Genomic DNA, 259511 nt, shown 5'->3' with positions numbered 1-259511 from the left:
TAGAGTTGTAGCTCAGAGGCCGGCAAGTGAGGCAGGGAACGTTGGAGTCCTCCTTCACTGCAGCAAGCAAGCCTCATGTTTGCTTCCAGCTGCCTGGCTGCCAGCCGCCATCTTGGCTGACAGTTAATTTGCATATACTCACTGATTAGCCAATGAAAAGGGTAGCGGTCGTACGCTAATTACCATGTTTCTCTTTTATTAGTGTAGAGAAGATATTTAAATGCCATTTAACAAAGAAAAATCAACCAAAAAAATGAGTTCGAGTGTCACCTCTGACACGGGTGTCATAGGTTCGCCATCACTGATTTAGGGTGACATTTAATCGCAGGTGCTGACCTTGCATTTGTACAATCTGAGTGTGAGGGCTTCCTTCAGGTTTGCTCTCCAGGTGACTCACCTAGGCCTGGGGGGAAGCCAGCTGCCATGCCACTAGGACACAATGGCCTCCTTGTTCATAGGTTGACTCTCAACCCCTGCGCCATGCTGGGCGGGCAGCTGGGTTCTTTCATATCAAAGCAGCACAACACCAAAAAGGAAGTTGAGAGAGCCCCCTGCTCTTTACTACCCAAGCCACACTCCAGCCTTCCTGACACTGGGTAACTGTGTGCCTTGCACCAAGTGGACGATAAAGAAGCAGTCAGACTAAAAACAAAAACAAACAAGAAAAACCCCAGGTCATCAGAGGCCCTCACCAGAGAAGCTGAACCAGAACTGCCTAGGCAAACTGCTCCTGGTAAGAGAAAGTTTATTTAGAAAGTTACCAAGGTAATAGAAATTGTAACTACAAATTAACATTCCAATTAAGCGATAAAAAGATTATGTGCTCTGTTTGTTTTAAGGCTGCAGCCAACCTCTGATATCTTAAGAATGTGTAATTAAAACCCTGTGTTATTCTTTCTTATCTAGCTTCTTTTTTACAGCTTAAAAGAAAGCTGCTTTGGGGAGAAGGGAATGCCTGGCACATCTGTGAAGATCCACAGGTGTCCGTGGTCAAACTACAAATTCAGCAAAAGGGGAAGAGGAAACCTTGAGAAGCAACACTCCCTCAGTCTCTCCTCCCCCGACCCCCCTTCTCTCTTCTTCCAGAAAAGATCGATTGCCCACATCCCTCCCCCTGGTCTCTGTTCTGTTTTCACTCTCCTCCTTGATAAAAACCCTGGCCTGCTCTTCGAAGGGGAGGAGGGTTTTTGAGGATTGGGAAGAGTGCCCCATCTCTTTGGGACGCCAGCACTCCAATAAACCTCTTTCCTTTTGCCAGTACTGTTGGGGAGCACAAAAGACTTGGTTGGAAAGTTTGTAAGGAGGACATTCTCATAAAAGGGAAGTGTGTGGAAGGCCACCTGCCCTGTTTATCGGAATTCTGACTTAGGGGAGTGTCTGAAGGCGGCGCCCCTCATTATTCCTTGACCTTTCCAAACAAGTCTGAGCATGTGCAGACCCCAGGGTGTTTACTAGAATCCTTATGCTTAATCCCTGAACGCCCTTGCCTAGAGGACAATGTAAACATGTGTCCTCCCAAGATTACTCACCCCACTGATTGTCTCTAAAGATAAAAATTACAATAAAAGCCCAATGAGGCAGGCAATCGAGGCTGCTTGGACCCTAGAGCCTGGTAAGCCCCTTAGCCCTCTCCCCCACAGTGAAACTGTGTCGGAGTAATCTGTTCATCATCCGATGTTCGGGGGCTGCTGGTCAGCCCCGCACAGCACCTGTCTCCGGAGTTTGGCTGCACTGCAGCAGGCAGCAGAATCCGGCTTCGGTTACACAGTGAGCCAGCTGGGCTTCGTAGGCTCAGGAAACAAGTTACAGAAGCAAAAGGAGGGCCCTTGGAGCTTAGGAGAAAGGAAGGCAAAGGTAATGTGTCTGGCGGAACAAGAGGTGCAAGGGAAAGGCACCGCTGTGCTGCCCAGAGGGAGAGCATGCAGACACCGGAAGGACTTTGAGGACTGTGCTAACCGAAGCCTGAAGGGCCTCCAGGAGATAAAAGAAGCTTAAGGGAGGCTGACCGTGAAAGTTTGAAGGAAAATGAAAATACCATTAGAAATAGGAAGAAAGGGGATTCTTAACATTTAATGGCCAAAGTCCCTAGGTCTTCAGATAAAGAATAACTGTACTTGTGTTGTCTGTGGCGAGAAACCTGCCAGATTTGAAACTGGCCAGCGGGGTGAGACCAGACCTGGGTTCAGCAACCTGGGTACTTGAGTTCTGGCTAGGAAAGAATTCAGACCCAAGACTCAAACTATAAGAAAATGTTTCTTTAGAAAGTCACAGAGGAAGAAGAAGTAACTTGTAGAAGAAATGGGCTGAGGAAACAAGTTATAGAGGCAAAGGAAGGCCCTTGGAGCTTAGAAGTGAGGCAGGTAAAGGTGACACACCTGGGGGGAAGTGCGAGGGGGACGGAAAGGCAGGGCGTGCTCCCCGGAGGGAGAGCACCCTGGTCCTCCATCCTAAGGGTGTTAAGGGAGGAGGTTTTAGGGGAGGTCCCAGGGGGAGATCTCAATGGAATATCCAGCAGCTTTCCAGGGGTGTCCTTTCGGGGTCCGGGCCTCCACTGATTGGTCGGTGCCAGGGCAGGGGGTCATTATTCAGTGCAGCTGGTCCCGTTTTTGCTGCTTTTCTGGGCCTGGAGCTGAAACACAACTGAGGCCTGGATGTTCTTTCTAAGGGGGAAAGGTCAGGGGGTCTAAACCACATGACCAGAGATATGGCAGGGAGGAAAGGTCACCCTAGGGGTGCGGTCCCACCCTACAGCTGTCCAAATGCTGGGAAACAACCCTAGCGAGGTGAAGCAGAGCACCGAGTCCCTGCTCGGCTGCCTCAGCCCCCTGGTTAGGGGGGAACAGGCCAGACGGGAGGAATACAGACTGAAGCAAGCACACGTTTATTTGGCCGCCTGCTATGTGGGAGTACAGGCCCTTCAGCTACCCCACTTGCAGGCACTGTATCCCCAAACCACAATTAGCTGTCAATTTACAGGGCAATGACTTTGGCAGTGGCCCTTCTGGAACCCTGTCACATGACTCAGACATCTGTCCTCTCCGCCCTTTTCCCCCTGGGACCAGGGAGAACCCACTCACCATCCCTCATTCCTGAGACTCTTACTTCCTTCTCAGCTTCCTGGCTCCTGAGGCAACGGGCTGCTCTAGCCCTGCCCCTTGGCCACTCCACCAAAGTCACACCCAACTGCAAAGATGAAATCTCCTCTGAGGGGCATGGAGACTCCCTCTCCTCTCAGGCGGGAGGAACTCCACCAGTAATCTGACTGCGTGCAGGCCAGGCATGCCTCCAGAATTTCTGCGGAATAGAATGGCCCACCTCAATGGTCCTGGAGTCCTTGAAAGCTAAGTAGGGAAGCTTCTTGAGGTGACTTTGGGGAGGAAAGCAGCAGATTGGCCTTGTGGGACAGGCAGGCTGGATGGGAGGGCCCGGAGGCCCATGCATTCATCTCGGATGGAGTTGGGACTTTGGATAGAGAAGAATGAGCAGAAGGACATGCAGGGGAAAACTCAGAGGGACACAAAAATCATGCCTGCCATTTATGAAGCACCTGTGTGCCAGGTTTTGTGCGGGATGCTTACATATGCAATAGATTCTTTCTGAGGTATCTACCTATTTCACGGAATTAGCAACTCTTATCCACAGGGTGGGCCCACTGCATGTATTCATTTAACAACTAGGTAAGCACCTGGCATGTAGAAGGCCCTGTCCTAGGTGAGAAGTATGAAATAGGGAAACAGAGACAGATGTGGTCCATGCATTTGTGGAGGGGAGGTGGACACTAAGTACATAAATAACAACATATACTTGCCATGCAAATTATCATAAATTTCCATAATTATAATTATACAAAATAAAACTGTATTGAGTGGGGTACCATGCGGAGAAGGATAGAACCTAGTTTATTCAGGATGGCCAGGGAAGGCCTTGGAGGGGAGACTTTTATACTAAGACTGAAGGGTGGGGAGGGACCAGGCATTAGACATGGGATTGTTGGTGGTGGGGAACCAGGGGGCAGGTGGAAAGGAAATTTCCAGGCAGTGGGAACATCAAGGCCAATGTTCCCAAGGTTGGGATGGCTGGAATGTTTGCATACGAGGGAATCTGTTTAAGATGGAACTTGAAAGAGAGGCCTGGGCCAGATACTGCAGGGCCTTGTGAGCCAGAGTAAGGAGGCTGGGTTTAATTTTACACATCGTCATTTAATGTATTAATAAACATATATATGGATTATTTAATCACAAAATTTAAAAATATTATATAACCCTATTTCAATATCTTTTTAAATATAGTTCCTTTGTCATCCCATGTATATTATTTTATGCATTTAAAAACACAATTCTGCAAAGGGGCATATGTCACAAAAAAGATAAGATATAGGTCCCTTCTCTGCACCAAATCTGGTCCAGCCTTCCGGAGAATCCCAGCATCTCAGAGATGGGAGATTCCTTTTTTTAAAAAAAAATATAATTTTATTGATTTCAGAGAGGAAGGGAAAAGGAGAGAGAGAGGTAGAAACATCAATTATGAGAGAGAATCATTGGTCAGCAGCCTCCTGCATGCCCCACAGTGGGGATTGAGCCCGCAACCCAGGCACATGCCCTGACCGGGAATTGAACTGGGACCTCCTGGTTCATAGGTCAGCACTCAACCACTGAGCCACACCGGCCAGGCTAAGAAGAGACTCTTAAAAAACACTGATGCTGAGTGTCAAGGCATTTAAAACTCTCTGGGTTCCTCAGGAGCTTCTTGGTGGGGGTGGGGAGCAATTGGGTGGGGCTCTGCATACCCTCTTCCAGTTCCCACTCTCTTTATCCTCATTCATCCAATAGCACTGCTCTACTTTGATTTATTTTACACATGGGATATAGACAGATGTCCTTTAAAGAAAGAATTCTGTGGCATTCACTTACACCTTAAAATTCACTAACAACCCGTTGAACAGATGGGGAAACTGAGGCCCTGAGAGAGAAAGGGAGCTATCTATTAAGCCCAAGCAAGGCACAGCAGGCTGTTTGCTGATACCAGCATGTGCTGTTTCCAGGACAGCACAAAGCTTTTCTCCACCCAGCCCAGCTGCCAACGTGGGGTCATATGGTGGCTGGAGACTCTTAGCAAAAGCAAAGACAGCCTGAGAACGTGGGGTGGATGGGGGCCTAGGAAGCTTCATCAGGGGCTCAGAGGCAAAGGAACTATTTTCTGGGAACAATTTAGCATTCCAGAAAACATGGGAACCACCAGAATCGGCTTGATGCATTTGTAGGAACTTCCAAACAGGTATGGGAATAGGCATCATCCAGGATCGACTCATGGAAATATTACGTTCTGTGCTCTGTAAACAAAAGGATACAGCAATGCTGGTTTCACTTGTCAATTCAGAGATAGTAGACATGCATACATGTATTTTTAAGTACGGAGTGCCCCCTGCTGCTGGTAGGTAAAAATGCAGAATGAGGCTCACAATTTCATTCTTCAAATTTGTTCAGCAAGGAAGTGGAATCACAGAACCCAGAGCTGCAGGAACACAGGAATCTTTTAATGAGAATCACAAAATCCCTAGAGGATGCCTGCAGCGGCTGGGCTGGTGACATAAAGGTGGGGTCTCAGGCACTTGAGGGGCAGGACCGTGAAGACGTGGGAGGGCATTCAGCCTCCTAGGGTGTTTAAAGTTTCAAAAAAATTATGTTACTTACAAAAAAAAAAATCCCACAATAGATTCTCATGATACAGAGTTCAAAGGGGATATACAAAAAAGGATTCATTAAAGAATGAATCTCCCTCTCACTTCTGCTGCCCAGCCAAGTTCTCCTGCAAAGAAAGCGTCCCTTGAGAAATAGGCTCTACCATAAAAGATATTTGTATGAAAATGATAGCAGACTATAAACACCACCTTTTCTTTGTTTTTAACAACATATATTGTTAAGATTGTGGGGCTCTTTTCAGATCCCTACATAAGAGCTTCTGTTGTCTTTTTTAAGCAGTTCATAGTATTCTGTTGGATGAATACCCCAAGATTTTAAAATCAGTGAACATTTAACTTGTTACCAATATATGCTATTATAAGCATCCCATGATTAATAGCTTTGCATACATCATTTTGCATATGTGTGAGTACCTCTATAGGATAATTACTTAAAAGTGGAATTGCCTTCTTAGAGGATACGTATGTGTATTTTTTTAAGAATTGTTTTGAGGCATAATATCTTTGCAATAAAGTTAACAAATAGAGTTTAATGAACTTTTACATATCTACCCATACCTATAATCAATACCAAAGTCCAGACATAGCATATTATCAGCATCCTGGCAGCCTTCATCTTTACCATTCCTAGTCAATATCTACCCTCCCCATCAAAGTAGTTGCCTCTATTATAACTTCTATAAACATAGATTAGCTCTGCCAGGTCTTCGCCTTTGTATAAATAGCTTTACACAGAACATAGTCTTTGAGGACTAGCTTAAAATATGTATATTGATTTGCACACCCCACACTGGGGACCGAACCATGATTTCCCAGTTCATAGGCTGACACGCCATCACTGTGCCACGCAGGCTGGGCAAGGACTGGCTTCTTTTAACTCAACACCATATCTTTAACTCAACTATATCTGATTTATTCATGCTGTTGCATGTAGTTATGGTTTCTTGTTTTTCACTGTACATGTCTTTGGGCAGACACTTGCATCCATGTCTCTTGAGTGGCACTGCTAACTCATAGGATAGCCCTACACCAGGTCATAGAGCTGGGCTATACTATTTAGCCTTCATAGATAGAATCCAAGTTTTCCACTTAGTCCTTTCACTTACACTCCTGCTAGAAATGCACAAGCATTCTAGCTGGCTCCACATCCTCATCAGTACCTGATATTTTTCATCTTTTTACATTTTAGCCATTAAAGTGGATATGCTAAAATTTTTCATTGTGATTTTAATTTGCATTTCTCTAATGATTAACGTTATTGAACACTCTTTCATGTGCTATTGGATATTTTGTCTTGTGAAGTGCTTAATTCTTTTAAAAAAATATTTTTATTGATTTCAGAGAGGAAGGAAGAGGGAGAGAAAGAGATAGAAACATCAATGATGAAAATCATTGATCAGTGGTTGCCTCCTGCAGGCCCCACACTGGGGATCTAGTCTGCAACCCTGACTGGGAATGGAACCGTGACCTCCTGCTTCATAGGTCTACGCTCAACCACTGAGTCACGCTGAAGTGCTTAATTCTTAATCCATTTTTGCTAGGTTGCTTGTCCTTTTTAAAAATGGATTTTTAGGAAAGCTTTGTATATCCTGGATACAAATCCTCTTCAGGTATATGCATTGTAAGTAGCTTCTCCCAATTTTGGCTTGCCTCATCACTCTTATTTTTGATAAAAAAGTTTTTAATTTTGGCAAAGTCCAAATTATCAATCTTTTCTTTGTATGTGGCAATTTTTGTCTGTATCTTGTTCAAGGTTTTTTGGTCTGTTCAAGGTCATGAAGATGTTCTCCTATGTTTTCTTTTTTTTCTATTTTTATTTATTGATTTTAGAGAGAGAAAGGGAGATAGATAGGGGAACATTGATTTGTTGTTTCACTTATTTATGCAAACATTGGTTGCTTCTTGTATGTGCTATGACTAGGAATCAAACCCACAACCTTGGCACATCAGGACAATGCTCTAACCAATTGAGCTGCCTAGCCAGGGCTCTCCTATGTTTCCTGATAGAGCCTTTATTATATTACATTTCACACTTTGATCTATAACCTATTTGAAGTTTTATGTATGGTATAAAGTAAGGGTGTCTTAGTCCATTGGACTGTTATAACAAAAATAGCATGGACTGGGTAGCTTATTAACAACAGAAATTTATTTATCACAGTTCTAGAGGCTGGGAAGTTCAAGATTAGGACAGAGGCAGATTCAGTATCTGATGAGAGTCTGCTGCTGGCCCTCGTAGATGGTCATAGATGGCCATCTTCTCAGTATAACCTCACATGGCAGAATGGGTGAGGGAGTTTTCAGGGATCTCTTTAATAAGGGTGATAATCCCTTTATGAGGGTTCCATCCTCATGACCTAATCACCCCCAAAGGCCCCAACTCCAGAAACCATCACTTGGTGATTGGGATTTCAACATGAATTTTGGGGGATACAAGCATCCAGTCTATAGCAAGAGATTAAGATTTATTTTTTTCCCATGTGGATATCAAACTCAGCCAGGGGTTTATACATTTTCTTTCGTTTTATTATTTTTATGCTGGCCGGGCCAGTCCCCCCCCCTTTTTTTTCCTGATAAAATTGAGGGTCAGAGAGATTAACTCACTTGAAACTAGTTGACAGCCAAATAAGAACCCAGATCCTCTGATTTCTGCCTCTTTACCATACCATCTCAATTCACTGGACATTCTTATTCATTCATTACTTCAACGTCTTTCATTCTCACCCCTTCAGTGGTTAAGAACATTGTTTCTGGAGTCACACTAACCTAGGTTGGAATCCCAGATGTACAATTTACTCCTTGTATGACCCTGGGCAAGTAACTAAAGCTCTCTGAAGCTCACTGCCTTCATCTGTAAAATGGGGGTACATATTAATCAGATTTCATTAGGTAAGGCTATATAAAAAATAATCTCAAATCTCAGTAGCATCCAAAAGCAAAGTTTTGCCACTGGTGTGGCTCAGTGGTTGAGCATCAACCTATGAACCAGGAGGTCCCATTTCAAAGCCTGGTCAGGGGCACATGCCTGAGTTTCAGGCTCTATCCCCAATGTGGGGCGTGCAGGAGGCAACCGATCAATGATTCTCTCCCATCATTGATGTCTCTATCTCTCCCTCCTTCTCCCTTCCTCTCTGATATCAATAAAAAATATTTTTTTAAAAAAAGAAAGAAAAGCAATGGTTTATTTTTCACTCATGTGACATGTTAGACATGGGCTGCTTCACATCTCTTTTTCCTTCCAGGACCCAGAGGGAGGGAGGGAGCAACCCCATCCGGGACAGGGGATTCTCATGAGTAGAGAAAGATCAAGAGAGCTGGTGAAAACACATAATGACTCTTAACACTTCTGCTCAGATGTGTTGAAAGGCACTTCTGTTCACATTCCATTGGCCAAAGGAAGTCACGTGACCCGTGTTGACAGCAGTGAGGCTGGAAAGGACACTTACAGGACACATTGCCGTTATCTGGCAACAGGTGGTGATATATAATCCTTAACAGAAAGAGCTACTTAGTAGTTGGGGACAATACCACCTACTATGGGACAATAATAGCACCTTCCTGGCAACTTGTGAGAATTAAATGAGGTGAAGCACATCCAAATGCTTAACACAATATTCTGCACTGAATAAGGACACAGTCACTGTTAGATGCTATTGTTATTATTACCTCCCCATGCTGTTGAAACCTTTTCTGTCCACTGGACTGGGCTAACCCTGACTTGTGAGGAAGAAAACTGTGATTACTCCTGGTACGTAATCTTCAGACAATAAATCTAAGGGCACAGGTTTTGGAGTAATATGGGCTCCTTATTAGAGCAGATGATCTTAGACAAGTTATTCTCTCTGATCTTTAGTTTCCTCGACATGAAAATGGGGATCCTTGGGACTCTGTTGTAGACTTGCCATTAGGGCTAAATTAGCCCAATCCTGTGCACTCAGTACGTGCTGAGTATCTAGTGAATCACTGAATGTGGATTTTAGACTACTTTCAAACATTCAATGAACTGTCACAACAGAACTACAATACTGCTGTATGGAAAGCCCTTTACCGTCTTTTGGGTCCCAGCTCAAATGCCACTTCCTCAGAGTCCTGCTCTGATCACACAATTAAAAGTACCTCCCCACCTCCAGTGACTTCTCTGTTTTCTTGTCGTCACAACTCTCGTAATGCTCTGAAACTGTCTTGTTCATTCATTGATTTACTTAATATCTGTCTCTGTCGCTAGAAAGGAAGCTCCGTGAAATCGCGGATCTTGTTCTATGCATTCTCACCTCCTGCCCTGGGCCTCGGCATCCTCACCCATCACCTGCGGGACGAAGGAGGAAAAGACTAAGGTGAATGCTGCCTGGTCCACCTGAGCCTCACGCCCCGCCCAACTCAGACCTCAAATTCCCTCCCGGCTGGGCGTGGCCCTTGTCACCCACGTGAGCTGCAGTGGGACTCCGCCCCGCTGGTGGGGTGGGCATGGCCTCCAATGTTGTGTCCGCCGCGTGCAGGCTGTCGTCAGGGGGAGTAGAGTCACGTCACACGCACGCAGGCCTTGCCCCGCCCTGTCTTCTTGCCGCAGGCGGAAGAGGGCGTGGCCAGGCGCGAGGTCCCCGCAGCTGCCGGCGCGGCCGCCTGAATCGCCTCCAGGTGGCTGTTCTCAGCTCTCGGCCGCTCAGGCAGCTCGGAAGCCACTCTGTTTGGGGTCCTCGCTGCCCTTCCACGTCTCCCGGAAGAGTAGCCGGGCCGTGGCCGGGCCGTGGCAGGTGCTGACCAGGGGTGCTCAGCCTGGGCTCTCTCCGGGCGGCTGCTGCGGGGGCAGCCCAGGAGTCTTCAGGTGCAGCGGCTCCGGAGTCCTCAGGTGAGGCGGGGGCCCAGTGGGTAGGACGGGTCCGCTTCGGGCGATAATGGCCTGAGACGCGGGGGCGGCGTCCCCTTAGCGGAGACTTTAGTCTCCGCCGGGTGACGGGCTGAGGAAAGGGGCCTCCCCTCTCCTCCCTTCCCCACCCCCAGGACGGTTGGACCTCTCTTCCTTTCCGGAGGCTCGGCGAGGTGGTGGGAGCGCAGTGGGGATCTGCACTCGCCTCCCTGGGACCCACTGACTGTCCCGCCCTAGGGCCGGCCCGCTGACCCCAGCCTCCCTTCCTCCGTGTGGACACCTGCCCTTGCAGCCGGCCCCCCGCCGCCGGCCCCATCCACGCCCTCTCGGCCTCCCCTCACCCCCGCGTGGCCGTTTCCCGGGGCAGTGGCCGCGGAATTCTTGGAGGGGTTTGCACCTCTTAAGTCCGTTCGGGACGTTTGTCCGTCGGGCCGGTGCCCAGGGCCCTTCTCAGTATTCGTCTAATTGGGTCATTTTGCAGCCACGGGCCTTTGCTTTAAAGCCCTGTTGGCTTTAAAACGAGGGGTGACACGTAAGGAACTAATACGTGTTTTGCTTTATTAGGAGAGAGACTGCGCCTCCGACACCACCAGTGTTTACATAAGGGACCCTTTACATCCGTAGGGAGTTGTAGTCACACAGCATTTCAGCTCCATTTTCACTTGATTTCAACCTAAACTCTGTGAAGTACCCAGGGAGTTGTCCCATTTCTTTCCTAAGGAACAGATTTAGAGGGTTTCTTGAGGTTTTTCAGATACTGAGCGGCTAGATGGGAAAGGCAGGGGTTAAAAGGTGGGCCTGGCTGATTTAGACTTGAGTATCTAGCTGCCATTTAAACTCTGGGATCTTTCTAAACCTTTTCCGCACTTGCGGAAAAAAAGATACATGTATTGCTACAGATCGCATAATGTGGTTGTGAAAATCATGTGATGACATAAAAATTCCATCAGCAATATTTACGGGTGCTTACTGTGTGCTAAATGCGGGGAATTAATTGGTGAGCAAAATAGACAGGGCCTTTACCCACCTACTCCCTTTCCCTGAGAGGGAGAGAAAGAAAAAGAAACATAATTATAAAACAAAAAAAGTGCCTATGAGGGAAAAGAGTACGCATGAACACAGAATGGTAAGACCTGATTTAGATGGAAATTAAAAGGTTTGGGGAGCAGATGACAATTCAAGGGGAGATTAAGAACCAGAGTTAAAGTGAAAGAGTGTTCCAGGCAAAAGGAACAATGTGCACATTCAAGAAATGTTTGACTTAAAAAAAAATAATACACACACACACACATAAATATTTCAGAGAGGAATGGAGAAGGAAAGAGAGATATTTGAATCCACATCCTGCGTGGTTCAGGGTTCGGGATCTGGAGAAGGGCCGCGTGCAAATGACAGAGACGAGACAAGAAATAATAATTTGGAAATATTGGGAGCCAGGAGGAAAGCCCAGTGCAAGGGAAAGGACTTCCACTCGTGCCCAGGCCTTGCCAACCTTTTATTCAGTTTTGGATGCACAGTAATTGTGGTAACAGACAGACTATCTTAAAGGTCAGTAAATATTAGAAAGATTTACTCTGAGACTATTTGGTCAGAAAATTGCTTGAGCCTCCATTGTCTGGACTAAACAATTGGTGCATAGCTCTGGCCCTTGCCAGGGCTCAAGGTTCACCAGCATTCCGGGCTCCTTGTTTACACTTCTCTAATAGTGAAGACAATGGATGGCTTCCCACAGAGATAGAAATATCAATGATGAGAATCATTGATTAGCTGCCTCCTGCACGCCCCATACTGGGGATTGAGCCTGCAACCCTAGCATGTGCCCTTGACCATAATCGAACCCGGGACCCTTCAGTCCACAGGCTGACACACTATCCACTGAGCCAAACTGGCTAGGGCTGTTTGTTAACTTTTTAATATAGTATTCTTCCTTCTATATCACAAAAATTAATTACTTGTCATTACTCTGATTCATTGTGTCAGGCTGTAAGTACTCAAACATATCAAATGAATGTCTATGCAGTCTTATTTTTTTAATTCTTAATTTAGCTTAATGTGCACATAGTAGGTACGGAGTATTTAATTTATTTGAAGGTGTGCTTTAGACAGATTATGTGCACACCTTAAGTTATCCATTGTAGTGTTGCATTTTAAGAAAATATATTTTGTATTAATCAGAAGTTTCTTCAAGTTTTAGCACCGTAAAACAAACTTCAGGGAATTTTTATTTGGTTGCACTGAAATTTTGCTGTATTAGATGCTATTTGGATGCTTTTGCTACATTACCATTTATCCTTTGTTGAAACAGGAGTAATAACAATAGTGGTAGTTGTAATTATGGTACTAGGAACTTCTAAAATGAGTGCCTATTGTGTACCAGGCATTCTGCAGAGTGTTTTTATGTATCATTTCATCTTAAAAGTATCCTATAATATAAGTACATTTATTTTACTCACTTTCTAGATAAAGTTTCTCAGTTTCAGTAAAGTAGTTTGCTCAACATTACATAGCTAGTAAGAAGCAGGGCTAGGCATTCAACCCAGACTGACTCCAGGCTCTGCTGTTACGCCACACTGATCACTTCGTGTCCTTTTTACAGGTTCACCGATAGGATTATTCCGCTGCCATCATGTCTTGGCTTGCTGACCTTGCTGGAAAGGCAGAAGATCTTTTAAACCGAGTCGATCAAGGGGCTGCAACCGCTCTCAGTAGAAAAGAGAACACCAGCAGCATAGTATACAGCAAAAATACTGACTATCCTGAACCTCACCAGCAAAATGCAGACTTGACTTTCCAGACTGGATCTAAAGCTAATTATATCTCCTCAGCAGCTGGTAACATCAGAAATCAAAGAGCCACCATCCTAGCTGGCACCACAAATGCGAAAGCAGGACCCAGGACCTCAGTGGAGGCCTCCCATTCTGTTGAAAACTCATCTGTTCCTAGGCCTTCGTCCCAGTTTGTTCGGAGAAAAAAGTCAGAACCTGATGATGAGCTGCTGTTTGATTTTCTTAATAGTTCGCAGAAGGAACCTACTGGGAGGGTGGAAATAAAAAAAGAAAGGGGCAAGCCCCCTGTCCTCCAGAGTTCTCAGACAACAAGCGCCAGTGCTGGGAACACCAGCGTAACTGCCATCAAAACCATTGAAGAAAATCCTGGGAGCCAAAGCCATGGTAGCTAATCAGTCCTCTATTTCTTGTAGAGTTAAGCAGACTGGATGTGTCATCACAGCCTAATACATTCTGGTAGTGTTTCTCGTCCTCGTGTCCCCACTGGTGGAAGGGCAGGCCCTCTGAAATGTGTGGTACACACAAGAGAGACAGCATGGAATACTGTCAGTCAATATGCAGTTATAGTAGGGACCTTTGAATTTTGTCTGTAGGGTAATTACCCCAGCATCTGAGAAATTACATCCAAAATGATCCTCTAACATATTTTAAGGTACGAAAAAAATAATTCTGAAATATGAAAGAAAACATAATTTTGGATTTGGGACTTTCTCAGTTCATTTCTTTTTGTCATTGGAATTACAAAAATGACAGGAGGCTGTACTTCATATATATATATATATTTTTTTTTTTCCACATCTATTCTTGACGATCAGTTTTGTGGGTTGTTGTTGTTTTCCTGTATTCCCCCTAGAAGTAAAACTGAGAGACTGAACTGTGATCCAAGTTCATTTAAATTGCTGTGAAATTATCTCTACCTGGACATCTGCTCATCTGCAGAAATGAGGTTAACATGTTAATGTGGCTAATTCGAGTACCTACTAACCATTTTTAAATGGCAATAAACATGATAGGTTCCTGCAGGGATTCCTTATAAAGTTGGTGATTAATGGGAATCTGTTATGTTCTTAAACATTATAGCTTCTCCCACAGTCTTGGCTGCCAGTGAATAAAATATGCCTTGTATCTGTAAGATAAAAAAAAGTGGTAGAGGTGACCATTTAGGGCAGTAGCAGTTGATTAATTACGCACACTTCTAAATTTCTTCTCAGCTATCTTTTCAGTGGTTATACAAACATTGAGAACCTAATGGGTGGCAGGATATAGAAGTGAATGAAGTGGTTCAGGATCTAGTCACTATGGTCGCGACCCCTGAAAATACATCCTGCATATCAGATATTTACATTACAATTCATAACAGTAGCAAAATTACAGTTATGAAGTAGCAACGAAAATAATTTTATGGTTGGGGGTCACCACAGCATGAGGAACTGTATTAAAGGGTCACAACATTAGGAAGGTTGAGAACCACTGATAGTGGGTGAGATAGACGTATTAACATAATTTACCTATAGTGTCATAAATGCAGTAATTGAGGTATTGTCAGAGGGTTGTGAAAACATAAAGGAGAAAGCAACTAATTGCCTAAGTGTTCAGGTCAGGGTTCAGAGGGTCTGTAATTGGAGCTTGGTCTTAAAGAATGGACTGGAGGCAGCATCCCCTGCAGAGATCCTTTAAGTTTGTTAGTGTTGTTCTGGGAACACTGAGTGTGAGATAGATTCCTATAAATCATTTTTTGTTAAAAAGTGGTCCCTGGACTTCTTGTATTAGAATCACTTGTGTGCTTAATAAAAAATGAATTATTGGGTATCTCTCCAGACCTCCTGATTCGGATTTTCTGGGAAAGGAGTCAGGCATCTAAATTTTTTTGTTTTTTAGGTGGTTGCTAGGCCAGTAAAAATTGAAAGTACCATAGTAATGTGATACTAATAGAGGTCTTTTAAGCTTAAATTTGACTTGAATTATTTTTCTACTTTTAAGGAAAACAGCCTACATTTTAATTGTAAAGGAGGGATCAACCTGATTGACAGGGAAGTTAGTGAGAACCAGTTAATACATGGGAGTTACAAAAATAGTTTTGTTTCTCTAAGGCAGGGTCTCTCAATTTTGTGACTATTGACATTTAGGCTGAATAATTCTTTGTTATAGGGACTGTCCTGTCCTTTGTAGGATGTTCAGCAGCATCCCTGGCCTCTTAACCCATTAGATGACAGTAGCACCCTAAGTTGTGACAACCAAATATGTCTTCATACATTACCAAATGTCCTTTGGGGGGCAAAACCACCCCAGGTTGAAAAGCCCACACTCAGCTCCTTAGAAGTGGAATTGCTGGGTTGTAGGATGTGACAATGTTCAACTACACCAATAGCAAACACCAAGTTGTTTTCTTAAGAGGTTGTACCAATTTATAATTCACCAGCTGTGACTAAGAGTTCCTTTTGCTCTGTGTTCTCACCAAAATTTGATTATTTTCAATGTGACTTTTTATATTTTTCTAATCAGGTGTGAAAATGTCATTATTTTTTACTTCTCTCATTGCTATATGAGGCTAGGCATCTTTTCAAATATTTGACTATATGGGTTTCATCTTTTGGGAAGTAGCTGTTCAAGTTTTTTGATCATCTTCCCCCCAGTGGATTATTGATTTAGCTTCCTTTGTAAAGTCATTATTTTAGTCCATTTTAATCATTAAGTGTAGTTCATTTTTTAGCATGTAATTTTTTTGAGTAAGGAAAAAATATATTTGCATCATATTTAGTAGCAAATTAAAAACAGGATGAATCTGAATTCCTGATTCATCTGAGGGTTTCTTTAGGTAAGGCATTTAGATTCCAGTTTGCTATATAACTGACTGCTCTGACCTATTATTAACTCTCCTTGCCTTGAAACCCACAGCTGTTCTTTTGTGCCTTTCTAATATTTTCAGTATTGAGACTTCTTCTTTTTTTCTCCAAAAACAATTTGGAGACAAAAGTGAGACCAAGTCTAATCACCTAAATTATCCCTGATTTTGTACTTTCCAGAACTGTATTTTTTTTAAATAATATATATTTTAATTGATTTCAGAGAGGAAGGGAAAGGAAGAAAAGGATAGAAACATCAGTGATGAGAGAGAATCATTGATTGGTTGACTTCTGCATGCCCCCTACTGGGGATCCAGCCTGAATACCAGGCACGTGCTCTGATTGGGAATGGAACCATGACCTCCTGGTTCCTGGTTTGACATTCAGCCACTGAGCCACACCAACTGGGGTAGAACTATATTCTTATATCTATTCTTCATCACCATTCAGTGTATCCAGGATCCTTATAAGTCTATAGGCTCCATCTATGAGAATGAAATTTCATCAGAGGAAAGTCTATTGAGAATTTAAGTTTATTTTTTATGGTATTTTAGCTATAGCAGTCCACATGAGCCAGCCAAAAGGCATTCTACCAAAGTAGACTACTAATATCTATGTAGTGAGCATTTCAATGTAACAAAAATGTACTTTTTTTTCACAGAAGCTTCTAGTAATTCAGATTCTGGCCATGAAATCCAAGAGGATTCTTCAAAGGAAAATGTATCATCAAATGCTTCCTGCGCTGATCACAACCCGTTATCTACTGATGATGGCAAATCACATGAACTGTCTAATCTTCGACTGGAGAATCAACTGCTGAGGAATGAAGTTCAGTCCTTAAATCAAGAAATGGCCTCATTACATCAAAGAGCCAGGGAAACTCAAGAAGGTAGAGCCTTATTCAGATTGCCTAAGATTAGAAATTTAACATTTCAAAAATAAACTAAAACATTGATTACAGCTAAGCTATCAGAAATATGTTAGATGAGCTCAGCTGGTTAGAACATCATCCTGATACGCCAAGGTTGTGGGTTCAATTTCTGGTCATGACACATACAATAAATATGTTAGATGAGACTTGTACATAGTGTTTTCATAGAAATACAGGGTCCAGATTTGAAAATGGGACCAATCATCCTCTCACCAACCCAAAAAAGAAAACATGGGTTTGTTTGGTCATTCTTTTTTTTTTTAAATAAATTTTTATTGATTTCAGAGAGGAAGGGGTGTGGGGGAGAGAGAGAGAGAAAAACATCAGTGATGAGAGATAATCATTGATGGGCTGCCTCCTGCACATCCCCTACTGGGGATTGAGCCTGCAATGTGGGCATGTGCCCTGAATGGGAATCGAGCTGTGACTTGGTTCATAGGTTGATGCTCAATCACTGAGCCACACCAGCTGGGCAAAGCTTGTGGCCTTTTTTTGTGTGTATGTTAATCCTCACCCGAGGATATTTTTCCATTGATTTTTAGAGAGAGTGGAAGGGAGAGGGAGAGACAGAAACACTGATGTGAGAGAGACACATTGATTGCTTGCCTCCTGCACGCACCCCAACCAGGGCCGGGAACCTGCAACCAAGGTACATGCCCTTGACCGGAATCAAACCAGGAACCCTTCAGTCCGCAGGCCGATTCTCTATGTGTTCTCTAGTCATGGAGCCAAACTGACTAGGGCTCCGTTGCTTTTTAGAGAGTGTGGAAGGGAGAGGGAGAGACAGAAACATTGATGTAAGAGAGACTCATCGATTGGTTGCCTCCCACACATACCCCGACCAGGGCCAGGGATCGAGTCTTCAACCAAGGTATGTTCCCTTGACTGGAATCGAACCCAGGACCTTTTAGTCCATGGGCTGATGCTCTATCCACTGAGCCAAACCAACTAGAGCTGGTCATTCTTTTAGGAGCTATGAAATTTAAGCACTCAGGAGAACAGAACATTAGCAATCATCTGATTCATTTGGCTGATCTGTTTTGGACCTTCTAGGGAATTGTTCATGAACCAAAGGCAGGATTAAACAAGGTAGTGGACACTAGCCGGTGAGGTCACTGTATTGCCCTGCTTTAGGGGACATAAAATGAATATGGAATTTCCTTTGAATAGTACCCTCTGGAATTGTGCAGTGCGGTGGCCCTAGGCTACAAAACCCTCAGATTTCTCAGAAATGGGTAATTAAAAAGTAATCCCATGACAGAGGTAATGATGGGGAAATATGTTAGTGTTATTGTAAGTGTGGCTGAGGAGAAAACAAAAGGAAAGGAATCTCTGCCTTGGTTCCTGGGGGTGATGAGAAGAAATGTGGGGAGGGTAGAAGAGCTTTGCCAAGACATGGATGAAGGCCCGGAAGAGTGCATTAGGAAGATAGTTTAAGTCTTATTAGACTGACTAGACAGAGCTTCACTTTACCCAGACTAATGTAGACACAGAGAGAGAGAGAGCTTTTCCTGAGATCCTGTAGAGTTTGCTTCAATATTAAAAACAAAGTTCGTTTTGCTGGCAAACTCAATCATAGGTGGCATATGAGGGTATGGAAATCTGCACTGCATTCCTCTTTCTGAATCAGTTTCCTAGGTTAAAAGAATATCATCCTTTTGTCACAGTAATGGAAAGAAACACATTCTTTTCTGTGCTGCTTTTGTTTTGTTTGTTTGGTCTTGCTGGGGTGTACATTATCTACCCTTCATTTGGGTCTGCATTCTTTGTTGTCTCTAGCAGAACTCTACAAATTCACTGACCTAAAACTTCCTGCTATCTCTGGTTTTTGGCCTCCAAATGCTTTATGTTCTATCTCCCAAAAAAACATTTGTAGAAGAGCAGCTGGCATCATGCCCCATTCCAACCTGTTACCGGTAATACAGATGTGAATATTGGCCTTGAAAAATGAGAGCAAAAATGTTGAAGATATTTGTAAGCTCCTAATTTTGGCAAGATGTAAAGTTCTAAAGGGACTCAAAGGAGAATTTGTGTGTGCTCTGAAAAAGATATGTTTGGTCGAATACAGAAACTTCTTTTTTTTTTTAGAATTAAACAAAGCAAGAGCAAAAGTTGAAAAGTGGAACGTTGACCATTCAAAGAGTGATCGAATAACTCGAGAACTTCGAGCCCAGGTAGATGACCTGACCGAAGCGGTGGCTGCAAAGGATTCCCAGCTGGCTGTGCTGAAAGTGAGACTCCAGGAAGCTGACCAGCTACTGAAGACTCGCACAGAAGCTTTAGAAGCCTTACAGAGTGAAAAGTCACGGTAGCTAATGCTGTTAACAATGAAAACGAGCTAGAATGATTCTCCCTTCCCAATAAAAGTAATGATAAGCACTTAGTGCATTCTACCTAATGAAAATTTAACTTTTGGAAATTTACAAGAGGGAAAATTCAGTTTTTATTAATGTTGGAAATGTGTGTGATTTAAAGTGGATTTATTATTTGAATCTTGAGATGCATTGTTAGCAAATTCTGAATTTAAAAATATTTGAAGAGCATAGTGTAAAATATAAGTGGTATGTACTTATATTTGGATTCCTAAAAATATAGATGACATTCCATTAGAGCAGTGTTTCTCAACCTTCTGGCCCTTTAAATACAGTTCCTCGTGTTGTGACCCAACCATAAAATTATTTTCGTTGCTACTTCATAACTGTAATGTTGCTACTGTTATGAATCGTAATGTAAATATTTGATATGCAGGATGGTCTTAGGCCACCCCTGTGAAAGGGTCGTTCGACCGCCAGAGGGGTCGTGACCCACAGGTTGAGAACCGCTGCATTAGAAGGAAAAGATTTCTTTAAGCATGTTTCAATCAAACCACCCTTTTTGTGCTAACAAGCCAACACACTAAAAATTATTCTACCTTGTCACTTGTACCCCGTGGAAATGAGTTATTTCAAGTGATGTATTTTCGTTTAGAATAACACAGGATCACAGCGAAGGCAGTAGCCTGCAGAATCAAGCTCTGCAAACCCTTCAGGAGAGACTGCATGAAGCGGATGCCACTCTGAAGAGAGAGCAGGAGAACTATAAGCAAATGCAGGTTAGAAAAGAACAACAGAGTTCTTTTGTTATTTGACCTTATGCTGTTTCCCAGCACATTTGCTCTTTAATAAAATTCTGCAGTGTATTTCAGAAAATTCTGTTTCTGTAACAGAAACCAAGTATTTGAAAATTTAGTTTGAACCTTGTATTTGAAAATTTAGCTTGAACCTTGCTAAATTTATTTAATTTTATATATTGACATACAATTAAAACAGATTTGTTTATCAAATTATAAGAAAAAGTTTATTTAGAAAATTACAGAGGTAGCTGGGCTATGTGGGCTTAAGAAACAAGTTACAGAGGCAGAAAGAAGGGCCCTTGGAGCTTAGGAGAGAGAAAGGCAAAGGTACTGCGCCTGCCCTTACACCTCTGTGGGGAAGAAGAGGGGGACGGGAAGGGCACTGGCTTGCTCCCGAGAGGGAGAGTGCCTAAAATAGCTACTGTTCACTAGAGGTAGACATCTTTTCATTTAATGTGGTTTGCAACCAACATTACCATTATTTGATTAGAAGCCGACTCGGAGCATCTGGTTTATTCTTTGTGTTTAAGCCTTTAGTGATTCCAGTTTAATCTGATTCATTTATTTTAAGACAAAATTGTACATAATGTTTAGAGTTTTACTCTTAAATTAATTTTTGCATCTAGTTCAGTGATTATCAATCCTGTACATATTAGAATCACCTGAGTAGCTCTTACTACTTTCTGATGCCCAGTGTCCACTCCCCGAGAGTGGTCCCATTGTATGAGGTAGGGCATAGGTGTTGGTATTTTGGTCTTACGGATTCACAGATATAGCTAATGGGCAGCCAGGGTCCATTGGTCCCAGTGGTTGGCAAACTGTGGCTCGAGAGCCACATGGTATTGTGGGGAGAGAGATAGAAACATCAATGATGAGAGAGAATCATTGATCGGCTGCCTCCTGCATGCCCCCTCCTGGGGATTGAGCCCACAACCCAGGCATGTGCCCTTGACCAGAACTGAACCCAGGACCCTTCAGTCTGCAGGCTGATGCTAGTTTATCTACTGAGCCAAACCAGCTGGGGCTTCCATTTGTTTTCTAATAGACTTTCTAGTTTTCTGTAAACCCCATTCTTCATTGATTAGCTAATATCAGATCAGATCTGGTATCCAAATGACCAGATTCACCTGGGAAATTCTCAAAAAACAGATTTCCAAGCCCAGTCTTAGAAATTCCAATTCAGTAAACCTGGGGAGACCTTGGATGGCTGTATTTCTAACAAACTCCCTAATTATTTTGATACATTGCTGTGTTTGGGAACACAGTTTCTAACAAATGAAGAGTGTTTTTGTGTGTGTGTTTTTTTTAAAAACATATTTTTATTGATTTCAGAGAGGAAGGGAAAGGGAGAAAGAGACAGAAACATCAATGATGAGAGAGAATCATTGATTGGCTGCCTTCTGTACACCCCACACTGGGGATCGAGCCCGCAACCCAGGCATGTGCCCTGACTGGGAATCAAACCGTGATCTCTGGGTTCACAGGTCAACACTCTAATGAGCCATCCTGGCTGGGCTGAAGAGTGTTGTTGTTTTTTTACCTACCTGTTATGTTATCAGGCTGAGCTACTAATTCCCATAAGATATCTGAATGGATGGTTGTAAAATATATCTCAAAGCAGAATGTTGTAAGGATGATATAAAAATTTTTCAGAGTGAGTTTGCTGCACGCCTGAATAAAATGGAAGTGGAACGTCAGAATTTGGCAGAAGCAGTTACTCTGGCAGAAAGAAAGTATTCAGATGAGAAGAAGAAAGTTGATGAGCTACAGCAGCAAGTCAAGATGAATAAGTCCAACTTGGAGTCCTGTAAGCAGGAATTAATTGACTACAAGCAAAAAGCTGCACGGATACTTCAAGTAAGCATGAAATGTACACGTTTGAATGTTAAGTTTTATGCCCATTAACTGGGAGACACTTTGAGACTATACGTCTGAGATGATTTGTTTGTGATTAGCTAGGTTGGCTAAACATGAACAATATTTCTAAGTACTCTCCTTAGAAATATTATAAAAAGGAAGAAATGTCTCTTATTCGTACCACTTTTTTATTTAAATTCATGCTGCCACTACCTAGTTCAGGTCTTCAACCTGACACCTTAATAATCACTGTGAGAATATTAATGTTTGTTGTTAAACAGCCACTTTATTCTTCCTTGTTAATCCTCTGTTGAATTTTTTAGAACAACTGGTCTAGGCCTCTTCTAACTCTCAGAATTGCCTCATCTACATTTGTTCCCCTTCCTTAGATCTAAGGTGACTTTACCTTCTTTACTAAAAAAGACTGTAGTCAACTAGTATAGTTTTCAATTTCTCTTTCCTTTTCCTCTCATGTCAGAGGGAAAACATGTCCTTTCATTTTATTTTTTCTAGGATAATTTTTCCGCCTGAGCATTCACTTCATCTCCTCCCACCATATTTAAGCCCTTTCTCCACAAGTCTGTCCTGTCGCTCTGCCTTTCTGCTGCTGCCTTTCTGGCTCAGTTTATTCAAGAACACATGCTTTCTTAGTGGAAGAAGAATGAAAAAATAATCCTTTTGGCTTTTGGGCCACTTTGATCCATTTCCCTGTTCTCCTTTCTTTCAATGACAGACTTAGAATTATTGTATACTAGAGGCCTGGTGCACAAAATTTGTGCACTCGGGGGCAGGGGGGTGGTCCCTCAGCCCAGCCTGCACCCACTCGCAGTCTGGGAGCCCTCAGGGAATGTCCGACTGCTGGCTTAGGCCTGCTCCCCATGGGAAATGGGCCTAAGCCGGCAATCAGATATCCTTAGCACTGCTGCAGAGGCAGGAGAGGCTCCTGCCGCTGTACTCGGCAGCCATGAGCCTGAATTCTGACTAAGTGGCGCTCCCCCTGTGTGAGTGCATTGACTACAAGGAGGTAGCTCCTGCATTGAGCGTCTGCCCCCTGGTGGTCAGTGCATGTCATAGTGACCGGTCATTGTTCTATTTGCTCGATTTGCATATTAGCCTTTTATTATATAGGATATGCTGTTTTTCATGTTAGAATTATTAACTTCAACTTCCCCATGTAGTTTCTGTCCTCACTAGTTTTCTGAAATTGTCTTCTCAAAAGTTTTTACTGACCTAAATGTATATTTTCTGCCCTTTTCTTAATTTCCACCCGCTTTGGTTTTGGTAGAGCATTTGATAATGTTAACCCTCCTACCTTCTTGATACTCTTGCCTTCTAATGTGACCTGCACTGCCTTACCTCTCTTTTCTCTCTCTTACTGATGTTTCTGTCTCTGTTGGGCCTTCTTCCCAGCCTCCAAAGAGGAAGCGTTCTCTCAAATTCTTAAGCCCCCTTTTGTTATTCTTTCTTACTTTGCATTATCATATACTCACTCTGCTTCTGCCTCAATGTGACTTCAGCATGTGTCCAACCTAACTTTTCTACCCCAGTTTCCAAAAATCTGCCATGCGACATTCCAACCTTCAAACCTGCTTCTCCTTCATTCTCCTATTTCGATAAGTATTGCCATCTTCCTAGGCAATAGAGCTTGCAAGTGCAGTCTCATTTTGACTCCATCTTTTCCTTTATCCCCCACCTCTTATTGGTTACAAGCACCTTTTTGATTCCATGTTCATGAAATATCATGTCAGTCTCCTTCAAACTCTTCTTTCTAATTATTTTTGTTATATCATTCTAATTTATTAATTCATTTAAAACGTACTTATTGAACCCCTAACTATTCCCTAGGCTGAGATACAAAGCACCTACCACAGATGTGTCCTCTTTCTTAAAAGATTGTTCAGTTTAGTGGAAAGACACTGCAGTAATTGATATGATGGAGTTATTGATGCAATAAGCCCTTAAAATCTGCCCGGGAGTGAGGAGGAACTTGAAGGATGAGTAGCAAGACTTGTGGTAGGGAAGAGATTTCAGATAGAGCAGCCTGTGACACAGCAAGGGGCCCTGGGGAACATGAGATATTTAATGAACCACAGCTAGTTCCCTATTGCTGGTGCATAAGGTATTAGAGATTAAGAGATAGGAGATAAAGCCTGGCTGGTGTTGTGCAGTGGTTGAGCATTGACCCATGAACCACGAGGTCATGGTTCGATTCCTGGTCAGGTCACATGCCCAGGTTGTGGACTTAGTCCCCAGTAGAGGGCATGCAGGAGGCAGCCAATCCATGTTTCTCTCACATTGATACTTCTCTCTGTCTTTTCCTCTCTCACTCTCTAAAAATCAATGGAAAAATATCCTTGGTGAGTATTAAAAAAATAATAATAATAAAATGGCAGTATTTAAAAAAAAATTGATGTGAAATTGAGGTGAAAATTTCAAGAAGGCAATCAGAAATACAGGCCTGAAGCTCAGCAGAGGCTCTGGGCATTAACCCTGTGGGGAAATATATATCTCCTATATAATAAAAGGGTAATATGCAAATTGACCAAATGGCAGAATGACCTGTCACTGTGACGTGCACTGACCAACAGTGGGCAGAGGCTCAATGCAGGAGCTGCCCACTGGTGGTCAGTGTGCTCCCACAGGGGGAGCGCCGCTCAGCCACAAGCTGGGCAGATGGCTGGCCTGGCAAGCACAGTGTCAGTGGCGGTAGGGGGAGCCTCTCCCGCCTCCATGGCAACACTAAGGATGTCTGACTGATGGCTTAGGCCATTTGACTCGAGGGCCACAATGGGTTCTTAAACTGGACCGGAGGGCCGGAACAAAAGCATGGATGGAGTGTTTGTGTGAACTAATATAAATTCAAAGTAAACATCATTACATAAAAGGGTACGGTCTTTTTTTTTTTTAGTTTTATTCATTTCAAACAGGCCGGATCCGGCCCGCGGCTGGCTTAGGCCCATTCCCCATGGGGAGTGGGCCTAAGCCGTCAGTTGGACATCCCCCAAGGGCTCCTGGACTACTAAAGGGCACAGGCCGGGCTGAGGGACCCCTCTCCCCCGAGTGCACGAATGTCGTACATCAGGCCTCTAGTGTGTGTGTGTGTGTGTGTGTGTGTGTGTGTGTATGTGTGTGTGTGTATTTATTTATTATAGATAATTTGAAAACTACAGAAAATTTTGAAGAAGTCACCCATAATTATACCACATAAAAAGCAACAGTTTTTGATGGAGAGTGGCTTTCATATACTTATATTTAAGGTGAAAGAGCTGATGGTCTTACTATTGGCCTACAATTATAGCAGTGTTTGAACTGGTCTTCCCATATCAAATCTCTTTTTCCACTGCATCCTTTATACCAGGAGTCCGCACACTTTTTCTGTAAGGGAGAAAAATAGTACATATTGCAGACTTGTGGGCTATGTGTGGCATCTATCATATATTCTTTGTTTTTATCATTTATCTATTTAAAATGTTTTTAATGATTTCAGAGAGGAAGGGAGAGGGGGAGAGAAATAGAAACATCAATGATGAGAGAGCCTCATTGGTCGGCTGCCTCCTGCATGCCCCACTGTGGGGATCGAGCCCACAACCCAGGCATGTGCCCTGGTTCATAGGTTGACGCTCAACACTGAGCTATGCCAGCTGGGCTGTTTGTAACTTTTATAATACTTTGAAAATGTAAAAACCATTCTTAGCTTACAGGCTATACATATAGAAATGGGCCACTCTGACCAGAGTTTGTGAACACCTGCTTTATGCCACCACCAAATTAAGCCTCCTAAAATGCATCTCTCATCGTAACATTTCCCTGTCTACTTTCTGGTCATTTGGTTTAGCCTACCAAATAAAATTCAAACATTTAGTCTGGTATCTGAAACCCCCACAAATGGGTCCTAACATACTTTCTGTGTGCATCTCAATGAAATGTTCTTAAAGGCCTTCATGCTTTTGCAGTTTTATGCTTTGCGCTCTGTTTTCTCTCCACCTGTTAAAATCCTAGCCGATTTTCAGGACCAATAATAACAGCTATCTTTCAAGTCAAGTCTTCTCTTCCCCAGAAGTGGTTTCCCCTCCTTGGAACTCTAGAGTGATCTTACCATATCCCTCCTCTGCTTGCATTTATTGCCCTCTACTGGATACTTGTAACCTCCCCTTTAGTTTATAAGGCAGAGGGTACTATCCGAAGTGAGAGACACTATCTTTATTACACAGGACACTTAGCACAATGCCAAGCCCATCATAGGTGCTCCATAAGTATCTGTTGAGTGGATTGTGATAGGAAAAATAAGGGTGAGGAAGAATGAGAAAAATCTTAATGAATTTCAGTAACATGGTTCTGGGGACTAAAGTCCAAGGACATTGTATAGCAAGGCTCTGTTGTATTTTTATTCCAGTGGATTTCCTCCATTAATTTCTTCGATGAAGGCTATCACTGGAATATTTCCGTAGTGGTTTAGTTGGTGTATGATAGGCGATATTCAATATACAAGCTAATCTCTGCTTTGTTTTAAAATATTTCTTTTTTTAATGTAATAGTCGAAAGAAAAATTAATTAGCAGCTTAAAGGAAGGATCTGGTTTTGAAGGCCTGGACAGCAATACTGCTAATAGCATGGAGCTAGAAGATCTTCGGCATGAAAAGGAGATGCAAAGGGAAGAAATACAGAAACTGATGGGTCAGATACATCAGTTGAGATCTGAGTTACAGGTAAGATTCCTTACAGTTCACTTCAGAGACAGCCATTTACCCCCAGCTGTTAATAGAGGTGCTGGATTCTGTATTTTAGGGGAAGGGTATTGGTGAAATAACATGTGGAACTTCTGGAATAATAGTCACCATATAGAAGTGAACCTAAAGCAATAGGTTTTTTGTGCATTGATTGACTTCAAGTTATGGCAATAATAAATGTAGGTAACGAGATTCGTTAATCCAACAAACGCTTACCAAGTGTCTGCCATGTGCCAGGCATCTTCTAGGCTTGGAGTTGTAACAAGGAACCAGACAGAATCTTCATACTTCTGCATCTTACATTCTAACAGTTAAATACAAATTAGATTTTGGCTTATCTGTATAACTGGGATGTTTTCTGATATTAAAATGGGACCAGGGGTTGTCTTTTAATTATAGTTTCATGCATAATCTTATAGTTTATTTATAATTACTATATTTAAGAGTAAACTGAGCCATTAATTTAAACATAGGGTCTTTGACATAAATATAGGAGGAGTCTCTGAGGATGAGAGAAGATAAAGTACAAGGTAGCAAGCCTCCTTTAAAAAAAATTCACAAAAGCTATTCATCCATGCATTAACTCAGAATTATTGATTTGTAAGACATACATAAACCACAAAGGAAAGTGGGGAAGTTGTGAGAATAGTCTAGCTCGTCTAGAGCATAGGCCTGAATGTCAGATCTGGAGATAGATCTCATCCTGGGCCCTTAATCGACGTGTTACCTTGCACAAGGCAGTTTATCTCACTGAGCCTGAGTTTTCTCATTTGTAAAATGCAGATAAAGGTTATTTTGAGAATAAGGATATGTGTAAAAGGCTCTCGGTAAGTAGTAACTGCTATTATTTCTGGATTTTTTTTTCTTATTGGCCAACTAGAAGAGCCGGTAAAGACTTCTGTCCTTGTAGTCTTTAAAGTAGGATTTTTTTTTTCCCTGTAAATAATTTTCAATTCCAAACAATTTTAGTCCCATGAACTTAGAAATTAAGTAGATGTTAATTTTATTCATACCTTGCCTTCTTCATACATGTCTTTTGGGTAGAATTGTGGAAAATACGATTTGTTTATTTAATATCACATCCTTCCCCAGCACGTGTGGCTCTCAGTGGTTGAGCATCAACTCATGAAGCAGGAGGTCACCGTTCAATTCCTCATAAGGGCACATTCCTGGGTCTCAGGCTTGCTCCCCAGTAGGGGAGCAAAGATTCTCTCTCATCATTGATGTTTCTGTCTCCCTCCCTTCCTCTCTGAATTAATAAAAATGAATATCCTGCCCTGACTGGTTTGGCTCAGTGGATAGAGCGTCGGCCTGCAGACTGAAGGGTCCCGGGTTCGATTCCGGTCAAAGGCATGTACCTTGGCTGCGGGCACATCCCCAGTAGGGGGTGTGCAGAAGGCAGCTGATCGATGTTTCTCTCTCCTTGATGTTTCTAACTCTCTATCCCTCTCTCTTCCTCTCTGTAAAAAATCAATAAAATATATTTAAAAAAAAAAAAAAAAGAATATCTTTACCCCAACCTCATTGATGACATTAACCCATTTTCCTACCCTTTTTCAAGAAGTTTATCAAGTCTGTAATAAAGATTATAGTATTAGGTCTAGCAAAATGGGAGAATGGTTAATAATTACAATAGCTATCATTTACTGAGCACTTCCATGATAGGCACTGCACTAAGCCACTAAGCTTGATATAGATATAGATATAGACATAGATATAGATATAGATATAGATAGATATAGATATAGGTATAGATATAGATATATCTCCTTTCATTTATTCCTTATCATAACCCTGTAAGGGAAATAATATAGTTTCATTTGACAGTTTGAAGAAATATAGGTATGAAGAAGGAAAGTAACTTTCCATGACTTGTAAAGTAGTAGAGTCAGGATGTGATCCCTAGTCTGATTCCAGAACATGTGTTCTTTTTTTTATTATTATATTTTTTATTGATTTCAAATGCTCAACCACTGAGCCACGCCGGCCAGGCAGTTCAGTTCTTTTTGAAACTGCTAGCTTTTGAATACAGATATAAATCTCCCAGTGGGGCACTGTCTTCTCGTACTTCTTTTATTTTTTTAATTCTTTATTGTTTAAAGTATTATATATAGTATTACATAGGTCTCCTTTTCCCCCCATTGACCTCTCCCTGGCTACCGCCACCCCCCATCTTCTCGTACTTCTTAAACCAAATGGTTTATGTGCCATGGCAGCTATGCTATCCTGTTCATTGCTCTCACCATTTGCCATTTATATTAATAAAAGCCTAGGTGGTCCTTGCGCCCTCGTGCGCAACGTCATCACAAGATGGCCACCACAAGATGGCAACATGCACAGCGGAGGTGGGGCATGGCGGCCACTCCGCGGCCACTCCGCGCAGTGAGGCCTGGAGGTCCCGTGGCTCCGCGCAGCGCGGAGGAGGCCGGTCCTGGCGGAGGAGGCAGGTCGCAGCAGGGGAGGGCAGTTGGGGGCCATCAGGCTAGCAGGGGAGGGCAGTTAGGAGCCATCAGGCTGGCAGGGGAGGGCAGTTGGAGGTGATTGGGCTGGCAAGGAAGGGAAGTTGTGGGCGATCAGGCTGGCATGGGAGGGCAGTTGTGGGCTATCGGGACGGCAGGGGAGCAGTTAGACGTCAATCAGGCTGGTAGGGGAGCGGTTGGGCGATCAGGCTGGCAGGCAGGTGGTTAGGAGCCAGTGGTCCCGGATTGTGAGAGGGATGTTGGCAGTCGGACATCCCCCAAGGAGTCCCAGATTGGAGAGGGTGCAGGCTGGGCATTGGGACACCCCCCCCTCCCCCGGACCAATTCCGTGTACCGGGCCTCTAGTATTATATACTGAAGCGTCAGTTTATATGCTCCTTTTAGGCTGAGACCATGTCTTTCATCTTTGTCCCTCCCGTGCCTGCTGACTCCAGTTCATGGTGCGTGACGATTGCTCAGTACATATTGAACTGAACAGTTAGTTATTGATTACTTTCACATGTAAGATTCATCTTTTTAGGATATGGAGGCTCAACAGGTCAGTGAAGCAGAATCAACAAGAGAACAGTTGCAAGATCTGCAAGACCAAATAGCTGGGCATAAAGCATCTAAACAAGAACTTGAGGCAGAATTGGACCGACAGAAGCAGGTAAGGATTTTAGATTGATTATTGGAGAAGACTGTCTCCCAGCTGTCACACGAGGACACATCCCAGTGAAGCAGCTTCCTGACATTCTTAGGGGATGTGCTTAGAGAACTAGTGGTAGACAGGCCTGGCTGCCACCACTGTCCCACGCTCTTTAATTGTTTGTTTTAACAGCTGAAAAATAGAGGCTCAAAATGGTTATGGGACTTGCTTAATTTTACACAACTAATTACAGAATAGAATAGAATCCAGGATTCCTGTCCTAGAGTTCTTTTTCTACTACTCTGTATTTTTTTAATATTTGTTTGTCAGAGTGTATACATAAAGAAAACTTAAAAACATCAGTTGATTTTTATATTTCATCAGACCCATCCAAATCTGTTCATAGAGATATAACATTAATACCATATTAGATTACTTTTTCTGATTGAGAAAAAGTGCTTATACAGATTATACTTACAAATCATGGTTAAGATTCTATTTCATTGTTCAGTTAGCAGTTGTCTGCTCCCCAAGTATATTTTACTTTAATATACTTCTATAGTAGTTTTCATATTAACACAGTTAAACATGTTTATAGCCACATTTTCAGAATAAGATTCTCTATCTAATATTAATAACATCTATAATTTACTAAGCAGTGACATTGTTATAGGCACTTAATTTACATTTTCTTATTTCATTTCTCACAATAAAATCACTATCCTGTTTATTTTATAGAAGATAAAACTATTCCAGCTTTGCATATTTATGTCCTTTAAAGATTTTTTTTTTAAATCATCATGTGAGGACATGCTTAGAGAGAAGAAGAGAGGAACAGAGAGAGACAGAGAGAGAGAGAAGCATCAATGTGAAAGAGAAACATTGATTGGTTGTCCTCTGTACGTGCCCCAATTGGGGATCAAAACCGCAGCCCAGGTTTGTACCCTGACTGGGAATTGAACTGGCAACCTTTCGGAGCACAGGACGGCACTCAATCAACTGAGCCATTCTGGCCTGGCAGGATTTTTTTTCATTAGGATTTATTCTTTCTGAAACTGGTTCAATTCTCAGAGAAATACTTGTTTTTATTATGAAAATAGCACTTAAATCTGTTTTTTGCATATTAAGAGAAAAACTCACTGAGTAGCAGCCTGTAGAGTACATCATGGGCTATATTAATTTAATTACAAGATTAGCTGTCCTTTCAGAAATTGCACTTTAATCTATTTAATGATCTAATATATATTTAAAGGCAAAAATTTTATATTCTTGGTGGTTAGTGAGATAACTTTCATTTTATTATGGCACATGGTTTCAACCACATTCTTTTCCAGTGCCCTTCTATAAAATGAGGGAGGTGAGTAGAAGAAAGTGGAGCTGAATGTAGCTATGGCTGTTTACTTAGTAATCAGATGTTCTAGATGTGAAGTACTTAACATCTAGATTAAATGTCCTGTAGTGCTCTTTATCAGTTTAGATAATTTCAACCTTAAATTTCGTGCTAGCCTGGAGCTTCAGAAATAAGGCGTACCTGTAAATTATTCTTCTATCCTAATTACCTTCCTCATTTTCTCTCTTTTTTAAAAAAATACATTTTTATTGATTTCAGAGAGGAAGAGAGAGGAAGAGAGAGATGGAAACGTCAATGATGAGAAAGAATCACTGATTGGCTCCCTTCTGCTCTCACCCCCTACAGGGGATCGAGCCCACAACCCGGGCATGTGCCCTTGACAGGAATCGAACTCAGGACCCTTTAGTCTACAGTCTGACGCTCTATCCACTGAGCCAAACCAGCTAGGGCCATTTTCTCTTTTTTTTTTTTTTCACTATCTCAGTTTTTACAGTCTGTGAAATGAGCAAATTGAACTAAATGTCTAAAGTATCTCTGGCAGCTTAGTCCATCTCACATGTCTGTCTTCATACAGCTCCTTTTACTGAAGGAGCTATATGAAGCTCCCAGCACAGTGAAGCATAATGCTTTTTTAAATTGTCATACAATATACCATTAGTTTTAGGTGTACATTATAGTGATTCGATATTTATATACATTGCAAAATGACCCCCCACCCAGGGTGTTACCATCTGTCACCATGCAAAGTTACTAACAATATAATTGGCTATATTCCCTATGCTACATAATGCTTTTGAAGGTACTTAGCCAACTAATTACTCTTTCTTTCCTGGATGTGCTTTGTTCTTAAATTCGACTTGACTCTGAATGATCGTATTTACTGTACAGACTAGCAGTGGTTTAATGCAGTTGATAGTGAACCCAGAGGTATTTCTTTGTTTCTTTCTCTCTTTTATTAATAAAAAAGGTACAAGATATTGCCTGATACAAATAAGCACATGAATAAGCTGCTCAACATCATTAGTCATTAGGGAAATGCAAAGTGAAACCTCAATGAGATAGCACCACATACCCAGCTAGATTAGCTACACTTACAGAGACTGACACCACCAAGTGTGGGAAGGATGCGAAGAACTGGCACGCTCTCATATTGCTGTGGGAATGCAAACTGGTACAGGTATTTGGAAAACAATTTTCAGGTTTTCTTCCTTTAAGTTAGACATACACTTATCATATGATGATCCAGTAGCAGTTCCAGAAAAATTTAAAACATATGACCACGTAAAGACTTGTGCTTAAACATTAATCTACAAATTGATACATGATGCTGAAGTATAACTTTTCATCAGACCCATCCAAATCTGTTCATTTATTCATTCAGTATATACTCAGCCCATATTGATGTCTACTATCTGTCAGGCACTGTTTTAGGTTCTGGGGATGGAATAGGGAAGGAACGCTGTTTTTTGTGGGGTTTTTTGTTTTTTTTAATATATTTTTATTGATTTTTTACAGAGAGGAAGGGAGAGGGATAGAGAGTTAGAAACATCAATGAGAGAGAAACATCAATCAGCTGCCTCCTGCTCACCCCCTGCTGGGGATGTGCCCGCAACCAAGGTACATGCCCTTGACCGGAATCGAACCTGGGACCCTTCAGTCCGCAGGCCGATGCTCTATCCACTGAGCCAAACCAGTTAGGGCAGGAACGCTGTTTTAACTTTCATTTTGTGCCTCATTTATGTAGGAATTCCATTACATAGAAGAAGATCTTTATCGAACAAAGAACACATTGCAAAGCAGAATTAAAGATCGAGAAGAAGAAATTCAGAAACTTAGGAATCAGGTATGTGTCATTTACAACTTGGGCAAAGATACCATTCATTGTAAAGCCACATTTTTTCCAAAGAATACAGTAAGATCTTCTTTTTCCATACTTTCATCTGAGTTTTCTTGTTGCAGTGGTACAATGTTATTTTCAACCTGATACAGACTTTTCATCTATGAGTCTGCACTTGCTGTATTCTGTGGCTTGCTTCTTATAAAAGTACTAGAGGCCCGATGCACGAAATTTTTGCCCACGCAGCTGTGGCAGCTGCTCTCAGACCTCACAGCCCCTTCTTCGTCCGGAAGGACGTCCAGAAGGTCATTCGGCTGTCTGGTCTAATTAGCATATTACACTTTCATTATAGATCTTGTAGCCAGAGTCACTCAGGGAGATGTGAATTATCCCAATACCTTCTAACTTCAGTGAGGATTATGCTGATTGCCAGTTTCATAAATGTGTTTTCTCTTTCCTAAGAAAAATCCAGGGATAAATCTTTCTATTAGCAATTGATAGGTCTTTCATGAAGTCAGCAAGACCTCGTTGTAACTCTGAAAATGTGAAACATACATAAAACAGCCTGTGCCTAGCACCCAAGTTTACCAGTCTTGATCATTAACTGCCAAAATCATGCTTTCCGCTTACTCTGTAGTTGTAGATTGCCCTTTCCTCCCTTCTCTTCAGGCGACTGACTCAATAAGTAATGGACTCCTTTAAACAGTGTTACCAAAGTGATTGATAAATGCTGAGGCAGTTCATGGGAGTCTAAAAGAAAGCTGAGGTCAGCTCGGGCTAGGGTGGTTGGAAAAGGCTTCAAGGAAGAGGCTTTGAAGGCAGGTAGAGCCTAGATAAGAGAAGGGGACTGAATTTTCCAAGCGGTAAATGTGGACAGCTGAGTGGAGGAGGGAAATGGTGACAGAACAAATAGAAGATGCAGTGAAGGAAGTTACTAACAACCGTCACCAGACCCTACTAGGAAATTCTCATTTAATATCCCTAAATACCACATGCAACAGGCACTGCTGTCCTCACTTAACACATGAGGAGACAGATAGCAAGCACATTTGTCCTCACTGGAGGAAACAGATTCAGAGAGCTATAGCAGTTTGTCCAAGTCAGATAGCTAGGAAATCGCAGAGCAGGGATGAAAACCACTGGAAGCGAGTGGTCTTTGTACAACCGTTATTATTCAGGTCAAAATGTTTCAACTATGTCCCATGGATCAGTGCTTTCAGATATTTTTGACCATGATGTTACCGTTCTTCCAACGTACAAAACTAATACAGAAATTTCACAAAACAGTACTCTCACATACTATGTGCTGTACTCTCTGATACGTCCCATTCTGTTCTACTTTTTAACGTGTCGATTGTGAACCAACAAGTTGATTTTGTGACCCACTAATACAGTTTGAAAATTGCTTCTGTAGACAATGAAAGAATCATTACAGAGTTTTGAGAAATCAGTGAATACCACAGTTCACCTGTGGGGATGTGGCAGTGTGGTTTCTGTGTTGTGTGACCGGTTTTATGTAATACTTTTATGAATTGTTGCCTTTCAGCTTACCAATAAAACCCTAAGCAATAGCAGCCAGTCCGAGTTGGAGAGTCGACTCCACCAGCTGACAGAGACTCTCATCCAGAAGCAGACCATGCTGGAGAGCCTCAGCACTGAGAAGAACTCGCTGGTCTTCCAGCTGGAGCGCCTCGAGCAGCAGATGAAATTGGCCACTGGAGCTGGGAGCACTGGGTCTTCCATCAATATGTCTGGAGTTGACAATGGCGAAGGTAATAAAAAGAACGGCCGGTTCAATTCCAGTCAAGGGCACGTACCTTGATTGCAGGCTCCTCCCCGGCCTGGGCCCTGGTTGGGGTGCGTTGGGGAGGCAACCAGTCGATGTGTTTCTCCCACGTTGATGTTTCTCTCTGTCTTTCCCTCTCTCTTCCGCTCTCCCTAAAAATCAATGAAAAATATCTTCAGGTGAGGATTCAAAAACAAAAACAAAACGTTTTGTTACCTTGATTTCTAATGTTGCTAATTCAAACGCGATTTTGCTAAGTTAAAAAAAAGACCATTTTTATTAAGAAAGAGGTTTTATCCAACGAAGCACCCACTTTTCTCCTGATGTGAAGATGGGGCCATGTGCTGTTTGATATGATCATTAGTAAATTGGACTGTGAACTGATTAATATCTCTCACTAGTATGGGACTTGGAGAAAAGAAGCCTGTTTTATTGATTTTTAACTTTTTTCATATAAATAAGTTTCATAATATAGCTTATACATTGCTTTATAGGAATCTATTGTGTAAATACTGTAATTTGTTTGATCAGTTCCTTATGGTTGGGAATTTAGATTGTTGCCATTTTTGTTACTAATATAGCAGTTCTGAGGAAAATATTTTCTGTACATCTCTTATTTTCTTGGGATAAATGACTAGAAATGGAATGCTGGGTCAATAGTACACATTTGAAGGCTTTTGGTTTTTAGTGGCAAAATCAGCAAATAATTATTAAGTGCCTAGTTTGTACCCAGGTACTATCCTAGACATTGGGCAACAAAAGAGACCCAAATCTCTGCCCTGCGGATCTTCCATTCTGGTGGTGTGGAGAGGAATGCAGGTGGAGGACACAGGCAGTAAAGAACAATGTGAGATGGTGGTATGTGCTGCCGAGGAAGGGAGACACCGGGTGCTGAGTGTGGAGAAGGGATTGTACTTTAGGGTGGTCAAGGAAGACCTCATTGAAAAGGTAGCAGGTAAGATAGTAGACGATGAGGAGATCCACGGGAAGAGTGTTCCAGGGAGGGAGAAGAGCAGTGCAAAGGCCCTGAGGCAGGAATGTTGCTGGCATGTTGCAGGAACAGCAGGGAGGCCAGGGCAGCAGGATTGAGGGGAACGGAGTGTAAGGTGAATTCAGAGAACTTGGAGGAGGCTGTTTAAGCGTGTAGGACGACTTCTCTGAAGGAAGGGAAAGCCACTGGAGGGTCTTGAGAAGGGTGGCTGATGTAACCTGTATTTTAACAAGATACCTCTGGCTGCTAAGTCCATAATAGACTACAAAGAACTAAGAGCGGAGGCAGGGGACCAGGAGGAGCTGTTGTATTAATCCATGTGAGAAATGATGGTGGTTCAGACCAGAGTGGGGATTGTGAGGATTTATGTTAAAGGTGAGCTGACAGCATTTGCTGGCAGATTGTGACGTTTGATAGGAAGAAAGGAGTCAAGGTGGAGGCCTGAGCAGGTGGAAGGATGGAGTTCTCATGTCTGAGATGGGAGAACTGCAGGACGAGTGGGTTGGCAGCAGGGCGAGCAGTCAGTACATGGTCTTGGCATGCTCAGTTTGGGATGACTATTAGACATCCAGATGGAAATGGAGCAGGTGATTGGACAAGTCGAGTTGGGAGTGGTCTGGGCTGGAGATGAGATGTGGGAGTCATCGGCTTTGTAGAAAGGCCATTCTTACTAGCACAGGAGCTGTGTCCATTAATATTGACTATGACAACACTTGGTATTTATAAACTTTAATTTTTGCTAATTTCATAGAGAAATAATTTTTCTAGTTTTTACATTTTGATTTTTTGGATATGGAAGTTCAAACATTTCATATAATCAAATTTACCTGTTTTTTTTATGATTTTATCTCTGGATGTAATACTTAGAAAGTTGGCCTTGAGAATTTCTTCCACATGTAACTTAATGTATATTCACTGTAATCTTGTTAGAAAATTCATTTTGCTGTCTGTACCTCCATTCATTATTTTCTTCTTTAAACAGGGGCACGTCTGCGAAACGTTCCTGTTCTTTTTAATGACACAGAAACTAGTCTGGCAGGAATGTATGGAAGAGTCCGCAAAGCTGCTAGTTCAATTGACCAATTTAGGTAAGTCCTGCCAGTAACGATGAGTGATGGACCATCAAATATTTTTATAACCTTTTCTAGTGGTTTTCATCATTGTGAGTCCCATCAGACAGAGCTGATATTTAAGTGGCATTTACCTTATTCCTTTCATGGGATTTCAGTGTCATGAAATTGCTTTAAGAGGTCTGCCAGTACCTTTACTTATTGAAGATGATTAATCCTGACCATTTCTTTCTGTAATAAGCTCTATTTAAAAACTCATTAAATTTTATTGAGAAAGTCTCTATTACATGTAAATGCATCCATTTGAATGCTTTATCTCATTTGTCATGTGATTAGAATAAAAGATGCTACTAATGAACAGTACTCATTGTAATATGTTTTTAATGTTACATAAATAATACATAATTTATGTTATGTATATATTTATAAATAAACTTTTTATACTAGCAGACATCCACCTTACATAGAAAATGTTTTAGAGTTTATCGGGAGTGAAGAGAGGACCCTAGAGAGCTCCGAGCAGCTGCACTGCCACCGCTCCGGCCTAGTTACCATCACACCCTAGGAGGCGCCGCAGCTGCTGCAGACAGCCCCAGTCACCATCACCCCAACCATCAGCAGGGAGGCCTGCCACCCCCACCCTCAGCACTGCCAACACCAAGTCTGGCACCACAGCCAGTGGCACAGGGAGTGCCAGCCAGGTAGCCTCATATCCTGGGCACCGGCCAGCAGGGACAAAATCATTGCAACGAAGATTTTGGGAGCAGTAAAATGGTTCGGTGTAAGAGACGGATATGGTTTAATCAACAGAAATGACACCAAAGAAGATGTGCTTGTACACCAGACTGCCATAAAGAAGGAGAACCCCAGGAAGTACCCTCACAGTGTAGGAGAAGGAAAGGCTATGGGGTTTGATGGAGTTAAAGGAGAAAAGGGTGTGGAGGCAGCAAATGTTACAGGCCCTTGTGGAGTTCCAGTGCAAGGCAGTAAATATGCAGCAGACCATAAGCATTGTAGATGCTCTCCACGTCAGAGGGTCCTCCACACAATTGCCAGCAGGATTATCAGACCCAAGGTCAACAGCTACTTCGACATCAGTACTGTTGCAATGTATGCAGATGCCTAGACAACCCTAAACACAAGATGGCACTGAGACTAAAGCAGCTGATCCGCCAGCTGAGAGTTCATCTCCCAAAGCTGAGCAAAGCAGGGCTGAGTAAACGCCAGCTTACCATCTCTACTATCCGGTTTAGTCATCCAACGAGAAGAAATGAAGATCAAATTCCAGCAATATTAAATGACCATGCCTGGCCAGTGTTCCTAAGTGGTTAGAACGTCAGCCTGTGCACCCAAGGGTCTTGGGTTTGATTCCCAGTCAAGGGTACATGTGGGTTTGCTCCCTGTCCCTGGAGGGCACATGCGGGAGGCAACCAGTCGATGTGTGTCTCTCTCACATTGATATTCTCTCTCTCTCTCTCTCTCTCTCTCTCTCTCTCTCTCTCTCTCTCTATACACACACACACACACACACACACACACACACACCTCCCACTCTCTCTGAAAAAGCAATGGAAAAAATAGCCTCATGTGAGATTAACAACAACAAGGAAGATTGGAGCTGAAGATCTTAAGTTCTTGCTTTTTGCCCATTGACCAGCTATGCAGCATGGGGATTTTAATATTTTTACCTAAAGATGTCTCTTTTTTGGTAATGACAAACATGTTAAAAAAAAAAAAGCCTAGTTTTTCTTAATACACCTTTAGAGGTTTTTAAATTATTTTATATCTGGCAAGTTGAGATTTTTTAAAAACCTCATTTTTAATTTGTAATAAAAGTGTACAACTTGATTTTTAAAAAAAAATTCAACAAATGGCAAGCACCTGTTAATAAAGGTCTTAGATAATTGCCAGAAAAGGGTTTTAGGTCTCGCTCTGCCGCAGTGCCACAGCTGTCCTTGGCAGCATCACCCCCACTGGCGATGCTGGTGTTATGCTGAGCACTCACCTCCCTTGACCACATGGGCGGGCTTGGAGATGGACCAAGGATGGCCGGAAGCTTGATGCTGTAGGACTGGGTATTGCAGCTTTTGCATACACAGGTCACTGTGTACTTCAGGCCTGGAAACCTGTAGAACAAGTAATCACAGAAGATTTCACACCTCGCCTTTCATCCTACTATCCTATAAAGGAGGATTTGAACAGAAAACGAGTCGGCGAGAAGCTATTCTTATTTTGGATGTGAACCCATCTGCTGGCAAGGCCGAGATTAGAACAGCTCACAGAGAATCATTATTTTGAATCACCCAGATAAAGGTGGATCTCTGTACTTAGCAACCAAAATAAATGAAGCAAAAGACTTGCTAGAAGAAACCACCAAACATTCATTGATGCTCAGGGACTCCTGCAAATTTAATCTAAACCACCCCCGTTACCATTTTCATACATGTGCTAACCATAAATAACAATTTACTTCGCTGTTAAGTGGTATAATAATAAAAGATTAATAATTTGTCTTTTATTATCTTTTAAAGGGAAAAATGTCTTAACAGTTTATATATAGCATTGATAAAGTTCATGTCTAAATATCCTACTAAACTCTTTTGTCTTATAATTAAACACGGTTTCAATGAGTTATTGCATAAAAGAGCAATCTTTTTTACCTTTATGTATCAGAATATAGCTGTGGTGTTACATATAAGGAGGAGGATTTACTAAGATTCCCAAAGTCATGGACCAAGGATGCCGTAGTCATCTCCAAATTAATATGCACGTCTGTTTCAACTTTCAATTATTCAGCCTACATAATTTTTAGAGAGCCAGTATGGAAGGCATTGTGCTAGTGGCAGTCAGAGAAACAGAAAGGTAGAGAAGGTGTATTTGCTTGTCCCCGTGTCCATCTTGACAGGGGGAATGGAAAAAGGTGTGAGTGGTAAGGTCTGGACATCATATTGCTCCTCACACTTCATTTGTTTAAGTGTTTACTTGGTTTTCTGTAGTTTTGTGTCTTTGGGAAGCATAGTATCCATACAAAAGCTTTTTGATTAGTAATTTGCAGATTGATTCCAACTAGACTTTCTCCTATTCTTGTTTTCACAATTGCCTTGTGTTTTATAACTTACTTCGTTCCTAAAAGAAAAAATGATTTAGAGAAGGACCGAGTTGTTTAAAAGCTAAACCCAAGTAATGATAAAAGTATTTGTTTACACTATGGCATTTCTATATGATTATTTCAAATAATTATTTAATCTACTATAAATAAATCTTTATGGTGGCCACAGAACTAGTATAAATGAGTGAAGTGTCAAAATGCATTATTAGATATTACCACAGGTAGATCTGTTGTTAGTCTAACTCTCTTCTTTTATCTTCTCTCCTCCCCACTACCGTTTGCACAGTATCCGTCTGGGAATTTTTCTCCGAAGATACCCCATAGCACGAGTTTTTGTAATTATATATATGGTAAGTGAACTTGTTTTAAAAAACAATGCTGCACTTGATTTTTAACTAGGTTTTTTTCAGTTGTTGGTCTTTTTATTTAAAATATGTTTTTATTGCCCTAACTGGTTTGGCTCAGTGGATAGAGCGTCGGCCTGCTGACTGAAGGGTCCCAGGTTTGATTCCGGTCAAGGGCATGTACCTTGGTTGTGGGCACATCCCCAGTAGGGGTTGTGCAGGAGGCAGCTGATCAATGTTTCTACCTCTCTATTCCTCTCCCTTCCTCTCTGTAAAAAATCAATAAAATATATTTAAAAAATAAAATATGTTTTTATTGACTTCAGAGAGAGAGGAAGGGAGAGGGAGAGAGAGTGACAGAAACATCAATGATGGGAAAATCATGACTGGCTGCCTCCTGCATGCCCCCTACTGGGGATCGAGCCTGCAACCCAGGCATGTGCCCTCACCAGGAATTGAACATGACCTCCTGGTTCATGGGTTGAGGCTCAACCACTGAGTTATACCAGCCGGGCAGCTGCTGGTCTTTTTGACTGAAAGTTTAGCAGTCAGTTTTGAAAGAGAATTCATTTTTAGTAATGCAAGTGAAAATAACAATTTGTTATGTCTAAAATATAAATTGCTCAAAGACTTTTCCTACAATAAAATTAACTTTGGTGCAGTTTAACAGTTAACTCCATTGCTAAGCCCCTCTTATGATAAAAAATACAATACAAAACAATTTTATTTTTATCTTGATGTAAAGTTGCTTTCATGTGTTTTGCTTTGTTTTCTAAAATGGTCTCAAGGTTGATTTATTTTCTTTCAGATTTCTTAGCTCTAATAATGGTTACCAGAGTCAGGCATGCCATTTCACATGTCCTGTGAGCCTAAAAAACTCACTCGCTGTTCTGAATGGGGATGCTAAAAGTAGTTGAGTTGAATTAAAACAGGCATTTTCTTCTTCAAAAGGAATAAAAGCACCCTTAGAAAGAAATTTCTCTCTGATCCACTAGAGGGAAGAGTTACTCCTTTAAAAAAAAAAAAGTTTTTAAGAAGTGGGGGTGGAGAGAATGAGAGGAAAAAGATTGGCCTCAGAAAGGATTCAGAATGTGTCCACATCTGGGTTGATTTCCGGTTGGAGATTTTGAAGAACATGTGCTCTGTCAGCATGAGACGTGATGCTTCATGCCAGTGATGCCTGAGCGATGGAGCCTCACGCCGTTGTCCCCCGACCACGAGGGAGCTAGTGGGACTGTCAGTGGAGGTCCTGTGCTGGACCCCAAATCACTTCTGAAACCTGGCACAGCATTGCTGTCGAGCACGTCTTCCCACCCCTCTTCACCAAAGCATGGCCAAGCCCTCTTTCAGAACACCAGCTCTAACTGCTCTTAAAGAGCCTCCCCAGCCACTTCATGGCTCTCCAGCCATTAATCACCTGGTTGTTTGGGGTCCATGTGCTTATCATGAATGAGTTGAGGACTTTTCTCCTCTTGACTGAGAAATATGCAGGAATTGTAACTACCACCCTCCATCGGTTGTACATCTATTTCTTCATTAGTTACCCGATAAACACGCACTGAGCCACTGGAATGTTACAGACACAGTGCTGGACAGGAACACACAGACAACCAAGATGTGGTTCCTGCCCTCCATGCACCTCTCACTGGGCCTGTGGTGAAGATGGGATCATTGACTAATCCACAAATTACCTTTTCTTTCTTTAGGCTTTGCTTCACCTCTGGGTCATGATTGTTTTGTTGACTTACACACCGGAAATGCACCATGACCAACCCCATGGCAAATGAACTGAACCCAGTTGTTACAATGATTGGTTGTCTTTTTCCAGACTTTGGATCTGTAACAGGTCAATGGCTTCAAATTCCTGAGGAAGGTGCCCAAGATTATTTTATCACTACAAGCTTTTAACTTTTTAAGTTATTATATTCTGCTACCTAAATCTTCCTCTAATTTCCCTCAAATGGTAAGAGTTTCTAAAACAGTCGGTAATTTAACAAGCTCAGCTCCGCTTTTTCTGAGATTGGTGGTTCCATGTATATATGTACGCACAGATGCTGGGTGGTTCACCTCTGTACAGACCAGCCTGTATTTTACTGATACTCATTATGGGTTGTAATCAGGGAAACTAATTGTATTTAGTGACATAAATAAAAGGTTTTCTTTTTGATAATTCTGTCTGCTTTTGTATTTTCCTCTACTTAACTTTGCAAATACACTTTTTTCCCCTTTTGATATACCTCACCCAAAGAGTGAGGATATTTTTTCCATTATTTTTTTAGAGTGGAAGGGAGGGGCAGAGAGAGAGGAGAATGAAACATCAATGTGAGGGAGATGCATCGATTGGTTGCCTCCTGCATGCATCCCAACCTCAGGGAGGGGGACCAGGCAGGGATATAACCTGCAACCCAGGTACGTGCCCTTGACTGGGAATCGAACCTGAGACCCTCCAGCACACAGGCCAACACTCCAGCCACTGAACCACGCCGGCCAGGGCAAACTTTGCAAATTTACTTTGACATGTTACAGGCCTGATTGATATAAATCTTTTTATAAACATAAAATTTACTGTGCATTTACCTTTTTTAAAAATAATAGTTTTTTATCCCCATTAAGCCAGACCCTTCCAGATGGCCAGACGATCGAGCAGATGGCAGCAGCTGGCATCACTCGTGGTTGGTTCTCAGTGGGCTGCCCTTCCCCAGTGTGTGCACTGTTTCCCCTCCCCGACCCCTGCACCAAATTCCTTCCATTCTCAATCATTCATCGCCTCCTCCGCCCTTTTTCCTTTTCTCAGCCTACACCTCCAGCCTCTACCTCAGGACATCCATAGGCCCTGCTTGTGCGTTTAGAAATCGAATCTGTTTCAGCAATCTTTGCATTTTTAAAACACTCCAGTGCAGAGATATTACAAAGTTATTCTTTGAAGAGAGACTTTTTTTGCTTTAGGTCCAATATAATGTCTGTTCTGACTTTTCTTTTTTCCTACACATCTCAATTCTTTTTCTGCCCCCTGGGCTCTTGTGGTCTCTCTTCAGATCCTACATAATGAAGAGGTAATGTGCAAATTGACCCTCACGCCCTCACAAGATGGCTGCCTACAACCAGGCCGGCAGGGGGGTTAGTGAGGGACGACCAAACAACTGAACAGCAGGCTGCGTGGAGCGACCTCGATGACAGAGGGAGCAGTTGGGAGTGACTAGGCCAGCAGGGGGGGGCAGTTGGGGGCGACCAGGCTGGCAGAGGGAGGCAGTTGGGGGTGACCAGGCCGGCAGCGGGGGGCAGTTAGGGGCGACTGGCGCGGGGGGGGGCAGTTAGGGGCGACCAGGCCAGCAGGGGGAGCAGTTGGGGGAGACCAGGCAGGCAGGCAGGTGAGTGATTAGGAGCCAGCGGTCCAGGATTATGAGAGGGATATCCAACTGCCCAGGACCAGGCCTAAACCAGCAGTCGGACATCCCCTGAGGGGTCCCGGATTGGAGAGGGTGCAGGCTGGGCTGAGGGAACCCCCCTCCCCCGGACGAATTTCTTGCACCAGGTCTCTAGTGTAATTAATATGCATGGTGGGGCAAAAGTAGTTTACAGTTCCTGTGGAAAAAATACAGTCATCCATAAATAATACTCTGCATTTCACATACAAGTGTAACCTCCTCTTGCCCCACCCCCTGTGTGGCTCAGGCTGTGCGAGGGAGAGTCTTCCAGTCAGGAGTGTCTGAGGCCTCCTGCCGGTGCCCAGCCGGAAACCTGGCCAGAGTTTCTGTCCTTAATGAGAGCTCTGCTGTGACGTCAGTTGACCTGTGACTTTAATTGTAAATTGTTCAAACGTTTTGGTACACTGCTACATGTACCAGAAAAATCTTAAAGGTCATCCTAGGTGTGTTTGGGCTTTTTTCCAACTTAGCATGAATGAAAAAGGCAGAAAGTACCACGTCATCCAGAAGTGGGCATGAAGTGTTGCGGGTGGGGGTGTCGACTCACAAACCTATAGGACTTGTATCGGTTCTGTTCTCAGGGATGCTAGCCTGTCAGAGTCTGAGCTGCAGAGTCAGATCTGGTCCCACACAGAGTAAAGAGTTTAGTCTTCTTAGTATCTTAATTTTTTTAAAAAAATTTTCTTTTTAAAAAAACATTTTTTTATTGATTTCAGAGAGGAAGGGAGAGAGAGAAACATCATGATGAGAGAGAATCATTCATCGGCTGCTTCCTACACACTCCACCCCAGGGATGATGCCTGCAACCGGGAATGGAAGCGTGACCTCCAGGTTCATGGGTCAGTGCTCAACCAATGAGCCAGGCACGGTTTGTTAATATCTTTTAAAGGTTGCCCCCCTCCCTCTAATTTGGAAACGTTTCTGGAAAATGATTAAAACCAGGTTACATACTTAAAATGGAAAACAGCACATGCTCCATCATCGTGTATTCCAGACTTCCCGTCTCCGCATGTCCTGGCTTTTGTTGGTATGGCTCTAAATCTTTTGTTCAGCTTTTACACATTCTTGGCTTTGGAAATAGTTTGACAAAGTGCTTCCGAGATTATTACTTAAATCTCTCATTGAGTTTCAGTTTCAGTATTCTTGACCACTAACAGACTTTTCGGGGGGTTTTAAGGGTTCTCCTTTACCCTCAGAGAACACGAAACCTTCTTTGGCCTAATTAAAAGGATTGCATGAGGGCCGAATTTTTTTCCTTCTTAATACAATGCAGTCATTTAAGGACATCGTATGTATGTGCTCATACACACACATATGTTCTCAGAGCTCTTGTACTGCTCGGTATGTATGTGTCGGTGTAAAAATAAGTTTATTATCCTAAGAAGATTTCCCTTTCTCTAGACTTTGTGCTTTCCAAAAACTACCACTTCTATTGCTACAGAACAAACACTTCCAAGGGGGAGCAGGGGCTTTGTTAAAATGTGTGGAACCAGGCTCACCCTGTCTGTGTGGTTGATGGGGAGTAGGGTGCTGGGCAGGGCAGTCTGGCTTAGGAAGGCTTACATCCATCTCACCCTGTCTGGGAGCCACCGGACTACTCAAATGTGCCTGCTTGGCTGCAGCTCCCATTGCGGGAGGCCAGCTGTCTTGGAAAAGGCCGGTAGGGGCATCCTGGTCTGGATGGGATGGAAGGAAAGAACTGGAAAAGCCAAAGAAGATGGTCAGGGGCTAAAGGCCTAAGGCACTTGAGGCTGTAAGTGACAGAGAAGAAAGTCTTAGTGCAGTGGTTCTCAACCTTCTGGCCCTCTAAATACAGCTCCTCATGTTGTGACCCAACCATAAAATTATTTTCGTTGCTACTTCATAACTGTAATGTTGCTACTGTTATGAATCATAATGCAAATATCAGATATGCAGGATGGTCTTAGGCGACCCCTATGAAAGGGTCATTCGACCGCCAAAGGGGTCACGACCCACAGGTTGAGAACCACTGTCTTAGTGGTTATTCTGAACACGGTAATTCCTATTAACCCCCTAGTAAACATGGAGTAAGTGATTCTGCACTTCCACAGACACGGACTCAAGCACCTCACAGTAAGCGAAACTTGCCTTTTGTAAGAACGCGGAGTGTGAAGTGTGTTACATACAGAAGCCTCATTTATAGACGATGTCTCCAAAAAAAGTGCCCGGCCGGTGTGGCTGAGTGGCTGAGTGTCAACCTTTGAATCAGGTCACAGTACGATTCCTGGTCAGGGCGCATGTCAGGGTTTCAGGCTCAATCCCCCGTAGGGGGCATGCAGAAGGCAGCGGATCAATGATTCTCTCTCATCATTGGTGTTTCTATCTCTCCCTCTCCCTTCTTCTCTCTGAAATCAATTTTTTTTAAAAGTGGTGAAATAACTTTAAGTCATAACAAGACGACCAAATCGTTCAGATTACGAGGACCTGTGTGCTAGCTCCTTCCAGGACCTGGGAATAGAGTGGTGACAACAGAGGCCCCTGCCCTTGTGAACTTACATTCAGGCGGGGAAGGCAGACCATAGGCACGTCACTTAGTGTCAAGTGCCATGAATACAAACTAAACAAGGTCAAGGTATAAAGAGAGGTGATGGGGAGGAAGGCAGAGGCGACAATTGTGCAAGACCTGGATAAAGGGCCGTGTGACACATGGAGTGGGCTTTCTAGGCAGGAGTTTCAAGAAGCGCAAAGCACCTGAACCGGGGCATGCGTGGGCGTTACAGGAGCAGAGCAGCAAGGAGGCCAGCGTGGCTGGAGCAGAGTGAGGGCCAAGGGGAGAGGCATGTGGGGCTGATCTGGTAGGGACCTGCCGGCCAAGGTCAGGAGTTTGAATCTGAAATCCCCTTTTGTTTCTCTTCAGTAACACTTTCTGCCCCGGAACCACCCACCACCTTGTTTAGGGAAAACCTTTAAAAGCCTATGTTTCAGGATAAATCTAGAGACTGTGGTTGTTCCACATGCAAATGCTAAATAGCATAGAAGACATTTTGTTGCGGTGAGGACAGGCTGAACCTGAGACGGTAATTTTCCTCTGGGATTACGAAGAACACCAAATCGATGAACGTGTGCATCCCTCCAGAACTTCTTGGTCTCCACCTCCAGAGCTCTCCTCTGCTCAGGACACTTCCCTTCTTGGCTCCTGTTCCCTTTTGGTGTCAGCTAAGATGCCACGTTCTCTATAAAGTTGGAACACCCCTTCTCCCCCCGCCTCCCAAGAAAAAGAATATATCAGTATTAGATTAGGTGTCTATGGGAGGCAGAAAAATGACCCTTCCAAAGATGTTCCTGAAACCCATGAATAATTGCAGATATGGTTAAATTAAGGATCATAACAAAAGATTATCCTGAATTACCTTGCTGTGCCCAAAATAAGGGTCTTTAAAAATGGAAGAAGAAAGCAGCAGAGTCAGAGAAAGAGATGTGATGACAGAGTCAGAAATCAGGATGATTTAACTGCTGGGTTTGGAGATAGATGATGGGGCCGCTGGCCAAGGGATGCATGGGGCCTCTAGAGGCCAGAAAAGACCAAATACAGTGTCCCTCCCTGGTTATGAGCTCCCATAGCTCACAGTGGTTCCCTAGTCATAACACACTGAACTGAATTGCCTCTTCCCTTTCCATCACTCCAGCCAGACTCTAAGCTTGATGTGTCTATCTCGTCACCATTGTATCTTCAGAGCCTAAATGAGTGCAAGGCACTTATTATGTAAGTACTCAATGTAAATTCCCGGAATAAACAATTTCAAAACTAGGACTAACAAGGAACAGTGACGTGTGACAACAAAGAAATATAAACTTAAAAAACTGGCTGCTGTTTTCTGGCTTACTTAACTAGTTGTGGTGCTGGGCAAGTCACTAAACATCTCTGGCCTCAGTTTCCTCATCTTTTTTTTTTTAAAGAAAATTGTCTTATTTATTTTTAAATATATTTTATTGATTTTTTACAGAGAGGAAAGAAGAGGGATAGAGAGTTAGAAACATTTATCAGCTGCCTCCTGCACACCCCCCACTGGGGATGTGCCTGCAACCAAGGTACACGCCCTTGACCGGAATCGAACCTGGGACCTTTCAGTCCGGAGGCCGATGCTGTATCCACTGAGCCAAACAGGTCAGGGCAGTTTCCTCATCTTTAAGAGTGGAGAAGCTGAAAAGAGCCACAAAGACTTTCCCTGTAGATAAAAAGAGCATTTTCTAAGTTGAACATGTATTCAAATGTCAGTTTTTTATTGGGTGGTATGTTTATTTTAAAGTTGGATGGACTGAGAAAGTGGAAAACAGCCCTGCTGACAACTAACCATGCTCCCAGCAGAACATAAACAATACATTGTCAAGGCCACTCTTGGGAGCACAAAAATTACTAACACCCCCCTCTCCCGACAAGCATGGCTTCTTTCTGGGCAGTGGCTGCTGTTTCACCAATAACAACACAAGCCCCCTGTGACTCTCCTCCTGGATGAGTCAGTGTGGCACTCAGGCACCACACTGCCCCTGCTTCCCGACAGCATCCACCCCAGACTGGCCCCTGATTCTTTTTTAAATACATTTTTATTGATTTCAGAGAAGAAGGGAGAGGGAGAGAGAGAGAGAGAGAAACATCGATGATGAGAGAGAATCATTGATTGGCCGCCTCCTGCACACCCCCTACTGGGGATCGAGCCCGCACCCTGGGCATGTGTGCTTGACCGGAACCAAATCCGGGATCATTCAGCCAGCAGGCCTACACTCTATCCACTGAGCCAAACCGGCTAGGGCTGGCCCCTGATTCTTTAATGCCACTCACGATCATCCAACACAACACAAACCCGGTAAGAAGCCCCTCTAGTCTCCCCTACTGAGGTGCCCCTGAGGACACATTCTCCCTTGCTGCAGCAAGCTTGAGAAGCCTCATTTTGGGGGGGGCGGGGGGAGGTGGTAGAAGGTCTGGGTCTGAGTTCTGTTTGTTTTGTCTGCAGATGTGGTCTGGTCAATTGGCTTTGATAGAAGTTCGTATTCCTATGATTTTACAGACAAGCAAACAAGTTTAGCGACCCATTAAGGTCCTCCAATTAGCTATAAAAATGAGATCAAACATATCTTTTGTTTGTTTTCAGATAGCCATGGGCTTGAACTGTCTGGTTGCTGAACATGTCTGCTTACCCGATCTGTCTGGTACAGAGTCTTCTATTTCCCATCTTGGCTAGAACCTTCCAATAGCTTTTAGTCACTGGAGAAAACCTGCCATCTTTTTTTTCAAAAAACACTTAGTCCTGGGGCAAAGCCAGGTACGTTGTGATGAGAGTTCATTGTTCTCTATCAGTGTGAGGGGAAGCAGGTGTGTGCTCCCTGCTGCCATCTGATTTATTTCACTGCTCTCTAGGAGCCGACACTCCATCAGCCACCCAAGCAGGAAATTGCCTTTCTGCAGAAAGTAAACAAGACGGTTTGCTTTATTTTTAGCCATAAAAATGAGACCTACAAGAACATTTTAAATCATTTGGGTATGTTTTTTAATTATGAAAGTAATATTCCTTAATAGAGCCTCATGCATTGATAGACCAATAGTCCAAACTAATAAGTCTTCACATATGGCCTGTTTCCTTCCAGTCTTTTTTCCTCATTGTGTATGTGTATGTATGTAGGAAGGTCCAGAAATGGGGAGAAAAGCAGCTTATAGTTGAAGTCACACTGTGTATACAATTTTTTTATTTTAATTGTATTTTAAAATTACATAATACATGCTCATTGTAAAAATTCCAAGCATCCCTGTACACAGAGCAAAAGGTTCTAGTGCCCTTTTAGCACCACCCCATCCACGTCCTTCCCAGCGATAACTACTGTTAAGTTAGGAAGAGGTCAGCTTTAGTGCTCACCTGTAATACTCAGTAAATAAGTGTTCAGCAGTGGGTAGGGGTAGGGGTGGCAATTGTTGAATGGGTTCTTTCCATCGTTTGTGGCAGCCAGACCCTAAGCTGACCGACAATGATTGCCCACCTCCTGGTGTCCCTGCCTCTGTGTAATTCCCTCCTCAGGAGTGCAGTTGGGACCAACAGAATGTGGCAGATGTGATGCTATGTCGCTGTCTCGATTTGGTTACATCAGTGGTTGGCAAACTGCGGCTCGCGAGCCACATGCGGCTCTTTGGCCCCTTGAGTGTGGCTCGTCCTAAGCCTTAGGAGTACCCTAATTAAGTTAATAACAATGTACCTACCTATATAGTTTAAGTTTAAAAAATTTGGCTCTCAAAAGAAATTTCAATCGTTGTACTGTTGATATTTGGCTCTGTTGACTAATGAGTTTGCCGACCACTGGGTTACATTATAAGGCAAAGGTGCTAGGACGCCAGCCTGGTGACTTCATTACACAGTGCAAGAGTCCATCCTAGCAGGCTGGGTTCTCCTCGTCGGCTTGATGAGGGGAGTGGCCATGTTGAGGAAGCCTAGGTGTCAGGGGACTGTGGGTAGCATGTAGCACCTTGTGGCAGCCTCCAGCTGATGGGCAGCAAGAAGTTGGGGCCCTCAGTGACACAACTGCAGGGAAATGAATTCTGCTGAGTGAGCTTTGCAGCAGATGTTCCTCCAGTCGAGCTTCCAGAGTAGACCACAGCCCTGGCTGACGTCTTGATTGCAGCCATGTGAGACCCAGAACAGAGGACCCAGCTAAACCGTGCCCAGACTCCTTGACATTTATCGTGCCGGAGGACCCACAGTATGGATTTGTCTGATTCCTAACGATTAGATTCAGGTTTAATATTTTGGGGAAGGACACTGTATCGGTGATGTCGGGTTGACACATCCATTCAGGAGGCACACAACGCCAGTGATGCTAAGTTTGACCACTTGGTTAAAATGGTTTCTGCCAGATCTTTGCTTATTTGTGAACTGATCAACAAATAATCATCAATAGGGAATGCTGGGAAGCAAGGTAGAGGTCACCCACGTGAGAGCTGCAATGCTACCATTTTGTGGCTGAACAATTATTACTACACTAGAGGCCCAGTGCACAGGGGGTCCCTCAGCCTGGCTTGTGCCCCCTTGCAATCTGGGACCACTCGCCCCTAACTGCTCGCCTGCCTGCCTGCCTGCCCGCCCCTAACCGCTTGCCTGCCTGCCTGCTCACCCCTAACCACTCACCTGCCTGCCTGCTCACTCCTAACAACTCACCTGCCTGCTCAGTGCATGTCATAGCGACAGGTCATTCCAGTCATTCTGCCTTAACGGTCGCATATATATATATATATATATTTGTTCAGTAATGATAGATAGGCCTGCTGCTTTGAACCAAGTATCTATACACAGGAAGTCTTTGATCACATGCAAGCTAATGGCAGCTTAACACTGCCACTTTCAAAGTCATGAATAAGTGTCAGTAATTCAGGACGTCTGCAACAACTGTAATGTGATAAAGAAATATCTGTGACTTCCATTGGTAGCAAATTCACAGGTAAACTGGTTTGTTGTCTAGACACATCATTTAAAGAAAAATGCTAAATTTTAGTTAGAGAATAAATAAAATAATCATGTATTTTCCCCAATTTAAGTTAATGGGCCCCTGAATTTCATCTCAAGGGTACAATAGTGGATCCTAGGTTTACAACCTCTGCATAGATGGAAGAAGCTTGGGTCCCTGGGCCACTGCTCATGTCAGGCCCCCTGAGGGTCACCCCCTTGCTTTGAGTGAACAAGAAATAAACTCTTATTCTACTAGGCCAGTGATGGCGAACCTATGACACGCGTGTCAGAGGTGACACATGAACTCATTTTTTTGGTTGATTTTTCTTTGTTAAATGGCATTTAAATATATAAAATAAATATCAAAAATATAAGTCTTTGTTTTACTATGGTTGCAAATATGAAAAAATTTCTATATGTGACACGGCACCAGAGTTAAGTTAGGATTTTTCAAAATGCTGACACGTCGAGCTCAAAAGATTCGCCATCACCGTACTAGGCCACTGAGATTTGAAAGTTGCTTGTTGTAGCAGCTAGCAATACTTACTCTAACTAACGTAGAAATCAAGTCTTAGATTCAAGAAGTTTAAGGAACCTCAAAAGGATGAGCCAGGACTAGAACAGGCAATCTGACCCAGGTCCACTGTGGGGCTGTGTGTACATCACCATTTCCCTAAGCTTCAGATACTTCAGCTTTTTTCTTAATAAACAAATGTGAGACTAAAATGAAATATTGCTTAGAAATGCTTTTGGGGGGAAAACCCACAAGTTCAAGGTCAGAGCATCATTAAGACCATTCCTCCAGCAACAAGTAGTGGAAATGTATGGGCCTGCAACTCAGACCGACCTGGTTCTGCCAATTGCCTGGCCAGTCACTGGTCCTCTCTGAGCCTCTGTTTCCTCATCTGTGAAGTAGAGACCGAGCTCTGCCGTGATTGCAAGGATTCGATGAGATGATGTGTGCAGCCATGTCTGGTTCAACTGGATAAATGCAGGCTCCCTTCCCCAGTGTCTCCTGTTCACTGGGAAAACCCCGGGCGCTCGGAAGGAAGATTTGGAGCAGTTTTGCCAGGCCACCCGTTGAGAAGAGGGCATCTTTGCAAATTCCGTTTCCTCAGTCATCCTCTGTCGAGTGCTATTTCCTGCCAAGGCTTAATTAAATTTGGAGCAGCGAGCCCAGATAATTAATGGTGAGGCTCGTTAGGCGGGACTTTGGTTAACGTCTATGACTGCGGAAGATTCTAGTCTCGGGCAATTAGTATTTATTGTGTAATTAGGATGCTCAGTTGGCAGGAAGAGGGTGAACAGCTTGCCTGTCTGAGTGGCAGATGGAGGGCTGGGCCTCAGCTGGGCATCGCAGGCCGGATGTGGGCAGCAGTCCTGGGAGGGGGTGTGGCCTAGCTGCCTTCTGTGCATGGAGGCAACACGACAGCTCGAACCCTGAGCCACTCTGCCTTCAGTGGGCAGCTTTCAGGCCAGAGTCAGCATCAGAAGCCTGAATGGGGCATGTTTGAACTTTGAGTTACAATAAAATGGAAAAAGGAATTAGTTAAGTTTTTGAATAGGTAATACTTTCACATGGCTCTAACATCAAAATGTATGAAGAGACAGACTGGAAGTCTTTCTTGCACCCTGACCCCCATATGCCCAGTTCCCACCCCCCCCCCCACCCCCCACAGGCAAAATAGGTAACTACGGGCCCTGGGTTTCTCTGGATCCTTTTCAGAAGCCCTGTTATCCTATATAATAAAAGGGTAATATGCAAATTGACCCTAACAGCAGAATGATTGGTCGTTATGATGCTCACTAACAACCTGGGGGCAGACGCTCAACACAGGAGCTGCCCCCTGGTGGTCAGTGTGCTTTCATAGGGGGAGTGCTGCTCAGCCAGAAGCCAGCTCATGGCTGGCCAGCACAGCAGCAGTGGCGGGAGCCTCTTCCACCTCTGCAGCAGCTCTAAGGATGTCCGACTAACGGCTTAGGTGGGGAGCGGGCCTAAGCTGTTAGTTGGACATCCCCCAAGGGCTGCCAGAAGGATGTCTGACTGCCAACTTAGGCCTTATCCCCCAGGGGAGCAGGCCTAAGCCATTAGTCAGACATCCCCCAAGGTGTCCCGGACTGTGAGGGGGCGCAGGCTGGGCTGAGGGATGCCCCCACTCCCTGAGTGCATGAATTTTCATGCACCGGGCCTCTAGTACATCTATAAACAAATGCAGCCCTGACCGGTTTGGCTCAGTGGATAGAGTGTCGGCCTGCGGACTGAAGGGTCGCAGGTTCGATTCCAGTCAAGGGCATGTACCTTGATTGCGGGCACATCCCCAGTAGGGAGTGTGCAGGAAGCAGCTGAATCAATGTTTCTCTCTCATCGATGTTTCTAACTCTCTATTCCTCTCCTTCTCCCTTCCTCTCTGTAAATAAATAAATAAATAAATAATCAATAAACAAATCCAAATATGTACCCTCTCTCCCATTTTCTTTTAAAAACACAAATGTTGCCCAGCTGGTGTGGTTCAGTGGTTGAGCATTGGCCTATGAACTAGGAGGTCACAGTTTTTTTCCCCAGTCAGGGCACATGCCCGGGTTGTGGGCTCAATCCCCAGTGTGGGGAGTGCAGGAGGCAGCCGATCAATGATTCTCTCTCATCATGCCCGAGTCACTTCTGGTCCCATTCTGCTGCTGAGAAATGGTGCCACGGCTGGTGCTGGGAAGTGTGTCCAGCTGGAAGTGTGCCAGAAGGAAGGAGGCAGGGGTCCGGAGGGAGGGACAGTGGCTACGCGGAGCACAGGGGTGTTCAGGGCAGTGGACGCTGCGCACACTAGGACTCTGGCTGCGTGTCATTGCACACTTAGCACACATGGTGTTTACCCCCTCAGCGAGCCTTCGCTCGTGTTACGGGTCCAGGGCTTCGGTTTGGATGGTGGTGACGGTGGCACACAGTGTGAATGTGCCTTATGCCACTGAGCTGCACACTCAAAAATGGTTAGAACGGTAAATTTGTCTGAGTTCTGTGTGTTTTACCACACCGCAAAGTGCCTGGGGAGGGCGCAATACGGGAACTCTGCCCTTTCTGCTCAGATTTTCTGTCAACTCACAATGGCTCTAAAAGAATAAGGTCCATTCATCTAAAACACCCTCGCTTTGCTTTTTATTACAAATGAAGCCTGGGTTTTGTCAACCGCCGTCTTGCAATGAGCAAACCGCAGGCTGTGCGTCTTCCCGATGGGCCTGGACAGGCTCTTAGCTGGAGAGAGGGGTCGGCTGTGGATCACTCCGTGGGTCAGCGAGGTGACGCGGCCCAGCCAGCACTTGAGGACGGCAGTTTATCACCCTGCCGGGACACTCTGCTCTCTCCAGGGAGCTCACGGGACAGGGGACACGTGTGAGGGTCACCTTCCCGGGCAGGGCAGTTCTTGGGCAGTGTCAGAGCGGGTCAGGAGGGGCTCCTGAATATGGGCACAGGGGTGGAGGGACCATAAAAATCAGCCCTCTGGGGCTCGGATTCCAGCGTCTGGGCCTCAGTCTTCCCGTCTTCAAGTGGGACAACCACCTGCTCCCACCCCTGCCAGGTCTCCAGGGGCTTGGGAGGGGCACTGACTGCCCACTCTGTGCTGGTGCCACACGGATCCTGACCCTGTGCCACAGGGGAGGAAGCCGAGACGACGGAGATCCAGGACGGGCTTCAGGTCACAGCCCCCTCCGTGCTGTGGGCTGGGGGAATACTGAAGGGTTTCGAGGACTGGCTGGAGTCATTTCCAGGGGGTTTAAGGTAACCTAGGACCTTTGTTCAGACAGATCCTGTATCGAACGCCCCCCGAGATGAAGGCTGCTTTTTTCCTGCCTTGTATTCACTGTTTTAAATAATTTACAATTGTTTTAAATAACTCTCCATCGCTTTAAGTACTAGCATTTATTGTTTTTAAATAATTTACTGGAAAACTGGTCAACATTCTATGTAGAGCATTTACACCATACAGGTAGGCAGAGAGACGAAAAATAAGATCACTTGTATTCACACCTCCTAGGAATATTGCTATGCACAAGTACATCCTCCGGGTCCTCTGTACTGTGGCTCTTCATTCACCCCTGAAACAAACGCTTCCTACCACTTACTGGGGGCCAGGCACTGTCCTGGGCACCAGGACTCCAACCGGAAAAAAGAACTGATTTCCGACCTCGAGGAGCTGGAAACGGAGACACAGGTTCACACGCCCACACTCACAGTTTGGCTGGTTTTGACTGGTGCTCAGCACATGATCGTCCTGAACAGGATGTCTCAGAGCCTCTTCTTTCTCAGGGTTTTATGAAAACAATCATTTCAATGGGTGCACTGTGTTCCATTCTGCAAACGCACCATCATTCATTTAACCGAGCCATCATTGAACATTCAGTGCTTCCGAGACAGTCTTTGTAGCGCAATCTTCGTGCTCATCGCTGGTCCCTTCCTTAGGCTAACGAACTACCTAGAAGTGGAACTGCTGGGTCAGAAGTGTAGTTTATGCTAATTCTCCTTCAGCACCTGTACGCTGGTTTCCTCTCGCTTTGGCCCGACAAGGGCTCTCATGTCCCTGCTCCCTGCCAGCACCGATCAGCACTGATTACTTTTTCTTTAAAGTTATCTTTTTTTAAAATATGTTTGTATTGATTTTAGAGAGGGGGAGGGAGAGGGATAGAGAGATAGAAACATCGATGTGAAAGAGAAACATTGATTGGCTGCCTCTTGCACGTTCCCTACTGGGGGTCAAGTCCGCAACCCCGGGCATGTTCCCTAACCAGGAATCCAACCGGCAACTTCTTGGTTCATGGGTCAACGCTTACCCACTGAGCAACACTGGCCCGGCCTTACTTTTCATATAATTTCAAATTTACAGAAAGATTGCAGGAATAGTACCAAGAACTATTGGTACTATATAGTTTTTTCTGAACAATTTGAGGGTACGTTGCAGGCATGCGACCCCTCACCCTAAAATATTTCAGGCTGTGTTTCCCCGCAACCTCTTGTGTAACCACTGAGCAGGTACAAAAGTCAGTAATGTAGCCTTGGTTCAATACCACCGCTCTCTAATCCAAAATCTATCTTCAGAATCTACCGTGTACTCCAGTAATGTCCCCCGAAGTCGCCCCCTCCCCCTGATCCAAACGCAGACTGCACGTGGCTAAATTGCCAAGTGCCTCTGGTCCCCTTGAACTGGGCAGACCACATGTTTTCTAAAACGCTGGGCAATTTGACGGGCCCCAAATGGCACCAGGGTATTTCCATGTCTGGTGTCTGGCGAAGCTGCAGGGTGAATTGCTCGTTGGTGTGCCTCCTGTTGTGCGCTGCCTGTCGAGGTCCCCGTTTCTTGTGCCCGTCAGGGGGTCCCTCTTTACCCCATGAATTTATACCCGCATTTTAGGAATCCGATGTGACCTTCCGCAAGCGGCCCCCGACCTGGGAACAGAATGACCTGGACCCTCCAGGCACCGTGTCCCCGATCAGCCTCTTGGCCGGAGTTCTGAAATAGCACAGTTGCCTGTTCTGCGCGAGGACACCCCATCCATCCTCCCCAGCGTTTGGGAGGATGGATGTGATTCCTGTTTGGGTTTGACGTTTCCTGTGGGATCTGACCCTCCGCCAACGCAGCTCTGTTCCCCAGAGGCCGCCTGCTGAGTGTCAGCGGCCCCAAGGTTGCTCTTGATCAATGGGTCCCGGCATCAGAGGCCAGTCTGTGTCCCGGAAGAGGGGCTGTGCACAGGGAACGCTCCCCAGGGCACTGCAGGGGCAGACCACGCTGCACTGGGCTTCAGTGGCCCAGCTGGCCCAGCCCGGACCCAGCTGAGCACGGTCCCTCCTCTGCAAGGCCCGCTGTGCCAGTCCCGCAACCTCCAAGACACCAGCAGGGAAGCTGCTGTCACACGGCCGTGGCACCACATGAAGGCCTATAATTATGATTTTATATGTAGACTAGTGGCCTGGTGCACAAAATTCGTGCACAGGGGGGTGTCCCTCAGCCCGGCCTGCTCCCTCTCCAATCTGAGACCCCTCAGGGGATGTCTGGCTGCCGGTTTAGGCCCGATCCAGTCAGACATCCCTCTCACAATCCAGGACTGCTGGCTCCTAACTGCTCACCTGCCTGCCTGCCTGATCGCCCCTAACCACTCTGCCTGCTGGCCTGCTCACTTCCAACTGCCCCCCACCCTGCCAGCCTTCTCGCCCCCAATTGTCCCCCCCTGCTGGCCTGATCGCCCCCAACTGCCCTCCCCTCCTGGCCTGATTGCCCCTAACCACCTCTGCTTCGGCCCCGCCACCATGGCTTTGTCCAGAAGGACATCCAGAAGGTCTCCCGGTCTAATTAACATATTACCCTTTTATTAGTATAGATTTTATTGAGCCAGTTGTCACTCTTTTGTGCAGCCATATAAAGGAAACAATTAAAAACAGAAACTTCTTCAACATTCACGGTCTGACTCTTCTGAATCACATATTGTTTTCCTTCTTTCATGGGCTACTTTTTTAAATGAGGGAAAATGTAACTACATAAAAGTTAGAAGAAACAGGATAATGGATCTCCAGGTAACTGTCCTCATATCCAGCCTCATGCACACCCCTTGCCACTCCACACCCCCGGTTAGTGTAGAAGGAACTTCAGACAGCGTATCGTTTCCTCTAGAAACACTTCAGTGTGTATGCAGAAGATAAGGTTTCTTTATTTTTTTAAGCATGGCCCTAATATCGTATCACACCTAAGAGTAACAATTTCTCAATACTATGAAAATATCGAGTCAACGTCAAACATCCTTATTTGTCGACGGTTTGGTCAAATCAGGATCCAGGTGAGGCTGCGCTTTGCATGGGGTGATGCGCCTCTGAAGTCTATGTCCCCCTCCCTCATTGTTTCCCTTGCAATTTATTTATGGAAGAAATTGTCCTGAAGATATTTTGCATTTTGGATTTTTCTTTCTTTCTTTTCACAAATATATTTTTATTGATTTCAGAGAGGAAGGGAGAGGGAGAGAGAGATAGAAACATCAATGATGAGAGAGAATCATTGACTGGCTGCCTCCTGCATGGCTCCCACCTGGAATGGAGCCCACAACACAGCATGTGCCCTGGTGGGGACTCGAACCATGACCTCCTGGTTCTTAGGTTGATGCTCAACAACTGAGCTGCACCTGCTGGGCATTTCGGATTTTTCTGATGGCATTTTTATAGGGTCAGTTAGTGCTCCTTGGTCCCCATGTTTCCTGCAAATTGGTAGTTAGAGTTGTATGGACAATGGGAAGAGACCCAGTATCCAAGATGCCTCTCTCCATGAGGGTTTCCTTAAAGGGGGCTTGGAAAGAGCTAGGGAAGACTGCACTGATCGGAACTATAGAGATGGGAGTCGACAGCCCAGCCCTGTTCCTCACCCGCTGGGTCAGTGTTTGGGGTGGGACACGTACATCCTTCTCTGGGTCTTGTCTCAGTCGGGGTGCTGGTCATGGGAGTCCAAGGCTCCTCCATGGTGCTGGCTTTTTGGAATCAGTTAGGTAATCCGGCCTCCAGGGGGCATCTCTGGTGGGCAGTGCTGAGCTTGGCCAGCCTCTCCAATCCAGGAACTGAAGGCAGCTGGCTCAGCTGGTGCAGGAGACCCAGCTCCTGTGCAGCCACGGTGAGACCCTTGAGCAGGGCGCCCGGCTCTGGTTCCTGCTGGTGTTTAGATGCACCTGCCTCTTGGTCACAAATACTGGGACCTTTCTTCCCAAGGCCCCCAAGGAATGCTGGCTCTTTCCTCCCCTTTTTATTGACTTTACTGGGGTGACCTGGTTAACAAAGTTATGCAGGTTTCAGGTGCACGGTTCCACAACACACCACCTGCACACAGTACTGTGTGTTCACCACCCCATGTTCCTTTCTTAACCCCCGAGCCAGCACCAGCAGGAGTCACAGCTCCCAGAACGTTAAAGAGGTCTCTTCTTTTTTCTTTTCTTTTCTTTTTAATTTTATTTTATTGCTTAAAGTATTATAAAGAGTAGTACATATGTCTCCTTTTTCCCCCCATTGACCTTCCCCTGGCCTCCCCTACCCCCCAGTATCTTGCGTCCATTGGTTACGCTTATATGCATGCATACAAGTCCTTCGGTTGATCTCTTTTTCTTTCCTTTTCTTCCTTTCTGCTCACTCTCTGTTTTCCCTTCTTTAACAGTCAATCCAGGCACTTTTCAGTGCACTAGGGGGAGCTACTACGTAACAAAACCTGCAGGGACCTTTCGCAACTGAAGAGCAGCCGGACTGCCGGCCTGAGGGGATGGGTGGGTTACGCAGAGCAGGCAGAGCAGCATAGAGCAGAGCCCACAGGTGAGGGGGCGGGGCGTCTGGGGTCAAGTCCCACTCTGCCCCCACCAGCTGCGGGAGAGCCGTTCCCTCTCTGGCCCCCAAGTGGTCAGACACACGGTCCCAAATCCCGACCCTGCCCCTACTTACCTGCTGTGTAAGCCTGGGGGAGTTGCCCGCCCTCTCTGAGCACAGGAAGGCAGCTAGGCCTCCATCACAGGGCTAAGCACAGCGCCCCATGAGGCCTCCACAGCGTCGTTTATGGAGACAAGGGTGGCCCGGGAAGCTCTCCCCGTCAGTCTGAGAGTCTGGAGGATGCTTGTCCATTAATGTTGCAGCCCGTCAGGGTGCGTGGCTTGGGGATGTAGTTTTATTGTGTGTTGATGTTGTATTTTTCCAATAAAGTGCCGCCCCCCATCCCCCATTCCCCATCCCCCATCCCCCATCCGCCACCCCCATCCCCCATCCCCCATCCCCCATCCCCCATCCCGGGAGACTGACCTAACTGGGCCCTGCAGGTGCTCTCACGTCCTGCTAGAGGCCCTGCTCCGCTCAGCGTCTCTGTGGTGACCTCCCAGGATGACCTTGGCCCTGGTCCACACTGGAGGCCTGGCCTGGTCCTTTCGGCCATGGAGGGAGGATGTGAGCAGACAACATGGCCCAGTGTGGCCCCCAAGCCCAGGCCAACCCCAGTGTCTGAGGGAAACGGGCAGTTTCCAGGCCGGCTGCGAGCACTGGATGCCGGGTCTCTTGAGCTTCTCCGGGGGAGGGGAGGGCCGGTGAGCAGGCGACAGGACCCAGTCTGTGTGGCCGCGGCCTGTGCTTCCCTCGAGGTCACGGAAATGGGTTCCGGATGTTTTCATTGGTGTCGGTGGCCTTTGTCCTGACACCAGAGAGCTGTTTCCCTCAGTCCCCGCCGGGGCCGGACCCCTCAGCCCACCCACAGGCCGGGTTTGAGGCACTTGTAGGGGCGTCTTATCTCTTGCTTCTGGAGTCTTCCCAGGATCACCGGGATTTAGCCCAGGAGATCCTGTAGGTGGGGACTTCTGACCTCCAGACCCACGAGAGAATAGATGTGTGTGGATTTAAGCCACGAAGTCTGTGGCAGTTTGTGGCAGCGGCCACAGGGGGCGATGCAGCCGTGACGATGGCAGGCAAGCCCAGGGGGCTGAGAAACAGCAGTTTCTTCCCTAAAGACCAGGGTCACCCTGGATCCCCGACCTCCAGGTCTCTCTTGCCTGAGAGAAAAGTGTCCATCTTGTGTAAGACATTACCTTTCAGGTCTCTAATTCCTAAGCTTAACGCTTGCTACAGGGGTAGCCACAACCTCGTGTGGACCCTGATTTTAATGGGAATTCTTTAGAGTCAAATGTGATGTGAGCACCTCAGTTGAGATACTTCTTTATCGTATTAAGACAATCTCCTTGAGTTTTTAATTGTTAGAGTTTCGAAAAGGAAGAATTTTTTGAATTTTATTGAGTGCTTTTGGAGTGTCCACTGAGGTCATTGTATGCTTTTTCTGATCTGGGTTTATATTATACTTGATACACTTTGTAGATACCCACTCCTGGGGTAAATCCTACTTGGTTAGGTCATATCATTGTTGTAATATTCAATGGAACCCTAACTTCTGAGAAATGACGACTTTTATTCCAGACGCCCACATGCTCAACTGAAACCCAGAGCTCTGTTAAGAGGAAGGGAAATGAGTAGTATAGTCATCTGTTTGTTTTTAAATATATTTTATTGATTTTTTACAGAGAGGAAGGGAGAGGGACAGAGAGTTAGAAACATCGATGAGAGAGAAACATCGATCAGCTGCCTCCTGCACACCCCCTACTGGGGATGTGCCCGCAACCAAGGTACATGCTCTTGACCGGAATCGAACCTGGGGCCCTTGAGTCCGCAGGCCGACGCTCTATCCACTGAGCCAAACCGGTTAGGGCAATATAGTCGTCTGTTTTCATGATGAGTCTCTAGTTCCTGCTCTAATTCAGATATCACCCGGGCCTGTATTGACTCTGTAAAACGAATTGGGCGGCTCTCTATCCTCTTCTATGCCCCCCAAAGTGTATCTATTCCTTGGGATTATCTGTCCCGTGACAGTTTGAAATTCATCCATAAAAACAACTGGGATGGAAGCCCTTTTGTGTTTTGACAACTTCGCTAGCTCCCTCCTTGGCCATTGATGCACTCGGTTTTTTCTGCTTCTGGAGTGGGAAGAATTGGGCTTGGAGTTCTAAGCGTGGGTATAGACTTTACCACTTACTGGCTGTGCCTGTTCTTTCGTTCATTCATTCATTCATTCGTTCATTCATTCATTCCTTCATTCCATAACTGCCCGTTAGCGCTAGTGCCAACATTGTGCCGAGAGCCGGAGAAAGGACATCAAGGCCCTCATTCTCCAGGAGAGACCACCGACCGGCAAAGACACAAGAAAATGAGACTCAAGTTATTTGTAAACACGGAGCAAGGGGCTGAGATGATGAAGAAGGAGGAAAGGCTCTCTCTGGAGGGGCGGGAGGATGGTCTCTGGGGCAGTCATTGTGCCCCGATGGCCTCAGATCCCTCAACTGGCTCTGCTTCTTCGGGGGCACACTGCTTTCTTCCGAGAACTGCCCGTGGGCCATTGGAGCAGGAGGGGCCTGGGGTACAGGTCATCCCCCAGGGGATTGGGGCTCAAGGCCACTGACTGGTGCAGGAGCTCAAAGCCCACACCCCTTACCTAGAGTCAAGGAAAACTCCAAGCTGCTAGTATAGTTGACTCCCTGAGGCTCCCCGTGGGGTCAGACTGGATGGAGATCGCACACTTCCTGCTTCCCCAGCTCCCTTCAGTCTCCCTTTCCTCCTCCAGTGCACCCTTAACCACTCACTCACCGCGCCTCAGCTCTCAGGCTCTGCTTAGCATGAACCAACTTAACATCACCTCTGTGAGGACATGATCCTGAAGCCAAAACCTAAAATGCAAGAAGCAGCTGGTCAGGGGAAGAGCAGAGAGGATCAGGATGAGGGGGTGGGTTTAGGGGGAGCGGAAAGTGTGTGTGCAAAGGCCCTGAGGCAGGAAGAGGTTTGAAAGTGCATGTGCTGTTTGGGAAATGTTGTGGGAGGGAAGGCAGGGCAGAGGTGAAGGGTGAAGGGCTTTGAATCTGTACCGTCATCCTTAGATTTTTTAAAAAATATCTATTTTATTGATTTTTTTGCAGAGAGGAAGAGAGAGGGATAGAGAGGTAGAAACATCGAGGAGAGAGAAACAACGATCAGCTGCAACCAAGATACATGCCCTTGACCAGAATCGAACCTGGGACCCTTCAGTCCGCAGGTCGATGCTCTATCCACTGAGCCAAACTGGTCAGGGCCATCCTTAGATTTTTTAAAAATATATTTTTATTGATTTCAGAGAGAGAGAGGGAGAGATAGAAACATCAAAGATAAGAGAGAATCATTGATCGGCTGCCTCCAGCACGCCCCCTACTGGGGACTTGAGCCCGGAACCCTAGGGCATATGCCCTGATCAGGATTCGAACCTTGACCTCCTGGTTCATGGGTGGGCGCTCAACCACTGAGCCACAGGGCCAGGCCATCCTTATATTTTTATTTTGCAAGTAGTGGGGGCTGAGGAAGGACCCTGAACAGAAGAGGCGGGACGAGGCCTGTGTGCTACCCCGTGGACCTGGGGCTGAGTTCTAGAGCAAATCTGACGGGAAGACAGGCCCAGTGCCTCCCTGGTCACTGTCGCTCCTCTGCCCTTGGAGGCTCCTGGGAGGGGCCCAGAGCTGATGGGTGGCAGAGCCACTGGGGTTGTCAGCAGGGGAGAGACTTGGCCAGACTTGCTTTTGAGAAAGAGCCTCCAGGCAGTTTCCCAGCAGAAAAGTAAAGGACATCAAGATTGGGGACCCGGAGGCCATAGGGGCGGAGTGGGCGAGGCAGGGACTCTGGCACCAAGTTATGTGGGCCTGAACCTGGTGGCCGGGGGTGGGGGGCGGGTGCGGGGTGAAGGGAGCAAATTACAGAGAGAGATTAGGAGATAAAATGGAGAAGACTCAGGAGGCTGGTTAGTATAATGGACAAAATGTTCATTACAGAAGTCATATGTGAAGATACGGTTATGTAGAAATGATTCAAACGAATCAGAGCAAAGGCTTGGGCATCAGACCTTCTGGACTGAAACTCAGGTGAGCAAGTTCATTGCTCTGAGTGGCAGTGCAGCCCCTGTGCCAAGCAGGTGAGCCTGTGCCCAGGGGATGGTTGGGAGGAATAGATGAGAAACGAAACTCATCAGGTTCCCGCTCTCTCGTGCCTGCGAGAGGACAGGCTTGGCCACCCAGACCCTCCCGGAGCTGAGCTGCCAGTCAGCTCTGATACTCTGTCACTCCCGTCATCCTGCAGAAGGGGCTGAGGGCGGAAGCCCTGCGCGGGAGGAGGCGTGCTTTCCAGGTTAGCAGAACGCCATTGCAGTGAGAGGCATTAAGTGGTTTCTGATGGCTGCAGCGTGATTAACTTCACCACTTAACCAAATTGCTTTCTATTGCCTTGATCGAATGCAATTGCAAGGAGATAAAGGGGCTTAATGTGAAAAGCTTGGCCGGCCTGCACGTCTTACAAATTAACTGTTCCCTCCCCTCTGCAGCCTCCTGCCTGCTGGCACGCAGCCTGCTTGCCTGGCTCCTGGGCAGAGGTGTCATGGATGACCAGGAGAATGACCAGGAGGATGGCCAGCACGGTGTCCTCACTGCGTGAATCCTGGCCCTGGCGTTTCCCCCCTTAGCATCTTCTGCCCACAGCTGAGAACGATCAGGCTAGTCTCTGAGGAAAGGGACAGCATGGTGGGGTCAGAATACTTACTGAAACTTGGGCTCTGGGGACGGCTCCCCCACTTACTAGAACCTCTGGAAAGTCGCTTAATCATGGAGTTCCAGGACCTACACACTTACCGGCACTGAGAGCCTGGCTGGGTGCTTGGCCACATTACCCCCTTCCACGCCCCCTCCTCCAGGCTGACAGCGGCGCCAGGAGGCAGGTAGATGTCTTGTTGATCTTCATGTTCCCAGCTCCAAGCCCAGAGCCTGGCACATGGCAGACCCTTGGGATATGATCTATGTAAAATGATGGCGGGGTGGGAAGATGAATAGTTGGAAAAGTGATTGGATGTATAGATGGACAAATCACTGGGTGAAGGATAAATAGATGAGTGGAAGGATGGATGGACTGACAGATGGAAAGAAGGGTCAGTGAATAGAGAATGAAAGGATGAATGGATGATGGATAAAAGGATGCATGATGGGAAGGATAGTGGGTGGAAAGAAGAATGGAAGGATGTACAGCTGGATGGAAGAAAGGATACATGGATGGAAGAATGGATGATGTTCGGATGGCTGGGTGATAGGTGGTGATGGGTGGATGGGTGTGTGGGTGGATGGGAGAAAGGATGGGTGGATGGATGGGTGGATGGGTGGGAGAAAGGATGGATGGGTGGGTGATGGGTTAGTGGATGGGTGGGTTGGTGGATGGGTGGAAGAAAGGATGGATGGGTGGATGATGGATGGATGGGTGGGTGGATGGGTGGGTGATGGATGGATGGGTGGGTGGATGGGTGGATGGGTGGGTGGGTGGGAGAAAGGATGGGTGGGAGGATGAATGGATTGAAAGATAGATGGATGTTCCTTACAGGGAGGTACCAGTCTGAGAGGTCAGCCCACACTTTTTTGTTCAAAGCCATCCTACATGTGTGAGATGTGACTCTGGAGTCTTAAACTTAAGTAGCTCTTACCTCCACCTGTAGAACAATGAGTTAGACTAGATGATCTCTAAAGTCCTCATTTCCATTCCTGTCCTGTGAGATGTTGATTCTTAAGAGTGGAGGGAAAAAGAGAATAGTTAACATTTATAGTTTGAAAGAACATTTTCTCACAAACATAATTTTCTATGAGCCTCAAACAACCTGTGAGCGTTGCATAGCAGCTATATTATCTTCCCCATTTTACAGATGGGGACACTGAGGCTCAGAATAGTAGCACATGGTATTAAGAATGCATACTCTTGCCCAGCTGGCATGGCTCAGTGATTGAGTGTTGACCTATGAACCAAGAAGTCACAGTTTGATTTGTGGTCAGGGCACATGCCTGGGTTGTGGGCTCTACCCCCCAGTGTGAGGCATGCAGGAGGCAGTTGATCAAAAATTCTCTCTCATAATTGATGTTTCTATCTCTCTCTCCCTCTCCCTTCCTCTCTGAAATCAACAAAAATATTTTTTTTAAAAGAGAAAGTAGTGTGTTGCATGTTGTGAAAGTTCAATAATTAGAGATTTGTAGTGTGAGGGTCCTTGGCCACCTTGTCCCGCAGTTTCCGGGGAGCAGTGGAAACCTGACTAGAGAGGCTACAGAGACCACGAGAGGAGATGGAGACCTGCATGGTGGACACCTGGTCTGTGGAGCTTTGCTAGAAAAGAAAGGAGCAGGAGTAGAATTAAGGGAGTTTTTGTGTGTTATTTTTTAAGATGGGAGAAATTACATGTTCATATATTGAAAGGAACAATGTATTCCAGTATCTATTCATCCACCCACTCACTCACCTACCCAATCATCCATCCACCCACCCACCCATCCACTCATTCATTCATCCGTTGACCCACCTACCCATCCACTCATTCATTCACCATTGACCCACCCATCCATCCACTCATTCATTTATCTATCCATTTACGCACTCATCTACATTCATCCATCTATCCATCCATCCACCCTTCCATTCAACCATTATCCATCCATCTATCCATCCACCCTCCCACCTACACCCGGCCGCCGGCCATGAGTTTGACATGCTTAGTGTAGAGTGTGAAGCTAAGAGAGAACTTAAGGGGACACAGCCTGGAGAGAGGGTGAGGGAGAGGAGTGGTCAAAGGGGGTGGGCTCCCCTGCTGCCCCTGGCCTTTGTCAGCTGGTCTCAGGGTGTTGTCTGTGCCCCGTTTCTCCCGCCCGCACAGTGAACTGGCTCAATCTCCCCACTTGCTGGAACCTAGAAGGCATCTGGCCCGGCCTCCACGACAGTGGGGATCCCCCTCCGCAGCTTCCAGACCAGAGTAGGGACTCACTACCTGGGGGGCTCTCACCACCCCGGGGAAGTGTCGGCGCCTCCCCCTCCTGCTCCCCGGCTTGGCCCCAGCCTGGCCCTCTGGCCCTGTCTTCTCAACCCTCATTGGCCCCTCGAGGGCCCCTTGGCCCCTAGAGTTAGAATTCTCCATTTGCAAAGAGAAACGACATGACTGGTTTTGCAGATTGAAAAAGGCACACAGGCTGGTTTTATTTTTTAAATCAGATGCTCCTGAAAGATGGAAATAAAATTAAAATTACTTGCAATCTATTCCCCAGAGAAAATCATTGTGAACATTTTGCTGTGTGTTTTTCCCGAATGTTTTCATCGATGGGCACATGTGTGCGCCCACACGCTCTCTTTTGTTCAATAAAAAGGCAAGACGCTGCACAGTGTTCTGTGACATCTCGTTATTTCCACGCGCATTGTGAGGCTGTTTCCCTGTGGGCACACCTACAGCTCCAGCTGCGGCTTTTATTATTCTGTGGCGGGAAAGAGCCTTGATTTAATCACACCTTTCTGGCAAGACACTTAGGTTCAACGCCTCTAAAAACTTCTCCTATGATAAGCAATGCTCCATGTACATCCTTGTTCATAAATCTTTGAGCAACAAAATTGGACTATTTAAACATGGGGGTGAACCTGGACTCTCTGGCTCATGTCATCGAGGAAATTGATTTTTATGTTCAAAGGCAAGGGCGATTAAATGAACAATGGTTGCCAGGCAACCTGTGAATGGGGATTCAGCGTGGAGGCCAGCGCAAACAGCAGCCTCTACCCCCACCCTAGGAACCCGGAGCCTCTCAGGCTGCCAATCTAGGTAACAGCACCCTCTTACCCCCTCCCTAAAGCTCCCAGCCCCAGCTATGCCCCCTCCTGTCCCTCCCACAGAGAGCCCAGGCTTCCCGCAGCCTCAGTCACTCCGTCCCTCCCTGCTGTGTAGAAAGCCCGCCTCCTGCTCTTCCTCTCATGGACATCAGCTTACCAACCATCGGTACAAGGACGTCGCCTTCAGTGCCAGGTGTGTGCTGGGGCTTCACCCACATTCTCATCAACACTAGCAGTAGACACTACTATCCCCATTTCACAGATGCAGAAACTGAGGATCAGAACATCCAGTTGTCTTGGCCGAGGAAAAATAGCCAATGTTGGAACCAAGATTTGAACCTGTCTGGTCCACAGGCCCTGCTCCCTCCTACACCACCATTTTCCTTCTTTTTTAAATATGTATTTTGATTGATTTCAGAGAGGAAGGGAGAGGGATAGAGAGATAGAAACTTCAATGATGAGAGAGAATCATTGATCGGCTGCCTCCTGCACACCCCACACTGGAGATGGAGCCCACAACCCGGGCATGTGCCCTGACCAGGAATCAAACCATGACCTCCTGGTTCCTAGGTCAACGCTCAACCATTGAGCCATGTCGGCTGGGCTACACCACTTTAAATGAGATTTTAAAACAGCCCTGGTTACCCTGGCCAGTGTTGCTCAGTGGTACAGCATTGGTCTCGGGTTCTATACCTGGGATGCAGGTTCGTTCCCCAGCCCTGGTGTTACAGAATTTACCAGGCGACCGGAAAATACACAGGAAAAACCCATTTATCTTCAGATGTTTCTCGTGGACAGGACTCCAGGGAGGCTGTTTCTCTCAAATCCTGAGCCTTAACATGGAGGAGGCTTTCCCTTTTTGTATTCTCTAGGTCTCTTTGTCTCCCAAACATGGAATGGGGCGTCCGGACCTTTCTCGGGCTTTGCAAAAAGCCCCATGTGCTGGGATGGGGGCAGCGGGAACACATCTCAAGGCCTGGCCTGGCGCCAGCACTGATAACTCCGTCTGGGGATGGCTTATGGCCTCTCTAAAATGGGAGTAGTATTTAGGTGAACAAGTCTTGCGAGACCAGATAATTAAAGGTGTAAGCTAACAAGAATGTGCATCTGTTACTGGCACAGATTCCGATTGCTAGCCCCCCAAACACGTCTCGTTTTCCCCATCACTGGTTGGGGCTTGTGCAGGAGGCAACCGATGGATGTGTCTCTGGCTCCTGCACATTTCATGTTTAGAAAGAGTAGCTTTGACCCCTGTCCCATCACGGGGTCCCATCCAACCCCGTCCCTGTGGTCCAACCTGGTATCGCACATGACGTCAGAGAAGAAAACCGAAGGACCCACATCAGATATAGTAGTACCCGCTCCCCCCACCCTCCCAGCCATCACTGGTCTCCTGCACTCAGGGGGAGAAGCAGATGAGCCCACTGCCCTGGTGTCCAGCTTGGGCCTGAGGCTGCCCTCCCCAGGGTCCGGGGAGCCCCAGGGCTGGGAGTAGGGGTTGGAGCAGCCACCCACAGGGATGGTAATGGTGCCACTTCCCTTCTGATAAGACTGGCTCATGTAGAGTGGGGTGGGGCAAGCCTTTCTCCCCAGGCGGCAGGGATGCTAGGAAGGTGCCCTAGTCACAGCTAACGGGTGGCCCAGTTCTGCACCCCTCAAGATGGCCCCCAATTGCCCTGACCGGTTTGGCTCAGTGGATAAAGCGTCGGCCTGCGGACTGAAAGGTCCCAGGTTCGATTCCGGTCAAGGGCATGTACCTTGGTTTCAGGCACATCCCCAGTGGGGAGTGTGCAGGAGACAGCTGATCGATGTTTCTCTCTCATCAATGTTTCTAACTCTCTATCCCTCTCCCTTCCTCTTTGTAAAAAATCAATAAAATATATTTTTTTAAAAAAAGAAAAGATGGCCCCCAATAATCCTCCCCTCCTCGTACTCGCTCCCCTGTTGGTCCTCCCTACTGAGCAGGGCCGACCTCTGAGCAGCAGGATATTGCAGAACTGACATGACTGGCTTCGGCAGCCTGGTCACAGCTGGACCATTCTCTCTGGGGGAAGCCAGCTGCCCTGTCGTGAGGACGCACAAGCAGCCCCATGGAGAGGCCCGTGGAGTGAGGACCGGAGGCCTTCTGCCAACAGCCAGTGCCAATGTTCCGTTTGCAGGAGTGAGCACCTTGAAGGCGGAGCCCCAGTCTCCATGGAGCCTTCGCATGAGGCTGCTGCCCGGGTCGACGTCTTGACTGCACCCTCGAGGGAGATGCTGGGACAGAGGCACAGCTCAGCCACTCGGGGGTTCCCAGCCTCAGAAACTGCAAGATAATCAGTGGTTACTGATCTTTGATGCACTGCACTTGGACATAATTCCTTACACAGCAACAGAGAACTCATACACCCAGGGAGATGGTGTAGCCGGGGACTGAAAGTGTGCAAGTGTCTGGGTGACTCTGGGAAAATCTTTAAAACAAACAATGTTTTCACATCAGGACTCAGAAATGACACCCAAGAGACATTAGCCTTAGGGAATGTATTAGTGAGAATTGTTCCTCTTACTAAAGACCCACTTAACTCATGAGCTTAAGGGGGGGAGAACGTGAATGACTTATAATTAGATCACATGACTCGGAAGGGCGGGGTGTCATGAGCATGGTGGGGTCAAGTTTCCACAATTCCAGGCTCCCCAAAGTTCAAGGGCGTGAGCCAGGGGACAGGAGGGAGGCTGAGTCAGCAGGCCCACTGTCTCCAGCATCCTCTGAACTCCGAATAGGAAGGAGTATCAGTGTCAGAGACACACGTCCAGGCCGGGAGAGCAGAGTCCCCACATACCTGTGGGCTCGTCCTCCGCCTGTCCCTTCCATCCCAGGGTCCCAAGCTGCTGTCCTCCACCCTCCACTCGCCTCACTCCGCCCCTGCCCCTTTAGCATCAAGACCTCGAGTGCTCATCCGGCTCCTCTGGCATCTCCACCCGGCCCAGGGCCACTGGCCCTTACCCTTGCCATGGCCAACACTGACCCCATGGGGCTGCTGTTCTAGAGAAACACACAGAAAACATTGTATAGTGGCCATTACTGTAAGAAATCACGCTAACCCTCTCTGTGAGCGTCTCATGGAGCTTCACAGCGAGCTCCCACGGCCCTGACTTTTCTCCTGCAGCCCAAAGCCCTCACCCTTCCCTCTCCTACGCCTCACGTGGCACATTCTTCATTATGGCCTGTCACCTGCTTGGCACCATGCTGGCCGGCTCTCAACTGTTGGGTAATATTCTTTCACAGAAAAGGTAACGCGCTCGGGGAGAGGGCGATGGAGCTGGGGCTAGAGACCAGGTCTCCAGACCCCCGGTCCCACCCTCTGCACCGTCCACAGCCCAAGGTGAGGCTCTGGGTTTGGCTGATCCATCAGGAGCCACGTGGGTATGTGGTGCTCACACACCCTGGCCACACAGGCCATGTCCACAGAGAGTGTCCTCTTGGGACTGTTCACATCAGAGACCTGAGCATCGTGGGATGGCTGGGAGTCAGGGCTAGGGGCCTGGAACCCGGCACTGGGACAGGGTGGGAGGGAACAGATGAGTCCAGGGGCCCTGCCAGTAAAACGCCCTCATCCTGAAGTTACCGATCAGCCAGCCCCACGTGGATCAAACTGCTGGATCCATGGGTCAGCCAGCCTCACGCGCATCAAACTGCTACCAATGGATCGTCTCTAATGCGAAAGCCCCAAATGCAAAACAGAGGCCGGAGGAGCTGTTCTCTTTTAAGGAGGAGGCAGGAGCCAGCCTCCATCCACCAGTCCCCACCCAGGACGCCTCTGCAGAGCAGGGGGCTCTGTAGAGCAGTTTCAGAACACGGATCTTGTCCAAACTCTTCTTGGCAGGAATGAGTAAGCTGAGGCCAGCGGGTGGGTTAGGGACGGAGGCTTTAAGGAGCTCACTGGAGGCTGGTCCATCGGAGTAGGGCGCACTGTCCTGCTGCCAGATCCAGGGAGATGAGCAGAGGCCTCGGTCAGAGATGAGAGTTACCTGGATGGAGAGGAAAGGCCCAGGTTCTAGGCGCAGCTCTGCTGTTGGCTCCTTTGGGGCTTGGTTTGTGTATCAGTCAGGATGCGCTAGGTTATGCTGCAGCAACAAGTAAGATCCCAAAATTTCAGTGGCTCAAAGGAACGAAAACAAAACAACAAAAGGTTATTTCACACACACACACACACACACACACTGCCAGTCTGGGGAACTCCAGAGCCACTGTCCCCTGTGAGATGATTCAATAGTCCAGCTGCTTCCATCTTCTGGCACTTCCTTCTCCACACACAGCTTCAGGGTTGGCCAGGGCGGGAAGGGAACAGGGAGTATCTGGCTCCAAACTGCTTCGTCCAGAAGTGAAGCACATCGCTTCCACTCACATTTCTCTGGCGAAGAAAGTCAGATAGACGGTCACGCTAACTCCAGCAGCGGGAGCTGGTGCCATCAGAGGATGACAGAGTTTGTCTAGAAGTTGTCGGCGAGCCCTAAAAATGCCACCCGCTGTTTCCAAATCTGCAAAGCAAGCAAAATAGCCCCTCCCATTGTTCACGCTCATTCACTCGAAGATCTGACTCACCAGTTTCCGTTGTGCGAGGTGCTGGTGAAACAGTGACGTAGGATTAGAACTCGGGTCTTCTGACGCTGAAGCCAAGGCTTTGCGCTCCTCTTGTTCACCTTCTCTGCCAGCCCCACTCACATTTTGGTCTTACTTTTGGCTTCTCCCTAAAGCAGAGCCTGGGTGCAGGGAGCTTACTTGGGAGGTGAGCCCAGGAGGCCACAGTGGGGGAGCCAGGGAGTGGGACAGGCAAGGAGGGGACGCCAGCCATGTGTGCGGAGCAAGCTGGTCACTGGCGTAGGCCACTGGGCCCCCTCTCCCCAGGGACCCTCTGAGGAACCGTCCTGAGCAGTGGGAGGCTGGAGTGTGTACCCCTGACCGCTGCCCCCCATGATGGAGGGAAGTGAGCGCCCCTTTCCTCACTGGGGACAGTGCTGCCGCCGATGTCCAAGGAGGGCTGGGGGCACGAGGGGCAGAGCCCCAGCAGCATCCACTACAGATGCTGGAGGAAGAGCCACGCCTGTCACGAAGCCACATGGAAACCAGCGCAAACAGCGGAGCAGGGTGGGGGCGGACACCGGGGCCGGGAGGGCGCTTCATGCTGGCTGGGGCACACTGTCCAGAAGTCGGGAAAGTGCGATTCCCGGGGCACATGCCTGGGTGGCAGGCTCAATCCCCAGTAGGGGGCATGCAGGAAGCAACCGATCGATGTTTCTCTCTCATTGATGTTTCTCTCTCCCTCCCCCTCCCTCTAAAATCAATAAAAACATATATTTTTTTTCTTTTTCTTTTTTTTTTTATATATTTTTTTAAAATATTTTAATAATTTTTATTTCTTAAAGTATTACAAAGAGTATTACATATGACTCCTTTTTTCCCTCCCTTGACATTCCCCCGGCCCCTACCCCCCGCCCCCCCCCCCCACCCCGTGTCTTGTGTCCATTGGTTAATCTTATATGCATGCATATAAGTCCTTCAGTTGGTCTCTTAATCCCCCCCCCCCCAACCCTCCCCAGGCTTCCCACTGTAGTTTAACATTCTGTTCAATGTTGCTCTGCTTCTGTATCTACCCCTGTTCATCAGTCCATACTGGTCCCCTTTATTTGTCCCAACCTCACTGGAGTAGTCTCAACCTAACCAGGGCCGTCTGAGCCTCACCGGGGCCGTCCCTACCTCACGGGGGCCATTTCAACCTCACCGGGGTTGTCCCTACCTCACGGGGGCCGTTTGAACCTCACCGGGGTTGTCCCTACCACACCGGGGCCGTTTCAACCTCACCGGGGTTGTCCCTACCACACTGGGGCCGTTTCGACCTGACCAGGGTCATCTCTACCTCACGGGGGCCGTTTCAACCTCACCGGGGTCGTCCCTACCTCACGGGGGCCGAATAAAAACATATTTTAAAAAGAAAGAAAGGAAGGCGCCCCTGTCCCCACGGCTTTAGTGGAACTATGACGCATGGATGCAGTCCACTCGTGTCTCAGAAAGGAGGACCCCCCTCTGTCCACTGACTTCCACTACCGCTGCGTGAGAATGGGGCTTTCCCAGCACCTGTCCTGCTCACATCCCGCGAGATTCTCATCTGCTCAGCACCTGCCTTCCATGCAATCACAGGGAGGGAAGGGGTGTGTGGGGATCGGAGAAGAGGCCAGAGGGGAAAAGGAGTCATACACCCACCCGGTGCTTCTCAAAGACCTCCTGTCCTAGAGCCATTGGGTGGGTCCCCACACCTCAATTCTGAGTTTAGTCCACTGAGGATAGAGTCTTTTTAAAAAAATATGTTTTTATTGATTTCAGAGTAGAAGGGAGAGGGAGAGAGAGAGATAGAAACATCAATGATGAGAGAGAATCATCAATTGGCTGCCTCTTGCATGTCCCACACTGAGGATTGAGCCTACAACCTGGGCATGTGCCCTGACCAGGAATCAAACCGTGACCTCCTGGTTCATAGGTCGATGCTCAACCATTGAGCTACACTGGCTGGGCCACCGAGGGCACAGTCTTGGAGCCAGACTGCAGGCCCCGAGCCTATGGGTGGTGTGTTTATTTTCATGGGGCTTTGCATTAAAAGCACAAGCATGTGCAAGATTGATGCTGAAATCAGGGACCAGGAAGAAGAGGCGGCTTGCTGGGGGGAGGGTCTTAACTCTAGATATGATTATATTTACACTAGTGGCCCGGTGCATGAAATTCATGCATGGGTAGGGTCCCTAGGCCTGGCCAGCGATCAGGGCTGATTGGGGGGCCTTCTAGCTGCTGCCAGGGCCTCCCTTCCCTGGATGCCGGCCAGGGCCTTCCTTCATTCTGTGCCGCCCCTGGTGGTCAGCGCACCTCATAGCAAGTGATTGAGCTCCTGGTCTCCCGGTCAAACTCCCGAGGGGACACTTTGCATATTAGCCTTTTATATATATAGATCACCCAGAAATCTGATGATGATTACCTGCCCAATACCACTCAGTGGGCAAAATCCTTATTGCTTCTGTCTCTGTCTCCTCATCCTGTCAGGGCACAATAGCAGTTCCTTCTGCAAAGGGCTGTGGTGGGAGAATGAATGAATGCGTGTGAATTCTTAGAACAGTGCTTGGCACAAAGTAAGTTCTCAATACATGTTATTTTGGGGGGTTGTTTTTTTATGGTGGCAGTTGTTACGAATATTATTACCTTGCTCATTCAAGTATAGAATGCCTATAGCCTTATAGGTATTCAGTTAATGTTGAATGAGCGATTGAAATAAATGCAGGGGAATAAAAGGCTGGGAGCAGATTATATCAAAGATTGAAACAGACACTTGGTTTGCACTTGATTTGGTCTAATTCGTTATTGTGATCTGGTATCCATGGGAACTGCTGAGCAGCGAACTCAGAACAGACAGTTTTCCTCTGTACTGAGTACACCAAGGTACATGTGGGCCTCTGCAGTGCGCAGCCACAGCGGGGGCAGGTTTCTAACCGACCTGCTCCAGGTGGTGAACTCTCCCAGGGCAGGACCCATGACTACGGACCCTCAGAAACCGGCGTCTACACGGTTGCTGGGACAGGCACATGCTCATGCCTTTTAGGTGAAGGGATGAGTGAATGAATGAATGAATGAATGTTGTCTGATTGGCTCAGGAAATGGCAGGACTGAACCTTCCATAAAGAACTGCAGACACTTCCTCTGGGAGGGGCTGGGGAAGGCGGGATTAGCCATCACTAGATCAGATTAGATGTCAGAATGATTGACACCATTCATTGAAACAGGATTAGACCCAGCTCAAGTTCAAGTCCAAAGTGCTGAAGAGCTGGGGCTTTGGGGGCCACGAGACCGGGGAGGAAGTACTGGCTCAGCCACACCCCAGTTTTGTAAATGCAGGCAAAGGATGTCGTTCTCTGGGCTCAGCGGCAGCATCTGTAGGCTGGGCCGATGGCACTTGCGTCTCAGGGGGGATGTGCAGGTGAAGTGGTCCAATGTGTGAAGCCCTTTGCTCCCTGGGAAGGAAGCCATCGCCTTCATTTTAAAGTCTGTGAAGTAGGGGTGACAGCGGCCCCCTCCTTCCCTAAGGGATTCGGGGACACTAACGGCGTAAGGGATGGGAGAGGCTTTGCACACTGTGAGCACAGTTCACACTGCGGGGCCACGAGGACGGCTCGCGTAGCAGAAAGAGCCTGAGCCTGGAGCCCCGTAGGAGCAAGTCTCCCAGGGGGGAGGGGGTGGCGGGGAAGGGGGCACAGCACTCAGAAAAGGAAAGACCCCAGAAACCCAGTGGGGAGCTTCACAGGGCCATGGACTTGGGGGCCAGGCCGCCTGGGCTCAGGCCTGCCTCTTTCTCTTCCTACTTTCCACGATTTCAGGAAAGCAACTATCGGGCGGGGCCTCAGAGCCCTGCTGGTGAAGTGGTGTGGTGTCTCAGGGCTGTTGTGGGGTTCGGGGGCCCCAGCCTGTGGGTGGCTCAGTTCACATTCGGTAAATGTGGCCGCTCCCACTTCTCCCCCCACCCACCGCCTCTCAGGGGACTGCGAGTCCTTCCGAAGCTTGTCCAGTCTCCGGTTTGCACAGTGTGATGAGAACAAGCCAGGCCAGCAAGGGGACAGTCCGATACCTGAGGCAGGGACTGCTGTTGCCCGCCTTTCCCAGGGCGGGGGACTGAGCCCAGCCGCACCGGCTGCCCATCCAGGTCTGTCCATGCACAAAGCTGGTGCCCGGGCCCCGTCCAGGGTCCCTCTCCAGCTCTGACTCCAAACTTGGTGAGGGTCCCGGGGCTGAGGGAGAGCCCAGGGACAGGAACCAAGTGGGTGCTTCCCCAGCCCGCACCCCATCCCACCCCACCCCTCCCGACTGCCACCCATCCCCCACCCCTCCCGCCCCCTCATGTGACCCCTCGCCCTGGGCACTCTCCTGGGCTAGGGGGCCCTTCAGCCTCCGCAGAAGCCAGGAGAGGGGCACGGATCACAGTGTGGCCGAGTCCTCTGCCATAGATAACAGCGTCATTAGGAAATTGCATTTGTCCTTATCTCCCTCTCACCCTTTATTACTTCCCTGGGGAGACGCTGTAACCATGGCCTCTCTCTCTGCAAATTAAGCCAGTCTCCTGGCGACAGGCACAGGCCAAGGGGCTGCTGTCAGGGGGCGGGTGATGAGGGGAGAGATTACATCTTCAGGTGCAGGGACACCCTGTCCCTCAGCGCAGGGCGCGCTGACAGGCCCTGGCTGACTCCCCGGAGCACAGCCAGTGCCGCAGGAAATGTGCTGGGTCCAGAGGAGGAGGCGGGGATAGTGCCACGCACGCTGCCCTGGGCTTGCTGTGGGGCCTCAGGCCCCGCACTTAACCTCTCTGAGTCTCAGATTCTCACGGGTCCGATGGGGACAATAACCTTCCCCATGATAAGCCAGCTTGGCCTGGCAGACATCTGCAGCTACGTGTATCTCCATGTACTCTGGATCCTGTGAGAACTTTTTTTTTTTTTAAAGGTATGTACTGGTGGGCTTTTTAAAGTTAAAATATAGTAGTCACATAATATTATATTAGTTTCAGGTGTTCAACAAAGGGATTCCACATCACGGCGGCTCTTTTTGAAAAAGGCGCTTTATTGGCACACATTTGCACATATTGATGATGTTCCATTTGGTAAGTTCTAACATATGCGTACCCCTGGGAAGACATCGCCACAGTCAAGCGAGGGGACGCACCCACCCACTGCCTCCCCCGATTCCCTCCTGGCCCTGTGGCCTCTCCTTCCCCGCCCCACCTCCACAGCCCAGGCAACCAGCGATCTGCCTTCTGTCACTGCAGATTCGTGTGCATGTCCCCGAGCTCTATACGCACAGAATGGCACGGTCTGTACCCTCCCTGTCTGGCTTCTATTTCGGGCCATCCACACTGAGGTGCATATCAATCGTTCACATCTTCTCATTGCCACCTCCGGCTCATGAGACGGAGAAGCTACAACCTTTTCACTCATTTATCTGGTGATAGATATTTGGGTTGTTTGCGGTTTGGGGCTCTGACAAATAAAGCTGCTTTGAATATTCACGGACAAGAGCTGAACAAGAGCTGACTGTTTTCCTTTGTCTTGGGGACTCCTGGGAGCCCAATGGCTGGGGCGTACGGTGGGTCTATGTTCCATCTTTGAAGACATGACAAACCGTTTGCCAAAGTAAATGTACCACTTTCCATTCCCTCCAGCAGTGTAAGAGCTCAAGTTCCTCCACTTCTCCACAATGCTCGGTGCAAGCAGTCTTTTTAATTAAATTAAATTAAATTATTTATTTTTATTGATTTCAGAGAGGAAGGGGAAGAGAAAGAGAGATAGAAACATCAATGATGAGAGAGAATCATTGATCGGCTGCCTCCTGCACGCCCCCTACTGGGGATTGAGCCTGCAAGCCGGGCATGTGTCCTTGACGGGACTCAAACCCGGGACCCTCCAGTCCGCAGGCTGACGCTCTATCTCTAGCCAAACCAGCGAGGGCCAGTCTTTTTAATGGTCGACATTCTGCTAGTCGTGGGTGGGATCTCCCTACACAGTGCAGGCCCGGTTGCCTTTCTCAGTTAGAAGGCGAGGCAGGGCCAGAGCCCCTGTGGTTCTCCGCGGGCACCTTGCACTGTCCTCTGCTGCTACCGGAGCGGCTGTGGGGACACAAGGTGGCCTCCCAAGGACCTACGGGACTTGCGATTCGGGCTCAGGGCATTCGAGGCTCAGCTCTCACTGAGCTCTCGGCCTCAGAATCCTGGCCCCGTGTGCCCTCCGGGCACCCTTATAACTGGCACTCGTGCCTCAGGAATCAGATCGCTCACGGGGATGCCAGGATGAGGTGGCTGAGTGGCCAGGGAAGGTCCGGGCCTGATCTAGAACTTCATCTAACCACCAGCCCGAAGCACCTGTCCTGGAGCCGGAAGCCAAGAGGACTGGGAGCCAGGGCGGAGAGGCGTGGCTTCTTCAGAGAAGAAGCTCAGGCCCGGACTTTCCCTGGCCACTCATGGGGCACAACAGCAGCTGAGCGCCTCTCAGACTCCAGGCTGGAAGGTCTTGGGCAGGTGGACGAGGCTGAGGACAGCAGGTTGAGAGCTGGACTGACCTAGGTCTCTGTCAGGGGAGGGTCTGGGATCCAGCCCACGGTGGCCCAGGATTCTCTCTGCCCGCTCCTGTAGGGTCTGCAGCAGCGGTTCTCAACCTGTGGGTCGCGACCCTTTTGGGGGTCGAACGACCCTTTCACAGGGGTCGCCTAAGACCATCGGAAAACACATATATAATTACATATTTTTTTGTGATTAATCACTATGCTGTAATTATGTTCAATTTGTAACAATGAAAATACATCCTGCATAGCAGATATTTACATGACGATTCATCACAGTAGCAAAATTACAGTTATGAAGTAGCAACGAAAATAATTTTATGGTTGGGGGTCACCACAACATGAGGAACTGTATTAAAGGGCCTCGGCATTAGGAAGGTTGAGAACCCCTGGTCTGGGGGCAGGAGAAACCAGGAACCCAGACTGCTGAGTGAGCTGGGGAGCGGGGAGAGGGTGGGAGGACAGCCTGTTCTTTGGGGGAGAGGCTGCTCAGCTAATTGGCTAAGATCGGGAGAGAAGAGGCCCCAGCATTGCCTTGCAGGCCCCAGACATAGGGGCTCCCTGGCCTCCTTGTAGGCCGAGCTCCCCAAACTCCCCCTGCCTGCACCCCTGCCCCCAGCTGGGCCGGCTGGCGAGGGGCAGTACCTGAGGCTGAGGGATCAGCTCTCCACCTGCCCCTCTGTGCAGAGCAGACCCAGCCCAGCCTCAGCTCTCCAGGGCCCTCCTTCAACACCCCTTCCCCCAGGGCTCAGCTCTGCAGGGCACTAGATACAGCTGTGGGAGCTGGATCACCTTGAACATCAGACACTCGATCCCAAAGGAAACCACATCCTAAAGTTACTGTGAGCAGGTCGGTGCTGACCTGACCAGCACTCATTCTGGGCCAGGCCTGTGTCCAAACACCCGACTCACCGCAGCTTCATGAGCCGTCACAGAGCCCGGGAGCCAGGTACTATCATAAACATCCCCATTCTACAGATGGGAAAGCTGAGGCTCTCCCAGAAGTTGAGGGGCCCAGCTCTGCTGATGCTGAAGTTGAAGAAGGTAGCTCATTAGTCAGTCAGTGAACTACAAATGGAACCACATGAACCAAATGCCCCACCAGAGGACAGAGAGAGAGAGAGAGAGAGAGGGGAGGGAGCTGTGACAGCCACCTGAGACACCCCATATGGTGAGCACCCAGGAACTTTCCCTTTTGTTATCAGCACCCCTGAGCCACCCCAGACACAGCAAGCGCTACAGATGTCAGTGACTGAGTTTTCTCAGTTAAATTCATAGAAATCACACAAGGAATTATTTCGGCCACTTTGTGGAATAGGAAACAGAGGCTCAGAAAGGTTAAGTGACTTTTGCAGGTGACGCCGCAGTACTCGGCAGAGCCGGGACCCACACCTTGGTCTCCTGAGGCCACAGCGCAGCTCTTTCCATCATCACAAGCTGCTCCCGCCAGCTGGAGGGGCTCTGGGGGCCAGGAGGGCCCTGACGTCACCTGAAGACTCTTCTCTGGGGGCCCTACAAGCAGCTTTTGGGGGCCCATCGGGTTGAGAGCTTAGGGCCTGGAAAGGGGGCTGTCTCTCCTGGGAGTGAGGCCGCTGTGCGGCCCTGTGGGAATATGGCTGAGGGACGCAGGAAGGAGGGGAGGCACGGGAAGGCTCCTTGCATTTCAGTTTGGTCCAGGCTGGCCCTTCTTTCCAACCTGCTCTGCCTCACATCTCCAGTGAGCCAGCCTCGTGTCCAGGGCCTGGTGCCCAAGGCACCCTCCCCCATTTCTCCCACCGGCCTCCCGGGCTGGGGCCCACTGAGCCCTCGTCCACCCACAAAGGCCTGTAAACAGCTTTATTAGATTAAACCAAACATCTGCCAAAGAAGAAAAGCAAAACCTTAATTGGAGGCCCCCGGAGATGTTTGCAGAGACAGGTGGGAGCGGGCCTAATGCAATCACCGCGCACTGGCCTCCGCGCAGACCTCGCAGATAAACAACAGCATTGCCCAGCAACCGGCCTTTGCCACCTGGAGGCCGATAAGCGGCTGGAGGAGCTGAGTGTTTGGAAAACAGGGTTTTGTAAGCGGGCCGAGGGCGTGTTGACTCTGCTGTCCAGGGCCCTGGCTCCCCCATCAGATAAGCAGCTGCCGCTTTCCCTGCGGGACAGGAAGAAAGCGGCTCCCGGGCCCCCCTGCAGGGCCCCACATGGAGATGTCACTCCTGGGATCTGGTGCTCACCCAAGGGGCGTTCCTGGCCCCTGGACAGGCGGGGGCACGGCTTCTCCTAGTTCAGAAGCCTCTCTGCAGGCCCCGGGACGGGTGGGCGTTGGGGCAGCTGGGAGCTAGCTGGGCCTGCGGGCACCTCCATAAAATGCCTTTGAGGGTCCCACCATCCCCATCCTCTGCTGCCCCTCTTCTCACAATGACTCCCGTTTCTCAGATTCAAAGCCCAGATCCTCCCCAGTCCAGGAGGCCCTGCACAATCCGGCCTAGTCCTGCCTCGCCCACCACCACCCGCGCCCCCGCTTCCAGCCGCCCGGGCTTTGGTGCTGCCTCAAACCTGCCAGGTTTACTCCAGCCCCAGGGCCTTTGCTCTGGCTCTTCTTCTGCCTGGATGGTCTTCTCCCAGATCCCCACAGGGCTCCCTCCCTCGAGTCCTTCGCGTCCGCACTTAAGCTATGGTCTCAGCGAGGCCTCTCCTGCCCACCTGCTTGATGGGGCCACACCCTCCCGCCCGACTCTCCCCAAGCCCCTTACCCTGCTCTGCTCTTCTTCTTTAATTAATTTTTTAGAGAGAGAAGAAGTAAGAGGGAGAGAGGGAAACACGGATGCGAGAGCAAAACATCCATCAGCTGCCTCCTGCACACCCGCTACCGGGGATCAAGCCCGCAACCCGGGCATGTGCCCTGACCAGGAAACGAACCAGCGCCCTTTCGGTGCAGGATGGCACCCAACCAACTGAGCCACAGCGGCCAGGGCTGCTCCTTCTGTTTCCACAGCATCGCCAGCTCCTGAGCACAAACTCACTGTTGTTTATCGCCCGTCTCCCAGCCTAGAGTCCAAGCCCCAAGAAGCTCTTTCCCAAGCATCCAGACAGAGCTTGGAGCACAGCAGGTGCTCAGTAAGTGTTTGTTGAATGGGGGAATGTCTCCCTTCCCGGCCCCAACAGCTCTGGGAGAGCAGGTGGAAAGAGGCTGGGTAAGAGAGGCCATCGTGCGACTGCCTGCAGAGGACGCCCCGCAAGGTCACTGGCACCCAGGAAAGGCCCCGGGCGGCCGTCCCCCGCCACCCAAAATTAAAATTAAAAAAAAAAAGAACAATCAAGCCCAGAGTCGGGAGTGGAGGGAAAGCTATCAAGGCCTGAGACGGGGTGAGTGAGGCGTGAAGGGCACTGAGCTCCGTGTGGCTGCAGGACTGAGGACCATCAGGGGCTCAGGGCACGGTCAGACCCTCACCCCAGACAGAGCCCCTGGGGGTCAGCATCTGGGCTCGGGTTCCTTGAGTCAACGATGCGAGTGGACAGGGTTCATAAGGAATTTCTGGGTAGAGAAGCAGGGAAGGAGCAGGGGTGGAGGGCGGGGGGAGGAAGAGTGAGGAGGGAAGGGAGCCAACAGGCGTGCTTTCGCCACGGTGTGCTCTCTCCAGGATGAAACCTGCAGGTTTGGGTGGGTTGGAGCCAGCGCTGCCTGGGGATTGGAAATAAATAGTGCCTGGCACTGTCCCTTTCCTTCCACGTAGTGACAAGGGGCCTACGCACACTCCCACCGTCAGCACCCACTCACCGGCCACCCTCCACACCAGTGTTGCTACTTGTTGTCAGAACTGCTCGCTACCCTGACTGGCCATTTCCCTGTTTCAATCGGGGTTCAGTTCAGAAAACAGGATATTAAGTGGCTTTCAGAATCACGGGAAGAACTGAAGAAGCCGACTCTAAAGGGTGTTTCCAGAAACCACTCGCAAAACCACGTCAGAACTGCGCTGCCACGGGAGCTGCGGGAAGCTGGCGCCACGGCGGTCCCCAGAGCCACCCACCCTGTGCCATCCACACCCCACATGGCAACAGGGTGGCTCTGCATTCTCTCTCTCTCTCTCTCTCTGTCTCTCTTTCTCTCTCTCTCTCTCTCTCCACACACAACTCCAAATCCAGTTCCTGCTCCTCTGATTGGTAGAACCTAAATCACAACCGGGTCCTTAGCTGCAAGGACGTCTGGGAAATGTAGTTTTCAGCTTTCCTATTTCTGCCCACAAGAGAGTTGGGATGAAGGTGGAGCCGACTAACCCACATGCCCTCCGCACACTCAATGCAAAGAGCTCCTGACTTTGCTTTCTCCCATCTCCTCCTCTCAGTGAGCTATGCTCCAGCTCCACCACCCACCCAGCTCAATGCTTCATGTGACATACAAAACCAAGGCAGTATATATAATATATATATATCTCGATAACCATATGTCGTGTGCATGGATCAAAGTTTGGCAGCAGATCTTGGGGAACCAGTGGGCAGTGCGAAGGTTGGGGCCTGCTGGTCCCTTGGCATGCTAGCATGACTGCAAGATGGGCAGCTAAGCCATCTGCAGAGCAGACCATACTCCTCTCTGATTCCCTCCTACTGCAGAAGGAATTCTGAGTTAGCCACGCCTTGGCTTTCTTTCCCAGGCCTTTGCGTTTCAGTAGGAGTGATTCCCCGTAAGGAAATTTGGCGGGGGGGGGGGGGGGGGGGGGGGCGGGGCGTGGGGGGAGCAAGGACCTGACCATGTGCTCCAAACGAGAGGTCCTTGCGGCAACCAGAGGCAGCTCCAGAAAGTCAAGGTAAGAGGAGTGTGGGGGCAGCAACCTGAAAAGCAATGGGGCTGGATAATGTCCCAAGTTCTTACATATACCAAGCAAGGATGTGGCTTATTGGAGATGGCAGGTGTAGGCTTAGAGTAATAAAAATAGCTTTTCTCCACACTTCATCCACCTGAGTAAGGCTGGAAAACACATGAACTGTCTTTCTCAGAATGAGAAGCCCCCCAAACCCTGTAGGTAGTAGTTTTTGGTGGGGGGTGCTGATGGAGACCTCTGGGCCTGGGAAGGGGAGTGTGGAGGGACACAAGACAGATGACTGGCCCCCGGACCCCACCATTTCCCAGCTGTGTGACCCTGGGAGAGTTACTCCATCTCTCTGAGGTGTGGCTTCTGTGTATGACAAACAGAAATGTTAATAACTTAGCCATAGGCTTGTCGTAAACATGAAATGAAGTATCACGTCTAGAGCGCTGTAGCAGAGGTCAGAGCCCCACCGAGGTCCCGGGCCACCTGAGAGGTCACCTGTAGACAGGGCCCACACACACCCACAGCTTCCAGTGTTCTCTGGCCCTGGGAGTTAGCTTGGCCCTTTCCCAGAGCAGAGCAGAGCAGAGTGCTGGTAAATCAAGCCTCCAGGAGAGACCCCCAGTGAAGGGAAGTACTCAGCTTGCTCACCCCATTGGCACAATTCTGAGGTGCTGCCCTCAGAGGTGACTCAATCACCAACACAACCTCCAATGGCTTTTCTTTTCCTTGTCCTACTTCCTTATTGTGCTTCCTGGAATCACTTCCAAATGAACTCGTTGCACCCCCAAATCCTTGTCTTGGCACCTGCTTTTGGGGAACGCAAACAAAGACAAGAATCGGACCCAGTGCCTGGCTCCTTACAATGTGCCCATCAACAGCTCCATAGACGGTTCCCCATCAGAACCATACAACAGAGATTATCTGAGAGGCAACTTCGTCAATTCTCCCAAGGGAGGTGCATAGTGAGTGCCATCTAGATGCATGCAGGAGACATTAGTTCATTACCTATGCTGAGTGCCTTAGGGCATCTGGGCTTCATCCTCTTGCAGAACGCCACCTGTGAACAGTGCAATGATGGCATTTCTCTCATAGGGCCGATGCAAACTCTCAGAACCGTGCCAGGGTCACAGTAAGTTTTCCACGAGGCTAGTTACTGTCATCATCCCATGGGTTGTGGAGGAGAGAGTGGTCATTGTCCTCCAGTATCCCCCTCCTTTAGTAATCAGAACCACCCCAGTGGCTGCCCTGCCTCCCTTACAACTGCGTGTGTCCCGTGCCTGAGTGCTAACCCACGGGGGAATCGATACATGCAAGTTCTGCATCAGGTCCTTACAAAGAAGCTGCTTGGCCTCCATCCACCCCTTATCCCTACGTGATGATGGTAAATGGTGGCGACTAGAGTAGCTGCCTTGGTATCAAAGATGGCAGTCTCCTGTGGAGCCACCCCATGAGCGAGTCTCACTGTTCACTTCGTGGCTGATGTGTGGCAGAGAAATAAGACCCATCTTATCCCTCTGTGTTTTAGGGGTTTTTGTTCCAGAAGCTTATCCTTACCTAACTGGTCCAGCCCAAAGATGGGGTCAAGGGCTGTGACTTTCTTCCTTCTTTTGTTTTCTTTTTCCATTGTGCCCACCATGTGCCCAGCACTATGCCAGGAACCAAAGTCCCAAAATGGAAAGGATGCAGAACTAAGGGAAAAAAGTGTAATGAGATAAAGGCAAATATTTACTCTTTATTTACTTACTAATTTGAGAGAGAAAGCGACATTAATTTGTTGTTCCACTTATTTAAAAATTCATCAGTTGCTTCTTGTACGTGCCCTGATGGGGGATCAAACTGGCAACATTGGTATAGCAGAACGATGCTCTAACCCAGTGGTCGGCAAACTCATTAGTCAACAGAGCCAAATATCAACAGTACAACGACTGAAATTTCTTTTGAGAGCCAAATTTTTTAAACTTAAACTATATAGGTAGGTACATAGTTATGAATTTAATTAGGGTGCTCCTAAGGCTTAGGAAGAGCCACACTCAAGGGGCCAAAGAGCCGCATGTGGCTCGCGAGCCGCAGTTTGCCGACCACTGCTAACCAACTGAGCTACCTGGTCAGGGCCTAAAGGCAAATGTTTTCAATCTTCTGTGATAAATGCTCAAAGAAGTGTTGTGGGGGCAAGAAAAGGAAGCAGTTACCTCAGGACTGAAAAAGTATGGAAGTGTGGCCAGGCCACAGGGGAGGGAGTGGGATGGTAATGGGGAGCCTTCCAAGGAGAGGGAACGGCATGTGAGGACTCATGAGACAGCGGGACCCATGGGGCATTTGGGCAAGACAAGCTCCACGTCCAACTTTCCCATTCACTTGCCATGGTGCTCACTTCAACTTCCTGGGTCTCTGCAGTTTGAAAATTTGCAAAGAAGAATCAAATCCCTGTCTGATATAGGCCCAGGGGTGCTGTAAGGCATCAGCGATGGACCATTCTGAAGAGCTATGACACACAGTGCAAATGCTAGTGAGTGGCAATGTCACTTACAAAGCCTGGTTTGGGACATTTTTGCTGGCTGATTGTGCTCCGTCTCCTGAGAAACAGGGTCAGGCTCCTGGAGAACAGGCGTTCCTGGAGGCTGGCAGCGGCTCTGGAAGTTCCCACGAGGAAGGCCCACTCCCTTGGAAAGTGGTTCAGCTTTCTTCAAGGCAGTTGGGCAGTGACCATCCAGCGCCTTAAACATGTGGCCGAGCACCAGGGCTTGAGGGCAGAGAGAAACAAACCAGGGAACCAACGTTACACAAAACACTCGGGTTTTGAGAACACTCGGAAGTGGCGAGAGCTGTTCTCAAACACAGGATGGGTTACAGCGGCAAGAAGGTGGTCCTAAGGGGTCGATCAGGGCTACTGAGCAGAAGTTACAAGGTCTCTCACCACCCCCCCAGGAGAGCTGGGTTGAACTACCACTCAGTATATTCAACATTATCCATTAAATGCGCTTCTCTGTGCCAGGTGCCATGCTGAGCACTGTATAAGCCAGGGGTCCTCAAACTTTTTAAACAGGGGGCCAGTTCACTGTCCCTCAGACCGTTGGAGGGCCGGACTATAGTTTAAAAAAAAACTATGAACAAATTCCTATGCACACTGCACATATCTTATTTTGAAGTAAAAAAAAAAAAAACGGGAACAAATACAATATTTGTATTTGCATGTGGCCCGCGGGCCGTAGTTTGAGGACCCCTGGTATAAGCAATGCAGACAAAATGTTATTCAAACAAATGTATAGATATCTGGTACAATGACAAGTCATGAAGGCACACTATTGGGTTGCCAGAGAGAGAGGCCCTACTCAGACAGGGGTCCTGAAGCCTGGTGGAGGAAGGATGGCGTGCTGTGCGAGGACTGGCAGGGACCTCGGCTCACAGTGGAGGAGCACGAGGCCGAGACCAGGAGTCTCTTGCCCAAGACTCACAGCAAGTCGGTGGAGCCTCGAGTGGTGGAGAATCAGCCAAGTCCCCCTGCCAATCCCTGGAAGCCAGATGCCTGCCTCGTAGCCAGACTTACGAGCTGTGAGCAGCGTGGGCCACAGCGGTGAGGATGGGGGTGGAACGAACTGCGGCCGGACCCCCAGAGGGTGGAGCAAGGGGCAGGGCGGTCCGATGACGTCATTTCCGGGGTGGGGGTATATAAGCGGTAGCGGGCGAGCACGCCTCTGCTGTTGCTACTGCAGTGTCGGAACTCTGTGCAGGGAGGCTGGTGGGTGGACCGACAGACGGACGCACACAGACTCTGCGACCCCCATCCCCGCTCTAGCGCCTGCGGTAGCCCGTCCCGCACCGCCCGTCCAACCACCCCGCGCCCAGGTGCCCACCGTGCTCGGCGTCCCGGGTTCGCCATGCGCTCCGCGGCGGTCCTGGCGCTTCTGCTCTGCGCCGGGCAAGGTGAGCGGAGTGTGGGGGAGAGAGTCCTGGGCGCCCCTCTCGCTCCGGCCCTGCCTGCCCTGCGTCCAGGCTCCGCGCAGCGCCCGCGCCCCTCGGTCCCTCCCCTACGCGCGTTGAGTTTCAGCACCGCGGACAGCGCCCCGCCTCCCTCCGGACCCAGCTAAGTGGCCTGGGCCCAGAGCCCGCAGACCCGGCTCTTCGCTCTTCGGGCTGGACTCCCACTCCGCGAGGCAGGCACCCGGGTGCCCCCGCCCCGTACCTGGGCTGGGCGTCCGGGCTGCATCCGGCTCGGCGCCCGGCCTGGCCAAGGTCACCGGGGGGAGATGGGAGGGCTGCCGCGGGCTCTGCCTCTCTCCCTCTTCCATCCTCCCGCTCTCCGTCTTCCTGCCCTTGACTTCTTCCTCTCAGCGTCATCTCACACTCCTCCTCCTCCATCTCTTTTCCCTGGCCACCTCTCCCTGCATTCTCTTCCCGCCCCAAGCCCTTCAGCCCTGAGCCTTGTTTTCACACTTGCCTTCAGCTCCCACACCCCGTTCAGAGCAGCTTTCCCAAAGGGAAGGGCTAAGGCTCTCAGGGCAGCCTCTGGGAGACACCCTCATGGGGCAGCTGCCAGGGAAGGGAAACAAAATCAGCCCCAGCGTCTCATTTGGGTGGGGGCAGTTGTAAGGGGGAGCAAAGGGGTGACTGGGCCCCTGAGGAACCTGGGCAAGAAGGACTGGCTCTCCCCTCAGAACAGAGTGACCCCAGCTCTCTCTCTTTCTTCCCAGTCACTGCCCTCCCTGTGAACAGCCCGATGAATAAAAGGGACACCGAGGTAAGAAGGGGTGTGGGGACGCCCCAGGAGGGGGTAGGAGGCTCCAGGGAGCACCTTACAGCCAGTTCTTGGGCAGCTGCAGAAGTGAGTTGGCAGAAAGCCAAGAGCCAGCACTGCGGCTGCTGAGCCTGGGGACAGCCTGCAAAAGAAGATATCAAAGACTGCCCCATGGCCCTGCCGCCCCCAGCTTCCTCGGAGCTGAGTCTGCAGCCCAATGGGGCCCGCCGTGTCTTGCCTGTTGGGCTGGGGTGCCAGACTCACCCTCAAACATCCCGAATCTGGCAGACCCACCGAGGGCTGCTGGGGGTGGCTTCTCTGTTCTGTGGTTGTGGTTGTCTACAGACATGGGGGAGCCAGGTCTTCACCTCCCCCTTTCTTTTCCCCTCCCCCCAGGGCTCTGCCAGCAACACACCCCACCCCACAGGCACTCAAGCCATGGCTCTCCCAAAGGGCCACAATGAAAACATTCTTGGTTATGGCTTCTGCACCCCGGGTCCCAGCCAGTTAGGGCTGATGGTGGATGTCACTCAGGAAAGAGACTTAGGAGACGTTGATGGAGGCTCTGTAGCCAGCAAGAGACACTTGGTGTTGGGTGTACACTTGGAATTCATTCATGTCTGAGCTGGGGCTGTTGTCCAGGCTCTCGTGCTCACGGATACCTCCACCTGAGAGTCGGTACATGTCTGCTTCCCACCTTTCCAGGAGCTGTTGTCTTCCATTCCAGGGAGGTGATGGTTAGAACACAAAGCATCCATTTGCTCAATCGTGTTTCCTGTTCTTCAGTGGCAGAAGGGCCTGCAGTAAACCTCTACCACTCATTGTAGCTGTGAGGTTTTGGGGAAATCCCTTAACGTCCTTTCCCATCTGTAATAATATTTCCCTTGTGGGGAGTTGTGAGGAGTAGGAATCAGAGGTGAGGTACCTGGCACACAGTAGGTCCTCAGTAAATGGGCGCTGTTATTTCTAGAGCTCCGCTTCTTAATCTCCCCACGGTTTCTGGGATCCAGACCCAGTTTCTCTCTCTCAGAGTCTGTTCTCACGATCTCTTGGTTATCTGCTATTCCCAGTGCAAGGTCTGGGGTTGCAGGGACATGCAAGGCACCGGCTGAAGGGCCCTCCTTGCCAGGTCCCTCCTGGGAGACATTCAGGTCACTGTATTGTACTCAGGAGCCTGGGGTCAGGGGCACCAGAACAGCTGATAAAGACCTGAATGTTCCATCCCCAGGATGCTGACAGCTGTACAGCCTGTTTGCCAGCTTGCCGCCCTGGATCCTTGGATAGGTTGCCTTGGTATCCCGTAGACACAGCCTTCCACTCCCTCTCTCCCGACCAGCATTGCCTGACTGACACCTCCTGGCACCCCCGCCCCCCCCCCCCCCAGCCAGCTGAAGCAGGTTGGGAGTTGTATATCTCTCCCTGAGTGTGTGTGTGGCACTTCACGCTTTTTAAAAAATATATATATATTTTATTGATTTTTTACAGAGAGGAAGAGAGAGGGATAGAGAGTTAGAAACATCGATGAGAGAGAAACATCGATCAGCTGCCTCCTGCACACCTCCTACTGGGGATGTGCCCACAACCAAGGTACATGCCCTTGACCGAAATCGAACCTGGGACCCTTGAGTCCGCAGGCCGACGCTCTATCCACTGAGCCAAACCGGTTAGGGCGGCACTTCACGCTTTATAGAGTGTTTTCCCGTCGGTGCCTTGTCACCCTGGGAGGGGAGTTGGGAGGTTCTTCTCTCTCCCACTTCACAAGTGAGGAAACTGAGGCTCAGAGAAGTCGTTCCCAAGGTAACAGCGAGGATACCACACTAGAGTTGGTACCATCCTCCACTATGCATTTATCAGGTGCCCAGTTATCCACAGCACCTTTCAGAGAGAGAGAGGGCTGCCGTTGGCCTGGGATGGGCACCAGAGACAGCCAATGTGTGCCCACCTCCAGCCAGCAGACTCATCCCTGGGTGAATGTGGAGCCAGACCATGAGGCTGTCACTCCCTGCGTGTGACAGCACTGCGGATGTTGGGGGGCAGTCGTCCAAGTCCTGTTTCCAGCCAGGGTAGAGCCAGGGAAGGTCTCTGTTCTCCTCTGGGTGGTCCAGAAAGGCTCCCTGGACATGGCTGGTTGTTTGGGCATCTGCAAGACTGAGATACTGTTGCAGAACAGATGTCTGATGCCCGGGAGCAGCTTCCCCATCATTAGAGAAACCTCTGGAGATGAGAAGGCCCCAGGTACCCACCCCCCTTAGAGGGGCACCTGCTGGCCCGGGGATTGGAGTGCCTGGCGCCCAAGTACCATGTAAGGGTTTTCTCTTATCATGACTATTGTTGTCTGAGAAGGCAGAGCTGTGCCCCTGAGCCAGGCCGCCATGGACTCTCAAAGACAAGAGTTTGCTTGTCTTCATTAGAAATGTCCTCATTAGAAATCTTCCCTGGAGCCTTAGGGGCTGAGTCCCATGCCCCAACCCACCCCAGCTGCCCCACTGTCTTTCCAGGTGATGAAGTGCATCGTGGAGGTCATCTCTGACACGCTCTCCAAGCCCAGCCCCATGCCTGTGAGCCAGGAGTGCTTTGAGACACTCCGAGGAGGTATGGGCCAGGCTGGGGGGAGGGGCTGCTGCCTGCTGGGCTGGAAGGCTAGGACAGGGGTGTGTGGCTCTTGATGGAATTCAGTGATTTAACTCAACTGTCCCTGACAGTGCCAGCCTCGCCCAGGCCCGTGCTGCAGCCTGAGTGGTACAGGGAGATGAAGGCGGTCTGGGCCCTGTACTCCTGGAGCGTACAGACGGGCAGAGGGACAAATAGGAACACAGTTAGGACTCTGAGCAGAATGAAACCAGGGCTGGAACAGCAACCACCAGAACGCGAGCTCCCTGCGGACAAGGATTTTGTGTGCTGTATCCCCTGTGCCAAGAACAGCTGCTGGCACCTGGGAGACATAGATATGTGATGAAAAAAGGAGCATTGCGGGTGGGCATGAGGGGAAAGCTTTGCTAAGCAGGCAGTCAAGTTTTGAGCAGCTGTTGGATGGAGCCAACATTAGCATTGGGGTTGGCAGTGAAGAGAAAAGTTGGAAAGCAATAGGTAGAAAAATGAAGAAAGGGCACTCGGGGGGATCGGCCAGCGCGAGCCCAGGCGTGGAGGCGGGTACCCCCCTCGGCACTGCCCTCCCCTGGCCAGGGTCTGGGTGCTTTCTGCTGGTAGAAGACTGATCGGCACCTGGGAGAGGGGGTCATTTCAAAAGTGTTATCGAAGGCCCAATCTTGCCGCTGCCACCCAGGCGTTGAGTTTCCAGAGTGAAGTCCCTGTGCTCAGCTGAAACTGTCGATGGCAATCTCTCCCTCGGCTGCCCTCTGGCCGCAGCCCATAACACCCTCCTTCCTTGCAGATGAGCGGATCCTCTCAATCCTGCGACACCAGAACTTGCTGAAAGAGCTCCAAGACCTTGCTCTCCAAGGTACGTCCAGCCACCGCGCATGCATCTGGGTCAATTCCAGCGACTGGGAGTCAGGAAGTCAGGGCGGAAGGTCCTGTTTCTCTCTGGTCCGCAGCTGTTTCTGATTGGAACGGTGGGGTCCTCCATGCCACCTGGTCAAGTCGGCCGCAATATAGTGGGAGAGATCAAGGCCCAGAGAGGTTGAGAGTCTTGCCCATGGTCACACAGTGAGATAGGGACATGCCAAGACCAGAGACCTCTCTCCTAATACCGCCCAGTCTCTGCAGTTCAGCCGTACTTTCGAGATTGGGTGGCAAAGAGGATCTCTTTCCTCTGGGCACACTTCCTTGCCCACAACCACTGGGCCAGGCTCCTATGGCCATTCCAGAAGCTCCCATCCTGGGGGAAACATCAGTGCCAGCTGCAGAGTAGGTCTGGGCAAGGGGCCACGGTCAGGAACCGGGCACAGGAGGGGACAGTCCCAGGCCGTGGCCGCAGCCTCAGGCTGATGCAGGGAGCGGGGGTCTGTGGCTCATGGCAGCAGCTGCCAGCCCCGGGCTGGGACTTGGGCATGTGTTTGGCTTTCTCCTAAGTGTCTGGACTCAGGGGTCCAGGGTGAGCAGGGTCTGCCTGAACCAAGAGCCCCCATGAGGGTAACCGTCACCGTTGTCACCTGCTGCAGGGTTCCCTAGCTCCCAGCCAGGTCCTGAGGGGCCCGCTCTTTGCCTCCGCCCCTGGGACCCTCTGCTCCATCTGAGTCTTGGCTGCTCTGTGAGGCAGCAGGCAGGCTTGATCTCATTTCCTGGGTGAGAAACTGAGTCTGGAGGTGGTATAGCCACCAGCTGGGCCCCAGCTGGGAGGGGACAGGGGCAGCCAATCCTCTCCGCCTCTCGCTGGGCCGGCCTGGAACGTGCTGTGCCCAGTGCACAGATGAGCAAATGGAGGCCTTCCCTTTCACAGACAGATGTGCCCGCTCAGACCAAATGGGACTTTTTTCTCCCACCAGGAGCCAAGGAGAGGGCACGCCAGCAGAAGAAACACGGCAGCTTTGAGGATGAACTCTCAGAGGTCCTTGGGCAGCAGAACGACCAGGCCGCGCTGAAGGGTCAGTGCTGGCCAGTCCGGCCAGAGAGCGGGGGAGGGAGGGAGGGGATAGTGACAGCAGCCATGGCAGATGGAGGGTCCCGGAGGCAGGAGCCCTCCTTGACGCCCTGGACGGTGGCCAAGTGCAGGAGGATCCCAGAGGAGTAGATTCGAAACACTGAATGAACCTGGATCTGCTCACTACTCCTCACTTGAGGATATGTTCACCATTGATTTCTCTCTTTTTTTGGAAGAGGAAGGGAGAGAGAGAGAGACCAGGAATTGAACCCCAAAACCTGGGAATATGCTCTGACCGAGAAGCAAACCCACCACCTTTCAGTGTATGGGACAACGGTCCAACCAAATGAATCATCTTTCTTGAAAACAGAGCGCTTTTAGGGGTCAGAGAGATCCCAGTGTAGGTCAAGGGGATTCTCTGACTCATCCTCCTACCTGCAAACACCCACACACTGCCCCACCAGGCCCTGCCCTTTGCATGCGGAAGGCGGTGAATAAGGCCGGTTTCCAGGAGCCGGGTTCTCAGGGGCCTTCCCTCGGAAAGCCTGCTGGTGGGGGCAGGCGCCCTCTCACGGCCAGGGCCATCTCCCCAGCGGCTGCTGGCTTGGGGCATCGCATGGACTCCCACATGCGAAAGAGTGACCGATGGCTCTGGATGCCAGCCATGGGCTGTGGGAGGGGCAGTAGTGTGTGTGTGTGTGTGTGTGTGTGTGTGTGTGTGTGTGTGTGTGTCTGGAAGCTTCAATAAGGGAAGCAGCCCCGCGTCAGCGCAAAGAGCACCCGGTACTGTACTCGGCCCCGGGAGGCTGGGACTGACAGGGGGCTCAGCTCTGCCGCCACGGACCTCAGGAGCACGGCCAGGCCTCCTCACCTCTCTGAGGATCAGTGTGAGTTTCTGTAAGCAGCGTGGGAGCACTTACGCCAGGAGTCCTGGCGCCAGATGGTGGGATGGACGAGGTCCTGCTTGTGCAACGGTAGCCATTCCAGTGATGGGCGGGGCTTCTGCTAGTGAAAGGCTGTCTTCAGAGCAACCACAAGAAAACCCCTCTTGATGAAAACGACAGCTACTGGAGGATGAGCACTTTCACAGGATGCTCAACACAGTCCCCGCGTGGAGGGGACAATGCAGTCACGGTAATGGTGCCTCTTACACAGAGAGGTTAAGGGCCTTGCCCACGATCACACAGCAGTTCAGCTGATGTCCGAATTTTCCATTCAGGCTCTACCTTCTGGGGTCATTTCCGAGGTCTTTATTTTTTTAAATCACCTCCTTCTTTTAAGAGGTAGAATTACAAAGAAACAATTCATTTGTGCTCAGGTGAAAGCCAGACGCCGAGAGGGTAACCCTGATTCCGTCATGGGCGTCTCGGGCTGGACTCGTTGGAATCGAAGGGATACAATGACTAAGATCTGAAACTGGGCTCTGGGGAGACCCTGGGTGCAGCCTGTCCTTGGGGCCCGACTTTGCTCTATTCTTTTTGCAGAAGGGACAGAGGAGACATCCTCCAAGGATGCAGAGAAGAGGGGGCTTTCTAATGAGGTGGAGGAGGATGGTGAAGACACGGACAGACCCGGGCCCCAGGCCTCCACAGAACTTGGGCAGGGGTCCAAGGACGAGGAGGACAACCAGGCCCCCGGGGAGGAGGAGGTCGCCAACACCCACCCCCCAGCCAGCCTCCCCAGCCAGAAACACCCAGATCCTCAGGCCGAGGGGGCCAGCGAGGGCCCCTCCCAGGATCTGGTGGACAGAGAGAAGGGCCAGGGTGCGGAGCCAGGGCAGCAGGCACGGAGAGAAGAGGAGGATGACGATGATGAGGAGGAGGCCGGAGAGAAGGTTATCTCTGAAGAGGAAGGCCCCACCGAAGCATTTGACCCCCACCCAAGCCTTGGCTACAAGGAGGTCCGGAGGGCCGAGAGTACGTATGATGTCTGAGGCCTCGACAAATGTGTAGGAGAGGGGGACGGGGGTCTGTGTATGTGGGGGAAGCCTCATCCATAATCTCATTCCACCTCATGATGTCCATTTTCCAGATGGGACACTAAGGCTCAGAGAGGGTTAGTCATTTGCCCAAGGTCACACAGCGAATTTGTAGTAAAATCTGAAATTCCAACCCAGGTTTGTCCGACTCCAAACCATGCACCTCCACTATTCCACACAGATCCCTCCCCAACCCAGGAGGCTGGAGGGGCTTTGCAGGGGGGTGGGTAGGCTTTGCAGGGGTGGGTAGGCCTTGCAGGGGGGTGGGTAGGCCTTGCAGGGGAGTGGGTAGGCCTTGCAGGGGGGTGGATAGGCCTTGCAGGGGGGGGTAGGCCTTACAGTGGGGGTGGGTAGGCTTTCAGGGGAGTGGGTAGGCCTTGCAGGGGGGTGGGTAGGCCTTGCAGGGGGAGTGGGTAGGCTTGGCGGGGGGTGGGGGGTAGGCTTTGGGAACAGAGAGACAGCATGACCGATGGGAACAGGCATCTCTGGGACAGTTGTCAGCGTCAACCAGGGTTTAAGAAAGACCTTGGCTCCCCCGTGGGCCTTGTCCAGGTCTTTCCTCCTGCCCGGCGAGGTGCCCCCCAGTCCCGGGCTCCCAGGGTGATGGGGCTGACGGAGAGGCAGGCTCCAGGCAACCCCCTCCTCTCCTTGGGGCTTTGAGAGGGACTGGCAAAGCTGGTGGGAAGATGGCTTTTCCCTCCAGGGAGAATCCTGAGAGGTTGAGCCAGCACCTGGGGTGGGGTCTGTGGTCAGCGGTGGCCAGAGAGGCCCGGGAGTGATGACGATTTCCCCCTCCTCTCCTGCTCTTGTCCGCCACCTGCTCCAGGTTGGTCCAAGGATGGAGCCGGAGAGACTGGGGCTGCGGAAGCCCAGTCCCCCGAGGGGCAGGGGGACCGGGAGCGGTCCCGGCCGGAGGAGGAGATGACAGGGGCCCCTCGGGGCCTCTTCCCGCCGGGGAAGAGCAGGGCGCCGGAGCCGGAGGACGAGCGGCTCTCCAAGGAGTGGGAGGACGCCAAGCGATGGAGCAAAATGGACCAGCTGGCCCAGGAGCTGACGGCGGAGAAGCGACTGGAGGGGGAGGACGAGGACGACCCCGACCGCTCCATGAAGCTCTCCTTCCGCGCCCGGGGCTATGGCTTCGGGGGCCCCGGGCCGCTGCGTCGCGGCTGGAGGCCGTCCTCCCAGGAGGACCCCGAGGGGGGCCTGCCCCCTCAGGTGCGCAGCTACCCAGAGGAGAAGAAGGAGGAGGAGGGCAGCGCCAACCGCAGGCCGGAGGTTGGTACGGGGTGGGCCTCGGGGGGCGGGCCCAGCTGAGGGGGCAGCTGCACCAAGACGTGGAGGCGCTCAGACAGGAGCCCGGAGACACCGCAGGGCCTGGGTTCGAGGCAGGCGGAACGGGGCGGGAGGAAGGGCGTGCCAGGCAGGAAGGCGAGGGAGCCCGCTCATAGGGGCACCCAGCGAAGCTGGCAGACAGGAGGCGACAGGTGCTTGGGGCAGCGGGCGGAGAGGGGGAAGGTGCTGAGCGCCATGCCCTGAGCAGCCGGGGCCTCTGCGGGGGTGGGGGCAGGGCCATGGGAGCTGGAGCTTTGGGTGGAGAGAGCTGGGAAACTAAAGGACCCGCAGGCACTGGCCTGAGGAGGGCCATTCGCTGCCCAGGGGACCCAAGCCCAGGGCACCCTTGGGCCTAGAGCTGGGAGGGCATGAGGACGGGACACTGAGGGGTAGGGGGTGTCCTGGGAAGCCCTGTGGGGATCCAGCCGGGTCCTCTCCCGGACCCCAGGCAGCCCACGCACACTCTCTGCTCCCAGGTCCAGGCAGAGGGGGCGGGGCAGGGCCAATTGGACCTCCTGCTGGGGGTGAGGGGGAAGCAGGTGGGTGCTGCCTCCTCCTGGCTGTGACCTTGGGCAGGTCCCTCTCCTCTGAACCTCATGGGTACCCCTGGGGGGCAAGGGCTTCTTCCTGCTCACCTCATTGTCACGATCAGAATCCATGTGAGCTTTGAAACCCTGGCCGCGCCCAGGGCTACTTGAGAAGCTCAATGGGGTGCAGGGCTGCAGCCCCACAGGAGGGGGTGTGGGAGCTGAGGTCCCTGGCAGGGCTGGCGACAGCCTTGGAGCTGGAGGAGGCCCCGGGCCCCAGGAAGACCACCCCTCCCAAGTCAGGGCCAGAGGGTGGCCTTCCCTGACTCCTGCTCTGAGTTCGAGGGCACAGTCTCATGGGCATCAGGCCCGGCTTTGGGGCCCTGGAAGCTTCCCGAGGTTGGGGCACCCAGCCGGGCTACACAGAGTGTGCCCTTGAACCACCCTGTCGAGCCCCCTGATTGGGACCAAGGATTGAGGCCGAGCCTAGGCAGGTGGATCGGGCAGTTCCCACAGCCTCAGTCTAGCCCATGTCCTGGGCCCCTGGCCGCTCAGGTAGGAGGCCTGGAGCAGACAGGAACCAGGCCTTGCACAATACTCCTCAGAGCAGCCTGGTGCAGTGGCATCACAGTCCCCATGGTACACAGAGGCCTCCGAGGCTCCGAGGCAAAGCCATATGTCCAAGGCCACCTGGCTCGCCACCCCACCTGTCTGCTCGCCAGTCCCTGCATAACCCTCGGCGTTCTCCCCCAGGACCAGGAGCTGGAGAGCCTGTCGGCCATCGAGGCGGAGCTGGAGAAGGTGGCCCAGCAGCTGCAGGCGCTGCGGCGGGGGTGAGGCGCCGGCTGGCCCCTCCAGCCAGGGCCCCGAGGCCCCTGTGGTCCTGGCTCTGCTGTCCCCTCTGCAGGTCCTGGCCGGCCGACCTGTGTGCTGCTTCCGGTAGGGAGGCAGCCCAGCCCGCCCGTGACCAGGCCAGCCTCCCCCCACCCCCCTTTCTCCTGCTCCGACCCCCAGGCACCCCTCTGCAGGGCAGACCCCCACGACTTCAAACGATGATCCTTTCTCTGAACACAGGAAGCTTTCTAGAAGTTTTCCTTCCACATCAGAGCCATTGGGCACAACTGCAATAACCTCTGACCCCCCGGGGAACGTTGAGCATCCCTGACTGTAACATACCCTGCTCACAACTTACAAAGGAAAATAAATCTGCTCTGGGCTCTCCTGGCTCTTTGAACCTCCCCCTCGTGACTCCGAGTGGGCGGGATGGGCGGGATTCTGGCAAAGGGACGGGGAGGCCCGTTCCCCTGGGGCGACTCCTTTCTGGGCAGCTTCTTAGCCGTGGGGCCTCGGGCAGAGGACTGCCTCCTGAGCATCAGTTGTCCCGTCTTCTGTATAACGGAGTGCTGGCATCACTCAAAGCGTGTGGGGATTAAATCACACATGCAAAGGGGCCGGGTTCCTTCCTCTCCCCCACTTCCCAGCCACACCTGAGCTGGGCCCCCAAAAGGCAGGGTCAGTGGGGAAACGCCTCCGCTGTCCGTGGTGCTGGGTGGAGCGCCTGCCACACGGCCACAGGCGCCCTCGGCCTGAGCGCCATCCCTGACCCGCACGGGCACAGGCATCTGGGCGTCTGAAGTTCTTGCACATTTAACGGCTCACGAGGGCTCAGTCTCAGCTTTGAGAATGAGGAGACTGAGGCTCACAGGGTGAGAGACTCTTCCAGGTCACGGGCAAGGGTGACGCCCACAACATTTCACCGTGGGGTGCAGGGTCACACATAAGGATGGATTGGGCGGGTGCGCGGGACCGGTGCGGACCCCTGAGTGTCAGGGCTGTGCGGTGCTCGGCAGACGTCTGAAGTGGCTGCTGTGGGCCTGGCAGCCCTGAGCTCGCAGGTGGACGGACAAGCCCTGACCTCAAGGAGCCACTGCCCAGCGACGGGGGTTTGATGGCTGACTGGAGTTGGCACCCCCAGCCCAGCGAGGGTGCTCCGGCGAGCGTTCCTGGCGCTCTCAGAGCCTCAGTTTCCTCGTCCACCAAGTGGGGTTAACAGGTCCCGGTGGGGATTCGAGAGGCCCAGGCAGACTGGGTCAGAAACCAGGGTGACGCCAACACACGTCACTGGAGGGGCCGGGCAAGTCTGGGCCTCTCGTGCAGCGGGCAAGGGTTTCCGCTAGTCAAGTGTCGAACATCCACTCCCGAGACTTGGTAGCAAATGAGGGAACACCTCGTCCCGGAAGTGACCCATCCCAAAGAGTGGCCGCCTGCGCTGTCATAACCCCAATCCCATGGGCAAACCTGCAACAGAGCCGTGGACAAGGTGCTGTTGGCTTGCACAATATGCTTTTGTATATGACACACATGTCCATATGAGCGTCATGTGCACGGATGTCACATGAGTCAGTGAAAGCCAGCTTGGGGTTCTGGGAAACGCTGCTTGGGAGCAGGGTTGGAGCACGTGGCATTTGTCAAAAAGCACAGGTGTCAGCACCAAAACCAGAACTGCCAGCCTGGTGAGACCCTGCTGCACAAAGCCTTTCGAGAGAGAAGCTGCAGAGGGTCTGCCCCCACCCCCATGACCCTGGGAGAAGGGGTCTGGGCCCCCCTTAGTCCTGGGATAAGGGGTCCGCCCTCTCCCTCCCCCCATGGCCCTGGGAGAAGGGGTCTGGGCCCCCTTAGTCCTGGGAGAAGGGGTTCCGTCCCCCTCTAGCCCGGGGAGAAGGGGTCCGGCTGCCAGGTCGGGGACAGCAGGAAGAGAGAGGAGACCAGTCTGGAAAAGGCCCCTCGTGGTCAGGACGAGGGCCCGGGTGGTACCGTCCTCCAGTGCCCTCTGAACAGCCTGTTGAGGGTGTCCCTGCCTCTGAAGGTCACATCACCTCTGGCTCGGGGTGGGCAGGTGTATGGGACCAGGGCGTGGCCAGGCTGCCGGAAGAGGGAGGCCAGAACTTTTGTCAAGAACCGATGCACTTGTCTGCCTCTGGGTGAGCCATGGTGGGGAGCCTGCTCCCAGCTCTAGGTCTCTGCGGCCCAGGGCCCTTGGGTCGTGACCGAGAAGGGAGCGGGGCTGCCAGGACCTCACCAGGTGAAGGACCTGTTTCTAGGGGGCGGAGAGCAGATGCCAACCCCAGCCAGCCACTCAGTGGCGCTCACGGCCAGCGGCCAGGGTGAGGGCCCGTCTTCCAGGCGAGGACGGAGAACAGCCGCTTTTCCCAGCTGGCGGAAAGCCACAGCCTCCTGCCGGGTCCCTCAGCCCCCCAAGCCCAGCCTCTGGTGCGGACAGCTCTCCCCAGGTTCCCTCCATGAATGCAGGGACGCCAGCTGGGCCTGCCTTCTGCAGGTGACGCCGCTGGCTCCGGGCTCAGCCCCACCCACAGGTGCTGCCAGCCCGGACACCTGCCTGTTGCCGAGGGCGAGGACCCCTCTCGGGGACTCCTGCCTCAGATGGGGCACAAGAACTGGCCCAGGGCACAGGCCTCCCACGTGACCCTCTGACCTACCCAAGGCCTCAGCCAAAAGGTGGCCCTGCCAGTTGCCACCCGATGCTGCAGGGCCACAGCCCCATGTGGTAGAGGCCAGTGACAAGAAGGCCCGAGGGGAAACCTGCCCTATGGATGGTGTCAGTGTGCACCCCGCTGCCATGGGGCGCTCATCACTCCCAGCCCCTCCCCTCCACTGCGCTCCCTGCCATGGCTCCTGAAATCCCTCCAGAGACGGCTGCTGCTGGCCCACAGTGGTGATCAGCCCAGGGAGAGGACTGCACATGTGTGGGTGCAGCTGGGCCCCTTCCCAACCCTGGCAGCTCCCTGCCTTTAGGAAGCCAAACCGCCCCCTCGGTTCTCACTCCTGGAAAAAGCAGTGACCGCGCTCGCCACCCGCAGGAGGCGAGTGGAAAACGCCAAGTCACCAGAAAGCAGTTACTTGACACCTGGGGCCTGGACGCTAACGTGCGTGACTGAGGTGACGTCAATCATACAGGAACGGGAGCCGGTCAGGGTCCTGGCCTGGCATCAGGGGTCACACCGCAGGCCCCACCTGCTCTGGAGGCAAAGTGGGTTAGACTTTTATTCAAAAAGGTAAAGCCATTTTATTAAGACTCGGGGAATGACAAACTTCCGGCAACATTGTGTACACACATGCACAGTGCAGTTTGATTTCAGTAGTTTATTCTGGAGACAAAGCAGTGCAAGAGGCGGCCACGCATCCCGCTTCCCAGGGCTCAGGCAGCCAGGAGTGACGCGGACATTGTAATTGGGGTTCCACACTCAGTCGTGTAAACGCGGTTAGTCAGCAGGCCCGTGTCCAGGACAGCAGGCAGCTCTGAAGGCAGCCACCCCACCCCAGGCCGAGGTGGGCAGCCCCTGCTCCCTGCTGAGCCGGTGCCTAGTTCAGCAGCCTCCGGCCATCCTCCCGGCCTCGCGGGACAGCCAGGCCTTTTCCTCCTCAAACCCAACTGGTACCTAAGACCAAGGTCATGCTCGGCAGGTCCTGGCATCTCTCCCAGAGCTCACTGTCCTGGGACAGACACAACCCTCCTCTGAGGAGGGGCTGCCAGCCGTGGACCTTGGGATGCAACAACCAGCTGGCGGCCTGTGCTGCCACCAGGGCTGGGTGGCTAGTTGGGAGGGAATGGTTTTCTCACCTCTGGGCTGCTGCTCCCTCTCCCTCCCTGGTCCCTGCTGGCTGGCTCAGTGGTTGGGGCTGCAGTGAGTACAGGAGGGGGACGGGGTCTGCGGGGTAAGGGTGGGGCGGGCGGCTCCTCCAGCCTGGGAAGGGGACCCCACATCGCCTCGACGCCAAGGGGGAGTCCGTCCAGGTCCACCTCTCGGGAAAGCAGGTGCATCGCAGGGCCTGGGGCGTCAAGCCCGCCCTTCAGAGTTCTGGTCTCCACGGAGGCCGGCGACTCTCAGAATGACTTGCCCAAAGTCATGGCACAAATCCTTGGCACGGGCGGGGTCAGCCTGGAGGACCCAACCAGGCAGCCTGCTCCAGGATCCCGACGAGCAGCGCTTGGTCAAGGAAGAAGCCCCTGGTGGGCTGCGTGGGGCAGTGGTGAGGAGCGGAGGGGCTCCAGGGAACTGGACGTGAGGGAGGCAGCGAATCCAGGGCCTGGCCTCCCCAGGGAAGCTTCCTTCCCCTTCCCTCTGGGAGAAGGAAGCGGCCACAGCCCAGACCCAGCACAGAGCCCCCCACAAGCGGCAGCTGCGGCCTCTTGCCCCCGTGGCTCATGCTTCTGGGAAGGGCAGCTGCATACTTTGTGGGGCTTTGGGCCCCACTCCTCTCAAAGCTGAGAGGAGGCCGGCCTGGGGGTGGGGCTTGGAGAGGAGTGAAGGGGAACCGTCCACTTGCTCCGTTCAGCGCCTGCAGCCTAAGCCTGGTCCGCAGCAGCCATCGAGACCAAGACACGGAAGTGTACACACACTCGCACACGCACAGCAATCGCACACGTGCACACACCCCTCCACTCAGACCTAGTGTTGAAGCACACGCGTGTGTGAACTGGGTGAAGATCTGCACAGCAGGAGTTAGGCAGGGGCCCTCTTCCGGGAGCTGGACCGCCGGGCTCTTTCCACCCCCCAGCCCCTCACTTAGATAATGACAGAAAATAAGGTTAAAAATTGGGGGAAAAAATCAGACCGTTGGGAATTCTAAGGAGGATGTCACCACTGGGGGCTGCTGGTCCAGTGGCTGTGCTCCGTGGCCCACGCCGCCCTCTGGGTCCGGGCTCCGTGGCTACTGGGAGGAGGCCTTGGTGGCCAGGGAGGCCACGCAGTGCTGCTGGAAGCTGGGCGACACGGCGGTGGTGCAGCCCAGTCTCTGGTGCGGCAGCTTGGTGGTGCTGCCCGCACCCACGCCGCCCGCGTCATCCTCCGCGGTCCAGGGCGGGTCCTGGCCCATCATGCTGCTGCAGCAGCCGGGGCTGGCGCTGCACGTCCGCTCGCCCGCCAGGCTGTCCGCCTGCTCCGCCAGGAGCCTGCTGTGCCTCAGCGGGGCCGTGTCCCCTGCAGCTGCGGCTGCACTCTGGCCCTGCAGGATTGCGGCGATGTGGTTCAGGAGGTCTGTGAAGAACTCGCTCACGCCCTCGTAGCCTGGGGTGGGAGAGACAGACAGCACAAGCTCAGCCAGCTGGAGCTGGAGCTGGAGGCGGCTGCGGCCCGCGGGGAGGGAAGGCACAGAGGATAAGGCTGATGGATGCTACACAGCCGGGCTCCACAGGGCTGGTCCCTGAATGTGCTGCCCCCGCGTGAGAAGCCAATGAGAAAACACTCCCCGCCCTGTCCCTCTCGGGCACAGCTTCACAGGCTCCTTCATCAGGTGGCCTGGCCGGAGGCCCCTGCCTGGAGGACCAGAGGCCCACTGCTCCTCCCGTTCTGAATCACTAACTCCCCTTCCCACCGAGGCCGGCCTCAGCTTCCTCCTGTGCGAGCTGAGAACTCGGGGAGATTCCTGTGGGCACGACCGAGGGGGCTGGAAAGTGGGCAATGCCTGATCCATAGCAGCTGCTCCCAAAATTGAGTCCTCACCCCCAAAATGCCTGCGGGGTACTGTCTGTGCCCCTGCTCTGAGCATCACAGCCAGGGGGCAGACGGAGCACCCCCGCGAGGCCACACACTAGCAGCGGCTTCCCTAACCAAGTGCAGCCCAGGGTCCTGAACAGAAACTGCTGGGCCTGCAGTTCCCACCGCAGAAGCGAATGCACATGTCAGCACAGGCGTCCTTGGGAGCCGAGCAGAATGAGAATCTAGGGCGAGGATTTTGCTGACTCCCCAAAACTACTTCAAGAGACATGTCACCTGGGGTGGGTGCCCCCACCTTCCTAAGCCAATTTGGCAGGACAAGAACCAGGCAAAGGGCTGCAAGAACGAGGGTGAGGACATGAAGCGTGTCCCTGAAGGCCAGTGTGCCCGCTTCAGAGGGGCCTGGCACTGCCCACACCACCCCGCGCACTATGCGCCCACCACCATGGTGCGCACGAAGGTTCAGGAAGGGCAGGGTGCATGGACTTTAGAGAAAGGCCTGCCTGGTGCTGCAGGGCAGGGCTGCCTCATTTGCTCACTCGTGTCTGTGCCCACAGGGAAAGTGAAATGGGTGAAGTAGCTGGCACACACGTCCCCTCGCCCGATCTTCACAGCTCTCCGCCCCGTGTCGCAGATGAGTTAGAGTCACGTGATTGGCCCCAGAGGCACAAAGAGCCGCCCAGGTGGACACGGGACTATACACGAGTGGAGGTGGTGATGGCGGCCCCGCTGGGTGCATCCTGGCTCACAGAGCACAGCCTCCAAGTGACAGAGCCAGGGTCTGGAGCAGGCCCGTTGGCCCCACCTTGAGTCCCATGTGGTGCTGGCACCCCACTCAGGACGGGCTTCTTTCAGACCTGGGCTGGGGGAGACGGGCAGGCGGCCCAGGCCCCTTGGGAGCCACCAGCAGGCGTGCCCAGGTTTCTAGGGGAGAGACACAGTGTGGGAGGGGCTGGAGTCACGTCAGGAGACACCAGGGGACAAGCCGTTCCCTCAGCAACCGCTCTGCTGTCCCCTGGTGAGGCCTGGAGGCCCCGGGCGGGTGTGTACTTCCTGGTGAGCAACGGAGGCCTGAGGGTGGCCAGGAGGCCGTGCAGGCCGCTCTGGGCCCACAGCTCTGCAACTGAGAGGTGAACCAGCCGGGGGCACCAGCTCAGGCCAGGCTCCTCCGTCTCTGCGAGGTGGGAACGCCCTGGTGCAGAGTGAGCACCGAGACTGCCCCGCTGGGCGCTGCCCCGTCAGACGGCAGGCAGAGCCGGGATGGAGGCAGCCGGAGCGAGAGGCAGGGCGCCTGTGGTCAGGAGCGAGGCCCATCCCGGCTCTACCAGTGGGTAGCGGTGACTTTGGACAAGCCATCCAGCCCCCAGCCTCCACGTCGCCATCGGTAAACTGGCAAAGCTCCCAGGGCTGCCTGGTGTGGCAGGCACTGATGCCACCCACTGTTACTACTTCCTGGAGCCCAGCACGCAGCCCTCTCCCCCACGGCCTGATGCGCTGTGTGCCCTCCCTGTGCGTGAGGGCTTCCTTGCACCCTGGAAATGCCCCCCAAACAGTGGTGGTATCTCCCACTGAGCCCCTCGCTGAGGCGAGACCACGAGGGCCCAGCATGTGCTCCCCTGCTCGGGGCTCCAGCAGACAGCAGGGAACACGGGCCAGCCACAGGGAGCACCGCGGCTCTGGGAAGGGTAAGGAGCACAGCCCTGCACCAACCTAGGCATGATCTGGGACAACTCCTCCTCTCTGGGTGGCTCAGTGCCCACGGAAACCTGTGGGGATAATCCCTCCAGCGTCCCTTCAGCTCTTCACATCTCCACGGGACCCAGGGATCAGCTAAGGTTTGGCCAATAGCGGCTAACGCTGAAGGCGCAGGGTCAGGAGAGGAGGTGAGAGAACATGCGTTTGCCCACCATGCACCCTGGCTGGATGTCCGGACCCGACCTTCGCTCTCCCCACAGCCTGCAACCCCATCGGCAGGAGGGCTGAGGCCCAGTGGGGGCTGCATTTACTCCAGGCTCCACCGAGAGGATGGAGCTGCCCCGTCACCTGCCCGAGGACACAGCCCCTGCCGCTCACCTGGGAAGGCATTGATGTCGATGACAGCGTGCTGCCCTGTCTGGTTGTTGATGATGATGTCGATCCCGAAGAGAGACACGCCCAGTGCCTGCCGCAGGGCCCGGGAGAGCTGCCGGATGACCTCGTCACTAGGCCGCTCGAACACGCCCTCGATCTTGTCCAGCTGCCAACACACCACACACACACACACACACACACACACACACACACACACAGGAGTCAGGCTGTAAGTGGGGAGGCGCAAAGCCACACCCCACAGAGACCTTCAGACAAGGGGGTAGGACAGACCAGCACCAGGATTGGGTATTTCCAAAGTCCTTTAAAAAATGTTTTTACTGATTTTAGAGAGAAGAAGGGAGAAGGACAGAAAGATAGAAACACTGACAAGAGAGAAACATTGATTAGCTGCTTTCTGCACACCCTCCACCCACCGGGGATCGAGCCCATAACCCGGGCATGTGCCCTGACTGAGAATCAGACGTGGCCTCCCTGTGCCGCCGCGGCTCATCTGCGAAACAGGACCAATGAGGCTCCCACCCCGACTACTGGGGGAACCATGAGGAGCTACGTGGCAGGGACAGCACATGCCTGCAGGAGGGGGACAGTGCCGTGTCACCTCTGTGTGTCACCTCCTGGGAGGTGCCCCACTTGCTGGAGTCCCAGGACTGTGGGCTCAGGGGCCAAAGGGGCACTGACCCATCAGAAATAAAAGTGAAGCTGGGCCACAAAGTTAAACACGGAATTGCCTATGGCCCAGAGATTCCACTCCTAGGTGTGTACCCAGAAGACAGAAAGTGGGAATCTGCGTGCCGATGCTCACAGCGGCAGATCCACAAGCCAAAATGCCCCTTAGCGGATAGCAAACAGACTGTGTCAGCCACACACGGAGTGTCCTCAGCCACGTGCTGCAGCGCGGACGGCCTGGGAAACGAGGCCGAGTGAGAAAGCCAGGCCCAGCAGGCCACATGCTGCAGGACTCCCTGAACCTGAAGGGCCCAGGAGAGCTAGATCCGCAGAGACAAACAGCAGACGAGTGGTTGCCAGGCCTGGGGGGAGGAGGGAGGGACTGCCAATGGGCACGGGGCTTCCTTTGCAGGTGAAGGTACTCCAAGCCACTGACTTGTTCACTTTAAAAAAGTGAGGCTGGGTCCGGACGGCTGGGGACAGCCCTGGGCACCAAGGACAAAGGGCCCCGTCCCAGCACAGGAAGCTGCATGATGAGCGGGAACTTCTGACCCTCACGTGGGCAGCGCCTGTGCTCCCAGGTGAGCGCCCCCGCCCCCGCCTCTGCACGAAAGGCAGGGCCCCTCATGCCCAGACCTCTGTCTTGGCATCTTATGGGGGAAACACTTGCCAAGGGGCTGTGACGGGCACTCACCACTGAGCCCCCGCCCGCCGCCTCCTGGCACTCGGCCCCGCGGCAGCTCGCCCCTGGTCCTGCCCGCTGCGTGCTGAGCCTCAGGGCCCTCTGGGTCGTTTCTCACCCGGTCAGTGGGTGCAGAGACACCCTCGCTGTGGGACAGTGGTGAGGGTCCAAGAAACTAATGTCCAAGGCTCACAGCGCAGGCCTGGCAGCGACAGCCCTGGCTGCTGCAGCAGCACGAAGTCTCCTGACACGCTGTTTGTACAAGCTTTTCTCAGCTCAGTAAGGAATCTCAGAAACCGCCCGGAGCCCTTCAGTATCTGAGCCCAAAGAGCCGCCCAGACGAGATAAAGGCATAAACAGAAAGGAGACGATGATGCTTTGGACAATGAGGCAGTGACAGGAGGGAGGGAGCCGTGTGCATGTGGACCGCCACCACAGCTGCTCTGCTGGCACTTCCTGCCCACCTGGCACTGCCCTAGGGAGCAGGAGGGAGAAACCGAGGCTCAGAGAGGCCCAGTGACTCTCCTGAGGCCACACAGCTGGGATGTTGTGGAGCTTGGTCTGACCCCAGGCAGCCTAGTCAGTGTCCACACTCTTGACCGATACCCTATCCTGGCGTTTGGGGTCTGCACGCTGGGTGTGGGAGGGGGGGGCATCAGCTGTGGATCGACAGGCTTCAAGGCCAGGAAGGGCTCCCTGCAGGGGACGGTGAAGGGGATGGGGCCCCGGGTGGGCAGGAGGAGGGTGGGGCGTATCTGGGGTGCAGCTGTCGGTCCCGGCCAGCCTGCAGGTGTGAGGAGAGGCTTGCATCCTAAATGGAAAGAGGACAGCTGACTGCATTTCCCTTCAGTTCCAGGAGTTCCCGAACAGCAGCCATAAGCTGGGGGGAGGGGGGGGAGGAGACAACGCAGACCCTACAGGGCCAGAGGCGGCCCCAGAAGTGCCCTGGGCGGCCCCTCCCCTTCACAGACAGAGACAGGGGAGGGGGAGACGGGATTACCTAAGGTCACTTGGGGTGGGTCACTCTGCGTAGGGCCCTGGCATCAGCTACAGCCCTGGCGGCCAATAGGCCCACGCACGGTGTAGGGACAGTGTCCGCGGAAGCCTGTGCAATGCCGGCTTCCCTCTGCCAGCCCGAGCAATGCCTGACAGCTTCGCGGGAACTGGGCTTGCCTAACGTGTCTGAAGCTTAGGAGACCAGACACACCCTCTCCCCCACTTTTAAATCCTTTCTTGTGCAGTTTATTTCCATCTCCTAATGCACACAGCCAGGCCCCAGGAGGCACTGGGTGAAACCTGGTTGTTCCTGGAGCTTCCCTGACTGAGAAACGCCCCTCACCATTCTGAAGGGCGCTGGGTTCCCTCCAGGCCCTGTCCACACCTGTGGGCGGCCCACCCCAGCCACATAGCTGGCTCCTCAGGGAACCGGAAACCAAAGACAGACAGGTGGCCGGGCCGGGGAGGAGGTGGCAGGGCAAGCACAGGCCCTGACGTGGAACAGAAGGGAGTGGGGTCCGAGGCAGGGTCTCTCAGGAGCTCGTTGGTGAGGCCAGAGGACAGGGAAGGGGACATGGGCAAATCCTCCCAGAACAGGAGGACGGCCGAGTCGGGGAGCAGGAGACCCAGTAGGGGCTCCCAACAGAGGGTCCCCAGTGAGATAACAAGTCCTCGATTCCTGGGGACCAGCTCTGGAACTAGATGGGCCTGGGGTCAAGTCCCAGCTCTGCCCTGGGAGCTCAGAGAAGCCACCAGCCTTCGAGCACAGCCCCCCTCGGGAAAGCGGAGCTGCCCTGCCCACCCTGCTCCGGGGCTGCCCCGGGCCTGGCTGCAATGCCCCAGGGCATCCAGGAGGGAGCCTGACACACAGCAACACTGACCAGCAGCCTGAGCTCACCACCCACCGAGCAGCAGCCCAGCAGCACAGAAGTGACAGCGGGCGGTTAACACCCTGGGACACACACAGACAAGGAAAGAAAGGAGATGGCGTGGCCTCTCACCCCGCCTTTAAATCAGTAAAAAGCAGGGCATCAAGCTCCTCCTGACTGGGGAGCTCCCCGTGCAGGGGGAAGAGCTGGAAAACCTCCCGGGCGTGACCTGGTCGTCAGCACGAAGGCCCGGGGCAAGCAGGCCAGAGGCCTCTGGAGCCCCTCGCCTGGGCGGCCAGGAAGGCCCCTCAGACCCTGCCCAGGGAGAGCTCGACCCTGGGCCCCGCAGCCAGGAGCACACCCGCCCCAGGCTCACACCAGCCACCAGGGCGGCAGGGACATACCTCCGTCAGGACCGATGACGACTCCGGCTTGGACACGTTGTGGCTGTTGAAGAAGATGGACTTGCGGTCTGAAAAAGTAAACACACGGAGAAGCCGGTTAGCAGCTCAAAGAGGGAATGGCGACGCCACCGCCCAACACCAGGGGGCAGCACCGCCCCAGCCACAAGTGACGGTGGCCGCATGGGCCTTCAGGCTCAGTGTCCAGCAGCTGCCACCTGAGGCCCCAGTGAGCCGGGCACCCCCACCCCAAGGAGACACTACGCCACGGATGGACACATGCCCGCTCAGGGCTCCTGTTTCAAATTTCCTTCCCATAGAAAAATGACTGAGTGAGCCCACCAGGGTAAGGGCTGTTTCTCTCCAACACCTGAAGGCCCCATCCCCACACCGTGTCCTGTGGACCCGGCATCAGAAAGCCGGGTGTGTGGCTACGTGGACAGGAAATGCCGCACACCCGACTATCACAGGCCGGGATGAAGCGGTCGGGAATGCCACTTCGCCCAGCCTCCCCGGCCCTCCCGGTGTCTGCCCTTGGCCTCCTTTCCCAGGATCACCGGAGCAGTGAGGCTGCACTTGGCATGTGAATGCTGAAAATAAAGGGTTCTGCTGTTCCCCCACTCTTTAGGGGAAAAGTAGGAAATCAGAATGTGGGCGTCTATAGGTAACATCCAAGAAGGCACACAGAACCACCTGCCTGGCTCTGGAAGCTGGCATGGCCCCTGAATGCCCTCCACCTCCTTCCACCCCGTTCCCCTGACCCACGCCCACCTTCACTGCACCCCATGTCACTCAATCCCATGGGGCACCCAGACAGGTAGGCCGATCCCAAGAATAATGGGAGCGACAAGGCCGGTTTGTGTTCACCCGTGGGAGAGGAAACAAAGGTCGTCGGCCAGGCAGAAACATGTTCTCAAGCACTTGGGAGAGTGGGCACCGAATGTAAGCATCGCAAACACGAGCCTGGGGCCAGGTCCTGGAAAAGGCTGCCTATCACCCCCATGAACCCCCAGGCATGACACAGGCCCCAAACCTCCATGCGGCCCCTGAAGGCAGGACAGGAAGGCTGAGCACCATCGTGTGCCAGGGCCCAGGCTGAGGGGCACCTGCTCTGGCTGCCAACAGCCCCACCAGGACTACGGCGATGCCATGATCATGCACGAGGAAGGATGTGGGCGGAGGCCAAGCAGGCAGGAGCTGAGATGTACCTGGCGTGCTTCCTGCCAGCGAGGCACACAGGCCCCCTGCCGCCCAGGAGTGCCCGACAGTCCTCCCGTCGCTCCAATCAGAGCCGGTCCAGACCGGGGGCATGAGAGATGGTCCTGGGGAGGAGCCTGGGGAAAATAAACACCCGGCAGGACTCGTGCCAAGCAGCTCACCGACCTCGACTCCTAACCACCGGCAGCAAGAGTGAGCCATGGGGACAGAGTGCCCCCGGGCCAGAGGCTGGAGCAGGGCTCTCCAGCCTTCTGCAGGCACCGGCAGCGAGAGTGAGCCGTGGGGACCGAGTGCCCCCGGGCCAGAGGCCAGAGCAGGCTCTCCAGCCTTCTGCAGGCACCGGCAGCGAGAGTGAGCCGTGGGGGTAGAAGCCCCCGGGCCAGAGGCCGGAGCAGGGCTGGAGCTGCTGGGACGGGCACTCCGGCCTTTGGCGGGCATTGCCCACCTTCTCGCCTGCACCCAGCCGGGCCCAGCCCCACTGAGCTCATTTCCTTAAAGAAAAGATACCCAGTTCCTCTAAAATGGCCCTGGCCCTCTGATGGCAGGAACACCCTGGATGTGGGAGCCCATCCACTCTCTGCTCCCCGACTGTTCCTGGTGAAGGGCCATCACCACCTCCCGGCAGGGGAGGGAGGGCAATGAGAGAAATATGGGTGCTTCTGCCCCCGATTTACAGATGAGAACAGCAGATTCAAAATAAGGACAGTAAATGACAAGATTAGCCCCAAATATCCTGTAACCAGTGGTGCAGCCATGAGCTACGCCACACCTCCTTCAGCGCCTTGTGCTGAATCTTCATGTCTCCCTCGGGTGGGGGGGGGTGGTGTCACAGAGCTGTGGATGGTGACCCAGGTCTTGTTCAGGTTTCCATACACTGGTCACCTCTGCAGGGGGGCCCGCCCTGACCAAGTGGCTCCCTTCACCCAGTGGTGTCCCGGGACCCACTTATCTGGTGCCTTAATGAACCCTTTTATTATTTCTTTCCTCGTGTGCAGGAAAACACAAGTCCAGGAGGGCAAGACGTGTGGCTGACTGCTGGATCCCTCAGAGGCTCTAGGTGAGAGACCAGCAAACCACATCTGTAAATAAAGTTTTATTGGAACACAGCGTGCCCATTCATTTACATAGTGCCTGCAGTGCGTCCACGCTACAGTGGCAGCATTAGATAACCATGATAGAGCTGGAAATATTTATTATCTGGCCTTTTGCAGAAAAACGCCCGCTGACCCTCTCAATGGGAAAGTGTATCATTCCTGTCTGGATCCCCAAGCGAACAAGGCCCCGGATGGAAAGCATAGTCAAGGCGCTGTGTCCGCAGAGGAAGTGCCCTTTCTGACCCTGGCAGGGGTGGAGGCAGGGAGCGGTCTCCCCAGACTGTGACCCACAGGCAGAGAACAGAAGCGCTCCTGGTGGCTGGTACAGGCCAACGCCACCTGCGCAAGAACCTGACTTCAGTTTCAGTCGACGCGACTTGCCAGGCGCCACTGGCTGTGGGACACCCCTGACTTCAGAGACATTAAAACGTAAAACCGGAAGTGCACCTGAGAAGCCGAAGAGCACGCAGCCGTGGGGGCAGGACAGCGTCCCCTCCGCCCGTGTCCCGGAGAAGCCTGCTCAGGTTGCCCCCAGCTCCCCACGCCACAGGGGAGGCCGGGGGCACCACACTGGGCAATGGGAACCAGAAGGGGGTGGGGCTGGAAAGAGCCCAAGGCCCCCTGTCAATCAGTCCAGCTTCAAGGGCCGCTGCCAGGTGGAGAACACGCATGCGAAAAGAACAAAGCCCACGCCAGCTCCCTGGGCGGTGCCGGAGACAGCGACAGGGACTCAGCCCTGGGGGTAGGTGGTGGGCAGACCCAGTAGCATTTCTCCACCGGCTCAGTGTTATTTGCTCATTCACTCGGCCCCAGTCCGCATTTTATGGCAAACTGGCAACCTGGAACCGGCCACAGGAAGACACAGACGTGGAGCCCACGCCCTCCTGACATGGACCAGCGCATCCCAACCAGGAGAGAAAAGGGGCACTTCTGCGTGGAAAGGAAGGAAACTGTGATGCGCTTCTTTAAGAAACGGGGCGATTGTGTTAAAGAAAAAAGAAAGGAGACAACCTAAGGTAGGGCTACTCTTAATCTAATACATTTCCAAAGATTTGAAGCACGTATTTTTTTGAAATGTGGATTTTAAAAAAAACAACCATCAGCCAGGGACTTAAAAAAAACGTCAGCCCCTTTTGGCCAACAATTGATAAGAATGCTTCTTGCACCCGGTCGGTGTGGCTCAGTGGTTGAGCATCGACCTATGAACCAGGAGGTCAGGGTTCAATTCCCAGTCAGGGCACATGCCCAGGTTGTGGGCTCGATTCCTAGTGTGGGGCGATGCAGGAGACCGCTAATCAATGATTCTCTCTCATCATTGGTTTCTCTCTCTTCCTCTCTGAAATCAATAAAAACATGTTATATATATTATAAAAAGGATGCCCCTTGCAGATGTACAGTCACACACCAAAGGACCCCTGCCGACATCTATCCTCCACTCCCAGGTCATCCCATCCCAGAGGGTGGGGGCTGGGACCAGGGTGAGGAAGGGGATGTCCTGAACCTCACACGGGCCTCAAGTCCTGGAGCCCAGGCCTGGCTGGGAGGCCGCCTGCACTCAGGAGGACAATCCAGTGTCTGCTCTGGTGCGTTAAGGGGAAGACGGCTGAGAGGAAGACAAGAACGGCTGAACTTCACTCAGGAGAGTGGCCTGCGCCCCGGGAGGACTGACAGGCAGCCCCAGCAGGTCTCAGGAGCCCATCTGTCTGGGCAGCTGGTAGTGCAGCTGGACATCCCAGCCAGTGGTGGGTTTCCCGCGCGGAGCCGAGTGCACAGAGAGCTGAGCAAACCACGCCAGCCACCGATGTCCTCCCAGAAAGCCACTCTCCACAGATGCTGCCACCGTTCCAACAGGTTCCAGAACGTGCCTGGGGGATGCCTTCAGAGCCACTAGGACATTCCTGGGAGCAGCCCCAACACAAGCAAATCCTTATCCTAGTGCCAGTCTGCGAAACGGCCTGGCCAGCAGGCGGCAGGGGAGCAGCGGAGGCAAAGCTGGGCTTGGGGAGCCACCAGCCTCCCTGGGGGCTCCTCAGCTGCCCCCAAGGACGGCAGCGGCCTGCAGACGCCATTGCTGTGACCCCCAAGGGACACATGGGACCGTCACCCACTGGTCCACCAGTCACTGACTCAGTCCTCACCCGCGGGGCACAGCGAGGTGTCGTGCCCACCGCCTGCCCCAGGCCCCAGCTGGGAGCCCTGTGGCCCTGCGCGCTGACCTCTCACAGGGCACACGTCCGCCTCGGCGGCTGCAGGAACAGCCAGCAGCTTGGTGTTTCCCCATTTGGAAAAGGAGACGGGATACAGTCAGTGGTCGGGCCCTCAAAACAGGAGGGGCCCCTCCCTCCTCCCCTCCCCTGAAGGGCCCGTCATCCGTTCCAGCAGGTTCCTCCTGTGTCTCATGGCACAGGGTCCCCAGCAAGCAACCTGGGCACAGAAAATGTGGGGGTGCTTTTTGGAGTTTACAGTGGTTCGAATGGATGGGACGGGGGTTTCACTTCTTTTCCAAGATCTCTTCATTACGGCACACAACTCGTTCCCCCTCCAGACGACCACTTCCCCTCCAGACAACCCAGGTGCCAGGGGTTAGTGCTCAACCGACGCTGTGTCCAGCTGGGCTGAGCTCGGGACAAGCTGAGAAGGTGGTAGGCTTGGTTACCTGACATGCCCGCGGAGAAGTTCTTGAGCGAGGGCCTCTGGACCACCGTGTAGGACTCGCCGACCACGAACACCTTGTACAGGACGGCGTTGTGGTTGATGAAGTTCTGGACCACGCAGGGCGGCTGGATGGCGCTCAGGCCCTCCTGGTTGAACACGATGGCCATCTGGGGAGACAGGGCCACGGGCCTCAGCGCACCGCCCTCCCGCCTCAGACAAGGTGCACCACCAACCCTGCCACCAGCCTGACGACTCGGCAGGACTCTCAGCGGGGTGAGTGGAGCGGGGCTCGGAGGAACACTGGGACCAATCCTCTCCCGTGGGTTGGAAACCCCGCACACCGGGCCTGCCATGCGGGGCTGAGCTGGCTGCACTGCGAACCCTGTTCACGCTGCAGTGCAGGGAGCGGACCCTGGCTGTGTGCTACTCAACCCTCATGACTTCCTTGGAGGGCCCTCCACACGGCCTGGGATGGAGAGGCAGAAACCAGAAGACTGTGGAGCAGGAGTTGGGAGGCCTGGGTCAAAGCCTGCGATGACGAGGGCTGCCTTTCACTGCGCACCCACGACAGGCCCTGTCCTGGAGATGACGTCAGACGCCTGCGGGCACCGTGCACCTCGGAGCTGGGCACGTCATCAGCCCCTTTACAGATGAGGAAACCGCGGCCTTGAGAAGCTCAGGGCTTGCTGGAACATGACTGGGACTGCCTGGCCCGCAGCCTTGTCCTCTTACACGCAGACGGGCACATGCTGCTCCCCGTCCCGACGGGAGGGTCTGCGAGGGGACTGAGGGAGGGAGGGCAGATGCTAGAGAAACGCCCTGCTCCGGCGGAGGCTGCCTGCAGGCCCACTCGAGCAGCCGACAGTGCCGGCCGCAGCTGATCCCTCAGCCCACAGGCCCCAGAGGAGCCGCCGATGCCGGAGGCTGCTGGGAGGGCTACAGCCTGACAGCTGCTGCTGCCCCCACGTCAGGTGCCACCCAGTGTGCCCGGGCTCAGCTGGACGGGGAGAGAGTAGAGACCCGGTCACATGGGAGACAAAACGCCCCACAGTGGCTGTCTCCTTAGCCTTCGAGGAGAGTGAGAGACGGTAAGAGGGCCCGACGCGGGTTCGAGTCCCAGCGCCACACACTGCACAAGCACGGCAGGGACTTGCTCTATCTAAGCTCCATTCCTCACCTGTCTGGTAGCATCAACCCCCAGGGACAGGCTTGGGGGCCAGGGGAGCTTTGAGCTTTGGTTTAAAAACGGGTGAGGGACAATCCAAACTGTGGAGCAAACAGTGTGCTCGCCTCGGCTTACAAACAACACACAAACCAAACGGTTCTGTGAGCACCAGCCAGGCGCACGGAGTGCCCTCCAGAGGGTGAGCGGACACAGCCAGGGGGTTCTTGCTGCTCTCACACCGCAGGCACCCGAGGAGGTGAGGAGCCTGCCCCACCCGCCCCCAGGCTCCTGCTGTGGAGGGCACCCCACTGGAGGGGGCCCCTCTGATGCTAAAGCCTCCCAGGAAGCAGGGCCCGCAGCCCACACCAGCCCCTGGTGTCTCCGCCTCCGGGGGAGGGTGGGAGAGGAGCCCTCCCTAACACAGCACTGCGGGGGGGGGGGGGGGGGGTACCGCGGGGCTGGGGGGCTGCTGGGCTGAGGGGTGACACAGCCTCCCCAGAAGGCACTGCCTGAGGGTTCGTCTGAACCTCTCCCCTCTGCGAGGACCAGCAGGTGCGTCAAACACGCCCGGTGCCGGGCCCACGCAGCCCATGCAGCGACGCCCTTATCCTCCACAGCCACCATCCGTTACTCATGTGGGCCAGGAGCTCGGACAGGCTGGGCCATCTGCCAAGCCACACAGCTTGGCCGCACACGGGGCCGGGGCCAGGCCCAGCCGGGTCTATGCAACCAGCAGGGCCCCCTCTGCGCAGGCTGGCTGCTCTGACTGGGCTGCTCCCATCACCCATGACTGGGTCCTCCTTCCACCCCGACGGCCCCAGGCCCTCACACAAAGAGGACCCGCTGGGGGGGTTGTGGTGGTGGTGGTGGTGGTGGTGGTGGTGGTAAGGGCCAGGTGGGCGGTTGGCAGGCCATGCTGGTGCCTGTGAGGGCAGGGTGGCTGCTCTGAAGCCTGCTGCTCCCTCCGGGGCCTGGCACAGAGCACACGGGCATGGAGCCCAGGCCGGCCCACGAGGGCTCCCACCGTAGGAGGCGCTGGCCTTTGCAGCAGGCCGTAACTGCCTGCCCCACGTTCTTCCCACGGCAGAGGTGCCCCTGGGCCTTGTAGCCCCCACCGCAGCATGTACCGCAGATCCCATAAATACCTGCCAGGGTCAGGGCCCGGCATAAATCCTCCACAGACCCACATCTAGACAGGAGGCCCCGGGAGCACTGCGGTGGGACCGCCAGGGCCAGGCTCTCCCAGAGGGCCTGCTCCGGGGCTCGAACGTCTACTGCCCCTGAGGGTGTACCATGCCGGGGGCATGGAGGGCCACAGGCCACGTCCCAGGTGTGGCTCCCAAGGGTAGTGAGGGCCACAAAGACCCCAGGGAGCCCCTGCCGGCTGTCTGCTCCTCCTACCCCCAAGGGTCTCCTCACTTGCCTCCCACCACCCCTCACTGCTGTCTGCTCAGCGACAGTCGCCCACTCTGGGTCAGCTCCCCTCAGCATCCTCCCCGGGCACCTGAGGTGGGGTCGGGAATGACTGCTGGGTGAGTAAGGAATGGATGAGAGGGAGCAGCACGGTGCCCTCTCCTCCTCCCCTGCCCTTTCTAAACAAGCAGGACCGCCCATCCTTGTTGGCAGTGAGGGCATCTTTCCGGTCCGCAGCCCTAGGAGGGGCCCAGCCCAGTGCCTGGCACAGAGCAGGCACCAGGGAGTGGTGACCCCGATGGGCCAAAGCATGGAAAGCCAAGGGCAGGTCAGATGGGTGTGAGAGCTGCCGCAGGGGCTCAAGTGGCGTCTTGCACAGACATCCGGCCCTTGGGGACAAGGACAGGAACCCGGGGAGGCTGCAGACAGAAGACCAAGCCACCAGAGCAGGGCGGGGGAGGAGCAGGGTGGATGGAGCAGACTCAGCGGGGCCCAGAGAGACTGTCAGGTGGTCAAACTTTCCACTCACCTCGTGGGAGTTGGTGCCGTGAGCCACTCTGGTTTTGCAAACTGTGGGTGGAGGGTGGGGGAGAGAGAAGAGGAGAGGAGTCAGCAAGGTCATCCACCCACAGAGCCCAGCCCGGCAGGTACGGGGGAAACGCAGAACTCCTGCAGCCCCCGGGGGCGGGGCAGGTGGGGCAGGGACCACACGCTGACACAACAGTGGCCAGCACCTCACCCGGGGGATCTGGAACCATTTCCACCGTGTGTGGGGGAGCGGGACCCCAGGCCATGCCCTCCCCGGCAGCCAAGGCCTTTATCCACCCGCCCCTTCCCAACAGTGTGAAGCCAGGGGGCCCTGGGCAGCCCCGCCCGCCCGCCCAGCAGAGCCGGGGGGTACACACTGAATGGGAAGGTCAGGCCGTTCTTCTCCAGGAGCTGCATGGTGTCGTCCCCGCACAGGCTGGTGAGCTCCATGAAGGGCGGCGAGCAGATCCTGTCGTCTGCGGGCAGAGGAAAGGCCGTCAGCACGCTCCCGGACAGGCGCACCTCCCTGGGGCGACCTTCATGCCCCTGCTGCCCCGATCTGACGCCCCAAACTTCACAGTCATGTGTGAACACACACACACACACACACACACACCACCTCCTAATAACATTCCTGAAATTACAAAGCCAACATATAACTGTACAACCTGAAGACCAAAGAAGAGTAAAAACCACACACCTTCCCCACCTCCTCAGCCTTAACCTGGGCGCGTGGACGTTAAAACGCAGAGCTTTACAACAGGACAGTCGCATAGCCTGATTTTCACTCCAGACACAGGAGTGTTTTTCGGGCTCATTAGAGACTTTCCCCACCACACGCGGCATCAGCTTAACAGTGATCGCAGGATCGAGGCTGCGCACTGAGCTCTCAGCGCATGTCTCCCACTGTAAGCTGTGCATCACCTCAAGTCTGCAAAGTAACCGGGGAGGACACCAGGGCCGGGAGGTTAAAGGGCGTGCCCGAGGCTGCACAGCCTCACCACCTAACCAAAGGTGGAAGCAAAACAGCTCCGACCCATGCAGTGAGTCTCGCCTGTTCGTCTTGCTTCCTCACTCCCCCCAAGCAGCCCACTCCCCTCTCCAGCCCCCGCCCAGCCCTGCTCCCGTCCCAGGCCTTCCTTCTCACCTGGACACCTGGGCTCCCCTTGGGGGAAGCCAGTCCTGAGCAGGGCAGGGGCTGAGAGGAAGCCATGACCCTCGGCCTGGCCCCTCCCCAGACTGCGGACCGCACACTGTTTACTGCTGGGCCACTTTCTGGCTACTTGCAGCCAAAATCATCCTGACGTGTCCGTGAAATCACAATTAGGAACGACTACTGTTCCTATTTTGGTTTCAGCAACCGTTCGCAACAAAAGAACGTGCTGGGACTCAACTAACCCTTAGGAGCCAGAGCAGCCGTGGGTAAACTACGGCCCTCGGGCCGGATCCGCCCGTTTGAAATGAACAAAACTAAAAAAAAAAAGACCGTACCCTTTTATGTAATGATGTTTACTTTGAATTTATATTAGTTCACACAAACACTCCATCCATGCTTTTGTTCCGGCCCTCCGGTCCAGTTTAAGAACCCATTGTGGCCCTCGAGTCAAAAGTTTGCCCAGCCCTGAGCTAGAGATACAGTGATGAACACAGGTGCCCGCCCGCGTGGAGCTCACAGATGATGAGCGAGACAGACTCACTGACGGGTAAAATGGACAGCGAGACGGCACTGGCAGGGAACACAAAGCACGAACTGGGGCGCGGGGTGTGGGGCAGTGTGTCGCTGAGCAGACACAGAGAATGAGGGAATGGGCCTGCGTGGGGGGCAGGCACACCCCCAGCAGAGGGACAGCTGATGCAAAGGCCCTGCTGACGGACATGCTGCTGTCTGATGCAGAGACGGGACAAGCCACGACGAGGACGGTCACGTCAGTCAGACTGGGGACCGAGGGCACTGGGCTGAGTGGAGGGCACCGGGCTGGGTGGAGGGCACCGGGCTGAGTGGAGGGCACCGGGCTGGGTGGAGGGCACCGGGCTGAGTGGGAGGCACCGGGCTGAGTGGAGGGCACCGGGCTGGGTGGGAGGCACCGGGCTGAGTGGAGGGCACCGGGCTGAGTGGAGGGCACCGGGCTGGGTGGGAGGCACCGGGCTGAGTGGAGGGCACCGGGCTGAGTGGAGGGCACCGGGCTGAGTGGAGGGCACCGGGCTGGGTGGGAGGGGCACCGGGCTGAGTGGAGGGCACCGGGCTGAGTGGGAGGCACTGGGCTGGGTGGGAGGGCACCGGGCTGAGTGGAGGGCACCGGGCTGGGTGGGAGGGGCACCGGGCTGAGTGGGAGGCACCGGGCTGGGTGGGAGGGCACCGGGCTGGGTGGGAGGGCACCGGGCTGAGTGGAGGGCACCGGGCTGGGTGGGAGGGCACCGGGCTGGGTGGGAGGGCACCGGGCTGAGTGGAGGGCACCGGGCTGAGTGGAGGGCACCGGGCTGGGTGGGAGGGGCACCGGGCTGAGTGGAGGGCACCGGGCTGAGTGGGAGGCACTGGGCTGGGTGGGAGGGCACCGGGCTGAGTGGAGGGCACCGGGCTGGGTGGGAGGGGCACCGGGCTGAGTGGGAGGCACCGGGCTGGGTGGGAGGGCACCGGGCTGAGTGGGAGGGCACCGGGCTGGGTGGGAGGGCACCGGGCTGAGTGGAGGGCACCGGGCTGAGTGGAGGGCACCGGGCTGGGTGGGAGGGGCACCGGGCTGAGTGGAGGGCACCGGGCTGAGTGGAGGGCACCGGGCTGGGTGGGAGGGGCACCGGGCTGAGTGGAGGGCACCGGGCTGGGTGGGAGGCACCAGGCTGAGTGGAGGGCACCGGGCTGAGTGGAGGGCTGGTGAAGGAACGAGCGAAGCCAGCACGTTGGGGGCAGGAGACACGCCAGCCCGGCCCACGTGAGGAACTGTGGTGGCGGAGACTTTTCCAGCTCAACCCTGGGAAACTCGACGGACGCCAGCAGCTCCCGGCCCCAAATAGCGGCAGAAGAGCCGGCGCGCTGGGAGCCCGGAGCTATTTCTGGTTTCCCGAAAAAGGCCGCTGTGCTTATTTCTCTGCCGCCTTTATTTCTGGATGGGAGCGGGAAAGAGGCTTTTTTTGGTGAGAAGGTGGGCTGTGTTCTGTCAAGAGCTGAAACTTCAGCCCCTGGGAAACTGAAACACGCCAGAGGAGGCGAAGCTGGAGGCCCTGGAGATGGGCAAGTTCCAACCGCGTGCACGAGCCCAGAGGGGAAGAGGACAGTTCAAGGTCACACACAAGCTGCTGGCAGGCCCTGCGAGGGAACCAGGTGTCCCGAGTCACACACCACTGCCCTGTACGCGCTGCCAGTGGCCGCACTCACCCGGCTGCTGCAGGACTAGCAAGAAGCTACAGGCTGAGGACCAACCGGTGGATCCTGAGGACAGTGGGGTGGGAAGGGCAGATGGCGCTGGGAAGTGTCGCTCTGAAGCCCGACTCTGAACCTGGGCTCACTACTCACTAGCTGTGAGCTTCCGAAATGACTGAACTCACGGGGCCTTGCTCTCCCGTCTGTAACCAGGAGCCAGGCCTCCCTGGTACCTAACAGGCACCCAGCAGGCAGGCACTGTTTCTGGTACCACGCTGGGCACGGCCAGCTGGGGTCACCCACAGGGGATCCTGGGTCGTGGCCACCGGTCCGTGTTCAGCGTCCTGGGGTGTGTCGCTGCCGACCTCCCCCTCACTGACCTTCTCCCGGTGCCCAGCACGGTGCCGACAGGGCAGGCTCTGCCTATGGCTGTGAAGGGAGCCTCGGCGGGGTACCCGACCCACATGCCAGACCTGGCCTGCCGAACACCCTCACGCACACCCCCCCCCCCCCCCCCCCCCCCCGCCCCAGGCCTGCCTCGCCCAGGGTTTTCCATTGGAAAATGACACGGCAGTCACCTCCATCCCCTCCGCCTGGCCTTTCACTTCGCCAAAGAACGTTCCGGCAGAGCATCACTTTTGTCTGCTCTGCCAGGACTGCGACTGAACTTTCCCTTTTTATTGCTCTTACTGGACGTGCCATCAGTACTTTCCCATGACTCTGCATGTCCTGTCACCCGACCGGCGACATTTCCTCTAGTTCACATTCGTGCCAATTTTCTTCCCCCACAGACAGGACTCGGATGCGCATCTCAGGCACAAGGCCTTGTGCGGGGGATACGTCATTTCCACAGACCCGCTCCCCGAGGTGGGTTTTGGAGTCCATGGGAGTCAACATTTCTATGGTTCTTGCCACACAGTGTCATGTCGCTTCCCAAAAGGACCGAGTGCTTTGCCGGCGCACCAGCAATGAAGGGCCTGGACCACACGTCCCCAGCCTGGGTCCCACCTGCAGAAGTCAGGGCGTAGCCGTGTGAGGGAGGATGGCAGGCGACGTGGTGAAGGGAGTCTCGTCTGGCACAGAAGGTCACCCTGCCAGTGAGCCCCCAGCAGAGTGAGCCGAGGCAGGAAGACACCGAGGGGCTGCGCCGGGGAGGGGGGGGGTGGCAAGGCACACGTATGACACCGTGAGCAAAGCCCTGCCCTTGGGCTCAGGACCAGCATGCAATTAATTCCAGCCGCTTGAGGCCACCAGGTGGCTGTGCAGGTCTTGGGCTCCTGACGAGTGGAACAAGGGTCCTAAGAGGCCAGTCCTGTCCACCTGCTGGAGTTGCAGAGAGAATCAGGGATGAGAAGAAAGTGATGCCGCGTCTGCAAAACGCCAGGTGAAGGAGCCAGCCCCTCCCTGGGGTGCGGCAAGGGCCTGGTGCTGCCATCTGCTCACACTCCCTCGCAAGGGGAGGGGAGGCTCTGGGTCCAGGTGCCACCACGAGCCAGGCAGCAGCAAGGGGCCCTTTGCCACCCCCAGCTCCCAACAAGGGGAGAAGCAGAGACAAGGGCCGGGCAGAGCATGTGGCTCCGATTTCTAGCCAGCAGACGGGAGGGACTCCCAACCCCAGGAGAGCTGGGATGGCGGGTGGCAGCAGCCCCAGCCTGGCACTAGGGAGTGTGCGGCTCAGAGGGCAGACTCCTAACTGCATTCAGAGGGCTCTGCGGGAGGAGGCGACATCCCAGAGGGCCTTGCTGGAGGGGGAAGTTTCAATCCATTCAAACCCTCCGCCTGAGCCAGAGCTGCCGCCCACGTGGGAGCCCTCCTTCCAGGCAGAGTGTAGGCCCGTGAAGCAGGGACCACGTTCACAGCCGAATCCCCAACGAAGGAGTGAATGAACTACACCAGGGCTCCCACGTCCTGGCCCAGGGTACCCAGACGCTGCCTCTCAGAGCTGGGCTGGGTCCCGCTTCCCTGGGCCATTCCCTGTTCCCAAGGCCCCACGTATGGCAGGAAACGGCCTCTGCAGGAGGGCGAGGAGGCCCACGTGTCACTGAACGGGGTGGGGCAGCAGGACCCAGGTGCTCACTCGATCTCAGAGCTGGGGGAAGACAAGTGTGCACGTGCTGGTCGCTGAGGGCCCGGGGACCCCGCCTCTGGTCAGGGGGCCTCCTCTGAGCACCCACTGCCCGCACACCCCGCTGGCTCGCCCAGGCCTCCGCCCCTCATCTCAGTGACGAATGATGGGCCCCCTCGCACAGGCTGGGCCCCGGAGGCTCTGCGGGGACTTGGACTGCGGAGGTTTGAATCCCCGCTCCACCTCTGCTCAGCTGCGTGAGCCTGGCAAGGCACTTCAGCTGCCTCCGTTTCCTTGCTGGAAAGAGGACAACAGTAGCTACTTCATAGGGTTGCCCCCTCCCACATCTGGAAAATGCGCTTTTAAATTATGAAGTAGTTCCTAAACACAGCTCCCCCGGGTCTGGGCAGCTCCGGGGCAGGGGCAGGGCAGGGGCAGGACAGGCGCTGCGGCCAGACTGGGGCTTCTCCCAGGCGCCACCGGACATTCCTGGAGTTTAAGCAAACAATTCCCTTTTTGGCACCCTCACCCCCACCATCTTCCCCCACAAACCACCAGATTCCTGGTGTGCCCACCTCCCCAAACCCAAGTGACACACGGCTGCTGGATCCTGGCCCTTTCTAAAGCGCCCACCTCTACAATGAGGCTCCAGAACTGCCGCTGGCCGGCTGCGTGACAGCTTTTCCAGGCCTCTGCCACCTGACCCTGCTCACCTTCCTGCTACGGGCTGCACTTATCCCCCCAAATTCGCATGCTGAAGCCCCGAACCCCAGCCCCTCACATTGTGACTGTATTTGGAGGCAGGGCCTTTTAAAGTGGCGATTAAGTTAACATGAGGCTTCAGGGCGGACCCCAATCCAATCTGACTGGGGTCCTTATGAGAGGAGATTAGGACACAGACACACACAGAGGGACAACAGTGAGAAGACGGAGGGAGGGGACAGCCACCTACCCATCAAGGAGGCCTTAGAAGAAACAAGCTTTGCCTCGACTTTGACCCTGACCTTAACGTCTATTGTTTAAGCCACCAGCCTGTGGAGCTTTGCCGTGGCAGCCCGGTCAGATGAACACACTGCCCAGCTCCTCTTGGAATGCAGAGCCCACGGTCACTCCCAGCCACACCCCGGCCAGTGGAGTGCTCTCCTCTCCATCCCTCCCTCCATCCCCTGCACACACCTCTGGGGCTCCCCTCAGCAACAACCCACTCAGCCCAGCATCCTAAAGCTCCCGGAAGATCCTGAGAACAGCTGTCTTATAATAACGCCCGCTCCTACCATGGCCCCTGACCAGGCCTCTCCTACCAGCAGTCTCATTTGTCCGAGCACCGTCTTTCTCGAACACCACACACTGCCTTGGTGGATGGCTCAGCTCGTGTACCCTATTAAATTCCCACATTTGGTTCTGAGTCAGCAACCAGACAGTACCTTCCTTAGGGTCAAGGCTGGACCCTACCCCTGGTCCAGCACTGCTCAGAGGAGGCAGGCGTCAGCAAGGACCATCTCTCAGACAAGCGTGCATGTGTGGGGTGAAATGAGAGAGAAATAAAAGTGAGCTGTAAGCCCTGGCAACAGAAGGAGAGGGGAAGCATGGAGTGGGCAGGGCTAACCACCAAGGGAAAGAAAGGGGGCCTGCAAATCCCCAGCCTGCCACTGTGTGGCGCTGTTGGCCTGGCACAGCCCTGATAACTGTGGCCACAGACTTGAATGGACAAAGTCGGAGAGCCTGGCCCATCAACCTGCAGGCTCCAGCGTTCATGACTCAGTGCCCGATTGTTCAAAGTCACCTTCCTGCTGCTGTTACACTGTTAGGGGCACGAGCCACATGCTCTTGAATTCTAAACAGGAAAAGACATCCCGTGTATTCCGGGTGACCAAGTTCCAGCCTGACAGAAGCTTTGAAAACAACCCCAATGGCTTTTTGGCTCACAATGATGGCAGCCACCCAGTAATTCAGAATAATCAAGTAGCTGGGAGAGCAGCCACAGGCCGGGGCCAGGGGAGGCAGCCAGGAAGGACCTGGATGACAGGCCCACGGAGGAGAGGAAATGCAGTTGGGCCTGCGACGGCGGAGGGCATCCCCCGTCCTCACCACAATGACCTGCTCCCACTGTCCAGTGTCATGTCCCACCCACGGGCCTGGCCAGGAAGAGCCCCAGCACCCCATCACAGCAACCACACGCGAGGCCCCAAGTCATACACCACCCTCATCTGGTCACTCCCCTGGGGGGCGACTGATCCTGGGACACCCTCACTGCCCAGGAATCCACCCCCTCCCCGCCCACTTCCTCCAGATATGTCAGAATATCTGCTCTTAGTACTGATTCCCCCAGTTACACGTAGAAATGGTCCCTTGCTCCGCCCCCACATGTCCCCAAGAACCCACTTCCACATTCTGCGTTCCCTTTACAGTAGGTAACTCGTCTTCCCGTAGCACAAGGGCCCTGCAGGCCAGGTGCTGAATTGGGGGGAAGGGGAAAGCTTCAGGCTTTAAAAGGGTGAAAACCACTGGATAACAGGTCGTCTGTATCTTCATGCCCATTCAAAGCCCTAGATGAGAAACACATGAAAAGTTCCAGCCCTTGCAGCCAGCATGGCCTGGGGAGCCTGACTCATGCAAACCACTTGGAAATTGGCCAGGCCTTTGGGTCAGGCCCAGGAGAAACAGATCCCGCCCCCCCCCTTTCTTACCGCTCCTCACCCTTCGCAGCTATGGGCATGCCCCGCTGTGGACTAAGTGCCTGGATTCTGAGCCCAGGTCCACTGCCTCACCCTGGACTACCTGCCTCTCTGTGCCCCAAGGCCCATCTCTCTAATATGGGGACAACAGGCCCATCTACCCCCTCGGGTCGTGGTGCGTCCCTGCATGCTGGCGGTGTGTGCGGTTCACTAATGAGCACTAAGCAAGGCTGTGCTGCTATCAGAGCTGGGTCTGCTCCCCTATTCACTGAGGCCCAGTCAACATCCAGGATGTGGAACCTACAACGGGGCCGGCGCTCTCAGGAGCTGGGATTGTCTTGTGTCAGGTGCTCCCTGTGGGGTAAGGAGAGAGGGTCCTACCTGGCGTCTCAGCACTGAGGCACTCAGACCGAGACCAGCAAGGTGGTCCACGGGGAACTGGGCTCTGACAGGCAGCTTGGGGTAAGCTGGATTTACAGGTGGGGCTGGGGCTGCTCATCCATGCAGGAATCTGAGGCCTAGGAAGTTAAGTTCTTCTTCAAGGTCAAAAGCAGTATGTGGCAGAGCGGGCGTCCCAGGCAGGCAGCCTGCGCCACAGCCATGCCCTCCTAGTCCCCTGGAGACTCTGGGCCTGGAAGGGGTTAGGGAAGGCTCCGTTCCTGACTCAGAGCCCAGGACACAGGCCATCGAGCTGGCTGTGTGTCCCCGGCACTGGTGGCAGACCCTTTGGGCTGCCGGGGTCTGTGTGACCTTGAGAAAGTGCCTTCACCTCTCGGTGCTTTAGTTTCCTGGTCTGTAAAATGGGGAGAAGAGCAGTCCTGCCGGTAGGATCCAATGAGTTAATACACAAAACACAACAGGAACCGGCACGGAGCGGGTACCCTCCATCACCATCATCACTGGTGTCATTACTTGAGGGTCCACTATTTTTAAAAGTCCAGGATCCCGTAGAGAGCCTAGCTGCTCTGCATGGAGACAGAGCAGAGTGCTTTTTCCTGCCCAGAGACAACGCTCTTTACATCAGGCTTTGGAGGGAGAGCGAGCTGCTCGTCCATCCATCTGCCAGGGCAGGACCCAGACTCAAAGCAGACCAGCAGCAACCGTGCAGGCGCCCGGGGCCTCCCTCACTCACCAGCAGAGGGCATGACTTTGAGGAGCACCCTGTGCTTAGAATATGAAGTTGGATCTGGGCTGCTGGTCGCCAGCAGGGCCAAAGAACCGGAGTTGGCAGTGAGGGGTGAGCAAAAATGACAGGGACAAGCCGGCCTGACAGTGTGAGTGGCCCCGGTCAGAGCTCTGAGGCGCAGGGTGAGAACTCCACAGCAGTCTCCTCCAAAAGCTCAAGAGGAGGAGTAGGGGGAGAGGAGGGGCTGGGGGCGGGGTGGGGGGGGCTCTAGACGCCCAATGTGGCTGCGGGATGGTGAGAGGGCCTGGCCTCAGCCCAGGGCTCTCCCAGAGGGTACCGTTCCGTTCCTGCTGGTAACCTGCTCTCTTACCTGCCTGGCCTTGGCCTCTTGAACCTGCCCCAGGAACTTCCTCCCTTCACACCTCCATTGCTGAAGCAGAATCCTTGCTGCTGAAGCCGGGAGTCCTGCCGGGGCTGGAGGCTTATTAACACTGGTAGACTCCAAGCCCCGCCCTGGCCTCCCCCGGTACCCATGGAGGCATTCGCTCACCCGAGCCCACAGCACTGCCCGGCTCTGCCATCTGGCTTATGCGCACCACGGCTGTGGCTTGTACTGTGTTCCCATCTCCTCTCCTCACCCTTTGCCCACCCTAAACACAATGCCTGTCACCAATGCCTGACAATGCCACCCCTCCAGTATCTCTGGGCTGTCCCCTCTACTCCTGCCCACTGCCACCCGCTCACCCCCACCAGGCCCTTAGCATCTCTCCCCCAGCTCTGCAGCAGCCTCCTGCCTCCAACCACAGGCTACGTCCAAACTGCATCGGAGGGCCGCTGGGACTCGGCGGGTGACCCCTCCAGCAGCACAGACAGCCCGTTTCTCCCGACCACCCTGCTCGCTCTCTGGAATGGCAGCCCCCCTTTCTCCTGCCAGGCCCACAGTTTAGAACCACTTCGAACATCACTCCTCAACAGCTTGTTGCCACAGATGGCCAGGGACCCCACCTGCCACAGGTCAGCCCCTCGTGCGTCTGCTTCTGTATCGGATTCTTGAAAACACCCATCCTCTGCACACTGATTGAACACCTACTATGTTCCAGGCCCTGCTCTGGGGATTCAAGGTCCCCAAAGACACACTGTCCTTAAGGCCTTCGGTTGGGTAGGAAGAGAGAAGTGAGAGAACATAAAACACAGTGGGACTGCTGCTGTGACCGAGGGCAGCAGGGGTCTATGGGAACAGAGAGGGAGGGCACTGAGGCCCACACAGGGAAGGAAGTATGCAGCAAGGAGGGCGACCTGGAGGAGGTCGCCTGAGCCAGAAGAGGAAACCAAGGACAAAGATCAACGGCCAAGAGGGGGCTGCTGAGAAGTCCAGCATGGCTGCAGTGAGTGAGTGAGGGCCGATGTGGCAAACGATGTCACCCGGGGAGGGGGTGGGCAGGGGCCACATGCACTGGCCACAGAGATGGAGAGACTTCATGTCCATTAAATTCAACTTAACTTAGACGTGTGCGAGGAAAAACTTCTGTGTGCTCAGGTGACGGCAGAACCCTAAAATGGCCCCCAGACTCTGTCCCCTGCTGTGCGAGCCCCATCATCACCCGCCTGACATTCCCGGTCAGACATCGCCCTGGTCGGGGGCTGAGCAGTTTTCCTCCTGCCTGACAGGCCAGTGACCGATTTCATCTCGAGGGGACAGAGCGCTGCAGCAGAGGCCAGACACGGCCCAGGTGGAGGCAGAGACTCCTGAGCCCGCTCCAGCCTGTGGAACGGCTGCTGGAAACGCGGATTAACTCCGTGGCAGCTGCTCCCCGGGATTTATGGCCCCTTCCGGGCCAGGCAGACACTGGCTGGCCCCACTCAGCTCCGACTCCCACACGCAGCAGCCTTTTTTTTCAAGGCATTTTTCAAATAGTATTTGAAGTGCTCCCTCTGGCAGCACATATTTTAAAAGCAGAGCAGAAAATGTGAACCTGGCCGCAGCGCAAAGAGGAAGCGTCCATCAACAAAACGGTCCATATTCTGAAACCATGAGACAATTTCTTTAATCCAAAAGGGGCTCTAACCAATCAATGAGAAAAACACCACAAACCCAATAGAAAAATGGGCAAACGAGATGAAAAGACTCACGCAGAGAAATGCAAACGGCTAATAATAAATGTGAGGAGATGCTCAATGTTGCCAACAGAAAAAGCAGTGCGAGGTGAGATGGGCATCACTCGCTGGCAGGCAGGCGCAATTAGGAGTAAAGTCTGTTTAAACTTTCTAAAGAGCCATCAGGCAAGATGTGCCAACCTGGGAAATGTTTATGGTCATCTTTGATGGAAAAATTCCACTTCTAGGGATTAATTCTAGAAGTAGGCAAAGATCTATGTTTACTGCAGTTTATTTTCTTAAAAACCCAAATGAAGCTGGAATGACCCAACAAGCCCGATATAGCCGAGTGAGTTACGACGCGTTCACCCACGTGCTGAACTATGCTGCCGGCAAGGACGACGGGGCAGACCTGACCTCCATCATCTTTACGGGCTGACGTGGGAAGAAGCCAAGATATCTATTAAGTGAGAAGAAAACAAGTTTTATGAGAACATATGTAACATGACACTGTCCCTATTTTTTTTTAAAGCACAAATGTATTTATTGTGCAGGAGAAGGGTCTAGAAAGCTGGATTCCACACCGTTAGAATGTATCTGGGAAGCGGGGCTGAGGTTGAAGAGGCTGGAGTTCCAGGGCACAGGGCCCGGCCCGCTGACAGGGACTCCAGGTCGGATCTGTGCCTGCGCGCGCTGGAGGTGAGCGCCCTCGGGAGCCTGCGGTCTGGACTCCCGTGTGCGCTGGGTGGGCTGGGCTCTATTCCACTGATTCTAAGACACATTTTTCTTTCACTGCCCATCACTGAAGTTGAAATGTTTCATTGTCGATGGTGTGTTACAATGTAGTCAGCAGTTTTCCCCAGGGCAGGGCTGGACTCAGACCCATAAGCCTCCTGATGTGGAGGAGGTGCCTCCCAGGGCTGGGCCTACAGCCGGTGCGCAACCTGCCCTGGTGTGGGGTGGTTTACCTTGGGGCCCACAGCACGACCCTCCTCTGCAGGCCTCCACCTTCACCTGAATGGGGGTCTCTGCCTGGGTGGCTGGTGGCTGTCGGAGTGAAGACGAGGGCAGTTTATCTCTGGGAGAGGAACCAGGAGCCAAGTGCCCACCCAAAGGCCCCACCTCCCCATCAGCTTAGGGGACCCATGCCACTTCCATGACCGCCTGCTCCAGGAGCTTGGCCTGGCCTGGTGCCCTGTTCTCCTCACACCAGACCCCTTGATGGGGGGCAGCGTCTTCTCAGCTTTGCCAGGCATCACAGGGGCCAATCCTCAGAAACCCACTTGAGGTGTGAAGAATTTTCCTAGTGGCCTGATCCAAAACTCCAGCCTCCTGCACAAAACCAAGGCTAGAAGCCGGCCCTGACTCAGGAATGCAGTCCGTGGGGGCATACCCCCCTCCTCTTGGTCCTCCTCAACTCCAGCCCCCCCACTACCCACTGTGAGGAGCCCACATAGGATTAAGCCTCCGACTGACCTGTTGGCAAAGTCACAAACAAGTCCCAGCTTAGAGGGCACAGTCCTCTTAGCATATTTAGGCTTGACCTTATGAGGCTCCCTAGATCTTATCTGGGTAGCTAATGGGCAGTGGGAGGTGCAGCAAATGCTGCCAAAACAAGTGAAACTCACAAGAACAGTATAACTATGGTCAAAACAAGTGAAACTCACAAGAACAGTGTAACTATGGAAACCACTACCTTGTGTACCTCTGACTATAAAATAAATGCTCAGCTTGCCTCGGGATCTTTCTCTGTGGCCTCAGCCAGGCACAGGAAGATCCACGGAGACTAAAGAGAGCGAGAGAGTTCTGAAGGCTGTCTCTGTGTAAAACATTCTTCGCCGACTCCATCCACACCTTTGGGAACCCCTGGACCCCCGGGGCTGGACCCCGGCAACCCACCACAGCTTCTGCCACATTTCCCACCCAAACCAGGCTCCCTAAGGACCAAGGAGAGGAGCTGAAAGCATCTAACTCTGAGCCACACTGCGGCAGGGACTGGAACCAGCCCTTCCGCACACCTCCCCACAGTGGTGCCGACAGCTCAGAAGACCGCCACTGCCCAGCACACAAGGGGGGCTGCGATGTGAGCCAGGCCTGTAAGCACCAAATCCCTGCTCTTTCCCACTCCATATGTGCTGCTGCTCTCAAGAACCAGGCAGGATTCTGTTTCCTCCGTAACACACAGGGCAGAGCTGCTGGTGGACACCAAGGACCTTTTCTCGTCAGTGCCATTGCCTGGACACCAGAGGGCGCCCAGGAGCCGTGCCAGCTGCCAGTGTGGAAGGCCCCACAGGCTCTGGGGAATCACTGGCCCTCAGGCAGAAGAGCCCCCAACTGTGTCTCCTATATCCATGGCCTTGGTCGCTCCCCTCCTCTCCCCCGCCAGGCTCATGGAGGAAGCAGTACACGAGAGGACCGGGAGTCCCATTCAGGAACTCTGGCTAAGAGCACAGCCAGAGGTGTGAGTTCGAATCCCAGCTCTGCCCCCAAGTAGCTCTGTGGCCTCAACCAACATAAACTCAATGCACTCCAGTGTCCTCACCACTATGGGGTGACAGAGGTGCCTTTCTCACAGGTCATCGTGAGAATGAAGTTAGCTGACACATGTAAGGTGATTCTCACCGTGCCCGCCTGTGCGCTGACCACACAGGCTCAGAGGAAAGGTGACCTGCACAGGCCACACACGCAGAGGACATGGGGGACCTGCGCTCAGGCCTCGACTTCAAACCCCCTCCCCACCCAGAGCACCTTGCAGCTCGCCACGGTCAGCCAGCCCCCACCTCCGAGTGAAAGGCCCTCAACTCCACACACCCCATGGCACATGCTCCGTGGGAATTATTTCTCCTGGGCTGTGAGGAATGTTGTTTTCTCTCACTTGGTGTCTGGATCACTCCATTTCAATCCCACCCTGATTAAATTCCCATAAAACCACGGGCAGCGTCGCTCAGGCTGCAGTGTGCACAGCCCTCCCCAGAGAGGCCTGTGTCCAACGGCCATCTGTCACCCCAGAGCACACGTGTGGGAGGCTCGGGAAAAGGAGACCAGGAAAGCGACCCTTCGCCTGCAGCTGCCATCAGCTTGCAAGGGCCTCTGGAGCCCTTTGCCCTGCGGTCTGAGGCAGGTCCCCAGCGGCTTCCCCAGGACCAAGGCGACAAGCTTGTATCATCCAATCACAGCCCAGGTGCTTTCTCACCAGTAGGATCAGGAGCTGGCGACAGCCTGGCCCAGAATCGCTGGGCACGGGGTGGCAGAGCCCATCTCAAAGTCCCAGGCCTGTAAGGCAGAGCGGGTGTCATTGAGAAAAAAGACCCGTGAAGGTGTGCACGGGACGAACGTGCCCTCCTCTCCGCCCACCCCAGGCAGTTTAACTTCTGGGAGGCTCCCACCCTTGGTTTGAATTGGATCCAGGTTCAGTGCCATCTGTGCCTCTGGCTAAGGGGTGGGTGCAGCCCCACCCAGAAGCAGGGGCTGAGGGAAACCCATGGCCCAGGCGCTCTGGGGTGCGTCACTCTGCACCTACTGACCTCTTTGGAGAAGGACTTACTGCTGAGGTCCCAGGCTGGAGCCACGCCCCCGGGCCAGCAGCGGGGAAAATGGTCATTCCAGGTCACTCAACCCCAGGCAGGAGTCCATTTTAGCGTTTTAGCATTTTAGCTGGGCACATTGCTGCCCTGAATAAAGACCACATTTCCCCACTGTCTAGCAGCTCAGAGGTGACTTGCGTTCTGGCCAGCGGTGTGTGAACCGAGCATCGTGTCATAACTTCCAGACCTTTCCTAAAGGTAGCCAGGCTGCTTCCCTTTGCTTCCTTGTTCCTAGCCCCCCTCCTTTCCACCCCCACGTCTAAATCCTGTGATGGCTGAGTTTAGTCACCACCTTGGGCCAGGAGGGCCACACCACCATGCGCTGGAAGCCTCAGTCCCTGCTGTCCCACACAGAACCACCGGGCGACCTTCCTCTGGGATCGCACATGAGACCAAAGGGGGGTGGGGGTAGTCTGAGACTGTCAGGTCTGACTTAGAAAAAGGACCCTGCTTCCCCTCCAGACTCAGAATGAGAAGAGCTCAGGGAACGTAAAATGAGACGGCACTGACCACCCGAGGCTGTGCAGGTCCTGACAGGTGCGGCTGGAGCTCCGGGCAGCGGGCCTCACCTGCCCCACAGCCGATGCTCTGCACGGAGGGAGCGGGCTGCTGAGCGTGGACCCCTGTGCCCACAGCCCACCCCACTGCAGAGCCTCCCGCCTGCCAGTCTTCTCTGCAGCCGCCCAAGCTCCCGAGGACAGGAGAGCAGCTTCCCCACGGGGCTGAAGTCTCCATGAAGCCCCTGCTCCCAACACAAAAGCAGTGTGTCGGGGATTGCTAGAACTGTCTGAGGGATTTAAAGGGGTAATTATAGCTGTTCACAGCACAGGTGTGGCACAGTTGGTTGGAACATCGTCTTGTGTCCCTCCTGGAATCTCAGCAGTGGGGGGAGGAGCAGGAGCGCCAGGGTGCGCTTCCCAGAGAAGGTTCTCATCTGCAGAGGAGCTGGCCTCTGGGGGGGAGGAGGAGCCAGCAGCCCTCCCCATGCACAGCTCCAGGAGGGATGGGGGGATGAGGGGGGGACGGGGGCAGGAAAAGGCTCTATAGGAAGTCTCGGCCTCACTGCCCTCCTGGAATAATACCAGCCGGGCTTGGCATGCACGATAAGGAAAACGCAGGGTGCAGCAGTCACGGCCCACCCACCCACCCACACAGTTCCTGCTGGCCTCAGACCAAGGCCGTATTTAGGGTTCCTCCACCAGTTCTTGCTAGGCCTGGAGGGGGGTGCCCCTAGCAGGCAGCTCCCGAGCTAAGGACGCCCAGGTTTGAGGTTTCCTGGACCTAGCAGAGTGGGGTCTGATTCCCCACTGGGAGCCGGTCACCAGGCCCCCTGGGCCTGTGGCTGGGTGAATGTCCCCCTCACAACAGGACACAGGTAATGGCCATTAGAACCTGTCTGCACTGATCTGTCTAAAATGTATTCTGGCCTTAGCAGGTGTGGCACAGTTGGTTGGAACATCGTCTTGTACACCAAAAGGTGGCGGGTTCCATCCCCAGTTGGGATGTGTACAGGAGGAAGCTGATCAATGTTTCTCTCTCACATTGACGTTTCCCTCTCTCTCTCCACCTCTCTCTTAAAAAGAAAATCAATAAACATATCCTCAGGAGAGAATAATTCTTTTAATTAAAAGAAAAGAATGTCTTCTCACTCACCAGCTCACATGCCTTCAATGACTGTGCACAAATGAAGTCCCGTCCCCCCCCCCCCCCCCCCACTGCATGAGGTACTCCTAGCCTCCACTCTGACCCGATGGTCTGCAAGTCCCTCACCAGCACCCCACACTTCAGCTCTCTCCCCACTTTGCTCACATCCCTGCCCTGCCTGGGAGGCCCAGGCTGTCACTCCCTCTGCACCTGCCCACCAGGGTGGCCCTGCATCATGTGCACCCTGCGGTCCAGCCCCCACCCCCCAGCCCCCACTAGTCCCTGCTCCCGTCTGGACATGCTCATACTCCAAGCCAAGGCTCACCTTTGACCCTCAGTCCCGATGTCTTCAAGATCCAATCCAGATGCTTTACCCCCTTCCATCATAAGGGAGCAGCAACAGCAGCTGCCATTCCCGTGGCCCCAATGGGCTGACACCCATGCTACCTGCTGTCAGACATCATCCCAGTTACCCCCACCCGGGAGCCCATGGATAAACCACTTGTTACCTACATCTTACAGAAAGCCACCAGGGACCTGGCCAAGACTGCACAGCAGCAAAGTGCAGATTCGGGCCAGTGTGGCTCAGTGGTTGAGCGTCGACCTATGAGCCAGGAGGTCACGGTTTGATTCTGTCAGGGCACATGCCTGGGTTGCGGGCTCCATCCCCAGTGTGGGGCATGCAGGAGGCAGCCGATCAATGATTCTCCCTCATCACTGATGTTTCTGTCTCTCCCCCACTCTCCTTCCTCTCTGAAATCAATTTAAAATATATATATATATATTTTTAAAAAGCCCAGATTCGGATACAATCTATCTGTCCCCTCCAAAAGTGGGGAATGCTTCTTTTGCTCTGAGAAAGCCTCCTTTGAGGCGCCTCCCTAATTCCACCAGAACCAGAACCAGCACTCTTCTGATGGGCTTGTTGAGGACACGAGCCATGGCTGCCAACCTGCCTCTCCTCCCACTCACCGGGACTTCTCACCTATTCATACAATCTCCTGTCCCTCCAAACACAGTCCATGTCCAACACACACACCTGGGAAGGGACGGATTTTCTTTCCAGAACCAACATTCACCCAAGCGTCACTCTAGATCTTCCTTCCCCCCCGGGGGACTCTGGTTGGACCCAGGAAAGGAACACGAGAGGAGGGAAGTTGACATCGTCACTGACCACTCCAGACCCAAGCAAGAAAGGGTGCTGGTGTGCCCACTTGCCCCCACTCCCTGGAAGTCAGGTCCACGATCTACCCACCTGATTGAGCCAGGCACCCAGGGAGTCAGGCCTCGAGACCCCCTACAGGATGACCAGGTCCAGCACCCAGCTCTCTCACAGGGCAAGTTCCTTAAGGATTCAAGAACTCACCAACTCCCCTAGCCAGGGTCGTGGCTGCACCTATGCCAGGTGCTTGCTAGATGCAGGGCCTCTGGCCATGGGCATGACAGTCAAGCTCGGGGGTTAGGAGCTAGGGAGCCTGGGTAGAGACCTGACTATGATGCCATTTACGGGCTGTGACACCAGTATGTCTGCTGACCTCTCCGAGCCTTCGCATCGTCTGTAAAATTAGGGCGGAGACCTCCTTTGTGAGCGCACGAGGAGAGAGTATAAGGAGAAGGCTAACCCAGGACCAGGCACCTGGCACACCCAATAAATGCTGCTCTCCATTCCCCTCATGGTCCTGTGGGCCAAACTGCCCACTGGTCCCACCAGCACACAAAACGCCTGAGGCAGGTCACCCAGGTCAGGGTTCCAGGCCGTGTGCGCAGGCCACACACATGGTCTGGACGGCAGAGCAGGGGCTGCCTCTCCAGCCCGGGATGCATCCCTACAACGCCCGAGGCGCAGGCAAAGCACATCTCCTTCCAATGACACAAGAGCTCTCGCAGGGAAGGCCTGGCCAGGCAGACAACCAGGGGGTGACTGTTAACAAGACTCTTTCCAAAAGGCATAAACAAACACCTTGGAAAGGAGTCCGACTCCTCGGAGCTGCCCTGCCCGGGAGGTGGGGGTGGGGGGTCCCCAGGGACAGGAGGTCACATCTGGCAGCCGAAGCTCCTGCGGTGAAGAGGGAGGCTCCTGCCCCGAGAACACGGCGTGCCCCGCGAAGTCTAGCCGCCACATTACACAGCTCCGTGTGTTTGATTAAAGGCCCTTTAATTTGTTTGTCTCCTTCACCCAGTTACATAACTGCACTCGCCCGCCTGCCCTGAGCTCTTCCACACACACGCCTGCTCTCTAACCGCTGTGTTATGGGGACACTTCATGGCCACTCCGTGGCTTTAAGACAACAGAGCCAAGCATGTTGAAGTGGTTGGAGCCGCTCTCCAAGGAGCACTCTGGGCTTTTACTCCCCAACTCTGCTGGTCAGAGAGGGAGGACGGGCCTCCCCACAATATGTGGCCCCTGGAACTCAACTGCTTCCGTCCCGAGTGCTCACACAGACCAGAGCCCCTCCCGCCCAGGCAGTGACCACAGGGTGGGCCCCGCCGCGGTGCAGAGCCGCCTGCGACCATACCTTTCATGTAGGCCTCAATCTTCCGGATGAGCTCGTAGGACTTGGAGCGGTCGAGCAGCGTCCTGATGGCAGGAAGGGGGTCCAGGACAATGGTCTCAGGGTGGGCGTCAATGTATTCCTGAAAGGAAAGCACACCCCTTCCGGTGAGGAGAGGCCCGTGCTGAACGGTGGATAACAAGCAAGACTTCACCCCACACGCCCCGCCTCATCCCCCCCGTCTTCTCACTCCCCCACCAGCCCTCAGTCCCCTCTGGGGCCTCCACCCACTGGGCCCCAAGATCCCAGGGCTTTGGAGAGACCAATCAGGGCATTCTGCCCCTGGGGGCACTGGCTCATGGGAGGTTATGTGACCCGAGTTGGTCCAATCAGAGGCAGGCTCAGAGCTCCTGCTGAGCATTCTGGGGAAAGAGTGCTCTCCTCACTGAGAAGAGGAAGCGCAGAAACGGGGGAGCTGGGAGCAGTTCCCACGGGATCTGGAGGAGAAGCCTGACAGAGCCTAAACTCAAGATGGAACCCAAATTGAGAAAACAGCCAAGAAAAGTAGAGCAGTGCTGAAACCCTGAAACCAGTGCTGCTCCCCGCACAACTGCACACGTGGCTGCACACAGAGGCCCGGCACCCACACCAATAAGGACGCTAAGGCAGGGCCAGTGGCAGTGAGATGCCAAGACTCATTAGAGGGACTGTGGGAAGGCCTGGCAGAGACACTGGCCACGGGAGACCAGCTGGCCCTCAGGTGCTCACTCCAACAAGCGCTGCTCTAATCCCCACTAGCTTCATGGCAGACGATGAGAACGCAAAAGGAATAGAACTGGTGTTTTTTGTTTTGTTTTGTTTTTTTAAATATATTTTATTGACTTTTTACAGAGAGGAAGGGAGAGGGATAGAGAGTTAGAAACATCGATGAGAGAGAAACATCGATCAGCTGCCTCCTGCACACCCCCTATTGGGGATGTGCAAGCAACCAAGGTACATGCCCTTGACCGGAATCAAACCTGGGACCTTTTAGTCTGCAGGCCAACGCTCTATCCACTGAGCCATACCAGTCAGGGCCAGAACTGGTTTTTAAGGAAGTCGCAATCTTCCTGGGGAAAGAACACGAGTGCGCACGTGGAACCAGAAACTGTTATCTGTAACAATTTAACAGGACAGAGCAGAGTGTTTCTAGGAAAAGAACCCAGGGATTCTGGCCCTGCCACCATCACCTCTGTGACTGCTGTGGCCCCAAGCCCCGTGCAGGGTGAGGGCAAGCTTGTCAGGGCAACACAGCAATGAGACTATCCCTGCGGCTCTGACACCGACAGCTCTAAGGATAAAGCTGCCGAATGCTGGGGTCACCAGAGGAGCTCCGTGAGAAGATGGGGTGAGGCAGGCCACTCAGCAGCTGCTGCTGCTGTGGGTTGACATGCGTCCCCACCCCTACCCCCAACAGATCCGTTCCAGTCCTAAACCCCGGTCCTTGTGAGTGTGACCTTATTTGGGAACAGTGTCTTCAGATATGTAATCAAGTGAAGAGGAGTTCATACTGGACTAGAAGGGGTCCTAATCCACTGACGGGTGTCTTTCAGACGAGGAAAATTTAGACACAGAGACACACGGGAAGAAGGCTGTGTGCAGACAGCAATGGAAGTCATGCAGCTACAAGAAGGGGCAAGGACCACTGGCCCCACAGAAGCTGGAAGGGAGGCTCGGAGCAGATGCTCTCCGAGTGCCCCCGAAGGAACCCACCCTGCAGACACCTTGATTTTAGACTTCTAGCCGCCTTCACGGTGTGAGCTTACATTTCTACTATTTTAAGGCACTCGGTAATGGCCACCCCAAGGAACGAGTATATAAGCTTAATTCACCCGCCTCCCGCCCAGTCTACTAGAGCAGCCTGGGAGGTCAGCAAAGGCCAGGGAAAAAGCCGTCCTGCTTCTTTTCTAGTAACCTTATCAGCAAAAATAAAGCTCCCTTTAGAATTATCCTTGTTTTCAGTGAGCCTATTTTGGTTCCTAGCAATCATTTTTAAGAGCTCTCAAACACAAAAGCCAGAGATTCATATCTACTTCTCTGAAATCGGCTCCCCACTGAGTTTCATGCCAGAGGGTCTGGTTAGGGGCTCATTTGTGTCCTTTTCTCTGAGTGTTTAAAACAATGTCTCTGTCCCTAACAGGTAGCAGTGCACACACACGGGAGGCCTGCTTCCCACCCCACACCCCTGAACTCCATGGGTGGGGCCTGCACACTCTCACCCTCAGGAGGTCCTCTCCCCAAATTCTGTAGGTCTAAATGCAGAATCAAAGCCACCTTCATGGCGTGTTCCTCCCCCGCCTCCTCCTCTTGAGAGAGGTGACTGTTGGCAAGTGAGCTCAGCGCCTGGCTCACTGCCCTGGTCCGGCAGAATGAGCCAGCAGCCGGTGCCGGCACTGCCACCCACAGGGGACACGGGCGAAGCTATGAGGTGTCCTCAAGGAAGGCTTATCCTTCAGGTCGAGGGGCCATGCCCCGTTCCTCTCTCTGGTCCACACCTTGGCCTCACCTGAGTGCCTGCACCTCCCCATCGGCAACTACCCAGCATTCCTCCATCAGACCCCATCCTCCGATCCTCCGAACCAGGATCCTCCGAACCAGGTCAACGCTGCCAAGGAGACACCAGGACTCACACATACGTATGAAATCACATTAGTGTCCTCATGTTGAAAGGCTATCCAGTCACCAAACCCCACTCCATCGACAGCCCTCGGCACCGTGTGGGCGCAGCAGACGCGCATGAGCCAAAGCCTTCTAGGCTGTGCTCCACTGATCCACAGCCCTAGCCGAGGAGTTCGTATTCTGGGTTATGAACTAAAAGCACTGAACTGTCCTCCTGGTTCCCCAACACACAGGAAGCGCCTGGTGTAGAGGAAGAAACCAAGAAAACCAGGCTCCCCTGTTGTCACCTCCCAGTGTCACCATGGGCAAGCCACTTTATCTGGATCTCGGCTTCCTACCCGACTGAGCCTACACTGGAGAAAAGCAAGGCAGACTTCAAGGCCACGCAGGGGCTGTTCTAGAACAGGACAGGCATCACAGGCAAGGGCAGGGACACACACCTGCCTTCCAATAAGGAGGCAGGAGCAGAGATGCTCGTGTTGATGGGCTGGCCCAATCCTCCCCCAACTACTGAGTCACACAAAACATGGCCCTCCTACTGCCTCCCCCTCAAAGGTGACCCCTTCCCAGGAAGAGCACCGGATAGCTGGCGGTTCTGGTTCCACTTTTATGCCTCAGGGCAGTGACCTTTGAAGAGGGAACTCAGAGCCATTAAGACAGGAATTTAAGCCAAACTCATAAGGGGAAGAAGCTAGAGAAAAGGGAAAATATGTGACAAGCAGGCGCCAACCAGCTTTTGACCTGGGATGAAAGCATTCACATTCATAGAGGAATTATTCCTAAACCTGATCTCTTTTGGGACGAGGACAGAGAGGGCAAAGAAAGAGCTTTTCCAGTCACCCCACTATCCACAAGTGGATTTTCTTGCAAGCATTTCAGCTTATCTATTGTATCCCAGGCCTCAGGCATTTTTCACAAGTCTCTTAGAATTACCAAACCAACTGCTGGACGGGTGAGCGCCCTGGACCATTTTATCACCCTCAGAGGGGAAAGGGCCAAACTGTCGCCATGGCAAATGGTAAACACGTTCCCTGCGAGGGCCTGCGGAGAACACCGAGGAAGGGATCCCAGAGTTAACAAGGAGAGCCTGGCCTTGAGCAGACTGGACAGAGTTTGGAAAAGCAGAAACAGCCGTGGGTCAGCAGGGCCAGGAGGAGGTCTGGAGAACGCCGACTGTTGAGGGGACAAAGGAGCAGCGACCAGCAGATGCACCCCCAAGCCCATAGGGATACTATAGGATGGTGGTGCCAAGAGGCGCGTTGGTCCCTCTGCAGTACTAGAGGGAGTCAAGGTTTCCCCGCTGAGAATCTGAGCCAAACAAGTGGACTGGGATGAACATCAGAGATACTGTTTCCTCTGCAGTTCCATTTATGGGCAGGAAATGAGCAGGGATTGAGATGCAAGGATTTGCTCTCATCTAATAGGAAATGCAGGCAGAAGTTCTGAGTTCAAATTCTGCCTCCACCATTTACTCCATGTTTGTGAAAAAGAAACTACAAGTAATGTCCAAGATTGTTTCCTTGTCTATAAAATAATAAAAAACTATCTCAGGGCAGTCCGGTGGGCGTGGGCGACAGGAGATCATGTATATGAAAGGTTCTGTAACCCATGGACTCATGATTCTGTAACCCATGGACTCTCTGAGCTCATCCTGCCCTGGCCCACCCAGCAAACAGAGGGGCATGCCACCAGCTCGGCACCTCGGATGGGCTGACCCTCCTGCTGGTGTCTGGTGAGAACACAACCCCACCCCACAGCAGCAGAGGTTCCAGGGAGCACCCCTCTGCAAACAGCTCAGGTCCTGACAGGCCCCAACGCCGCCACAGCCAGCCAACCTGCTCCTTACACAGCGAAGGCGGGGCGCCCACTCACACGGTTCCTGCCCTTGGATTCTTGGGAGGTAACAGGGGCTCTGGCCACTCCCGCAAAACACTGTGATCCCTTTTTAGAAAGTAGTGGTTCATTTTTTACAGGTGCACACAAAACTACTTACAGATTAGATTTGCTGTCTGGTACTTGTTTCAAAAGAAACAGGTGTGGCATAGGTGGAACGCGGGGGTCAGAATTTGCTAATGTGTGACGCTGGGTGATGGTGCTCAGGAGGGCACTGCAGCATTCTCCTCTCAGTTTTGTTTTTTTGAATTTTTTAAAATGTATTTTTTTAAATTTTACTTTATTGCTTAAAGTATTGCTAAGAGTAGTACATATGTCTCCTTTTCTTCCCCATCGACCTTCCCCTGGCCTCCCCTACTCCCCAGTATCTTGTGTCCATTGGTTAAGCTAATGACAAGTTTTAGGGAAAATGGGGGGAGGGGGCTCGGTAATCAGATCCTCCCTTTCTTCAACACCCCTGGTTGTGCCAGAAGCAGGGTCAGATTCCAACACTATCTTTTAGGAAGGAGCAAGACTCATCCTACCCAGATGGGAATCCCGATCACAGAAAATAAATAATAATCATAATCGATAATCTATATATATAAAAGGCTAAGTGACCATGGGACTGTCTGGTACCTAGGATGCACACTGACCACCAGGGGGCAGATGCTCAACACAGGAGCTGCTGAGCTGTGGTGACTTGGCAGCGGCGGTTCTCGGGTGTGGCATCCTGGAACCAGAGAGGAGGGAGGGGTGGGAGCCCGATTCCCTGTGGGGCCGCACAATTCCACCTTCGGCCATGGTTACATTGTTCCTGGGACACCATTGGCCCAGAATCTGGTTTACTAACAGCAACTTCGCAGAGTGCCCTCTCACAATCTGGGACCCCTCAGGGGATGTCGGAGAGCAGGTTTTGGCCCAACCCCCGCAGGCCAGGCCGAGAGACCCCACCTGCTGGAGGGACCCTGCTCACTCCACAGATGCCCTTCTAGCAGTGGCGCTGCCCCAGGAATTCTAATTAATTTCCTTTCAATGTGCACGAATACGTGCACCGGGCCACTAGTGATTTTATAATAACAACAGCTGCATTGACCTGGGACTCACAACATGCACACCACCGTACGAGGTGAGAGCTAAAACTACAGAACTCTTAGAAGAAAACACGGTATCAATCTTCCTGACCTCGAATTCTACACTGGCTTCTTCACTGTGATACCAAAAGCACAAGCAAGAAAAGGAACAATAAAGTGGATATCGACATTAGGTGCTTTTGTGACTCCAGGACACCACCTGCCTCACCTCGCCTCGCCTCGCCTCACCTCACTCAGGACCCAGAAGGCGAAAGGCTGCCTGCTGGGCTATGTGCCCAAGAGCCCAGCCAGGCACAGCCCAACCTCTAACCTCTGGCAGGACTGGGAAGTTCAACTTGACAAATTGCTCCGGAAATCAAATTTCCCCTGTGGGATGGAGGAGGGGCACCACACAGAGTGCAAGAAGCTCTCTTTTTAAAAGCTATATCTTTTTATTGATTTCAGAGAGGAAGGGAAAGGGAGAAAGAGATAGAGATAGCAACTTTAAACATGAGAGAGAATCATTGATCAGCCACCTCCGCACACCCCACACTGGGGATCCAGCCGGCAACCTGGGCACGTGCCCTGACTGGAATGGAACCACGACCTCCTGAACACTGGTTCACAGGTCAATGCTCAACCACTGAGCCATGCCAGCTGGGCTAAAAGCCCCTTCTGTCTGGGCCTTGACGTCCTCCTCCGTCAGGTGAGGCCAATGCTGGGAAGAGGTTACGTGCATAGGAGCTGGAGGCCGCCAGACCTGGGGTAAAATCCTAGAGCGTCCTTGAAATGATGGGCCTCCATAAGCCTCAGTCCTCGTCTGTACTCACTCAGTCAGGCAAGTCTGGAGTGGGAGAGAGAGGACCGAAGCTGGAGCCACTGGTGGGAGAAGCGCGACGAGGCTGGGAACTGCCCAGACCCCCGTGGAACAAGCAGTCTGCACGGGGTCTCTGTGATGGCTTCCTGGGTGGTCGTATCTCAGCAGACACGGACGGAGCCACTCTTACGCAAGCACAACCATGAGAGTGAGCCTGTCCCGCTGTTCTAGGGGCCCCTCGATGCCCTGCGTCAGACGTTAGCACTCGGTGCAGCAAGAGAAAGTGGGACAGAGTTTGCAATTCCCTCTCCCAGAGGCGGTCTCAGATGGTCAGACCTTGCATGACCCAGGGGCTCCTTCTCAGAAAGGAGAAGGAAGTGGAAACTAGCCCAAGGTCACACCGTGCAGTGGCAGAGCTGAGGCTGCGCCCCCATCTGCTCCTCCTCCACCCCAAGGAGCACACACTGGGCCGGAATCTCTGCATCTGTTCCCAGCCCTGGACCCAGACAGACTCCTCTCAGCAGAGTGAACAAATGACACGACTGGACGTCCAAGTCCACAGTGGCCTCCAGGATGAGGCTCCACGTGGCACCAAGGGAAGGACGCGCAGGATCCCCAGGGCTGGCACGTGCCGGATGCGTGGGAGGGTCACAGTGGACCCCGCTGACTGAAGCCAAACGAGGGGACTGGGATGAACACCAGAGATACTGTTTCCTCTGTAGTTCCGTTTATGGGCAGGAAATGAGCAGGGATTGAGATGCAAGGATTTGCTCTCATCCAATAGGAAATGCAGGTAGAAGTTCCGAGTTCAAATCCCGCCTCCACCACTCACTCTATGTCTGTGGAAAAGAAACTACAGCTACACAGTGCAATGACTACCCAGGACCCAATCTCGGCAGGGCAGGGAGACATGTGCCCACAGGACAGGCACACGTGTGACAGATAGACAATGGCTCCATGTCAGGGCCCACGCTGTCCTGTGCAGGCCTAAGGTAGCCCTCCGTGTCTTGCAGGCTCAGCCTGGCATGCAGAGAGCATCTCCTCACATGCTGCTTCTCTAGCTTTCCTGAAATTGCTCCTTGGGAGAGTAGGCTTCCCCACCAGCTGGCACCTGGTCTTAACCCACCTTCCTGTGCATTCCAGAGAGGTGCCCAGCGTCTGAGCACTCGCCTGCGGCCTCCGGAGCAGGAGACCAGGAAGAGTGAGAGTCCTAAGAAGTGTGTGCGTGGGCATCTTCTCCTCAGCTGCAGAGCAGCCCCATTCTGCCCACCCTCACTGGGGGCTCCTGAGTGGGAGACGTGGGTGCCTGGTGGTAACAGAGTTACCACATGGGAATGCTGCCACATAGGAATGTTGCCACATGGGAATGCACATGGGTGCGAGGGTGGGGAGACAGAGGGTTTCTGAGGGGCGGCGGAGGAAAGGCATTCCAAGCAAAGGGAACAGCAAAAGCAAAGGCAGGGGGGAGCCCAGCTGGCATGGCTCAGTGGTTGAGCATCGACTTGTGAACCAGGAGGTCACGGTTTGATTCCTGGTCAGGGCATATGCCCAGGTTGCAAGCTTGATCCCCACTGTGGGGCGTGCAGGAGGCAGCCAATCAGTGACTCTCTCATCATTGATGTTTCTATCTCTCCCTCTCCCTTCCTCTCTGAAATCAATAAAAATGTATTTAAAAAAAAGGCAGGGGGGACAGGGCCCAGCATGGGTAGGTGGACAGAGGTCTCACTGGAAAGTTACACAAGGCAGAGGGCAGGAGAGACAGCTGGAGACAGACCAGCCAGGGAGATTGGATTTGATCCTAAAACAACAGGAACCTGAGCCAGGAGTGATGGGCCAGCGCCGACTTCTGCAGTCATCCATGAACCGTGTGCAAGCCCAAGGACTGAACTTGGAAGGGCCAAGGCCAGAGCGGCGCGTCCGATGCAGTGCTGGCCTGGGGCACGTGCACAGGGCTTCCCCTTCAGAGGACCAAGGCTGCCAGGCCTTTGGCACAACACCATCGCTGTGACTGTCAGGGCCGGAGTGAGGAAAATTACAGTGCAATCTTCCCATCGCCGTTTGCTGTTCAGAACCACTATTTAACCCACAAGTTCAGGCTGGGGTGGTCAGGGCCTCGCAGCACAGGGACTAGAGGAGACAAGCGGGAAGTGTGAGCACTCAAAGGCCAGACAGAGGCAGGGTGGCCAGGTTCAAGGTCCGAACAGGCTGGGTGCGCCTGGCACCGGTGCCGCCCCTCTCAGGGCCCTGACACTCTCCCACACTCCGCGCCTCCGTGTGGATGAAACTGATCAGTGGTGGGGCTTGGACCAGCCCTCGGTGGGTGGCAGTTCAACTGGTTCTACTTCTATGGAGAAAATGTGGGCAGCAGCCTGAGTTAAGAATGCATAAACTCAGCGTGTGCCTTTCCAGGTATTTATGCCTCAGAATTCCCCACACGTGCACACAGAATAGCCACACAAGGGTATCTGATCACTGTAGCAAGTTTGTAAAACATGATCAGAAATGTCCTAAGTGTCTCTTAGTAGAGAGCTGGTTAAGAAAAGGACGTTAAGGTCATTTAATGGAATCTCATACAGCCATTCGAAAGAATGGAGCAGCCTGACCGATATGAAACCAATTCCCAGATGCAGCGTGCATGGCTCCGTGTGGGGAGGGAAGACCAGCTTTGTTTACACACAGAACCCCCTGCAAAGGTTCAAGGCCACTGGAACCAATGGCTGCCCAAGGCAAGACCGGGAGGGACTGTTCTCGAATTTGTTCTATATGCTCGTGTTGCCTGTTACCACAGTCAGTCAGTTGGGACTGCTAGGAGCTACACCTAATGAATCTCCCAGGACCAGTCCCTGGGCAGACGTAAAACTCACCGTCCAGGCTGGGCTGGAGGTGGGAGAACGGGGGCTTTAAGGGAGGGCGGAGGAAGATTCCTCGAGGCAGAACCTGCTGCTGAGCGCAAGGCTCACAGAACAGGGGTTCAGAAGGACAAGGCCAGGTTGGAGCACCCAGAGAGACACACACCACCACAGACCTCTCGCCATTTCCAGATGCAGGAATGTAGAGAGAGGGTGCTTGTGTGGCTGGGCCTGAGCACCCAGACGGACAACGGGTTCCCCAGGGTGCTACTTTGCACACTCGCCCCAGTGAGCCTTCGGTGGCCTCTGGGTCAGAGGCACCCCCACGTGAAGGCAGACACCGCCCACAACTACGCATCCACCTGGGCTTCACACGCCCAGACCACCTGAGGTATCACACGCCTGGCCCAGCCAGCCAGCAGCGTCAGCAGGACTGGGAGAAACCCTGGTCCCACAGAGGTGACAGGAGAGTCCAGGAAAAAAACGTAGCTCCTGCCAAAATAGAGCCTAGAACGCGGAAGAGAGGCCGGGAAGGAAGCTGCACACTTTATTATCTGAGACAGCAAATACCTCTCCCCGCTCTCTGCCAGGCCCCCACTGAAACAATGCCTCCCTTTCTGTCCCCAGGTTCCAGCACCAAACTCACAGGCGTCTCCATCTCCCATCCCCGCAGGCTGGCAAGGTGCCCAGTCAGGTTGTCCATCTGACAAACGTCACATGCCCTGTTACAGTGCCACCCACTATTCAGGTCCTCGGGCAAACTGAGAGACGCCAAGGCCACACACAGCCTCCGGAGCGGGGAAAGGGGCGTGCAGGGCTGGGAGCTAGTTACGAGATGGCATCTCCTCACAGGCTGACGCTCAGCCAGGCCGGGCTGGCATGTCCAGTCAGGGGCCATGTCAGGGCTGAAGGAGGTCTCAATGGTCATCTGGCTCAGACAGCTGAGCAATATGGGGACCAGAAAGAGGCTACCTGGTTCCACCCCAGCTCAGCACAACCCCTCACTCCTAAAGCGCCCGTTTCAGCCGCTACACACCTCCTCCACACACCTGCTCAGGTGGGCCTGTGAGCAGCCCCGCCCTCCGCTGCTTCCCAGTATCCAGCCGAAAGCCCACTTGGCCCGCCCCACCCTGCAGCCACAGTCCCACTCTCAGTTCCCAGAGCCAGCCGAGGCCTCCCCAAGGCCCACAGGCTCCCCACCTGCTTCAGGGGTGTGCAAGCATGACAGCCAGAAGTCGGGGCACCCACGCTGTCAGCAGCGCGAGGTGCTGTCTGGAACCACAGCCCTGCTTGCAGTGAACTGCTGAGCTCCGCACCAACCAAGGGTTGCTCCAGCCAGAGGCCACTGGGGCCCTCCCCTCCGCACTCAGCCACCGCTTCTGGCTGCATGAGAACAGAGAGGGCTCCTGCTGGCAGGGCAAACCTGGCCATGACCCTGGTGCCGCAGACCTCAGCCTCCTCTCACGGAGGCCATTGAGCATGCTCAGTTTGCACACGCTCCCCCGGCCACTCTGCTCCAGCTGCACCAGCTTATTCCACGTCCTTGGGCCTCTGTGCCCGTCATGCCCAGCGGCCTGGACAGATGCTGCCCCCTCAGCCTGCTCCCCAATCTCCCCTGGCTTCCCGAGAACTTTCAGCCTCTGAGCTGGTATCTACCCCTTAGAGGCTGTAGAGTAAGGTAATAAGAACTCCCCATTGACTCATAATCCAAATGGTGACCTTTCTCTTCCTCAGGTGACCCTGAATCACAGGGTCCCTACCCCCCAGGGGGCTGTTAGCTGCTGGCCAAAGCCCCTGGGGGGCATATTTGAAAAAACTCCTGAACGAACCCAGGCAAGTGACTTAACATCCGGGGGGCTCCGTTTCCTCACCCAAAAAGTGGGGAAGTGATTCATTTCCCCAGATTTTTCTTCTTCCTAGAACTTAACAACATAATCAGAGAATGTGTTACTTTTTCCTCCATTTGCTTGTGTTCTGTTAACATCACCCCTGCCCCATCCCAACCCCTCCCCGCACCCAACACACACACACACACACACACACACACACACACACACACACACACACACACCTCGTGGGGCAGGGGCGGGGTCTACCTGGTCTCTTATTCATTGCACCTGCAATGTCGTTTATGATTCCTGGAATGCAGTAAGTGCTCAAGTAAGACTTGTTGAATGGATGACCTAACAGTTATTTGATGAACCATCTCACATATCAATGGAGAGACATGGACAGGTCAGGGGCTGGAAGCCAGGGAGTTGGGGGGCCAAGGCAGGCAGGGGCACAGACACCGCCAGTGTGGACTATGCAGGGAGGGGCTCAGAAGGTCCTTAGGCCTGGCTCTGTCTGGCCCAGGAGGACCAGGGCTGCTCACAGCTTCACTCTGGGCGGGTGGGAGGCTTCGTGAGCTATTACATGAGGTCAAAGGAAACCACGCTGGGCTTTATCATGGGCACACAGCCCACACAGGCAGCAAGGAAGCAAGCAGGAAGGCATGGATCCAAATCAGGGCAGGAGGAGAAAGGCAGAGGGCGACCTCTCCGCTGCAGGCGTCACTCAAGTGAAGAACCCACAAGAATATGGACCCCTCGGTCAGAGGCCCAGTTCTCCAAAACCCAGGTCCTGTGCCCAGTGAGGGTGGCTTTACTGACGTGTGAGGCCCTCAGAGCTGGGGTGCTCTGGGAAATGCAGGGGTCCAACCAGGACAGTCAGCAATGTCCAGAGAGGCTTTGGGCTGTTACAATTGGGGGTGGTGTTACTGGCACCTAGTAGGTGGAGGCCAGGGATGCTGCTAAACATCCTACTATGCACAGCACAGTTCCCCACAATATAGGCTGATCCAGCCCAACATGTCAACAGTGCCAAGGATAAAGATCCCTAAAATAATGTGTATACAGGTTCTATTTACAACTTTGGGAAAATGTACTGTTAATAAACATTAGTATTTCTGAAACCCTGTGCTGTAGAAGCCTGACCGTCTACACACACACACACGGAGGGACTGCAGCCGGCATGCTGGGCCAGGGCTCAGCTTCCATGGAGCCCCCCCGGCCCCGCCACCACCCGCCCACACACATACACACACACCACCCAGTGCTGTACAAAGTCCAGCGCTGCCCCAGGCTGGTGACAGGGTCATAAAGTCGTGGTCTTCTCTCCACACAGGAAGGGCCTGCAGCTGGCTAATGGCACTAAGTGGCACCAACCTCCCGGGCAGAGAGAGGGATCACAGCCGCCGCCTGCCGCCTGGGAACACAATGGACGTCTGTGCACTGGCCCTCCACGGGAGGAGTGGCCTCGGGACCCAGGGCAGCATCACGGGGAGGCTGGCCTCATGGCCACCCCAGGACAGGGTCCGCCCTCTGGGGCCAGGACCAGCATATGCCCAGCTCTGCTTCCCCTGGCATCTTCCAGCCAGCGTTTCATCCTGTGGCACCAGCTGCTGGAGGCTGTCCCTGACGGTGAGCTCCTCAGCTGACCCTGCGTCACTGGCCCTCACCGCCCGGGGGTCCTCTGAGGCGTATTTGGAAAAAGCACACGTGGGGTTCTACTGAGTGAGCCTAGGCAAGTGACTTCACATCCCGGGGCCTGTCTCCTCACGGGAAACACGGGGAAGTAATCCCACCTTCCCAGGGATTGGTATAAGCACCAAATGACGTGAGAGACTGAAGTGCCCAGAGCAGAGGGGGCCGCCTGGGCTGTGCTTGGACAACAGTGGCCTCTCCCTGGCTCCATGGTAACTACCTGGCGCCTGGAGTTCTTAATCTGACTCCATCCACTAAGAGGCCCACAGGCCGCCAGGCTCCGCCCCCAAGAGGGACTGAAACTCATAATTTTCATGGGTTTAGATGTTATCTTCCTGATCAGATTAGGAAACCTAGAACAAGAAAACTTCTGTCTCTTCTACTCCCACTCCACCCCTACAACATCCTACCTGCGCTGCTGGCTGCTCAACAGACACCCGAGGTTGACAGGGCTTCATTCAGTGCAGCTGAGCCCTAGGGGTCAGGAGCAAAACGAGCTGTGACCTTGAAGGTGATCCCACTGCTCCCAGCAACGCCTTCTGATTCGGACATCACAGCCCCCAATGCCATCCCGGCACGTTCCTTGTGTGGCAGGTGGGCAAGCAAGGCCCAGGTAAGGAGTTCCCAGGACCCCTGACACCTGCCCTGCCTTGCCTCTTAAGCTAAAATCAGTCCACATTTCCACCCTCGTCGCAGAGCACAGCTCCCACTTGGGGACACTTTCATAATCACTGGCTCATTGACTCCAATTACGACTAAGAACTCTCAAGTTGGCTGGGGCCGCCAGCCACAGATAAGGCGGCGAGAGCAGTACTTACTGCCTTGGCCTCATCATAGTAATGATAACGGGCCGACATAACGGAGTGCCACTAAGTGTGCCACCTGGCTGAGTGCTTCCCGTGTGTCATCGCACCCAGGCACCAGCAGAGTGGTGAGCGCATACGCTCATACAGGCATGTTCTGAGGGCACCGTGCATGGCCACGCATTTAATCCTCACAGCAACCCTATGGGGCAGCTTCATTATCTTTCCTGGTTTTTAGAAGAAAGGAGTGCTGAGGGACTGCTGTATTATTGTTCACGTCTGGCTCCCTGGCCTGACTCCCTGCAGTCAGTCATGGCCTTGAGGATCGGTGCGACCACTAAAATGTGACCGTCCAGGGCACGTGCCACTCTGGGGCAGAAACAAGAGCCTGAACGAGCTTCACTGAGTTCTCTTCCCTTTGCCACGATGGCCTGTCACTGCTGCCCCATCATCCCAAGTCCCAGACACGCCGCAGAGCCCAGGCCACCTTCCGATGGGGTGTGTTCCAGGTAGAAATAAGCCAGGGCTGGGCTCCAGGGGCCGCTTGTTCCTGCAGCCCAGCCAGCTTTACTGACAACCGGGGCAGGAAGGGCCTAGAAAGGCATCCCCTCCGCCATCCCCAAGAGGAAGTGGAGCCCGCAGCCCACTTCCAGGGAGAGACAGGCCACACGTGGGCAGGTCCGACGTGGCCAGGTCCGGCAGACGTCCGCCGTCTCCTCCAGGACCATCGGCCCCGAGTGCTCTGGTGCCTGATGTGCTGACACACTCAGTCCTCCCGCAGCCCTCACAGGTAGGGAGTGCAGGTGTCCACATTTTACAGACGAGGGAACTGAAATCCAGGCCAGCCAGCAAGACGTGGTGGGAGAGCTTTGAACCCAGGCAATGGGCTCCCATCCGGGCTCCCAAGGACGCTGTGGGGGGGGGGGGGGGGGGGGCGGGGGGGGGGGGGGGTTAGACACTGCGCAAGTGTCCACAGGAGGAAAAAGGCCGATCGCCAGGCTCTAAACACGCACACGGAAAGTCTAAGGAGGGCGCCGAGGAAGATAAACAGGTGGCTAATAAACACACGAAAAGTGCTGGACATCACCAGCGCGAGGGACTTGAGGTCAACACGCAGATACACCGCTGGTGGGGATGTAAAACGGTGCAGCCGCTGGGGACACGTCTGGTGGTTCCCAACCGACCACATGACCCCGGTTTCCACTCCTGGGCACACACTAAAGAGAAATAAAAACACTTATACAAGCAAAATATGTACGTGAATGTTTACAGCAGTGTTATTTGTAACAGCCCAACGATGGCAACCACCACATGTCCATCAGGCGATGCCTGGATCAGCACGGGATGCATGCGCACAGTGCAATCTCACTCAGCCAGAAAGAGCAATGAAGCGCTGATCCATGCGACTACATGGATGAGCCCTGCAAGCATGCCAGTGAGAAAAGCCAGACACTAACGATCACGTGTTGTGTGGTTCCATCATAAGAAAGTCCAGAACAGGGCAATCGTAGCCAGAACGTGGTGCTTGCTTGGGTTGGGAGCGGGAGTGACAGTTACAGGGGACAGGTCCGTTTCTGAGGTGATGAAAATGTTCTGAAACCGACCGTGGTGGCGGCTGCGAGTGACTGTAAATGCACTGACAAGCATGGATTGTACGCTTTTTCAAAGAGAGAACTGTATGGTGCGTGCGTTATACCTCAATAAACCCGTTTTTAAATAAGGGGTGGGGTGGGGATGGGCAAGGAAGGAGCACTCCGTGCTGTGTCCTTTTAGGCCAGACTGTGATCAAGGACCAGCTGGCACCCCCGGCTGCACCCACCACAGCCAGGAAAGGGCTCCCCACCCAGATCCATTTTACACAACCGAACAGCTGACAGTTCGAAGGCTGGCTCCCCCTCACCTCACGGGGCCCTGCTCAAAGGCTGGCCCGTCACAGCTGAGGGAGGGGGCGCCCGGGACCACGGGGCCTGAGGTGAGGGGGAACCCTGGGGTGAGGAGCGGGCACTGCAGAGCCGCCAATGACAGGAGTTCCCTCTTCATCTCAGACTCTGCCAGGCTCCAATGACGACAGTGTCCCTCCCCACTGCTCAGAGTTCTTTTTGCATTGGCAACCATCCCCCCTCCCCGCCTCACGCCAATTTAATCTGCTCATATCACCCCCACCCTGAACCTGCAGGACAAAGTCCAAGCTCCACCGCCTGGGGAAGGCCCTCTCTCCCACCTACAGGCCCACCCTGGAAGCACCCATGCGCACCCAGAGGGCAGAGCTATGGCCCCAGGAACCCTCCTGGCCTCCTCCCCCTGGGGCCTGCTCTGGGGCCTGCCCCCAGCTGCTCACTGGACCGCTGGCTCCCTCCGCTGACCCGCCAGGGCACCCTGCACAAGGCCAGTGCCACGATATTCTTTCACTCCACACACATGGAGGCCTGTGTGCGGCAACAGGGATGCCAGGTGCACATGAAGCAGATGCAACCCTGCCCCTGTGGACTAACCCCAAATGGAGAGACTGACAGAAGCAACTGATAAAGAATTACAACCTTCTGCCTGGCTGATGTGGCTCAGTGGTCACGGGAGGTTCGCTTACTAGTCAGGGCACATGCCCCGGGTTGCTGGCTCCATCCCCCGTGTAGGGTGTGCAGGAGGCAGCCAATCAATGATTCTCTCTCATTACTGATGTTTTTCTCTCTCTCTCTCTCTCTCTCCCTTCCTCTCTGGAATCCATAAAAATATTTTTTTAAAAAAAGAAAAGAATTACAACCTTCCAAAGGAGGGAAGGAAAGCATGGAGTTATGAGGACAAGGGTCTAGGATAGGGGACAGGTCCTTAGTCGGATCATCAGGGGACATCCCTGAGGAAGGGGCACCTGAGCTAAGAGCCGGGGCGGGAACGAATCCCAAGCAAGGGAACGGCTGTGCAAAGGCACTGAGGTGGGCAAGAGCACGGAGCGTGAGCGGCTGCGGTGGCAGGGCCAGCACGGCACGGAAGGGACAGGTGGGACAAGATGAGACTGGGGAGGAAGGTGGGGGCCAGACTGGGCAGCCCCCACAGGCCATATTAGAGATGTCAGGCTTTATCATCACCTCAGTGAGAGGGGAGGGACAGTTTTAATCCAGGTCGAGCAGTGCCAGGTCTGCCTGTCTCCTAACGCCTCGCTCTGGGGCTGTGAGGGCACATCTTGGTGTCCTCCCGGCCTCCCTCCGGCTGGGAGCTCAGCAAACAGTGAGCCACTGCAGAGGAAGTTGTCCTGGTGTTCAGACATGGTCCAGGGGCCTTTCGGGGGACACCTCTTATCCTTCCAGCTAATCAAGATGGGAAGAAGAGATGATGGTTGACTCAAACCTTCCCTTTTAAGCTCATACAGGAAAACTGTCACAAAGATCCACCGAGACCACTCCACGTGCCCCTTGGAAGACGATCACCGAAACCCTTCTGGACAATTGTGAGCTGCAGCAGGAGGAGGACACCCCCGCCACACCTCACAGGTGGCCCTGGATGCCAGTGAGAAGAAAGTTCTCTTTGCTCCCCTAAGGCCTGGGGCAAGGACCCTCCACTGCTCCAGCCCCACTGGCCACATGGCTGAATCCCCAAAAGACCTTTGCCCAGGCTGTTCACTGAGAACTGCGTCTCAGGCAGAGCGCTGGCGGCACCAGGCTGCTGGCTCCACATGAACTTGGCACAGAAAAACAACTGAATCATCCCCACGGTTCTCCAAGCCAAGCCCTCGAGGCCAACTTTTTTTTTAAGCTTACGGGGTGGTTTCTATGGCAACTGGCTTTAGTGATCTGCAATAAGCCCCAGGCCCACACTCTCCAGGCCTGACAAGGGCCGCCAGGAAAATAGCACAGCCTCTCAGCTCAGAGAGGTCCTCTCCACGCCAGACCCTGCAGGCTGGAGGGGGGCATCCCATAGGCAGAATGCTTCCGGGCTGCCAGGACATCTCCCCACACCCCAACCACCTCCCCAGGGACCTGACCGGCGCCTCTGAAAAGGGCCCTTTGAGATGAGCCCGCCGGAAGCAAACCATCTGTTTTCTTACAGCAAAATGTGGAAAGACCAGCTTTGCAAAACCCAAGCCCTGGGCTCTGCTTTCCACCTCCTAAACCCAGGCCTCTTTGCTAATGTCTCAGAAGTATTCAAACAGGAATCTGAAAACATGTGATCAAGGTCAAGTGTCAGTCTACGTGGTCTGGCACTGGATTTCACTCTTGTATGGCCTGCAGAGTGGGACGACAGGTCACCACTGTCAGCACCATGCCTGGTGGCAGGAAGGCCGGTGAGCCGCTGAGCCCGCTTCGTCCCTGGCCCTCTCCCGGCGCCTCTGGGTCCTCCTCTATGCCAGCCTCCGCCTGGCTCCCCTCTTCCTGGGGCCTCTGGAAAGTGCAGCCTGCCACCCTTTTCCCCAAAGGATTGTTCTCTTCACAAAGGAGGCAACGCCCTGTCCTTATCAGATATCCGGCTCCATGCAGAACAGACTGCAATGAAAATTTATCCCAGAAATCCCGAGGCTGGGAGGTTACCCTGCGGTCACCTCAGTCATCTGAGGCTGGCTGGGTGTGTGTGCCCTGGGTGGGACAGACTCCAGGGACCCGGGAAGACCTCCCTGAGAAATGGACCCGGTGGCTGAAGCCCTTAAACTGCACATCCCCACATCCCCCTAACACGCTCTCTCTGTAACCTTCTTTTCCATTAAGACCAGAACACAGCGGACCCTGCTCTCCTTTACCATCAGTGGTCACCTGCCCCGGGCTGTGGGCTGTGTCTGGGGGAAACAGGGATGTGAGGCCCCAGGGGTAGTTGTTCTCTAGCTCCCAGGGCGTGGCAGGCTGGGGGTTGTAAAGTCCTTTGTCTTGGAGGAAGCAGGAACACAGCCACAGTAGAAGCGCTCAGCAAACATTAGGCTCTCTAAGGTAATGAACATTACTCATAGCAGCAACCTGCCCACCCGGAGAAGTATTCCCATTTTACAGAAGAGGAAAGTAAGGCTCAGGGAGGTTATGTGATCAAAGCATCACCTGCACTCACTACGCCCTAGCACTGTATGAAGCACTTTATGTGCACCGTGTCACCTACTCCTCCCACACTGCGGGAGGTTTCCTGGTACTAACACCATCTATAGATATAAAAGCCTAATATGCAAATAGTCCCTGCAGGAGTTCGACCGGGAGACCGATCGCTCGCTATGACCTGTACTGAACACCAGGGTGTGGTGCAGAACAAAGAAAGGCCCCGGCCGGCAGCCAGTAGCCAGGGAAGGGAGGCCCTGGCTGGCAACCAAAAGGCCCCGGTCGGCCCTGATCGCTGGCCCAGCCTAGGGACCCTACCCGTGTATACATTTCATGCACTGGGCCTCTAGTTTTATAGTAAGAAACCAGGCTCAGAAGGCCTGGGTCCCAGGTGCCGGAGGAAAACCGGTGGCGGTAGCCAGAGGAAGGAAGGCCTATTGCATGAATCTCTTCGTGCAATGGGCCTCTAGTCTTACTATGTTTGTTAAGTCAATAAATATTTAGTACCTATAAAATAAAATAAAATAAAATAAAATAAAATAAAATAAAAAATAAACCAGGCTCAGCCAGGCCACAGGGGAACCCAAACATGCCCTTCCCTGTGGCCTCCAGCCCTCGGGAAACATTTCAGGCCACTGGCAAGGCAAAGGCCCCGGAGGGTACCACATGGGGACGGCACCCCCCACCTCCAGGCAACGGGCCACCAGCTGGGCCACAAACAGGCCACACTGCATCTGGCTTGCACACAGGAAGCAGCAATCTGTGGCAGTCAGCTGGGAGGGCTGAGAGCCATGGGAGGGAAGGAGGCTGAGGTCACAGACTCCGAACACAGGGGAGGAAGAAAACGCTGTCAGCAGAGGGCTACTGTGTGGCAGTGAGAGTCCCCTTTGTCCTGATAAAGACAGACAGGAGGTCAGCCTCCAATTATCACACTGAAAAGTGCGAGCGCCAGCGTCCCCTCCCACTGGGGAGGCCCTGCTTCAGCTGCCTTTTCACTGATAATACGACCTTGTCTTTCATGACCCCCGAGCTGCTTTCCAGAGGAATGAATCATGTTCTTGTCCACAGCAGAGAAAATATAGGACAAGTCAGTGGGGGCAAAGGCAGCACCTCCCGAGGTGATGGGCAGGTCACCATGGGGTCAGGACCCAGGCTGCTGGAGAAATGGGCAGGGAGGCGGGAATGGCCAGGAGGGTGTGGTCTGTGCTGAGACAAGCACATGGTGTCTAGGTAATGAGCACCGAGGGGGTCTCCACCACGGCAGTTCCAATCCTAAGACCTCGAGCATGGCAAGAGGTTCCACCTCCTGTGCCAACTCAGAACCGCTGGCTGTGGCTGTGGCTGTGCAGCCGCACCTGGACTCAGCAGGACTCTGATCGGTAAATCATGCCTACACAGGCAGAGGGCTAAGCGGGTGCCAACCATACCCTGGTTCAATCCCATTTCACACCCAACCAAACGGAGGTCCTGGCAAGGACGTGCCTGACCACAAGCCATGTCTTGGCAAGGGCAGAACCACTCTGGGAACACACACACAGCCAGGCAGCTTTAGAAATGCACGAGCCATTCACAGGCTCCCCTCCTCACGTCCCTGCTCACCTGGAACCTGTGCACCAGCTCCAGGGACTGGCTGTCGTTCTGGTCAGCTTCCAGGATGACATCGGTCAGCTTGTGGATGATGACGTCCAGGGGGCCCTGCTCCTCGATCGGCCGGCTAAGATTCAGCTGCGAGGGGGGAGACACAGAGAAGAACTTCAGCACCTGAGCCCACTGCCCTACTCTGTCCCCACCCTCCGCACGTCCCTGCAGCACGGAGCAAGGGGTGGGAGGGCTGGCACTCGAGGGAAACAGACAGGACAAAGGGGATCCTAGCGCTCCACCGGGGCAGGCCCTGTGTTTGCACTTCTGTCGCCAAGCCCCACGCTACCCAGGGTGCAGAAGACACACAGGGAGTCAAGGTGACCAAGAACTAAAGGTCGAGCGAACCATCACTGTGCGATCGCTTTATAGAGAGAGAATTTATTGCACACGCCCCCCTGCCCGACAGTCGGATTTTTTCAGGAAGACCTCAGCGAGGTGAAGTCACACAGCCAGACGTGTACTGAGAACCAAGAGGACACTCCACAAAACAACACAAACTCTTCGCAAAGCAGTCATCTCCATAAATCTGAGAGCTGCTGCCGAGAGACCAGCTGCTCACACGTCACACTGGAGTCGGGCTGATCATGACCGAGTGAAGGAGCGCAGGGCTGCCTGTGATCCCTGGGTACTGCCCGCCCTGCCCCCCTGCTCCCCTGGCACGTGTTTACTATTTCAAGAGCACAAGGGCCCCCAGGGAGCCAGAGCCGCTGGCTGACAGACAGTCGGCACCACCTGACCCCAAGGCAGGAGCACCTGCCAACAGCCAGGGCAGCCTGCCCCGCCAGATGTCTGCCGCCCTGCACGTGGACACCACCACCTGCAAGGCCAGGCCTTTGGAGGCAGCAGGCGCCAGCACGGCACCTGGCTGACCCCCCGGCTGGCCTCGGTAGAAGCCAGATGAGGCACCAACCCCACCCCTGCCCTCAGCCCCACTCCCCCAAGTGGGACTCCCTCCGGGATTCAAGGCTGACTGTCTCAAAGTCGTTAGTAAAGAAATCACAAGGACAGCTACCAATGATGGCTCTAGGAGGCACCGTGCTACAAACTCAGCGTGCAGTCATTTCATTTTCCAACCACATGATGAGAAGCGATTTCACAGACGGGTAGAGAACACGGACTTCTGAAACCTGCCTGGGATCTCAGCGAGAAAGCGGGGAACTGGGACAAAAACAGATCTGAGCCTTCACTTGTCATTCAGTGCCCCCACCCCAGCCCCTACGCCCTAGGAAGCTGTCCTCTGGAGCCACAATGATCTGGCTGCCTTGTCCACCAAGTCCGGGCAATTGGAAGTACCAATGGGAGATGGGAAAGAAAGAGAGAGAGAGAGAGAGAGAGAGAGAGAGAGAGAGAGAGAGAGAGATATGTCTGGGTGTTTGTTAACTGTCTTCACGCCCCCACCATATTTCTGGCAGCAGCCACAGTCCCCGTGGGCAGGGCAGCCCCTCCCAAAGACCACTGCTATTTCTAGGGCTCCCGTGCCACCCTCCCTCCCTTTGTCCCCTCAGGCCTGGGGTGGTGACAGCTCCCCCTCCCAGGTGCCTCCTGTGACCCTGCCCAGATTTAAACTGTTTCAGTTAAACCTTCACACTGTGCCAGCTCATTCCTGCTCATATCCTTAACTCCTCTTTTTTACTGTCTGCCAGGAAAGATGTTAAGGGATTTCCCCTATTAAAAAAAGAAAATAATGAAGACTCCCCTTCCCATGGTGACTGGCCTGTGTACAAAACAAAACAGAAAGCGGACCAGAGAAGAGCCGACCCCCTCTTCTGGGCTCCCTCCTGGTCCTCACAGCAAGCCCAAGGCTGGCGATGATGTTCCCGCCTGCACACACCAGGACACCAGAGCTCAGGAGGAAAAGTGACCACGAAGGCCACGCAGTTGGGAAGCGGCCCAGCTGAGGCCTGGACAAAAGCCAAACAGCAACACCCGTGGGCTCAGGCCCCAGCCGAGCTGCCAGGCATCCTGGGCCTGTGCAAAGCCCAGCTCAGCATCCCCTGGGCCTCAGTTTCTCCTTGAACCAAAACAGGAAACGGCTAGGGCCTTGCTGGTTCTGTTCACAGAGTCTGTATGACAGTCTTTCCCAGAAAGAAAGCAGAAAGTGAAAGGAGACAGAGAAGTCAGTGGGAGGGCAACGTGGGAAAAGAACAGCCAATTCTCAGAAGGTGCCACGGCCAGGGACCCACTTCTGCTGTATCCGTGGCTCTGCCGAGACCGGCACCACAAATAAGAGGCCAGTATTTTCAACCAAGGCAGCTACACCCGGAAGAGAACCAGGTCCCAGGAGGGATGCTGGGCCGTGTGCCCCGGGGCCAGTCAGAAACTCCATCCCCTTGAGAACCTCCCGGGTCTCCTGTGCAGCACGAGGGACGGAAATCAGCCCGAGGAGCCGGGGTCCCAGGTGGCAGAGGAGATGCCCTGTCTCATCCTTGCGGGCATCAGCCAGGGCTGTAGACCTGACAACCAGGGGCTGTTTGGAAAATAAGCTCTCCGCGTTCCCGGCTGCTCCGCTGAAGGTAAACAGTCGAGTTCTGGACGCCGGCCACCTTCCTTTGTGTATTTTAGGAGCATTCTTGTGCCAGTATAACCCTTTCACGATAAAGCGACCTGGGACACACATCAGGCCGTCTGTCCCTGCTCGGCCATCCCTCCCTGCAGTGTCTTTGCTGTAACAGGCTGTCCAGCATGGCTTTACTCAGGTGGCCAGAGAGGTACTGGCTGGGGAGGAGGAGACAGGCTGCTCCCTCAGGAGGGGCCCTCAGAGGACAGGATGTGCAGACGAGGGGACCCTCAGAGGAAGGGGGATGCCACAGAGGAGGGGACCCTCAGAAGGGGACGCACCTCTGTTTCCAGACGGGGTGGGCGTCAGGGCTCAGGCAGAAGTGAACTCATTTCCATTGTGTCCTTTTGTCTTTCTGACCTCGCTCTGTCCCCAGAGAAAACTTTCCAGGGGACTTGCTGTTCTTTTCCACAGAAGGGGTTCGATCGGTCTCCCTCTGTGAGTAACAAGGCTTCTCAGTGAAAGGGCCGCCACTGAGGCCGGAGGAGGTCTGTGGGCACCGCGCTTCCAAGTCACGCCATCCTGGGAGGCCAATGCTGGATGCTGCCTGTGCCGCACTCAAACCCGGGGAAACAAGGGCCCACTGTTCCCTCAGCGGCAGCGAGGCAGCAAGGCGGGCTAGCAGTGGGGGAGGGCTGGGAGGGGATGAAACAAAGGCCTGCCAACCCCAGTGGCTGGAAAGGCACCTCCAACTTCAAACAGGCAACCCAGTCATGCCAGCCGCAGCGGAGGCAGCGAGGCTCTGGCTCCCCACCTTCCCGCCACCTGGTCGGGAGGAGGACGGGCACCGCAGATGCGGAAACCGATGGAGGCTCAGCTGCTCCCAGGCTGCAGCAGGTCGCTTATCTGATCGGTGCCTCTGTTTCCCCATTCATAAAATAAGGATGCGACTCTGTTCCCTCTATAACGCTCAGGGCTGTTTAGATGGATTGGAACATGTGTTTATGGATGTGGCACAGGGTGGTGTTCAGTCCATGCAGGCAGTTAGGGTACCCCCCCACCCCCACCTCTGAGTGCTCAGGACGCTTCTGCCTGCTAGCTCACTTCTTCCACAAGCATTTCCTGGGCACCTGCTGCGTGCCAGGCCCCTGCCCTCTCCTGTCAGGCAGAGAACCCTGGTTCACTCGGGAGGCAGACTCAGGCAAGGGAGACAGCCACATGCAGCTCCATATCCCACGGGAGACACGCCCCTCTGCCTGGAATGTCCCCCTGCCCCCAGAGCCGCTTGTCCACACAGTGAGCTCTTACTTGCTTTCCAAGTCCCAGCTCAAAAGTCTTCTTCAAACAACTCACCCCTCCCCAAGCAGGATGATCGATGGTTGAATGTGTGCTAATGCAAACCACGCTTTAAAGAAAAACTGAACATTGGAGACCAACTAGAAGGGACGTTCCATGGAGCAGGGTGACCCTTTCCTGCTCTGAGAGTTAGAAGCAGACTCCTGGAGGAGGAGGGAGAGGGTGGGGAAGGAAGGTGAGATCCAGGGAGAAGGCAGCTACAGGATACAGAACTTGTCTGCACTAAACACGCCTTCATTTGTCAATTCCAAATGCCTCGGTGCCCCAGGCTACCACCTCTGCAAAAAAGAGCATGTCCTACAGCACCGACCTCTGACGGGCACCTTGGGAGGGGGGCCCACGACCCCCCCTCATGCCTCCTCTGCAGGCAGGAAGCAGAGGATCCCATAGAAGCTGCTGAGGCCTAGAGGGCCAGGTGCCTCCCATGACCAGGACTCTGCTGTGGTATAAACTAATAAAGATCCAGTATGTTAAGCCCAAATTGGGGGTGGTATATGCACTAGCCGTTAGCCTACCCTATCTAATATAGTCCCCAAAGGGAGAACGTGGGGGGATTGGGGGGTTAGGAAGAAATCAAAGACAGGGGATTCTCAGCTGTATTCCCAGCTCTCCCTTCTCCCCCAAACTTCCCCACGTGCTTCCCAGACATGATCAATAACCAGCTACACATGAAAGAAACAGAAAAGTGTCTCTGGGGCTCACCAGGGAGGCTGGGGACTCAGGAACCTGGCTCCGACCCCACATGCAGGCTGCTCCTCAGTGGATGCGAAAGGAAATGTGCTATGTGAGCTGGAAGCCACTTGCAGGTCTGAGCAGCCCAAACAGGCTGCGTCGGACTTGCCCGCTGAGAAGGCCCCAGCGGAGCCAGCGTGGGAGTCAGGCAGGTGAAGGCCTGGCCTGTGCGGTCTCCCCTCTCTGGGAACCTTGATGTTGATCCTGACATCAGTGTGCAGCTCTCGCACACCTGCTCTGCACTGGGCTCTGTTCTAAACACTTCACACGCATTAACGCATTAAATGCTCCCAGCAGCCTGAGATGGGGACCAGGAGAGAGGCCCAGCGGTTAATAACCTGCCGAGGTCTCAATGCTCACGCCCACGCCCATGCTCAGCAAGACCTGGCCAAGGAGTCTAGGGGGGAATGCCCTGGATGACAGGAGAGTCTTCTGTTCTAGTGGAGCAGAGCCTGGTGGGTCCTGGGTGAGGGCTGGCACCAGAAAGACCAAGCCATGACTAGAAGCTTCGGTCCCATCCCCCGTTCCCCAGGAAAGGGGGAGGGGCTGAACGTAAGCTGATTGACGGGCCATGCCGAGGTGATGGAGCTTCCATAAAAATCCCAAGGGTGTGGGTCCGGGACTCCTGGGCTGCTGAACCCATGGAGGGGCTGGCAGGTGGCTCGCTCCAGGAGACCGTGGGAGCGGTGTTCCTTCCCATATACCTTGCCCGATGCACCTCTCCAACCTGTATGTTCAACTATCCTCTCTCTCATATCCTTTTACAGTAAGCCGGAAAACAGTACGTAACCTGATTTCTTGAGTTCTGTGAGCCACTCTAGCAAGTTAATCATACCAAGGATGGGGTGGTGGAAACCTCCAATTTTTAGCCAACTGGTCAGGAGCACAGGTAACAACCTGGACATGAGATTGGCACCTGAAGGGGACAGGAGAGGGGAGGCAGTCTTGTGGGCCTTTTAACCTGTGGGGTCAGCTGCTAACTGCAGGTGGGCAGGGTCAGAACCGAGTTGCCCTGTAGGACACCCGGCTGGTGCTGCAGAACTGCTTGGTCTGAGAACTCCCATCTCCTGGTGTCAGCGGGACTGAATGTCTAAAAGAGAGTGAGGGAGAAACACAGGCGTGTGTCTTTCCTACTTAATAGCGCACTCGATAAACGTCAGCTATTCTGCGTCCCTATTCTTACCATCCGCCTTAATACTGACCAGTGGACACTTCCCTGACTTTCTGTCAAGAGCTCGAGTACAGACCAGAATTTGAATTTTGCAAAGCTAGGTCACTAACATTAGACTCCTCAAAAGTACTTGTTGCTACAATAAAATGTATCGTCAGTGTTAATGATGGTTAACATTTTAAAACTCTGAGTCTGGGCCACATAGGACTCTAGTAAGCACCTGGGATGCAGAGGACACGGAGTCACAGAGGTTACGGACCTCGCCCCGGTCAGAAGGAGTCACAGCTGCACAGGGGCCAGGTCTCTCTCCAGCCACCGCCAGATAACTAACCTCTAAGCCAAAAGGGGTCGCGGGCGCCGGGGGCTCTCTTTCCATCCCTTCTCCCTCAATTCACACCCGCAGAGGGGTGTGTGTTCAGCTGTGACTTCAGTGGCAGTCACCAGATCAAAAGTGTTGCCTCAACCAAGGTCCAGACAAAATGCCCAGATGAAAGGCGAGGGCGTAGGTCTGATTGATTCCTTCGCACTCTCTCAGGATCTGAGGATGGGACAGGACTGCCACCTCCAATGTTTAAAGGCCCCATCAAGCAGAAGCTGGCCTCTTGAAAAGTCGGGTCTGGTGCCTCATGGACAGACTTCAAAAGGGAGCGTGGCCTGGGAGGATGTGGCACCAGTCGTGTGTTTCAGAGCGGCTGGCTGCGAACGCCAGCTCGGGGAGAGGGGGCCGGAGGCTGTTCCCTGGCGGGAGCCGCTCACATGCCCAAAGGACTTCAAGGTGGGCCTCAGAGAGGTCAGGAGCTGAAGGGTCACAGGAGGCTGGCGCCCAGCAGCCTCTGCCTCAGGATGGGGAGGGAAGGCTGTGGCCTTTGCTCCCTCACCCAATTCCCCAATTTCTCAGTGGTTGGTGTCTAATTACTGGGGTAAGGAGAGTAAACAGCAATCTGGTGAAGGCAGAAGAGTGGATAACCTTCCTTCCCTAGAAGATGAGGGCCCAGTCGACTAAATGGCCTCATGATGAGGTACCTTGCAGCTCCAGAGTTCTGGCAATTTGCAAGCTGACTTTATTTCTAGAGCCAGAAAAGTTACACCCGCTCAGCAGGCCCGGCTCCTGAAGAACAGGATTCAAATTCTCAGGAGTAAGAAAATCCTGGGCTGCATCCAATGCTGGGGAGCCAGGTTCAAGAGTAGATTAAAAGGAGACCCCAGCTGGTGTGGATCAATGGTTGAGCATCAATCTATGAACCCGGAGGTCACAGTTCGATTCTGGATCCGGTTGCAGGCTCGATCCCCAATAAGGGGCAAGAGGCAGCTGGTCAATGATTCTCATCATTGATATTTCTCTCTCCCTCCCTCCTCCTTCCTCTCTAAAATCAATAAAAAAAATATATATTTTTAAAAGGATAGGGCCACGCCCTTTGACCCAGCAAGCCCTGGCCTGAGAAAAAAAAATGAGCAGGCAAACACCACTCCTGGCCCAGAAAGATTCACTGATGACAATCCACAAGAGAAGAGACACAGAATGCATGCCCCGGAACAGGGGACTGGCTGAGTAATGATGGGCACACCCACACCAGAGGACATTAAAGGGCTTCTGGGATGACAAGGAAGACGTCCAGCAGAGACAAGTGTGGTGTGTGTACCACAGCCACGTGGGACCACGTTTGCGGTGGGTGACGCTGGAAAGAAAACACAGACCTGAGACGGGGAGGATTCTGGGCACAGGAGTCACTATGGGCAAGTAGCGCCTTTCAGGACACAGGGCAGGACTGCTCCTCCTGATTCCCTTGTCACTGGGTGTCATCACATGACCACTTCTGGCCAATGAGCTGTGAGGAACAGTGAAACAGGTCACTTCCGGGGCAGAGCATCTACCTACAAGTGCAGGGCCTCCAGAGCCCTCTGGCAAGGGCCTGGGGACATTCCCGGAGGCCACACAGGGAGGCCCTCGGCCTGTGGCAGGAGACCTAACGGCACACAGTTCTCATCTACTATGACTGGGGGTTGTTTGTTAACAGCACAACGTAGCCCAGCGTCCCTAATAGTGTCCCTGAAGGTTTTCCTTCGTCCATGTGTTTAAACAATGGAAGCGAAGGGAGATGGGGGAGAAAGCACATGACAGCAGATGGGCCTCATCAGGTAACTAACCAGGTAAGGCTGGGCTTTCGTTAGGATTTTTTTTAAGTTATACTTTAGTACCTGGGTGAAATATGACAACAGGGATTTATCCTGTAAGGGGAAGATTACGTGTCCAATCCCTTAAGATCAGAAGGCAGAAACCTTGAACAGGGAGCCACACCATCAACGTGGCTGCTCCCCAGCACCCCAGGAAAGCCCACCCCTAACTCTGCCAGATGAGTCCCTGGACGCTGTGTGCCTCGGCCACGTGGGCTACTTCCAACCAGTTACTGTTCACAGCGGTGCCTGCAGCCCGGACCCCCAGTGCTGGGAACAAACCCTCCTGCTATGTGCCAGGCACCGGTCTGGTCCTGTCCTCAGGGGAAAAGACAAACCACAGGCTCGGAAAAAATGAAAAGAAAAGGAACATGGAAACGACCGGCAGATCTAGACCCACGTGGAGGAGAGTCAAGGCCACAGAACGCAGGCTGGCTGTCCTGTGCGCATTAACGTCCTGTCCCCAGGCCCGAGGAGGCTTCCGAGTCCTGCCCTCAGCGTCCCCTCTCCCTGGGCCAATGCCCCTCTTCCCCAGCCACCCCAGGAACAGCACCCCCTCCGGGGCAGAACGGTGCAAAGGGCAGAGCAGTCCCCAGCCCCCGGGAAGGCACTTCCCTCACCTCTCTAAGCCTGTTTCCTCACCTGCAGAGTGAGGGTGATGACACATCCTTCCTACAGTCATCACCAGCACGCAGCCAGGGGACAGGCACCGGGTCCCACGTGAACGGAGCCACGCATGCTGCACAGACGTCAGCAGTTTGGGTTTTCTTCCTATGGAGCCTGATTTCTCTAGCGTCACTGTGAGCCTCGCCTGCCCCGTTTGGCTCCGTGCCAGTGTGATCCTAACAGTCACCTCCACCAGGACAGCCAAGATGTGGAGGAAGTCCCCAGGTGCCGTGCTGGGCACATTACATACCTTACTTCACCTAATCCTCGTAATGTCCTTCTAGGAAGCAAAATAGGGGGGCCATGGCCCGTGTGGCTCAGTTGGTTGGGGCATCAACCCATGCACCAAAAGGTCTCGGGTTCCATTCCAGTCAGGGCACATACTCAGGTTGTGGGCTGAATCCCACGTAGGGGTATGTGGGGAGGCAACTGATAAGATGTTTCTCCCCCCCCCACCCCCCTAAAATCAGTGGAAGCATACATTCCGGTGAGGCATAAAAACAAACGAATAGGGAGGTGTGGGAGGTGGTGGTATAGACAGTAAGCTGGAGAGGCCTCCAGACTCCATCAGGAACAAAAATAAAGCTTCACTGTGATAAGACTGTGAGGTATGAGGCTGTTGGTTACAGTGGCTTAGCTTAGCCTGTGCTGAGGAACACACCAGCCAGGAAACTCTCTGCCCAAGGCCAGGCCTCCAGCACTGGGAACAGATGGAGGAAGACAGAGTTGTGGACAGAGCCTGGGCCTTCAGTCAATGGCCTCCAATCCCTGAGCCTCTGTTTCCTCATCTGTAAAATGGAGCCACAGACACCTGCCTCCAGCATCTGACGAGATGTTGGTAAAGCCTCAGCCCCGCCAGGCCCGCAGCAGGCCCTCCCGCAGTTGTTCAAGGAGCAGGGCACCCGCTCTCCCTTCCTGTCACAGTTCTTGCTGGACCCTCACCTCCGATGCTACTAGTAACGGCTGCTCGGGTTCAGACGGGACTTTTCTGCACACCCGGGTCGCCGGCACGATGCTCACTCCCCGGGGAAGTTGCAGAAGAAGAGTTCTCCTTGGCCGGGCACCCTCACCAAGGTCGGCGATCCTGCCCTGTTCCTCCCAGTGACCCATGTGAGGCCTGGCACGGTGCCCAGCTGTGCCAGGAACCAGCAAACATGCACTGAATTCATTCCCCAAAGCTGGAGACACAGACATACATCCGCCCGCCCACTCGCCCAGTATTTATTGAGCATTTACACAACGACCTCCCAAGTAAATGTTACTCTCATTCTCCATTAAGAAAACGAAGGCAGATTAGGTAACTCGGCCAAAGTCACTGCCAGTAAGGGGCAGGCCCAAGGGATTTCTCACCAAACTCTTGCTGCTCCTTCCCCCACAGCCACCACCTCACTGTCTTCACAAACTGCCCTCACCCACCCTCAGGCCTAGACCGGACCCCCCAGGATCCCAGGCCTGATACATCTATGCTGGGCTCGGAGTGGGAGGACTCCACAGGACCCACCGGAGAGGCTCCCAGCCAAAGCCTTCTGCACAAGTTCTGGTCTGTGGGAATGTCACGCAGACCAGGGAACTAACGCAACGCCTCCCTAAGGAAGCAGCGTCTGAGCAGAGACCTGGAGGACCCCGACCAACTGTCCCAGGACCGAGAAATGCCAGTGAGGGGCCCCGAGCAGAGGCTGCATTTGCGCGAGGGGGACACGGGGATGGGCAGGTTGTGCAGAGCCTCCAAGGGCCACATCTGAAGTTGGGAGGTTCCCAGCCTTGGAGGGCTCGGCGGGAGTGACACTGCCCTTCCCTTTGAAGAGACCACTCTGGAAGCTAACACATGTGTGGCATCAGCACCCTGCCTCGTCCCTGCTGGAGCACTTAGCACCCAGCAGTTGTCATTTTTATGGCCCACAGAACAGGGGGCTCAGGTAAGAACGTCAATGGACAGTGCTTTGAAGAGTAGGGGACCCTGGGTCAGGGGCCTGGCACTGGCGCCCTGTGATTCGAGGCCATCATTTTTCTTATCTGTAACCTGGGGGTCGATCTAATTTTCAACGAGGACTACAGACCCCTCTGAGGCCCCCGGGTCTGGCGCCGAGAGCTCCTGGTATGAGAACAGAGCCCACCCGCCGCGGGGATGCCCATATCACGTCTCAAACCGGCTTCCTTCTCCCCTGCTCCACCCCAGCTCCTGGCCTAGGATGTTTTCTTCTGCTGACAACGGAAAACACATCTCAATGTGTCCTTTATCCATGCTGCTCCCAGACAGGCAACTGGCAGGCCAGGGCACAAGTGCTGAGAATTCTCCATGCCAAAAATACACGCTCTCTGTGCCGCCTCTTTAACAATAAGGAAAGGAAACTTGTGAGTCAAATGTCTCCTAAGCCTGCAGAGATTAATGGTTAAGCCCCAAAGAATACTCTTTCTATATTCACTTCTTTCCAGTCCAAAGACAGCATTCCTCCGGGCAGTTTCCAAACGGGCATTTGATACAGAGTTAATGAAGGAATTCTTTACAACATCAAACACATTCCGGGAAAAAGAAGGACTCAAAATCCCTTGGAAGGCACTGGACTGAGTCAGGTGAAATAGGCGTGTTCAGGGCAGGGCTTCTCGGGTGCTCCAAGGCACTCGCGTCCACACTGGAGAATGACAACAGTGTTAGACGTGGACGCTGAAACCCTTCCCACCTCGACTGGGAGAAACCTAGAGAATAATGCCAGGTCACAGACATTCGGAGACTTGACAGAATCAGCACAGATGGCCCGAGAACAGGCGTGTGACCCACTTTTGCCTGCCGTTAGGAGGAAGTCCCAGCTATCACGTGCACGCCACCAGGAAGGGGAGCCTGATGCCCTGGATATCGTTGGGTGAGCGGCATCCTGGAGTAGCACATGGTGCCCTTGGCCAGCTGCTGAGACTTGTGACGGGGAGACCATATTCTGTGGACTGTAATGCACCCCATGCCTCCAAGCAGCTGCCTTTAAGCTCAGCGTTTAAGCCAGGTCAGCGGGTGACAATGGCAAGATAGCTCATGTACCCTGTGAATCAGCCCCTCTCCTGGGGGGGTCAGGAGGGCCCTGGGCCTTCTGCTAAACCTGGTCGGTTTCCTGACACTAGGACAGCAGCTGCTCAGAAGCTGCTGAGAAGCCTCGACACAGAGACGCCCAAGAGACTCAGAGCGAAAGCAGATCCGTGAAAGCACCGCCTGGCGCGTGAGAGGCGCTGCATCCGAAAGCAGGCGGCGGAGTGAAACCAGGCGTGGGTTTTTCCCAGGATCTACAAATTACATCAGCAGATTCAAATGTGCTGTCTCTGATTCTTCTGGGGCCTGTGACTAAGCTTAATTCGTGTATCACTGCAATCCTGTCGGTGAAGAGGACCAGGTCAAGGAAGGTTTCCCGAAGTGGGTGACATCAAGTTTAAACTCACTGTCCTTAGCACTCGCACCTCAGAGGAATGCAAAGAAGCAGTCATGTCCTGACTGTGTGGCTCAGTTGGTTGGAGCGTTGTCCTGAGCACCGAGGGGTTACCAGTTCGATTCCCAGGTTGCGGGCTCGATCCCAATGGGGGTCGTGCAGGAGGCAGCCGATAGATGTTGTTTCGGCATCAACGTTTCTCTCTCTCTCTCCCTCCCTCTCTCCCTTTCCCTCTCTCTGAAAGTCAATTTTACAAAATCTTTAAGCAGCAGCCATTGTGTCAGCTGGCAGGGCGACCTTGCCTAGATAGTTACCTTCTGTCATCTCAGCAGGAACCTTGATAATGTCCCATGGCAGTGGCCAACCTTACTCTGCCCCATCAAATATCCCCAGCACCTCCTTGGGGCCAGGATCAGTGCTGGGCCCAGGCATAAGAACCAGGGCTGGACACAGAGAGAAACCAACCCATAATCAGGAAGCAGTGACCACTGGGGGCAGGGCAGGGGTCCACATGTAAAGAGGCTGAGTCAGACCAGAGGTGGGAGCCTGCCAGGACAGGAGAGTGGCGGAGGAAACGCTCAGAGAGGGGCATAGCGGTCCCAGGGGCCTCGGGAGCCAGGGTGGGTTTGTGATGGGAGAATGGCTCAGTGTGTGTAACAGGACGGGACCAGGGCACCGGAGGGGGTAAACAGAAAGTTCTAGAACCAGGGCAGTAATGGCGGAGGTGAGGGAAGCAGCAGATATACAGCAAGAGTGGCAGGGGCCAAGGATGAGTGGGCTACACACACAGGACAGAATCCCATCAAGGGTGTAGGTGGGGGTGCTCCAAAGCCGGGAATGGGGAGAAGAGAGCCCGAAGGCAGGCTCACGTTCTCCCTAACCAAAGCCAACACCTTCCCCCAGGGGCCCCCTCAGCATCCTGCCCCAGCACAGTCCCCAAAGGCTGGCTGATTTAGGAGGTAGTTTCCCCTCACATAGGCGCTTGCAATAACCAGTGGTTCCTATGGCAACCACCCTCCCTCTCTGCAGGAGGGGAAGACTGGAAAGCCCACCCCAACCAAAGGCAAGCACTGGGTTTATTAGAATGGAGAGGCCCTCCTTGCTTCTGACCCAGAAAACTCCTTCCCTCTGGGGACCCTACAGGTCTCCTCCGAAGGTGACTCCAGTCCTCTGCCCAGTTCCGCCTCTACTCACTGGTGTTTCTAGAACCTCCCACAGGAACTGAAATGGGGGTGAGCTCTGCCACAGCTCTGACCGGCTTGGATTGGGACGATCTGTCTGCTGTGCTTCCCCGTCAGAAGGCAGGGAGTGTCCTCGTCACCTGGGTACCCGAGACCTTGAACCTGTGTGAGGTGGGGACTCGGCAAATGGCTGTGGCTGGGTCCAGTCAGAAACTGAGGTAAGAACTCAAAGGTGAACTCAGTGAGGGCAGAGAGGAAGTGGCATGGTTTGGGCCCATAGGGCCCACGCCTGCACACCTTCCCCTTGGGCCCAGGCCTGAGGGGTTCCCTCCACCTCGATGTCCCGCCCTCCCACAGTTCCCCTCACCTCTCCAGCCTGACAGCACCGTGGCAGCCTTCTCCTCCCCACCCCCCTCCAAGCAGCATTGATGGCTCGCACTCCAGGCACCCACCGCCTACAGGCCAGCCCCTGGCGAGCCCACCTCTCCTGGGTCCTCCCTCTCTCCACGGGGCCTTGCTGTCTCCCAGGACAAGAGTGCCCTGTCCTCCTGCTCACCATCCCCTTTCAAACGAACACCTCGACTCTGCTGCTGATGATCTCTGGGATCCTGGTCACCCTACTTCACAGTCATTCATTCAAGGCATAGAAACCAAGCCTCATGTGTACCTAAGCCCCCCTCCCCCAGGGCGAAGGGGAGGCCCTCTGCAGGCAGACAGTCACGTGGAATGAGGCAAGGAGAACAGAATGGCCCAGAAGGTCTGGGTCAGGAAGTCGACTCGACGCAGTGGCTGGTGAGCTGGGCTGTGAAGACGGTAGTGTGCTGTCTGCAAACATTTACCAGGACGTCCCCAATGAACCTCGCAGACCACACACTACGGAGATTCTGCCTCTTGAGTCCAGGGGGAGGTGGGAGGTCAGCAGATGGCCTAAGAGGCAGGGTTACCTTGGAAACAAGGTTTGAAGAGCAGGACTACTGGAAGGGGGGTGATTCAGGGAAGCAAAAACCCGCATGGTTGGTCCCCCACTGACCAGTGGGAAGCAGTGGCCTACAGGGCACTGCTGTGCCATCCAGGACGGCAATCACACTGCTGACCATGGACTGGTGCCCTGGCAGCACCTCCCCACATTTCAGCACCAGGGGAGAGCAGAGCCAGGATTCAGCCCACCCGGGTCAGCCTGGGGCCTGAAAGCCAGGACTCTGCGTGTGGCTTGACCAGGGTTCCATAAAGGTCTGAGGCCCAGGCTTTGGACCGTGGGCCTGGACAGTCCAGACGAGACTTGGCAGGAGGGGTATGTGTGTTGCCAGGTGGCCCCCTCCCCAGCCTGACTTGAGCACTCCGATGAGCAATACGCGATTCTCTTATTCCTAAGGCGCATCCTCAGCGAGGATGGGAACAGGCGGGAGGGTGTTCATCAAGGGCACTCTTCCCCAAGACACATGAACTTGGCAAAAAGTGTCCATTGTGTGGTCAGCGAACCCTGCCCCCTCCCCAAGGAGCCTGGCAACCTGGAGGGCCAGGGAGAGAGGATAGCCAGATGAATGCTGTCCCTGTCCTACTGGGCGCTCTCCTGAGGCCCGCAGGGGTATAGGGGGCTGAAATGGTCAAAGGACATGCGGTCAAGGCCATGACGGTCAGCCTCTGTGTCAGCATAAGAAACACTGCAAATGTCTTGTTGAGGTTTAAGATAAAACCAAAGACACTGAGAGAACAAGCAGAACTGTGACTTAAGCCCCTCGATATACACAGTTGATTTCACGTCCTGACATCTCCAACAATGAATGAGTGTGGCTCCCTCTGAGCATCAGTGGAGACCCATGGACCATGGGGTCCTCCAGGGTCTCGTTCTGCTTGCTAGTAGCACCTCCCCACTGCTCCCACAAGTCTCAGCAGCTCTCTGAACCCCCACCCTCGGGGAGGGGAAGAGTAGGACTCACTGGTTTCAGCCCCCAGGCCGGGGGGGGGGGGGGGGGTCTCCCAATCTAGTCGCGATAATTACTTTCCGAGGCACAGACCCAGCGCCCGGGAACACTGACCCTATTCTCTCAGCTCCGGGATTACGACCAAAACCACGTGCTGCCTCCTCTCCCACTCATCTCAATACCCAGGCAGGGGGGTGGGACGTGGGAAATGCTAAGAAAAATCTTGCAGAAACAGAGGGAGGAGGGGTCGGAAGAGACTGGCAGCTGCCACAGGAAAGGTGTCCATGAAGGAAGAATAAGGACCCACCTGGAGGGGGTGCAGCCCCCAGATACAGTGCCCTGTGGCCGCTGGAGAGCTGGGTGGACCACAGAAAAGTCTCCCTGCAGCGAGGACCCTGCTGTCCCCCCACCCCCACCCACACCCACTCGACAGTGCTCCTTTCTTCTCGGACACTGACCCACTTGTCAGGGCTGTTCTGAGACAAGGCTGGCCTGAGGGCTGTTCCCTGCTCCCTGGGTGAACTCCTATTCAGGGGCATGGCCAGTGGGGGCAACCCCAATCCCTGGGGAGCCACACAGGAACCCCCTGACCTGAGCAAGCCTCCCTGACATTCCCCTGACCCCAGGACAAAGCCCCTTCTGGGCCCCTCCCACGGTCACCAGGAAGGAGAGCACGTACTCACGTCCTCACGTCCTCACAGAGGAGGTCAGATCCCAGCTGCCTGCTTTGCCAAGGGAGGGGAGGGGGTTCTGCCTGGCCATGGGTCAGACATGGCCATGGGTCAAATTCACACCAACTTCTAACAAAATTTCAAACTTTACTAAGGATTGTTAGATAGGTCCAGAAACGTGAAGGACCGGTCTCACTGTTGGAATGAAGTGGCTACCACAGGTGAAAGCCAGCCAGGCTTCCATCGACCTCCAGGTCTGCCCCCAGGTCTGAGCAGCCTGAACTGCACAGCCAGCTGCGGGCTCCCCTTCACCAAGGGGAGCCGGGCCTGGACTCAAGAACATCCGACTGAAGACTGCAAGGCTGGGACAAAAACCCGGCTTCCAGACGGTGCAGTGAAGACACAGCAAGATTCCACCTGACGCCCTGTGAACGCCGAGTGGGACACGGGTTGCCTCTGCTCACCAGGAGCTCAGGCCTAGTGTCCCACAGTGGAGACAGTGACAACCAGGCAGGCGGGAAAGACACCAGATGTGGTTATAAAGTAATGAGGCTTTAAAAAACCCTGATCAGACTAACACCTGCTCATTCATTGTGAGAGATGCTTAAACTCTTCCAGGATCACAGAGAGCCAATAATATGTTGCTGGACATAACCTCCAATGTTGATATATTTTCCCCAAAATTGGAATCATACTAAACAGGTGTGGATTCTACTTTTTCATTAAATATGCTATAATGAACGTTTTCCTATAGCACTGTAGATTCTTCTAAGCCACTGTCACTGAAAGATCAATAAAGCATATTCATTTAACCAACTCCCTACCATTTAACATTTGATTGTTTCTAATTGTACAATAACATAAAAAAGGCATTAAATTGCATCCTATATATATATATTTTTTTTTAAAGGGGAAAGAAGCCCACTGGTGTGGTTCAGCTGGTTGAGCGCCATTCCATGCACCAGGATGCCGCTGGTTCAATTCCTGGTCAGGGCACATGCCTGGGTTGCAGGCTCATCCCCAGTAGGGGGAGTAGAGGAAGCAGAAAATCAATGTTTCTCTCTCACATTGATGTTTCTTTCTTTCTCTCCCTCTGCCTTCCTCTCTCTGAAATAAAAAACATATTAGAAAATAAAAATAAAAAAACAGAAAGGAAAGAAGAGGGGGGATAAATGGTGACAGAAGGAGACTCGCCTTTGGTTGGTAAAAACACAATACAGTATACAGGTAATAATATATTGTAGAACTGTACATTTGAAACCTATGTAATATTATTAACCAATGTCAACTCAATAAATTCAATAAAAAATAAAAGGGAAAGAAGAGTAGGATCTGTTTAAACCTGAAAAGTTATTTTTCTGAAAACAAAGAGGAAAGTTCCAAACAACTACCTAAAAACGCATTTAGTGGAAAACCTAATTTCCTGGTGCTGCCAGAAAATAAGATGTTCAATAACTATTTCCAAAAACCTGTGACCGAGTTCTTGCTCAATTCCTCTCTGAAACCCCGACATGTAGCCAACTCAGGAAAGCACTGGCTTGAGGCTGTGGTCTCACCTGTTTTGAGGGTGTTGATCAAACCCTCTGACCACAGACAGGCTGGGACCAGGACCAGGGCTGAGCTGGGCCCTCTTCTAACTTGAAGAAAAGTTCTGAAACTCGGCCTGTGCTCTGTTTGCATTTCTGGGGGAACTGGGGCTTGTGGGTGACCCAGGCTCTGGCTTCAGGATGCTGGGTTGGGGCTCAGGAACAGAGGGACATGCTAATGGCCAGAGAAAGGGAGAGAAGCCACAGACAAAGAAAAGATTGAAGTTTCAAAACCTATGCCGATATTGACTTGAAGTCCAAATCCTTTTTTGCCCAGCTACTGCCAGGATAAGAAAACCAGGCTGCCCACCAAGGCTCACACCTTGAGGACAAAGTCCTAGAAATTTCTTAGCATTGCCACAAAATACGGCCCCAGGCTGGCCACAGGTGGGCTCACAGCCACAGATGTAAAGCCGGGGATCAGAGAGGGAAAACGATCTGCTGGCAGTCACACAGCTGAGGGAGGCCAGGACTCAAATGCACCTCTGTGTGTGGAGAAGAGAGTAAGGGTTCCCTGGGGGAGGCAGGTGAAAAGGCCAGCTAGGCGGATGTCTGAAGGCAGGAGTAAAAGGAGGAAAGCAAAGGATAAATGGGGATAGAAATTGCAAAAGCCCGCCTGCTCTCTGGGGTCATTGCAATAGCACAGGCATGGGTCAACCCACTAACCATTATTTCCTTCGGGGCCATTACCAACAGGAAATTCCATGCGACCCCGTCATGTGGGGAAATGCCATGCTGGGTCCACACTAGCAGGGCAGCCTCACCCCACCCAGCCTACCCGCCTGCAGGAACAAAGTTCGCCTGTCAGGAATGTGCACCGGGCCTCGGCCAGCCTGGGCCTGGCTGGGAGGAAGCAAATTCTTATCTAAGGCCTGATTAAAGCCAGACTCGATTACCAAGGCTGGAGGTGTTGTAACCAGGTCCTTGTTACTGGAGCACATCGGGGTTCTAGAGGTCATGCTCAAACCACAATCTCTTCTTGACCTGTCAGCAGCAGGCCTGGCGTCCTGCCCAGGGCCCCACAGGGAGCTGCCCCGCCCTGCCCACACCACGCGCCCCCGGCCACCTGACAGCCCACCCACACCTTTCTGCAGCTCTGGTTTCGACTTTGTCCTTGGGACATTCACAGCCTCAAAGTCTGCTTTTCGGGCACCATCCCCCCCCTTTCCCCTTCCCCAGAACTTTTATATATATATATACTATTGATTTTTTTACAGAGAGGAAGGGAGAGGGAATAGAGAGTTAGAAACATCGATGAGAGAGAAACATCGATCAGCTGCCTCCCGCACACCCCCCACTGGGTACATGCCCTTGACCAGAATCGAACCTAGGACTCCTCAGTCTGCAGGCCAACGCTCTATCCACTGAGCCAAACCACAGGGCCTTCCCCAGAACTCTTAACTCCTCTTGTCATTCTGGAATCCAGCCTGTGTATGACCAGCCTCTGGCCTCTCTTCTCTTCTGCCTGCCTGTCACCCAGGAGACCAGAGACTGCAGTGGCTGCAGAGGAATTCCGGTGGGGGCTGGGGGGTGGGGGGATAAATAGAGAAATGCAGAATAAATGCCCACAGAGGAAATGTAAGCATGGAGGAGGCTGGTGTGTGGCAGCAGGAATGGCGGGAACTGTGGGCAACTGGTTTAAATATGGCAGCTAACTCAAAGGAAAGAGTGTGAAAGTCCTGTGTGGGCCAAGCAAGGCACTGCAGGCCAGATACTGTCCAAACACAACATCTGGCCCACGCCCTTCTGCACAGAGCAGGCAGCTGAGGCCCAGCCACAAGGAAGTGGGGAACATGACGGAAGTCTCACTGGTAATTACTAAGTCCAGGACAAAGCTCAGCCCACACCTAGGCCGGTGCTGATTGGCCCCTTTCCGCACCCGCCGAGCCGAGGCCCTGCTGAGTGCTGGGTATGAGGCGACGGCAGACGGACACTCAGACCTGGATGACCCACCCGCAGGGCCCTCCAGATAAAGGACTGAGAGCCTGGGGTTCATTCACAGGCGATAACTGACCAATGCTGACCACCCCCAACTCTGGGGAGCCTCAGACCCTGGAGGAGTGGTCAGAGCACTGTGAGCTGGAGAGGGGTGTGGTCTCCACGTACAGGCCCAGTTGGAGGGGCCTCCTCAAGCACCCAGGTTGGTTAGGACGAAGCAGCAAGAAAGTCCAAAGACACTGACCAACCAGGGACCACAGCATGCTCCAGGGCCAGGACTAGTCTGGCTCTGGAGCGGGGGATGGGGGGAGCGCGCGGGGAGGGAGAAGGGGCATTGAAGACCCCCAACCCTGTAAGATGTACCTAAAGACCAGAACCCTGACTTCAGCCCTTTCAGCCTGAAATGAAAACCTGCATCTCAAGTTCTACAAGTACAGCTTTTCCAGATCAAATCAAACCCTCAAGCCTCACTTCTCAGAAATAAGCAGAGAGGCCAGCGACCTTCCTGGGAAAACCGGCAGCCTCCCACGCAACTCCAGCCTGCGCTGCCCGTGCATCACCTGGCCGGCCGGGACACTGCAGGCTGCAGGTCAGTGCAGCCTTTTGATTCAGCTCCTCTGATGACCCCAAGAGCACTGCTGCAGACCTCGGCCTACAGTGCACTTGCCTCCCCCAGCACCACGGCTCTTCAGTGGAGGAAGTTCAGAGGGAAGGATACGGTGTGCCTACTTGCCTCCTTAAGAGATATTACAGCTCTTAGAAGCCAGTTAGAGACCAGCCAGCGTGGCTCAGTGATTGAGCATCACCTATGAACCAAGAGGTCACAGTTTGAATCCCAGGCAGGGCACATGCCCAAGTTGAGAGTTCCATGCCCAGTGTGGGGCATGCAGGAGGCATCTGATCAAAGATTCTCTCTCATCATTGATGTTTCTCTCTTCATCTTTGAAATCAATAAAAAATATATCTCTTTTTTTAAAAAGAAGCCAATCAGAAACCTTGGTTTACATGCAAATCAAAGAAGTGATAAACAAGAACCAGTAATGAAAATCAAACTGTCTTTTTACTACTTGAAACTCTCTAACTCAGACTTTTTACTGCTTCAGAGCTAATTTCCAAGTCCAGTCTCTAGCCTGGGTGAAACCCAGTCCACCCTGAACCAGAACTGCCAGAGTACCTTTCCTAAAGGCGGGTGCTCTCCTCACCCAGAGAAAACCTTCAGCGGCTCCCCATTGCTCCTAAGCAAAGACACACTGTCTCCAGCTTGCTGTCCACACTCACTGGCCATGCCTCGCAGTGCAGCTGCTACTCTGGTGGAGCTGGTTCACTCCTGGTCCTGGAAACTGGCCCCAGGCCCTCCCTGGGCACACACAGAGCCCTACCCTCCCTCCCACTCCCCACCAAGCTCTTTTCTTCTGCAAATGCTGTGTGTGGTTTGAAGCACAGCCACACTCCTCCATCTCAACTCTCAGAGCATCTTGATCTCACCTCCCAGGCCCATGTAAGCTCAACTTAAGACATGTTGTGGGCTGTGCTCAGGGTCTCAGACACACACACACTTGCTTACAGGAAGTCATGTACATGGAAGCCACACCATCATGCAGGTCCGGGCTCGTCCCACTTTCTATTTTGTAGCAGAGGAAACCGAGGCTCAGAGAACTAGCGCTAACCCAGGGCCCCGTGATCTGTCCTGGGTCTGTGGCTGAAACCTCCTGTCCCACGTGTCCCCCATGTGCTCCAGATAGAAGAAAACCCTGAACCATGTCCGGCCGCGACAGAGATAAGGCCAGCACACAGGAAATGGTGAGCCACTGGGTCGATTCGTGCTCAGAGGCGCCCAGGCTCTGGGCTTCAGGACCCACGGGGAAGGGCCAGGGTGGGAGGGACAGCACAATGGACTGGCGTGGGGTGGGGAGGGGAACAGTGCAAACAAAACAATCTCCAAATGAGTGGTCACCTGGAAAGCAAGGGGCAGAATCAGAGAATTGGTATTTTTCCATTTCTCTAAGGATTGAAAAGGCCAACGAGCTTCCTGCCACCATGACAATTATTACTCCTCCCACAGCAGCTGAGACTCTCCAAGGAGCAAGCCGTAAACAGATCGCTCATTATCCTCCAAGCTCGGTTACTAAATAACCTGCCCAGGCTGCGTCCCCACATCAGTAGCTCTTGTCAGTGGAACCGCCTGAAGCTTAAATGGGTAAGGGCGGTATGTACCTCCTGGCGTCAAGTCCATTGTCAGCCTTGGCCCAGGGTGAGCCACGAGCAGGTCAATCACAAAGGCCTCTGTGCTGTGGCTGCCTTTCTCTCTCCATCCACCTCCCACTGAACCAACTGCCCTTCCCCAGCACCGAAGAATGAGTGGGGAAGGGGGCGCTGAGCTGGGAAGAATCATAAACCAAAAAGTCGGGGCCTCGCAGTGAGTGAGGCTGCTGGTAACCATTATTACCAGTTTTTGCCAGCTTTGCATCCAAGGCTGCACTTTTTAAAAATATATATATATTTTATTGATTTTTTACAGAGAGGGATAGAGTTAGAAACATCGATGAGAGAGAAACATCAATCAGCTGCCTCCTGCACACTTCCCACTAGGGATGTGCCCGCAACCAAGGTACATGCCCTTGACTGGAATTGAACCCGGGACACTTGAGTCCGCAGGCCGATGCTCTATCCACTGAGCCAAACCGGTTAGAACCCGAGGCCTGCACTTTTAAGACACATAATTAATTCCAGAGGGGTGACTCCCTACTCACTTTCTGGCATGTAACTCAGGCCTGGCCAATCAGAACATCACATCATCCAGACCTAAGTGACTGGTGTAGGAATAGGTGTTACGGGTTGAATTGTGACCCCCAGTAAGACAGGCTAAAGTCCTAACCCCCTACCTGCGAATGTGGCCTGATTTGTAATCAAGCTGAGATGTAAGGTCATTAGAGGATGGCTGGTGCTCTTATAAGAGAGGAAACGCCATACAAAGACAGACACAGAGGAAGAGTGTGGCCATGTGAACATGCAGGCCGAGAATGGAGGGATGCTGCCGCAGTCCAGGGACACGTGGGGCCACCCGGAGCCAGAAGGATCAGAGGGAGCATGGCCCTGCCTTGATTTCCAGCTTCTAGCCACCAGAACCGGGAATAAGTTTCTGTTGTTTTACTTTGTTGTGGTGGCCTAGAAAACTAACGTAATAGGGCTGTAAGCCAGGCCAGACCAATGAGAACCACCAGACACCAGCCTGGGACTGCTGCTGGGCAGGCCTCGGGGCAAACAGAGTCTCACTTGCTTCCTGTGAGGTTGCTGGGCCGTTGGGCTGGTGGTGTGGGCCACCATTCCTCCGTGACTTGGCAAAGCTGGCCCCAACACCACCTAGGCAAGGAGCCTAAAAAGTGAGGAAAGTCTCTGAAGACAAAAAGCTGAGAGCTTGGCGGCCTGACACTATCACACCTACCTCTGGACTTTTTCAGACTGACCTGCTCACAAGTTCTACTTCTTCATGTTTCCTGCGTCCTTTTTCTCATGTTGAAAACCTGTTGCTTACGACCTGAGCAGCCCCTAGGTTTTATCATACACAAGGTACAATTTGTAATTTTAACAAAACATACGTCCACATGAACATGATCCCCAACAGCCGTCCCCTTGGGCAGGTCACCTTTCAATACCAACCACAACACTCAACGCACTGGCACAAGCCTCTCGGGCACATGCCTTCAGCCACCAGAGTTTTGATTCAATGATGGCCAGTCCAGGTCCCAAAGGTGAACTTGATCTTTAATAAAAACAGTTCAGCCAGGCTCAGAACAGCAGCAAAGATGTGTTTGATTGTAAGAAATGCTGACTGAAAATGCTTAAATCACAGAGACAGAAAGGGTGGAGAGGTGGGTCCCTACGGTGTTTCAACAGCGTGGAGTCAGCAAGAACCCAGGCTTTTGCCAAGTTTTTATTCTTCTATGCCCATCACCTCATGGTCAAAATACAGCTGCCACAGGTCCAGGTACCACGTCCCCGAGCGTATCTGGAAGGCAGGAAAGAGGACGAGGCAAACAGCTACCCTGAGTAACAGAGGAAACCTGCTTCCTGACATGCTATTGATCAGAACTGCTCAACATGGGTGCCGTGGCCACAGGGAGCCTTGGGGGCGAGTCTCTGGCAAAGGGAACCATGTTTTCATGACGGGCCTGGGCCAGTCACCAATGCCACCCAGAGCCACAGGGGGTCTGCCCGGAAGATGGAGTGAAGGTACACTGAGAAGGCAACCTTCCCAGATATGGAGCCCATGTGCCCCTTAAAAGTCCGAATAAAACACACTTCTGAGGCTTATAAGCTGACCTTTAGAGTAAAGTCAACAAATACGGACGAATCATTTGTCAAGGGCCTCTCGTGCGCCAGGTCCTTTGCTAGGTACTGAGAGGACGGCCCTCAGGACCTCAGAGGTAACGGTGAGGGAGAACAGTCACTGAGACGGCGGAGAATCGCGGGAGCCAGGAGCCCGGCACAGCACCGAGGAGGGAGGGTCTCCTCGAGAGGAGGGGCGAAGGGGGGGTGAGAATGCTTCCCCCAGGAAGTCACACCCGACCAGTGTCTGAGGCTGAAAGCAGGAGTGCCAGGGTGGGTCACAAAGGGTGTGTGCAGAGGCACGGAGATGGGGCAGCTGGGAGTTGCTGGTGGCCAGGGTGGCAGGACAAAACTGGGATGAGCGTGGTAAACCAGACATTCCCCTAAAGACACGGAAAGCAGGGAAGGTTAAAGCAGGGGAGTGACTCAGGTAATGCTGGTGAAAGACCACTCCACAAGGAGGGCAGGGATGCCAGCCAGAGGACGGGCAATACTAAGTGAGGGAGGACAGGGGACTGATGACAAAAAGATGCAGGTAGGAACTGTCAGGGCCTCTTCCACAGGGAGAGTCAATAGGACCCGGAAACAGATGAGATGTGGGTTTGGAGGAACAGAGGCAGCCGAGCCGGTTGGTTTGCTGAAGATGGGGCAGTATCTTCATTCTGATGCAAGAAATCACGGGCAGAGCAGTTTGAAAAGGAGGCTGGTGAGTCAAGGCACAGAACATGGTGTTTCCCAAACACGGGAGGCCTGCTTGGGGTGGGAGGGGGCAGACAACCCTCCTGCTGGGAAGTGCACCCCCTGCTCTGTTCCACCAGCTGCAAAAGACCGAGTGAGGAACCGCCTTGCTGGGCAAACCAAGGGCAGGGGCAGGAGAGACCTTCTCACTCACTGCCTTAAACAGGAGCGATGCTCAGAGGGCCTGCACGAGTTCACACAAGGAGGAATGGGTTGCCCGGCCGGCAAAAGAAAGCCTAGTAGTCACGCTCATTCTCACATCGGGGCTGACAGTCTGTAAAACCAGAACTGAGTTTCCATTTGTAAAGTCTTGTCTTCCAAGAGTCTCGAATATGCAGGATGCGGCCCCTCTTATCTCAACTACCTCGTGCAGAGACGGGAGGAGGCAGGTACTTCCCCTCCCACTCGGGGCGCCCCTGTCCTGGGCAGGGCTGCCCTTTGCTTTTGAGCTCCATGCATTCCACGTGGTTTTCCGAGAGCCCCAAGGAGCAACCTCAGCCCAATCACGCGCAAGAGAAAGAAACAAAGGCTGACAGCAGAGGTCAGGGGTTGCAAGTGGGGGTCCCTGGAACTGGCCTTTGAAAGCACATCACCTACACTTTGAGGTCCTACCAGGCTCCTGGGCCCCTCTTCACATGAGTCACATTCCCCCGTTCATTCACCCACTCAGAAAGGTGCTAAATAATGTCCTGGAGGCAAGAGGTTCAGCAAGCGTAATCCTTGAAAGATGGGGTCAGATGGGGACAGTTAGAGACCCAGGGAGCCACGGGGACCTGCTGCAGAGCCTGCCATGACGGGCAGTGTCCAGTAGGTGGCACGCCCTCCAGGACTTGGGAGGAAGTGAGTGATGCTGACCAGTCAGCAGAAATGAGACCTGCAGAGGCACCTGTGCAGATTAACATGCTCTTAGGCTCTTTAACAACAGTGCCCAGAAAGTGCTGAAAGAGATTCAAAGTTAACCGAAGCCAGATAATGTCTCCCCACCAAGACCTGAATCTGTTCTGCTCGCGGCAGCCCAGCACACAACCAATGCCTGATGAACAGGCAATGAATCAGCCAAGCCAAGGACAGCGGGACTCGCTCCCCAGGGCCGCCCTGCTCCCCAGAGCTCACCAGGACTCTGCACACACCGTACCTCAATGACCCAGGCCCAGGGGAGCAGCCCAGGCTCTGCCCCCACACCAGTGTTTTTCAAACATTCTCTGACCTCTGATGTCTTGCTTGAAATGGAATCTAACAAGATCCCCAAAACAAAAAACAGATACACATTGTTGCTATAGTTGAGGGGAGTCTGCTGTGTGTGGGGGTCAGCAACCCGTCAACAAGAAAACGAAAAAGACACCCCCCCAGTACTGCCTGGGTTCCTCATGGAGCCCCTCTGGCCAGAGCCCAGCCAATGAGCTTGGAAAGCACCCTGTGCCTCAGCATGGGGACCGGGGAAGCACAGATGGGGATGTCTTTCAATCTGAAAACTGAATAGGATGTCAGGAACTACCACCCATTTCAAGAGCAAGTCTGTTATGAGAAAATGCAGCACATTCCACTCCTAGAGCACGGGCCAGAGCTTGCCTGGGAGGAGCCATAATCTCTGCCTGGGGGTTGCCATGGGGGTGGAGGGTTGAGAGAGCAGAACGCACCCTGGGTTCAAATCCCAGCCCTGCCAATTAAGAGCTCTGTGCCCCTAAAGTTTCCACATCTAAAAGGCAGAATAATTTATCATCCCGACAGCTCATAGCACTGTCTTGGGGTTTATCTGAGGGATCTTTTCAAGTGCTTTTAAACCGCTCCCAAACATTAGCTGTATTTACACTGATTTTATTAATGCCTTTCTAGAAGGCCAAACACGGCAGACTTAGCTTCCACTGAAGGTCTCTTATTACAGATGCCGGCATCGAGAGCAGCCTGCTTCTCCCACCAGGATCCCGTGAGGAGCAAGGAGGACTCCCTGGTGGAGCCTGGACCACCCATGACAAGGGGAGCCTCACCCCAGCGGGGACTTCCTGTCCGCATGGGCACTGCTGCTTGAGCACCAATGTTCTAGAGAGAACCGAGGGTACATGTTACGGGACACAGCACACCCTCCGCCTCCCTCGGCTTTCTTTCCCTTTTATTTTATAAGCCTTTTATTGGAGTGTAACATATAACAAGAGAAAAAGCACGCATCCTAAGTGAGCAACTTGATGAACATCACAAACTGACACCCAAGAGCAAGACTGAGAAGAGAAGGCTGCAGGACCCCAGCAGGCGCGTCACATCCCCACCCAGCACCTCCCCAGAGGTCCCCAGCGCCTGCCTTCGGTCCCGAGCAGTCCTGCCTGTTCAGGAACTTCATGTTCACGGGAGGGACATTGAGTGCTCTTCTGGGTCTGTTCGTTCTCAGTGTTGTACAGGATCCCATCATGTGACTGCAACACAACGTATGTGTCCGTCTAGCGCTGATGGACATCTGGGCTGTTTCCGCTTTGAAGCTACTGTGAATACTGCTGCTTTGACATCATGCCTGTCTTTCGTGGACATGAGCACTCCTTTCTCTTGGGGGGAGAACTGGGGTTAAAGGGCAGCATGCTCAGTCTTAACCATGAGATGTTCCAAAACCCCAGCCCCATCAATCACCTGCTGTATTTTCCTCCCTGTCCCCTCCACCACCTACTTCACTTCATATATTCACCTGTTTGCTATCTCTCGCCCTTATAGATGTGGACGCTCTGAGGGTAGAATTCCCACAGCAGATACTCAATGAACACCTGCAGGCCAAGTGAGCGTCTGCATTCTCACCTGCACACAGGAGCTCAGGACACCTCTCGGCTGTCCCCTCCTGTCCCTTCCTCCGCAGGTGCCTTCCCAAAGCCGGAGGCCACGCCCTCGTCCAGTCCCTAGCCCAGCTGCCAATCAGGCCTCAACTGGAGACTGAGTTCCTGGCAATTCCTGCCATGCCTACCAAACAATGTCCCTTCCTCGGGATGGAGAGTCCAGGCTCCTGGGAAAGTCCAGCCTCTAGTCTTGGCCCTGTGAAGACTGGCTGGCTGGAGTGGCATTCGGAGTGCTGGTGGCAGGCCAAGGCCCCAAGAGAAGGCGGGACAGTCAGAGACCCAGTGAGCTCAGAGTCAGTGGAGAGAGCTAGTGCAGTGGGGCAAGCAGCCCCGCGGGGCTGAGGTAGGTGAGGCCTTTGGGCCACAAGGGAACTCTGATGAAGTGGACCTGACCCAGTCAGGGAAAGCAAAGAGGGCTTCGAGGAGGAGGTGTCTCGGGAGCTGCCTCTTCTGAGATGACTATATTTCCCCAGAGAGAGAAGGCTTGGGTGGACAGTGCAAGCTGAGTCTGGCATGTGCAAGACGGGGGCGGGGGACGGACAGGCTATATTAGACAGGGTTGTGGGGTGATGCCCACTGCTGGCAAGGCAGAGGGGAATAAGGGAGACTGAGTGATAAAGATCCCAGGACAGGGTGGTGGAGGGGACAAAGAATCACCACACCAAGGCCTCTGGGCTCTGTCCTGAGGGTGCCGGAGCTCATGGGTATTCCACGTCATCTGAGGGCGTGTGGCAGGCACAGGCGAGAAGGCACCCGCCTTCGTTTTGAACTGCAGACTCTGACCCAGCAGGTCTGGGGGAGTGTGTGCATTTCCCACAGGTGCCCCCAGGTGCAGTCGATGCTTGTTCCCAGACTACACTAGGAGCAGCAAGGGATTGTGGGAGCATTAAAGAGCAGAGTGCTCAGTGGTTAGAGCGCCAGCCCCTGCACTGAAGGGTCATGGGTTCGATTCCCAGTCAAGGGCACATATCTGGGTTCCAGGTTCAATCCCTGGTGTTGGTCAGGACACATCCAGGAGGCAACCAATCAATGTTTCTTTCTCCCTCTCACTCTCTTCCACTCTCTAAAAATCAATGGAAAAAATATCCTCAGGTGAGGATTAACAAAAAATTTAAAAAGAGTAGAATGGAGGAAAGGGGGACCGACCAGATGTAGTAAAGCTAGAATGGAATCCAGTCTTCAACAGTTCGCCAAGGCCAGACTCAGCTCTCCTTCACACCACCAGCCTGTTCCAGAACCTTCCATAGCACCTCGGAGTAGGGCCTCTCTTCCAGAGCCTTAGACCCCTGCATCACTGTGGCAACAGCCCACAAACACGGGAGCCCGGGTCCCAGTGCCATAAACAACCCTGACAGATTCAATAAATACAAATGTACTATAGCAATTTGTGGGGAATTTATGAGAAATTAAAATTTCAACTTGGACAATAAACAAACCCATTTCAGAATTTGCCCCACTTAAAGTTAAATAAACCGCATGCGAGCATTTTTTCAGCATGATGCTGGAAGGCTACAAAATGGGCTGCCAGGAATGCTTCCCGAGCCTCGAAGCTGGGTGCTGCTGGGGAGAGCAGACCCGCACGTCTGCTCACCTCACAGGGCGCGTCACAGTTTACAAGGCACCTGAACCTGTGTTCTCCCACCTGGTCCCCTAAATGCTGCCTGGGAGACTGTGAGGCAAGTATGGTGAACACTGTTATGACAATGAGCCTTGTTGTTAGACTGAAGCACAGGGACTTGCCCAAGGTCACACAGCTGGTCAAGGTCAGAGACAGGATGCAAACCCAGGTTGATCCGATTCCAAAAACACTGGGCACCACTGTGCACACACAAGCAGCCACCTGTGCATTTGCTATACACACACAAATTACACCCAAGTGAAGTATGAGGTGGGGCGCTGCCTGGCTTCTCTAGAAATCTGTCCTACTTAAAAAGCATCAAAAGGGGCTTCCTTCAAACAGATCGACCAATTCTCATGCACACACACACTCACTCACCACCCAAGGGGACAGGAGGGCTCAGATCCCCGGCTCATCAGTGCGAGCGTGGCGACTTCACCAGGCTGTTTCCAAGACGAAAGGCGAAGAAGTAAGGAGACAACGGTGGAGAGGACACCGGGAGGCGTTCCACCTCTGCTTTCTGGAGAGTCAGAGATTCGCAGGAGGGGAGCGTGAGACGGAACCCCAGAGATTCCATCAGGCCACCAGCCTGTTTCAGAGAAGGAACTGGAGCCGGGCCCAGATGCGGGGGAAGGGGGCTCTGCTGCCCAGACCTGGGGCCTCCGGCGCCAGCAGCCTTGACTTATGCCCTCTCCTCCCACAAGTGTCCCACAACTCGGGACACCGACAGGTGCCCGCCGGCCATTCTCTCCAGCTTGCAGGCTCTATGACCCAAGTTTCCACTTGAGCAATACATGGTCTCGTGAGTGACTACAAACAGGTGGCAGAGATTCACCAGCTGGGCACATGGTGTTGGCAGTAGCCTCCCCTGCTTCCAAGTGGACAGCCCCCTCTCACCTCTGCTCTTCTGATGCGGCCCTTGGGCTGTCTGTCTCTCTAAGACACAGGTACCAAGGTGGTTGGAGGCTTAGTCCTCTCAGTGTCCCAGAGGACAGGAGAGGGCCTGCTGCCGGGGGCCTGGGTGCAAGTCCGGTAATGGAAAGAATGAAGGGACCAGCCCGTTGGGCCCAGTCCTGCGAGTATATCAGCTCCCTCCAAGAATCGATCACAACCAGAAAATGCACCCGTGGGATGACGGCTGCAGGGGCATCTGGAAGGACTGGGCAGGAAAGTCAGGGCTGGGTGCCATGCTGGAGTCTGGGTACAGACAGCGAACCCTGGGTCCCGCTCCTGACTGCTCAAGAATGGCACCTCGGGGGGCACAAGACACAATGCTGCTCTGCCCTGAGGTCACAAAGCAGAGCGGAGAGGGGTGCTGGTCGCTCCCTGCTGTGTCAGCAGGCCGACCTCTGAGGACTGAAGCACTCAGGATCCCAGGCTTCCAGCTCCATTCGGCCTACAGGGGCCACCAGGATGAGATCAGAGGGCAACAGGAGAGAGGGGCTGGTGTGTGTGTTCCCCTCCCCCAGCTTCAACAACACGCCTGGCCCCACAGGCCCCTGCCCCACTGGCCCGAGGAGCAGCTAACAGCTCCCACAGCGAGGCTCTCGGTGCCACTCCAGCCCCATCTGGGCCCTTCACGCTGCCCACACCTCTGAGAGCAGTCCCCACATTAAAGTCTCTATCTCCCTGGTCTTCCTGACCTTAGAGGGTAGGTGCCATGACAACCTTTTTCCAGGTGCGGAGGCTGTAGCCCACAGGGCCGATAGCTCGCTGGTAAGCGGGCCACCAACAATGTCACATGGGTCAGGCTGGTTGTTCGGGGACTACGTGATGCTTGCCGCCTCTGAGGAGACGGAGCAGGAGGTGGCAGTTCCCCAGCCCCCCAGGTTTCTCACGCCGTCTGAACATCCCCCTGGTTCACAGACTCAAAGAGGAGCAAAGCACCACAGAGGGGCCCCCTGAAGGACCCTGTGCAGACAGCCCAGCCCAGCCCAGCCCAGAAAGCAGCCTGCAGTCTGGCAGTGCTAGGAGGAAGTGGGACTCGGGGAGCACCTGGGGCCAACCAGTCCAGGCTCCTGGTCCCAGACCCTGTGTCAGGAACACAGGCGAGCAAAACGCCCACGGGCCGGGCTGCAGCCAGGCCCCAGTGCCCAGCCGCAAGGAGCAGAGAGAGGGGGTCTGGGGCCTGAATCAGAAAGAAAGGAGGGAAGGGAAGAAGGGACACAAGGAGGAGAAACAGATGCCACTTACGTGCCTGGAGGCATTCAAAGTGCAGGTCAAACTTCAAAGCAGTGGTCCCTTCCCACAATTCCCTATAATGCTTGGGGGGTGTTCCCCAAGAAGCACATATTACTTTTACAAACTGCAAAAACAACATGTATGCTTTATTATTTACACAGCTCAAAGAGATCACCGCTGGCTGGCCCCAATGACAGCGGAGCCAGACATTCACCACAACACTATTTACAACAGTGACAAACAGACCGTTGCCAGCATCCTCCAAGAGAACCTGCCAACTTCAGCTGCAGAGGGAATACTACGCAGCCATTAAGAAAGCGAGGCTCAGTAGAACGTTCAACAAGAGGGGAAATGCTACCGATAGGCTAAGTGTGTTTGTGGGGAGCAGATTACAAAAGAGGAATAATTTTGTTTAAAATCTATAAATACGTGTTCTATTTCTTCACACAGAGAAGACTCCAAGGACCTGGTGCAGGGTGCTGCTGAGTACCCCGGGCTGCGGGTACACACACGAGGCTCCCACCAGCTCCCTCGGAGCCTCTCCTGGACCTTCTGCAGCGACATTTCCAAACCCCTCAGGAGGGTCAGAGATCTCCCAGGCGCAAGGTAAGCTTTCGCCGCAGCCTGGCCCCTTGGCAGCTCCCTCCTATTTGTGGCAGCGCACAAACGGGTCCATAAAGGCCCAGCTGGAGGGTTCCTGGGGGGTGCTGGGAACAGACGGGCTCGAGGTCAAGGCCGAGGCCTGGCTGGCCGTATCACACCCCAGGGATTTTCCTCTTCTCCCCCGTCAGGGGTCATTGTCCCCATCGGACAAATGAGGGCACGGAGCCCTCAGATAGCAAAGCCAGGAGGCAGAGGCCAGAGCTGGCCTGGGTCACCCACGTTTCTAATGAAGTGAGAGCCTGAAACAGTCACCTGGGAATGTTCAGTCAGCACACAACCTTATCGAGCCGTGGGCTGAAGGGAGGGCCAGGCCTCCCAGTATAAAGTTCGATAGCTGTGCCCCTCCCCCCACCAGGTATGCCCCTGTTTTCTGTGTCAGGCTCCCCTGCCCCCAGCCTAGGCCATTAGCTCACTCCCAAAGGCATCCTTTCCCCTCCAGGCTTCTGATGATCCTGTCAAAACACTGCAAATAACAGATCCACTTGGCAGGGCCTGCAGCAAGAATATTGCCCAGGCAGGAAGAAGCGTGTGAGCCCAGGACTGCTCCAGGCCAGGAAACCCACCCCTCCTGCCCAGGGACCCAGTGGCCCCACCCATCAAGGATGGGAGAGGCTCAGAGGCCAAATTTCTGCCAAATTAGACAAGTGATCTCAGGAGCAAGAAAACCAGTGAGCTGTTGAGAGGGCCTTACCCCCCCCCCCCCCAACCTGCCCCCAGGGAGGCCTTCTCTCATCTCACTCATCAATCCCATCCCTTTCTGGTAGATGAGCCCCAGAGAGGTTTTGCCACTTGCCCAGGGTTGCAGAGCTACAAAGGGGCCAGCTCACCAGACCCAGTCCAGGGAGGCAGCCTCCTGAGCAGAGAAGGCACTGGCTTTGCCACTGCACACCCAGGAATCCAACCCCAGCTCTGCAGCTTCGCTCCCTGGGTGGCACAGGGCAAAGACACCTGCTTGTCTGAGCCTCAGTGCTCTCACCAGACAAGTGAGGGAGCAGGCTAGGCACAAACAGGAGTTACCTGGGCTGGTTCACAGCCCAGCCCCAAGACACCAAAGCCTTCGGAACAGTCACGTGGCATTTAAGAGCCTGACACAATCTTACTAGGTGGTGGCTGCCCACACAGTAATCTTGAGAACCCAGGAGCTTAAATGTTCCCCCAGGACACCTGACCAAACCCCCCCATTCCCATCGGACCGCTGAGCGCCTCCCAAGTGGCTTCTGTGGAAGTGATGACAGCCCTGCCCCACCGCCAAGTTCCCGGACACAGTGCGAGCCGGGATCTCCTTATAGGGTATGCTCTGAGGCCATTACAGAAAGTTCAAAAGAAATGCTCAGACTGACGGTCGTGCTGGAAAACAAGCCAGCATGGAAGGGGAGCCCGTGGGTCCCCGAAAGGGCTGCCCCTGCTGCCACTTGCACAGGATTCGGGAGGAAGATGGGGCCACGTGGTTCCCAGGGGGGTTCTCAAGGTGAGGGTGGCTGAATGGGGAGAAAGATGGAGCCGAGGGTTCCGCAAGCTTCTGGAACCATGAAATCTCAGCCAATGGTGAGCTAGCTCGCAGGGTGGGAGGGGAGCCAGGAGCCTTCTGTGGCCAGGGTCGAGGGTCAGCACTCCTCAGAGATGAGGCCTTCACCTGATCCTGGCTGGTCCCAAAAGAGACAGAGAGAGGGAGGAAGAAACTCAGCCTGTGGCCTCAAAGGCACCCAGCCAGGGCACACTGCTCCAATCCCAGCAGGCACTGCGGCCAGTCATCCCTGCACCCAGGAGAGGGCCTCAGGGTGCCAAGCTCAGCAGACACCCAAGGACACCCAAGCTGGGACCTCACTGCACCACAGCAGGACAAGCAGCCCTGTCAGTCATGCTCTAAGCAAACAGACGGATGAATTTGTGCTGCAGACAGTTCTGGCTTCTTGACAACCAATCAAACAAGAGAGAACCTTTCATTCTGGCTCACCTAACCACACAGTCATTCACTACACACACCCCATTTGGACTCGTGTAACCTGTCCAATTCTAAGTCCAGAGCCCAAGTGTGTTGGACATGGCTGGCTGCAGCCCAACACCTGCCTCATCCTCTTCTTCAGTAACAGAACCCCAAGTTCACATGAGGTGACAGTGTGTCCAGCTTGCTGGCCCCGAGATGTTAGGATGCTTGGTCCCAATGTAGACAGCAGTGTCACGTGGGACTTCTAAGGAGGCCACCTAACGAGAGCAGACGTGGGGTGCACTGCGCCTTCCTCCTACTCGAATGTCAGCGTGGTGGCAGACTCGGCAGCCATCTTCAGCAAGGAGGTGGCCTTGGGCCTAGAAGCCAGTGTGGAGGGCGGGTGGTGCAAGCCCAGAGGAGCGGGTTCTATATGACTTTATAGAGCTCCCTAGGCCGCCTGCATCCAGCTCCTTTGACACCAACAGAAATCAATGTACCGTTTTACTCAGGCCGTGGCTATTTCCTCAGCTACTGGCAGCAGATCGCAGATCCTGGTGGCTCCACAGTCCAGCTGCAGATGGGTGCACAGGGTGCTGGAGAGTGGGAGCTGGCCAGGCAGAAGGGGGTGGCGGGTGGGGTCCAGGAGAGGCCCCTGCAAGGTGCAATGTCCCTGCATGAGGGACCCATGGCCGCCATACTTCTGCTTCTATAGTTCTCCCTTTACATCCGGGTCAAGGCAGAGATTTCCTACTTGTGACACTGACAAGGTTCTTCCACATTTTCAGAATGAAGGTTCAATCCTCTCCACGTCTTCACTCCCCCGCCTAAGGACTTAGAGTTCTTCTCTGTGGGAGCCAATCTCATTTCCCCATATGCACTGGCTACCAGGAAGCTCAGCAGTGCCCTGGCGTCCTCCCAGCAGCCGGCCCATCAGGTAACGCTACATCCTCCTCTGTTACTCCGTCTTGATATACTTCTATTTTGCTAGCCTTTCCCATGAGGAAAGACAGTAAAAGAGAAAGCATACAGAACACCAAAAGCCAGGAACATGCCTAGACTATAAAGTCAATGAAAGCAACTAATTTATCTCTTCTGAGAATAGTTAAAATGGCCTATTACCTAATAAATTAGCACTTCCATAAGAATAAGGAAAGCTCCAGTTCATGTACACTTTCTGACCTTTTAAAACAGTGCTACACGATAAATCAACCTGCTGAAAAAGAAAATGCCGAGACCCCCGCCCAGCCCCAGCCTTCACACCATCAAGAGCAGTTTAAGCCCTAACCGGTTTGGCTCAGTGGATAGAGCGTCGGCCTGCGGACTGAAGAGTCCCAGGTTCGATTCCGGTCAAGGGCATGTACCTTGGTTACCTTGGTAGCTGAATCGATGTTTCTAACTTTCTATCCCTCTCCCTTCTTCTCTGTTAAAAAAAATAAACACCATATATATATATATATATATATATATATATATATATATACACACACACACATATATATATATATATATATATATATTTATATATATATATATATATATATATATATATATATATTTATATATATATATAAATAAAAGAGCAGGTTAAGAACCTTCCACGATATTCAAATGTTTCTATTCTGTTTTCTACGTTCAAAGGCGCCACCAGTCAGAACTGTCACATTAAATGTTCCCATCTCCATTTCGAAAGTAGTAAAAGGTTTTTAAATAAGTGTCAGAGAACTGGGTGGGGGCTATATAGGCACAAGAAAGAAAAAAAAAGAGGTTAGCAGTTACTGCTGAAGAATGAGATGTTGAGAACTTTTCTAATTCATGTATTTCTGTAATATTTCCTTATTTTCCACTGGTTTCCAAAGATTTCTTTTTTTAAAATATATTTTATTGATTTTTTTACAGAGAGGAAGGGAGAGGGATAGAGAGTTAGAAACATCAATGAGAGAGAAACATCGATCAGCTGCCTCCTGCACACTCCCTATTGGGGATGTGCCCGCAACCAAGGTACATGCCCTTGACCAGAATCGAACCTGGGACCCTTCAGTCCACAGGCCGACGCTCTATCCACTGAGCAAAACCGGTTACAGCTAGATTTCTTGATAAGATACATCTATAAGCCAGCATGTACAGGAGGTGGGCACAGCCCCCAGAAGAACAAGACGTGAGCCATGGCCATGGCCCTAAGGAGCTTGGGGGAGGGAAGGAAGCCCCCACAGCATAAAAATAACCATGAACTGGCAGCTTCGGTGCCTATGAGGCTGGAGGCCCAGTAAAGGGAGGGGCTCTCTGGGACAGGTGTCCAGGCTTTGAGTGGCCATGAGCTTGGTCAGACAGGTCGATGCGTGTCCAGATGGGACAGAAAGAGGGGTGTGATGGCTGCAGGAGAGGCTGTGTGGTGCAATGCACCTGAGGGTGTGGCTCAGGGTGGGGGTGAGGGGGCGTTCTCCAGAGCAAGAACGAACTGTCAAGGGCCTCATGGATCCCTCCAAGGAATGGGACTTACCCTGCACCCTCGGCTGTAGCCAAGCTGGGACCAGATGGGGCTTGTTTGAGAAAGGGCACTCTGGCAGCAGTGGGGCCCAGTGCAGGAGACACATCCAGACACCCCATGCACAGGAACTGCCAGGAAGCACTGGTTTCAGAAAAGACATAAAATCAGCAGTGGGTGTGGAGGTCAAGACATGGACCTCGGGGCCAGCATGCTCACACCAGCTCCGCCTCCTGCTGCTAGCAGAGGGACGAAGCTGAGTTCTCTCTGACTCAGTTTCCTCATCTGTAAAGTGGGGATAATCAAAGTCTATTAAATAGAGCTAGTAATAGTGCTAATAACAGTACCTCCCTGCATTGTGGTGACGATTAAATTAGTGACCACACGGAAGTGCTTAGAGAAGTCTCCAAACTCAGTGAGGCTGAGTCTGCATTCCTTTGATCACCTTCCAACACCCTTATGCCGGCCACTCCGAAGGTGTCCCAATATGAACAATTCCCCAGGACCCAATCAATTCATGCACGTCTTGGCAGACAGGATGCTAGCAAGGGCCTCAAAGACCTGCCCACCCCCCCCCCCCCTTTCACCTTCCCCCGCCCCCAGTGCTGTCCTTCACCCACCTCCCACAGTGCAGGGGCAGACCCAGGAGGCGGTCCCATCACCTGATAGACCCAACCCACCCCAAAGGCCCGTCCAGAAGTTAAGAACGAGGACTAGCCCTTACTTTGCAGAGGCACATCTGCAACCTTTACAGAGGAACAGACAGCACGGAGACCTGCCTGGAAACCGCCCGGGGAACAGGGTCTCCAGGAAACCACACTGACCATGTGCTGACGGGCATCACGCTCAGGGACGGGCACGAAGGGACTCAGCAAACCACGTTCTCTAATTTGGTGTGTCGTGTGACTGTTTCCGTAATAGAAAGTAAAACTAGTAACAATAAATAAGCCTCCTGGAACCAAGCTGCCTCGGTTTAGATCTCAGCTCCTCCACTCGGTACCCGCAACCTTGGCAAACCACTTAACCTTTCTTTGTTTCCATGTCCTCGTTTATAACGAGGACAACAACATTACACCCCTCAGGGTAGCTGTAAGGAATAAATGAATTAATACATGTAAATCCTATGATCTTGTTGGGCACAAAGCAAATGCTCAATCAACATTAGCCATTTATAATCGCAAGCCAGTTGGCGGAGTGACGGCCATACCAGCATCCTCACAGAGGTGTCAGCGGCTGCCAATACCGCTTGGGAGCCCTGGGCCCCCCAGCCCCCTGCATCTAGCACAGGGCCAGGCCTGGGGACGCTGCAATAAGCAACCTCCGAGTCACTGGCCTGGGACACCCCCGTGTACGCACCGCAGGCGGGAATGAGAGAGGGCCTAAGGCCATGGGCACCGCCACACCGAGAGATGTGATGCCTGAGACCCAGTGTCGTCACTTCTAGAAGTCAATCCAAAGAGAGAGCCTGAGATGTGCACACACACTGAGGTCCAGAGACACCCAGTGCGCCCTGTTCCTGACAGCAAACCAGGACTTCCCAAAGCTTGAGGTGCCAGAGCAGAGACGCTGAGACACAGGGATGGTGGGAAGTGACCTGCTGCTGGGATAGTCACATCAATGGTGATTAAATCGCATGAGCAAATGACCACCCACCCCCTAAATGCAGGTCGCAAAACTAGGGACACAGAAATAGCCCAACTTGGATTCACACAAAATGTAACAAATAGCCTGTTTTTGGTAAAAATATGAAAAAAATATATCAAAATAATTGTTTTAATGATTACCTCTGAGTTTTCATTTTCAGGCCTGTCTTTATTTCCCAAGATTTCAACAACGAGTACATACTAGCTGAGGAAAGGATAGCCCAGAGCTGTTTTTTTACAAACACAGAGCCTCAGGGCCTGCGCTGTCCTGCGTGAAACAGCTCTGGGCTCAGTTCGCTCACCCAGCAGAGAGCACGCAGCAGGGCCAGGTCCTGCACTCCTCAGACACAGGTAGTCCTGGCCCAGGACACGCCAACAGGCAGCCTGAGCTTGGGGGCCGGCTGGGGGAGCAGGGAAGGTGCCAGGCAAGGTGGCATTTGAGCGGCTCTAACAGCACATGAAACATGAGAATGGGAAAGGGGCTGGAGAGGGAGATGCCAACTTCTTAGCCAACCCAAAGATTCAAGGAGGCTTCATGGTCTGCGACATTGAGCTGAAGGCAACGCCTGTCCCAATACCGCTTTCCACAGTGCCAGCTGTGTGCCCAGCTGGGCCCGGAATATGGCCCAGGTCCTTCCCATCAATTCACCAACGCACTCAGAGTCTCAGCCACTGGATCTGAGCGGGCTCCAGGAAGTAGCCCCCAACAATGAGCACCCACTGTTTGCACCGGAACCTCCTGCTGCTCTACTGTGCACGGGCTTAATTGGGGGTCCGGATCCAGCGGCTCTGGGCTGGCACTCTAACCAGCACCCGGTGAGGACAATGGCAATGCCGACATGGGCAGACCACCCTGGACTTCACCCAGCACAACCTCAAAAGAGGCAGCTCATTTCAAAGCAGAATCTTCGCTTCTGGCTCCTTCAATTCGCTCTGGCCCTTTCCATCCCATCCTATTTACCCACGTTCCTCCTTCCATCTCTTGGCTTACTGGCTACACTCCAATGAGGCCGCTGACATCAGGTGGCTGGGGTCAGACTCGTGTGGAACTGTGTGGAATCAGAACATGCCCGGGAGCTCGGGCACCCAGCTGCCCTGGCAGGAGCGCTTTTTTGTTTTAAGTTTAAGGACTTGCTCAAGTTGCCTCAGCGAGTCACAGGTGGGAAAGAACACCCAGAAATGAGAACTGCAGCCCTCTACGCATGCAGAGCTGCACCGACACCAGAAACAGCGTCTGTGGGTGACAGCCAGCCTACAGAGCTCAGAATAAACATAAAACTGACAGAACTGAGACCATCCAGCAGACGTCGACAGCACTTAACATCATCTCATGAGCATGTTCCCATGTTTGTCCTCCAAAGATCTCTTTTTATTTTTTAATATATTTTATTGATTTTTTTACAGAGAGGAAGGGAGAGGGATAGTTAGAAACACTGATGAGAGAGAAACATCGATTCAGCTGCCTCCTGCGCACCCCTTGCTGGGGATGTGCCCGAAACCAAGGTACATGCCCTTGACAGGAATCGAACCTGGGACCCTCAGTCCACAGGCCAATGCTCTATCCACTGAGCCAAACCGGTCAGGGCCAAAGATCTCCTTTGATGGCTACTGTAAGCATCTGAATGAGCAGACACTAATTTATAAAACTCCTCAGCCCCCTGTATTATTATTATATATATATATAAATACTATGATGGCCATGCTTACACATAAATTTCTCTACCTCTACTTGTTAAATATATATCCTAAGTAAATGACTGAGAATGAAAACAATTTTCAATGTTTCATTTAAAAAATATGCATTTCAAATTTTAAACAATAAAATAAAATCTATCTTCAAAAAAAGAATTAAGCTAAAAATCACAATAGAAACCAAGTAGTAGCATGGGGATGTGGGGGAAAACCTCACTCCTTACACTGACAATAACTTTTCTAAGCAGCACAGACTCATCCACAGCTTCCCCGCGCCCCATAAGCCCCACTGTTTATAACAAAGGATGAGGAAAAATAAACTCATTCCTTAAGCTCCCATTAGGTGCCTTAGGTCCTGTGGTGTCATCACTTTAAAGGTGTGGAAAGTGAGATCACACACAGTCAGAAACCAGACTACCTGAAACTCCAGCAAGCCCAGACCTCGGGGCTCCACAGGGAAGCTCAGTAGACAGCCAAGAACCACCTATATTTCAATAATGGTCCCAGCCCTCGCTGGTGTGGCTCAGCTGGTTGAGTGTTGTTCTGTGCACTGTAAAGTCACTGGTTCAATTTCCAGTCAGGGCAAATACCCAGGCTGCAGATTCCGGATATATTTGGGAGGCAACCAATCTATGTTTCTCTCTCACAGCAATGTTTAAAAAAATCAGCCCTAGCTGGTTTGGCTCAGTGGATTGAGTGTCTGCCGGCCTGCTGATGAAGGTCCCGGGTTTGATTCCGGTCAAGGGCATGTACCTCAGTTGTAGGTTCCCCAGCCCTGGTCAGGGTGTGTGCAAGAAGCAACCAATCGATGTGTCTCTCTCACATCGATGTTTCTGTCTCTCCCTCCCCTTCTACTCTCTCTAAAAATCAATGGAGGCATGAGTTGGGGGGGGCCAATGGGACAATAAGGACACATATGTAATAACTTAATCAATAAAGAAAAAACATTATAAATAAAAAATAAATAAAAATCAATGGAAAAATATCCTTGGCTGAGGATTAAATATATATATATATATATATATATATATATATATATATATACTGTCGTGTTTCCCTCCACGTCCTGTGTGGTTCAGGGTTTGGGTCTGGAAGAGGAGCCACACACAAATGAAAAAGAAAAGACAGGAGATAATTTGGGAATATTGGGGGACCAGGCAAGCAAGTCCAACTCAAGAGGAAGGACTTCCACAGTGCTCAGGCCTCACCAAGCTTTTTATACTTAGAGGTAAACAAGGTAGTGGTTACCATAGTTACACAGTTCTTGTGAGTTTCACTTGTTTACACTGTTCTTGCACTTCCTCAGCCCATTAGCTTCCCAGATAAGATCTAGGGAGTGTTATAAGGTCAAGCCTAATTATGCTAAGAGGACTGTGCCCTTTAAGCTAGGACTTGTTTGTGACTTTGCCAGCAGGTCAGTCTGAGGCTTAACCTTACATCAGTTTCCCACTATATATATATATATATATATATATATATATTTAAAAATAAAAAATAATGGCTCCAAATGACCATGTGGGAAAGTTCTGTACAGAGCCCACTTCCCCATCCTGTAGTCACCCTCCCTGGAGGTGCTGGGTCTGCTGGCAGGGGTCAGGGTGGCCTTCGGGGAGCCCCTGCCCATGAAGTGGCCGAATGGCTACCATGGGCTCATTCAGTGGCAAGGATGTCAGGCCCGCAATAAACACCAAAGCAACTAATATTCCCAAAGCCCCTTACACCTGGCTCCCAAGCATTTGGAGGGAGCAGGCGGAAGGAAGAAATGTTTACAGGTGCCAGCTCCACCTGGACTTCCCTGGAAATATAAAATCCAGTGAGGGCACCCTGGAGAGAGTATGGGTGGCAGAGGGAACCCAGCTGGGAATTAATCATTTGAGACCTTTAACTGCATATCTTATAAAAACAACTTTTGAACCATGTGAAAATGTCACCTAAATAACAAATTGATTTTTTAAAGCTTAGCAGAGAATTTGGCTCTAAATCCCTCCTTCTAGGTAGGATGAAGGCAGCTACCAAAGTTACCTGCCTGCATTCAACACACCTACCAGAACCAGCTTTCTCTCCCCTCCACTCCTCCTCCTGCTCCCCAACTCCAGCCTCCCTCACCCCCCACATCCACGTAGGCACCACATCCTGCCATCTGTCTCCTCGGCCCTTCTCTACTTCCTTAATTCTTGCAAAACCCCATCACCCCCACTCAGCTGTGTCCCAGCCTCCAGTTCAGCCCTGTCCAGTCACCTCCTCTGTGCCCACCCCATGGCCCCTAACTGGAGCCGGCACTCTATCCCACAGAAGCCCCTCAATGCCCCCTGACTCCGGGCCCCATGAACAGCTCACCGGACATTCGTGTGGTCCAGCCCTGCCACCCCCTCTGGCCTGGTACTGGCCAACTCCCTCATGGCCAAGGCCCCAAACCAGAGCCTCCAAACCACTCGGGGTCAACAGAGCCCTTGCCCAACCTCTGGGTCCTTGTTCACGTGGCACTCCCTGCCTGAAAGACAGTGGTTCTCAACCTTGGCTGCACATTAGAATCACCTGGGAATCTCTTTAAAATCCTGATTTAAAATCCTCCGGAATGAGGCCCAGAAATCAGGATTTTAAAAAGATTCCCAGGTGATTCTAATGTGCAGCCAAGGTTGAGAACCACTGCTGAAAGACATTCCAACACCTCCCCACCCACACCTGCACCCAGTTTACTCCCTACTAAGAGGCATCAATTTTCCTATGAGGCTTTCTCCACCCTCTGACCACTCCCCCCTTTAAGTGCTGGCCCCCAAGTCCTTGAAGGCCCACAGCACAGACAAGCCCTCCCAGCCTTCTGGGCATGCCCATGAGCTGGGGCAGCCACCACCGAATCTCCAACTCCAGGTGCCCAGCACCCAGTCATCAGCCCTGGGCCCACGGCCACTCCCAGTGTCTCTCTTTGCTGGCGTTTCCTTTCCTGCTTGAACATCCACCACCCAACTCCCTTCCCTGAGTAGTTTGTGCAGAAAGGGGGTAAACGCAGAGACAAAGAACTCCAACTTCTCAAGCAAGCAGCCACTCCGGAGAGACCCCGAGCACAGCCATGCCCGCCTGCGCGCTGGGGCCAGTGGGGAACCTGCTCCTCACCACGGAGAAACAGCCACTGCTCCAAGCTGCGTTTCAGTCTGAATTCTCAAGGAATCTGGAAGAAGGACAGCGAATCTATAATCAGCAACAGAACTTCTCACACTTACGGCTTGCTCATTTGCATTTTAAAATAAAACACCAACCCCTCACAGGCTAAGAGTCATCTCCTTCTCCCGAATGCTTAGGAAACACCTGGGGAAAGACAGCCCAAGAGCACGCTGGGGCAGGAGATGGGGGTGGACAGGGCAGCGAGTACCTTGTTCTTTCAGGGTCTCCTGCCACCAAATGCTGGGCTGTTCTAAAAGGGGTGGTGGAGACCAGAGATGAGGAAACCTCAAGGGCTTCCCTGGCAAGCCTTCCCCACAGGCCAGGTCAGAGTGGAAAATGCTCCTGGGGCCCGCCCTGTGTGGCTGATACAGGCCTCCTCCCGGCCCTCAGCAGAGCCCCACCTCACTGCCCCCCTAGGCCACAGGTGACCCAAATGGCCAAAGAATGTCTCCTCCTTCCAACAAAGGCTCACTGGGTGGAGGGGCAGTGACGGCTGGGCCATGCTGGGCACCAGGCATCTTAGCAACTAGCTGTTTCTGGGCCAGGAGCAGAAGAGCCTGGAGAGTGGAATCAGCCCTGGCCCGGGCTGTGGGTTTGGACCTGCCTCCCGGTCTATCAGGTGGATGAGGCTCATCACCAGTAGCCAGGCTCTCCCTGCTCTCCTCCAGGAAGCCTTCCTGGCTTACCGCGCTGAGTCAGGACCCTCCTCTGGGCCTACCCACCCATCCTGGCCTCTGGCTATCGACTGCAGACTGCAGAGCTGAAGGAATCTCACCTTGACCCATGTGAATCCTGTAGCTGCAGCCCGGTACACAGCTGGCACCCGGGAAAGACTGCTGAATGTTGCTGCAAGGAGAGGCCAGGCTGCCCAATCCACACCTGCCAGCTGGGAGGGCCTCTCACCCCAAAGGCTGAGTGAGGCCAACTGTTACCACCTGAAATGGTGGAGTCAGGAGGGCCTGTGCAGCCAGCATCCTCACTACAGCAGTACAGAGGAGGAAACCGAGGCAGAGTACCTGCAGACCATCCCCTTCAAGACAGGTGCCTGAAACCATCATTGTCATGACAGGTACCTGTGAGCATCTTCTTCAAGACAAGTGCCTGAAACCACCACCGTCACCACAGGTAGTCAGGGCATCTTGTCCCACAGCCCTTGCCCCACTCTCTCCGGCGCTCGCCTGAGCCCAGCACTAGCACAGAGCAGGGCTTCCCCTGCTCCTGGCCCTCCCAGCCTCGGCCTCACCTGGGGCTTATCACGCTACATGAGCAGAGAATGGCAAGTTTTCCTTATTAGCAAGCATCCTTGGCCTAACAGACCCAGGTTAGGAAGGGGAGCGGCCAGCAGACAAGCCCACTACAGAGGCCTTTCTGGTTCTCAATAGACACAGAGGCCCCGGAGTCCGAGTGGTCCAGCCTGGCCGGGCCTCTGCCTGACGGCACCTGCCTCAGGGCCTGATTTCTGAGAAGTAAACGGGATAATGTTGGAAAGCAGTGGCCTTCAAACCAAACCCCCAAAATAAATGTTTAAAACTATGTTTCTATTTGCACATTTTCAAGTTGACATCTAAAATTTCTCATCATAAGTTTAAATACTTGTAGAGGATGTAATTTCTAACATATTGTAAATATTAACATTTCAAAATAAAACTGTTACTGTTTCTCTTTTAAATGGATCCAATGGAATCTAAATATCATAGCGATTTGAGAGCAACCACCCACCATCCATCTTAAAATTACAGAATCAGATTCTTAAACACCTGGGAAGTTGGCAATGTTCCCTTTGCCTCCTCCAACTTCCCAATCCGCATCCCTTAGATGTTTCCACTCAGTTTGTTTTATGTCTGAAGGTCTTTTATTGATTATTATACTACGAGGCAAAAAAAAGTGTATAAATGTTTTAATTTTTAAATTTCATGTGACCATAAAGCTCTAAGTGTAAAAAATTTTCTTCTGGACAGCCTTATTATCACAATTACTACTAGTACATAATTAATGCAACAGAAATATATTACAAATTTGTATTAACAATAAGCACAAAAAATTAAAACCTTGTTAGAAATACATCTCAGAAGAGATGAATGGAAATTTAACTGCTTCCTGTATCCACAGAATGGATAATACCTATTGCTAGAATAAGACTGAGTTTATTATCAATTCTATCTCCATTTTGCAATTTGTATAGCTATAAGTGCTGAGACCACTCATTCAAATAAATAAGATGAAATGGAAAGAGATTTACCACAGCATATTCTCTGAATTCCTTCAGAATTATATGCTAAGAATTACAGTAATTTATTCTCAGAAATCATTGTTAATGTTCTATCAGCTGACAACTCAATCAAGTCCTCTTTCAGTTTCACTGCAGAGAAAGGAAGTCCCTCACTTGCCCCAGGATCACAATGATCAGCCTCGTGATGCGCCCCCCGCCCCCGCCCCGTCACACCCCAGATTGACCTCTGATAACAAGGGTGTGCGGTTCTCCTGCAGATAACCAGCTTCCCGCGGGCCAGGTTCCGTGCCTCCTGCTTTACCCAAGTTAACTGCACGTGGCCTAACAACGTTCCCAGGGGACAGGTACCATCGTTATTCCATCTAACAGACAGGCAGACTGAGGTCACACAGCCAGAACCGTGAACCCAAGTGTCTTGCTCCCCACCACTCGGTGCTCTGCCTCCGTGGAGATGGGAGGCGGGCCGATGTAAAGGGGTGGTCGGGAAGGACAGTTTACAAGCTCCTTCCCCAGCAGTTCAGCTGTGGGAATGAGCACGAGGAAGTGGGGAGCTGCAAAATGGACTTGTTAAATGTGCTCCCACCGCCGCCCTGGAGAGGTTACACACACGCTTGTTCAGAGTAAATGCCACCAATGCCCAGCACCCAAAGAACCAAGTAAATGAGACACTCACTGTCACTGCTGCCGTTTTACAGCAGGAGAGAAGTAACTCCCACGACGGGGCAAGCACTGCAGATCTAACCAGCGTCTTGATCCTCCTTCCCGCCCAACATTCTTTACTAAACGGTAGCCAATCCCCAGGTGATACGAGGCTGAGAGGCTTTAGTAAATGGACAGACAGCCTATAACCATGCGGGCTTTGGAGATGGACAAACCCGCATTCAACTCCCAGTTCTAACCATTGAACAGCTGAGTCCCTCAAGAGACATCACAACATCTGAGTCTGTTTCCTCATCTCCAGACAGACAGGAAAACTCCACCCACATCACTAGGTGGCTGCACAAAACAGGAGAATACCCATCAGGGCACCTGACACAGGAAACACTCGCAGCCCTTCCATCACTGACCCCTAAGTGACTGGCCAGTCATCTCCAGCAGCCACAGCCTGGGGACCTGGCACCCAAAAGCCTGGCTGGTTTTTAAAAACCAGCTAAATGGATTCCCTTCCCATTTTTGCAATGAGTTTCTCTGTGTCTTGAAATTTCAAGTTCTCCAAACACCCGGGGATGCCAGGAGGAGGTGAACAGAGAAGCGTTGAGGTGGGTTTTATTTTTAGAGGCCAGTGTGGAGAGCATCCAGTTTGGCTTCATTCTGGTCCCCAGCCACCACTTCCTCCCCACGGCACCACCAAAGTGAACAGCAGATACATCCAGAAAGATTGCATAACTTTCTGCCTGGTACTTAATTCTAAAATAATGGCTCCAGTCTCCAGTTCCAGCCACAGGCTAAGTGGATTAAGGTTTTAGCCTAAATCCTCCAGGGGAAGCCACGTAAATTGAACACACTGACCCCCAGGTCCCTCACGACCTGAGGTTCTCAAGGCCTCCCCCTCGCGTGGTGGGGGTGGCACCCCACTGTGTCCCATCTGGCATCTGTGTGAACAGGAATCAGGTGTTGGAGGACGTGCACATTTCTTCCCCTTTTAAGCAGCGTATTTGTTGGTGAGCACATAAAGTCACTTCCTCCAAAAACGGCTCCCAACAGAAATTCCTGAGTGGGCCCTGAGGAGAGAGGCTGGAGCTAGCCTCAGGGAAGCACTGAGCTCCAGCACTGCAAGGGAACCACGTGCTACCAGGTAACCATCGGAAGGACTGAGACACAAACGAGCGAGCGGAAGCATGCTGGAGCAGGAAGGAGCTGAGCCACCTGGCCCAGAGTCGCAAACTTACAATGCAGGCCCTCTCCCACCACAGGACCACCCGCCCCACAGGCACTGTCAATCAATCCCTCCCTTCAGCCATTTAGATGTCTATAGAACCCTCCAGGCACCCGCAGTCAATCACTCAGAAATGCCCTGAAGGCAAACTTCTCAGCCATTCCTGAACTCTGACTTCCCCCTTTTGATGAACAGAGAAAGGAAGGGCCACAGAAAAGCTCAGAGCAGACAAGCAAGAGCAGCAAGAGCAGCACAAGCACCTCCGCAGAGACTAGAGCCTGGAGGAAAATGCTAGAGCCATGATGAGGCTTCCAGGAATTAATCTCCTCCTCCCCCCAAACAAACCTCAGCCTCCGGGTGACAAGTTCAACCCACAGGCTGCAGAAAAGGGAGGCCAGAAGGAAGGACTCGCCAAGGCTGCTGGACAGTTCGCCCCACTTCACCAACCACCCTCAGGGCAGGCCACAGAGTTAGCTCCAGGCCCTGGGAGAGCTTCTCTCTGTCCATCCTTCCTTCTGTCTCCAGCCAGTGTGCACCTAATCCAAGTCCACCCTAGGGTGAGGCAACATGGGGGTCAGCCCCCCACTGATTCAGTCCACCCAGGAGCCAGGGGCCCACTGGGAAGGTCAGGTGTGGTCTGACAGCAGAAAAGGGGTGCCATGTGGGAAGGTACACACCCTGACTTGGGGTGTGTACACCAGCTGACACCACTCACAGGAAGGTATGACATAGGCGAGGGCTCACCCCCAGGACCAAACCACCCAGGCAAGAGCAGGGGCCTTGTGCTCCCTCAGCAGAGCCTGAGGACAGGCACAGACAAACCGTGGGGGCATCAGGACCACGGACATCTGGTTGGGTGGCTATGCGCCCTCACCCTGCCCACCCTTACCCCCAAGAATCCCCTCACTTCCCCCAGCCAGCTCCGTCCACGGACAAAGCCACAGCAACTCCATAAACCTGACAGGCCAGCAGCCCCAACCCCAAGCCCTGCCCAGGAGGGAATCACGGAGGTTGGTGGGGAGAAGTTCAAGGCCTGATGCACGAGAGAGAAGAGAGGCGAGAAGCAGGCGCCCAGACCCCAGGAGGGAGGAAGGTGAGCGCTGAAAGGTGGGGGAGGCAGGGCCTGTACTCACCTGCACCACTTCTATCCCTCGCTTCCTGTGGAGGAAAACAAAGAAAACAAAGGTTACTGGGCAGGCAGGAAGTGTCCTTCCAGAATGTTCCCTAACAGCCAGCTGAAGGCAGGAGGGGAGGAGAGCCGGCGGCTGCGCCTCTCAGGCCATGCTCCTCAGAACGGCCTCACCTTCAAGGGGAAGGTCTATGAACTTCCCGCAGGTCCTCAAAGCCACCTTCTGGCAGAAAGGGGGTTGTTCCCCAGAAGGACTTGGCCAGAGTCCTACAGAACCCCAGTCCTCACAGCCAGCCATCTCCCCTTCAACCCCTGCCAGGCCTTTGTCAGGGCAGCTCCAGCCTGCACTGCCCGAGGCCCCTCCCATCCCCATATTCACTCCCCTATTCACCCCAGGTCTGGCCCAGCCTGTCCCACTCCAGCCCATCCACTCTCCCTCATGCAGGAGCCCCAAAAGCTTCAGTCCTTCTGGCTGCTTGTCCACTCCCAGCCATCTCTGGCCCCCACTGACACCCTGCCCACCCTCTGACCCTGGTTCAACCATCTCAGCCTCACCAATATCCCCCAGGGCTGGGCCTCATCTCTGTCTCTCTCTCCCACAATCCCAGTGCCCTGACCCACCTGCCCCATACAGAGCCTGGGGTGGGGGTCTCCCCAAAGCAACAAAGGCTCCCTGACGATTCACTCACCTTGACCTTCCCCGCCCCACATTCTTACTGCAAGCAGGACTACAACGCTGGTCGCATCTCCAAGCCTTGGTCCTTACCTTCCACCTCAGCCTTTAGGATTGGGCTCACACAGAAATGCCCCCAGGAAGCCAGCCCTGACCCCCCTTCACCCCATCCCCTCAGAGCCAGAACGCTCCTGAGGACTTGGGGTACCACTACCGGGCCCTCGGTCACTGCGGGGGGGGGGGGGGGGGGAGAGATGGAGAAGCACAGGGGTCCGTATGGACTGTAGATGGCATGCCCATGTGCATTTTCCTGGAAAAAAGGCCAGGCCTCCCATAGATGCTCAGGGCTGGGATCAGGAGAGGTCAGGAATCGCGTTTACTGGCCCACATCCCTTCCTCAGAGCAGATTCAGTGACTGTGTGCCCCATGCCCAGCCATGGTGCCCGCCCAGCATATAGATGCTCCGTAAACCTAAGTATGTAAACCATAGCTCAGTTCCTGAGGGACTCACAGGCTGCAGAAAAGGCACAACAAATGCAACAGCCATAGCTCAGGCCCTGAGGGGCCCCCGGTCTGAGGGAGGAGCCGGCCCAACCTCCCTGGGGAACAGGCCCTGTCCCCTCACATGGCACAGCTGAGGGGACACCTACCAATCTTACATTACTTGACTCGCCCATGTAACAAGTGGGCCCCAGAGCCTTCTGAGAGCCCGGCCAGGAGCAGAACCTCACAAGGAAGCCACTACCTGAGACAACAAGATGGAGCAGAGTGTGCCAGGCCGCCTGCCCCTCGACCCAACACCTCCACAGAACCCCCAGCCCAAACCCAATTTGAAAACCATGGGGTTGATCCCGGGGTCCACACTGTCACACAGCTTCTTTGCAGTTCTGGAAGGAATGGTGGCCAATACCCATCAGCTGCCATGACTCCATGAAGGGACACACTGGACACAACAGCACAGCCCTGGGCCACCAGAGCCCGCGGCCGGGGGACAGCCAGCATCGCCAGGACCGGGGCCACACCCAGCCACCGGCTCACAGCCCACACTATTTCGGAGCCCGGCCTCGTCCCCACGTTGTCCTGGCCCCACATGAGCATCAGTGACAGTAAACTGCCACCATCACTCGGCACTCGGCTGGAACTGGCCAGGTTGGGCTCAGTGTACCACCTGACCCCCGACCCTTCCCTCCCCCTGCTTCTGTACAGAAATCTTCAACAGCTGAGGGAGAAGTAAGTCCCCAGGAAAGCGCCAAATGACCAGAGCGGGACCGCACGGTGGGAAAGACAGGGACGCTGAGGAGCCAGAGGGCACGTGGACGTGACCCACACCAGGTGCAGGGCTGCCCCTGGGTGCCTGCCAGGGCCCGAGTCTTTCCCTCTGAGTTAATCCTTGTGGCATCCAGATTATCCCCATGTGCCTGTCATTCCCCTTATGAAGCCTAGTCATTGCCACGGTCCGCATGTGACATCTTCCCAGACAGCTCTCCCTCCCCCAGGCCTGCAAACAAACAGGTCTCTAACTTTGAAAACAGATGGAACTGGAAACATCAAAGAAACAAAGAACGCCGGAGCACAGACAGGCTGAAACCCTGAAGTGCGGTTGATCTCCCAAGAACAGGAGAACCTGCGACTCAGGCAGAAAGGAGGGGGCTGAGCTCCCGTCAGTCCAGGCCCTACCACGTGCACCATTCCCCCCCGCCCCCCAGATGGTGTGGGAGTGTTAGGTCGGAGAGAGCCCAGGATCGGATACATGCAGACATGTGATGAGACAATGGACTCCCCCTGGAATTTCTCACAGATCAACGTGCCAGACACAGATACCGGCTTCTTCTCCCTGAATTCACATACCCCCACACAGATGCTGACTCATTCCTGAATACCTTGCTGACCCCCCTGCAGCTGAAGCTTCCTCAACTGAATACCTCAGCTCATGTCCCCGCCCCTCACCCAACCGCAGTATAAAAACAGCACCCCCCTCCCTGTTGGCGTGAATCCACGTGCCCTGTCTTTGAGGGTACGTGGGTCTCCCGGGGACGCAGAATAAACTTTCCTTTCTTTTCTGATTCACTGGACTCTATTTCTTGCGCCGCCTCCTGAGCCACCTAACCTAACAGGGAGCTAAGGCACCCCCAGTGCCCGCCGCACAGATGCCCTCCCCAGCACCGAGGGAGGGGCAGGGATGGCCCATTACTCGGATGAGCAGGCAGAGAGAGGCCTGAGCTGGGCAAGCCTGGTCTGCATACTCCAGGACCACGGTGTAACCGGGGACTGGGGCAGGGGGGGCGGGGGGGAGACACCAGGTGAAAGACAGACAAACACACACACACACACACAGCAGCCAGCTCAGGAAAACACAAACACAATGAAAACCTGCTGGCTCCCTTCCTCGTCAGGAACTCCTGCAGGACAGAGGTGCCCACAACTTCCATTCCCAAACAGCAGGCTCCTGAAACCAGCCATGACCAGAAAGTCCAGAAGTTGAATGCTAACACCAAAGGGGAAGGGGCAGGGAAGGGAGAGAGGGAGGCAGGAGCGGGCAGAAGGGAAGAGAAACCAGAGCTGGTTGTCAAGTGCTTAGCTGCTCCTCATGGAAACCCCAACTCCAGGATCCCACCCCACAGACATGCAAATATGCCAAGTGCTGCAGGCTGTGGCTGTCAACTGCCACACTGTCTGTGATAGCAAACGACGGGCAGTGACCTCTCCCCCACCCCCAAAGAAGGGGCACGCACATCAGGGAACACTAGGCGGCAGTTAAAAAGAATGAGGCCCTAACCGGTTCGGCTCAGTGGCAAGAGCTTTGGCCCCCAGACCGAAGGATCCCGGGTTTAATTCCCGGTCAAGGGCATGTAGCTTGGTCGGGGTGCATGAGGGAGGCACAGGCCATGGATGTGACACATCAGGAAGGTTATCACTAGACACCTTGGGACTACGACCCCCATCAAGCAGCAGACCTGCAAGGCCCCGTGAAAACCAGTAGGCTCAGGACACGTTGCCACTCTGGGTCTCAGCTTTCACATCTGTTAAATGGGTATGACCTTTTGGTCCAACAGGACCTTCCTGGGCAGGTATGAGACCTGTGTGTCTCTCTCACATTGATGTTTCTCGCTGTCTCTCCCCCTCCCTTCCCTCTAAAAAGAATGAGGACGTGCTCCAGGCACACATAGGGCATTCAGGCTCTCTAAGACACTGCTAGTGAACATGAAGGTGTAAAGCCCTGTGCTCAGCAGACATTATCTGGGTTGAGCACAACCAATACACAGAACGAATCTGAAAGCACTACAAGAAAATGGTCGCAGGGCGGCCTCTTGTCCAGGGCAAGTGTGGCCGGGGGGAGGGGACTTCCTTTTCACTGTGCATGCCCCTGCATCTCTTGAATTCTGTGCCCTGTGCCTCTAATATAATCTCGAAAACTAGAGAAATCACTTTTCTTTAATTATCTTTTAAATGACAGGTAACACTAGCTGCCTGCATTCCCAGCGCCTGGCAGGAAGCAGATGCCTGAGAAAGACATGAGTCACTGACTGGCTGAAGCAAGAGAGCTCAGGATTCACCAGGAGAGCTTCCAAACTCTAACGAGCAGCTGCGACCACACCCACTCCGGGGCACGGACTGCCACTTGAGGGAATATTCGAATCTGGGTTCTAAGCCCATTTAAAGACTCGGAACCTGGGAAACAGGCCGGAGTTTGCCAAGCACCCGGTGTTGCTGGGGAGCGGCCAGGTGTGGGAACGGTGCTGCTGGTAGCAGGACCGAATCTGCCCAAGAACGGGGGAGGGGAGCAGGTTTCATTCCAGGGCAGCCCTGCCAGATCTTGGGACAGGAATGAAGGGCACAAAAGAACCAGAAAGCGCTGTGATGCTCACACTCCCGGCAGTGAAGGCCGCACGCCAGCCCCAGGAGAGGACAGGAAAGGGCATCTCCCAGGAACCTGGGCACGTGTCCATCTCTGCAACCACGGTGGTGCCAGGAGGTGGTTAGAATCCCAGGACTCAGCTGACCAGACAATTCAGGAACTGTCTATGGAAATGGATGAGGTGGGGTACGCCCCAAGGAGAGCATGGAACCAGACCCAACTGTACCTTGTGCCTCAGTTTCGTCTCAAATGAGGAGACTCCTGGAACCCAGCCAAGGGGCTGCTCTGCCGGGCCTTCCTGCCTTTCAGAACTGCCCTCCTCAGTCCGGCGTGGTTCCGAAGGGCAAACAACTGAGGCGCAGCCACACCCCCCTCCAGGGCTGGGTATGTGGCCTGCACCTCACACAGTTGTAGGATGGGCATGCAACCTGAGCCAGGCCATCCCTGATCCTTCCCAGGATGGCTCCTGGGACTGCCAGCAGCAAAGGGCACAGCCGCTGCTGCCTCTGAGTGCTCAGACTCTCGGGGTCACGCCAGGAGTAAAGGCCAGCATTCTCTGCCCGAGCCTGTCTTCTCGGGGCTTCCAGCTGCGGGGTTTTGCTGAGATCAGTTTACACTGAGTTCTGTCACTGGCCACTGCCCTGCTTACTACAGCAGGTCCTCAGTAAGCGACAGTGGCTACCTGGTCCTGGAATTGACGAAGTTACCCTAGATGACCTGCCTGGAGGGAGAGGGGATGGCAAAGGAGCTGATAAAGAGGACCTAGGGCAGGAGAAGGAGAAAAGAGCTTCCCAGAAGCCCAGGAGGCAGGGCCGTCAAGAAGAAGCATCCACTAGCCCACGCCACAAGGCCATGTCAGGCCCTAGGCACAGGCCATGGATGTGACACATCAGGAAGGTTATCACTAGACACCTTGGGACTACGACCCCCATCGAGCAGCAGACCTGCAAGGCCCCGTGAAAACCAGTAGGCTCAGGACATGTTGCTAGCCACTCTGGGTCTCAGCTTTCACATCTATTAAATGGGTACGACCTTCTGGTCCAACAGGACCTTCCTGGGTAGGTATGAGACCTGAGGGCTACAAGCAAGTGAAGCTTGAGATGGTGCATCAGCAGGGGAGAGAGCTGCAGGCCGAGACACAGAGGTCCCCTCTGACCAACGAAGAGAGACGGTCCAGTGACAGCTGGAAGAATTCCAGGAGCTCAGAGAGGGCAGAGCAGGGACAGGAAAAAGTGGGGCCCCTCATCAAGAACCGCCTTCCCGCAATGTGCAAGGTCACAGTCATGTGCAAGCCGCCCCTGAAGAGAGGGCCCGCAGGATCAGCCGCTGTGGAGGGAGGCCAGGCCTCCAAGGAACAATGTCACAGGAGAGGGAATCGACCCAGAAACGCAGGCTCCCCCACCAACGGGCAAGGAGAGAGCAGCTGCACCTGCACAGCGCTAACACCCACTTAGAGACGAAGCGTGTAATTATGCCCGTGCTAAGCCTGCACACGCTCATCCAAGCTGTTCAGAGCACACTTTGGTAATCACCAGAAGCCCCAATACAAAGTCCCTTTATACCCACAGGCCTGCAGGCAACCTCCTCCTGCTCTCCCTGCCCTGCCAAGGACTCAGGGTTCCCTGAACAGGTGGCTGGGCCTCCTCTCGCCCGTGCATGCAGAGGACATGCTGTTCACGCTGCCTCAGAAGCCACCCCAGCGCCAACACCTAGCCCACCCTCCTTGGCTCCCCTCCTCGCAGCCCCCCGGGCCTCTGCACCCCAGCACCGAGCACAGATGCAGAGGTGGCCTCGCTAAAAGCTCCGTGGGGGACATTAGTGGTGGCCACCAGCACGGGCAGCTCTCCTCCTCTAGGAATTCCGCTGTACAGCCCCACCCCCAGGTTAGGCAGAGCTATGTGCCTTGCTTTGGCCAATATCACATCCAAGTAGAAGCATTCAACTGCCAGTACTCGGCTCCCTGGCCAGTCCTCCTGGACCTCAGCGACTGTGGGAGCACGAGGACACCGACAACTCCCAAAGCCAGTCCAAACCCATTCCTGGAAAGAAACCAGGCTGGGTAGCAATGCAGCCAGGCCAGGAACCAGAGAGAAACTATTCGGCTAGCAATGGTTCTCAACCAGGGCCATTCTGCCCCCAGGGAACATTTAGTAACCTGAAGACACATCTTTGTCATAACGAGGCAAAGTTCTGACATCCAGAAAGGAAAGGCCCTACAATACACAGAACAGCCCCTTAAAACAAAGAACTATCCGGCCTGAACTGTCCACGTTGCCAAGGTTAAGGATGTGGGATACAGAAGACCAGCACTGAGCCACCACAGGGAGGACACCAGCCCTGGAGAGTCCCACAGCTCCAGAGTAAACACTGAATAGGCTACAAACCTTTGTTGCAAACCTCCCAGCGTTACTTGTTATTGTAGCCTAACCTAGCCTATCCTGACTGGTAAACACTCCTTGAGGAAACAGGGCTTGTGTCCCCTGTCTGCATCCCAAATTCTTATAGTACCTGGCATGTGGCATTTGGAATACAAGGTATCGGGGGCGGGGGTGAGGGTGGGGGGAAATAGTGCCAGTCCCTCCTCTCATCAAAGCCTCCCAGGACAGACCTTGTTCTCTAAAACACCCAGGCCAGACACAACTCAGTGCATTTGCACCAGCTGCTCCCTCTGCTAGAAGCTGCTCCCTCTGCTAGAATGCCTTTCCTCCCTGGCAAACTCCTGCTAGCCCATCAAAAACAGCTCAAACGTCATACTCACAGAGAGGCCATTGCCTGGCCCTTCCCAGGGCAGCAATGCTGGCTCTTTAGGCATTCAACCCTCTGACACTTAAGACTGCTCTGTGCTCGGCTTCGGATGGGTAACCCCTGAGGCCAGAGACTGTGCTCTTTATTAGGCACCCTGTGCCCGCGGCAGACCCCGAACCCGGCTGGTGTTCGCGAGTCCCAGCCTCCCAGTGCCAGGGCTCCAGTCCGGGGCCTTCCCTGCTTTCTGGGCAGCCTGGTTCGCTTACTGATAGTTTCATACTTTGGATTTTCCTATTAATAGTTCCAGAAACTGAAATGCCCCAATATAAAGGCAGCATATGAACAGAACTGTAAAGCCAGCACAAACATTTGAATTGTTTGGACAGCTCCAGGAAAGACCCAGATAAACTGGAAGCTGCCATATGTTTCTTTTTTTTGTTTTGTTTTGTTTTTGAGCAGTGTGGGGTGGCACCTTTCCCCTGATTGGGGACTAAAAACCTTCCTTTACACTTGGTGCCCCACCTGGAGGAGGCAGGGGAGGGCGGGCCACAGGGCACCCAAGTGCACCGAGGCGTGTGTCTGTATTCCTGCAGAGTCAATCAAGCGCTCAGTCGGTCAGGAAGCGGGAAGCGCTTCTCTTCAGGAACCCAGGATGTGGGCGGAAGGCAGAGGCAGTGACTCACCTTCCCGGGAAAGCGGAACCTCCAGGGCAGAGAGGCCTTTGCTGCTGAGGCACCTTTAAACACGCCTCAACGTTCAGGATGGGGAAACTGAGGCAGGAGTGGGCTGGAGGTTACCCGAGGATGTGTTCTGCTACATACAGTGTCACCCTTTCAGACTGGAAATCACCCCAAATTTTTCATCTGAAAACTAATGTTGAAATTCCCTTAATGGTGCTTGACACACCCCTATTTTTTAATATAAAAATTCTCTACTTTGATGTCTTTTTGAGATTTTTACTACCCCCTTGCAAGTGCTGTAATTTTTCTTTCTCCTAAACAGGGCTGGGCCCTAAGTTGCAGGGGAAGATTATAGGAGCAGGAGCGGCACAGAGGCTGCTGGAAGAGCCTGTTGCAGACTACCACTACCACCACTACCACCACCACCACCACCACCACCACCCCCAGCTGTTAGCCTCCTGCCTCGGGGTTAATGACTCAGAGGCTCAGAATCTTCACAGCAGTTGCTCATTCCCAAGAATGCTAAGTTATTTATCATCAGCCTAAAAGCAAGGTAAGCTACAGAGGAAGAAAGATGACAGGCATTCCTGTGCTGACACTTCCCTCCTTGGCACCCATGGGGGAGGGAGAGGCCTGCCCAAGGCCTGAATCATTTCTTTTGCACCTATCCTCCAGGTACCACAAGCCCTTAAAATAACTGCTCAGGCCCGGCTGGCGTGGCTCAGTGGTTGAGCATTACCTATGAACTAGGAGATCACAGTTCGATTCTGGTCAGGGCACATGCCCCGGTTGCAGGCTCAATCCCTAGTGGGGGATGTGCAGGAGGCAGTCGATCAATGATTCTCTCTCATCATTGATGTTTCTATCTCTCTCCCTCTCCCTTCCTCTCGGAATCAATAAAAATATATTTTTAAAAATAAAAAAATAAGTGCTCAGGCGTGTGTCCCAGCCTGTGTTTTGGGCGGCTGACACTTCTGAAGGCTGTGCTCCCTAGTAGACTGAACATCCCCACCCACCGTTCCTGCGAACACTCCCAGAGGGTGGAAGGTTCAGGGTTCCTTGAGCCCTGCCATTGTTGGGGAGGGGGCGTCTCTATCCTGTGCTGGGTCTCCAACTGCACAAGCCCTGAGTTCCCTTCTGATTGTCATCAGATGTTTGCTGGGCTTTTCTGTCCAGGCCTGGGAGCAGCCAGACCTCTAAGCCATAAGCCATAAGCCCTGCATAGAGAAGCAGGTGGCCAAGGAAAGCAAGTCAGCGAACTGGTGTGTGAACCACAGGCCCCTGAATACAGCCAACATCTGGGGATGGCAGGGGGACAGGAAGGTGACAGAAGACGCTCTTTGAGCTGCGCCCTGGGGGTGACGGGGAAGGAGACTACCAACACAGGTCATCAGCAGAGTACCATGTGCAGCTGGGGCAAAGCCAGGGCCTCTGGGCATTTGGGGTTTCCTGGGCCCCTCTGCACAGCACCAGGGTTGCTGTCACATCAAACCAAAGGTGAAGTTACCCTCACCGACAATCTCAAGAAACTTCAACTCTGAAACACCTTATTCAAATATTTCACCAACCCCTCAACTATGTACAGGAGAGGGAGGGGAGGCGGCCCAAGGAGTCAAGCAACAACTGTATCCATTGGTCTGTGATTCAGGGTAGGGAGCATGGTTCTGACCTTGACCCAGTCACTCCCCTTTCAGTATATGAACACTGTATTCATGTCCTATTGCTACTTAACAAATCAACACAAACGTACTGGTGGAAAACGACACAAGATATTCTCTTACAGTTCTGGAAGTGAGGACTCTGAAATGCAACAGCAGGGTTGATTCCGTCTGGGGGATGTAGGGAAATCCTGCCTTCACCTTTTCCAGTTCTAGAGGCTGCCTGCATTCCTTGGCTTGCGGCCACATCACTTTGTCCTCTGTTTCTATGATCACATCTTCTGCAACTTGGACCTCCTGTCTACTTCTTCTAAGGACCCTTCTAAGGACCCTTTTGGCCCTCTCAGATAACCCAGGATAATCCCCCATCTCAAGATCCCTAACCTTAATTACAACTGCAAAGCCCCTTTCCCCATGGAAGGTACCATATTCAGGTTCTGGGGACACATTGGAAGGGGGGAGTGGCATCTTCCTGTCTACCTAAAAACCAAGGCTCTTACCACTCTGCCACCCCATGAATCCAGATGTTCCATGTGTCCATGTGTGGCCTGTGGGCAGAGGAGAATTTGTCCAGAGGTTTGTTGGGGGCCTTAACTGTCAACAAGGAAAAGGCTGGTGCTCAGCCCCCACAGTGCCTGCAGGGTTCCAAAGGTATCCTGGGCATAACCAATACAGACACAGGGCTCCCTGATGAGAAGAGGCACCCAGGGCCAGGGAGGAAGGGGCCTGGGTGGTGGAGACCTGAAGCCCCAGGCCTGGAAGGCTTGGCTGTTAAGTGGTGTGGAGGGGTGATGATTCCTGACCCTTAAGTCCACCTGGAGACCCACGAGAGAGGCCCAGACCAGCTACGCCTTCCCACTTCCCCCCTCCCCCCTCCCCCGCACACACACACACACACACACACACACACACACACACACACACTCCAAGTTCCCCTGGCTCCACTGAAAGCCATGTCCCTCAGACCCTGCCAAGTGGCTCCAAGCAGCTACAGACACTCCCCAAACGCAGAGGCGTCTGGAGCCAGAGCCCCGCACCCAGGCACACTAGCATCAACAGAGCCCACTCGGCCCCCATTAACAGGCCCAGGTGCCAGGCCCTAGCCCCAGCCCCCTTTCCTGATGCATTGATCTAAGGACTCCAGAGACAGGCAGCGACTTCATCTGGTGCCCCTGAGACCCTCAACTTTCAGGGAGGATTTCAGAGGCCGAGGCACAACTCAAACAAATGGGAGGCAACACCAGTAAGTCCTGGGCCCACGCTCCCCACGCAGCCTGCTCTCCCAAGCAAGGAAGACAGGGAACAGAGGAGGTGGGCTGGAGGGCCTACGAGCTGGCACTCCGATGGTCAATGTAGCATTCATTTCCACAGCTGCATTAGAGAGGGTGGCTATCCTATTTTTTCCAAGTGAGGAAATTCAAAGAAATTGTGAAACTTGCCTAAACATTATGCTAAGTGAAATAAGCCAGACACAGAAACACATATACTGCATGGTAACACTTATATGTGGAATCTTAAAAAAAGAAAGAAGAAAAAAAAAAAGAGTTGGCCCTGGCCGGTTTGGCTCAGTGGATAGAGCATCCGCCTATGGATTGAAGGGTCCCAGGTTTGATTCTGGTCAAGGGCATGTACCTTGGTTGTGGGCACATCCCCAGTGGGAAGTGTGCAGGAGGCAGCTGATCGATGTTTCTCTCTCATCGATGTTTCTAACTCTCTATCCCTTTCCCTTCCTCTCTGTAAAAATCAATAAAATATATTAAAAAAAAAAAAAAGAGTTGAACTCATAGAAACAAAGTAGAATGGTGGTTGCCAGGGGCTGGGGGTGGGGAAAATGGGGAGAGGTTGTAAGATGAATAAGGCCATAGGATCTAGTGATGTACATAGTGACCTAGTTGATAACACTGTGTTATTTAGTTGAAATTTGCTGAGAGAAGTGTTTCACACACAAAAAAAATTAAAAAGGTAAAAATGTGAGGTGATGGGTGTTTTAATTATCTCAATGGTGGAAGCCCTTCCATGATTTATACGTATATGAAGTCATCACGCTGTACACTTTAAATAGCTTACAATTTTATTTGCCAGTTATACTTCCATAAAGCTGGAATACATATATATATGAAAGAAACACATCCAAAGACTCACAGCAAGTAAGCAGAGCAGAACCACAATCTAAAGTCAGGTCTGTCTGTCAGCAAAGACCTCCCTCATCACATGACCCTAAGTGACCACCCCACCTGTGAGGGTGGGGGTCCAGCCAGGTCTGCGGGGGGTGAGGCTTTCTGGGGAGAAACTGCTCTGGACAGAGCTGCTGCCCCTCCCTGACCACCCATTGCCCCAGGGGGGACTAAACTCCCTCCCCATACCCTTGACCCCCATACCCCTGGGAGGCCTGCAGAAGGCACTTCCTGAGGAGCTGTGACTGCCTCGGACGTGGCGTGGGCACTGGCCGTGCCCTGGGTTACGTAAGGCCCAGAAGCGGGAGGAGCTGGCAGGCCTGTTTCTCCTCCCCACGGGTTGACAGCTCCTTGGAGGACAATGTCGCCTCAAATGCACACTCTCCGAGCAGAGGGCACCTTTCTATAAAGCAGGGGACAGGAAGCAGGTCTCAGCTCGGCCATAGGAAGAGGATGCCAGCTCCCACAGGAAGGAAGGTGCATGCGGCCGGAGGATCTAGTCACCACCTGTGGTTGGAGGGATACACGCTGAGGTGGATGCCCACATCACGGAGGGCAGACTAGTACGTGGGGCAGGTGTTAGGGCTCAGGTCTCAGGATCACTCCCCATCTCTGAAGCTTTCTGGACCTACCAAGGACAGCAATGGGCCGGCCACAGGACCCCAGTCCCAGGACAGCAGAGGAGCTACAATGTGTGGGCCGGCTGGGCCTCCCAAGGAGGAAAGAATGAGCCCCAGGCCTCCGAGGGCCCCAGAGCCTGCCCCCACCTCCTTCCTGCCTAGCCTCATGCCCTACCAGGCTCTGCAGCTGGGAGCCATGGCAACAGGCCCCAAACAGCTCAAGAAATCCCTCAGAGAGTCCCACGCAGGGTGTCACAGCTGCCACCAACCAAAGCCAGGAGCCAGGAGGAGTGACACACCAAAAGGAGGAAGCCCTGGTTCCAGCCAGAAGACAATGCTTGCGTATGGCCAAGGGCAGCTCCCTGGCCAGGAGACACAGACCTCTGTCCTGAAGGCCACCAGGCCACCCTCCTGCTGTCCCTACACACTCCCCCTCAGCCTGTGACCCTCCACATCTAAAACATGACTCATAACCTCACTGCCCCCCAAAGCCTTTCTGAGGCTTCCCTCGTCCATCATGTCACCCAGGCCTCTGCGACACCCGTCTACCCACCTCCTTTCCCTGTCCAGCAATCTTCCCCCCATCTGCTCCTCGCACACCTGGCTTCATGCCCTCCCCTGACAGGCTGGTTCTGCCACACTTCCAAACACCTGCCCACCCTGTTGGCACCTCGTCTGGAACACCGCACCCCTTGCCCACTGTCCACAACACTGGCAGGCTCTTCCTTGTATGACCTGCTGGAGGGCAGCCCGAGAAGATGGCCACTGAGGAGCCCAAGGACCAGCAAACAATGCCTCCTCTTAAACACGATTCCTCCTTACCGAAGGACAGGGCCATGCCAGCTCTCTCCCACCCTTGTGGGGGGGTAGGGGGGGTTGGGGGGGTCTAAAAGTCCATGCACACTTCCCTGATGCGGGATATTCATCTGATCCACAGCTCTCCAGGAATGATCCTAGTTGCCACAAGACAGGGGCCGGTAGTGGGCGCTTTTTTTTGTTTGTTTTGCCAGGTTTTCTTAAACTAAATTTCTCCCAGTGACTCGTTTTCTCATGAACCACCTTTCTATCCAAGGTGGCATCCTATTGATTTCACTGATCTCACGCATACTTCTTGAGCACTTACTTCGTGCCCAGCACAGTTTCACTGCCGAGACAAACAGTGAAGACGATGGAAAGGGTACCTGTCCTCAAGGAGCTTATAGCATAGACAGGAGGGTGAACAAGCCAACAACTGAAATAAGCATGTGGGACATGTTCTGAAAGGAACACTCAAGAGGCTGAGACACAGAAGGGGGACTGTGTGCTGAGATCTAAAGTTAGTAGGGAGAAAGAGTCTGGTAGACAGCAGCAACAGCACATGCAAAGGTCCTGGGGTAGGAAAGAGCACCTGAAGAACTGAGAAAAGACCATGGTGGTAGAGCCCCAGTGGGGAGTGAGAAGGGCAGGAGGCGTGTCTCCAGGCCCTGGGCGCCCGTTCTTGTGCTATTTAGTAACCTGGGCCAAGAAGTTCTCTCTGCTTAAGCTCATCTGATTTGGCTCTTCTCTTACTTGCAGCCACAAGAATCCTGGCTACTACAACGTTCAAACCAAAACATCATATTCTACCACCTTCTCCACCAACCTGCGCCTCAATTTCTTATTTTTTGAAATACGGCTTTATTGATTCTTTTAATTATTTTTAGAGAGAGAGGAGGGGAGAGGGAGAGAGAGAAACATTAGTCAGCTGCCTCCTATACATCCCCTACTGGGGACAGAGCCGTGCAACCCGGGCAAGTGCCCTGACCGAGAATCGAAACACAGTGCATGGCATAACACTCAACCAACTGAGCCGCACCCACCAGGGCTGCACTTCAATCTTGAAAGCACCACCACCCAGCCAGTCTAGCATCACCCTCCACTTTTCTCCCTTGTCCCTATGCCAGTCACACAGAGGGTTTCATCTGGACCTCTAGGCAGCCAAGGGCTGGTGGCCCCTCCACCAGGGAGGTGGCCTGCTGCATGCTGAATAGAGACCAGGAAGAGAAGAGCAGATGGCCACTCGGCTGAGGGAAAAAGAGACCGCCCCCCCCCCCCCCCAACACAGGCTGGCTGATTGCATATAATTATGAAGGGGGAAACGCTCTTTAAAATTAGCTTCTCAAACGCCGATAATTTCAAGTGTCCCTTGCAGTGTGATTACAGCGACTGCCACACAAATGTTTTATCCCTCGGGTCCCTCCGGGGGTTGGGGAGAGAACAAAGGCTTCCCATTGCCCAGGGAAAGCACCTGCCCGGCCCAGGAAACCCAGCTCAGAGCCAGCCTGGCTCCCCTCCACAGCTAGCTCAGGATTCTGCCCCAAGGGTATTTGATGTTCGAACTCAAGTCCCAAGAACAGCCGGTTCATAACAACAAGGACAGCTTCACCGATTGCATGCCTCCCATGGCCAGGTCTGTACTCTGTGCCTCAGTTTCCCGTCTGTAACATGGGTGTGACAATGGTGTTCGACTCTCGACATTCTGGAGGACTGAATGATGCCAGCACATTGTGAACATCAGTCAATATCAATCACTACACTCCTCTCCTTGAGCCCTCAGGACAGCACTGGGCCCGTTGCACAGACACGTGGAACCTGAAGCTCAGAGAATAATGTGAGCCATTCAGCTAGAGCAAGCGTGGGGAACCTTTTTTCTGCCAAGGGCCATTTAGATATTTATAACATCATTCACTTAATATAATTCACTTAATATAAATGTTGCTATGAAAAAGTTCCTAGATTTATTGAATTTCGAGTCCCGCCTGCGGTTGCCTTTGCAGGGCCAGACCAAATGGTTTCTCAGGCCTTATACGGCCCAGCCAGACATTCCCCACCCCTGAGCTAGAGGGTGAGGAGCAGGGATGTGAACCTAGCTCTGCCCTAGTCTAAACTCCATACTCGTGTCACTCTGGATCTTTGTTGGGCTCAGGGGATGGTGGAAAAGGTGCCACTCTGAGCTTCTCACTATGCCACTCCTGGCAGGGCCGACAGACCTGTGTGCACCCTGACCTCAGCGAGCAGCCCGGCCCTCTCAGCCTTGGCACACCACCCTCTGCAGCTCTCTAGGTTTTGAAATGCCACAGGCTCTAGCTGGGTGGCTGACCTCCATCACTTCCCTCTTCCCACAATGGGTGCCTTCTAGCCCCGGGGCCTCCACCTCCCAGGGTCCCCCATTTTATAGAAAACAGAGCCAAGGCCCAGACTGAGAGGGGCCTGAGGTCAACAGGAGTTAACACACTGCCCCAGGCACCTGTGATGAGGCCAGCAGGAGCCATCTCCAGTCTGCACATGATTACTTTTTAGCACAAGTTTTGTAGTGGTTTTCACAAGTCAGATGTGAGCCTGCTCGAGAGACCATGGAGCTGCATGCACACAAGACGCCGGCCTTTGACAGCTTGGTTTTTGTTTTCACCTGCTGTTTTTACCAGTTGATAAACTGAATGACCCCTCCTCGTAACCTCACATAACACACCTAAACCACCTGACAGCTCAGGTCCTAATGGCAGTCCCACCCGCTAGACCAGCGGTTCTCAACCTGTGGGTCGAGACCCCTTTGGCGGTCGAACGACCCTTTCACAGGGGTCACCTAAAACCATCCTGCATATCAGATATTTACATGACGATTCATAACAGTAGCAACATTACAGTTATGAAGTAGCAACGAAAATAATTTTATGGTTGGGTCACAACATGAGGAACTGTATTTAAAGGGCCAGAAGGAAAAAATAAATAAAAATAAAATAAAATAAAGGGCCAGAAGGTTGAAAACCACTGTGCTGGACCAAAAGCAGTGGGTCACAAATTGCTCCCCAGGGCTTCAGAGCTGGGGACTCTGAGGAAGCCCACACAGCTGGACAGCAGAGTGAGGCCTGAGCTCCCTAGCCCCTTCCCCACCTAGGACAGCCTCAAAAGGCCCCAGGAAGCCACAGTACTTCGGGGCTGACACGGGCCAGGCCAGCCCTGCTGGCTGTCCATGGCGGTCACAGCAAAAAGGAGGCCCAGGGGAGCCCTCTCTTCCACTGCTTTCCCACCAGCACTACCTCTATCTGCGTCCAAAGGCCACACCATTAAAAAGAGCCACTGGCCTATGGGAATGCTGGAACACCAGGCAGAGGCACATGGCAGCGGGGCCAGGGTCTGGGCAGGGCAGAGCAGCCCCTGCTTCTCAAGGCTCCTCTACTCCCCGCTGGGTCCAGAAAGGAGCTCCTCACTGGCCCCAGCACCCTGAGTCCTCTTCCAGACGCCACCCTCGGGTGCGCAGGGCCTGGTGTGTGGCCACCCGCCCTCACCGTTCACTTCCTCCCCGCCCCAAACGTGTAGTCTGGCAGCGCCCCAGGCCTGCTGATGGGAGGGCCAGGACAGGTGTGCTGAGCATCCTGCACAAAGGCTCCCTGCCAGCTCAATAACCCAATCAGAGTCCACAGCTGCCATATCCTACAGGCTCCCAGAGGAAGACACCTTCCTAAGGCTCCCCACACAGGACAGAAACAGCGAGAAGCGATGGTGACACAGACTTTCACCCAAAACACTGTGTCGAACATCGAGGTTCCACACAGCATGGGGCGGAGAGCCATCAGGCTCTCCCCGGGATTCCAGGCAGCCTTCCCCCAAAGCCCCCCATCCCATTCCCATCCCTGAGGCAGGATTACAGGAGCCCTTTCTCCAGGACTCGCACAGACCAGGGCCCTCATATCTGCCTGCAGCCAGCTGGCCGTGGGAATGAACCAGGCTCAGGTTTATCGGCACAAGGGACCCAGCCTTGGGCTCCAACTTGTTGGAGGCACTTCACTCCCCTCTGGGGAACAGTGCCCTGGCCCTGGAGACTGTGGGCAAACCCTCAGGCTGGCAGAAGGCACCCACCTCCCCCTGGCTGCCCAACAGCCACCCCACTATCTTCAGGGAACAGTCCCAACTTCCTGTGCGGGGATCTCCTTTCCCACAACCAGACCCTGTGGTAGGGAACGGGCACTCCCAGCCCTAGCCACTGGTTCAGGGCCAGGCGTGGTTCAGGCTGATCAATCAGGGACAATCAAAATGAATCCTGGGCCCTGGGGGGCCTGCACCTGAGATGGAGCCAACTTGCCGAGGTCTGACTCCCAGCTCGGCCAACCACTAAATGTGTGACTCTTGGGGGCAAGTTATTTGACCCCTCTGTGCTTCCTTCAGTTAGAAAACAGGGGCACTAAATGCCCACCCGACAGACTGTAACATACATCAAATGAGATAACACCCAGGAACTCTCAGCATGGGTCTGGCTCTGAATAAAGGTCAGTTGTGAGAGCTCACCTTGCACCACGTGGGCCTGGAATGAAACCAACTCAGAGGCCAGGAAGGCAGGGAGCCCAGGTCCTGAGGACATGGACTGAGCCCCTGAATCTCCTGTACCTGGAGCCTGAACCTCCACTTTCAGGAGCCCCTTTACCACGGAGCCCAGCGGGCCCTGAGTTTCTGTCGAAACCTATACAGCCTGTGACTTGTAGGAATCAGCCTTACATTGCTTTTCTACTCACATCATCAAGTTCAGCCTGACAACTCTCCACATCTGTCAGCTGAGAGAGAACCAGAGGTCATGGCTGCCCCATGGTGGCCTCCCCTCCAGCAATGGGGACAGATTTGGAGGTACATGGTCCCATCCACAGGTCTCAGGGGAGTCCAAGCACATTACTGGTGCAGAGGCACCCACATAACTAAGGGCCCATGTTCCAAATGGCTGCCCACACACTACCCCACCCTTCCCAGGGGAGCATCCCAAATGCGAGGAGTTTGCCCCTTCAGCATTCCCAGAAAGGCTGGAGGAAATACAGGACAGACCACCTGAGCCCATGGACCAAAATCACTCATCCTGCCCAGCCAGGGGCAGGGTCTGCCAACCATGGCCCAGAATAGAACAGAACAGACCCTGGCCTCGTATTTGATCTGAGGTTCCCTGGAGGCCAAAGGCGGAGCACTTGTGGGCGTGGGAGCTGAGGCCCAGCCCGTCAGGCAGCACCGCTGGGTGCACAACCCAGCAAGGCCAGCTGCTCTGAGCTGCGCATCCTTGTCAGCTAAGACCCTTCCGGCTCTCAGATCGTGGACCTCTGCACCTCACCGGCAGAGATTTACTCTGCCATCACCTGTAGACATGGCTGTGTGACTACAGGTTGGGGGAGCGAGGGACAGCCCCCCTTCTCCCATCAGAGTCCCTCTGGCCCTCACAAGAAAGGAGGCTGTTTGCATGCTGAGCCCTTTCTATGGGCCCAACTCTCATCAAGGAGGAAATCGAGGCCCAGAGAAAGGAGCCAAAACACTCCCAGTCACCCATCCAGTCAGAGGCGGAGTCGGGGTTCAAATCCCGCCACTGACCAAGCCACACGCTGTCCACAGGACATCCCACAGAACCAGCACTGCCCTACCCAGGAGGCTTCTGGGACTATGTTCCTCGCTTGCCCATCTTCTTCCCAGATGTGAGGGATACTCAAACACAAGCTCCTGGTAAACAGCTCCATGGCCGATTCCAGACATGAATTTCTGAGTTACCGTTTCCTGAGCACTTAGCAAGGGCCAGCGCTGTGCTAAGGACTCAAGTTGCCACAGCTCACCCAATCTGCAACACCATCCTGCTGCAGGCTGGTCTGAAAATTCCCATTTCAGGTACAGAAACTAAAAGGCTCAGAGAGGTTAGTCACCAAAGTCATAGCCAGAATGCAGCCAGCACCCCCTTCTGAGGCTGAGGGTCAGCCCCCAGGCTTTTTAGGGTCTTTCCAAGAAGCTTGCAAGACCTTCTAGGCCTCTAGCGTCAACAGATCAAGCTCTAAGGTTCCCAAGCTGACCCCCAGGAAGGGACAGAAGAGTGGGCCATGCAGCCTCGTCCGCACCAACTCGATGAGGTGAGATTGGAGGACCCTGGGAATCGGACAGGCCGTCTGGAACAGCACACTTCACAATGGGGCAGCCCAAACTCAGCGCCCACAGGACGGGTGGCGACGCCGCTGAACGGTGGCAGGGTGCTGGGCAGAGTCATGGCCGGCCTCCCCGCCTGGGTGGGTATCGACTGAGTCAGCACCTACATTTCCCGACTCTGGGCAAGAAAGGCATCCAAATGAAATTGAAAAGGGAAAGGAGAAAAGTTAACAACTAAGAAACACCGAAGACGCAGAAGTCAGACAAAAGGAAAGCCATCCTCTTGTCCTCAGCCTTCATTTACAACGGGAAACACTGCCATGGTCAAGGGCTCGGCTGGAACAGACTGCTGTTCAAATCCCGCCCCCAGAGGAACCAGCCTTGAAACCCGGGGAAGGTCACATACACTCTGAGCCTCAGTTTCCGCGTATGGACTGAGCCTCCCAGCACCGTGTCGGGCCGGCAGGTGAACTCGAGGAACAGGTATTTCCAGGGCTGAGCTGCGCTTGTACCACTAAAATAATGCCTCCCAGGGACGACTTTGCCATCTCAAGCCAAGGCTGGAGTGTATTTTTGGAGGAGGATCCCCGCCCCCTCCACACCAGGGCGGCCACATCAGCCCCCCAAGGGAACAAAGCTCATACCTCACCGGCAGGGAAGCCTCCGTGAGGCCCAGAGGCTCAGGCCTGGACCTTCCTCCCATCCCATAGCAGCAAAGAACTGAGTGCCCAAGACTCCTTAAGCACAGGCCCTGGCGTGGCTACGCCGGGTCAAGGTGAGGGCCGGGGGGCTTGGGGGCCAATTCCGCAGGAAACAGAACTCCTTCCCAACAGGATCCTGAAGCTCCTGCCCAGACATGCCCACAGGGAGGTGGAAACATCTGACGGAATAGCCAGAATTCCTTTCTTTCCCAGAATCCCATAATGAATGTTAGGACTTTAAGAATAAAATCGTGTCCTGGCGGGGTAGCTCAGTTGGCTAGAGCATCGTTGCAGGTTCAGGGCACATACAAGAATCAACCAACGGCCCTGACCAGTTTGGCTCAGTGGATAGAGCGTCAGCCTGCGGACCGAAGGGTCCCAGGTTCGATTCCGGTCAAGGGCACATGCCCGGGTTGCGGGCTCTATCTCCAGTAGGGGACATGCAGGAGGCAGCCAATCCATGATTCTCTCTCATCACTGATGTTTCTCTCCCTCTCTGAAATCAATAAAAACATATTTTTTTAAAAAGAATCAACCAATGAATGCATAAATAGGTGAAACAACCAACTGATGTTTCTCTTTCTCTCTCCCCCCTTCCTCTGTCTAAAATCAATAAATTTTATTAAAAAAAAAAAAAAGATGGGGCAGGGCGTGTGGTAGAAGGGGTCAATGGGGGAAAAAGGGACATAAGTGACACTTTCAACAATAAAGATTTTTTTTTAAGAAGGAATAAAATCTTAAAGCAAAGAAGCTTTAGTATCAAATCCAAGCTGTCCCACTACTCGCCCTACAACATGGGACTAACTCTGCATCTTTTTTCTGGGCCTTTGATTTCCCACCTGTAACACAGACTGGGATGTAAAAAAGAAATTCCACCCAGAGAGAAACCAACAGTCCCACAGCAATGACATTCTTCACGGAGATGCCCACGAGCCCAGGGTCCTCGAGGGCAGGAGCTGCCCTTCCAGAACCAGCATCCAGAGACTCACAAACGCCCACACGCGTGCCAACGTGCCCCCCTGCTCTCCTCTCCAAACGCCCCCCGGGTCCCCTGGGACAGAAAAGCATCCACACTACCTGCACCCTTGTGCACTGCAGGGTGGAGCCTTTGTGGCCTCAGGCTGTTTCTGGGGCTAGAGGGGACCCTGCAGTGCTCACTGGGTCCCCACAACCCAAGCGTGAATGGCATGCAGCAGACACTAAGTAATACATGTCGTGAGACTGCACAAAGGAACACGAGGGGGCTTTTTACAGGAGATGGCTCCAGACATTGCGGGGGCATGGGGGGGAAGGCGGGGAGAGGGGGCAGCCCAGGAACCTGCACTAGTACCGGTGCCCCAGGGTGGGGACCGGATGTTTCCTCACCTCCACACCCCAGCCCTCCACTGCAGGATGGAAACAGGGTGAGGCAGAAATGAAAGTGAAACTCCCACAGGGGCATCCTCCCTGTGCCCACCTACCTCCTCCCGGTCCTCCCAGAGGCAGTGAGCTGGGATGCCGGGCATGTCCTGGTCACCCCTGCTGGAGGACCCCCACACCAGGAAAGGACAGGAGGAGGCAGGGAGGCCACCCATCTGTGTGGACTGGGGCTCCCATCAAAAACATGTCCAAGTCCCAGGCCCCAGCTTGGTGGGTAGGCCCTGGGAGATGGCCCCCTGGAGGAAAAGGGAAATCCTACCATTTACTAAGCACCTGCCATACTCACTTGCCCCAGAGGTGAGTGTACTTCACTCACGTTACAGATGGAGGAGCAGAGGCTGGGGAGACGGAATGGCTTCCCAGTCATCCACAGAAAGCTAGGGAAGCCCTGGGCTCCAAGTTCACTGCCATGCCACCACCCACCACCCCTCTGGGCCCAAAACTGCATGCAGAGGAGGCTCAGAAAAAATGCCTGATTTTCTTCTGGGTATCAAGACAATAGTGCCCAGATGTTAAGTTCAGGAGGCAGCCTGGCTGGGTGGAAACAGCATGGTTTCAGGCATCTACCAGCCCCGAGGGTGAGTCCCAGCTCTGCTATCACACTGTGTGACCAGCAAGTCATCTCACCCCTCCCTGAGGCTCAGTGTTCTCATCCAGCTTGGAGGGTAGGTTCCCATCTGCTATAGGGCCTAGCCTGCACTGTGCCCTGAAGTCTGGTGAACCACTGATCTAGGAGTGAGCAGAGGGGCATCTCAGCACAGCCCTTCTGAAGCATCGAGGGCCGCCTGGACGTGCCAAGCCCTGCTTCAGGGCTCAGGCTCCAAGAGCCAAGCACGCAGGTGCTGAGGGGAGCCGCTGGGATTGCAGAGCAAGCTGCAGAGATCACCTGCTCCCAGCTGCGGCCTGTCAATCAGCGCCGCACCAGGCCAGTCCCCAGGAATGTCTCCTGTGCAAACCCAGCTCCTGTCCACACTCTGGATCCACCTTTAAATGCATCCCAGTGCAAACCAGCAGCCAGAGGCAACACATTTTTTAAACGGGAAAGAGGATTGCCCAAAAGGTAGTGAGCACAGGCAGAGGACTGCTGCCCTGCCTCGCTCCTGTGAGGGGCTCAGGAGGCAGCAGCTGGCGAGTGCTCTAGGAAACTGGAGGAATCTCATCCCACACAAGGGCTCCCACAGACAAGACTGGGACCAACCAGCCTGGGACCGGTTACATCCCAAATGCCCTTCTGGCGAGTCCCTGTCCCCCAGAGCTCCGGAGTAACGAGTCCACGTTAACCTGTTTAACCTGGTGTGAAGCATGCCTGCCAGGTTTGGGTGAGGCCTAGTCATGACAGTTTCGGTTTCCCAGAGGACTCCTGAGGGCATGTATTAAAAAGAGACTCTCAGCCCAGCTCAACTGGTGCGGCTCAGTGGTTGAGTGTCGACCTATGAAACAGGAGGTCATGGAACCCAGTCAGGGCACATGCTTGGGTTGTGGGCTCGATCTCCAGTAGGGGGCATGCAGGAGGCAGCCAATCAATGATTCTCTCTTATCATTGATGTTTCTATCTCCCTCTCCCTTCCTCTCTCTGAAATCAATAAAAACACTTAAAAAAAAAAAAAAAGAGAGAGAGACCCCCAGATCTTGCCCTGGAGTTTTACGGGGGAAGAGAAAACACAGGGATGTGTGGTTTTCACTGGTGCCCAGGCGCTTCCTTCGTGGAACAAGTTGGTCAAAAACTGGCCAAGAAAAAGGTGAATGGCTATTAGAGAACAGCATCCGGTGTGGCTTCCATCCAGGGCCCTTGGGCACCTGAGGCCTAACCTGAGCCCTGGGGAAATTCATGGCCCAGGGTCTCCAAGGGCCAGAGGATCCCCACCCATCCCCCTGCCCCAGGCCCTCAAGGCCCAGAACTGCTCATTCTTGACCGAAAAGGCTGGACTGGACCAGACCAGAGTGGAGCATTTGGCCTCCTGTCCTGGGACCCATGGTACAGGTACAGCTGCAGCCTCCGGTGGAGGACCATCCCAGGGCCACCCACCTGGCCCCTCACAGTGTCAGGGAACAAGGCTACAAGGACACCGTGCTGCCCCGCTGCCCACGTGTCTAACATGGAGACCAGCTCGCCTTCCGGGAAGGCTGCCCTAGGTCCCACAGAACCCAGGGCTGTATGAGAGGCAGGCCAGGCCATGTGGCCTCTAAGCAGCTGACACCACCCGCCCTGTTCTCGGGAGCCTCTAGAGCAGCGGTTCTCAACCTGTGGGTCGCGACCCCTTTGGCGGTCAAACAACCCTTTCACAGGGGTCACCTAAGACCAGCCTGCATATAAGATATTCACTGGTCATTCATAACAGTAGCAACATTACAGTTATGAAGTAACAACGAAAATTTTATGGTTGGGCCAGAAGGTTGAGAACCACTGCTCTAGAGGATGGACTCTCAGACCCTCTCATTAATGTCACCCCCGCAGAGAGGCTGCAGCCACCCCTGCCTCAGCGCTCTCCTGTCTGCAGGCTTCCTTGCAGCATTTCAAATGTATCTGTACGGGTTTACCTTCATCTCCTTACCATGCATCTAGGTGCACAAGGCAGAAACCAGCACCAGCACAGAGCTGTCAGGGTGGCCGGTCAGGGTTTGCTGAGTGAATAAAAGACTAAAGGGCCGAAACCGGTTTGGCTCAGTGGGTAGAGCATTGGCCTGCGGACTGAAAGGTCCCAGGTTCGATTCCGGCCAAGGGCATGTACCTGGGTTGCGGGCACATCCCCAGTGGGGGATGTGCAGGAGGCAGCTGATAGATGTTTCTCTCTCATCGATGTTTCTAACTCTCTATCTCTCTCCCTTCCTCTCTGTAAAAAATCAATAAAATATATTTAAAAAAAAAAAAAAAGACTAAAGGAATGAAGCCACTGAGCTACTTCCTGGCCTGGGACACACCACCTCACCCCTATCCATCTCCCCTGACCCCCATCCATCTCCCCTCACCCCCATCCATCTCCCTCACCCCTGGGGTTTCCTTCCTGGCACAGAGCACTCCAGAGTCACAAGTGGCTTTTGGCTAAGCCACCAGGACATGGAAAAGGCTTCCAAACCTCACCAGTCAGTTCCTTCGTTCACTAACAGGAAGCCCCTGGAGCTCCTACTATGTGCACTGGTAAACACACTGGGGTTTCAGCAGCGAATAAAACTGCTAAAGTCTCTCCCTTCATGGAATCAACTTTTCAAAGAGACAGACAGAGACACACCATGAGCAAGTCCAATAGAGAGACAGAACCAGCCATCCTTGGGAGGGATTTTGCCCTGTGTGTCCGGATTCTCCCTCCAGGGGCAGTGGGGCGCCCTACAAGAATCTACCTGGTTGGGCTCCAGGAACACCAAGAGCAGTTAACAGGGTGGGACAGTTTCTGGCCACCAAGGGTGGGCACCCAGCACCCAGGGACCTGTAGGGGAGGGGAGACAGGAGTCTAGGGGTCCCTCATGGGAGTGTTTCTCAAATCTCCACAGCCAATGACATATCTAACCCTGAGCCCTAAAAGTAGGGGTGGGGGCACCCCCAGGAGGTGTCATAATCCTCAGCCTGGCACCATGACTGGCCTACAGAATCCACCCATGAGGCCCAGTGAGGGAGGCACAGACCACAGGGCAGCTGCTTTCTGAGGGTGGCGTGGCGCAGGCAAGACAAAGCACCAGGTGGGAATGGCCTGGCCGCTCCAACAGGCACCCTGTTCACAGTCCCGGGGAGCTGGGGGGGGGGGGGGGGGCGTCTATTTGAAAGGAGGCTCAGCAGGCGGGGGGGAAGGGGGTACTGGTCATGGAGCTGCCACACCCACTGAGTGACCTTGAACAAGCTACCCCACCCTGTTGAGCCTGGGTTTCCCTATCAGGAATCCAACCATCACTCTCTCCCTCAGCAAGGCCACACACACCAAGGCAGGCTTTCCAAAGACCAGCGGAAGGGGAAAGACTGGGGAGGGGGACGCATGCACCAAAGGGAGAGGTGTTTAAGATGACGCCTGTGCCAGGAAGGAGTAGGTACACAGCTCCAGAATGATTTGCTTTCTAAAATGAATCTTACTTTTTCGAAGGAGGTACTAGAACAGTCCTTAAAAAAAAAGCTAGTGTACCAGCTGAATTCAAAATACGAGTAGGAACAAAAGTCCTATTTACACCGGACTGTTCAGGCGTTACTCTCAGGAGGCACTTCACTGAGCACTGACTGAATGCCCCAAACCTGCTACATCATGTGGGAGAAATAACCAGTAGGGGAAGGATGTCCAAATGGTTAGGAATGGCCCCCAGCCTGCGTGCAGGTGAGCCCAGCTATGCCCAGTGCCTGCCTAATGCATTCAGCCCCACAATGTGAACTCAATCTCACCATCATGAGAGAAATGCAAATCAAAAGTATCCTTCCTCACCCTGGCTGGTGTGGCTCGGTGGGTTGGGCGTTGTCCCAGGCACGAAAAGGTTGCTGGTTCGATTCCCAGTCAGGGCACATGCCCAAGCTGCAGGCTCAATCCCCAGTGGGGAGCATGAAGAAGGCAGCCAACTGATGTTTCTCTCTCATCAATGTTCTATCTCTCTTGCCCTCTCCCTTTCTATCTCTCTAAAAGTAAAAATAAAATTAAAACAATGCTGTCCAGTCCTGTCTCAGTGGTTAGAGAGTTGGCCCCTACACTAAAGGACATGGGTTTGATTCCCAATCAAGAGCACGCTCTCGCTCTCTCTCCCCCTTTCCTCCCATCCTCCCTCCCTCTCCCCTCCATCCCTCCTTTCCACTCTCTAAAAATCAATGTCCTCAGGTGAGGATACACTGTCCACTGCGCTGGGCAGGATGTGGGTGTCAGCACTTACTCACCTGGCGGTGAGCACCAGGAGGCAATGGGACAGGCACTCACTGGCCTCACACTGTCTACACATGCAGAATCAACCACAGGACAAGAAGCATGGTCCAGCCCTAGCCGGGTTGGCTCAGTGGATAGAGCGTCAGCCTGCAGACTGAAGGGTCCCAGGTTTGATTCCAGTCAAGGACACATGCCCAGGTTGCTGGTTCAATCCCCAGTGAGGGGCGTGCAGGAGGCAGACGATCAATGATTCTCATCATTGATGTTTCTATCTCTCTCTCTCCCTCTCCCTTCCTCTCTGAAATCAATTTAAAAAAAAAAAAAACACTTAAAAAAAAAAGAAAAGAAATATGGTCCATCGTTTTAAGGGCTGGACCCCACAGCCATTAAAGAATAAGACAAATAACACAGAACTGTCTCCAAATGAAGCAGCCACGTGCAGGTTCCCTAAGGCATGGCGTTCTGTGACACAAACAGAACGGTGTGTATGCAGAGACCTGCATACAGGTGTGTCCCTTTGTGTGGACAGAACACCTATGGACAGGGACTGCCAAGAGCCAGGTCCCTGAGTGATCGGAATCGAGAACAAGAAGGAAACTGACTTCTCATTGTACTTTGAGTCCTTTGATTTTCTTTTAACATGTGCATGTATTAATATTCAAAGTGATAAAGAAAACAGTAACTGTTAGCTGATAATAACGTGACTGCTCATGGAGACTCTTGGCATTTTCAGGAACCCCAACACAAACTCGTCTTGAATCCTCAAAATGAAAGTAGCATCTTGCATTAACATCTAATTTTCTCTAGTTCCCCATCTATTAAACAGGTGAGGACAGCACCCCTACCTCTGGGGAGCTGGAAGATACAGAGGGGTTTTGTCTGAAAGAAGACACGGGGGTAGCCCCTCCTTAACCGTGCCTGCTGGGCCTGCACACCCATACCGCCCACACCCAGCAGGATGGTCAGTTAGCATCCATATGGACTTCAGGGTCGCTCACACGCTGCCCAAACCAGAACACTAAGTCTACAAATGCCAACGACCCTGGAATAGAGGCATCCATGGGCAGAAACCCATTCACCCACTCCCCCAGGTCACCAACAACAGAAAACGGATAGCAGCAAGCACCATTTACAGAGGCGGGCATCCCACATGTCCGCACTGACCCCTTTAATGCACACGACATCCCCAGACTAAGTACTGTTATCATCCTCACTTTACAGAAGAAACTGAGGCACCAAGGGGTTAAGTCACATGCCCAGGGCTGCAGGTGGAGCCAGGCCTGGGGCCCAGGCAGGCTCATCAACAGACAACAGTGTCTACCCAGTTCCCTCCGGGAGCTGTGGAACGTGTTTATCTGCAAGGCTGCGTTATGACAGTCCCCATGCATTGCTGCAAAGGAAACCTAAGTCCTCCTCCCACCCCACACCCCCTCAATGATGCCAAGGCCAGACAGTAAGACAAACAGACCTGCATCATTTAATCCTGGAAAAGATCCGCCTTCCTCCCCCCAAAGAATCTCCAGGAAGCATTCCAGCAAAGAACGGTAAGCATCCCCGCAGAAAGGGACCTAGGGACAACCCCTTGTGAAGGAATGCAGGCCCTGAGGGGAAGGGACACTGGCACCCCAAGCTCCCTGGGGTGCCTCCCAGGCCGGGTTACTGTTAACACCACACTCAGGGCTCCGGGAGGGCAGGGGCTCCATCCCACTGCCCCCACTGCCTCGGTGAACTCGAGCCACAATAGAGTGCCGGCCACATTCCTTCTGGGGAACTGTGTGAAGGGTCCCCGTGGGAAAGCCAGCATCAATAACATGGTCTGGGGTGCACCAGAAACATTTCCTGCGAGCTAGTCAGCCCAGCTGCCTCCAAGTTCCTCCAGGACGAGGACCTCACAGACGTCTGCTTTTGGAGCCGCCAGGAGGCCCACGCTAATTGGGCAGAGAAGAGACACACCAGGAAGCCACGTTCTCAGGTGCAGAGGCCTCACGGCTGGGCTCAGGGAAGCCCAACTGGCTGTACAAAGTCCCTGACACTCCCGAGCCTCAGTTTCCTCCCCCCTCCATCCCTGGGCTGCTGGGCTTCGGATGAAGTGAGATAAGGAAGCTGGAAGGACCACATTAAAGTCGGCGAATATTACAGCACGGCGGGCCAAGGTTCACCCACATTTTACACCGCAATGCTCCATAAAGTCACGTGCCTTTTCACCACCCCCTGCAACACAGCTTCCACCACGGGACACAGAAGAGTGGGAAGGCGAGAAGGCGCCGGAGGAGGGACAGAAAACACAGGAGCCAGCATTTCCAAATGGGGCACTGTGGAGATCTAAAACGAAAAGCGCCCAGCAATTCCAACCAACAGCTCTACTTCTTTGCTGTCCCTCTGCAGTCCCTCTGGGCATGCTGAGAAAGCCACAAAGTGGGTGTGAGGAAGCAGCAAGCTGCTCCTGAGTTAGGGGGGAGAGGGTAGAGGAGAACAAACCAGGTCCCCAGGGAGAGGGGAAGAACCAGCCGAGGCACAGGAACACACAGCTTCACTAAAAACAAGCTGAGTCAAAGGCCCATCTGCTGACTTGTCAGAGGGCCCGCCTAACAAGGGGCAGCGAGGGTGGGCCCTCATGTTTCCCCAAGGTGTCCCAGCAGGACCAGGCTCCAGACGCCTACTGATGCCATCCATGTGCGACGCCCGCTCGGAGAAGAGGCATTACACCTGCCAAGGGCACGACTCAGCCTTGCAAGGAAGGGTCCCTAGGACAAAATGGCAGTCTCTGGACGCCTGTGAACATAACAAGGACAGTAACTCCTCCTTACTGCCGGAGGTGCCCAAAGAGAAAGGGCTGGCTTTCTGTGTGGGCCTCAAGGTCACCAGATTGGATCCACTCTAGAAGTTAAAGGAAAGAAGAAAGGTACGGAACCGGCCGCTCCCTCATGCCCGTTTCCCCATCTGTAAAACAAAGGGCTGGATGAGACGCTCTCCAACATCCCTTTCTGCTCACAGATTTTTACAAGGCCTGACATTCAACTAAACAACCCATCCCGGTCTGTTCGGGTCAGCCTCTCCGGCGCTGACACTGCCCCAAACATTCAGAGCAGAGCCCCCAGTCATTTGCAAAGATCTCTGGACTTTTTCATTGGGAAAGTCAGAGACAACTCATCATCCATCAAAACAGGAGCGCCGGACCCCCAGATCATGAATGTCCATCCACATCTCCGGTGGGACCACTAAACTCTCACCAACACCCCCACCAAACACAACAGCAGCCAAGAACTCCGCCACCCTCTCCAGGGTGAGAGCATTTTGCACCCAGTTTAGAAATGTGGCCGCCAGGGGGCGCTGCTCTGAAAATAATAAAGGCGAGAAGGGGGGGGACTATTTTTAATGTTTTCTTTTCCTTCTTAAGCTTCAATGACGAAATATCTAAAGGGCAGCTAATGAAAACACAAAGCAGCCTGAGATTCTAGAATGGCCTAGACCAGTGGTCGGCCAACTGCGGCTCAGCAAACTGGGGCTCGCGAGCCACATGCGGCTCGGGAGCCTCAGTTGGCCGACCACTGGCCTAGACACTTTCTTTCTTCTCCCCAAAGACATCATTGTGGCCAAAAGGCAACTCAACTTTAAGGGCAACACCCCTTCCAGAGAAATTAACACTCCACAATGGATTTCCCCCAGAAGGGTTGACATCATAGCTTGCCCTGAACTCCCTGTTTAAAGGCAGGGGGTCCACAGGAAGGAAAAGCCAATCTGCAAGTCCAGAAGGAGGACCTAGCCGCGGGTCTCGGCTAGAACTGTTTTTATGAGAGCCTCCTAATTACTGAGCAAAATATACCAACCAGATGACAAGCCTCCTGGCTTAGCTGCAGACAGGGGAGGACACTAATACGGCCAGACCGCAGGCAAAAGGGTGCAAGGTCTTAACTGGGATTTCCCAAGTTTTAGATGACTGCAGGGGGAGCTCCGGCACCTCACACAGCACACTTCAGGAACACATCAACAGGGCTGCCCCACATCTCTTCAGTGCCTAGAGCACATTTTGCTGTCCCACAGGTACAACGTTCAAGTGCCCTTTTCTAACGTTCCAGAAGTCCTCAGACCCATTCTCAAAACCCGGACTTCCAGTTCCTCCTGATTTCCTTCTGTATTCAGCATGTCCTACTGACCCTGGAAAGCCTGCTCGCTCCTGGGGAAGCGGGCCTGAAAGAGGGAAGCCAACTCCATGCCCAGACCCAGGATGCAGACCCAGGAGCTGCTTGTGCTATGTAGAGGGCGCCCCTCTGGCTGCTGGGAGAAGAGCGCCTGCAGGGCGCTGGCCTGGGGCAAAGGAGCACCAGGCCCTTGGGACAGGCATGAGGCACAGAGGCGCTGGGAGCCCCGCTAGCTCTGACTGGCCACTCGCTCCTCGTATCAGGAGATAAGAAATCATACTTGTTCCATTCTTCATGATGCCTGGGCACCCAGCAGGGATGAAAATGCAAGTAGGGCCCATGTTTAAGAATCACATCTATCAACTGGAGACGCTGCATAACAAAAGGTTTCCACCTAGAGTTTGCAAACGGCTTGTGGAGCCGAATTATCTTATGTCTTAGGCTTTCTCGGAGAACGGGATTCCACTCTCAGCTTCTCAAAGGCAAAGCTACCAACATGCGGCAAGATGAGACACACCTGCCCCCAACACTGGATGTTTCTGTAAGGAATGGAGAATGCCATCTTACTTATTAAAACACTGAGTCTCCTCCACTGAGCACCAGCATTGAGGGCTTGGGGGGGGGGGGGGGGCGGACAAGTAGAGGAGGGCCATCCGGTGCCACATGCATTTACCCAGCACCTCAGCACCAGCCACTCCCTAGTTCTGGGACCCCCGGCCTGGTACCAAGGTACCCCACCTCTCTGCGGATGGATCCCCCTTCTCAGACACGTGGCCCGGAATCACCACCCGGCCCATCCTCCAGGCTGGTGCGAGGCTCTATTAAATGAGACAGCAGATCATCGCATACGTGCCGAGCACCGCCGCCCGCTTCACATCGGCTTATCCCGGTGGCGCGCAATGTCAGCTTCACGAGCCGCACTCTCGGGGCACACAGTAGGTGGCCCGCAAACATGCGAACACCGGGTGCCCTTCTCCACGAAGAGAAGGGAACGGAACGGCAGGAGAAAAACACTCCCGTCCAAAGTAACCTCCAGGCACGGGCGGAGCTCGGATCCCCCGATGTCCCGGGTCCCTCCACCACCGTTAGCAGCGCTCCCACCGAGCCCCGGGCGGCCGGAGGCGTCCCCGCCCGGGTCGCAGTGCACCTGAGAGCCCGGGTCGGTGCCGCCCCGCTCACCCTTGGCCACCGCTTCCCTCGAACACCACCGGCGGCCGCCACAGCCGCCCGGCTCCTCGGGCTCCGTGTCCCCCGTGCACGGCTCCCTGCGTGTGGCTCTCACCTCCCACGGAGCCGCCGGGACAGAGCCGGGAACCCCCGGGCGCCGGAGCCCCGCTCCCTCCTTACCTGCACAGTTCGGCGAAGGCCTGGAAATTGAGCTTCTTGATCTTCTTCTCGCTCAGCCAGTAGCCAACTCTCTTCCCCTTCAGAAAGGTCTGCATCTTCCTCCGCGGGCGGGGAGCTCGGGTCCGGAGGAAATGGCCCACAGGCCGAGTCTGGCGGCCAGCGCGCGCCGCGAGCGTGCGGGCACCTCCTCCCGGCGGCGGGGACGCGGAACGCGGCTCCGGGCGCGCAGTCCTGCCGGGAGGGGCGGGCCGGGGCGGGCCGGGGCGGGGCGGCGCCCGGGCGGGGGAGCGGCGCTCAGCGCGGCCGGCCACTGGCTGCCGCCGCGCCGGGCCCGCCCCCGCCGCCTCCCGCGGGGCTCGCCGGCGCGCAAGTTCGCGAGCGCCGCAGCGGGGCCGGCCCGGAGGAGCCAGGGGAGGCCCCGCCCGCCGCCCTCCGGCCACCTAGGGCCGAGCGACCCGCCCTCGGGCGACGGCCACGGAGGACCGGCCCGCGCTCGGGCTCCCGGCCGCCCCGAGGCCCGCCTCCCTCCCGCCTCTCCAGCGCCCCCCACCCTCCGAGTTCGGGCGGCGCAGACGGCCGTTCCGAGCCGGGCGCGTGCCCCTCCCCGCACGCTGGGACCCGGCAGGGCGCACGCGGCCGCCCGCAGCCTCCCGCGGCCTCGCCCCGCCCTCGGTCCTCACCCGCCGCCGCCACTCCCCGCTCGTCCTGATCCTCGTCTTCGCGGGCACCGGCCGCGCCCGGCCCCGCCGCCGCCGCCGCGCTGACCCGGCCGGCCGGCCCGCTGGACCCGCGGGCGGAGGAAGCGCGGCCGCGCCGGCCGCCAGGGGGCAGTGCCGCCCGCCACCTCTTAAAGGCGCCGCGCCTTCCCCGCCTGGGAATGTGCTTGTTTGTGCCCCGGCTCTGGCTGTGGAGCTTGGAGACGGAGAGCGCGGGCCTGGATTTGGGGCGGCCCTGGCCAAGTGGTTTTCCTTTTTAAAGCGGCGATGTGGGCATTTTCTGCCTGTCCTCGGGGAGCGATCGAGGCACCGAATTTCATGCATCAAAAGCATTTCTGTGCCCCCGGCAGCATGCAGCCCCTCCCCCAGGCTCATGCCTCGGAACCGCAGCGGGCTGTGGGAGATGCAGGCGTTCAGTGAGATCATCCCTTCCCTCGAGGACAGACAGATCCAGGCCCAGGATGGTGACCCTGCCGCGGGCACAGGAACACCCACGGGCCTTCTGAGGCTTAGGATGTTGACTCACCCTCTGGGTGTCCCCGTCAACTGTCAACTGAGGGAAGGGAAGGGACTAGAAGCATCGAGGATAAAGGGCAGAACACCCAGTAGACCCTTTGGGGGTGCAAGTCAGCGGCAGCCTCAGCGCCCTTGATTCACAACCCCAGCCTACCCTGCCCAAGCCCTAGTGACCTGCCTTCTCGTAATCACAACCTTTCCCCTGGTTTTCCAAGTTAAAACTAGGTGAGGCTTTCCACTCGGGGCCTGGAGGAGTAAGCAGACCTGTCCCTCTGCCTCCATCTCTCAGCTGGACTGCGCACGTGCTGTGTGACCTTGCAGGCCACTCAGCCTCTCTGAGCATCAGGCCCTCCCTCCTACCTCCCAATAAGCCCTGCCTCATGAGAACACTTCAAACTGCAACAGGAAACACAAAATAGAGGGAAAAAAAGGATAATAATTATAAAACAAATTTTAAAAGAAAAGAAAGCTGCAACCGAGCTTTAGCTATGAGGTCTAAACTGTATGGTGTTACTGGGGTGTGGGGGGGACAGGGAAAGCAGAGTAGAGATGTCTCATTGTAATAGCGCCCCTGGCAGGTGGAAGTGCTCAGTAAAAGTGACTGAATAAGTGAATGTCAGGTAAGCCCCCCCCCCAGGGGGTCCCTGGCCTCTCAGACACAATAGATGCAAAGGTGGCCCTGGACAGTTCTTCTCAGTGGTTAGAGCGTCAGCCTGTGCAGCAGTGTGGCAGGTTCGATTCCGGTCTCGGGCACGTGCCTTAGTTGCAGGTTCGGCCGGCCGGTCAGGATGTATGCAGGAGGCAACCAATTGATGTGTGTCTCTCACATTGATGTTTCTCTCTGTGTGTCTCTCCCCCTCCCTTCCATTCTCTAAAAGAAAAAAGAAGAAATCAATGGGAAAATGAAATAACAATTTTAAACCTCAATCCTCCGTTGAGGATTAACAAACAAACAAACAAAAGATGCAAAAGTGGGAAACTCCAGAACCGGAACCTAAAGAAGAGGCGTCCACATTCCCCCTGGGAGGCAGGTGAACCATTAAGGGGATTCAGTGGACAAGTCCATGGCCGAGGGCCACCTGGGAGAGGATGCCGGAGCTGGGAGAGGAACTGTGGTGGAGGGAGGACCCTGGGGAGGAAGGACTTTGCCAAGGGGCAGAAGTGGGCCACCTGGACAGCCCTCCTAACCCTAGTCCTCCTCCTGGGAGAGAAGGAGGCTGTGGCAGGTGAGACAATGTCATGATTGAGAATTCAATCCTCAGATTCAGCTGATGGACTTGAATTCTAGCTGTGTGACTTTGAACAAGTGCCTTAACCTCTCTGGACCTTACTTGCCTCATCTGAGCCCCACAAGATGGTGTCTGTTAGTAGGAGAAAACTGAAGTAAATCGTGATATCCCCGTTCTGCACCAGTTTGGCACAAGTAGTTAAATGGGCTGGTTCAAGATGTAGCCGGATGGGTATGACCCGTTATCTGAGTGACGGTGGGCGAGGTAATAAAATGCCTGAACCTTGGTTTTGTAATCTATTAAATGGAAGTGACTCTCAAGCCTAGTTCATAAGATTGTTGAGAAGTTTAAATGGGTGTAAATTCATAAAGGACTTTGAACTTGTAAAGGACTATACATTTGTGACGGAACTCAGTTCATAAAGGGCTATATCAGACACGCCTTATGAGTGGTAGTCACTGCTGTGCTGTTACTATTACATCATCCATACAATGGACCCACCTTTAAAATAATATCTGTGCATTCATTCACTAAATATGTATGAAGCACCTACTATGCGCCAGGCACTGGGATACAGCAATGATGAAAACTGCAAAATCTCTGTCCTCCTGGAACTTACATTCCCATGGAGCCGTGGATGAAAAGGGGGGTTTTATGGAAAGTAATCTCAAGGTTGATCTGATCAGAAATCCCTACCTGGGCCGGTCATGGTAGGTAGTCCTATCCCAGGTGTGTGACTGCAGTGACAGGTTAAGCTCAGCCTTAAGGAGGCCCTGCCCATTGTTTCTGTGCATGTAGGTGAACACACCTTTGAAATTACTCTTTTCAGGCCCCTCCTTCTAAAGCCTGACCCCCTTCGAGGGAGCACAGAATCTTAACCACCCTATGACCCCACCCCTGCCTTGCTTCCTCCCACTTTTATGCAATCTGCCTTACCTCTCCTCTTAATTCCAAATGCGTACAAGAAGCTGCAAACTCATTTCTTGAAAGCATTTTTCTCATTCTGTTGAGATCTTTCTTCCAGATGTGTCCTCTGTTTAGTCCTTCACCAAGCTGAACATGAATTTGAATTTTTTTTCAAATTCATCCTTTTAAAATAGCATTTTCCAACAAAACCAAATTAGCATTATCATATTTTAAAACATTAAGAACAGCTCCATACTGTCATCTAAACCACCATATTTAAGTACTCAAATTGCCTCTAAAACTTTACAAGTGGTTTGGCCCAACCAGGGTCCACACCGAGACCTTGCGCTGTCCCCGGATGTGCCTCCTGGGCCCTTCTCAGTGAATTGTCCTACAGGAGGGCTAGCCTTCTGGGTTGCTCCGGTTGCTTCCTCATGGTGCCATTAAGCTTGTTCCTCTTTCTCTGCATTTCTTGGAAACTGGAAGTTAGATCTAAAGTCTTGATTAGATTCAACTTCAAAGTTTTGGGCTGAAGGATGTTATAGATAATGTTATGCGTCCCGGAAAATACATCAGGTCTGGTTGTGCTAAGATTTTTACATATGTACCCACCCACATGACCACCGCCTGAATCCAGACAGAGAATGTTCCTAGCTTCCTAGCTCCCCAGCTGCCCCCCCCCCCCCGCACCCACCCATGTAGTAGCCCCCACACAAAGGAAACCTCTATTCTGACTTTTATCACACAGGTGAGTTTTGCCTGTTTCTATACTTCATAGAGCTGGAATTTTATAAGAAGAACTCTTTGGCCCTAGCTGGTTTGGCTCAGTGGATAGAGTATCAGCCTGCAGACCCAAGGGCCCCAGGTTCGATTCTGGTGAAGGGCACGTACCTCATTTGCAGGCTTCTCCCCGGCCCGGGCCCTGGTCAGGGCACGTGCAGGAGGCAACCAATTGATGTGTTTCTCTTACATCAATATTTCTCTCTGTCTTTCCCTCTCTCTTCCACTCTCTCTAAAAATCAAAGGGGAAATATCCTCAGATGAGGATTAAAAAAGAAGAAGAAGAAGAAGAAGAAGAGAACTCTTTGACTCAGTATTATCAGTGAGATTGTTAGGGGCAGAAATAGAACAGTAGAGACTAGCTATAGTTATAAGAAATATTAATCATGTTCTGTTAACCCACAATTGTTTTGTCCTGATTAAAGGAAGCATATTCTGATCTGGCCGGGAATTGTATGCCCCAGGACCTGGGAGTTAACCTTGGAATTCTGTCCATTCTCCTTATCCTAGAACTGCCTGTCAGCATGGAAAGACTGGAGTCTACCCTTTGCAACCGGCCCCCTTCCCCCCCACCCACCCATCCTCACCCCCGCCCCCGCCTGCATTGCCTGTAATATGTAACCATTTTACCCACTCTTATTCCTTTTACCTACTTCCCCATATAATCTTTGTCCTTCTATCCAATATAAGCAGCTGGTTTATGGGAGGGGTGCAGAGCAGATTTTCTTGGTTGACCTGCCCTACCATGCTGCCAGCAGTATTGGAATAAATGCTCTTATATGATTCAACTCCTTCTCTGCTTAGTTGGCTCAAGAAATGTCAGGCAGCCCAGGCCCATTGGTTGTCTGGTTTCAAGATGCAAACATATTGTTTGTCGAGTGTATCAAGGTTTCTCCCCATTGTTGTCTTAGTTCATTAGATGAATAAGCTTAGACCTCCTTTGGTTTTAACACCAACTGATAATCTTGCCTGAATTCATGATTTCCTTGGAGGTTGTGAAACTGATCAGACTATCTAAAGTAGCTGCTATCCCTAGAAGAAGCGGGATAGAAGAGATTTTATTTTAAAGATTTTTTTTAATTGATTTTTAGGGAGAGAGGAAAGGAGAGGGAGAGAGAGAGAAACATCAATGTGAGAGCAACATAGATTGGCTGCCTCCTTCAAGCCCCTACTGGGGATCGAACCTGCAACCTAGGTATGTGCCCTGACCAGGAATCGAACCAGCAACTTTTTGGTGCACAGAACAATGCCCAACCAACTGAGCCACACAGGCCAGGGCTAGATTTAGTGGGAGGGAGATGATCCAATTCAAGAAATGTTCATTAGTGTATACACAGTGACCAAGCCCCTGAACCTGGTTTTCAACAAACTCCTTAACCCATTGCTATAAGGATTTCTGCAGCCATCCTGCAAAGAAGGGTGTGTGCTCCCCATTTTACCAGCTGAGGACACCAGTGGGTGAAATGCCCGGCTGGAGGTCACAGGGTGATGGCCAGGTGCAGCCTGCCCCTCAGGCTGGGCCTTCCCACCATCCCGTTTCCGTGGGAAGAGACAAAAAAGGGTTGAGGACAGTAACGCTCTTCTTGAGACCTCCAGAGGAAAGAAGGAAGGAAATGCTCAGAGAGGCAGTGCAATCGAGTTTTGAAATGCAGCTAGCTGCAGCAACGTGCCCTTTGCACAGGCCAGTAAACCAAGGCAGAGGGCAGAAGTCAGCAGCGGCCAGTTCTGCTTGTGGCCTGAGCAAGACCAAGCTCCCAGGACGACCCGGCCAGAGCCTCGGTGGGCAATGCGAGCGCTCTGCTCACACCATCGCATTCATTCCCAAGCAGAAGCAGTGACAAAGCACTGGGCAGGCCTGTGCGTGGGGATTTGTCTCCACGTCAGCTCCCTTCTATATCCGTTCTCCTTCCAAAGCCTGGGAAACGTCCGTCCTTCTCAAAGCCATCAGTTCCCTCCATTCCAGACATGTAGCGGCATTCCTTCAGTCCTCTGTGGCACTTAGAAAACATAGCTATTGACTAACTATATTAAGGAATGCCATCCACATACCCCCTCCCCCCCCCGGCAGCCCATGAGCCCCAGGGAGCGTCACCCGCTGGGGTCATGGGGAAAGAGGCCCCTGGTGGCCTCTCAGGCCCTGAGTTGATTTTCCTGGCACAGTCTGACCCTCTGGGCTGTGCCAGGCCAGAAGTGCAGAGGGACTCGCTTTATGAGAACCCTAAATTTAAAAAGAGAAGAAAAAACAAGCTCACAGCACATGTGCCTCAGCACCCTTGGGTCTAAAAGATTCCAAGCACCTTCCAAGCACACACACTGTGTGCCTGTGCAGCTTAAATGAGCACACGTGTCACCTGGAAGTGTAGGCTCTGATTGGGGGTGGGGCGGGGGAGAGGGGCTGGGGCCCTGCATTTCTAGCGGGCAGTGTCCATGCTGCTGCTGCCTGAGCAGCTCTGAGCCAAGAGATACTAAGAACTCCAGGAGTTGAGGATCCAATGGTTGAGGATTCTTAGGAGGAAGGAGGAAATATTGGACTCAGAAAATAAACAAGAGTGGCCCTTTGCACGCACCGGTGATGATGATATGCAATGAAAGGGAGTGCAATTTTTAAATTCCTCTGCCTCTAAAGTCAACATAAACAAATGCCAGAAATAAAACAGTCTTCCCCGCCCTGGCTTGTGTGGCTCAGTTGGTTGAGAGTTGTCCTGTGCACAGAAAGGTTTCCGGTTCGCTTCCCGGTCAGGGCATATGCCCAGGTCGGAGGTTCGGTTCCTGGTAGGGGGCATGCAGGAGGCAGCCAACCAATGATTCTCATCCTTTCTAATGGATAGTTCTATCTTTCTCTCCCTCTCCCTTCCTTTCTCTCTAAAATCAATAAAAACATATATATTTTTTAAAAGTTGTTAGACCCTGGAGGACCAGCTCTGTGTGTTTCTCAACTCCATATTCCAACTGCTCAGAATTTTTGTTTTTAATTGATGAGAGAGAGAGAGACATCAGTTTGTTTTTCCACTTATTTATGCATTCATTGTATGTGCCTTGGTTGCTTCTTATATGTGCCCTGACTGGGGATCAAACCCATAACTTTGGTATATCCAGACAACACTCTAACCAACCGAGCTACCTAGCCAGGGCCAAGAGGCACTTATTAAATACTAGCGGCCCGGTGCACAAAATTTGTGCACGTGCAGGGTCCCTAGGCCTGCCCAGTAATCAGGGCCTATCTTTGGGGTGACCAGCAGGGTAATTGGGGGGTCCCTGCTGGCACCTGCCTTGGCTGGCCTGGCACTGCCTGCTCACTAGCAAGCCCCACCCTCCACCACTGCCATCGATCACCTCCCTCTGTGGGGCAACCGGCAAGGTGATCAGGGGGCCCCCACTGGCACCCGCCTTGGCTGCCCTGGGGCCTGCGGGCTGGGGGCAGCTCCTGTGTTGAGCGTCTGTCGCCTGGTGGTCAGTGCGCATCACAGCAACCAGTTGTTCCACCATTCGGTCAATTTGCATATTAGTCTTTTGTTATATAGGATTATTTTTATACTTGGGGAGAAAGTGAAGTTTCTGGGTGATTTTTCAATTTTTTTGTGTGTGTTTTAAAGATACAATTAATACACACCCATTAAAGGATTTTTAGAAAAAAAGAAACTAGGCAAGAAAAAATTACCTAACAATCACAGTATTCATTTCCTTCCAGTGTCTGTTCTATAGATAGGTAACAAGTTTTTATTTTAATGTTATATCCTGCTTTCCCCCATCTCATCATCATACCTCAGGTATCCTTTATGCTGTAATAGTCTTAATAATCATTAGTTTTAATGACAGCCTTCCATCTTGCCTGGCGATGGCCCATCAGCTCACTTAACTAGTCCCCTGCACCTGGACCGAATTATTCTCCAGTTTTCCATCTTATTGTGAGGACCCAGCAGTTTGCTTGCAGTGCTGCCACCTAAGTGTTAGCAATTGTTCCAGATACAGCTACCTACGTCTGACTAGAGAGAGGGCCGCTATTGCAGGTAGTGCTGAATGATGTCTTTATCCCCAAAACTTACTTAGGATTTTGTTCTTGCAAATGACTCCTCAGAGAGGAATCATGGGGGGAGCGGTATCCAACTCCCTCAGTAACAGAATCTCAGCGGTGTTTCCCAAGGGCTGAAACTGGCTTCAGCCTCCCTCCTATCTTTATAAATGGTGATACCCACTCGGCAGCAGCCATTTCAGTTTCTCTTGCTTTTAGTACAAATGGGGCTGAGTTTTCAGGGGAAATGACATAGTAAGAAGCCCCGAATCCCCCACCAGCGGCGTCCTTCCTTGACAGTTGCTCATGGCCTTTAAAGACCCGGGTGGGCCCCCTGCTGTTTGCCATATTACATGCAGCCCCAAAAGTTGTCAGATTGAGCAAATAGAAATAAATACAGGAAGCCAGTTTGATTGGAATCTCTGATAAACAATGACTAACTTTTGTTTTAGTATAAGTACATCCTGAATGAGCTGTGGGGTATACTTCAACTTTTTATTTTTAAATCTTTTTTTTTTAAGTATCACTGTTTTGTTTTTATTGATTTTAGAGAAAGAGGAAGGAAGGAGAGAGAAAGAGAGAGAGAGAGAGAGAGAGAGAGAAGAAACATTGATGTGAGAATGTGAGCGTGAGATGTGAGAACCATCAATCGGTTGCCTCCCTCACGACCAGGGATGGAACCTGAAGCCTGGGTATGTGCCCTGACTGGGAATCGAACCCACAACCTTTCAGTGTACCAGACGATGCTCCAATCAACTGAGCCATACAAGCCAGGGCTATACTTAGACTTTTAAAAAAGTATCCGTTGTTTATGGGAGAGAGTGCCTGAATCCACCATTTGAAGCCACGTCAGTGTGAATGTGACCTTTATCTGCCACCTGGGGTCAGTCCGTCCTCTTCTCCAGGGAGTGGGACGCCTGTGCTGATCAGATGCCAAGGGTATAATCTCTATTAGGAAACCTGGGTATGTCCTAGAGGAGCTAGGATTGTTTGTTTTGTTGGGTAAAGATTTTGCCTGATTACATTAGTGGGTAAAGGTTTGTTTTCTTTTGGGAGAGCCAGAAATATCCAGGCCGCCTGGCCCCAGACGGTTGGTGGGATCGGTCCGAGCAGCTTCCTCCACGTCATCCCTGAGGAAAGCCCTGCAAGGATAGTCAGTGGGAAAAGAAGAGCACATCTGAGCCTTAAGAAGGGGACAGCGGGGGGCCGTGGGGTGGGGATGGGTCAAGCTGAAGGTGCCGTCAGGGACCATCCAGCATCTTGGTGTGGAAGGACAGACTCGAGGCCTGCTGGGAGCTCCCTGGACAAGGTTCCTGACTGGTCTGCTCATTGAAGGCAGCTCACCTGGCACCCACAGCCTGACCTCCAGAAAGTTCTTCTGTCTTTGTGCTCAATCTCCCATTCCCTCGGGGTAGAATCAGACCTTTTTAACTTCTTTTTTTAAAAATATTTTAAAAATTTATTTCAGAGAGGAAGGGAGAGAAAGAGACAGAAACATCAACGATGAGAGAAAATCATTGATCGGCTGCCTCCTACTGGGGATCAAGTCCACAACCCGGGCGTGTGCCCTTGGCCGGAATCAAACCCAGGACCCTTCAGTCCACAGACTGACGCTCTATCCACTGAGCCAAACAGGCTAGGGCGAATTCTCTTCTCTTGAAGTAGATAGCAATATGTCTATTTATGAGGCCTCTGCTCAAATTAGCTTTTTTGACTGGCTCTAGTCCTTCATTTCATAGATAAGGAGGCTGAGGCTAAGTGAGCTGCTCAGTGTCACTCAGCGAGTTGGTGGCAGACAATACCGGAACCCAGTCTCTGGCTCCAGGAGGTATCGGAGGGGTGTATAGGCTGGTGAACAGTGAGTGCCTGGTGTTCAAAACCCAGGCCCTGTCCTTGGTGCGTGCATGACACGGAGAATGTTTCTTTAGCCTTTCTATGAGCCTCAGTTTCCTCATCTGTAAAATGGGAATTACACTATCACCTCACTCACTCAAGGGATTTCCCAGAGGATCAAGAGAGATGATCCTTAAGCACTCCTTGTCCCAGGGCTGGGCATGCCGCTAACTGTTGTTATTGTAGGAGTTGCTTCAAATGCGATTTGAGCAAAAAGCAAAACAAAACAAACAAACAAAAACCAGGTGGCGGAGGTCACCCTGGTCCAAAATCTCAATGTTGTACAAAGCTGGGAGTTGGATGTGAGTCAACTTTGACTTTCAAATCTTGCTTCCTCTTCAAGATGATTCTGAACACACTGTAATGTTGGGTCCAGGGATATAAACGAGGCCAATCCTGGCCACCACTCATTCATCCCCTCCCACACTGAGGGCCCACATGTTCTAGGGGTTGAGGATGCATCATGGAACCTCCGAAGCTCTGCCCCTGCTGCAGCTCACACAAGTCTGAACACAAGCAATACACAGCAACAATGTAGACTACAAGGTCTGGGAGCGCGGGGTGCTGAGAAGAAAAATAAACCGAGGGCTCTGTGACATTTTCGCCCTGGACGTTAGCGCCACCTAGAGGACACTTTAAATTTTGGGGGCCTTTTTATAGATGCATTGATTTGGGGCACGGCTAACAGGTAGCGGGCAGGTGTCGCGGACGCGGGACATCTTGCGATACACAAGACAGATGAAGGGACGAGGGTCGGAAGACGGACATCCTCCTGCAGCCTGGAATGTCCCAGCAGGCATCCACGTGGGTGAAAAACCTGCTTATCATGATAGGAGCCTGGAACCTAACTTGGTTTTATAATCAAACACAAGGTATTTTGTACACAGATTTATCTCTTATCTCTCACTGCATTTTCAGGAATTCAAGAGCTATGTACACAGAAAGAAAGTTAGACTTTGTTTGCTTTGGGACTGCACCAAAGAGTTGTTTACTGTTTTAGGGAATGACACCTTTGAGAAATTTGAGTCAATACAGCCCATCTTTGTTACGGTCACATTTATAGCAACTCCAGGGTTAAATGCAGACAGCTGCCAGAAGATTTATATGTTAAAATATGTACTAAATTACTAAACATTAATTTTCTTTTCTTTTTTTTTATTGATTTCAGAGAAGGAGAGGGAGAGAGAGAGATAAAAACATCAATGATGGGAGAGAATCACCGATCGGCTGCTTCCTACACACCCCTCGCCCCTTGGGGACCAAGTCCGCAACCCTGGCATGTGCCCTGACCAGGAATTGAAACTGACCTCCTGATTCATAGGTCGGACTCAACCACTGAGCCACGCCGGCTGGGCTATTTCTCTTTTAAATTTCATAAGTACCTGCTATCTGATTCGTCCTCTGCCAGAGGACAATGTATTCCATGGATTTTTGGAGCAGGGAGGTGGACTAGGAGCTTGCTCCATTCCACGCATCGACCCGGCATTGCAGTGCTTCTGAGACGGTGCACCCCACTCCCTAGGGAAGGAAAGAAAGAAAGAATGAATGAATGAATGAATGAAATGTAATACAGCTTATTGATTTTTTAAAGGATGAGCTTAGGTAGGTTTTATTGTCTGTGAATTGATGTCATGCTTGTAAAATGTTATAAAAGGGGGCTTGCCGGTTCGACTCAGTGGGTAGAATGTCAGCCCACAGACTGCAGGGTCCCCCGTTCTATTCTGGTCAAAGGCCACCTCCCTCGATTGCAGGCTCCATCCCTGGCCCTGGTCGGGGCTGGTGTGGGAGGCAACCAATCGATGTGTCTCCCTCACACCGAGGAGCAGAGGTCCTACGGGAGGAAGGAAGGAGCCAGGGACATATGCAGGGAAGAGTGTTCCAGGCAGAGGGACTGGGAGGGTAGAGACATCCAGTGGAGAGGGCGGCCAGGGAAAGGAGCCCCCGGGCCTTGTCAGCCTGGCAAAGACCTCAGGCCGACTCTGGCCCCACCCCGGGGTCTGAGCTGAGGATTCAGGGTTCAGCCATCAATCAGGACAAGCGCGTCCTGTCTCTGGGGTCAGGACCGAGCAGGGAGGAGCGGAATCTGACCTTCTCCCCCTTTTTAAAGCTCCCCGTGGCTTCCCAAAGGAGAGCAGTGAGGAGGCCCTGCAGTGGCCCAGCCATGACCGTGGCCTGGGTTGGGCGAGGAGGCAAGAGCTGTTAGACATGTGATATATTTTGAAGGTGAAACCCACAGGATTTGCTGATGTAAGTCTAATTAAACACACACACACACACACACACACTCACACACACACACTCTCACACACACACACTCACACACACACACTCACACACACTCACACACTCACACTCACACACACACACACTCACACACACTCACACACTCACACTCACACACACACTCACACACACACACACTCACACACACACTCACACACACACACTCACACACACACACACACACACAGCAGTCAAGGACCTGACCCTCCGAGAAAGGGTGACAGAGGGAGACGACTGGCGCACCCACGTGGGATATTCAGGTTTCTAGTTAGATTAAATCTGAGAAAACATAACGGACCTCTAAAAACATAAAAGATTCAGCCTAATTTTTAAAAATGTGTGAGTGCATTTTCGAGTTGGGAGGCACGGGTATCGTTTTATTGTACTTTGTAAACGGCCTGTGTGTCACATGTGTTCTTTCTACATGTGTATGTCACATGTGTTCTTTCTACATGTGTATGTCACAAGTGTTCTTTCTACAGATGTCACATGTGTTCTTTCTACATGTGTATGTCACAAGTGTTCTTTCTACAGATGTGTCACATGTGTTCTTTCTACATGTGTATGTCACAAGTGTTCTTTCTACATGTGTATGCCATGTGTGTTCTTTCTACATGTGCGTGTTACATGTGTTCTTTCTACATGTGTGTTAAGTACCACACAGCAGTGCTCTTTTAAAAGCCTGGCACTGACCTCTTTGGTGAGCCCGGGCCTGTTTCCTGGACAAGCCGGAATGAGCCGGAGCGTGGGCAGTGCAGGCTGATAGGCGGAGCAGGGCCGTGCAGCTGGCCGGCCAGCCTTGAAGCTCTGGCCTCGGTGCTTTCACATGACCTTGGGCAGGCTCAGTGACTTCTCAGCCTCCATTTCCTCACCTGTGAAATGGGGTAATGCTGCCTCGGCAACGGCTGCGAGGACTAAAAAGGGAACACGTGCAGAGCCTCCAGCACGGCGCCCAGCACAGGCTGCTTCCGGTGCTGCAGTTCGGTGGCACTTGAGGATGGTGCTGGGAACACGCGGGCCATGGAGGTCCCTGCTCTGCATTGTCTGCGTGGGTCACCGTCTTTGGTTGGCATCTTCTCCCTTTAGCAGCGCAGGTGCCGTCATCAGCGACGTACCGTTGTGCTTGGACAGCGGGCGTGTCTGCGGCTACACCCTGATCTCAGGATTAGAACGGGGGCGTCAGAACACCCCTCGGTCACCCCTGTGCTCAGGGATAAGTACATACCATGTGCTTCCCCGGAGAAGCTCCCAGCGTCGCGAAAGGCTCAGAAATAGTCTATGGCCATACCTCTCTGGACGCGCCCCATCTTGTCTGGTCTCCGGAGCTAAGCAGGGTCAGGCCTGGTTAGTACTCGGATGGGAGGCTGTCTGGGCAGACTGGTGGCTGTAGGCTCAAATAAGTAAAGACTCAAAACCAAACAAATTCCCAAGTGCTGCAAGTGCTGAGGTAGAGGATGTTTGGGGTAAAGCAGAGGGCACACAGGATGTGGGAGTCAGGAAAGGCTTCAGAGACAAGAAAGTCTCTGGTCCCTGAATCTCCCGCAACGAGATGGGAATGTTGGTATGTTAGGGTGTGTTTCCCCTGGGGAGAAAGCCCATGGCCTTTATCAGATTCTCCAGGTGATTGACAGCTCGAGGGGGTAGTGGCTCTAGGCTGGAGGTCGAGGAGGCTCAGGAGGTCAGGGTGTGAGGTTGGGATGGGGAGGGAGGGAAGTGGGGAGAGGGGCTGGCAGGAAAGAGTCTTGAGATGCAAGGAGGGCAAGGGCCACTGCTCAGAGGGCCAGCTGGCCATGCCCAGGAGCCTGGGCTTCACTCCAGGGGCAACAGGCCGTTACTGCCTCATCAGGGCGTCTGTTTTACCCTTGGCTTATGTCAGGTAAGCCTCAGAGTTCTGGACTGTCTCATGGTGTCTCCCAGGCACTGTGAGTACACACAAAACGGGCTGCCCACAAACACCAGAGGTTTCCCACAGGAGAGGGGCTGGGTTGTGAAGCATGAGTAGGAGTTTGCCCAGATGTTTCAGTCTTGTCAGTGCTTAATAACCAGCTCTTCGTGCAGAGCCCTGGTTTGTAGCATTGGCCAATTTCTGTGGTGTAAATACTGCCACCGTGGCTTATTTCAAGCTACCAATGTGATGTCATTGAAGAAACGTGTGTGTACAATCGGTTTTCATGAACCGGTGTGAGCCAACTCCCTCCCACCATTGCTTACACCCCATTTATTACAAGAACAAAAGTTCCTTCGCGGGGACCTAGCTGGAGATGCAGCTCGACCTCGGGTCATGCTGTTGCAGCCTATCCTTCCTGTGCACTGAAGGGTCGCCGGTACAGTTCCCAGGGAGGACATATGCCCAGGTTAAAGGTTCTATCCCTGTCCGGGTGTATGTGGGAGGCAACCAGTCAGTGTTCTCTCTCACATCAATGTTTCTCTCCCTCTCCCTTACTTTCTCTCTAAAATATATTTTATATAATATTATTTTAAAAAATAAAAAGAAGAAGAAGAAGAAGAAGGAAAGCAGCCAGACTGAAGCTTGGCCTCTCTTAGTCCCAATTTCAGATTCCCTGGAGAAGGCGTCCATCGACCCAGTTTGGGTCAGGTGCCCAGTCCTGGTCCAATCAGCTGGGACAAGGGAATAGGATGTTGTTATACCAAGATGGCAACCAAACTCTCTGATGCTGTAACCACAGGCTGGTGGGGAAGGAGAAGTGACCAAAGGAAAAAGGAAGCAAGATCTGAGCAACCAACTCCTCAGGTATCTTCACCAGCAGAAAAAGCATGGAGATTAATCATAATAGTTCATGTTATCTCCTCTGGTCTTTTGAACTATCCACTGATTCACTGCATTGGCCACTAATTCATTCTTCTATTTATTCACTCAATCATGCATTCAGTGCTAATTTGACATGTATTGAATATATAGTCTGTATTAGATACAATGTAGGGCTAAAAATGAAGGGAAAGAGGAATAAGATTTAGTCACTGCCCTCAAAGAGTTCGTAATCTGGGATTGAAACAAAACATCCATAACACAACATGGAAAAAGCTTCACGAGAAGTGTGTACAAAGTACCGGGCCCCTGAGGGAGTGTGTTCGGGGAACTAAAATAAGGCCAGCATCCTGCAGCCTTTAGAGCAAGACAGATCAGTAAGCACTTATGGAGCGCCAAGTATATACAGGCCCCTATAGTTTGGGTCGCCTCTTCCCTTCGCCCTTTCCTCCAGGAACTGTGCCCCCTTCCTTCCAGCCCCCGCCCCCTCACTTGTACTTACCATAGGAACAACCCGCATCCTATAGTTGGACCACACCCCTCTGGCCACAGTTGATTGGGCTAGAGGTAAACACCTCACCAAGGCTAGACCAATCAGAGTCTCGATCCCTGGAGACTGGGCAGATTGGGACGAAGAGGATGATAAAGCTTTCAGTGCCCAGGTTTTCGGCCCAGAAGACCAGGAAACAGTGGCAGACACTCTGTAGGAAGAAGGTGTTGATGAGACAGATGCAAGAGATGAGGAGCCGCCAGGGAGCCCGTTCCTGTTCCTCCAAAACGTGCCTCACCCCTACCCTGGGGGGCCTTGAAACAAAGCCCCCTTTTGCTTAAATTGCACCCAGTGGGGTTCTATCTTTGCCCTTAGCCAATACCTTGCTAAGTGCTAGGGTTTTATAGATGCATGAAATATCACAGCCTCTCTTCCCTGAAGAAAGTCATAAACCAGCGGGAGAGATGGCCATAGACACTAAACATTAACTACAGGGCCTGAGTGCTCCAGTAAGAGTTTGCTCAAGGCAGGGAGGTCCTGCAGAGAGAGATTAAGATAACAGATGTAAAAGCATTTCGAAAGGAAAAACATGGCATGTACGTCCCCTGAATCATACGTAGAAGACTGAACTGCGTTTCTACTTTCAATTTGATGAAGACCGCAGCCACCCTGCTTTCAGAATGACGCTGTCTTACAAGGCAGGGCGGCCTGTTACCCGGCAACGTGTCCCTTATCCAGGGCCTCGTGCTCCTTAGGGCGTCATCTGTGTTTGGGGAGTGGGTGGCTAAATGACATTACAAGTTCCAAAGAAGTGGGAAGCATTTCTCTTTTCTGCGTGTCACAATTTACTGCCCTTTCTGCCCAGCCTACACCAACCTCTCCTTGACTCCATGACATTAAACAGCTGTTGACTCAACTAAAAGAAAGTCTCACAAGTGAATCACCAATTGAGAAGTCTGCCGAGTGACACGCCATGGCTACGTTAACCACAGATGGTGACATTACGTCTGCAGAGAAGGTGTGACTGCTTCTACCTAAACGGTCCTCAAAATCATTCTGTCCAATCGTTGAAGTCGTTTAGGTAAGATCAGCGATGCCTCGTGGAGAAACACCTTCCCTCCACCCTCCTCACAGGCAGACATCTGCTTATTCCTGCTGGATTTCTGACGGCACAAGCCTTGCTTAGAGCAGTGATGGCGAACCTATGGCACGCGTGTCAGAGGTGACACGCGAACTCATTTTTTTGGTTGATTTTTCTTTGTTAAATGGCATTTAAATATATAAAATAAATATCAAAAATATAAATCTTTGTTTTACTATGGTTGCAAAGATAAAAAAATTTCTATATGTGACACGGCACCAGAGTTAAGTTAGGGTTTTTCAAAATGCTGACACGCCAAGCTCAAAAGGTTCGCCATCACTGGCTTAGAGGCACCTGGTCCACGGGGACAAAAGCAGGCTTTGGTGTCAAGCTGGCCTGGGTTCAAATCCCAGCTCCACTCACCGACTGCCAGCTGTGGCGTCTTGGGCAAATTGCTTAATCTCTCTGAACCTCAGTTTCCTCATCTGTTGAAGGAGGTAAAGACACTGACAAAAGGTCAGCTGTGGGGGTGGGCGGGTAAATAAGAGAACCAGGCAGAGCTGTGAGGACGAAGTGAGAGAAGCTGAATGAGCATATCCTAGAACCAAGTGGAGCTTCAAAGACTGTTGGTTTCTTCTCTGTCTCCTGGGGCTTCCTGGGAGAGGCTGGGAGGGCAGGACTTCCTCCAGCAGAGCTGATCTGCTCCTAGGGATCAGAATCTGATCGCTCACATTTAACGAGGAAGATGGGTTTCTAGAGACTTGCACCATTTAAAACTCCACAACCCACGGATAATTTCCCCAGTTTAGAACGACTCTAAAGCTGGGAGCCTGCTCCTCAGAGCACAACATACAACCTCCGTAGTGCTCCCTGGACCTGTCGCTCCCTGCACCATCTCTATTATTTTGCAGAAGGCTCACACGCAAATTAATATCACTGCACCCGAGCCGTCTGCCTCCGTGGACAGAGCCTTGGCCAGCAGACTTAAGAGTCCTGCCTTCGATTCCAGTCAAGGGCATGTACCTCGGTTGCAGGCTCAATCCCCTGCCCTGCCTGGGGTGAGTGCGGGAGGCAACCACTTGATGTGTCTCTCTCACATCGATGCTTCTCTCTCTCTCTGTCTCCCCTCCTCCTTTCCACTCTCTCTGAAAAATAAATGGAAAATATCCCCGGGGGGAGGATTAACAACAAACAATTACTATCACCGCACTCACAGTGACTGGCCTTCTTCTAGGGCTTTATCTCAGCTCACCTTCCGGCAAGAGTGACGAAACCACATGGACGTGCTTTCAGCCCCAGCGCCTCCAAGACACTTGGACTCAGACGCCAGCCCGCCCGTCAGGACATCAACGCAGGATGAGTATTTTTTAAACCGAGAAAGTGGCGCCACCCTGTGGCAGCGCCGTGAACAGCGGACAGTCCCCTGCCCACCAGTTTTGGCGCTGAGGGATTCTTGACCGATTCTTTAATAGGGTGGGGTTCATTATTTCAATTGGGGGCATAACATGAGGTCTCGTTCATGTTTTCACATTATTTCAAATTTCCACGATTCAAATGGACACCAAATGTACTTGCACTATACTTGCTTATTTTACATCTCTGAACTCCAGATTCAGGAGTTTCTATTAGTTTCCCCAAGCAGAACATTTTTAGGAGGGCTACTAAATTTTGAGATTAAAACAACGTGTGTGTGTGTGTGTGTGTGTGCGTGAAACGAACCTTTCTTTCTATGGGAATTGTGTCTATGTTACAAATAGCCTGGGGGGGTGGTGGCGCGGACTGTGAAGGTCACCCCCATTTTACCAACAGGACTCAGCCAAAGCCCAACCTCCTATGGTTCCCATCAGAAATAAGCCGGACTCTCTCCTGGTTACAAAAACAAATCCTCTGACAACGCTGACATTTACATTTCCGAATGTGTCAGTTGTCATTTCTTACTATCTGTGTCCCGCTGCTCCTTCCATCCCTCAGCGAGCCAGGAAAGCAGTCTTCAAAGCAGGCAGGCCTGGGTTCCTTTCCAGCTGCACCAGGAGTGCCGCTCGGACAAATACTAACCCAATCTGACCCTTGGGTTTCTCTTCCTGCGCCGATAAAACTGAGGTCATCACACAACCGGGTGCATGAAACGGCTGGTGAAATCGGTGGCTCCCAGGCGGGTTCCCTGGCTGTGCTATTGGACTGCGGTTATAGAAGATGTCAGCGTTAAGGAAAGCTGGTTAAGAGAACCTGGCACTCCCTCTATTATGTTCGCAACTTCCTGTGAGACTGATGATTATTTTTTATTTTTTTGTGAGGCTAATTATTAAGTTTTTTTAACGCATTGATCTGAGAGAGAGAGAGACATCAATTTGTTGTTCCACTTAGTTATGCATTCATTGGTTGATTCTTGTATGTTCTCTGGGGATCAAACCTGCAACATTGGCGAATTAGGAGGACACTCTAACCAGCTGAGCTACCCAGCCAGGGTGAGACTGATTTTTTAAATGAAAAGATTTTTATTTTTATTTTATTTTATTTTTAAGGGGAAGGGAAAGGGAAAAGCAGGGGCTTGCTTCCAGAAAGGAGAGTGCCAATGAAGAGATTTTTTTTTAAATGAGGTAATGAATTAATAAAGACAGAATCTCCAAAATATCTTTTTCTTTAAAAAAAAAAAAAATCTACTCTCTTAATTAGATGAGGTGTTTATTCATGGAACACACCCATAAAGATACCTAGGTCATTAAAATGTGTTTACATTTACTATAAATTCACTATCTCTTCCTTCTTAACAGTTGATTGGCATATGCCCTGGCCGGTGTTCAGTGGTTAGAGCATTGTCTAGTATGCCAAGGTTGTGGGTTTGATCTCTGGCCAGGGCACATACAAGAATCAACCAGTGGATGCATAAATAAGTGGAATGACAAATCAATGAGAATCTCTCTCTCTCTCAAATGAAAATTTTTAAAAAGTTAATGGCATAAATGTTATTATTAATTTTAAAATTATTATTTTAAAATATTTATTAAATTTACTAGGGTGACATTAGTAAAATTATATAGGTTTCAAGTGTACAATTTGCAATTGCACATTGTTCCACCCAATACAGTTTCGTTGTAATGGCTACAAAGTTTATACATGGCATAATTTACTCAACCTATCCCTTATTATTGGGAGTTGATAAAGTTCCCTCCCGCCCCCCCCACACACAATGACAAATAGTATTGCAAGGAAAACTCTTTTAGCCCACTCTTTGTGAACATCCTTATTAGAATACATTTCTATGAATGGCATTCATTAGATAAAAGAAAGGCACACACCCTAGCCAGTTTGCCTTGGTGGATAGAGCATCGGCCTGCGGACTGAAGGGTCCCGGGTTCGATTCCAGCGGGGGCCACATGCCTGGGTTGTGGGCTAAATCCCCCCAGGAGGGGGCGTGCAGGAGGCAGCCGATCAGTGATTTTATCCCATCATCGATGTTTCTATCTATCTCTTTCCCTTCCTCTCTGAAATCAATAAAAATATTTTTTTTAAAAAGAAAGAAAGGCACACTTCATTATTTTCCCCATATTTATTTATTTTTTTTTAAAATAATTCTTTATTGTTGAAAGTATTACATATGTCCCCCTTTTCCCACCATTGACCCCTTCAGGCCACCCCCCAGCCCCCACCTCAGGCCCTCACCGCCGTATTGTCTGTGTCCATGGGCCATGCAAATATGCATACAAGGTCCTTGGTTGATTACCTCCCACCCACCCACCCTCCCGCCCCCTTCCCTCCAAGGCTCCGCACTCTATTCCATGCTTCCATGTCTCTGGATCCACTCCGCTCATCAGATTATTCGGTTACTCAGATTAAGAAAGGCTCCCTTTAAAAGCTTTGGTTGCATACTGAAGGCATAGTTCCTGAGAAGCAAGAAGCTGGATGGTGCAGGGTAAGTCTTCACGTCCCAGGAGGATGGGCGTGTTAGGGGCCTGTGGGTTATTGCTTCTTCAAGGGCCCTCAAATGGGAGGGAGGTGAGATCAGAGGGAATCGGAACTGGGAAGCAGCCGGGCATTTGCTGCTTGGAGTCCAGGGAGACTGAGGAGGTGACTGTGCCTGTGCTTGAAAAAGCTAGACAGGTGCTGGTTGTAAAGCCTGTGAGGCCCTGGCAGCCTGCAGAGTGGGCGAAGCAACCGTGTGCTTATGACTCTGGTACGTGAATAGAAAAAATTTATTACTTAAATATCAAGTGGAAGTAACAAAACTATAGACTTGTTCTCTTTACATGTAAAAAAAAAAAAATAGCTGGTCTGGGCAGCCTCTCAGATAGCTCCCAAAGATTCTCACCCTCTTGTAATCTCCTTCCCTTGATTTGCTTCTAATGAATAAAATATGACAGAAGTAATAGGGTGCCATTTAAAAAATACATACATATATATTTAATTGATTTCAGAGAGGAAGGGAGGAGAGATAGAAACATCAATGATGAGAATCATTGATCAGCTGCCTCCTGCACGCCCCCTACTGGGGATCAAGCCCACAACCTGGGCATGTGCTCTGACCGGGAATTAAACCGGGACCTTCTGGTTCATAGGTCTACGCTCAACCACTGAGCCACTCTGGCCTGGTGGGGTGCCAATATGAGATAAGATTATAAAAAGTCTGAGGCTTCCGTCTTGGGTGTTCGCTCACTGTCTCTTGGATCGCTTGCTTCTGGTGGAGGTCAGCTCCCTGCCAGGAGGCAGCCCCGTGGAGAGGCCCCGGGGGTGAGCTTTGGGAGAAGATCGCCAAAAGATGGCCGCAGCCCTGGGCAGCACCTCGGTTGCGGTCTATCAGGGAGCCAGGACCTCTCGGTGAAGTCGCTCCCAGGTTCCTGGTCCACAGAAACTGAGGGATAACGACTGTTTTCAGTCACCAAGTTTTGGGGTAATTTGCTGGGCAGCAGTAAAGAACAAACACGACAGCTGCTTGTTGAATACGTAGTAGGTAGCAGGTACAGTTCTCCACACTTCACATTACTCATTCCCTTGGTCTTCGCGATGACCCTACAAGAAGAGCCATTATTATCCCGCTTTCTGCTTTGGAAACCGAAGCCCAAGAAGGGTTAATAACTTGGGGGAAGGCACAGAGTTTGAGTGGGGAGGCTGGAATCTGAACTGAGGCATTCTGGCAGCAGAGCCACACATAAATAAAGATGAAAAACAGCAGCTCATATTTCACTGGCTAGAATTGTGTAATTTGCCCATGCCTCCAACAAGTGACTTGGCAAAGGGCACAGACTCATCTTAAACTAATTAAGATTTACCACCCCCACTTCCGGCAGGGGCTGGGGAAGGCTGGGTTTCCCCTGAAATTCACAGTTCTGTAAAGTGGGTGAACAAATCTGGCTTTAGATACAAAGGAGGAAGAGGGCTATGGTTGCTGGGTGGGGGCCGACAGTGTGGTCTCTGTGGCAGCATAATCCAGGCTGTGTTAGTCTTTAATTTTGGAGGGAGAGAGTGGGCAATGGTGATGCAGAGGCTCACAGGTTATACCGTCAGAAACTGGCAGATCCACTGTTGAAGTGGTTTGGTTCAGAGCCAAGACACTCTTGGAGGCCGTCTGGCACAGTGGTTAAGGCACTGGCTCTGGAACCAGACAGCTCTTCGTCGCTTCTAGCTGTGTGACTCTGGGCAGGACACTTTACCTAGCCAAAGGTCTGCTTCCTTACTTGAAATCAGGAATAGTAATACATGCACAAGGGCCTGCAGTTAAAATTAAATGAGGTAATATAGGGAAAGCATTTAGCAACATGCCTAGCACATAGGAAGAGTTTAACAAATGATAGCCATGCTGATTATTATATATAACTACAGGCCCGATGCATGAAATTTGTGCACGGGGGGTTGGGGGGGGGTGTGTGGGGGTGTGTGTCATTCAGCCCGGCCTGTGCCCTCTCACAATCCGGGACCCCTCAGGGGATGTCTGATCGGGCCTAAACCGGCAGTCAGACATCCCTCTCACAATCTGGAACCCCTTGCTCCTTACAACCCGCCTGCTCGCTCCTTACCGCTTGGCTTGCCGCTCCTTAGCGCTGCTGTGGAGGTGGAAGAGACTCCCGCCACCGCCACTGTGCTCGCCAGCCGTGAGCCTGGCTTCTGGCTGAGCAGCGCTCCTGCTGTGGGAGCATACTGACCACCAAAGGGAAGCTCCTGCGTTGAGCATCTGCCCGCTGGTGGTCAATGCATGTCATAGTGACCAGTCGTTCTGGTGGTTCCACTGTAACGGTTGCTAGGCTTTTATATATATAGATAAGGCACATCTTACTAATTAGTTAAGAAATATTACCTTTCAAATGTGGAATGCCATGTTGGGCTTATATGAAGATATATATAAGCCTTGATATCAAGGGAAACAAAATCTATTAGGGAGTTAGAAAGCACATTCATTAAAAGATACCCGGATAATATTTGGGAACACATGTTAAGTGACAAATAGTAGGCATATTAAGAACTTAAAAGTCATTTTTTATATGAAGAACCCCATATAATAAAAGCCTAATATGCTAAGTGTTTGACCAGTTGCTATGATGTGTACTGATCACAGGGGGCAGATGCTCTGACCAGTAGGTTAGCTTGCTGCTGGGGTCTGGCCAATCGGGACTGGGTGAGATGGGACATGCCCTGGAGCCCTCCCACGGCCCTCCCCAGCCCCGATAGTGCACCGGTGGGTTCCCTTGGCCTGGCCTGCACCCTCTCGCAATCCAGGACCCCTCAGGGGATGTCGGAGAGCCAGTTTCATCCCAATCCCAGCAGGCCAGGCTGAGGGACCCCACCAGTGCACGAATCTGCACACTGGGCCTCTAGTCCTATATAATAAAAGGGTAATATGCAAATTGACCCTAACAGCAGAATGACTGGGAATGACTGGTCACTATGACACACATTGACCACCAGGGGGCAGACGCTCAATGCAGGAGCTGCTCCCTGGTGGTCAGTGTGCTCCCACAGGGGGAGCTCTGCTCAGCCATAAGCCAGGCTGATGGCTGCCAGTACAGCGGTGGTGGTGGGAGCCTCTCCCACCTCAGCAGCGCTAAGGATGTCCGACTGCAGCTTAGGCCTGCTCCCCACTGGCAAGTGGACATCCCCTGAGGGCTCCCGGGCTGCCAGAGGGATGTCTGACTGCCAGCTTAGGCCCAATCCCCCCCAGGGAGTGGGTCTAAGCCAGCAGGTGGACATCCCCCGAGGGGTCCCAGACTGTGAGAGGGCACAGGCTGGGCTGAGGGACCCTCCCGAGTGCACAAATTTTTGTGCACCGAGCCTCTAGTA

General features: G+C 52.7%; 3 protein-coding genes and 1 pseudogene across 3 annotated transcripts; 3 read left to right on the top strand and 1 right to left on the bottom strand.

Moving 5' to 3' along the window:
- Positions 1 to 10410: 10410 nt before the first annotated feature.
- Positions 10411 to 42584, top strand: LOC139010291 (golgin subfamily A member 5). Its single transcript, XM_070414546.1, has 13 exons — positions 10411 to 10544; positions 13159 to 13732; positions 16853 to 17080; positions 19211 to 19430; positions 20090 to 20213; positions 21888 to 22091; positions 26627 to 26797; positions 29819 to 29947; positions 33022 to 33120; positions 34661 to 34886; positions 36874 to 36979; positions 40357 to 40420; positions 42121 to 42584. Exons 2-13 carry the CDS (start codon positions 13189 to 13191, stop codon positions 42199 to 42201), a joined length of 2196 nt encoding a protein of 731 aa, XP_070270647.1. The 5' UTR covers positions 10411 to 10544; positions 13159 to 13188; the 3' UTR covers positions 42202 to 42584.
- A 44497-nt stretch (positions 42585 to 87081) lies between these two features.
- Positions 87082 to 97742, top strand: LOC139010286 (chromogranin-A-like). The gene is made up of 8 exons (XM_070414533.1): positions 87082 to 87320; positions 88088 to 88134; positions 90630 to 90723; positions 91523 to 91591; positions 92577 to 92675; positions 94156 to 94587; positions 95476 to 95924; positions 97262 to 97742. The coding sequence occupies exons 1-8, from the start codon at positions 87275 to 87277 to the stop codon at positions 97343 to 97345; spliced, it is 1320 nt and encodes a 439-aa protein (XP_070270634.1). The 5' UTR covers positions 87082 to 87274; the 3' UTR covers positions 97346 to 97742.
- A 2907-nt stretch (positions 97743 to 100649) lies between these two features.
- LOC139010277 (inositol-tetrakisphosphate 1-kinase) lies at positions 100650 to 236345 on the bottom strand. Its single transcript, XM_070414521.1, has 11 exons — positions 236256 to 236345; positions 235576 to 235806; positions 203851 to 203875; positions 156032 to 156157; positions 135858 to 135975; positions 117179 to 117277; positions 116803 to 116843; positions 113697 to 113862; positions 108732 to 108799; positions 105097 to 105259; positions 100650 to 102594 (listed from the first exon to the last, which is right to left on the bottom strand). Exons 2-11 carry the CDS (start codon positions 235668 to 235670, stop codon positions 102239 to 102241), a joined length of 1257 nt encoding a protein of 418 aa, XP_070270622.1. The 5' UTR covers positions 235671 to 235806; positions 236256 to 236345; the 3' UTR covers positions 100650 to 102238.
- Positions 236346 to 246980: 10635 nt separating this feature from the next.
- Positions 246981 to 247139, top strand: LOC138999554 (U2 spliceosomal RNA; annotated as a pseudogene).
- Positions 247140 to 259511: the final 12372 nt, after the last annotated feature.

The sequence above is a fragment of the Myotis yumanensis genome, unplaced genomic scaffold (genome assembly GCF_028538775.1).
Source record: "Myotis yumanensis isolate MYYU_CA2020_CCGP unplaced genomic scaffold, mMyoYum1.0.hap1 SCAF_1, whole genome shotgun sequence".
Classification (NCBI taxonomy): domain Eukaryota; kingdom Metazoa; phylum Chordata; class Mammalia; order Chiroptera; family Vespertilionidae; genus Myotis; species Myotis yumanensis.
Note: the sequence above shows the minus strand (reverse complement) of the source record. Positions and strands in the feature narration are given on the sequence as shown.

Coding starts and splice junctions, on each gene's coding strand:
- LOC139010291 (XM_070414546.1), top strand. CDS start 13,189: ATGTCTTGGCTTGCTGACCTTGCTGGAAAGGCAGAAGATCTTTTAAAC. Junction 26,798..29,818: donor AGTTGAGATCTGAGTTACAG/GTAAGATTCCTT, acceptor TCATCTTTTTAG/GATATGGAGGCTCAACAGGT. Junction 40,421..42,120: donor TTTTTGTAATTATATATATG/GTAAGTGAACTT, acceptor TTCTTTCTTTAG/GCTTTGCTTCACCTCTGGGT.
- LOC139010286 (XM_070414533.1), top strand. CDS start 87,275: ATGCGCTCCGCGGCGGTCCTGGCGCTTCTGCTCTGCGCCGGGCAAG. Junction 87,321..88,087: donor TCTGCTCTGCGCCGGGCAAG/GTGAGCGGAGTG, acceptor CTTTCTTCCCAG/TCACTGCCCTCCCTGTGAAC. Junction 95,925..97,261: donor GCGCCAACCGCAGGCCGGAG/GTTGGTACGGGG, acceptor GTTCTCCCCCAG/GACCAGGAGCTGGAGAGCCT.
- LOC139010277 (XM_070414521.1), bottom strand. CDS start 235,670: ATGCAGACCTTTCTGAAGGGGAAGAGAGTTGGCTACTGGCTGAGCGAG. Junction 117,278..135,857: donor GATTGAGGCCTACATGAAAG/GTATGGTCGCAG, acceptor CTCTGCCCGCAG/ACGACAGGATCTGCTCGCCG. Junction 108,800..113,696: donor CTTCTCCGCGGGCATGTCAG/GTAACCAAGCCT, acceptor TTACTTTTTCAG/ACCGCAAGTCCATCTTCTTC.